Source organism: Peromyscus eremicus, chromosome 20, assembly GCF_949786415.1.
Source record: "Peromyscus eremicus chromosome 20, PerEre_H2_v1, whole genome shotgun sequence".
In the NCBI taxonomy this organism is placed as follows: Eukaryota; Metazoa; Chordata; class Mammalia; order Rodentia; family Cricetidae; genus Peromyscus; species Peromyscus eremicus.
Window position 1 is genome coordinate 64,468,329 of NC_081436.1, and position 258,951 is coordinate 64,727,279.

At 44.8% G+C, this 258,951-nt stretch overlaps 5 protein-coding genes, 2 non-coding genes and 1 pseudogene across 8 annotated transcripts; 5 read left to right on the forward strand and 3 right to left on the reverse strand.

Annotated features, from left to right (window-relative positions):
- Positions 1 to 9,776: 9,776 nt before the first annotated feature.
- Positions 9,777 to 38,624, reverse strand: Pop1 (POP1 homolog, ribonuclease P/MRP subunit). The gene is made up of 15 exons (XM_059247824.1): positions 38,483 to 38,624; positions 35,975 to 36,142; positions 34,809 to 34,984; positions 32,513 to 32,761; positions 31,619 to 31,706; positions 31,045 to 31,232; positions 29,878 to 30,134; positions 29,508 to 29,601; positions 26,946 to 27,057; positions 26,068 to 26,187; positions 21,709 to 21,824; positions 19,256 to 19,447; positions 17,607 to 17,761; positions 13,949 to 14,293; positions 9,777 to 10,499 (listed from the first exon to the last, which is right to left on the reverse strand). Exons 1-15 carry the CDS (start codon positions 38,622 to 38,624, stop codon positions 9,857 to 9,859), a joined length of 3,045 nt encoding a protein of 1,014 aa, XP_059103807.1. The 3' UTR covers positions 9,777 to 9,856.
- A 4,901-nt stretch (positions 38,625 to 43,525) lies between these two features.
- Rida (reactive intermediate imine deaminase A homolog) lies at positions 43,526 to 56,793 on the forward strand. The gene is made up of 6 exons (XM_059247883.1): positions 43,526 to 43,723; positions 48,821 to 48,926; positions 53,523 to 53,577; positions 53,914 to 53,982; positions 55,077 to 55,132; positions 56,262 to 56,793. The coding sequence occupies exons 1-6, from the start codon at positions 43,659 to 43,661 to the stop codon at positions 56,316 to 56,318; spliced, it is 408 nt and encodes a 135-aa protein (XP_059103866.1). The 5' UTR covers positions 43,526 to 43,658; the 3' UTR covers positions 56,319 to 56,793.
- Positions 56,794 to 66,178: 9,385 nt separating this feature from the next.
- On the reverse strand, positions 66,179 to 91,106 carry Erich5 (glutamate rich 5). Its single transcript, XM_059247517.1, has 3 exons — positions 90,865 to 91,106; positions 68,723 to 69,793; positions 66,179 to 67,887 (listed from the first exon to the last, which is right to left on the reverse strand). The coding sequence occupies exons 1-3, from the start codon at positions 90,923 to 90,925 to the stop codon at positions 67,739 to 67,741; spliced, it is 1,281 nt and encodes a 426-aa protein (XP_059103500.1). The 5' UTR covers positions 90,926 to 91,106; the 3' UTR covers positions 66,179 to 67,738.
- A 12,593-nt stretch (positions 91,107 to 103,699) lies between these two features.
- Rpl30 (ribosomal protein L30) lies at positions 103,700 to 106,771 on the forward strand. Its single transcript, XM_059247390.1, has 5 exons — positions 103,700 to 103,808; positions 103,916 to 103,968; positions 104,212 to 104,357; positions 105,853 to 105,983; positions 106,645 to 106,771. Exons 2-5 carry the CDS (start codon positions 103,948 to 103,950, stop codon positions 106,692 to 106,694), a joined length of 348 nt encoding a protein of 115 aa, XP_059103373.1. The 5' UTR covers positions 103,700 to 103,808; positions 103,916 to 103,947; the 3' UTR covers positions 106,695 to 106,771.
- LOC131897296 (small nucleolar RNA SNORA72) lies at positions 106,318 to 106,449 on the forward strand. The gene has a single exon (XR_009375646.1). It is a non-coding gene; the product is annotated as a small nucleolar RNA SNORA72 (small nucleolar RNA).
- Positions 106,772 to 108,841: 2,070 nt separating the features above from the next.
- LOC131897242 (small nucleolar RNA SNORA28) lies at positions 108,842 to 108,966 on the forward strand. The gene has a single exon (XR_009375604.1). It is a non-coding gene; the product is annotated as a small nucleolar RNA SNORA28 (small nucleolar RNA).
- Positions 108,967 to 112,406: 3,440 nt separating this feature from the next.
- Matn2 (matrilin 2) lies at positions 112,407 to 234,170 on the reverse strand. 2 transcript variants are annotated; one of them, XM_059247297.1, is made up of 18 exons: positions 234,003 to 234,170; positions 193,249 to 193,818; positions 182,628 to 182,750; positions 159,919 to 160,041; positions 154,488 to 154,610; positions 142,899 to 143,021; positions 138,936 to 139,058; positions 134,666 to 134,788; positions 134,311 to 134,433; positions 123,604 to 123,726; positions 122,147 to 122,269; positions 119,835 to 119,957; positions 117,786 to 118,199; positions 115,745 to 115,897; positions 114,839 to 114,910; positions 114,472 to 114,549; positions 114,050 to 114,148; positions 112,407 to 112,667 (listed from the first exon to the last, which is right to left on the reverse strand). In XM_059247297.1, exons 1-18 carry the CDS (start codon positions 234,142 to 234,144, stop codon positions 112,612 to 112,614), a joined length of 2,814 nt encoding a protein of 937 aa, XP_059103280.1. In that variant the 5' UTR covers positions 234,145 to 234,170; the 3' UTR covers positions 112,407 to 112,611. The 2 variants fall into 2 exon arrangements, with proteins under 2 accessions (XP_059103280.1, XP_059103279.1); XM_059247296.1 differs by having other exon boundaries at positions 114,472 to 114,606.
- LOC131896570 (large ribosomal subunit protein uL23-like) lies at positions 175,658 to 176,117 on the forward strand (annotated as a pseudogene).
- Positions 234,171 to 258,951: the final 24,781 nt, after the last annotated feature.

Below are 258,951 nucleotides of genomic sequence, written 5' to 3' on the forward strand. Positions count from 1 at the left end.
GTGGGGTCAACAAGGCTGGAGCAAAGAACTCCAACTCCCACTGAGTGCCCATGTAATAAAATAAAAGGGTGGATATGTAGTAGGACAGGTCCATAGGGTCGAGGAAATTGGCTCAGACCAGTTGCCAAGGCATGCACATAACATAGCCCTTAAGAGCCAACCTGGAGTCTGCCTGAGGGCCTAGCAACAGGAGTTGTCAGAGTCCCTAGTCACTGTCAGAGGTCCTGGTCACTGTCAGAGTTCCTGATTGTGCCCAGCCAATGAGGGACAACTACACAGACTGGGTGCTGGAAGGAGGGTATATAAGGCCTTCCCTGTTATTGAATAAATGAGTTTATTATTTGCCTTCAATGGACTCATGGTGTCTGTGTCGTTGATGCTGCACCTTCTCACCCCCTTCCCCAAGGGAGCCATTAGGACTGAGATAGCCAGATCCAAGTTACATCGTTTGTTTGTATGTGTGTGTGTGTGTGTGTGTGCACATGTACCCATGCAAGCAAGTGTGGAAGTCAAAAGATGACATTTGGGAGTCAATTCTCTCTTTCTACCATGTGGTCGTAGATTTTTGTTTAACCAATTATCAATCCCTTTTTTCCTTAAAAGATGCCCATTCATCTATATCTTAATGTCTAAATGGATAGCTACAGGAAGCTAACAGTAGTTCTCATCTGAGTGGTAAAGTCAGCATGGTTTAAATTATGTTATTGTTAACCAGGTGCAGAAGTACAAGAAATCAAAATACTTGGGAGGCTAGAGTTTAAGGTCAGCCTAGGAAAAGAAAAGTTCTGCCAGAGAGTGGTTCATGGCTGTTGGGATCTCCAGCTCGGGCCTCATTCCAAACCCCACCCAGATGTTGGGCTGGGAACTGGACCCTACTCCTCCCATTCCAAACCCCGCCCAAAGAAAGCCCACCAAGCAGCGGCTCCTCTGTCAGAGCTCCTCAAGACTATGCCTACAGGGTATTTAAGGTCCAGTCCACAGACCTTTCACATGGTTTCTCCTCTTTCCATCACCTGGGGATGCTTTGTCCATTAAATCTGGACTTTCAATTTGGCTTGAAATGGCTTATTGCATTGGTGGAGAAACCCACTACCAGGGATTTTCAAAATATTTATCATCTGGTACCAAGCCTGGGTAGAGTCTAGTCTTTCTGTGACCATGTGGCATGGCCATAGGAAACCATTCTCACTCTCCCTTCCCTCCTCCGCCTCTGCCACAACTGACTGACTTTGTTCAGTAAGTCACCCATTCCAAACCAAAAGCCTATAAGAGATCCAGGATCTCTTCTGAATCTCTGACCCTCTGGGCCAAAGATTTCTGGAGTGCCTGCTAAGATTGCTAAGCACCAGGTAACTCTGGCCTGTTCCAGAGCAGGGATGCCTCCTGATCCTTGGGATTCTCCTGCCCAAAAGACGTTCTGCAGAGACAGTCCCACACACAGGTCCAGGCCACAGGTTTATAGAACCAGACAAGTTTCTCGTAACCTCTGGCCTTCAAAAAAGGCTTGTGAATGCATGCTTTTGGGTCAAGTCTGATCCCCAATCACTACAAAATTTATTTAAATCGGGTCTAGTTCACACCATACACTGGTTTGAGCACCCCAACCCCATGCAGGTTTAAGAGCTTTGCATTTCTGTCCCTTCCTTATTTGTCTGTGTCTCTGACCCCTTTCCCTGTTCCCTGTTCATCTGCCTACTTCTCATGCTTTTGCTCTATCACTCTCCAGTTTCCTGACTGCTCTCCCACCCTAAACTGCATATATCTCATTCTTCTGTTTGTTAAATGGTTTGTTCTTCTGTTTGTTACAAAGTGTAAATGAAATCCAGAGACACCATAGCTGCTTCATGTCCAGCACATGGCTGTTTGTTCCCTCCCCCAACAGCCTGGGAGACTCACAACTTTGGCTCCAGCTGACTGTATTCTTCATTTGGCTCTTGCCCCTCCCCTTCCACAAACTGTTCCCATTGGTCTGTTCCCATGCTCCCACCCACTTCACCCTTAACAAATCCATTCTCCTTCAATGAACTCTGTTACACCTTCCTCTCTCCTAAAAATCTCTTTTTCCAAATCCTCCACTTGCTGTTCAGCTCTATCACTCAACTGGGCTTTCTTTCCATCTCAGGCAGCCTGCTGCTACTCTGTTTTTCAGTTTCCCTCTGCAGCACCTTCTCCTCAGGACTTAGCTGCATGAGGCACTGCTGCTTGCAAGACCAGCACCCCACCTGCCTCGAACCCTGCTGCCTGTGAGCTGGACACCATGGGTGGCAGTGCACAGATGCCCACGGCCAGCTGCTCCAACCTGATAGGAGCTGAGTTATGGTCAGGAAGCGTCTTTTATTCCTATGCTTTCTTACATGCTGCTATATACTACAAACTCTTATTTCAGGATTTTAAGTTGATCATCTGACATGGTTTCTCTCAGAAAGTCTTGTTTGTCTTCTTGTTAGAAAAGTCCTATTTACTTTGTGTGTATGGATGGAAATGTGGGCACTGTATGCCTGTTTCTGACTGGTCTTGGGTGCCTGAGTTTACTTGTTCCATGTGTCTTGGTAACAGCTCAGCTGTTATTACAATTAGCTGCCTGGGCTCAGAATTTGCCTCTGGGATTTTCTGGTCCTGAATCTGATGTGATAACAAAGTTATTTTATACTCTTCTACCTTATTAAACAAAAAACAGGTAAGAAATTGGGTATGGTTTAAAATCCGTAAAACTTGTAACTCCAGATCGAAACTACTCTGAAAAACATCACATGGTCTGTCAGCACCTTAATTAAATACAACATGTGGGCAGCCACCATTGTGACTAAGGTTGAAAAAAAGAAGGTCATATGACTTTATCACCATTTTTTGTTGTTTTGTTTTTCAAGACAGGGTTTCCCTGTAACATTCCTGGCTGTCCAGGAACTTGCTTTGTAGACCAGGTTGGCCTTGAACTCACTGAGATCTGCCTGCCTCTGCCACTTGAGTGTGCCAACACCACCCGGCAACTTTACCACCATCTTAAATAAAGGTGGCCACATGGAGTGACCCCACCAAGGAGATATTAGGTCTCCAATAAGATAGATTTCTGTATGACAATTCCTGTCCTGTAATAAAAACAAGGTTTATGAAAGGTAGGATGTAAAACATGCTGGTTTACTGAGGTATTAAAGCTGCACCTCCATGCACTCATGGACAGGGACGTATCTTGCTGACAGCCAGATTTTGTAACATAAAAGTATTCCCCTTATTATTGATTTTAAATTGTTTACTGTGATATTCCTTCTAATCTTCTTGCTTTTACTAACATTGGTAAGCTGTAGCTAATTGGGTAAAACTGTATGTCCAGATTTAGTTTATATACTCAAAGTTAAGCCTAAGCAACATTTGTCCAGTTTAAATATACTTAACCGACAATGATCCCTGATCTTCAAATGCTTCAGAGATCTGAGAATATGGTGTTTTAATAAAAAGCTTCTTGTGATAGAGACATGCCAGCTCTTGGTGGCATCCTATATCTCCTCCAAGGAAGATGGAAGAACTTCCACTGCTTTAAATGTATCAAAGCCAGCCACAGAGTGGATAACTGCTTTGTACCTTAACTGCTGCCAAGACCCTGTCCAGGCTGTGAACAAGCAGAACACTGCGGAATTGATTGCCCTGCTTTGCCAAGACAAGGTAGACCACTCTCCCCAAATTCCTACCCCACAGGAAAGCCTGTCAAATCTTCTGGGATTGGCAGCTAAAGACTGGTACTGCCTATGGGACTTCTGTCCCCAGCAACCACAGAGACACCTGGGATAGCTGCCCTAGGTATCTGAAGGCTGTCTCACTTCTGCTTACTCAGGTGAAATTTATCCTTCTCAGATCTGAGGGTGTTTGATGACTAGGGTACTGACAGATTTGCCCAGTTTAACAGCTCTCCCCTGAACTCCCCAAGCCTACAACAACCCGGGTAACTCAATAGTTCATTAGTTACATTTCCTGTTAAAAATGCAGAAAGGTTTGCCTCATCCACAGGCTTCATGGCACAGGATAAATAGGTTTCAGGTGTAACATCAGAGGTTCAGATAAACTGATAGAGCACTGACTACAAACAGTTTTCAGAAGTTCTTAAATTTCTGTGGATTTTACTGTCCCAGCTTTTTGCATAGAGGCTTTTTGCTATGGCACCAAGATGTAAATCTGTTCTAGCTGTCTTACAGACTCCTGCATATTCCTGGCAAAGAGATCTGCCACTGTATCAAGGAATCTGGCCCGGTGGATTAGTCCCTAGATGGGTCCACTCCTCCTGCCAGTTGTGTGCCAAGGCCAACCTGCAGGGGGCCCTCCAGATACATCAGCCCGTGCACCAGCTCAAGGACACCAACTAGGCGAGTATTGGCAGGTTGGCTTCACCCACATGCCCATTCATAAAAAGTTCTGTTATCTCTTAACTTTTATTGACACCTTTACAGGATGGATGCACTCCCCACCTCCAGGGGAACAGCAGATGTGATGGCTCAGGTACTCCTGGAACACATCATCCCCCAGTTTGGCATACCATCCCCCTAAGCTCCTGGGACATCAGTGTTGGTACCACCTCTCCAGACTCAAGGGCATATCTGCTCCTGAGTCTGGCTCATTCACCCTTATCTCTTTTGTACAACCAGGGCACATCTCCATTCCATTCTTTCTGGCAGTCTTCACTCTTCCCATGCCTAACCCCCTTCAGAGGGCCAATGTTAATAATCTTTTTCTTCTAGCAATTTGCCTTCTCTGCTTCCTCAAGAAACAGATCCCTGAGGTTTCCAGGATGACAGTTTCCAGGATAACTGAATGCTTCTTCACCCACACCTTCCACTGAGTATGAGCTCACTGTCCCAACTCCTCCCTCTCCATATCATCCCTTGCCAGCAAGAAGTAGCCAGACTTGAAGCGGCCCCTATATATAGGCAAAAAGGTTGGGATGTTGGGAATCTCCAGCTTGGGCCCCATTCCAAACCCTGAACTCAGAAAACCTGCCAAGCGAAGCTCCTCCCCCAGAGCTCCTCAAGACCACACCTACAGGGTATTTAAAGTCTGGTCCATAAACCTTTCACGTGGTTTCTCTTCTTCCCCTGAGATCACTCGGGAACGCTTTGCTCATTAAATCTGGACTTTTAATTCGGCTTGAATTGGCTTATTGCATTGGCGGAGTTACCCACTAACCAGGGGATTTTTAAAAATACTTATCAATGGCTGAGACAAGAAAACTGCTGCCAGCCGGGCGGTGGTGGCGCACGCCTTTAATCCCAGCACTCGGGAGGCAGAGGCAGGCGGATCTCTGTGAGTTCGAGGCCAGCCTGGTCTCCAAAGCGAGTTCCAGGAAAGGCGCAAAGCTACACAGAGAAACCCTGTCTTGAAAAACCAAAAAAAAAAAAAAAAAAGAAAGAAAACTGCTGCCAAGTTGGGGCTACACGGTAAGTGCCAGACCAGCCAGGGCTACACAGGGAGACCCCGTTTCAAACCACCAAAAGCTGTGTGTTACTGCTGTTGTCTTCCCTCTCTAAGTCACTGGCATTCAGTCTGCTTCTTTTCCTGCTGCCGCCACTACCCTGACAAAAGCAATCTAAAGGGGAAAAGGGTTATCTGGTTCACAGCTCCAGGGCACTGTCTACTGCGCTGGGGAAGTCAAGGCAACAGGAGCTTGAAGCATCTGACCACATCTCATTCACAACCAGGAAGAAGGATGAAGGATGAATGCTGTGGCTCTGACCACATCCCATTCACAACCAGGAAGAAGGATGAAGGATGAATGCTGTGGTTCAGATACTTCCTCCTTTTTATAAAGTCCAGGATCCCACCATGGCCTATGTGGGCAGGTCTTCCTACCTCAGTTAACCTGACAACCCCCCACCACAGGCACACCTGGAGGCTAACCTAGGCAATCCTTTACAAGTGTGCCTGCAGGCTTGTCTCCAAACTGACCAGATCTTGAAATTAACACTAACCATCACATCATGTAATATTTTAAAGAATATTCCCCCAGAAGCTGGGAATGATGACGCAGGCCTTTAGTCTCAAGACTCAGGAGGCAGAGGCAGTTGGACCTCTGAGTTCAAGACCAGCCTGGTTGATCTACACAGAGTTCTAGAATAGACAGGACTATACAATGACACACACCCTCTCCCAAAAATGGAAAGTAAAATCATCCAGAATTACTTCCGTGTCTTACATGTGTAACTGATCTGAGTGTTCAGCTTAGAACTTTTTGAACACACTTCAATTGTGGACCTTGACATCATTGCTCCCTCAATAAGAGAACAGGAGCCATATCACTTATCCCGAAGCTGCATGACTCTAGTAATCAATTCCCTTGCTATAGAGAACAGCCATCCTAATAGTCTTTTTCTTGACAGAGCTGGATCTCCCTGACAGTCCATTATTTTTTCAAAGAATATTCCAGAAAACGTGTGTCCCCTGGACAACAGGGATGCGGGAGGTGGGAAGATCCTGAAGAGAATTCTTCCCTGCAGAGTCTCCGCTATGCGATGAGCACTGGGAAGCTGAATGGAATACAGCTCTTCCCAGATTTACTTGGTAAAGGAACCATTTTCCCAGGACCAGCACTCCAGGAATACATTTGGGAAGTGCTGGTCTGAGCTCTCACCACACGGCTCTTTGACCTATCACCCACAAAGCAGTGACCGCTAATGTGCCCTGTCCCCAGGACAAGGGCAGCAGGCAGAGTGCTGAGCAGAGTGCAGCTGGGTAGCCACACGGCACACTCAGACTTGCCATGGAAATCACTAAGCAACAAAGTGGCAGGCAGCCTAGAAAGCGAACGTACAACGGTTCACTAACTACTACTGTACATCAGGTGATATTTTTCTGTTTACAGACACCACTTACGTTACTTTTTTTCTCAGCTCATTGGAGTTGGGCACTGAAAGAGGCTGGTGGGAGAGAAACACCAGTTATCTCCGTGGTCCAGTTTCGACTGTAAGGCCTGTGGTCTTTTTTCCAACCCATCGTGTCAAAGATCTCTCCTGTGAAAGCCCGAATGAGCACTTACTGAGGAGCACCCATAGGGCTCCTTCCGGCCCCCTTTCAAGACCTCAAGTGAATACTTGTGGGAATTTGTTCTGCCAATGGCTTTGCACTGGTATAGATTCTTATATATTGATACAAATGTAAAATTATCTTTCTACTTTTTTAAGGTAATCTGTATATTGATAAACATGAAACCATACTTGTCATATTGTACATGTTTCTACTTCTGTTTAAAGTATTTTTGTATATTGATACAAATGTAAAATTATATTTGTCATACTGTATGTATGTTCTATTTCTGTTTAGGATAGTCTATATATTGATACATACTAAGGATGTTGTTGTCGTATTGCACTCTGATTTCTACCTCTGATTAAGGTATTTTTGTATATTGCCACAAATTCAAGGTCATTGTTTTTATACCGTACATCTGCCTACAGGTTGTTTATTTTTATAATGGGAAGCCTTAGTCTTTAAGCTATTTAGGTTGGCAAGAATTACAGGTCAAGTCACCCATGCTTGTCATACTTAGTCATGTTAGTTAGGTTTCCTAGATATACAGATATATATATATATATATTATGTATCAGATGGATAGGCAATCTTCAAATACTTCATAGACCTAGAGAATATGGCATTTAAATGTTTTAATAACTTAGAATTCTGTTGATGTGAGACATGATTGCTCCTGACAACACCAATCTACTCCCAAGAGGATGTTGAGCATTGAAGACACTCCATATGGAATTTGTCTTCTTTTCGGCAAAAAAAATGGCTTGTTGGGCATAGCACTGCCCTTGCCCCGGCTGCTGACAGTAAGCATGCTGTCCAATCCAGACAAGCAGGACACAAGCAAAAGCAACTGCTGAACCTTGCCAAGACAGGGTAAGATGGTCTTTCAAAATTTCCTGCTTCTGAAAATGATCTGTCAGATATTCTAGGCCTGTGGCCAAAAGTAGATACCCCAACATTGCAGAGAAACATTGGGCGACTGTCCAGGCAGCCAGCTGTCTCTGTCATTCCTTGCATGTTTCAGAAGTTGCTTGCTTGCACTTCCTACTCAGGTGATGGAGTTCCAGGCTAGTTATAGTTACAATACTCTCATATCTTAGCTAAGAGCATATCAGGTACAAGATTTAGATCCTTCAGGATAGGTTATGTTATTACCCTTTCTTTCTCCTGGATAATACCTGATAATTTTTCTTATTGTATATAGTTTTATATTAGGTTTAGAACCTTCTTACTTAGAAAAAAAGGGGGTGGGGTTGTGGGAATTTGTTCCTTCCGCCAATGGCTTTGGGGGTACAAACCCTAGGGCATGGCTTTTTGTGTAATGTGACTCCTTAAGAGCAGAGGGGGTTGAGTTGTGAGACTCTGATGGTGGTCGGAGATCCGACTGCTGGTTCCCCTCACCCCGGGGCAGAATGGAGGACCACAGAGGCTGTTTACTCTGTTCTGTATCCTTGAGTGCATTTTCTCCCCATTTTATATCTTAATGAATCCTTGACACCCTTTCAACAGACTCTCGTGGATTTGCTTACAAACACTTTGACTGCACAGGTGTGGCCTACTGTTCCCATCACCTTGCTGAGAGCTGCTGTGTGTCCCGAAGTCTTCACTAACTAATCCTACAGAATGTTCTCAAAAAAAAAAAAGTTTTTGCTTAACTTAAAGTATCTTAAACCAACCTGACCTTGAGTTCTTTTTGAGGGGAAGGGGATAATCATATTTAACAGAACATATCTGAAAAACAAACCTTCATGGCCTTGAGAAATCACCTGCAAAAACAATGTTTGTTTGTTTGTTTTTTAATCAGATGAGTTTTGTTGTTTTAAAACAGGGTTTCTCTGTGTAGTCATGGCTGGCCTTGAACTCAGAGATCGACCTGCCTCTGCCTCCCAAGTGCTGGGATCAAGGCGTGTGCCACAATCACTGGCTAATCAGGTGGGTTTTTTATTGAAGTATTTTCTCTTGTTACTTCTTAAATAGCTGGGCATTCCACCACTGTTGATGTCATGAGGATGGCAGCCATCCACAGTACAGCCCACAAACTGTTCAGTAACCAAGGTCTCCTTAAGAGTCCCAGAATGTTCTCTGGCTAAAGATTGGTGCCGCATCTGCCGGGCAACATTGACCATCTCATCAAAAGTGTATTTCCATAGTGTTTAAAAAAAAAAATAACAAAGCAATCAAAGGCTCATACCATAGACTCAACACATTTTGTCACACACCCAGTCCCCCTGAAAATTGGCACCAACTTGTGAATTCTTTATGGAATAAGATATTCAGGTCACCAGGATATAACTGAGCATAGTCCACACAGCCTGAGTCTCATGTGCAGAAGCTAGGCACTTACAATGTCTTCCTGTCTCCTTGGCTCTCTGATGCTAGGCTTAAACCTGGGGCTTCATCCACGCAAAAGCTTGACCACTGAGCTATGCCCCAGTTCCCTATAGTCTTCTCTTGAGTAAAAACTTGTAAACAGTCATAGCTGCATACCATATGACTGAAATTTTTTCAAAGAGACCTCACAGCTTTTTGTTCCTAACAGAAACAGTGTGTGTGCAGGGGTGAGGGTGGGGGCTGAGGGGGGATGGGGGTAGGCGGGCACAATACTTCAATACAAAGTGTTCAACTAGCATGTTAAAGAATTAAACATATTCCCAGTACAGGAAAAGACAGAAACACTCAGATTATTAGGATAAGGTAAACAGATCATCATCCACATAATTATATCATTTTAATTCTTGTTTCCAAGCAGTTGCACATTGTATTCTAAAACAGAAGACAAAGACTGCCAGGACTCTGTGGGATTTGACAAAAATAGTTATAATTCATGTCCAACCAGGCTGTGAACCCGAATTCACACCTCAATGGCAATTCTTGCAAACCGATACTGCAGAGAGGTGGGCGGTCGCAGCAGCACCAGGCCCCTTGAGGCTGCCGACTGGCTGGACAACATTTCCAGCAAGCCAGTCACACTAACAAACCCTAAGGCTTCTCCACAGCCAACAGCCATAGAAAAATCTCCCTGTGTGACAAAGCCCAGGAGGACTCTAGAGCAGTGTGAGGTTAGTCCTGGGAGGGGGCCTGACCACAGCCCCTGTATCAGAGCTTCCCGTCCAGTTGGAGGCGCCCCTGCGGCCAGGCCCTTGGAGACAGCGTGTTCTCGGTTCTGCCTCTTCTCCATTTTCTTCTTCTCTTTCTCTTTCAGAATCAGGCTCTTAAATGGATCGCTGTGTCTGGATTCCCGGGGTCCATGGAAACACTGATCCTGACTGAGCTGGAGCAAGTCCTCCTTGGATGGGACACAGATCATGGTGCGAGGCTCGGGGCTGCCCTTCCTGAGCAGGGACAGGCTGACCCACACCAGGGCTCTGGGGAAATCATCCAGGATGGACAAGCAGGCCTTTCTGGTCAATTCCTGCTGGCCTCCGCGGGGAGCCCGCCTGGCCTCAGAACTGGGCCCACACCAAGCAGAGAGTTGCCTTAGTAATTTCCTACTCCTACACGAAGTAAGAGACATACAAAATCATAATTAAAAACCATTTAAAGCACACAATGTATTTATAACTAACATTCTTCTTTTCATGTGCCCGCCATTCTGAAAAACTAAAAAAATGTGCCACACTGAAAAAGCAGAGACTTCAGAATTAGGGCAGAAAAAATAAATAAGGTTTACAGGAAAGTAAGATAGACCTTAGGATTATAATCAAAGCAAATTAAAGCAAACCAAAGCAAGAGGACGAGAGTTTGAGGAGAAAGAAGGATACGAGAATCTTAAAGGAGGTGAGGCAGGAGCACTATTCAAAACGGGAGCACATACAGAACGCTGAGAAGCGGAGCTGAGCCCACGGGAGCACCAACGGCAGCGCTCATGGCAAAGGGAAGCTGTGGCATCACCACGCCACGTGACTGATGGCCCACCCACGTCCACACAATTCCCACAGGACTGATGGCCCACCCCACATCCACATAATTCCCACATGACTGATGGCCCACCCCACATCCACACAATTCCCACAGGACTGATGGCCCACCCACGTCCACACAATTCCCACAGGACTGATGGCCCACCCCATGTCCACACAATTCCCGCATGACTGATGGCCCATCCCACATCCACACAATTCCCACAGGACTGATGGCCCACCCCACGTCCACACAATTCCCACAGGACTGATGGCCCACCCACGTCCACACAATTCCCACAGGACTGATGGCCCACCCACGTCCACACAATTCCCACATGACTGATGGCCCACCCCACGTCCACACAATTCCCACATAACTGATGGCCCACCCCACATCCACATAATTCCCACAGGACTGATGGCCCACCCACGTCCACACAATTCCCACAGGACTGATGGCCCACCCCACATCCACACAATTCCCACAGGACTGATGGCCCACCCACGTCCACACAATTCCCACAGGACTGATGGCCCACCCCACGTCCACACAATTCCCACAGGACTGATGGCCCATCCCACGTCCACACAATTCCCATGAGACTGATGGCCCACCCCATGTCCACACAATTCCCACATAACTGATGGCCCACCCCATGTCCACACAATTCCCACGAGATTGATGGCCCACCCCACGTCCACACAATTCCCACATAACTGATGGCCCACCCCATGTCCACACAATTCCCACAGGACTGATGGCCCACCCCACATCCACACAATTCCCACAGGACTGATGGCCCACCCCATGTCCACACAATTCCCGCATGACTGATGGCCCACCCCACGTCCACACAATTCCCACATAACTGATGGCCCACCCCATGTCCACACAATTCCCACAGGACTGATGGCCCACCCCACATCCACACAATTCCCACAGGACTGATGGCCCACCCCATGTCCACACAATTCCCACAGGACTGATGGCCCACCCACGTCCACACAATTCCCGCATGACTGATGGCCCACCCCACATCCACATAATTCCCACATGACTGATGGCCCACCCCACATCCACACAATTCCCACAGGACTGATGGCCCACCCACGTCCACACAATTCCCACAGGACTGATGGCCCACCCCATGTCCACACAATTCCCGCATGACTGATGGCCCATCCCACATCCACACAATTCCCACAGGACTGATGGCCCACCCCACGTCCACACAATTCCCACAGGACTGATGGCCCACCCACGTCCACACAATTCCCACAGGACTGATGGCCCACCCACGTCCACACAATTCCCACATGACTGATGGCCCACCCCACGTCCACACAATTCCCACATAACTGATGGCCCACCCCACATCCACATAATTCCCACAGGACTGATGGCCCACCCACGTCCACACAATTCCCACAGGACTGATGGCCCACCCCACATCCACACAATTCCCACAGGACTGATGGCCCACCCACGTCCACACAATTCCCACAGGACTGATGGCCCACCCCACGTCCACACAATTCCCACAGGACTGATGGCCCATCCCACGTCCACACAATTCCCATGAGACTGATGGCCCACCCCATGTCCACACAATTCCCACATAACTGATGGCCCACCCCATGTCCACACAATTCCCACGAGACTGATGGCCCACCCCACGTCCACACAATTCCCACATAACTGATGGCCCACCCCATGTCCACACAATTCCCACAGGACTGATGGCCCACCCCACATCCACACAATTCCCACAGGACTGATGGCCCACCCCATGTCCACACAATTCCCGCATGACTGATGGCCCACCCCACGTCCACACAATTCCCACATAACTGATGGCCCACCCCATGTCCACACAATTCCCACAGGACTGATGGCCCACCCCACATCCACACAATTCCCACAGGACTGATGGCCCACCCCATGTCCACACAATTCCCACAGGACTGATGGCCCACCCACGTCCACACAATTCCCGCATGACTGATGGCCCATCCCATATCCACACAATTCCCGCATGACTGATGGCCCATCCCATATCCACACAATTCCCACAGGACTGATGGCCCACCCCACATCCACACAATTCCCATGTGACTGATGGCCCACCCCATGTCCACACAATTCCCACAGGACTGATGGCCCACCCACGTCCACACAATTCCCGCATGACTGATGGCCCACCCCATGTCCACACAATTCCCACAGGACTGATGGCCCACCCCACGTCCACACAATTCCCACATAACTGATGGCCCACCCCATGTCCACACAATTCCCACAGGACTGATGGCCCACCCCACATCCACACAATTCCCACAGGACTGATGGCCCACCCCATGTCCACACAATTCCCACAGGACTGATGGCCCACCCACGTCCACACAATTCCCGCATGACTGATGGCCCATCCCATATCCACACAATTCCCGCATGACTGATGGCCCATCCCATATCCACACAATTCCCACAGGACTGATGGCCCACCCCACATCCACACAATTCCCATGTGACTGATGGCCCACCCCATGTCCACACAATTCCCACAGGACTGATGGCCCACCCACGTCCACACAATTCCCGCATGACTGATGGCCCACCCCATGTCCACACAATTCCCACAGGACTGATGGCCCATCCCATATCCACACAATTCCCACAGGACTGATGGCCCACCCCACATCCACACAATTCCCACAGGACTGATGGCCCACCCCACGTCCACACAATTCCCACAGGACTGATGGCCCACCCACGTCCATGCAATTCCCAAGAACAGAGGCTTGTCGCCAATCAGGGTCACTTGGTGTAGGACAGTATTTTCAATCATCTCATCAGTGAGTTCCATGTCTCAAATCAAATACTGAACTGTTTTCCTAGGCCCTCTGTCAACCATGAAAAAAATGGCTCTCTTTTTTAGAAAGTCACCAAGGAGCATCCAGGAACAAGGGTAACTTTCGCACCCCCAAGCATGTTCAACACAGGAAACAACTCCATGGATGTGGCAGCTGCTGACACTCACCTAAGAACACAGAGCTGGCCACCGGCGGCAGCAGCAGGGTTCTCACTGGCACTCTGCTCTAGGACCATCTCAGTGGCTGCCTGTGCTGGACAGCCTGTGACTTCTGGCCTCGGGCGCTGGTGTTCAGATATGCCTGCCTCGTTAGATGGCTGACAGATCTCTTCAGCGACACGAGGAACTCCAAGTGGTCTTGGGTGGTCTTGAGCACAAGGCGTGGAGGCTATACTAGCTGTCTCTTGGGCCTGAACCCTGGACTCCCAGTCCTGAGTCAGCTGCTCCCAGGGACAGCGGAAAGGTGCCAGCGTGCCCAGCTTAACATAGTTGGGCCTTTTGGCAGGAGGGCGTCTAATTAAAAAAGGAAATCAATTTTAAACAACTGAAGAGTAGAGAATTAAAACAGCCATGACCATTATAGCACATCTCCAAATAAGACACACACACAAAAGCCTCCCCAAAGACAGTATAAAAAGGAATCACCAACCCTGCTCGTGAAGCTCCTTTTGTTTCTTCGGTCTTTTTTGTTTTGTTGTTGTTCTCTCTCTCTCTCTCTCTCTCTCTCTCTCTCTCTCTCTCTCTCTCTCTCTCTCTCTCTCTGTGTGTGTGTGTGGGGGGGGGGGGGGTCCTCGCATCCCTAGAACTCACTATTATAGACCAGGCTGGCTTCAAACTCTCAGAGATCCACCTGCCTCTGCCTCCCATGCTGGGGTAAAAGGTGTGCGCCACCGTGCCCGATCTTTGGTTTTTAAATAGATAACACATCTACAAATGTGTGGGACCTCTGAAAACCAAATGCAGTACTGCGGGGCTTATCCTGAGTTTTATATCCATGGTGCCCCTGGGGTTGGGCAGTGCTATCCCTGGAGATTTACAAGGCTCCTCCCTCACTTCTGACCTGACAAGTAAACTAAAGATGAGTAAAGACTCTGCCTGCACACTTATGTGTACAGACGGTGTGTCTAGAAGGATGCAAGGAAACCAATGTGATGCTGTGTTTTGGAGGGTGGCAGGGATACACCAGGTCAGAAATGAGGGAGAAGCTTCACTGTAAACCATAGGTCCTTGGGAAGAATCAAACTACTGATGTTCTGCTAAAGCAGTGGTTCTCAACCTTCCTAATGCTGAGACCTCTGCTGTGGTGACATAAGCATTATAAAATTATTTTCATTGCTACTTCATAACTGTAATTTTGCTGTTGTATGAATCGTAATGTAAATATCTGATATGTAGGATATCTGAAAGTCAGCCCTTGACCCACAGGTTGAGAAACACTGTGCTAAATGGACCTGTAGTCAAACTGCTTTCTAAATATTTACATTTACACTTATAGACTAGTGCTGTTCTCAGCCGTGGTCAAAGGAGCTTCTTTTTGCAGTGGGTGGCAATTAATGCGCAGTCTTACTTGCCAAAGTACCGAGAATAAGTGACCATTGTGTGCCTGGCCATAAATAGGACATGTGCCTCATCCCCTCCAAGGTCCAGGGAACAGTGGTGCAGAAAGACACAGAACTGAAGGAGGAGATGGGTACCATGCAATACTGTCCTCTGGACACAGCCACACCAGTCATGGACACACAGAGGCTACCTGCACAAGACCTGCCAAGATCAAGCTTGTCAAAACTCCAGCAGGGATATGGGAAGGGCTCACCAGGCTCTCCCAGGAGCTACTCACTTAGTAGCTGCCCAGGAAGGGGAAGTCATTTTCTTCAATGGTGTAGCCATTGTTAAGCTGCCCATGCTCCATAGTAAATAGCCCATACCCATACAGACAACCCTAATTAAATTCAGTGAGCCAAAAAAAACCCAAAAAATCCAAAACAAAAAAGGACAAGAAAATAAGAGGAAGACTTGGGAAGAAGGGTGTCAGTAGGACTGGGGGTGGGACATGAGAGGACAATGGGGTAGCGGATATGAATATGAAATTATCAAAAAAATTAAAAAGTAAAGAAATTAACATTGGTTATTCTAAATAATAATAATAATAATAAAGTCTCCAAAAAGTCAGGGGCAGACTTAAGTCTACCCTGTGCCTTCGAGAGCCACGGTGTCTAGAGTGGTGGTGGATTCAATAGTATGCTTGAAACAAATATGTGATAGATGAGTGGATGATTTAGACAAATACATAGAGATGCATACAGGGAGAAGTGTCTCAAACTACAGGACAAGAAAACAGAGGTAACCTAGAAGGCCACCGATAAAACATAGCACATCCACGCTGCAACCTTACAGAGTCCCTCCAAGCTCCACCCTGCACCAGAGCTGGCAAGCTTCACGAACGGCCCCCATTAGGCCTGTTATCTGTTTTTATATGACCCAGGAGCTAAGAATGATTCTCATAGTCTCAATAATTGAAAAAGTAAAATCATCCCATTGTATGACAGTGAAAATTTATGAATTCCAAATGTGAGTGACCATAGATAGCCCTGGCTGGCACTCCACTACACATCTGTTCATGTCATCTGCGGCTGCTTCCCTGTCATAGCAGCAGAGTAGAGACCTTGTTATGGAGACCAAGAGTCTACAAAGCCAAAACTGCATATCATCTGGCCCTCTACAAAAAAAGTTTGCCAACATTTGGTTTATGATCACTGTTTATTGATATGGGGAAACCAATACAATATATGATTAAATGAAAAGGCCAGGTCTCAAAATAGTGTAAATCATACCTTTTTTTTTTTAAAGAAAATTGTGCACCTTTGGAGAGTATACATGAAAGAGTCTGAATAGTGAAAAATAAATATTCTTAGTTACAGGCCCCTCAACTACACAGTCTGGGAGGTACACAGACATACAGCACCTGACTGCTGGGAAGCTGATGCAGGATCAAGTCACAACTTAGCCACTAAGTCATTCATCAGTCTATCATTCAACAAATGGTTAGAGCACCAGCCAGGCCCCTGCCTGTCTGTGGTTGTGATAACGAGCAGGGATTCCCACCTCAGCCCTCACGGTCCTCCCAGCAAAGCCACTGTAACATTCAGCTATCCACTCACTCATCAAAGAACAAACGTTAGTGAGGCCTGGTGCACACCACCTATGGCTGGACCCACAGGCACCACACAGGAGACAGAGTTTCTGTGCTTCCAGAAGCCTGCAATTCAGTGGGAATACAGGTTCCTGTGGTTCACCTGGACTTCTCTATATAACAGAAATGAAGGCCCCCATTCACCCATTTCCAATGAAAGACAGGTAAGAAAAAGACGACAAGAATAAATACTAAAATATTAAAGACAGCGCATGTCTGTTTGGATGGCAGAACTGTACCATTTTAAAGTGTTTTACCTACCTCCATGGTTTCATTAAACTTTATAAATCAGTACCCTTCTAAAATCAGTTGTTTAAAGCACAATTTCCACAAGAGTGGAGATGGGGGTGGTGGTAAGATCTATTAGCAAGTGTCTGAAATTTGTGTCTGCAGCTCAGATGTCCATCATTCAAATCAGAAAGTAACCAAGAGAAGGGATGTACCAGGGCCTCAAAAGGCCACAGGGGAGCTCCTGGCTACAGCATCTTCTTCCTAGCCACCTCTTGGTAAGAGAACTAACTCAAGAGGAAGCTCACACTACACACAGGGTTACTGCAGCGACCCCCAAGCCACCAGACCATTCACGCAGGCGCCCCTGTCCCTGGACAGAGACTCGAAGAGTAGTTCCTTCCTTACCTTTTATAGTTTTCTAGAAGATCCTTCGCTTGATCTTCAGCAAACAGAGCCCCAGCAAGGCAGTCTGGGAAATCGCCTGGGATGTTAGGTGACCTTCTATACTGAGAATGCACTGTAGCCTCTTTTAACCCCCCAACTCTTACACCTCGGTAGATCTAAAAGAAACGTCAAGAGGCCCTGTCAGTTTACTAATTGAAAATTGAAGTGAAATTGTTTAACTGTCTGTATGGGAAGTGAGAAATAAGCAAAAAACACATCAAAAAGATAATCCCATAACCAAACACCATACAGTAGTATAAATTAATGAATGGGACTTAAATCAACATGAAAAAACCTCAATACCCAGTAAATACAACAGGTTACAGAAACATATATACAATAAGGCATATAGATAAAAAACATGTACTTTACAGAGACACAAGCATTTGATAAAGGTATGAGATATGCATGGAGGTAACAAACACCAAAATCCTAACTGTGTAACCTGAAGGAGACAGGTATGAGGGACATGAAGCACGCCGGTGAGTCTGTATACCTAATTTCCTAAGTGGATGGCAGGCAAAGGGTGCAGAGCCCCTCAGTCCATGAGGACCTATCCTTTCTATGTGAATGAAATGATGCCTAATCATCTGGGGATGTAGCTAAGTGATACAGTGCTTCCTAGCTTGCCTAAGACCTTCAGTTCAATTCTCACTACTGAGAAAACAGACAAATACACAAACACACACACAAAATCCCTAATAAAAAAAATTAAGTGGAACAACTTCAAAAAAAAAAACACAAAAAACCTTCCTAAATCATTAACAGAATGCTCCTTACAATAGGCATGATTGCCAAAAATTAACTACCTGCATGAATCTAGCAGTCTGACATTGGAATGTCTCTTACTATCTCTAGCAAATTAATACTTAAAAAAAAAACTAACCAGAAAATACACACAACACGGATTTTAATAAAAATGTTGGCGACAGTTAAGAAATAGAAACAGAAGCCGGGCGGTGATGGCGCACGCCTTTAATCCCAGCACTTGGGAGGCAGAGCCAGGTGGATCTCTGTGAGTTCGAGGCCAGCTTGGGCTACCAAGTGAGTTCCAGGAAAGGCGCAAAGCTACACAGAGAAACCCTGTCTCAAAAAAACCAAAAAAAAAAAAAAAAAAAAGAAATAGAAACAGTATATGCTTACAGTTAGCATTTAAAAACCACAACAGTATGCTCTATACTTCTGTAAAAGCTGAGCTCACAAATTTATTCAAGTTATAAATGCAGTATTATTGTTAACATTTTTTTTTTTTTACCTGTTTTTAGGACAGTTTCTCTCTGTAACCGCCCTGTCTGTCCTGTAACTCACTCTAAAGACCAGGCTAGCCTTGAACTCAAAGATCTGCCTGCCTCTGCTGGGATTAAAGGTGTGCACCAACCACTGCCCAGCTATTGTTACTGCTATTTAAAAAATCATTCTACTTCAAAAACTTGATATTGTTCATTACTAGGGTGTGCCTGGGGAGAGTATGTGGGACAAGGGTAGACAGGTGGATGGTCAACACATAAAGTAAGCACATATGCAAATATCAAGAGTAGCTGTACAGTTAAGGTGCTAATCACTGTGTTTTAAATACTGCAACTATTAGCTGAAATCAAAAGGCAACTTACAAATGGAATCCAGAAAGCCATGCCCCAAGCCTTGGGAAGGAGGACATCCCAGCCACTTCCCCAGCCCAGTCGGTCTTCGCCAGTCATTTTTCCTGGCTGTTGGATCAAAAGTATAGGTATCTTGGATTCATGAGGCCCTAAAACAAGCTGTGACCCTGGCACCAGCAATTCACTTCTCATCCGGTTTAAATCCTAAAGGAGAAGAAAAAGGTCAATACAAACAGCCACTGTCTTCTAGATCTTCCTTCTAGATCTTCCTTCTAGACCTTCTAGATCTTCCTTCTAGGCCTTCTAGATCTTATTAGACCTTTTAGACCTTACTAGACCTTCTAGATCTTACTAGGCTTTATTAGACCGTCTAGACCTTACTAGACCTTCTAGACCTTCTACATCTTCCTTCTAGACCTTACTAGACCTTCTAGATCTTATTAGATCTTCTAGATCATCTTACTAGATCTTCTAGATCACTATAGGAACAAATTTAAAAGTTAAATATTCTTTTAAAAGGGAACGTAAAAGGCTCTGAATAAGGAAACATGAGCCAGTATAAGTAAAAATATCCTTTCTATAAAGATTTTCCTCTACACACAGGCCAAATTATCTTAAACTTGCTCTCTGGGCTGGGGTATACCAGAAGACTCAAAGTTAACTTACATATGTTCATTCTGCTAATCTCATATCAAAATTAATTCTACACTTTGATACTCTATCCCTTTTGATTATGATATGTTATCATTAAGTAAAATAGTAAAAAAATGAATGACAACTTCTCAAAGATGAGCAATTGGGAGAAAACGCCCTGCTTGAGAAGATTTCTTAGCAGGTCTGAATTATTAAAATAATAGAAGACACTATAAAGTGTGTGCACAAATGCAATGTAAGGAGTGAACAGCATCCTTTCAGATTTCATTCGAAGATGTGAAAAGATGCTCGGGAGGGGAAAGGCATGTGTGCTGAGTTCAGAGGTGTGCAGCTAGAGTTTTGTTCCTCAGCTGACTGATATCACCAACACTCTTCAAGCCTTGAGCTTTCACTTTTGCTTCTTCTGTGACCACCTGTATATTTACTGCTCATTCCACACTATTTTCCCTTTAGCCCCCAGCTTCCCACCAGGAATTTAAGACCTGTCTCTTAAGACTTCATTCTTGAGATGTGCACTGCCTCTCAAACATCTCGCCTTTCCCATGATCCTCTTCCAAATCCCCATCTAACTGAATGATACCACAAACCCCAGAGCTCATCGTTCATATTCAAATATTTACTGGGTGCCTCTTATGTGCTAAGAACCTGGGAACACAACAGTGAACCAGTCAACAGGACTCTGGCTCTCCTTCAGCTGACACCCTGGAGTCAAACTAGAATGTTAGGAGCTAATGTACAGATACCCATTTCCATCTTCTGGTAACCACCAAGTCTCATCATTTTATCCCCTGGAAATGTGTTCCCTTTACTCCAGTTTCTGCACAATGCAGACCTCCACCATGTCATGTGGTATATTTCTTTCTTTCTCCACATTCAGCTATTTTACATACATGTGTTTCTTTCAAAGCTATCTGGCCACAGTCCTCTCCCCAGCTTTCCCCATGCACAACCTCAGTCTAACCTTCCCTCCGCACACTGCTAGTGAAAGCCAGTCACGCCATAGCCAGTCTTAAAACCAGTGAAACCCACATGGTCGGTCCAAATCTTCAGAATGCCTTGGGGCCTCTACACTCTAGCCTGTGTGTCCCTTCAGCATTCTCCCTTGTCCACTGTTAACTCCCAGCTCCTGCCCCACCCAGGGATTGTGAACAGGCTCAGGCCTGGGCCATTGTACGTGTTGTTCTTACTTCTGACCCCCTTCCCCACTGCAGCCTTGACCCTGGCCCCAAGAAGTCTAGCTCCCATCTGAGAGTATGTTCAAACATCAGCGCCTTCACACAGGAAGCCAGCCTCAGTGTCCCAGGCATTCCTTAGGCTTCCTAACACCCTAGTCATCTTTCAGTATCTAACACAATTCCTGGCTCTGGTGGGAGCTCAATCATTGTGAACTTAAAGACAGACCATTTAAGAGGAACAAGAGCAAAGAAAACATATTTAAGCCACAGGTTTTTCACTTCAGGAAAAGATCTTTTTCTAGAAATCATTCTTTAAAAAAAAATTTCCAAGTATCACAGTAAAGAATATATAAATAACCGGGCAGTGGTGGTGCACACCTTTAATCCCAGCACTTGGGAGGCAGAGGCAGGTGGATCTCTGTGAATTTGAGGCCAGCCTGGTCTACAGAGTGAGTTCCAGGTCAGCCAGGACTGTTACACAGAGAAACCCTGTCTGGGAGTGGGGGGGTGGGGGAGATGAATATTTAAATAAGTACATGGGACTCTGTGAAACATAAGATCACTTTGTAGGGTCTCTAAAACAGTGACTCTCCCCTTCATGCATGAGCTTACCAGTAATCCTGGCACATTAGTTACCTGGTCTGAGATTTTATTCTCTGTGACACTCCTACAGATATCACGGTTCCAGATAAAGCTATGCGCACACTCCACCGGCACACCCTCCAGAAGCAGCTGTCTAACTTGCTCATTATCTAAGAGGGAAAAGGAACAGCCTTCAAACCACACTTTCATTCCATCAAACTCTAATGCTGCAGACTGTGGTGACAGGAAAGTATTTCACAGGCATTTACTGAACTAGAAGACAAAAAACCAAGTTATTCTTATAATTGGTTTCCTAGTCCATGAAATAACAAAAGCTAATAAGCATTTTTCTTTGATATTTACTTTTGTGCAGACACACTGTTATAATACAATTGTAATACAATAAAATTATAATACAATTATAATATATAATGCAATATAATTATATGTAATATAATTATATTTACATAATCCGATTTATATTATATATTTTTATAATTTATAATACAATATAATACAATTACAATACAATTGCAAGCTGCCCCTTGAATTTAAGACAATGACACCTTCTGTTACCCTTTCCCTCGGCTCTCTGACAACTAACTTACTGGGCTAGTCGCTCCTGTCTGTAAAACACACCTCTCCATTCCTTTAGGGTGAGTGATATTTGTGGACTGTACTGTCTCTTGAGCAAGCCACGCTGAACTTACACTGACACAAGACACTTCCACACGCAGTCACTTAAACACGACAAAAAAAAGTCCTTCAACTCTAATTTTGTTAGACTGAAGAATTAAAAAACAATGGAGGGGGGTGGCTATTGTTCCAAAATACCGACACAGAAACTCACTGAAAAGCACATACCTGTGTGGGTCTGCTGCCTGGGAAAATAAGGACTAGGTAATGGCGTGACAGACTTCAGGGGAGAACAAAGCTGGAGACAATTAAACTGATGAACAGGCCTGAGAAGAAAGCTGCAGAGAGCTGCACCAGCGTCTGTAAACTGCTCTTCCTCGTGGAGACTGAGCAGTGAGGTCTAAGGTGCAGCGCTGAGTGCCAGGGAAGGCCACGCTGCCAGTGTAGGACCAGCAGTCCCATCCCCAAACAGTCCTGGCTGACCCAGAATGCCGCCCTGTGGAGCTCACCACAGACCTGACAGGTGGAACTGAGGTATTCAGACTGAGTTGTAGACAAGAGGGAGAATTCTCAGGAACAAAGGCACAGGAAAGCACCAGCTCATCTTCAAACATTCTAGATGATGGACTAACAGGAATGCGCTACAAAGACGGAGGAGGAGGACTTGAGTGCATTTCACCAAGGGAAAGAGCCAATCTGAAAAGGCTACCCCCTGAATGAGTCCAATCACATGACATCTGGAATAGGCAAAACCACAGACAGTGAAAAATGAGGGTTAGCAGGGAAGGAAGCTGCAGCCTTCAACTCACTGTATTAGGGACAGGCCAGCTTCTAGCTGAAATGTCTAGTTTTTTCTTCCCAGAAGCGGAAAGAGTTGTGTAAAATGACCCTAAACTGAGCTCCTCAAGTCCCCGGCTGCCCTGTGCTGTAAGAGTGTTCACAAGCACTAAAGTCACAGCTGCCCTGTGCTGTAGGAGTGTTCACAAGCACTGGAAGTCACAGCTGCCCTGTGCTGTAAGAGTGTTCACAAGTACTGGAAGTCACAGCTGCCCTGTGCTGCAGGAGTACTCATGAGCACTAGAAGTCACAGCTGCCCTGTGCTGTAAGAGTGTTCACAAGCACTGGAAGTCACAGCTAGAACATATCACGAGCACTGGAAAAGGAAATGCTGACTGCCCACCTGCCAGTCTTTTTTTTTTTTTTTAAATTATTTTATTTATTATGTATACAGTATTCTGCCTGCATGTGTCCCTGCAGGCCAGAAGAGGGCACCAGATCTCATTACGGGTGGTTGTGAGCCACCATGTGGTTGCTGGGAATTGAACTCAGGACCTCTGGAAGAGCAGTCGGTGCTCTTAACCACTGAGCCATCTCTCCAGCCCCCATCACCACCTGCCAGTCTTAAGGCACCTAGACTCATGGCTTTGGTAGTATGGCAAGAACATACAGCCACAGAGTATTTCAAGAGACATCTTTAAAATGAGCCTACACATACAGTGTTGCTCAGTGTTTTCTTTCTTCCCTTTTGCTTTGGTTTGTTTGCTGCTAGCCAGTGAGTGCAGGGGAGCCAGAGTGCATGCTTACAACGCATACACTTGGCATATTCACTGCCACTGAGCCACACTTCCTGCTTCCAAGGCTGAGGTTAGAGCAAGCTCTTCTCTGGCAGGGACAAGTTTAAATAATCTATCAAAGCACATCACCAACTGCTACAGACAGTAAATAAAGTAGAACATACAGCACAAATGTGCTTTGAGAGTTTCTTTTTATTTTTCCAGTACTGGGATTGAACCCAGGGCTGTGTGCTGTTAGGTAAGAACTCTATCACCGAGCTACACCTCCAGCCTCAGATGGTATTTTAGAATCTCACCTCAAAGGTGAGATTCTTACACAATACTTACACAATAAACTGCTCTGTTAATGAAGTAGAAAAGTGTTATAAAAACACGTTAATAATTAACTCTTAAGAGGCAAATGTTCGGGCAAACCTCTTCAAAGCATGAGAAGTCAGGCTCCTAGGAACCTTTTCCTTTAAAAGGTGCCCAAGACGCAGTTTATACAAGAAAACAAGGAGCTGGTTACCCCAGATAGGCAAACTCTTCTTTTCAGGCAGCGACATTTGAATTGATTTTGCTATTGTTGTTGTTCAAGTCAAAACAGGCAGAGAACAACTTCTGATATTGTCAGACTGCACTAGGTCAAGGAATTAGGTGTAAGCTGTCCTGATGCTGAGATCCTTCTAAGGATTGATCTTTTAATTGACCCAGTCCACCAAAGTACACCTCTACACTTCGTTTTGACTTACCTTCCTAGACAAGATATAATGATATAATACTAATTCAACTAATTCATGTGAAAAGTGTACTTCTTGCCAGGCATTTTGACTCCTGCCTGCGATCGAAGCACTCAGCATGCTGAGGCAGGAATACTGACATGGTTCAAGGCCAGCCTGGGTTATATAACAAGTTCCAGGCCAGTCATAGCTACATAGCAAGTCCTTATCTCAAAACAACTAGGGACTGAATGAACTAGGGCCACTCACATACTAGGCAAGCATTCTACTGAGCTACATCCCCAACCCAAAAGTATACTTCTTTATGTAGCTCAACATCAAATAAAATTTATCTCCAAAGGAATTACAGTACTTAAAACAGGTCTAATGAACTCAGCACTCAGAGGCAGAGGCAGACAGAGCTCCATGAGTTCAAGGCCAGCCTGCTCTACATAGGGAATTCCAGGCCAGCCAGGGGTACCCAGTGAGACCCTGTCTCAAAAAACAAAACAATAGCAAAAAAAAAAAAAAAAAAAAAAAAAAAACCAAACTGTAATGAAATCCACATCAAAGTATAACACAATGATGAATTTTACAGTGGAAACTGAATCATATTTTTTATGACAGACTTTAATCTTCCTTTAACCGACGACTCATGTTAAACCTGTTAGAAAAGATGTTAGAAGTGCCAAAGATGCACAGGGGTAGCCAGAGGGATGCGGAGTTCACCTGTGGCTCTGAGGTAATTAACAGCTCCATTCGTAATTCTCAGGAGACACTCCAGCTTCCACATTTCACTAGACCATACGCATTAAACAAGACAGCAGCAGCAACGAAGTCTTAGGCTCCAGTCACTAACTTACCTGTGTCTTCAAATCCTCTCCGGCACCTTTTATGTGGAGCTCTGACAGGGTCTTTATTGGTCCCTAGTAAGCTATCTAACTACATGTAGAGAGGTTAAAAACAAAATTGTGAAGTTGTTATGACATATACTTAAGTGTTTTTCTCCCAAAGTTCACAAGCTAGTTTACTCCCTTAATTAATGGTGTTCAAATGACAGTGAATCCAATGTGACGTCATCACAACTTCAGCAAATCCCAGATCAGTTTAAAACTTTGGCCAGCCCCAACCCACCTTCCCAGCCAAGTAGCTCTCTTGGGCCCCTCTACTCTGTCAAAACCATGTGGTCTGATACTTCAGCACCTGGGATGGCCTTGCCAGGATTCGAACCTGGATCATCTGTATGGTCAGACAGAGGCTTCCAAAGAGCACAAGACCAGCTGTCGGTGCACAGCCCTTCCTCACAGTTAAATTGTGAAGCTCCAGGCATTTGGGAGAATAAAGAGAGATACACTTTAGATACTGAAAACAGAGTACTTTGGAAAAAATAAACATCACACTTCAGCAGCCAGCTGTGTGGTTTACACTTCCCTAAAGAGCCATGTCCCCTGACATACACCTCATGGGACCTGAGAGCTTGACAGGGAACATGGCAAGCACGTTACCTTGGTATCTGTCCGGATGTGGCAAAGCTCTGGACCGCTGTGGGGGCAAATTGATTCTCGGATCCCTAACTGTCAATCCCAGAATAGTACCTGCAGGAATTTCCGCTGGTGATGATATCCCTTCAACAAAGCGGAAACAGAAGGGACACATAAAGAGCAAGCTCACAGAAAGGCTCACATAGGGCAGGCCATATGTATGGCTCGGGAGTAAAGGCACTCGCTGCTAAGTCTGATGATCTGAGACTAATCCCTGTGAGTACAAGAACTGACTCCACACATTGTCCTCTGACCTCTACACACGAGTACACACACAAACAAATAAACAAACAAACAAACAAATGTAATAAAAAGTTTCTAAGTAAAAAAGTCACAATACATATTAATACAATATTGTTTATATTTTGAAATCTTTCAGATTTTTCCAATCAAGCTATTTTCTTGGGGTGATTATTTTAAAATATATATCACCTTTTCCTCACTAATATGCTTGGAAAATAAATTAACACTTGAAAAATAAAGTTTCTTGCAAAATAAAATTGAAAGGACATAAGTTATTATCTTACAACATGAACGCATATGTCTCTCCATCAGCTATAAGCATATGAGGGGCAGTAAGGACAGACGTTAGGTTAGTAGCTGCTTGGTCACTTATTATAACTTCAGAGTGCTAGTTATTTAGAATACGAACAACCTTCTTATTTCATGAACGTGAGCGCAAGGCTTTAATCTTGGACTCTGGGCTTCTGACGTGCTCTCTAGCTGTATCACAACAAATAAAGGTGCGATAAAACCGAGACTACTCATAGGAGCCACCTGCAAACTGCTCTCCTGACCCATCGCCCTCCCTCCCCAGCACACCAGATACTCCCTCTTTCTACCTCCCAACAACTGAAACACCGCTTCTTGTCTCTGATGAAGGAGAACGCCGTCAGAGCTCTTGCAAGTATTACTCCACCAGTGATGGGGTGTCTCCTCTGCATCCTCTTCTCCCTGGGAAACAAGAACTCCTCAGCAGGAAAATGATGAGCCAGGCCTAGTAACTGTGGTGAGTCAGTCCTAATAATTGCTACATTGTAACATGGTTGTAAGTATTTCTGGGCGTGAGAATGACACAAGGAGCGTGGTAAAGATGCAACTGTAAAGATAGCAATTCCTACCAGACTAAACACTCTAATTAGAGATTTCACATATCCAGAAATACCCCCATGCTTTCCAAAGACACTAGTTAAGCACTGTCACACTCTTTCTTGTGCACACGTCCAACAAAGGCACTGGCCCTCTCTGACTCTCACCACCTTCACCTCTAATTTAAGCAATAAAATGCTCCTTTCTCAGCAAACCAGAGAAACCTCAAGCAAACCACTGCACTACTCTTAGCAACACTGGCTCAGATGCATAAACACAGGAGCAGAGTATCTCAAGTTTTCCAGAGTATCTCAAGTACTAGACGCATGACAGGACAGACGTGACAACCAAGAGCCATGACTTGTGCTCAAAGACTCCCCTGGACCCTAAAGTGGTAACTTGTAAGACACGTGCCACTCACCTCACAGAACACAGGGAGCAGAGCTAAGTGGTTTAGAGGACAGGCTCTAGAACCAAGCCTGAATTCAGATCTTTACTCCATAACTTATTAGCACATGGAAGACCTTCTCTGTACGCTAGGCACTGTGCTAAGGACCGGGCCTGCCTACCATCATGAATCGCAGTGGCCAACGAGAGACACAGATGTTACATAAACACCAGAACTATATACTATATGTATATCTTACTGCTATACTAGTGAGCTGAGGAAATGTGCAGGGTGCTAGGGAACAACGGGGGTGAGTTAACTTGAGGGCACAAGGAAGGGTTCTAGAGGGAACACAGATGGGATGCGACAGGCTGGAACTGAAGAATGAGGAAATTTCAGCCCAACCAAGAGTAGCACAACAGAATGCTCAACAGGTAGAAAGAAAATAGGTATGCGTCAAGAAAATTGGAAGAGACACAATCTAGAACGTGAAAGGCCAGCATGGCTAAAAGGCAAAGGAGAGATTAAAAGTCCAAGATGACTGCCTGGCTGTGGTAGCGCACGCCTTTAATCCCAGCACTCAGGAGGCAGAGCCAGGTGGATCTCTTTCAGTTCGAGGCCAGCCTGGTCTACAGAGCAAGATCCAGAACAGGCACCAAAACTACACAGAAAAACCCTGTCTCAAAAAACCAAAAGAAAAAAGTCCAAATGACACAGGCCATACATACTACAGGATCCGAGTTCTACCTTCAATAAAGTGAGAAGCTACTTGAGACTTTCTTATCTCAACAAGCAGTGAATCAATTGGGCTTAGAACATAGCTCAGGGCTGAGTACGACTGCTTGTCTAGCATGGACAGGGCCTGAATTCCATCGACAAAAATAACAAAAATGAATAAAACGGTCAAAGATCACTGTCCATCCTAGGAAGGCAATCACACAGGAAAGTCCACTCCAGACTCCAGGCAGAGACAGCAGCAGAGGCTGAGGAGGCAAAGGAGATGGGGGGGCCGCTGTCCTGGGTTCAGGCCTCCCTCCTTCTAAAAGCTCACATTTGTCCAGCCTGATCACCACGTTTGCCCACGTCAACCTGAGAGGGTCAAGTGCTAAGTCAACTGACTGGAATGGAAAATAAACAAGATCTGAACTCAAAAGGAGACTCCTAATCATACTTGAGGCTCTAGACCAGCACTGTCTATAAGGCAGCCAGCCACAAGCTACAAAGAGCCGCCTGAATTGATGTTTAGTTAGTTAAAATTAAATAAAGGTACAAATTCAGTATCTCAGCCATTCAGTCACATTTTAAGTGTTCAATAGGGTCATGTGACTGGTGGCTACCAATCTTGAGAACACAAAGGAACATCATCCCTGCTTCTGATCCGAAGTGCTCAGTAGACATGTTTAGCTTTCCAAAAAATCTGTCATAAGCCAAACTAAAAGAAAAAAAAAACTGAAGGAAAAAGAAAGAAGCAGAAGGAAAAAAACAAAACTGGCATACAATTTCAGAGATTTTTATGGAGGAGAGATTACCTTCTATAAGACCCACAAGAATAGTCTATAAATTAAAATTCAGTTGGCTAGCCAGGCATGGTGGTGTATGCCTTCAATCCCAGCACTCGGGAGGCAGAGGCAGGTTGATTTCTGTGAGTTCGAGGCCAGCCTGGTCTACAGAGTGAGTTCCAGGACAAGTACGGCTGTAACACAGAGAAACCCTGTCTCGGAAAACAAAACAAAACAAAATAAGTCAATTGACTTTATCGTACCCACTGAGATTTAATCTTTTAGAAGTGAAAGATTAAAAAGAAAAAAAAAACTTGATTAACAAAAACAAGTTGGGAAATGCAGGTTTAAGGGACAACCCAGGGTTATCAGATTGTATGTTCGGTTTCACAAATCTGATGGACTAGCAGACAGTCCTATTTACTCACTGTGTGTAGAGGAGCAGCCCTCAGTGCCGAGGTCAGGATGCAGTGGGAAAGAGGACCGATCAGCCGGAACCTGTTCATCTCCATTGTCAAATCACTGAGGAAACCATGAAACGGAAACTTGATCACATAGGATGTCTAGACCACTGGCGACAATGGGACAAGTCATAGCAGACAGGGCAGCACACAGGACAGGTCAGCCAGGCATCATGTGCCTTTAATCCCAGCACTCAGGAGGCAAAGGCAGGCAGATCTCTGAGTTCAGGACAGCCAGAGCTACACAGGGAAACTCTGTCTTGAAAACCAAAAGGAAAAAGGGGAGTGAGGTCTTCACTGAAACTATACGGAGTGTCCCAGTGAACTCAGCTCCTACCTGATGACAATCCCTGTGGCAGCGGAGACCCAGGAACGTGGCTGGCACGGGTCTCTAGTACCATCACCAATCGTTTTCTTAGTTCGTTTAGCACTTTCTCCATCGTCTTTCCTTTTTCTTTTCTTGCCAATTTTGTCATCAGCTAGTTCAGGCTGGCTTTCTTCTTGGGCTGCTGTCAGGAGCGGCTCAGGAACACAGACACTTGAGTTGACGGGTTCTGAACACTGACACAATGCTTTCATTTCCTCCAGGACAGCCTAGAAAAGTAGTTAAACACTGACTTTAAATCCTCGAAATTTAAACAGACGGCTGGAGAGGTGTCTCTCAGTGGATAAGACCACCAACTGCTCTTGCAGAGGACCCAGGTTTAAGTCTCAGCACCTACACAGGGGTTAAGACCTGTCTGTTACTCCAGTTCCAGAGAATTAGATAGCCCCTGCAGGCCTCCATGGGCAACAGGCATACACATGGTGCATAGATATACATGCAAGCAAGCAAAATACCCACACACATAAAACAGCAATAAATATATCCTTAATAAATATTTCTAAGTTAAATGCAGTGTTACAAATTAAATTGGTGGAGGTAGGTGTACTCATTGTGGTAATCGTTACAGAATGTGTATAATTTATCAAATCATCATCTTCAAGGTAAATATATCCATTCTTTATTCAATAGTTTTGGATAAAAAGAACTTTCTTAAATAAATAAGTATCAGTCAGGTATGATGGCACATGGCTTTAATCCCAGCACTTGGGAGACAGAACAGGCAGATCACTGTGAGTTTGAGGCCAGTTTGGTGTACACAGCAAATCCAGGCCAGCCAGGGCTACACAGACCCTGTCTCAAAAAAACAAAAGGAAGAAAGGATGGAAGAAAGGAAACAAATTTTAATTGGCTCATTAAAAAAGTGTCATACCAAACTGTCAGCCAAACTTTTATACCACTGAAATTTCTAAATTATCATCTTCCAATGGTAATTAAGAATTGTAACAGTAAGCGGGTGAGATGACTTGGGATTGCCACCAAGTCTGATGACATGAGCTTGATCCCTGGTACCCAGGTGGTGGAAGGAAAGAGCAGACTCCCACACGCTGTCCTCTGACCTCCCCATGTGTTCCCACACACTGTACAATTACATAACTAGATTGCAACAGAATGATATACCAGTTTAAGAGTAGGATGAAGCCAGATCCACAGCTGCCTATCCTCAGAAGTATCCCCGGGGGTCTCCTTAGACTTCCAAATAAACGTAACAGGCCCAAGCATTTCTCTGGGATACTTATTTGCCCGGTAAAGCACGAGGCTCCCTTGTCGCTTCCCAGACAAGCAGTGAACTGCAGCAAAAGTCAGTCCTGGGACAAACACAAACAAAACACTGTGAGTTCAAGTGCTCACACGCAGCATTATTTCCTGAGAGCCATTATCTGTCTCCACGAGAGAAGAAACTTTAGTTCTTAAAAGAAAACCAGGCACATAGGAAGTTCTCAAAAAAGACTTGTTAAATGAATATTTATTGAGTTTCAAGCCATTACTCCACAGAATGGCTCACTTTACACGTAAGAATGATATTAAAGATCTAACTATCAACTCAACCTTTCTTACATTAACATACTCACTGGGAATAAGAATATTTCACACATTTTCATATCAAAACTGTGAAATGCTCATAGCAGACATTCATCAACTAATTTATAAACACATGAAGATTAAAGCAGCATCCGGCTTTGGAGGAGATTACCTGTGTCTGTGCTACACATCTGAGAAAGTGCCTTCAGCAGTTCTTCCTCTTTGCCTTTCAACTCCAAACAACAGTAATATGATAAATCCTGAACAAAGAAGAGACATAATTAAATATGCCATGATCTATTACATGGCTAAAACAAACAAACAAACAAAAAACGCTAGGAAGCCAATGCTATATCAGAAAACCCATTGAAGGACACAGGAGAGACGTCTCAGAGGTTAAAAGCATGCACAGCTCTTCAGAGGACTCAAGTTCAAGTCCCAGCACCCACTCTGGGTGGTTCACAACTGTGTAACTCCAGCTCCAGAAGGGATCTGATCTAACACTGCTGGCAGAAAGAAGAAAACCTGTTCTAAGACAAAACAAATCACCCAAAGCCAGCTTCTCACCAATTCAAAACTTACAGCCTGCCTGTTCCTATTATATTAGCAGATATTCTTAAGCAAAGCTGAGTCAAAAGTCAGGATGACCTGACTCCACGCTCAGTAGTTGTGGTCATGGGTGAGTTACCCAGATCTCTGTAACTTAGTCTCCTCATCTATAAAACAGACACTTCCTACCTCATGCTGTGGTTTTAAGGACTGAATGATGAGTGAACACCTGTAAAGCACTGGAAACAGGCTGGATACAGGCTGTTCTAGTCCAGTACTGACTAGTGTGAGACCCTGTCCTAAAAAAAAGAATGGCATATATCCCTTACAGCCACAGATCTGACCAATAATTTGACAGATGTCTATCTCCCCACTAATGCCGCTTCATCTCCAGCATACAGCAGCGTCCCAGGCTTCACTTGTAAGATGTGTAGCTTCACAGAAAAGACTTGATCACACCATGAACAACTCTAAAAGTGAGCACTGGGAAGGCGCTAAGGCCAGGAACAAAGCTTACCTGCAGGAGGCAGAGATGTGTCATGGCGCGATAGCATGCTCGGTGGCTCTTGGACGTGGGCCTCTCCCCAAGGCAGTAGCCCCACTTCTTCACCATGTGAAAGCGTTTGGCATGCCAGATGTGAGTCTCTAACCAGATGTTCTTCTTCTGTCTATGGTTAAATTCCAGCGTCCGGTTTATGTGACATCTTCGGGCTTTGTGGCATTTATTTTTTGAATGTTCTTTCTTCTGATGAGCAGCTTTCTCTGCCTACAGTTTAAAGAAGAAAGGCTGACCCTAGTTAGTAAGCACCTCAGAGCACAGTTGAACATCAGGAATTCAATCGACTAACTATGAAAAGATGGGGTGGAGACCTGACAGGCCACTTTGTTTAACTGGCTAGCTTAGAGTCCCAAGTGATCAGAGACAGAGACAATGGAAAGTGAAGATTTCAGGGCAGGAGAGCCTAGAAAGAGGAAGCAAAGTTCTAACACTCACTACTGAGGCAAACCTCATCTTTATGAAGATACAACACTTATAAGATTTCAACACACAGGGCTGGAGAGATGGCTCAGTGGCTTACAGCACACTATTCTTGCAAAAGACCCAGGTTCAATTCCCAGCACCCACATGGTGGCTCACAACCATCCATAACTTCTGGTGCCCTTTTCTGATTGCCTGGGCACCAAGCTGTACATAATACACATACACACATGCAGGAAAACATTCATACACATAGAACAAAGTAAATAAATATAAAAAAATGTTCAACACAGTAACATAAAGCTTCATGTGGCTATTAGCAGAGAGCAAGATAAATCAAACACTAGCTTCTTGTTTTAACTTTCACTTAAGATTGGAAATACAGAAATGGGAATGCCAACTCACTCATTTCATTTAGGAGTGCTACATTTTGCTAAGAAACAGACCTCACATTCAATCTAGAAAGTACAAAATTCCTGGCTAGTTTTCACACTTAGTCTCTTCCATTATTAAGCTAACATTCTTTTTTTTTTTTTTTTTTTTTTGGTTTTTCGAGACAGGGTTTCTCTGTGTAGCTTTGCGCCTTTCCTGGAACTCACTTGGTAGTCCAGGCTGGCCTCGAACTCACAGAGATCCGCCTGGCTCTGCCTCCCGAGTGCTGGGATTAAAGGCGTGCGCCACCACCGCCCGGCCTAAGCTAACATTCTTTAAAAACAAACTCTTTATAGTTTGTAAACCCCTTGAAAGATAAGGACTTCAGCCTGCTGACTTCTCACCCACTCCCAGCACAGTACCAACACATAGAAAGCATTTGATAAATTCATTTTGATGCATGGTAAAAACATGGGCAGCTTAACCAATTTTAGAGTAAAGCCCAAATATAATTAATTTGTATAAAAATTAAAACCAAGCTCAAGCTTTTAACTTTAAAAAAGCCAAACAGCACATGCTAAGCATTGATGCTACTTTTTTAACCTTTCAACTCTGAGCTGGCCATATTCTAAAAATACAAGATCCAAAATAAGTATCTGGTAAGAGAATCAGAATAATGTTTAAATTTTAGTGTGTGGTTTGTGTGTGTGTGTGGTTTGTGTGTGTGTGTTTTCATATACACATGGCATGGCTATGGCTCACACACAGTGGTCAGGTGGCATCCTAAGGGAGTCAGTTTTTCTCTCCACCATGTGGATCCTGGGGATCAAACTCAGACTGTCAGTCTTGGCAGCAAGAGCCTTTACTGGGTGAGCCATCTCACCGGCCCAAGAATCATTAACTAATTCCGCACTATTCAGAAAAAGGATGTTTCACTCAATCTGCTGGTCCTGAAATCCCAGCACTATGGAGGTAAGTCAGGAAGATCAGTTTAAGGTCAGTTTAAGACCAGCCTGTGCTATGTGAGACCCTATGTCAAAGAGAAAAAAAAAAAAAAAAAGGAAGGAAGGAAGGACGGACAGATGACAGAGGGGTTCCAAATGCTGTATTTTAAATACTTGTTTTGGGGTGGTATAGGGTCTCACTACGTTGTTCTGGATGGCCTAAAAAATCACTATGTAGACCCAGCTGGTCTCAAACTCACAGAGATCTGCTTGCCTCTGCTTCCTGAGCATTGGGACTAAAGGACTACTAAAAGCAGCTACAATATCTAACTAGCTGCTAAAGTAGCTAGAGAAGGTGGACAGGGCTAGATAATGATCAAAGTAAAAATATCCAAGCAAAGAAAAAGAAGAAATGTCACAGTAGGTATGCTGATTTCCTTAAAATTGTTCCGGGTCAATACTTGCTAATACTTCCAGGAACTACTAACCTAAGTACTAACACTAAGTGAAATGCCTACCTCTTTTTTGGCCATCTCCTGTAACCGTCTAGGAAGGCGTTTGACATTGTGGCTCATGGCTCTTCGTCGCATGTGCCGTGGAAGAGTCTGGAAAACCAGTGAATTAGATGACTTCTGGGCCACAGCTTTTAGCATAGCACTGATTTCAGCAGCTCGTGCCTGAGCAAACGTAGAGGCTGTGGGAGGAAATGGCAAGGTTACTAACAGTAAGTCCTGAAACAGCAGTCTCTGTTTGTGCTTGTGTGCACATGATGCACAGTGTGGGTATGTGGCTACGTGCGCCTGGACTCACACATGCAGAGACCAGAGGAAGACGTCTGTGTGTTCCTGTCACTCTCTGATTCATGCCCTTGAGATACGGTCTCCAGCTGAACCAGAAGCTCACTGGTTTGGCTGGACTGGCTGGCCAGCAAGCTCCCCGGGCCAACCATGCCCAGCTTTCCGTATGGGCACTAGAGATTCAAACTCAGGTTCTGTGTTTACCCAGATAATGTTGTTAGCAACGAGCCACCTTCCTATCCACTAATCGTAACTGTTCTTAACCGCAACATTCACAAATGAAAAAAAAAAAAAAAACAAAGGGACTTCAAGGGGGGTTTTCCTTTATCATTTTCTGCTTTTTCACAACTTGTAATAATTATTATTGGTTTTCTTCATTGAAATACAGAATCAATCTCAAGCTTCTCTCTGTGTGTGCATCTCTTTTTCTGTAATCTGGGTGCTAGAGAAACAAGCAAATTCATCTAAGAAGGAATAGAGGTATCAGGAAGCACGTCTAAGCTGTGCTCAAGGAACACAGAGTGTAGGGTATAGTGGGGATGGAGGTAATGTGTCAGTGATGAAGCCAGGGCTGCCCTCAGCCTGGAGGCCGGGCTTTAAATCTCGCTTTCCACAGGATGTGCAGAAGGCCATGCTAAAGAGAGTGTGCGCTACTCTCAGAGGGGGAGGGAAGTTAGGGGAACAGCTTCCAAACAGATTTGAGATAACTCAGACAGAATCCGAAGAGGGGAGAACCACCAGCTTAAGGATGTAATGGTCAAAGTTCAGGCTGGAGATGAGCAGTGGTTAGAACAGAGGAGAGAGAAGGGAGGCAGCCAGGCAGAGCAGCAGACAGCAATGTGTTGACACTAGAAACAAAGGAATCACACTTCCTTACAAACACCTACCAGTGATGTATTTGGGGATCTCCTGAGACGTGCCCTCAGGGCCTGCTTTCCAGCCTCCTTTCTTCTTAAACATGGTTTTGGAGGAAGACTGCTCGTTCACATCAGACTCGGGGAGCACGTGAGGGCTCATCTTGATTTGCCACTGCTGTGAGGCTCCAGAATGAAGATCTAGGACATTTTCAAAAACAAAACGAAAAGAAGTATGTCACCCACACCAGAGACAGGATTACAGTAGAGAATTAACTTGTTAACCCTACAACCACCCTATAATTTTTATTACTTGCTTTCCCCCCCCCCCCCCCCACACACACACACAAGCACAGGTTATGAGGATGAACTCAGGTCTCCAGGCTCACCTACCAAGTGCTTTTACCCTCTGAGCCATCTCACAGGTCCTACTATCTTTTTTTTAAGAAGGATCTTGGGTAGGAAGGTAACTTTCACAAGGACAAGCCCAAGGTCACAGCACAACAGGTAGTCATGTCAGTGGGACACACTAACAGGTACAACAGTGATCACACTAATGTGACATGTTAACAGAAACAGGGACATTTTCTCCTTTTGAGATTTCCAGTGTAACATGAATTATTAATCCAAGCCCTAAAACTGCTATGGTATAAATGTTTGCAAACAGGAGAGAGGTTAGTGGAGAATTTTACAGGGTTCCTGTTTATTCCACTAGAATGTGAATTATTAAGTCACTATAATCTTAAAACACATTAAAAGACTTGTCACTGTGAGATTTAAATGAGATAATATTTGGGAAGGGTGTATCACATGTCAAGATCGTAGTCCTCTATTTCTACATCTAAATCTAGCACTTAAGAATTAAAGCTAGAGCCGGGCGGTGGTGGCGTACGCCTTTAATCCCAGCACTCGGGAGGCAGAGCCAGGCGGATCTCTGTGAGTTCGAGGCCAGCCTGGGCTACAGAGTGAGTTCCGGGAAAGGCGCAAAGCTACACAGAAAAACCCTGTCTCGAAAAACAAAAACAAAAAAAAAAGAATTAAAGCTAGGTGCTGGAGAGATGGCTCAGAGGTTAAGAGCAATGACTGCTCTTCCAGAGGTCCTGAGTTCAATTCTCATCACCCACATGGGGGCTCACAACCATCTGTAATAAGATCTGATGATCTTTCCTGGTGTGCAGAAAAACATGAAGACAGAACACTACATAAATAATAAATAAACAAATCTTACGAGAGAGAGAGAGAGAGAGAGAGAGAGAGAGAGAGAGAGAGAGAGAGAGAGAGAACGAACGTAAATCTAACGTTTACTTATTCGGGCCTAAAGCAGGCTGTTCTTTAAGCCAGCTTTCCGAACTGTCGTCCTCTACTGCTGTCCCAGTGAGAACGTCTCCACCCTACCATTTCAACAAGGGTCTGAAATGACCACATTGGTTAAATAGTGATACACCAACTATATGTATTTCTCTTAGGAAACACAGAAGTATAACTTAAATCAAACATACAGCTCTAAAATATGCACAATCGTACTACAGTAGCATGTCTTACAAAGTCAAGTGAACCCTGAGTGAACAGCAAACCTCCACTCCGATGAAAAGTATCTCTCCTCCTTCCCTCCCCTTTTTCTCTTTTCTTCTCTTCCTATGTAAAACACACACACACACACACACACACACACACACACACACACACACACACGTAATGAGTAGAAGAGAGAGTTTAATCTCATACAGATTGTAATTTTATGAATCATTATCACACAGACTCAAACATGGCACACAAGGTCAGAGGACAACTTTCAAAAATCAGTTCTCTCCTTCCACCATGGATTTAGGAAATGGAACCCAAGTGGTCAGGCTTGGATGGCCTGGGCATCTCCCACTGAGCACATGACCCAGTGAGCACATGACCCAGTGAGTACTAACCCACTGGGTACTGACCCAGAGTTCTGACCCAGTGAGTACTGACCCACTGAGCATATGACTCACTGAGCACCTTACTCACTAAGTACTGATCCACTGAGTACTGATCCACTGAGCACCTGATCCACTGAGTACTGACCACTGAGTACTTACCCACTGAGCACATGACCCACTGAGCATCTTACCAGGCTGTAATTTTAAAGTCTAGAAACAATTCACACTGGTGGGTTCGATTGCCTTCCTTTCTTTTGCAAAACAAAAGAATGAGATTGAAAAGTGTTAAGTGACTCACGTGGGGTGACCCCACAGCTGAGAGTCAAACCCCAGGCAGAGCTCTAGTGTCTCCACCCTTTGGCAATGGCTGAAGAGGAAAGCAGCTGGGGACTGACACTTGGGGCAGTTCCCTCCGGCTCTCTACACACCAGGGATCTAAGGGTTAACTGGGGTTACAGGAGAACTTTAACAAGAAGGCAGATTGCAAGTACAAACTTTGATAACAAGAGTTTTCTGCATCTCTCTTTAAACCAATTTAAATCGTTTACTTCTGAGATGACGTTCAGCAAACAAAACTGGCAAAAGCAATTTAATGGAAAATGAGGTGGAAAGAACAGCGTGTGCATCTTACCTTGTTTTTGAGTTTGGGAAGGTCTTCCTGCTCCAAAATGATGCTTTCCACCTCTGTCGGACACAAAGCCAGAGGATAAAGTCACACTAGTGGGCTGGTTTCTCATTTTCTTAGCATGTTTTCTTTCTTTTGCATTAGACATTCTGGAAAGAAAGTAATACACTTAATAGAGGGAGCAAAAAACTCTCATTTCACAAATAATGAATTGCCAGGCATGGCTGCTCACATCAGCATTTGGGAGGCAGAGGCAGGAAGCTCAAGAGTTCAAGGCCAGCCTTAGTTACACAGGACAAGGCCAGCCTGGGCTACATAAGACCCTATTTCAAAACACAACAAAAAGATTTAACTTTAAAATGGGCCAGCAAGATGATTCAGCAGGTGAGGTGCTTGCCCTGCGTTCAATCTGAGACCAGAACAGTGCAAAGAGAGAGCCTACTCCTGAGTTGTCCTCTGACAGCTACATGCCCCCTATGGCTTACTCCCAAGCCCCACACAAATAAATAATAAAGGTAGAAATAATAAATTTAATAAATACTTATATAACTCAAAATCTGATGACACCAAAATGTTACCATATTAATCTATTGCAGGCATTCCAAAAAAGAGAAATTTCAATGACATCATGAATGGTACCCATTCCCCATCTCAATAGAAAGAAGTACATCCTTTACACACGTGAAGCAGAGGACCGGATCCCTCTCCATCCTCCACCCTTGCACACGTGAAGCAGAGGACCGGATCCCTCTCCATCCTCCACCCTTGCACACGTGAAGCAGAGGACCGGATCCCTCTCCATCCTCCACCCTTGCACACGTGAAGCAGAGGACCAGATCCCTCTCCATCCTCCACCCTTGCACACGTGAAGCAGAGGACCGGATCCCTCTCCATCCTCCACCCTTGCACACGTGAAGCAGAGGACCAGATCCCTCTCCATCCTCCACCCTCGCACACGTGAAGCAGAGGCCCCCATCCCTCTCCATCCTCCACCCTTGCACACGTGAAGCAGAGGACCAGATCCCTCTCCATCCTCCACCCTTGCACACACGAAGCAGAGGACCAGATCCCTCTCCATCCTCCACCCTTGCACACATGAAGCAGAGGACCAGATCCCTCTCCATCCTCCACCCTCGCACACGTGAAGCAGAGGACCAGATCCCTCTCCATCCTCCACCCTTGCACACATGAAGCAGAGGCCCCGGATCCCTCTCCATCCTCCACCCTTGCACACGTGAAGCAGAGGCCCTGGATCCTTCTCTAATCTCTTGTGGACAAAGAAAAGCAGAGAAATAATGACCAGTACTGCAGTGATGGCGTGCCAATGATGGCGTGCCAATGATGGCATGCTCTACTGTGGAATGAAGGACACCTGGAATCCTTCAACTGAGGAGATGGAATTTAGTAGCAGTACTTGTCTAACTTCAGTGTGTGTGTTCCAACCCCTGCTTGGCCACTTACTGCCAAAGTATGAGCTTGGACTGTCTCCCTAAGCCTTAGCTTCTCTCCGTAAAGCAGAGCGAGCACCCACCTCGTGGTTGCTCTATTGGATAAAAAAGTATTGGATAAAAATGCAGAAGGCAGAATGGTGTGGGCTTTGGTTTCTGTGTGTGTAACAGCAGCACTGGAGCTGGGCTTGTCCAATCTGGATCATCCACGTTCTTAAAAACATTTTGCTGTTGAGGGGGTAGATTTGAAACAGGGTTCCTCTGTGTAATCCTAGCTAGCCTCGAATTTACAGAGATCCACTTAGGAAGCTTCCTGTAAGTGCCAGGATTAAAGACATGCACCACCACCACTCCCATCCAAAAAAAAGAAAAAGGAAAAGAAAAAGAAAGAAAAGAAAGAAAGCAGTACATTTCTTAGCAAGATGTAGTGCTGCTGTGTGCTTAGAAACCCAGCACTCAGAGCTAGAGGTGGGGGCTGGGCAGAAGAGACCAACCTGAGCTACACAGCTTGTACCAGGCCAGCCAGGGCTTCACACAGCATGACTTTGTCTCAAAAAACAAACAACAGAAAAGTTTCTTGATGAAATTGTTCCAACTGGCATATTTTACATTGCCAAATAATTAAACTACATGCAAATGCTAACAATGTATAAAGTGGCATGAGATAAGATCACTAAAATTAAATTACTTACAACATTTTATCTTGGTTCTTAGATGAACTAAGAGGCACCAGAATAAATTATAACTAAAACATTTGATTCCAAATTGAAGATAAACTACTGATATTTTCATTGAGACTACCGAGCCGAGGCTAGCTAGCTGTATCTTTAACATACAAGAGCAACAGAATGATTTTGACTTCAAGTGAAAACACATAAAGAATGACACTATCACAGAACCTGATGGATTTACTTAGTGGTTCCCAAATCTGGACCTCAACACCCTCTGATCAATTTGAAACACTTGTTTTCTTTTTTTGAAATAAATCCATAACACGGCTGACTAGAGATGTTACTTTTAACAAAACCCTATGCAATGTAACTTAAAGACCTGAAAGGTTATTGTAACACAATATGCATTTCTGTATGTGTTTTCCACACCTACACTAGGTGACACTCAGAAATGGAGTTTTGAACCTAGAGGACTGTCACATCAACGGGACCAACACAGGCACGGCATAGCCCATAAAGCTGGAGACAGGCCCTGAAAGCCCTCACCCGCCCCATGCCACAGCCATTCACTGTTTTGCTGGTGGAGGGAAGGGAGAAAAGGTACCCGGTAGGGACACTGGAGCTAGGAAAACTCAGAATAGAAGTTACCAGGCCTGCATTTCAATTCTGTAACATCAGAATTCACTTCTACCCACACACAGAATTCATGTAGACCACGGCAAAGACGAGTGTGCTATTCTTGTGCCTCCAAGAGAAGGTAGCCAAGCCACTGGTGACTTAATTTTCCAAGCTGCTGAACATTCTGAGATTCAATCCAGGCTTGCTAGTTCCATTCACTATTCCTAAAACTCAAAACAAGTGGAGACTGAGAGCACCCATAAAATATACTACACAGGGAAAGAATATGCAATCTCAGTTAAAACCAGTAAGAAAATCTGAGCTGTAATTTTTGTTCGGGAATCTACTGTGTGAACACAGGATTGAGAACTCAGCAGGACTATAGCAGGAAGATGGGAAGAAGAGGACAGAACCAAATAGGCAGTAGAGACCACGCAGGAAGTTCTTTTATTCCAGGATGAAGCCCCACACCAGTGAAAAAGATTCCCAATGTTCTTGAATAATAACATGCACATATAAATGAAGTGTGACTATAAAGCATACATTAACAAGGTAGGAACATCTATCCCAGGACTATTCCTTCTGACACAGCATGACCTCCCTAGCGACCAGCTTGAGATGGGGGGGAGGACTATACATAGCCTCAGAGCTTCTTCAACTGTGGGTCACAACCCCATATGGAGTCATGTAGATGAATGTGGGGTGATGAAAAAATCTAGCAAGAATAATTAAAAATCAAATGTGTAATGAATCTGAGGTGTTTCTGGCAGTATTCAGCTGTGTTGTGCCATGTGCCTTCACTGCAGCCTCAGTTCAGCACACAGAACTCATGTGCTTTGACAATCCATGCTTACATACCATGCAACACCAGCAAATGCCGCCTGAGACATCTCAGCCAAGATTCCAGGCAAGTTATTAATCCAGGGTTTTTACTGTACATACATGTTTACCCTGTTAAGAAACAAATAAGGTGGGCGGTGGTGGCGCACGCCTTTAATCCCAGCTCTTGGGAGACAGAGCCAGGCAGATCTCTGTGAGTTTGAGGCCAGCCTGGTCTAAAGAGAGATCCAGTTTTGGCACCAAAACTACACAGACACCAAACAAACAAACAAAAACAAAAACAACCAAAGAAAAAACAAACAATGTTATAAAAACAGGCTTGGGCTGGAGAGATGGCTCAGAGGTTAAGAGCACTGACTGCTCTTCCAGAGGTCCTGAATTCAATTCCCAGCACCCACATGGTGGCTCACAACCATCTGTAATGAGATCTGGCACCCTCTTCTGTGTACGTAATAAATAAATAAATCTTAAAAAAAAAATGCTTAAGTTTTTCCTAAAAGGATTCTCATCATGTGCCAAATTAGTACAACTTTGGATTGTGTTATGTTGCATTGTTTAATTTCAAAAACTGCTGTTTGAGTTGCTAACTTGTTTTTTTTTAAATCATTAATTTGGTTTGGGATGATAGACTTTTCCAACAACTGGCCCTAATGATAGTTCTGCTTGTACTACATATTTAGGCAAAATGTCATTTCAGCACTGACTATTACAAAATTAAATAGATCAGCTCTGAAAAACACTTTACATGCTTTATGTTCTGCAGTATCAAATCGCCCAGACTCGTCTTTATGAAAAAATAAACAGGCACATCTACTTCAGAGAGTGCTAATTCGTTTTTATCTTTAGTAAATGGTAAAATTACACCAAATACACTACAGAATTGCTTTAAAATAAACTCCTTTATGATATATTATCGGTAACTGATCTGTACATCTACTTTATATACCTGGGGTGGTGAATGGGAAAACGCTGAAGTCGTGAGCTAGAGGAAGTGCCTGAAACCAGTCCCCAGGCACGGAAGCATGGGATGAGGAGAGGCAGCAGACAACACACTACACCTCGGCTTGGTTCCCCCGAACGACCCACCCCGGCCCTTTAGGGAACCAGGAAAGGGATGCAAGCGCATTCCGGGGGCAGTGGGTTCTGCCTGGCCGGGCGAGCACCAGCGTAAAGCACGAGCGCAGCAGCCACAGGCTCCGGGCTGGGAGAGGGCCCGCCCGGGCAGCATGGACCTCGGCATGAGGAGATGCCCCGGGCCGACCCCGCCACTGCCGGCGCGCGGCCCCACACGCGGCCCCCGCGAGCTGACGGACCCCGCCGGGCACGAACCTCACCACCAACCTGCCAGACGCTCTGAGGGTCTCCCGGGTCAGAACGCTCCCACCGCAGCGGCTGAGAGAGCGAGCTGAGGACGCATGCGCCAACACGGCTGCTTCCTCCACGTGTCCCGGAGTCGCGCGCGAACTACAATTCCCATCATGCGCTGCGAACCCGCCCGGGGCGGTGCCTGAGGCAAAAACCCTAGTGCCTAGGGTGCTCTGGTCAGAAGAGTGAGAAGAGTTGTGGTAGAGTCGTCTTCTGGAGGGTCTTCGTGAGAGGATTAGCATGTCGTCCGTAATCAGAAAGGTGATCAGCACCACAAAAGCCCCGGCGGCCATTGGTGCCTACAGGTAATGTTTCTTATGGTAGCACTGAAGGACCGGGTGTACGCGGGTCGCGAGTTTGGAACTGCGGCCGCTGGAGGTCTGAGTGGAAGAGGGTCTCAGAACCAACCCCTTATAACGCGCGAGGAAGCTGAGTCCAGAAAGGGGACTTTGCGCCCAGATCCCCTCAGGGAATAGGAGAGCCTCAGTGTGACCAGAAGCTGGCTCTCCTGGGACTTTGCCCCCATCTGCAGCTGCCTGGCTCTAGAGCCATGCTTGCCTCTCGCATGGCATGGTTAGAAGTGGTATCACCCACCCACCACCCACTCCCTCGGCTTTCGTCGTTGTAGCTTCTGGTTTTGGTTTTCGTGACAACTTTATTGAGATATAATAAACAAGCCGTAGAATTCACATTCCTTTAATGGATACAATTCAGTGGCTTTTACTCTGCTCAAAAGTTGGGTGGCCATCACCACTTTCTATCAAAACGTTTACACCCATCCTGAAATAAGCTTTCCCTACACATGACCTCTTCCCCGGGCCCCTCACAGCCACTTATGTACTTCCCATCACTACAGGATTCACCTATTAAAGACGTGCCCTCTAAAAACAATCATACACTATGTGGTCCTCTGTGACGGGCTTCTTTTACTAGCATGAAGTTTGACCTATCCCTTTCTTAATTCACAAGAGTAACCCGTCAACAGATGTGCTTGACTCATGTGGACAGCTGATGTCACAGGAATATTCTGCAAATCCCTGTATGTCTATCCAAGTCCCTGGTTTTTACAACATGTAGGCATGTACTGTGATGCTTATGAATTGTTTGCCCATGTTTATTTATCACTAATATTAAATGCAAGTAACACCAAAAGTGATTTTTGAGATTGCCCTATATACTATAACTAAACATACATGTACTGGATGAAGAAATAAATCACCCTTTGACATTTCACTTGCCAGAAGTGCTTTTAAATAGAAATGGTACTCTCTTTTCCCTTTGTTTTGTGGGGCCTGTGAAGGACAGGGTCTCACTGTATATGCAGCTCAGACTAACCTGGTACCTGCTGGTCTGTTTCAGCGTTCTTAGCTCTGAGATGGGGACCAACACATCTGGCTTAAAACCTTATTTTCTCAAAACGCCTCAGCTTCAAAAATCCCTGGATCATCTCTTATGTGTTTTTGCAAACTTTCTCCTTGCTAATTTCTAAGTATTCACAAAAGTATGTCTAGAGCTAATTTTCCTTTTGAAAAAGTAGTTTCTGATCTCGTGTCTCTTCACTGTCAATCCGAGCTGAAGATTTTCTACAGCTGCAACATTTCAAAAGTGGAAGATGTGTAGTGGATGCCAAATACTTAAGTGATGCAAAAATGTGTGAGAAGTAATGCAGTGTGAAAGGCCTTCAGCTATATATCAAAAAGAAAGCATTGGTTTAGTGGATGTTGTGTGGCAGGCACCACGGAACCACCTTTTCTCCTCTAAGTTGTCTCTCTATTTTCAAAAGGACAAGCTCAAGGTCAACCATTTCAAGGTCATAGTCTGCAAGTGAAATTCTCTAGAGAGAATTCCAATGTGCTGAGCCTTTCAGCCCTCAGTGTTGGGATGGATGGGGTGTTGTCACTAATTAGCTAGTCAACTCAGCACATTTCAGGACACTGAGGGCAGAGTCTGGAGGGATTGCAACATCAGAGCTGTTATGTGGCTTTCCATTTTGTTGGCATAACCATGATGTGGCACAGATCAGGACTGGAAGCTTAACTGGAATGTTTTTGAAAGTTTTACTGCCCTTGATTTTAGGGTTGGTTTGGTTTGGGGTAGATGTTTTCTGTGTGTGATTTGTTTAGACAATCTCACTCTCTAGTCCCAACCAGCCTAGAACTCACCACACATCCCAGGCTAGCCTCACACGTGGTGATCCTTCTAAGTACAGCCTGAGTACAGGAAGTATAGGTTTGGACCATCATGCCTTGTGTATTTCTGGCCAGGAAGTAGAAAAAAAATGCTTTTAAATGTCTGGAACCTGCACAGGTGAGAGGGTTCAGGAGGTAAAAGCATCTAAGGGCTGACTTTGATCCTGAGAGCTATGTGGTACAAGGAGAGAACCGACTCCTCCAGTGTCTACCATCGTGCATCCAACACACACACACAACACACACACACACACACACACACACACACACACACTAAGTAAAATGTATTTCAAAAAATTTAGGACTCAGCAGTTAAGAGCACTTCCTGCCCTTGCACAGGACCCAAGTTTAGTTCCCTGTACCCACATCTGGTAGTAATCCAGTTCCAGGGGATCTGATGTCCTCTTCTTTTTTTTTTTTTTTTTTTTTTTTTTTGGTTTTTCGAGACAGGGTTTCTCTGTGTAGCTTTGCGCCTTTCCTGGAACTCACTTGGTAGCCCAGGCTGGCCTCGAACTCACAGAGATCCGCCTGGCTCTGCCTCCCGAGTGCTGGGATTAAAGGCATGCGACACCACCGCCCGGCCTGATGTCCTCTTCTGGCCTCAGGGCACCCATGCACAATGTGGCATACACTCACACAAATACATACACACATAAATAAAAATAAAGTCTATTTATAAAAACTATTTTATTGTTTTATGTGTATGAAGGTTTTGTTTGCATTTATCTATGTACACTACATACCTGAAGAGGCCAGAAGAGGGCACCAGATTCCCCAGCACTGGAGTTACAGACAGTTGTGTGCTACCATGTGGATGCCTGAAATCGAACCTGGGTCCTCTGCAAGAGCAGCAGCAAGTGCTCTTAACAACTGAACCAACTCTCCAGCCCCAAAATAAAATCTTTGAAAAAAAAAAAATACAAGACACTTTCTGGAACCTAACAACTGGATGAGTAGGATTCTCATTCCCAAAAAGTATCAAGTAGCCAATTGTTTTTTTGTGAAATAACTTCTTTAAATCTTTAATTAAGTAGCCTCAGCTCCAGTGATAACTTTTGATTTTCTGAATAAGTGGATTTCCTTTTACTATCATAAAGTTTTTGATTATTGATAATACACCTGAGTTTAAACTTTTTCAAGGTATTGGGAGAACTGAAGCTATTTTGTGAAGGGCCTAGTGCAAATGGCCTAATTCCACAAGGGTCAGTTAATAGTGTTAACTAATGGGATTGTTGAACCCGAGAAAAACTTACACACTAACAAGCCCAACAGTTACCTGTTTCTGGATAGAGGTGAGGGAGAGCCAAGAGTGGAGAAGAACCCAGGCTCTCTGCATTGTCGGTCACCTCCAGCACTTCGAGGTCCTGCAGAGAACATGCCTGTGACAGCCAGGATTGCTGGTGCTGAGTGCTTAGCCTAGCAGCAGCGGCAGAGATAGCATGCATGTTGTGTGCAGAGAGTCACCCTACACAGCTACAGAGGTGTGGCTCTACCCCAGAAGTTTACAGTCTAACATACTCTGGGAGATGGACTCAGAATAGAACATTGCCATAACATTCCTCAAAACCAGGCATAGTGGCCCAGTCCTTTCATCCCAGCACTCAGGAGGCAGACTCTGTGAGTTCAGGGTCAGCTGGGGCTACATACAGAGTGGCATCCTGTCTCAAGAAAACAGAAAGTTCCTTAAAGCCCAGGGTGGTGGTGTGTGACTGACTGTACTTTATCTGTGTGTTGTGGTAGTATATATCTGTAAGTGAAGCACTCAGGAGGCAGAGGCAGGGGGATCACCATAAATTCAAGCCAGCCTAGACTACACAGCAGGTTTCAAGTAGACCAGGACTACATGATGAAGCCCTGTCTCAAAAGCAAAAGCAACCCCCGCCCCCAAAGTGCTATTTTTGAGCAGGGTGGTGGTGCACACCTTTAATCCCAGCACTTGGGAGACAGAGGCAGGCAGATCTCTATGAATTTGAGGACAGCCAAGGATACAAAGAAACCCTGTCTCAAAAAAACTTTTAAAATACTATTTTAAGGAGGAGACCTCTGTGCTGTAGTGAAGACACTAGAGGGTGTGGGGTTGGTTTCAGTGTAATCGCATATGAAACGACAATGGAAGAAAAGGGGATTGAAGTATCTCTATAATGAAGTATGCCAGAGCTGTAAAAATTAATGAAAAATGTGCATACGCAAGTTCACAGTAAACTGTGCAGAATGACGTGCTCTCAAAATGCATCTAGAGCTATACAACAAGCAGTAACTAGCCTTTCTCCCAGGGGGTACCTTTGCTGGGATTCATCAAACAATATAGTCATCCATTGGATCAGTGGTTTGTTTTGTTTATTGGAACATTGTTTCCAAACATTCATGCCAAATTTTGGATGTGTTTTCATTCTCATTTACATAGTTGCCTGGGGGATGGGATAGTCTGGGTAGTATGTTGACTATATGTTGAAATTTTAAGAAATGGCTCAGTTGTTTTCCGGAGTGTGTCCTGTTAAGTGTGTGTGAAGGCCCGGCACTCTCCTTTTTCCGGTGCATTTTGCTCTTCACGGGTGTGACGTGTTCCTGGCACTGCTGTGATGTCAGTGGCATCTTAGAGTTTAGATTTGTGTATCTGTGAATAGTCTCTTTCCGGCACTCCTTAGTAGTTGGTATATCTTACGGATATCTACCAAAATCAAGTGCCTGTGTTTTATCAGGTTGTGTATCATTATTATTTAGTTACAAATTCTTCATATATTCTGGGTTCAAGTCCTTTGCTGTAAATATTGTAAATATGTTGTAAATATTCTCTCCCACCCTCTGACTTTTTTACCTTTTCTTTTTTTTTGGGGGGGGGGGGTTCAAGATAGGGTTTCTCTGTGTAGCTTTGCACCTTTCCTGGAACTCGCTTTGGAGACCAGGCTGGCCTCGAACTCACAGAGATCTGCCTGGCTCTGCCTCCCGAATGCTGGGATTAAAGGCGTGCGCCGCCGCCGCCGCCGCCGCCGCCGCCGCCGCCGCCGCCGCCGCCGCCGCCGCCGCCGCCGCCACCCAGCCTTTTTTACATTCTTAAAGATGTCTTTCAATAAACAAAACTTTAATTTATTAAAAGTCATAATTATCAGTTTTTTATTTTACAAATTGCACTTTCTGTATCTTAGTAAGTGATTATTTTAGTATTAACTTTTATGTTGTCTATTTTACATGTACATTGGCTTTTGTTCATTTCAGCCAAGCTGTGCTAGTGGACAGGACCGTTTACATCTCTGGACAAGTAGGCATGGATCCTTCCAGTGGACAGCTTGTGCCAGGAGGAGTAGTAGAAGAAGCTAAACAGGTGAGTCACCTCCAGATTAGAGGCTCTTTCTATGTATACTGTGTATACTGAGCAGTATTGATAGTCTATGACCCTGATTAGTGTGGTAGACATCAACAGATAGATGTGTTTTCAGGTAGTCACCACTTGATTTAAGATTTTTTAAAACCTAATTTTAGATTTATTTATTTTATGTATGTCTTAGAGATTTATTGTCGTGAAGAGATACCATGACCGTGGCAATTCTTATCAAGGAAAACATTTAACTGGGACTGGCTTACAGTTTCAGAGGTTTAGTCCATTATCATCATGGTGGGAAGCATGGTGGCATGCAAGCAGACATGGTGCTGGAGAAGGAGCTGAGAGTTCTATATCTGGATCCACAGGCAGCAGGAAGAGAATGAGAAACACTAGGCTTGGCTTGAGCTTCTGACACCTCAAAGCCCACCCCCAGTGACACACTTCCTCCAACAAGGCCATATCTCCCAATATTGCCAGTTTCTATGAGCCTAGGGGGCTGTTTTCATTCGAACTATCACATTCCACTCCCTGCCTCGCAGAGCCTTATAGCTGTATCATAAGGCAAACTGCATTTAGTCCAACTTCAAAAGTCCCCATAGTCTACAACAGTCTCAATATTGTCTAAAAGTCCAAAGTTCAGAGTCTCCTCTGAGATTCATGTGATCTTTTAACTGTAATCTCCTATAAAATTTAAGTGAAAAAGCAGATCACATATTTCCAGCATACAATGGCACAGGATATACATTACCATTCTGAATAGGAGGAAAGGGAAAATATACTGGTGAGGAAATACTGAGCCAAAGCAAGACCAAAAACCAGTCAGGCAAACTCTAAACTCTGCATCTCCATGTCTGATGTCAAAATGCCTCTTCAGATCTCCAACTCCATTCAGCTTTGTTGACTGCAGCACACTTCTTTCTCTTAGGCTGGTTCTACTCCTCAATAGCAGTTTTCCTCAGCAAGTGTATCCCATGGCTCTGACATCTCCATCTTGGGTTCTCCAAGGCAATCCAGGCTTCAACTTCACAGCTTCATAAAATGGCCTCTCTAGGCCTCCATTCAGGGATACCCCTGACACATACCTGGCTTCAGCGGATTTCCTTAGTCAGAGAGAGATTCCATAACCCCTTTCTTCTATCCTTGACACTAAAGCCAGAACTATGTGCCCAAAACTGTCCAAGTTGTGTTGCTTGTTGGGGCTGGCCCCCTTGTTCAATTACATCTTTACCAGCTTTCTGTTTTTGATGATTTCCTTCACTGCCTAAGCTTGTCTGACCTCAAACTCAGAGATTCACCTGCCTTTGCCTCCAGAGTGCTGGGATTAAAGGTGTGCAATACCACACGCTGCTCTAAACTTTGAATTCCTTTTCATAAGTTGGAAGTTTAGCAGGGTAGGGTTTTGCCCTGAGGTCACCACTCCCTTTATCCCATTTAATATCAGGATTTTCTTTAATCTGTTTGTCTCCTTGAACACTTAGCTCTATTCCACTTCCTGGTGCCCCTTTTCTCTTCAGATAGTACATTTTGTAACTTTCCTTGTTCAGCCTGTTCCTTTTCCTTATAGATCTGCACAAATGTGGCTACTAAAAACAAAACAACATAGTCAATACTAGGCTATCTGGAAATGTCCTCTGGCAAGCTGTAAATCCATAACTCTTCAATTGACCCTCAGGCATATTTGTTGGACAAAGGCAGAAAACAGACACATTTTCACCAAAATATCATAAGAACGGTCTATAGGCCACAAACAATATTCTTCTCCTCTGAAACCTCTTGATCCAGGTCCCCACAGTTCAAGTCACACTTAGCACCATCATCCATGTTTCTGCTAGGATGGCCCATGAAGCCCCACTTAAAGCACATAACTCCTCTTCTAATCCAAAGTCCACATTCCTCCAAAGAAAAGCGTGGTCTGGCCTGTCACAGTAATACCCCAGTGTGGTGGTTTGAATAGGTATCGCCCCATAGACTCATGTGTTTGAATACTTGATCTATAGGGAGTGGCACTATAGGTGTGGCCTGTTGGAGTGGGTGTGGCCTTGTAGAAAGTGTGTCACTGTGGGGGGAAGGGTGGCTTTGAGGTCTCATATGCTCAAGGTACACCCAGTGTGGGACACAGTTCACTTCCTTTTGCCTGCGGATCGAGATGTAGACCTCTCAGCTCCTTCTCTAGCATCGTGTCTGCCTGCCTACCACCATGCTTCTTGCCATGATGATAATGGACTGAATCCCTGAAACTGTAAGCCAGCTCCATTTAAATGCTTTCTTTTATAAGAGTTGCCATGGTCATGGTGTCTCTTACAGCAATAGAAACCCTAACTAAGACACCCAGTCCCTGGTACCAGCTTCTATATTCGTTAGGTTTTTATTGCTTGAGCTTCTGAGACCTCAAAGCCTGCCCCCAGTGATACACTTCCTCCAACAACACCACACCTACTCCAAGGCCACATTTCCCATAGTGCCAGTCCCTATGAGCCTATGTTTTCATTCAAACTACCACAATGTGTATGAATAATTTGCCTGTATACATGTGTGTACACCACATGTGTGCCTGTTGGATTCCCTGGAACTGGGGTTACAGGTGGTCATGAGCCACCATGTAGTGCTGGGAATCCAACCCTGGTCCTCTGCAACAGCAACAAGTGCTCTTAACCATGGAGCCATCAATCCAGCCTCTTTAAGATGGTTTAACAATAGAGAAGAGTGGGAGTCTCCTGCTTATCACCTGTGTGCTGATGTGTCCTGATAGGCTGGAAAGTTTATTTTCAGGGACAATGTCCTCCCACCTCTCCCCAAAGTATGTCACCACCACAGAAGTAAAAAAGTCAACATTGGTTAGTAAGAGTAAAATATCAACAATGACATGCGACATGCTTAAAAAAAAAAAAAAAAAAGAGTGGAAGCTCGGGATATAGGCCTAGTATACACCAAGTCCTGAATTCCATCTGTGTGTGTGTGTGTGTGTGTGTGTGTGTGTGTGTGTGTGTGTGTGAGAGAGAGAGAGAGAGAGAGAGAGAGAGAGAGAGAGAGAGAGAGAGAGAGAGACACAACACACATGAGAAATTCTGTTCTAATCCATGAGTCATTTGTAAGACCCAAGATAGAACACAACCTAAATGTCTATCTTTACGGGATCTATACCCTAGATCTATGCAACTAATTTATACAAAAAGCTCTCTAATATTAATTGCTACATGGTAAAAGCAAAGCAAGATACAGGATGAAATGTACCATATACTACCATGTGTACATCCAGGACTGCACAGTAAGACCCTGTCTCAAAAAAAGGAAAAAAAGAAAGGATGTGGGAGGTAGGTATATTTGTGGATGAGGCTGTGGTTCAGTTGGTCAAATGCTTGCCCAGTATGCACAAAGCCCTGGACTCATCCCCAGTACCACATAAAACCAAGCATGGTGGTGTACACCTTTAATCCTGCATTTGGTGAATGCAGGAGTATCAGAAACTGCAGACCGTCCTCAGCTGCATAGTATGCTTGAGGCTAGCCTGTATCCTGTCCAAAAAACAACAAACATGGTTATGCTAGTATAGGCATCACTGTTTCTAGAAGGATATAGAAGAAATTTGGTTTTTATTTGAGATGTGTGGGTGTTTTTCTGCATGTCTGCCTGTGTGCCGTGTATGTGCCTGCTGCTTTCTTAGGTCAAAAAAGGACATCAGATCCTCTGGAACTGGAGTTATAGATAACTGAAAAATGTCATGTGGGTTCTAGAAATTGAACCTGGGTCATCTGAAAGAGCAACCAGTGCTCTTAACCACTGAGCCATCTCTCTACCCCATATACAAAATGTGAAATTGTGGTTATTTCTGGAGAGTGGAAGAGAAGGGATGAGGTATGGTTTTTATTATATATTTTAAATAGTTTGCTTTATTCATATATTAAGGGGCTAGAGAGATGGCTAGGGACTGAAAAGCAGCCTATTTCTCTTGCGGAGGACCCAAGTTTGGTTTGTAGCACCCACATCAGATAGGTCACAGTAGCTGGTAATTCTAGCTCCCAGGGAATCTGACCTCTGGTCTTTGTGAGTACCTGTACTCACATGTATGTACCCACACAGAAACACACACACACACACACACACACACACACACACACACACACACACACACATAATTAAAAATAAATCTAAAAAAAATCAAATATTATATTGTTACCACCTAAATGGAGAGGAAGAAGAGTAAATTGAGGCTAGAATTTTTAAAATAAGGTTTTTCCAGAGACCTCAGTGTCAAACATATATATAAAACTCATAATGATGGTGTGATTATTTGAGGTTTATTTTGGATTTTGGGGGAGAGGGGTTGTTTGGGTTTTGAGACAGGATCTCATGAAGCTTAGGCTGGATTTGAATTCACTATGCAGCCATAGGTGACCCTTGAACTCCTCATCCTCTTGCCTTAACCAACCATATCCATCTCTATTCCAGTATTCCTACAGAATAATACAGTCTTTTCACTACATTTCAGAGAGATTCAGTCCACTAAAGGAAACCAATACATAACTGACCGTGTGGAAACATCAGTTAGAGTAATTCTGTACCATTGGCACCTCTGACCTCTCTTGGCTTGATTCACAGGCTCTAACAAACTTGGGTGAGATTCTGAAAGCTGCAGGCTGTGACTTCACTAATGGTGAGCAACTGTCTTTGTTCAGTGTTAGTTGCTGGGTTTTGTTGTTTGTGTTATATACAGTGGTCAGGATTCAACTCATGGCCTCATGCATGTCAGGCAAGCATTCCACCATTGAGCCACACCCCTACCACTGTTGATGTGTGTTGTTCGGTGTTTCCTTGGTCTTTGTGAAGGACATACGACACCCGACAGCATGTCATGGTCTGGGAAACAACACTGTCATTCCATTTCTTCAGTCCCATTTGAGTCCTGTTCTCATTGAGATAGTCATAAAATCATACACTGCCTTTCTAAGTCTTGTTTTGAGTCTGATGAATGAAAACATTTATCTTCTAGTGGTAAAGACAACTGTTTTGTTGGCTGACATAAATGACTTTGGCACGGTCAATGAAATCTACAAAATGTGTGAGTAATTTGTCTTTATTCCTGCTTACTTTTAAAGGGAAATAAATCTGCTAATATAAATGAGTATCATTGGCAAGTAAAAGTGACGGAGATGTTAAAATGCTCTTTTGTCCTGACACAGTCCACCTTCTGCTTGGAAACAGACAGTATGCCCTCATGGAAAAGATCTAATAATATTTCTCTCGAGGTTCCGAAAAATAGAAGATACATAAACCCTGCAGGTTCTTTTTCCTAAAGCTTAATTTTATTATTTGTTTCTTTGGCTTTTTAAGCCTTACCCTAAATTTTTTTAGACAGATAGGCTTATTGCTGTTGCTATGATATGATCTAGCTACTGTCTTTGTTCTGGCTCTCTCCAAATCAGGAGTTGTTATTTAACATTTCCATGCTTGAATTTCTTAGTATGTAAAGAAAGGACAGTGTTCTGCTACCTTAGGAGGCTGTTGAAATGATTAAATGAGTCACCTATAAAGCACTTAGGACAGATGCTGGCACTCAGCAAATGCTGTTGTTGCTGTCATTGTCAACATGGGGAAAGTGGGTCCCTGTCTCCTGGTGGGATGAAATCAAGATGTGGTGTGGAAAAAATATCAGAGAAGGCCGAAGTTAATGGGAAAGTCCTTGCTGAAGATAAGGATCCATTCCCTGTTTTGGTAACTGCTCCATAGGTATCCTTTTAAAGCCCAAACCCATTCTCATCATAAGACAAAAATGCCAGATTATGCCAGGCGGTGGTGGCGCACGCCTTTAATCCCAGCACTCGGGAGGCAGAGCCAGGCAGCTCTCTGTAAGTTCGAGGCCAGCCTGGGCTACCAAGTGAGTTCCAGGAAAGGCGCAAAGCTACACGGAGAAACCCTGTCTCGGAAAAAAAAAAAAAAAAAAAAAAAAAAAAAGCCAGATTATGCCTTTCATTGTTTTGTAAAATATTTAGGAAAATACTAAATGTCGTAAAGTCATGTGGCAGAATATCTTGTCAGACAATCTGAATTCAGCTTTTCTGAAGTGTCGCTTGTGTGTGGGAACCGGCCAGGCCATGAGGCAGTTCCCAGACTCTTGCTTCTGCTGCTGAGGCTAACCTGACGTTCTGCATTCAGATTTCAAGAGCAGCCTTCCTGCCAGAGCTGCGTACCAGGTCGCCGCTTTGCCCAGAGTAAGTACGCAGTAAGAAGGCCAGTGCACAGGCACACAAACCCGTCACTCTGAAAGGACACTTAAAAATAGTATAGTTCTTTTTTCTCAGAAATAGAGTCTAAAGGTAAAGTCCAGATAACTGCTATGTACCTAGGAAAAACTTAAGAAATCTTACAAAGCAACACATGAGCATGACACAATCCAAAGATTTAAATTACGAGAAAAACCTTGAAGAGCAGTTGTGTTGTAATATTACTTAGGGAATGAAATTTGTGCAGGGTTTTGGTTCTGTAGTAAAGCCTTCACCTGGAGGAGTGGTGCATGGTGGGCCCTCCTGTGTGTCACCCTGCAGTCCGACTTCATGCCTCAGTGTCCTCCTTTCAGTAAGGACTTCTAAAAATGGAGCACAGTGTAGAATTCTGTGGAGACCTGGTCAGCCTTTGCTCTCTCATACACCAGCAAGGTGTGAAACGAACTCTCTTGCTAGTTCTCCTTATTTTAGAGCATTGGCCAGAGAATTTGGCTATTATTATTATTATTATTATTATTATTAATATTAATTCTAATAGAAAAACGATTCACCTGGCTCTCATATAATAAAGAGTCTAGACCTTTCCCTGGAGCGATGCTCTAGTGGCACACAAATGCCAGCATTGTGGTTTTGGTCACTAGGGCCTCTTTGCTATGCCTCCTGCCCATACTGTACACCTGCAGCAGGTCCTGCTCTCTTCCTGTAACTCACCAGTAAAGACACTGTGTCACCCAGCACTGCCATTTGTTGTTTCAATTAGCTGTCACTGGGAGGAGTCATTGAGTGTAGTTGAAAGAGCCTTAAACTTGGAATCAACAGCCATTCACTGTTGGTCTTTGCGACGTGGGACAGCTTTACCAGCCTCTCTGAGGCCAGTGCCCTGCTTCCAACTCGGGCTGCTGTGGGTGTTGGGTGAGCTAATGCATATGGATGTGCATAGCATGGTAGCCTGACCTGTGCAGGCTCTTAGTGGATTCTCTCTATTCTTTGCTCCCTATGACGAGGTTAAAGGTAAAAATACTATGTTGCCATTAGTTGCATATGTTTTTAGAAGGGATTATTGAACCTTAATTTGTATTAGATGACCGAGATGGTAACTTTTTTGTTTTCCTTACAGGGAAGTCGAATTGAAATTGAAGCAATTGCTGTCCTGGGACCTTTCACCACAGCATGACTATAAGTGGCCATGCTGATGTTGACTCTGGATTTCTTTGGAATGTCTTTCACACCTTAATTTTTAAAAATGATGCTGGGAAGTATAAACGTGACCAGAGTAGCTGAGGTAATCGTGGAAATAACCTTATATATGTAGACTTGACGTGAATTGGAGATTACTGAGAACACTGGCTGATGTTCTAATTGTACTTACATACTCTGTGCTGAGTGAGGGAAGGCTCAGCACAGCTACTCAGATGAGCAGCAGGAAAGGGACCAATGAGCTGTTGTTCATGACAAATAGTAAAGAGCACACTTAATTAATTAAATTATATTAATTTGCTCATGTGAAATATTTAGTTCTCATGTTAGATGTAGGAAACTCAATCAAAATACTTAAACTTGAATAGTACAGGAGAATAGAGTGAACCAAAATCTTACACAGATAATATTTTTCTAATGGAAATAAAAATAGATGTGTAACTTTCCCTTCATGTGGTAGTAGTCTCTTTTTTTTTTTTTTTTTTTGAAACTTTAATTATACATTAAAAATACTGCCTAGTACCTGGAATGGTGGCACATGCCTTTAATCCCAGCAATCAGGAGGCAGAAGCTGACAGATCTCTGAGTTTGAGGCCATCCTGGTCTACAAAGCAAGTTCCAGGACAGCCAAGGCTATGCAAAGAAACCCTGTCTCAGAAAACAAAATAATAATAATAATGCTGCCTAATAAAAGGGGAGTAGAAATTGTGAAGTTCAATCTCCAGCTATTTCATTGCTCAAAGTTTATTTCTGACATTCTACATTTTTACACTTAGAATTAGGTTGTGTATAATTATTATCTTAGGATTTCTAATGCTGTGAAGAGACACCATGACCATGGCAACTCTTATAAAGGAAAACATTTAACTGGAGCTGGATTACAGATTCAGAGGTTTAGTCCATTATCATCATGGTGAGACATGGTAGCATGCAGGCAGACATGGTGCTGGAGAAGGAGCTGAGAGTTCTACATCCAGATCAGCAGACAGCAGGAAGAGTGCCATACTGCGCATGGTTTGAACTTCTAAAACCTCAGAGCCCACCCCCATTGACACACTTCCTCCAATAAGGCCACACCTCCTAATAGTATTGCTCCCTGTGGACCTATGAGGACCATTTTTACTCAGACCACCACATATGTTTGTGCTTTAAGCTTTATGTGTATTGGTGGTTTGCCTGCATGTCTGTTTGTGCCCCACATGTGTGCAATGCCTGCTGAGACCAGAAGTGGGTGTCAGATCATCTTTGACTGGAGTTAGAAGGTTGTGCATCACTATGTGGATGGCGGGAGATGAGCCCAGGTCCTCTGGAAGAGCAGCCAGTGCTTTGGCCTGCTAAGCCGTCTCCCCATCTCCACTGTAAAGGCTTTGTTTGGGTGGATTTTTGAGACATGTACACCTTGCTATGTTGTCTAGACTCTGGCCTCAGCCTCTGGGATAGCCAGGCCTGATGGTGTACCAGCTCTAAAGCCTTCAGCATTTCAGACAACCACATGAGTAACTTCTCATGGTAGAATGAGTAACATAGGTTGAAAAGGACTGATCTCCTGGTTCACATCCTTTCCATTTACCTCTCCCAGGGGCACCACTGCCAGGTGCTCCCTGTGAAGCTGGCGGGTGGCCTTTCACCCACTGCATACTTGATTATCTGCCTTTGTTTTCCCTGTTTACATAAATGAACTGTCACCATATACATTATTCTACAACTTGCTTCCATATACAGGTATAGGTTTTAAAACTACAGTAGACTTTGGTTTGGTTTGGTTTGGTTTGTTTTTTTCGAGATAGGGTTTCTCTGTATAACCACCCTGGGTGTCTAGGAACTCACTCTGTAAATCAGGCTGGCCTCGAACTCACAGAGATCTGCCTCCTTCTGCCTCCCAAGTGCTGGGATTAAAGGTGTATGCCACCACGCCCAGCTACAGTAGACTTAAAACTATATTTTAAAAACTTTTTTCAAGTAACTACAGTAGAATAGTCTTTTATGTAGATAGATGTTAGGTGATTTAACTGCCTGTACAAACCAGTATTTTTAAAATTAACATTTTTTATCAGTGCTACTATGGAATTGGTAAGGTGATTTTTTTCATATGAGGACAAATGTCTCCTCACCCTAGATAGGACACCAACAACATGCCAAAGATAGGATTTCATCTAAGTCTACCTTAGTGAGCCTCTTAGTTTATTGCCTCTAGGAGTATGAATAAACAAAATGCTCACCCTGGCATAGGCAATGATCCACAAAAAGCTGCAACCCTGGGGCTCCCTACACATTGTGCAGGGAGCTTAGCTGGTCAGAGACTCCTCCGTCTCAACCTTGGAGAAGGGGCTTGTCTTAAGGTTTCTATTGCTGTGAAGAGACACTATGACCACAGCAACTTTTTTTTTTTTTTTTTTTTTTTTGGAAACAGGGTTTCTCTGTGTAGTTTTGGTATGTCCTGGATTTCCTCTGTAGACCAGGCTGGCCTCGAACTCACAGAGATCCTCCTAGCTCTGCCTCCCAAGTACTGGGATTAAAAGGCATGCGCCACCACCGTCCAGCTCACAGTAACTCTTATAAAGAAAACCTTTAATTGGTGCGGCCCACTTACAGTTCAGAGGTTCATTATCATCATGGTGGGGAGCGTGGTGGCTGGGAGGAAGACGTGCTGGCTACATCTTGACTTTCAGGCAACAGGAAGTCAACTGTCACACTGAGCAAAGCTTGAGCAAAAGAGACCTCAAAGCCCACCCCCACAGTGACACACCCTCTCCAACAAGGCCACACCTCCTAATAGTGCCACTCCCTTTGGGGGCCATTTTCTTTTGGAACCACTGCAGGGCTTGTGGAGGCTCAAGAGCCTCCTAAGCTAGGGCTGGCAAGGGCTGGTGAAGGTCACAGCTTCTCCACTTTGGGGCAGGCCTGGACAAGTCCCAGGCTCTGTCCTTATTTGGTTATTACCTTGAGCTGCTGTCAGACAATTAAAGACTGATTGTCCTTTGTTCGTGGCTTCCTCAGAAACTGCTTGCCCAGTCTCAGGAAACTGAAATTGAGGCCTGACCTCTGACAGAAAACTGAGCAACGTGTTACGGTCTACTAAGTCCTCTCACTCCTAACTGCTGAGCCGTCTCTCCAACCCCTTGTTGGGCATTTTCTGTTGTTAGGTCTCAAACCCAGGACAAATGGCTGAGGCCAGGTCCACTTTAATATCTCAGCCTTTTGTCAGTGTTTGAGCCAGCATCAGGTAAATGAACAAAAGACATGAAAAGGATGGACATGACTGCTGCTAGGTGAAGCAGCAGTTCCCTCTTATAACAGGACCAATCCTAACAGGGCCAGCTGTTTTGTTTTGTTTTGTTTCCCCAGGGGCCAGTTTGCTAAGACCTCTGCCCCATATTACCCCACCCTCTTATGCTGACTTCATGTCTGGCTTCAATCAGACCCTCAGGAAGGTCCTACCTGGCCACAAGCAGGAAATGTTCAAACAGACCCCTGACACAGCACCCACAGTTGCTGACCAGACATCATGAGCCAATCATAAAATGATTCCTGTACCAGTATGGGTCTCTACCCAATCACTTCAGAGTACACTTAACCACAGCTGGAAGTCCCGTAGCCGTGTTTAAAAGGGCTGCGAGCTTCTCTAGGGGTCACCGTTTGCCCCTTTGTCAGATGGTTTGAGCCCTGCATGCTGGAAGTTTTGCTCTAGAGAATCAAATGCTCCTGTTGACTGCATAGTGTCTGGTGGTCGTTTATGGGACTTCTCATGGACCCTACCACAGGTGTGGTGGAGAAGAAGGTTTATTGTAGATAAAGGGGAAGAGCACAGCCAGAGGCAGAGATCCAGGAGAATCCAGCATGAACATGACCGTGAGCAGGGCCATGTGAGGAGAACAGGGAGGGGAGAGCCAGGAGAGTAAAGGGTAGACAAAATCGGGGCTGGGTAACCAAGATTGCTGGATTATATAACAAAGGGCAACTGGGGGAAGAGCAGCTCAGCCCCTGGGCTGGAATTAGGTTAGGGGGTGGGTATGCTGCCAGCTGCACCCTGTAACAGGTAGGGACAGAAAGATGCTGGGAGGCCGGGCGGTGGTGGCGCACACCTTTAATCCCAGCACTCGGGAGGCAGAGCCAGGCGGATCTCTGTGAGTTCGAGGCCAGCCTGGGCTACCAAGTGAGTTCCAGGAAAAGGCGCAAAGATACACAGAGAAACCCTGTCTTGAAAAACCAAAAAAAAAAAAAAAAAAAAAAAAAAAAAAAAAAAAAGAAAGATGCTGGGAGACACTGGCAGCCAGGTCCACTCTGATATGCTAAGTAGGGAGGGATTAGGAGGTGTGGCCTTGTTAGAGGAAGTCTGCCACTAGGAGTGGGCTTTGAGGTTTCAAGCAAACCTGACCCAGGGCTGCCTGCCTGAGTTGCCATGGTCATGGTGTCTCTTCACAGCAATAGAATGTTGACTAAAACAGTGTCTTTATGGACTTTACAAAGAGTTCATGTCTAATCGGTATTTAGCTTACTTTGTTTTTCAAGGAGATTTATGTATGCTTTGTTATGCACATGGGGCTGAGTCAATTATCAACAGAATAATTTTCACTAAATTACATTGTGTATAAATATGCCTGAAATAAATGACTTGGGGTCATACTTCCTAAGTTTAAACCAACACTGGCTACTGAGTCATGTTGAGCCAATCTGCCTTCTTACCTTCCATGGCTCATCTGTCTGCTCCCCATGGAGATCACAGAGACACCCTCCCAACCCCCTGCTCATATTTTGGTCATGACTTCCAAACCAAACTCTAGATGAAAGATCTGGAAATAAAATGAGATGTGGCACCCATGTTAACTGAGTTGTTTATGGCGGGTCTGGACATTCCAAAGGAGAAGCACTCACTACATTTTGTTAAATGTGAAGAAGAATGGTAATGTTGGCCTTCTAGACATGATTATAGTAAACCAGGCACATGCCTAGAATGAGCACTCAGGAGTGGAAACAGGAGGATTAGAAGGTCATCATTGGCTGCATAGTGAGTTCTAGGACACCACCCTGGGCTACATGAAACCCTGCTTCAAAATAAACAAATAAATAAAAGTTAACACTCTACAAGATACCCAAAAACAAGTCACCCATATTTCTTTACTATTATTCTGTAGAATGAGTTTTCCTGTCCCAACTACCTGGTCCCAAATAAACACACAGAGGCTTATATTAATTACAAAAGCTCAGGCTTATTACTAACTAGCTCTTACATTTAAATTAACCCATTTCTATTAATCAATGTATTGTCACATGACTCATGGCTGAGAGGACTGAGCAGATGCCATAACAGGCCTCAAAGTCTCAGATATCAGGCCTCAATTTCAGTTTCCTGAGACTGAGCAAGCAGTTTCTGGGAGGGCCACGAACAAATGACAATCACTGATGCCCCTGACAGTAGGGACCAGGGAGATAGGACACACCAAGCCTGGCCACTGAGCCAGCCCCCACAGTCAGTGCGTGCTAGGATAGCCAGCCTCCACAGCAGCTCAAGGACAAAACCAGGGACTTGTCCAGGCCTGCCCAAAAATGGACAACTACCCTGGCCAATTAGAACATACTGATATGATTGCCACTTGCTTGAGCCAATCATATCTAAAATGACCTAACTGCCTTAGGATCTCCCCTTGGCTATGCTTAAAAGGAGCTCACACTTTCCTCTCAAGGCATCACCATTTTGTCTTTGTGTAGGATGGTTGGTCCCAGCATGCTGGAATCTTTCTTGACATAATAAACACTCATGCCTGATTGCATATGTAGATGGTGGTCTTTATGGGACTTCTCCAGGACCCTAGCAGTGGCTTTCCCTGTCCTCTAGCCTGTCTTGCTTCCTGGGCAGCTGGCTCATGTGTCTCAGACTCTGCCTGCACCCCAGCATTTCAGTTTGGTTCCTGCCTAGCCTTATTCTGCTTTGCTATAGACCAGTCAGCTTTTTTATTAACCAGTGAGAGTAATACATAGTCACAATGTTCAGAGGGATTATTCCACAGCAATATTCTTTTTATTTTTGTTGTTATTTTTGAAACAGGGCCTTGCTGTGTAGCCTTGGCTGGCCTGGAACTCACTTTGTAGAGCAGGCTGGCCTCAAACTCACAGAGATCCACTTGTCTCTTCCTCTCAAGTGTTAGAATTAAAGGGGCCACCACACTCAGCCTATTGTCATTTTTACCCACAGGAGCCAACACAGATTTGGCATTATATGAATACTTGTCTATGACAAATGTTCCTTATCATTGTGTAATCATGGCAGTTTCCTTATAACTAATTATAATGACTATTGTCATAGTCATTGCCTCAGAGTATATAGAGTCTGCTTTTTTTTCTGAAGGGCACAATATATCAAAAGAAATTTGTGTCTGTGTATTAACAGTTCAAACTAATACACTGGAGTAGGCTTTCAAATACTTTATTAGTTCTAATAACATATTTGCTTAATCAAAGTTCTAAATGTTGAGCCAATGATACAAAATAATTCTATAAAAATTTTGGCCATAATTTCTCCCACAGCCGATTATAATTAGTTATAAGGAAACTGCCATGATTACACAATGATAAGGAACATTTGTCATAGACAAGTATTCATATAATGCCAAATCTGTGTTGGCTCCTGTGGGTAAAAATAAAGATGAGCCAGACCTCAAAAAGACTTAGAGTCTCCAACTTCTGCTGTTTGCCTGGCAATAGCAACCCATCAGGCTTCATAATTATTTTTAAAAGGAATTCCAAGCTGGAGATGTAGCTCAATGGTAGAGTGCTTGCTTGTAAGTATAAGGTCCTAGGTTCAATCCCTGCCCCAGGAAGAAAAGATAATCATAGTTTCAAATACCCCATTTAGTTCACTAGTCAACTGCTCTAAGCCATAACTTACTGCCCGCCAAGTGCAGATACACTTAGGCACAGTTGCTTCCTCTCTAGCACAAATTGATAGCTGTTGTTAAAGCAAGTTTTCCTGGAGCTGTCTCTCACTGATCTCTCTAGGGGGTTCTAGACTCCAGAAGAGCTGTTCCCAGTCAGTAGACTCAATAGTCCAGTAAGAGTCATGTTTTGAAAACAAAAGGAAAATATCCCCTCATGTACATGCATGTTAAAGACAATGATTTTTAGTTGATTATATCATGAATAACATTTATTTCTGAAGTTTCTTCAATGAACATGTATTTACTTGTTACTGAGAAAAAGGATTTTCATAAAACGTTCCCTACATTTATTGCCTAAGTATTCCATGTATGTCTTGTACCTAGATAGAAACCTGTTTCTAGGCCCCCTCACCTTAAATGATTAACACCTCTGATATTCAGGAAACTTAAAACTAATCAATAAAATAATTACTAGTTGAAATAACTCCTTGGTCATCCGACTGAGCCACTGGGGTGAGATGACAGTTGGAATTGTCACCCCTGGGCCAGAGACTCTGGTAAGAGCTGGAACCCAACTGTCTTTATAGAAACCCTGTGCTTGGAGTCTGAAAGCACAAATGTAAACCCAGCTACAGTTACTTGACGATGCCACCCAGCATTCTCTGATCCTTTAAGCATGGAGAAAGCATTTCCCTTTAAAAAGCACCTCTTAATTCAAGGCCAAGTTTGTAATGAAACATCTGTTAACAGTGAATGGGTGTTTTGACTGCTTCAAAAACTATGAGCTACACTTGAGCTCTTACATGTAAAGGCCAAATAGAAAAGAATACCATGGGTGTGGACCGTGATTGATCACAGAAGTCAACCACACACTTCTATCCTGTGGCCCTCCCAAGTGGTTAACACTTCCAGCCAAGAGTTTCAAGGTCTGGCCTGGGTATTTCCTAGATTTGAGGCTAGCATAATTGATTGCCTATTGTAGGAAGCATTTATTTACCATTTCCTTTCCTGTTGGGTACAGAATATAATAAAGTTATCTTTTCTTAAGGTTTATTTTTATTTTATCTTGTATGAGTGTTTTGCCTGCATGTGTATGTGCAACACATGTATGCCTGGTACCTATGAGAGTATCAGATCCCCCAGAACTAGAATTACAGACAGTTGTGAGCAGCTGTGTGGGTGCTGAGAACCAAACTCCTGTCTTCTGCAATAGCAGTGAGTACTCTTGACCACTGAGCCATCGCTTCGGCCCCGAAACTGTACTAATAGGACAAAACTGGGCTACAAAGTGGCCAAACATTTTTTTTTTTTTCAGTCTAAAAGAAGAAAAAAGTTTCAAGCTAGAGAGATGGATCAGTGGTTGAGGGCACTTACTACTCTTACAGAGGACCGAGTTCAATTCCCAGAACTCATGTCACGTGGCTCACAACCTCTCCTTACTCCAGCTCCAGGGACTCTGATGCCCTCCGTGGGCACCTGTATTTATACCCACATACCCATACACACATACATACACAAAATTTAAAAGTAAGTCCTTGCTGGGTTGTAATGGTGCACACTTTAATCCCAGCACTCAGGAGGCTGAGGCAGGTGGATCTCTGTGAATTCAAGGCCTGACCAGTCTACAGAGTGAGTTCTAGGATAGCCAGGGTTACACAGAGGAACCACGTCTCAAAAAAAAAAACAAAAATAAATAAACAAATCTTTAATTTTTAAAAAGGTTTCTAATGTCTCAGTAGTCACATTAAAGATAAAAGTACAGAAAGTACCAAAAATGTCTACAGATGTCGAAAAGTGGGAAAGTACTTGAGTGGCTAGAGAAAATGGGACTAGTGGGCAATTTGTAAGATTTTTATATTGAAGCATATCTTACTTCTGAGAGAGAGTTCTTTCAAGAATGACTCTTGTATAAACCTGCCGTGATAGTATGCACTCAGGGAATGGAGGCAGGGGGATCAAGAACTCAGGGTCATCCTGGGCTGCATGAGTCCCTGTCTCAAAACAAAATTTTAAGAAAGGAAAGAGTTTTGAGCTAGGAATAATGGAAGAGACCTATAATTCCAGCACTCAAGAGGCAGAGACAGGTGGATATCTGAGTTCAAGGCTGGCCTGGTCTACATAGTGAGTTCCAGGTTACCGTGAGACCCTGTCACACACATGGGAAAAAAAAGATAAGCCACTCAATGAGGAATGGACTTTTGTGCCTGTGCCTATTAATTTAATCTTTCTGTCCGAGTGCTTACTATAAAGGAAGATCCAGCTGTTAAGATGATCTATGATAGCTGGGTGTAGTGGAATGCACTTTTAGCCCAGCACTTGGGAGACAGGCAGTTGGAGCTCTGAGAGTAGTACTGCCAGTGTGGTCTACACAGTGAGTTCCAAAACAGCTAGAGCTACATAGTGAGACAGAAGAGAATGATCACAGATATTTTATACTAAGCCCTTACATTTAACTTTTTTTAAATTGTCAACTATTAATATAATATGATATATTGATGTATATGTATGTATTCTGGAATACATATCCATTGTTGCACATATTTACCTGCTCTGACATTTTCTACTTATTGAATACCTAAATGAATATCTCCTAGTCAGGAAAAACTCCTAGATTAAATAAATATAATTTGAAATATATGTTGTATAAACTCTCCACTAATAAGACTTTCTGACCTAAAAATCTTGTTTTGGAAACTACGTTGAACATAAGGCTAGTCATTGAACTTGAGCAATCTTGACATGAAAATGGATTTTCGCCGGGTGATGGTGGCTCAGGCCTTTAATCCCAGCAGTCGGGAGGCAGAGGCAGGCGGATCTCTGTGAGTTCGAGGCCAGACTGGTCTACAAAGTGAGTTCCCGGAAAGGTGCAAAACTACACAGAGAAACCCTGTCTCGAAAAACAAAAAACAAAAAAAAAAAAAACCCAAAAAACAAAAAACAAAAACTTCCCAAAAAAAACAAAAAAACAAAACAAAACAAACAAAAAAAGAAAAAGAAAATGGATTTTCCCATTTACCAGATAGAACTGGGGTAGTGTCACACAAATTCACTTTTTTAATATATTGTTTCTTGGTAGTCATCCATTGACTCAACAGATATATAGAGGAGCTAAAGAAACCAAACGCCTGAATTTGAGGACACATAAACTGCTTGTTCTCAGTGCGATCGGCCCAGCCTCTGTTTTGCAGACAGTATGGTGTCATCTGCTCTTGTCTATCTGGTGTGTTGTCGGGGCATAAGCTAACACTGAAGTCAGAACAGTGAGATCTACTCTATATTGTCAGTCAGCTCACCTTATGCATCATTCTAATGTAGACACTAAAAGAGATGCTACTTAATTCATCTCAGCGGTTACCTTAAAAATATGTATTAAAATTGTGTAATAAATTTTCCATAGGCCTACTTTGATATTCAGAAACACAGAGCACTTAACAAAAAACAAATTAACCACCATATTGTGATTCACACACAATCATCACCAGAGTCCCTTGCTTGCTTTGGAAGAATTCTGGAAAAATGACTCTGTGATACATACATGCATTTAAAATCTTGACTCCTTAGCTCTTCCTCATATCTGAACCTAATGCTAACTTGCAGTCATTTAAAGGGGAGCAGGGCCCAGGAAGACTCCACATAAACAATAGAGCTAGGGCATTCTTGGGGGCTTTTGTTGTTATTTGTTTCTTTGTTACCTTTCCCTCACACGTCACTGCCTTCTGGGCTGGGTTTACAGACAGCTCCCACGCCCACCCAGCGATGTTTCTGAGGCTCCAACCCCCACTCTTTTGCTTGGCAGCAAACACTTGAAACTTCTAAGATGTCCCCGTAGCCCTGAAGCTGGGACTGAATCCTTGCTGGGTTCATTTTATTTGCTATTACCTCAGAAATGCACTAAAGGTCAAGTAACTTAAAATTATTTCACTGTTAGTAAGTATAACAAACAAACAAAAAAAAATCACCAACTGAAACACCTCTAGTGAGCATAAAATCACCAGCCAATTCAAAATGGCACTTGGAGAATGTGGAGCCATTCATTGTAAAAATGCCAAACCTCGCAAATGGCACCTCAGCGGCAGCTCTAATTCCCATCACAAGACAGAAATATTAGGTGGAGTTCCTCTTGTGTTCTGGGGTTATTCACTCTTATCCCATCATTAAAGCTATGTAACTCTGCCATCATGAGTTCCTTAAATGTTGCTAATTCCTCTCTCTAGCCCCACTATATCTAAATGTTTACTCTTTCCTTTCAGGGTCTCATTTTATCCCGAAAGGAGGAAAATCACCTTCACATTCTTAAATGGTCTTACAGTTTTTATTGGCTTTGGCTATTGTCACTTTGAAAGCATAATTATCCTAAGTGCCTAAAAACAACTTGTCTAGCTTAGCAGTTTTATGGCATAACACAATCAAAAACAGCATTTGTTCTCCTGTTCCTTATCAGGCTACAGCCTCACTCCTTGTATAAACCACGTAGCCACAGAAAGACGGCATGTGCCCCCACAGCCGCAAACTTTCCCGCCCTTTGCTATGACGCGCTGTGTGCACTAGCCCTTCCGTCACTCTCCCCTGCGGCTCCGAGACCCACAGCTTCTCCTGTTTCCTTTTCTTTGGCTTCAGCTTCTTCACTTTCTCTCTCGTTCTTCATCTTTGCTTCCACCTTCTCTCCTGTCTCACCTAGAAAAATCAGCCAACGAAGACAGTAAGAGACACTTGCTTAGCAGTGTGTCCTGGCTAGTTCTATGTCACCTTGACACAAGCTAGAGTCATCTGAGAAGAGGGAGCCTCAGTTGAGAAAATGCCCCCATAAGATCTGTCTGTAGGGAATTTTCCTAATTAGGGATTGATGGGGGAGCCCATTGTGGGTGGTGCCATCCCTAGACCGGTGGTCTTGGGTTCTATAAGAAAGCAGGCTGAGCAAGCCATGGGGAGCAAGTCAGTAAACAGCTCCCCTCCATGGCCTCTGCATCAGCTTCTGATGCACTATTCCCTAAGTGGATAAGAGTACCTGCTACACAAGTGTGAAGACCTGAGTTCAAATCCCCAGAGCCTACATAAAAAGCTGTGTACAGCAGAGCACATCCGTAATGCAGGAAAGACAGGTGGCATGAGCCAGACAGAGTCATCATTCCGTTAGTTAGAACCAAGTCAATAAGCTGCAGATGGAGAGATTCTGCCTCAGACAGAAGGTGGAGGGAGAGCAGCTGGGGAAGCTACATGATGATGACCTCTGGCCTGCACACTTGTGCACACCTGCACACACCCACATGGACGTGGACATCCAGGCAGATACTAATAATAAAATAAATTTTTAAAATGTTGACAGCCTGTGCTTTAGAAACAATTTGCTGGGAGCTGAACTGAGCCTTGAGGGAATGTTTCCCAAGTGTGGACGTCTTTCGTTTGGGTCAAGTGAACTTCGACCACCTGAGAGATACGTCAGGACCGCAGAGCTGGCCTCCATCGGTTGGAGGCTGTGCAAGCAGTCCGACTCTCAGCTAGCCTCCTTTACCTTCAATGTGTTGCTCCTCTTCGTCGGCGTGAATTTCTCTGGCCATTTCCACATCTGGTGCTGTCTCTGCAGTTCCGGCCAGCTGCTCCCTGCTTCCAGCTGCTGTTTCGGGTTGAGATTCATGGGCGGTCCTGGTCCCATCAGGAGTTTCACAGAGTGACTGGTTCATTCCAGGAGTTGGCACAAGTTGGCTTCTGTCTGGCGTTTGTGGTGTTCCGTTCTCTGTGAGCACTGTTTCTAGAAGCTGGGGCTGCTCGTCTTTGCCCGGTGTTTCCCGAGGTTGCTGCTCTTCACTGCTTTCTGCAGACTGACCCCCTTCTGCTACTTTGGGAGAGCTGTTCTCTTTGGGACTTTCTTCTAGAAGCTGGAACTGTTTGTCCTTCAAGGTCTCTTGAAGTTCCTTTTGTTCCGCTTGTCCCACAGACTGATGCCCTTCCACTATTTCTGCACGGTTGCTCTCTTTGGGAATCGCTTCTACAATCTGGGGCTGTGCGTTCTTTCCCGTTGCTTCTTCAGGTGGTAGCTCCTTAGCTGTTTCCAGAGGCAGAGTCTTCTCAGCTGTTTCTGGAAGCTTCGTCACTCCAGCAGTTTGTGGAATCGCAGTGTCCTCCCCAGCTCCAGGGGACTCCCTCTCTCCTGGTGTCCTCGGAGGCTGACTCCTGGCTTCTGTTCCTAGAGGCTCAGTCTCAGCAGTTCCTTTTAAAGACTGGGCCTCTGTGCTTGTCTCCACATCTTTCTTCGTTTCCTCCGTTCCCAGCATGCCATCTTTGCCCCCTGGCTGAGGTAGCTCAGATTCTTCCCCTTGCACTACAGGTTCAGTCTCCTTTGTGGGTCCTGACAGGTCTGTGGCATCCTTTCTAGGGGCCTCATCATTTGCCAGAGACAGTTGGTGGCAGGATTTAACACCATTGGCGGTAGGCACCACTGAAGCCTTGGGCTTCTCTGATGGGGCGTGGCTAGCCCTTTGTGCATTGCCGTAAAAGGCAGCTTCTCTTCCTGGTATACATGGTGTGGGTTGGGCCACGCAGAACTTGCTTTGTTCTCCAGCGGAAGGATCCTCATTTGAAGGTACTTTTTGAGCATTAGTTGAAAAATAAGTAGAAAAGAGAGAACAGAGTTATTATTTAGCTATCTTGAGAAAGTTTATTGACATCAAGTAGATTTAATGGTTCAATCAAACCACAACCCTCACTCCAAGCCAAAGCCTTTAATATCATCAACCCAAATACCTCACCTTAAACATTAGGGTCCTCAAAACCAGCTTTCTCCTGAGCATCCCGCCAAGATTTCTGTCCCATATTCCAATTCATCACAGCTCCTTTGTTTCTCTTGTTCCCACCCTTCCTCCTCCTTAGCTGTCCCTGGGTGGTCCTTCGGCTTAGGCTCAGAGCGGCCCTCAATGAAAAGGAAAGGCTCCGCACGGAAGCCCTCATAGTAAAGGCTAGCACCCTGGGGACTAGCACAGGGACAGCTCAACCTGAGTTTCATGTCAGGTTAGGGGACAGGGAGAAGTGAAATTCAGAACACTGGGAAGAAGCATGTGGTTCACTTACAGCTGCTCTAGCTCCTCCTGCATCTGCACAGCCTCGGGGGCAGAGTTCTCAGGGCCTGACATGTAACATGGGCACAGCCTCGGGGGCAGAGTTCTCAGGGCCTGACATGTAACATGGGCACAGCCTCGGGGGCAGAGTTCTCAGGGCCTGACATGTAACATGGGCACAGCCTCGGGGGCAGAGTTCTCAGGGCCTGACATGTAACATGGGCACAGCCTCGGGGGCAGAGTTCTCAGGGCCTGACATGTAACATGGGCACAGCCTCGGGGGCAGAGTTCTCAGGGCCTGACATGTAACATGGGCACAGCCTCGGGGGCAGAGTTCTCAGGGCCTGACATGTAACATGGGCACAGCCTCGGGGGCAGAGTTCTCAGGGCCTGACATGTAACATGGGCACAGCCTCAGGGGCAGAGTTCTCAGGGTCTGACATGTAACATGGGCACAGCCTCGGGGGCAGAGTTCTCAGGGCCTGACATGTAACATGGGCACAGACTTGGGGGCAGAGTTCTCAGAGCCTGACATGTAACATGAGCACAGCCTCGGGGGCAGAGTTCTCAGGGCCTGACATGTAACATGGGCACAGCCTCGGGGGCAGAGTTCTCAGGGTCTGACATGTAACATGGGCACAGCCTCGGGGGCAGAGTTCTCAGGGCCTGACATGTAACATGGGCACAGCCTCGGGGGCAGAGTTCTCAGGGTCTGACATGTAACATGGCAGTGAGTGTCTCTCCATTTCAGAGTCCTGTGAGGCATCCCAGCACATTAAAGAATGGCCGTGCGAACACTTGGGACAGTTTAGAGCAAATAACTAGGTGACATGTTTGTACTCCAGGGTTTGTGACCCAGTACTCCTACTACCGGCAATTAATCCAAAAGCCTTTAGAAATCGAGGCAGGGGATCATCCAAACACTCCTTATAACAGCAGAAGCTGGAAAACAATGTAAAAATCTAAAACTATATTCCACTGGGTGAGATACTGCCCCGTGACTGAAGACCATATGCTGACCAGTGACAGAGCCTGTAAGGACAAACAAAAGTTCGGCGTTGGGTTAGTCAAAAAGAGGAAGCAAGGTCTGCTGTGTAGCGGACAGCTCACAAAGCCAGGTTTTGGTGTTAGAGGTGATCACAGCTAAGTTAAAAGGAAGGAAGAAGAGAAGGGAGGAAAAGCAAATCACAAAGGGAAGGGAGGCAGAAGAAAACACCCCTAGAGTCAAAGTGGGTCTGCAGGCGAGGTTTTCCTCTCCGTCCCTGTCCCGCTTTAAAAGGTGTTTTTCTTGCTTCCTTTTCATTCCCTAGCCCGGTTACTTATGTGCACGATCTAAAGACTTGTGTCCTGGCCATCACGGGAGCTAAGTAACGCTCGGGTCTCCTCTTCCGGTTTCCCTTCTCTGGGGCTAATATTTTCAACCTTTCAGCTGTTTGGGGGGATGTTTGTTTGTTTGTTTGTTTGTTTGTTTGTTGACCGAGGCTGGCCTCGCACATAGGATCCTCTGGCTTCACCCTCGCCATGCTGGGATTATAAGTGTGCCCTACCACACCCGCTGAAAGAATGGTTTTCCCTAGGTACCTACATGAATTGTACTTTACGATCTTTCGGCTTGGGGCTACTGTGGAAGAAAAGGACCTTGTAGCTCATTTTTCTAACCTACTTCACCATCACCCCACCCCTTCCCATTACACATTCGTATCTCCTTTCAAGTCAGTAACTATGCACTAATAATCATTTAAAATAGTCACTCTGCCACAATTTAGAGAACACAAAGTGAGAGCCATGTTTTCAATCTGACCTCAACAGACACTCTAACAAAAAGAAAAGAAAAATTTCCAATTAAACACATAGTGATATATAAAGGCAGTTTCTGAGCAAACATGAGAAGCACAGACTCTGCCCTCTGGTATCACATATTCATGTGAAGCACTGAATAGTCACATAAACACAGTGGGAAGAGATCTGGCAAGCACTGAACTGTGGTGGTATTGTGTTCCCCAAATATTGTGTACCTTAATAAACTTATCTGGGGTCAGAGAACAGAAAAGCCACAAGATACTTAGGCTAGAAAATGTTAGCACATGCCTTTAATCCTAGCATTCCAGAGACAGAAATCCCTCTGGATCTCTGTGAGTTCAAGGCCGCATTGGAAACAGCCAGGCATGGTGACTCACGCCTTTAATCCCAGAAAGCAGCCTTTAATCCCAGGGAGTGGTGGTAGAAAGCAGAAAGGTTTATAAAGCGTGAGGACCAGAAACTGGAAGCATTTAGCTGGTTAGGCATTTGGCTGGTTAAACTTTCAGGCTTTGGAACAACACAGCTCAGCTGAGATTCTTTCTGGATGAGGACTCAGAGGCTTCCAGTCTGAGGAAACAGGGCCAGCTGAGGAACTGGCAAGGTGAGATAGCTGTGGCTTGTTCTGTCTCTCTGATCTACCAGCATTGACCCCAATAACTGGCCTCGGGTTTGATTTTATTAATAAGAACTTTTAAGACTCATGCTACACTGAACCATATGGAACAGCTTCTTTGGAGTTCCCAAAGAATGCCCAGAGAGGTCTGGAGGCTTCGGGGAAGAATCGCTGGAGGCCAGGCTGGAGCGAGATCGTGGAGGAGCCTGTAGGTGGCGCTGATGAGCTCAGAGTGAAGCATGAATAACTGTGAACAGGGCAGGTTGACTAGGTATACATATTATAGGGAGTGGCGTACAGCTCAGAAGTACTGCCTGTGTTCAGAGGACACAAGACTCTGGGTTCAGTTCTCAGCACCAAAGTTAAAACACACACAAGTAATATAGCACAGCCATCTCTCTCTTATTTTACCAGGAGAAAACAGTTGTTTAGAGAGATGTATAGATAAAATGTTCACTGTGGCTTTATTTGGGATAACTAGAAACTGTAAGCTAAATTTCCATCATAAGGTGAATGGGCACACTGAGGTATATTCATACAATGGAATGCTCTACCAAGCATAGTGGCACACACCTGGAATTCCAATACTCAGGAGACAGAGGCAGGAGGATCACAAGTTTAAGGCCAGCCTGGTCTACATAATGAGTTCCAGGCCACCCAGAGCTACACCATGGGACCTGACTCAAACAAACAAAGAAACAAAAAGCAATTTATAAGTGCAACAACCTAACAATTCACTAATTTTCAAAACAATAATGCTGCATAAAAGAAGACAAATATATACTGTATAATCATTTTTGTTTGTTTGTTGTATGTTTGTTTGAGACAGGGTTTCTCTTTGTGGCCCTGGCTGTCCTGGAACTCACTCTGTAGACCAGGCTGGCCTCGAACTCCTAGGAATCTGCTTGCCTCTACCTCCCAAGTGCTGGAATTAAAGACGTGTGCCACCACCACTGCTGTGTGATCATGTTTTTATAAACTAGAAAGTTATTTCAACTTGCTCAACTGTGATAGAATGAAGAACAATGCAGGCTTAGATCTGGGACAGGAGCGGAGAATTCCAAGAGGCATGAGGAAAGGTTTGGAGAAATGGAAACAAGTCATGATCTGAATTGCTGATTCCCATGGGTACATCTGTGGTGCACACATGTGCAAAGCTTGCTCAAATGTCACAGTAAACATGTGCATGATATATCATTAACATATCAATTCTCCCAATCTAATTTTAACATAATAAAAAATGTGGAAAAAAAACTGAACATAGGAGTGGGCAGGTCAGATATGGATTTTGAGAAGCCTCCTTCTTAGGGCTAGGGGCTTAGTTCAGTACACTAGGTCCCCAGATAGGAGGGATAAAAGGTGGATGCAATGCCGGTAAGAGGAAGAGTCTTGGGTACCACTGGTGAATCGTGTGGATCCTGGAGACAGAAACTACGGGTAAGGGTTGGGTTGAGAGGGAGACATGCATGTTTTTGCTGGAGGCATGTGGTAGAGAAAGATGTAGGTTGTATGTACATAGAGAGGCAGAGTCTGGGGCAGCCAGACCGTGACCAGAAATGCATGTTGCCTGTGTCTGGAAAAAGGCATTTTTGGCATAAAGGCAAAATGAGGATAGGTATAGGGGTAGGGGTGTGTGTGTGTGTGTGTGTGTGTGTGTGTGTGTGTGTGTGTGTGTGTGTTGTGAGGGGGCAGAGATAGAAACAAAGACAGAGAAATCATGTCTCTTCACCTTGCTCTACAGACTGAGTGTGACTCCTACAGGAAGGTCCAGAGTGATCAGGTACAGGCTGTCAGTGTTAAGGGCTCATATGACCAAACTGAGAGAGGTCTCTCTTCATCTTCCTTCCCTACCTCACTCATCATGAATGAAACTTTCAAAACATCAGCAAGAAAGTGAGCATAATGAAAGTGCTTTCCCAGGACCACAGGGAAATCCATCATGATAAAGCACCTTTCCTAAGACCACAGGGAAATCCATTCTGATAAAGCAGCTCCTTTTGTTCCCACACAGGCTGTCCTGGTAGTAACTGCCTTCAGAGTTAACACGGAAGTGTGTTATTGTATTAGTCACAGATGCTTGCCCAGTGATATTTCCTGATGAAATAGTTACTATAGTGATCAGTACTGTCAGTGAAATGAAGCAAGCCATGTTCACCCACTGCTGGGAACCGCAGAAAAATGAAGTAGGAATTCAGCTGGTTATGGCAAAAGCTAATATCTGGAAGAAGCCAAGGGCCTTTCCAGAGGACAAAGCCAGGGCTCAAGGAGTCTTGGTGATATTGGCTCTTGAACATTAGCCATTTTCCTGCAATGAATTCCTTGAGTGCTGTTGTAGCTTCTCCATTCCTAGAATAATGTGCTGATCATTCATTGGGCACAATTTCCCCTATGCTATTGGAATATTTGGAGAACCTTCCCCAACTGTGCTAAAAGGCAGCAACACAGCCAGACCCCCAATTTCAAGCCTCTCTGTAACCATCATCATTAGCAACATCTGGCCAGAACCTTCTCAGGATGAAATTATCTTATCTGAGAAACTTCCCAGACTTTGTAAGAACAGACCATTTGTCAGAGAAGGTAAAGATTTATACTGACAATTGCCCAGGCCAGGTGGATGTGCTAATTAAGCTTAACTTTCTCCTTTTCTAAATCTTATTTCTAGTTCCAGATCTCCCTTTAACAATTGTTAGGTGCATCTAGCTGTGACTCAGGCTGCCTAGCCACCGAGTGCACTCCTTCGCCCAGCCAGAAAGCAGCAGCAGCCAAGATAGCTTGGACATATAAGGAGCCAAAGGAAAATAAGGCAGTTTTATTTTCACTTGTCACTGATAGACTCCTAACACTTTACCTAACCACTTCTAAGAACACAGTTTGAGCATATAAAACCTCCTTTGCTTAGACATTAACTGAATTTAACCCTTAGCTGATACATTTCCCCATTAGTCACTTCCCTTTTGGGTTGCAGATCATGGCTGACAACTATTGCTCTTTTGTGTGGATCTTATTGCCCCTCCTTTTGACCCTGAGGGAATTCAAGCCTGGTGACCTTGCCTTAGCCAGAGCATTGCTACTGCATGAGTATATAACTGTAATCCTCAGAGACTTGAGGACAACATTTACTGGAAAACTAGACGGAGAACTAGAAGAACAAGATGGAAGATGAGGAAGAGCCAGGTGGGGAAGAATGAGATGAGAAAGGAGGAGATGGGAGAGGAGCTAAGACGAAAAAGAACTAGATGGATGAGAACCTAGATGGGGCAGGACTAGTTGAAGGAATTGAGATAGCACTTAGAGGGAACAGCAGAAAAATGTAGAGAGAAATCAGGCAAGAAAGGAGCTACATAAGAGAGCAGAATAGAAGCTGTGTAGAGAGAGAACCGACTCAGAAGAGTAAAGTGAATGGACTAAAGAGTTTCGTGTACGTAGATTCATTTCATATCATCTAAGATTAGATTATCAGCTGGTTGTAGATTCTTCCATAGACCCTAGGAGAAGGCTATCGAGGGGCTGGACCTCAATAGTCCCATTAACTCACCTGTGTCTGCTGGGTGCATTCCCAAAGTTCACCCTTTGTGGGAGCCCATAGAGGTTTCCTAGTGAGATCTGAGCTTGCTTTACCCAGCAGGACTGCATAAGAGGATGATTGGACCACCGGCCTGGGTACCAGGTGTTTGGAAGGGTCTATACTCGGCTGTATCTAGCAAGCAGGAGGTCTTTTGCCTCACCCCTTGGCATTGTTATATATATATATATATATATATATATATATATATATATATATATATATATATATATATATATATATATATATATAAAGCCCTTTTGAATACAGCTCTGCGTCAGTGGGTATTGAGCCAGATCCTCCCGAAGCTATCCTGTGTTTCTGTCTTCTTGTCGGCTAGGTCTCTCTTTCTATCTAATATTTTCTTATTCCTCTCTCCTTGAGAGTACCCAGGGTAAGGTGGAGGCAGGCCCCCCACAATCCTTCCAAAGTGGAAAGCTGGAGGGTAGGTGTTGACGTGCCTAAAACACAGGCACAGATTTTTATATAGAATTTTGTTTTGTTTTTCAAGACAGGGCTTCTTTGTGTAGTGCTAGTTGTCCTGGAACTAGCTCTGTAGACCAGGCTGGCTTCGAACTCACAGAGATCCACCTCTGGGATTAAAGGCATGTGCCACCACCACCCAGTTTATATAGAATTTTAACAGTAAATATATTTCACAAGACGTTAAATGTATAAGACTAGAATCAGTTTGCTAAATAAGATTAACAGTAGCACCTGATAATCCACAGTAGAAGGTGAGGGTTAGGTAATCTAGACAATATCTGAATTAAATCAGCATACCTCTCCTAAGAACCTAATGAGCTTAAAATATGTACTATTTTTATTAGTTAAGTTTGTTATTTGACAATTAGCAACAGAAAGAATGACCTGCAGCACGAGAAGGCTTTGGTACACAGGCCCCTAAACACTGTGAGCTGTCAATACTGACCTACGAAAGTGTCTCATTCTCGTGGTGGGCTTTAAAGCATGATCAGTGATGGATAATGGAACCACGGTCACAAGGGCAGCAATATGATCAGACTTGACTGACTTCAAAAAGTGCCACTGGTTACTGCCTTTTTTTTTTTTTTTTTTTGGTTTTTCGAGACAGGTTTTCTCTGTGTAGCTTTGGAGCCTGCCCTGGAACTCACTCTGCAGACCAGGCTGGCCTCGAACTCACAGAGATCCACCTGCCCCTGCCTCCCGAGTACTGGGACTAAAGGCGTGCGCCACCACTGCCCAGCACCACTGGTAACTTTTATAAAAAAAAAAAAAAAAAAAAAAAAAAAGTTTCCATGCTGCAGAGCTGGCTCCGAGGTTAGAGCACGTGCTACTCTTCAGGAGGACCAGCTTGATTCCCAGCTCCCACATCAGGTGTCTCCTGTCACTCCAGCTCCAGCAAATCAGACACCTACAGGCACCTACACCCATGTGCACATTCCAACACATAGTACACACACATACACATAATTGAAAATAACAAAAATGATTTTAAAAATAAAAAATAAATGTTTCATTCCACTTCTGGCTTCAGTTTTGTTTTCCGTCAAGTATTCATCAATGTCTGTCATAGGCAGGCTCTGAACTGGGCATAGGGATTGTAGCAGGCCACAAGGAAGGGCTCTTCCCTGCTACCTTAGGGCTTATTGTCTGTAGGAAAGTTCAATACCTACCTCCTCATCAACTACAACGTGGTACTTCTACAGTTCCTCGAACCCAAGCATCTCTAAACACATGAACCCCCTCCTCAAAGTAGACAACATGCCCTCTAGCACCCTAACTTGCAGGCAGTGAGATCCTTTTATTTTGGTCCACAAACAGGAGCCAGCCTGTTTCCTAGTCTTTATCATTATGTAATAAGTGCTGAGGACGGACGCACTGATTCCACCCAAAGCTGTTTAAGGATGTGTCTGTTTTCTGAACCATCTATTTCATCAAATCTTACCCTGCTCTGGGCCTAATCCTTTGATGCTCATTATCTCTGACTCTGTTATAAACTGACAAATTTGTTTCGACAGCTGAACCAACAGAACCTTTGTTGCAAGCACCGTTGTGATAGGCACACAAAGAAACCAAATACCAGGCCACATTACTGGTAGGACTGGAACCAGAGCTAACATACCTGAAATCCACATTATGGTGCAGGTTATTCAATCAAGCTCACCGCTCTGATCAGAAATGAAAAGTTTCTACTCAGCAAGGAGAAACACTCAGGTCAGTATTTCCTATGCTGTGCCATGCAGGATGCCGAGGGCCTCAGTCAATCTTGGTAGTTTTCTACAGTATCCCGAGGAAGTGCTCTTGGTGTGTTCAGTGCTGCTACTGTGGAGGCTCTAGGTTCTTAGAACTTTTACTTTAATTCTTCTGCTGAGAAGTCCTCCCTCTTCAGATCACAGCACCTTTCATCTGTCTCAGAATCATAGCCATTAAAATCTACTCTTAGGCGACTTTGGAAAACAGTGGTGCAACAGCATGAACCTGCCCAACAGAGTGGTCCAGCACACTCATTTTCTTTCCTTGCCTTCTTCCCAGACCTATTCTATATCCAAGAACACCAGGGAGCTATTCTGGATGGTTTCACCCATCCCCCATCACAGTGTGTGAATGCACTGTTCTGCTACCATGACTCCAATTCCAACCCCAGAGTGATTTTGTCTACCTACCAGTAGATATTAATAGGGTCCTCATTTTGAGCAGAGGTAAACTTAAACAATATTTCACGTAATTGAACTACAAATGTGCAGCGGGTTGCAAGCATTTATTATAGAAATTCAGCTGTATATTAAAGCTATACCTAAAAAAGTAAAGGCATTTTTCTAGAGGAAGCCATTTATCAAGGAATATTTGATGTTATTCAGTTTTTAATGTATCAGCTGTCTTCTGCTATGAATTTCTTGTGCGCACATATACTACTAGGCCATATGGCAAACAGTTAAGCTTCTCAGACCTACTGTTGATCCACTAGGTAACTAACACCCCTACAGAGCCTAGGAGACAGGCAGGCTGTAGATGCATAGCCTTGTTTTTTTTGTGCAAATGAAGCTCAGACCATCCCCCTGCCTTCAGGCCTAGCAGCATTGCAGAGCTACTGACTAAGGAAAATAGGGCTTTTTCATAACCAGGTGCAGTAAAGACTGGAGCAGGATTCCTGGCCAAAGTAGAGTCATGTGGCTAGGAGAGAAAGAACAAGGCAGTTTCTGTAGATGGTAGACAGAGCTGCATGACTGGAGAGAAGAGAAGAAGGCAGAGTTTCTCAGAGTCAGGAGTAAGGAGCAAGGAAGGAAAGATGGAGGATGAAGGAACAGAGGATGAAGATGAGGTCAAAAGCATAGGAGCTTACTTAGGACTATGACATGGCAGTAAGTACAGAGAGGAGCCAAATGTGAGGATGGAGCTGAAGCTGTATAGATGGAATTTTGTCCTAGAGTAATAAAGTAAATGGACAAAAGAGCACGGTGTATATAGATTTCTTTCCTTCAGATAACCCCCTGCCAGACATAGCATCTTCCCCAGGACCCTTGGGAAAATTCCATTACAAATTAACTAAAAAAGACCTACAGAGGTTAAATTTAAAAATCAATGCTTTCTAACTACCTGAATTTCTGTTAAAATTCTTTTTGACCACCATAAAGTAGATGAATTTTTTTGTGGTTGTTTTTTGTTTTTCAAGACAAAGTTTCTCTGTGTAACAGCTCTGACTGTCCTGGAACTTGCTTTGTAGACCAGGTTGACCTCAAACTCACAGAGATCCACCTGCCTCTGCCTCCTGAGTGCTGGGATTAAAGGTGTGTGACACTACCACCCAGCTAATGCAATAAAATCTAAAGGCAAACTTAATGTAGAAATTTAAGTACAAGCTTTCTCGTCTTGCTGTACTGAGAAAGCCGTCACAGGAAATGTATAATGAATGTCCAAGTCTGTGTTCCACTGAAACTTAGAAAACAAGAAGTGGCTGCATTGGCTGGCAGTCAGTTTGCCGCCCCTGTCTTGGGCAGTATTTAAGCTCTATCTAGATGCACTGTATATGTTAACCTACTGATTCCTCAGAACAACTTTATGAAACGACTTCACTATTAACCCTGCTTTACAGACGAGGCAAACACACAGGAGTGACTGGTTTGAACAGGATTTGAGCCCATAGACCCACATTCTTCCTTTTCTTCACTTCTGAAACAGGGACTATCATTCTTTTGCTACATCTTCCTAGTGTTGGGATTACACTATGTGCCACCACCCTTGTCAGGACCTAGGCTTTGCTTTGTTTTGTTTTGAGACGGGGTCTTTCTATGCAGCCCTGGCTGGCCTGAAACTCAGACTGGCCTTGAACACAGAGATTCACCTGCCTCTATCTCCCGAGTGCTGGGATTAAAGGTGTGTGCATTACGTAGGCACAGCTTACCTACATTCTTTTTTGTTGTTGTTGAGATTCATTTTTAAAATTTTCTAATTATTTATTTTTATTATTTTTGATTGTGCGGTGTGTGTGTGTGTGTGTGTGTGTGTGTGTGTGTGTGTGTGCACATGATTGCAATGCCTTTAGAGACCAGAAGCCACTGGATCCCTGGAACTGGCGTCACAGTTGTGAGCCACCATATGGATGGTGGGAATTGAATTTGGGTCTTCTGAAAGAACAGCCATACTCCTAATAGCTGAGCCTTCTCTCCAGCCTCTAATTTAAAAAGTATACATATATATATAAATACGTGTGTGGTGGAGATGAGCGCGGCACACGTGAGTGCGCAGCTTCTAATTTAAAAAGTATATATCTATACTATGTGTGTGGTGGAGATGAGCGGAGCATATGTGCCCAAGGAAGCTAGGAAAGGCATGAGATCCTCTGGAGCTGGAGTTGAGGGTGTAAGCCTTCCCACAAAGGTTCTGGGGACTGAATTCAGATCCTCTACAAGACCAGTACATGCTTTTAACCTCTGACCTATGTAGCTAGAGAGTTTTTTCTCCGGGTCCAGCCAAACCCCGGCAGTCCGACAGCCCACTTATAAAGTAAACACACAGTCACTTATATTATTTAAACTGTTTGGCCTAATGGCTCAGGCTTCTTGCTAACTGTTCTTATATCTTAAATTAACCCATTTCTATTAAGCTATAAGTTGTCACGTGGCTCATGGCTTACCAGTACCTTACATCTTGCTTGTCATGGCAGCGACTGGCAGTGTCTCTCTGCCTCAGCCTTCCACTTCCCAGAATTCTCTTCTCTGCTTGTCCCGCCTATACTTCCTGCCTGGCTACTGGCCAATCAGCATTTTATTTATACAGAGCGATGTCCACAGCAGACCTACCTCTCCAGTCCCCAGAATCTACATTCTCATTCGTCAATGTGTGCTGTCTCTTGGTATGTTGAAACATATACGTAAACACAAACATGTGTGCCCCATACACACAAGTGCACAGTAACCAAAGCTTCCTATATCCATCTATCCCAGGGCAAGAAAAAGAAAAGGAATTAACTGAAAGAAACTATGTATTTTTTTTAATCAGAATAATGGGAAAATATAAAAGGACAAGAAAATCGGCTTATAGACAAAAAAAAAAAAAGGGAAAAAGTCATCGTCGTTATCAACGATAATAAAGAAAGAACTAATCAAAGAGAATGCCTTAAGGAAGACACTGTGGCTCCAGTCTTTATTGGTTAGGGTGGCTGACAGCAGAAGCTCTCTCAGCCCGAGAATGTCCTGGTGGAAACGACGCAGTGATGGCCTGCTCACGCCATCGATGCCCTCTTTCATGTACACAGAATATGACAAAGGAAGGGAGCTGCCCCCGAGGCCTTGGGCTGTTGACACCCTGCCTGGCTGTTCCTGAGGGTTGAAGAATCATCAGCACACTATAAGCCGTTCACTCCCAAGGCTGAGAAACAGAGACATGCAACATGGACAGCACTTGGTAACAAATTTCACCTACCTTTGCAATGCTTAATTCCTAGAGACTTTTTTTTCACATCTTCATTTTCAGAGGGCAAAGGTTGGACACCCTTGGACTTATACCTAAGAATGCAATACTCCTCCCCAAACACACTCCATAACTCTAAGGAAATTCCCAAGGAGAGGGTCAAAGAAGATAATTACCAAACCTTCTGAGGTCACTGAGGCACATGGGAGACATTCATTCATACCCATTACATGCATATGTCAATACCACATTCCAGTACTTCTATTAAAAACAATTATGACCCAGTCCTACCAACACTTACACACACCAGATCTCCCACATGTGAGTTTTGATGCTTTTAAATAAATATTGCTAAGGTTTTGAGTAAACCTCCCAGGGGCTGTGATACCCTTTCAAATTTGATGTGAAACTGACTACCTATGAGTTGGGACGAGCCAGCCTTGAGGAAGCTTGGCTTCATGCTACACAATCAAGCTTTGTCTTACTGTTTGCCTTTCCTACAAGCCTGAGAGACTGTCACCACAGGCCAACACTCCCCAGCCTAGTGTGGCCTGAGCTACTTTTTGTTTCCTGTTGTTTCTTGGATCCTCACTCTTCTGCTTTTCTGCGTCCCCTTATCGTCACAGATCCCTGTCAATCCGTCCACTCACTGTACACTCAATAGTTGTTGACTCCACTTTTCCTACATATAAGGTCATGGTACGGTCAGATACAAGTTTCTGCAGGGCTGGGGCTAGACTGCAGGTAGACTGGAGGCTGACAGCTAAGTAGGAGCTTTGGGGTCACGTGGGCTTCAGCTCCATCGTGTAATACTGCCCGTACAAGACAAGTTGCTCGTCCCCACACAGCTGCAGTTTTCAGGCTGTATTTGGTACTGACGTTTGCTTTAAAATGAAGCTGGAGTCAAGCAGTCCCCTTTCCTGCGCCTTGCCTTCTCTCCGCATGTTTTGATGTGGCTGCCTAAATGTCTGAAAGCTTTCTGTCGTGAAAGATTTAACGCTGAGGCTGTACACTTATGCTACTGTCATGGAGGCTTTTAGGCAGTTTTCTATCAAAATTATAAAGGTGTACCCCCTTTGACCTAGCAGCGCCACTTCTGAGAATTGTCTGCAGATATGCTTGCACACGTTCAAAATGATGTATGCACAAAGGAATTCACCACAGCTTGTTTACGACAGGAAAGGCTGGAGACAGATCAAATGTCCCTCAGCAGGGGACTGGTCAAATAAGCCACACAACAGATTACTTTGCAGGTATAGAAGGGAGAACAATGTCTCCACAGAGTTAGGCTAGAACAGCGGGTAGAGGACACTATGTTTTATAAATAAAGATAGGGAAAGAATATTTGCAATGCATTTAAAAAAAAAAAACTCTCAGCTGAGGGTGATGGTATACATTTAAAATCCCAGAATCCAGGATTCTGAGGCAGGGGGATCACCAACCTGACCCACATAGTGTGATCCTGTCTCAAAATACCAAAAATGAGGGCCTGAATGGTTTTGCATCAGATGGAGTCCTAGAAATGAAAGAAGTGGACAGAAGCCCCCACTCCCAATCCAGAAGAAATCTACAATTGATAACCACCTGTAAATGAAGATCTAGTTTTCTCCAAGAAAGACTTACTGAAGCAACAAACTACTCTTACCTTTAGGCTGCTTGCACAGCAGTTGACGGCCAACAGAAAATGAACTCAATGGCATTTTTGGAGGTTCCTTGTCTCACAGTGTCCTGTCAGACTTTGGGGTTTTTGTTGTTGTTGTTGTTTTCTTTTCTTTCTTTTTTACTTTATTTTTTATTTATATTTTATTCATATTTTTCTTCTCTCTTTTTACCCTACAGATCCTTTGCATATAGATATTATGGCTTCCAGTGTAGTGTTTCACAGGATCTGAGTGTGCGAACACTTGAGTGGGTCTCTGCATCTGTATCTATTTCTAGTGCCTTTTCTTAGGCTCTTTTCCTTCTCTTTGTTTTGTCCTGTTCTGATGTGTTAGTTTTTATTTTATCTTACTATGTTATATTTTATTTTATTATTATCCCCCAGAAGACTGCTTGTTTTCTAACAAGAGACAGAAACGGGGTGAATCTAGATTAAGGGGAGTAGGGAGGAACTGGGAGGAATAGGGAAGGGGAAACCATAATCAGGATATAATATATGAGAAAAAAATCTATTTTCAATAAAAGGAAAAAATACCAAAATGAAAAATAAAAACAAAACTCAAGGGAAAAAATATACAAAAAGAAGCAAGCAGTTGAAAGCAAAAACCAAACAAACAAAAACAAAAAACTTTCCTGTGTAGGGATGGCACACCTGTAATCTCAACACTTGGAGTGCTGAGGCAGGAGGTCTGCCACAGGTTTGAGGGCAGGGTGACCTATGCCGTGAATTCAAGGCCAGCCTGAGCTACAGAGTGAGAACTTAAAACAAAACATACCAACAACAAAGCACCCAAACTAATAAATGTTGGTGGCTGAAAAGCCGGTGCTGAGGGGAGGCAACACTTTTCATACACACCTTTTTCAAGAACTTCACATTTTGAGCCACATATCTGCATTTCCTATATTTTATCTAAAGTAACCATATGTAATACCTAGGTCTATGCCAAAGACATTCTGAGCATTCAAAACTCAATCCAGAGACTTCTAGCACGTGAAAAAAAAATCCCATTCATATAGTATCTGTACAGAAGAAAAACACTATACAAATTAATGTTAATTTTAGTGATGCTCTTCAATTACAATGCAACAATAATCTGGTTAAGACTGAATTCAGTCTGTGTGAAAATATTGGTTGAAGTCTGGACTATGTCCTTTACAAAGACCGTTCTCCTACCATGTGAAATTCAAATCCACCTGATTGTCTAGGGAACAGGCTCCAAGCAACTAGTGAAATTCAGGTTAGAACAAACAGACGATTGTAGCGTCACTGGAAATGTACACATTAACCCAGCAACGAATTCGTCGATAATTCCCATCTATTTCTTTTGTCCACATTGGTGCTTAACTGTAAACCCTAAGGATGGAGAATCCTGCAGAAAAGGGTGTCATTTATATCAGGAGAGAATGGGGCAGTCATTAGTCATGTGTCAGCATGGAGATGGGCTGGGGAAGAGGGTGAAGAGACCTGTGGAGACACTGAAGCCTATGAAGTGGATACAGGCGCTATGTTCCAACTCCATCAGGTCAGAAATGGCTGTAATGCTTAGGATTTGCTCCCACAAAATTAAGAAATTCTAACTTCAGCCTATTTATCCTTTCTTCCCCCAAACAAAAGCCTCTTTCCTCACTTTTCAGGGCTCTGAGTAGAAATGCCAGTGCCACTGTAACAATCAGGCCATGTTCTAAGCTTGGAGCAGCCAGAGGCCGGTCTCTTCCCACGTCCCCAAAGCACACACCTGCCGCACTGGCTTTAGAAGTGATGGAAAAACCTGGGGTAGGCAGGGAACTCATGTCTGCTGAGTCAGAGCAAATATCCCCCACCATTAGTGGAACACGTTATGTTCCTATGCTGCCTATTATCTATCTATCCAGTGTCAGCCAGCTGATTGATTGACATGTGAGCCTAAAAAATAGGGTCTTCTGTGTCCAGGAAAACAGCTCAGTCGGTAAAGTGCCAGGCAAGGGTGAGAACCTCAGCTCAGACCCCCTCAACCACCCAGAAGATGGCACCTGTCATCGCAGCACTGAGGGGCCGGAGACAGGCAGACCTCTGAGGCTCACTGGCTGGCCAGCCTAGCCCAGTGATCTTCGGTTCAGCTAAGAACTGTCTCAAAACAAAAGGTAGGAACTTGAGAGACAGCTTAGCAGTGAAGAGCCAAGTTCAGAGCTCGGTTCCCAGCACGTGCACGAGAGGCTCTCAACCACCGATCCAGCGCTGCAGGTACTACACGCACATGCACGTGTAGCTTTCTAAACAAGTCTTTAAAATTAAAAATGTCCTCCGAATATTCCTATTTCCCTGGCTCTTACTTGAGGATTATAATAGATGTTTTATTTGTGCAATATATTTATATTGTATGCCTCAAATCACTCTAAATACCCATTAGGTATGTGGTCACTTGCCATGGAAATATAATACTAGTGTGTTATTAATATTGTCATCTAATATTAATGTATTATATAATATACTAGTATACAATATAAATGATATGGCATTTGTATAACAGTGATATATCTAATTTCTATGTCATGTAGTACATATTTATATATAATATATGATATGTTATATAATATTTACATAACACTTAGGCATGAAAATAAGTACTTCTTAGTGTTTTTGTTTGTTGTTTCCAAAGTGACCATATGCTTAACGGAGGTCCAGAGTGATCTGAGGCAAAACCATTACAGTTAGCACAAACTGGCTAAAGCACCGGGGTCCAGAGCCGCATTTCAACTCTTGGCAGCCCTGCCTTGTAAATTATTTACCCATCTCTGTAAAGTAGAAATAGGTATAATGCCTAGTTACAGCATTGTTGAAGGATTAAATGAAGTAACCCATTCAACAGGTAATTACTAACAGCAAGCTTAAAGAATTTTTTTATTGTCTACATGTAAATACATAACATAATGGGGGGTTTTCTCCTCCCTGCCTCCCCCAGTTTTTGGAGACAGGTTTTGTCTGTGTAGTCCTGGTTGTATCTGCAGACCAGGATAGCTTGAACTCAGAGATCTGCTTGCCTCTGCTGGGACAAAAGGCATGTGTTACCATGCCTGGCTCATGATGGGGTTTCCTCTTTGATTTTAAATTAGTAGTGTGTGTGTGTGTGTGTGTGTGTGTGTGTGTGTGTGTGTGTGTGTGTGTGATGGGGGTGTTGGCTGTACTCATCATACATGTACAGAGGTCAGAGGACAACTCTGTGACTCAGCTATCTCCTGCGCCTTTTCACGGATTCTGGGCATGGCACACAGGCCAGGTCCTTAAGCTTGTGAGGCAGCTGCTTTACCCTCTGAGCCATCTTAGCAGTACCATGATGTTTTAATAGACTTATCTTAATTCTTTTTTATGTACAAAACCACCTACATCTACTCTCTTGGCAAATGAATATATAATATTGTTAACTATTGTCTTTATGATGTCTATATCTCTGGATTTATCTCACTATATAACTGAAGCTCTGTCCCCTTTGACCTACATTCTTCCATCCCTCCTTCTACCCCTGCCACTCAAAACCAACATTCTACTCTCATTTCTCTGCAAGATAGGGCTTTCATACTCCTAGGCAGCACTCATGAATGAAATTATCATTTGTGATATTCAATAAAAAATAAATCAGAGGCAAAACCCAATATGAGTTCATCTCATCTGTTATTGGAGACTGTGCAGGAGTCTCAAAGGTCCCGAGAACAGTATACTGCTTGCAAATTGAGCACTTGGGAGATCTTGGTCAGAATTTGATGGCACTTCCTAGATTGTCAAATGTGACTTCTTTTTTTTTTTTTTTTTTTTTTTTTCGAGACAGGGTTTCTCTGTGTAGCTTTGTGCCTTTCCTGGAACTCACTTGGTAGCCCAGGCTGGCCTCAAACTCACAGAGATCCACCTGGCTCTGCCTCCCGAGTGCTGGGATTAAAGGCGTGCGCCACCACCGCCCGGCTCCAAATGTGACTTCTTTAGGGCACCTCCCAAGGAGGCTGGAGAGCAGTTCAGTGATTTAGATAGAGCACTGGCTATTCTTACAGAAGACCCAGGTTTCATTCCCAGCACCAATGTGGTGGCTCGTAACTGACCGTTACAGACAGTTTTCCCGTTCTAGGGCTCCAATGCTCTCTTCTGACCTCCTTGGGCACTGCATGCACATGGTGCACATACTTAGGTGCAGACGAAACACTCATACACATAAGACAAAATAAACAAATTTTAAAAAACTCAACGCCTCCCAAATGAGCTGCTGATAAAACAACCTGTTGAATTTTTTTTCCTTGTTGTTTCACTGTAGTAAGGCAAAAATATCGCTTTGATAGTTTGTTCTTAGAAGTTGTCCTGGTTAGGGTTTTTGTTTTTGTTTGTTGGTTTTTTGTTCGTTTTCTCAACTTGACACAAGCTAGAGTCATTTGGGAAAAGGGAACCTCAATTGAGAAAATGGCCCAACAGATTGGCCTGTGGGCTAGCCTGTGGAACATTTTCTTGGTTGTTGATGTGGGTAGGTCTAGCTCACTGTGATCAGTTCCACCCCTGGGCAGGTGCTCCTGGATTATATAAGAAAGCAGGCTGAGCAAGCCATGGGGAGCAAGCCAGTGAGCCTCCCTCATCCCTCCATGGCCTCTGTCTCAGCTCCTGCCTCCAGGTTCCTGCCATGATTTCCCTCAGTGAGGAAGTGTGATCTGAGAATTGTAAGCTGAAATAAACTCTTTGTTTCCCAAATTCCTTTTGGTCATGATGCTTATCATAGCAGTAAGAACCTTAAGTGAGGCAGTAGTGTTCCACAGTGGAAGTGAAAGGTACAGTATTTATAAGATTTGGGAGATCTGAAGCTGGGCGTGGTGATGGAAAGGCCAGCCAGGGCTAGCTATATAGTGAGACCTTGTATCAAAAAAAAAAAAAAAAAGCCACCCGAAAATAATAATGTCTTAGGGTCTGATTTAAGAGTACTCTTACTATGGAACCTGATTGGGATTGTGCAAAGTTTCTGACATAATCGTTTAGGAATGGAAAGAAGGAGGGGAGAGTTTGGTAGTCTTTCATAGTCTCTTGCCATTCTAGACTAATGGCCATTCCCTTTATAATCCTGCACTTTTGCCAACTGGACCAGCTCACCAGTCCAAAGCTTCTTCTTTGGCTTTATTTTTCATCAAGATTTCACCAAGAGCCTATTACATACTAAACATTGTTGGGCACTGGAGCATGTAGTTAATGAATGCAGATGACGGGCATTTAATAAACTTGGACTATTTTTATCTAAAAGCACAATACACCAGCTTGGGTTGTATCTAGGATTTAAAGAAATTTTAAGCTGTAGAGAGGAATGAATTATTTATAAGGCTTCCAAGATCACAAAGTTGAAATGCTGAACATACAATAGTATTCGATTACAAGTGTATTGTACCATGAAGGCTCAGAGGCAATACACCTGTTGGTTGATTCGGTATATGTTTCAAGCAATTTATGCCATATCTTAATCAATTTTCTATACACTTAAACTTGTTGGCAAGTGTTTAACATTTCTTCTGGAACAACATTTATGAAAACTTGCAACAAAAGAAAGCAAGGGTAAAAAAAACCAGTTTAACTCATATGAATTGTTAATACAGTGATCAAATGTCTTCTAAATGAGAGAAGCAAAGCGCCCATTCTATTGATTAGATACATTTGCCACTCCTTGAGTTACATTCCTGGGGTGTGTGTGTGCTGGGTGTCGAGCCCAAGGCCTTGGGCATGCTGCCCACATGCTGTACCACTGAGCTACACCCACTCTAACAAAGTCCTCTGCTTTTTAACTCAAGATACCACTGAGAGTGAATGAGAGAAGCTGTGATAATATCATCTCCTGAAAGCATCAGTTTTTCTTACATTTCTCACGTGGATACCAGTAAGAAATTAGCATTGGAACAAGTGCAAAAATCCATCTGGTTTTATAAAATGAGACATGAAACATGAAAACAACTTCTAAGTGCACTGACCTCAACAGAGCCTGTTGGGGTGTGAGGGGTTCTGAACTCTTAGGGGGAAAAGTCATCAGGTACTGTGCATTAGGCATAGACTTTCCATTTCTTCACGGTTAAGGGATTTGAATCACTTGCGCATACGGTTTTCAGTTTCGTCTACTTCCTCACTTTCTGCTTATCTACAGAAATCTCGATGGTCACACAGCACAACACCAACAGTAACAGGTTCTGAGTGGGACTTACTGGCTGAGTTCTGAAGCGGCTTGCATGATAATCTTGTGTTCTCTGCCACAAAACAAAACAATCCAAAACCACGGCTACTGCAGTAACACAGGATGCTAACACCGGTGAAAAGGAATTAAAAGACAAAATTCCCCCTAAAGTGAACCTTGATGAAGACTATAAGCTACTTGAAGAATCCACTTAACTGTCAATGTCCAAAATGCTAGCAATTTATAATCTAGGAAGTGGGCTGGCTGTGAAACCCACTCACTCCCGAGTTCATTCATCTACATCTATTCTTTCTACAATATTTATCACTGTCAGAATGATCTTAAAAACTTGTCTCACGTGCTCATGTTCCAATTCCAGCTTCCATGAGTTACATGAGCAGTTCCAGCATCTGCGTACACTAAGCAGAAGATTAAAATGTGCTCACAGAATTTCTTTACAACAATGAGTGGTGACTACCATTCATCACACACATATGCCTGGAGAATATATAAATTGGGGACAGGGGAAAGTGTATGTGACCTCTTTAAAACTTCTGGAGGGATCTAGTGCATGGACGGGATGCACAGTGTGTTCTCTGCATGTTGTCACCCGACGATGCTGACCTGTCCATGGGAGAGCAAAATAGAACTCTGAATGAGACATTTTTCATCTGCATGGTGAAGGGAATGTGGCGGCTAGCTCAGTTAGTAATTTAGAGCCAAGTACCCTCATTCCCACCCGGTAACGCATCACCCAGCTCTTGGCCCCGAGTCCTGCAACAGGTGCACCCGGATGGACACACTTCAGTCCCTCCTCCGGGAAGGAGCTTGCCCCCTGCTGGCGAGGTTGAGCCAGGGTTGCACCCTCTGGATCTCGGGGCAGCCAGCACACAGCCGGAGTGTGTGCGATGTGGGACCCTTGCTCACCTCCGCTGCGGAACCTGGGGCTGTCGCCCGTCTTGTTGAGGGCGCTGCTGGAGCAGCCCATCGCGCAGAAGTGCTGTCACCTGGCCCTGCCTCACGCGAGCGTCGGTCGCCGGGCTTGGAAGCGATGCTCACCGCAAACCCTGCCGCTGAAGTTTCTCCCGACTGTGGGATCTTGCTGCCCCAGAGTTCAAGGCGCACGCGCAATGGGGCCCTGGGTACCCCGTGCGCACCTGGAGGGGCGAGCGAGAAACGAAGAAGTGGATAGAACCAGAGAGGGCAGAGTGCCGGACAGCTGGATGACCAGCAGGCAAGAGAGAGCAGGGACAACTAAAACCAAGGAATCAGCTGGACAGGAGGCGGAGGGTGCCGAGAAGGGAAATGGGGAAAGGAGATGAGATGAGGGACGGACGAGAGCGAAGCACTGGGAGGGATGGGGTGAATAATCGTCCTAAATAGCCAGGCAGGGGAGGCGGCAGCTGCAGCCAGAGGCTATTGATTGGTAGGCTAGATGTGCGATGACAGTCTTATCCTCTTACATAACTCCAACACAGTTACCACAAGGAAGTTCAACATCGGATACCGAACTGTTAGACCTGCCCTCCACAGTCAGCTTCAGGCTCTCCCATCCAGAACTACACCTATGACTTTGGTGCCTTGCTTCTTTTCGGTTTGCTGTGATCTGGAGCAGTTCACCTAATCCTGCATTGTCTTTTTAATTAATTAAGAAATTTTTATTTTTAATTTGTTTCTTATTTGTGACAGGGTCCCTACATAGTCCTGGCTGTCCTGGAACTTGCTATGTAGACCAGGTTGGCCTCCAACTCACAGAGATCCACCTGCCTCTGCCTCCTGAGTGCTGAGGTTAAAGGTGTGCACCATCACGCCAGGGCCATTAATTTTTATTTTATGTGTCTGGGTGGACTGTGTACCACCTGTGTGCCTTGTGCCCACAGAGGCCACAAGAGGACGTCAGGTCCTCCGGAAGTGGAATTACAGGTGGTTGTGAGCCGCTTTTTTTTTTTTTTTTTTTTGGTTTTTTGAGACAGGGTTTCTCTGTGTAGCTTTGCAACTTTCCTGGAACTCACTTGGTAGCCCAGGCTGGCCTTGAACTCACAGAGATCCTCCTGGCTCTGCCTCCCGAGTGCTGGAATTAAAGGCCTGCACCACCACAGCCCGGCTCTATGTGGGTGCAGGGAACCTAACCTGGTTTGTCTGGAACAACAACTTAAGCAAGTGCCCATAAGTGCTGAGCCGCCTTTCCAGCCTCCTGCTTTGTCTTCGATGGCTTTAACATTAAGAGTTTGACGCCGGCCTGGTCTACAGAGAGAGATCCAGGAAAGGCACAAAGCTACACAGAGAAACCCTGTCTCGAAAAACCAAAAACCAAAAAACCAAAAAAACAAAAACCAGGCTGTTTAGCGGGCAGTAGTGGTGCAGGCCTTCAATCCCAGCACTCAGGAGGCCGAAGCAGCTGGATCTCTGAGTTCCAGGCCAGCCTGGTCTATAGAGTGAGTTCTAGGACAGCCAGGGTTCTTCTACATGAGAAACCCTGTCTCAAACTAACAAAACAAAACAAACAGGCTATTAGTTTTATTCAGCATTTCTTGATTTGGCTTTGCTTGATTTGTTCAAGACTGTTTTATGTGTTTCCACACGACGCCGTTTGGGCAGCCTTTCATTCTTTTTTAGGAGTCAGCCATACCGGGGCATCTTGATACTGGGAAGTTAATTAGCATTTACTGGGTTTCTCCCCTGCAGTGTCACAATGTATTCTTTGCAGTTTGTGGGGTGGGACTGTTAGGTTAAGTAAGTAATATTCTGTTTCCCATTAAACTATTATAACTACTTTTAACCTATCATCTCTTACTTGGACCAATTATTAAATGGTGAACTTCTACTTATAAATAGAATATATTATTCTTTCTACATTTGTTAATTGCCATTCTATTTTAAAGAAGCCCTTTCCTTTACACCAGTAGATATCCAAAAAGTCTTACAGTACTCAGTGTGTTTCATTATCATCTGTATTAGTTTGCTGGGGCTGCTATAACAAAATACAATAGACTGAGTACCTTGTACAACAGAAATTCATTTGCTCACAGTTCTAGAGCTTAGATCAAGGTGCCAGCCACAGGCTGGTTTCTTCCAAGGCCCTCTCCTTGACTGGTAGATGACTCTTCTTTCCACACATCGTCTTTATGTCTATGTCTTAACACTCCCTTGTAAGAGACTACAGAACTGTTGGTTTGGGGACCCATCATTCTGACTCCACTTAGCACTAAATACTTTCTAAAAATCCTCTCTATAGAAACAGTCACATTAGGAGGTCCATCTTTATCCTATCAGTTTGGATGCAGGGAATGGTTCATGGCATAGAAAACTTCTTTATCCTCAAGTTTTTAAAAATAAAAGTCATGAGCCAGGAGGTGGTGGCTTTAATCCCAGTGCTCGAGAGGCAGAGGCAGTCTGATCTCTGAGTTTGAGGACAGCCTGGTCTATAGAGTTCCAGGGCTACACAGAGAAACCCTGCCTTGAAAACCAAATAAATAAATAAATAAATAAATAAATAAATAGTCATTTTTAGTTTATCTAGTGAAGGCTTTACAAAACTTTTTCTTAGTAAGATATAATTTACATATTAACAAAAACTAAATATGTGACTTTAAATTCCCTAAACTCTACATTTTATGCTAAACTAGGATTCAGTTAACTTCTCTATTTTAGGAATTGTCTGAAGTACCCTCAGGGATAAGTTGTTAACTGAACCTTGGTATCTTCTGTTATCTCCAGTGGAGGCACTTAGTCATCAGGTATTTTGGTAAGGGTTTCTAATGCTGTGAAGAGACACCATGATCACAGCAACTCTTTTTTTTTTTTTTTTTTTTTTTTTTTTTTTTTTTTAAAGATTTATTTATTATGTATACAGTATTCTGTCTGCATGTATCTCTGCAGGCCAGAAGAGGGCACCAGATCTCATTACAGATGGTTGTGAGCCACCATGTGGTTGCTGGGAATTGAACTTAGGACCTTTGGAAGAGCAAGCAGTACTCTTAACCTCTGAGCCACCTCTCCAGCCCCCTCACAGCAACTCTTATAAAGGAAACATTTAATTGGGCTGGCTTACAGTTCAGAGGTTCAGTCCATTGTCTTCCATGGCAGATGGCATGAAGACAGACATGGTGCCGGAGAAGAGCTGAGAGGTCTACATCTGGATGTGCAGGCAACAGGAGTGAATTGTGATACGAGGCAAAGCTTGAGCATGGAGACCTCAAAGCCCGCCCCCACAGTGACACACTTCCTCCAACAAGGCCACGCCTCCTGATAGTGCCACCCCCTATGGGGGCCATTTTTATTCAAACCACCACATCAGGCAAACAATCAGGTCCTAATGAATATCAGTCTTTTTCAGGAATCATCCCATTGCTCAATAAATGGGCTCAGGAGTAAAATAGATGGAGGAATGGGGATGGAAGCCATATTGGACTCAGCAATTTGCTTTTCCCCTTACCAAAGTTTACCTGGCTGATTGGCAACTTCCCACAAAAGTGATGACAAATGCCGCCTCTGAAATGACACTGTGATGAGATCAACAACCTTTTCTTTTGGGGGGGGGAGGGGTGTTTCGAGACAGGGTTTCTCTGTGTAGCTTTGGAGCCTGTCCTGGAACTCACTCTGTAGCCCAGGCTGGCCTCAAACTCACAAAGATCCGCCTGCCTCTGCCTCCCGAGTGCTGGGATTAAAGGCGTGCGCCACCACCATCTGGCAACCTTTTTTTTTTTTTTTTTTTTTTTTTTTTTTTTTTTTTTTGCTTTTTTGCTTTTTAGTTTTTTGAGGCATGGTGTCTCTCTGTAGCCCTGGCCATCCTGGAACTCACTCTGTAGACCAGGCTGGCCTCGAACTCACTCACAAAGATCTGCCTGCTTCTGCCTCCTGAGTGTTGGGACTAAAGTGGGATTAAAGGTGTGTGCAACCATCCAACCTTCTCAAGGAAGATAAAATGGATTGCTTTTAGGATAACAGTGAAGCTAATCTTTTAAAGGTGTGTGTGTGTGTGTGTGTGTGTGTGTGTGTGTGTGTGTGTGTGTATGTGTGTATGCTTGTATGAGTGCAGATGTGTGTGCACAGTGTGTATGTGGAAGTCTGAGGGCAATCTCCAGTGCTGGTCCTCACTTTTCATCTTGTTTGATGCAGAGACTTTGTTTGCTACTGTATAATCCTGTTAGCTGACTCACAAGCTTCCAGGAATTCTCCTGTCTCTACCTCCCATCTTGCTGTAGGAGCGCTGGCGTCACATGCACTATGGCATCCAACTTTATGTGGATTCTATGGATCTGAATTCAGCTCCTCGTGCTTTTGAGGCAAGCACTTTACCTGCTGAGCCATCTCTGCATCCCTAAGTGAACAGATAATTTTTACTGTAATGGATGCTAGATCAAACTTGTTATTCCTACTCAATCTCTCTCTGCCAGTATCATTCATCAGTGGTCCTGTCATCAAGATATTAGACATCCTATTAGAGAGGCTAAGCAAGGAGAGTCACTTGAGTCTAGGATGTTGAGACCAGCTTGGGCAACATAGCAAGACTGTCCCATGTCAGAAAGAGAAAATGAAAACAAGACATTATACCTCCCTGAGACATTCCATTCCATATTGTATCTTGTCAAAGAACTGTTGTTGTTTGTTTTAACTCTTTTGGGGGACCTGTCACCCAGCTCCCAAATAAATCACACACAGAAGCTTATTCTTAATTATAAATACCTGGCCTTAGCTTGGCTTGTTTCTAGCCAGCTTTTCTTAACTTAAATATCCCATAACCCTTATACTTCTAGATGTTTGCCATTCTGTTACTTCTGTAAATCTTACTCTTTCTCCATGGATGGCTGGATGGCTGGGTGACTGACCCCTAGTGCTCTCTCTCTCTCTCTCTCTCTCTCTCTCTCTCTCTCTCTCTCTGTCGTTCCTTGATTTCTTTCTTCCAGACTTATCCTTCTATATCTTCTCTCTGCCTGCCAGCCCTGCCTATCTTTTCTCCTGCCTTGCTATTGGCCATTCATTTCTTTATTAGACCATCGGGTGTTTTAGATAGGAACAGTAACACAGCTTCACAGAGTTAAACAAATGCAACATAAACAGAAGTAACACACCTTAAAATAACATTCCTCAACAAGGAACTCACTTTGTTATGAGACAAAGAAGGAGACAGGTTAATTTCTACATGACTTACTGGTCTTTCCACTCATCTACCCAGAGGCAGACGAACCTATAGAGTGGTGGAGTTGTAAATGAAGCACTCAGTTACGGCACCACCCAAGGTAAGATTGAGGTCCTGTCCTGTGCTCTGGAGTTTGCTTTGAACCGGAGACATACACAGTGCTATTTCTCCCATGCATGACTGGTCTACACAGACCTGGCATCTTGACCTCTGAATAGCTTGTCCATTTGTTGAGCTGCAAAATAAACTGCTTTTCTCCTTAATTGAACTTCTTTCTGTTGTTTTAACACAAGTCATCACTACACAATGCATGCCTCTTCCTGGCTGACCTCAACAATCACCTGTCCTGCCTTATTCTTTAGTCTTGTTAGAAGTCTGGCTTGATGCTCTCTGATCATAACCACTACTGTGATTTTTCAAGGTCGACATTGATGCTTTATATTTCGAAGGCAGTAGTTGATCATTTCACCCCTCATTGATCCTTTTTGTCATTTTTTCCTTCCATATATCCATGTTTTGATTTTATCATAAAATTGCATTATTATTTATTTCTCCATTGAGTAACCTGATACACAGTGTTACAATACTGATAGCACTCTGGTTTAAAGGCAAATTGCCGTATTCCTTTGTTTTCTACCTTTACTAAGGATAAAAAGAGATAACAGACTTTCAAAATATTAGAGATAACATGTAAAACACCATACTTTGTGGACAGACACTTTGAAACACACAAGAGTTCAGTTATAGTAAAATTTTAAAAAAAATGACCCTAAGAAAAACAAAGTAGTCCAAAGACCAAGTTCATAGATAGCACTCTTTTTTCCAAAAGTGTCACTCCACTATAACAAACACAGGAAGGAAGTATTCTTACTTGGTTCTTTGTATCAAAGGGTATAAAAAACTTATGCTAACTTAGATAGAAAATGGCAAAATCAAATAAAATTAGATGAGGGGAAGCATTGCTCTGGCTGGCTTTCAATTCAAGTGTATGGAATGTAGTCTGCTAAACAAAACAGAATCAGAAGCACCCCTCATCGGAGCAGGAAGGGCTATGGGACAAGCACTCCTGCCCCTGTTATTGGGTAGACAGAAAGGTTGGGTAGCTGCTGTTCTCTCTTGCCCCCTCAGTGTTCAGAACGCTTGGATAAGTGCACATTGGTCACTCACCAACTTCTCATTATCCCTCCTTCTTATCAACATATTTATCAGCATGGCTAACGTGGCTGGTAAGAACACAAGGCTGAGTCACACAAAGCACTGAGGCATGCCTTACTATGAACATCAAGTAATTGTTAATGAGTATGATCATTTTAACCGCTGGACAGATAGGGTAGACGCACTGAACCAATAACTATCAGATGAACTTGTTAGTACTGTTTGTGCTCTGACAAGGAATGCAGCCTGTCCCTTCTAATTCTCATAGCAAGAAAGAAAAAACGGGAAGCACAATGAATGTAGGTGCCTGTGGCTTTTACCTTGTTTTGTTTTCAGAAGCTTGGAGTAGCAATTTTGGTGAAGGAGAAACAATGAAGAGTCTTGTGTTAATTTTCTTATCTCATAATTACCTGTTGTTAGGCTCTCAAAATCACACTGAAATGCTAGATACAAAGAAGCATTCAGGAGTAGTAACATCTGGATGGCAAAGTCCTCTCAAAGCACACACAAAGCCTTGTAGTGTGGATTTTTTTTTTTTTTGAGACAGGGTTTTTCTGTGTGGCTTTGGCTATCCTGGAACTAGATCTGTAGACCAGGCTGGCCTTCAACTCAGAGAGACCCAATTGCCTCTGCCCTTCTGCCTCCTCAGTGCTGGGATTTAAGCCATGGGCCACCAACCGCCCAGCACAGAGATTTTTAAAGTAAGAGAATGTTGACTTGGACAATGAACACTTGTATAAACTCCACCTGGATGCTGTAGCTAGTGATACCTTTTTGAATTTGCCCTACTTAGCTCTCTGTTTATCTGCAGATGTTTTACTGGAATTCATCTGAAAATCAAGACATAATAGCAATAATTTTCCAACACAGGCCAAATCTGCCCAGCTGGGTTTTCTAAAAGTGTTTTGTTGGCTTTTACCATACTATAAAAGATATCTGCCCAAAAGCAACTCTTTCTCTTTTTTTAATGTGTATTTTTGGGTTTTGTTTGTTTGTTTTTCAAGATAGGGTTTCTCTGTGTAGCTTTGTGCTTTTCCTGGAACTCACTGTGTAGCCCAGGCAGGCCTCGAACTCACAGAGATCCGCCTGCCTCTGCCTCCCGAGTGCTGGGATTAAAGGCGTGTGCCACCACTGCCCGGCATATGTATGTTTTAGATAGAATTTTATTGCTGTTATAAAACACCATGACTGGGCTTGGGGATTTAGCTCAGTGGTAGAGTGCTTGCCTAGCAAGCAGAAGGCCCTGGGTTCTGTCCTCAGCTCTGGAAAATTAAAAACAAATAAAACAAAAAAATACATCATGGCTAAAATCCACTTGGGGAGGAAACTTTTAACCTACAGTTCCACATCACAGTCCATCACTGATGGAAGTCAGGGCAGGAACCTGGGGACAGGAGCTAATGCAGAGGCCATGGATGAACACTGCTTCCTGGTTTGCTTTCCAAGTCTTGCTCAGCTTGATTTTTTTTTTTTTTTTTTTTTTTGGTTTCTCGAGACAAGAGTTTCTCTGTGTTAACAGTCCTGGCTGTCCTGGAACTTGCTTTGTAGATCAGGCTGACCTCAAACTCACAAAGATCCACCTGCCTCTGCCTCCCAAGTGCTGGGATTAAAGGCATGTACCACCACCGCCTGGCATGATTCTTATACACCCTAGGACCACCTGGTGCTCTCAGCAGCCAGAAGAGGGAATCAGATCCCCTGGGACTGAAGTTGCAGATGTCTGTGACACACCACAGGGTGTTGAGAACTGAGCATGGATCCTCTGGAAGAGCAGCCAGTGCTCTTCACTTTCGGCCCATAAAAATCATACTGTAGTTTTTGAGACAGATCTCACTATGTAGCCCTGTAGTACTCAGTATGCACACCGGGCTAGCCTTGAACTAACTGAGATCTGCCTGCCTCTGCCTCTTGAATGCTGGGATTAAAGGTTGGCATCACCTTGCTTGGCCCCAAACCATAACTTTTTAAAACTTTGAAAGTATAGAATGGTATGGTGTTGAAAACCAGGAGCTAACACCGAGATGTTGCAAGGTCAAAATTTATTTATGGCTGGGCCAAATTTCCCATTTCCCATAGTAGGAGGATGAAGTAGCAAAAACCAAAGACAGAAAGGAGAGCCTCTTTATATGATCATGGGAAGGGTATGTGTTATGGGTTATGGCCAGATAGTTATTAGAACATACCATGAAATAGTTTATGGTCAGTCAATTCTTGGAACATATGAAACAATGAAAACAAATTATGTAAATCATAAGGTTATAGAGGAAGAACAAGTCAAAACAACAACAACAAAACAAGTTGCCCTTCAGCTTGGGACATGATTAGAGACTAACACTATGTTTAACTAGGAAAAGGAAGAGAGCTGGAGTCAGTTGGCCTTAACATGGAACTCAGTGCAAACTAAGGCATCACTATGTTTGATTGGGATCTATCTGGTGATGCACGCCCAGAACCACCTTGGCTATCTCATTCTTTAGGTCTTCTTACATTTAGAATTTATAGGAGTCATCTCAGCTGCTTGTTAGACCCTGATTCTCAGCCCTGACATCCTGAAGTCTCTTCCATAGGCAAGAATCGGAGCTCCAGGTGATCCCAATGCCCACATTTTGTGATATAACTTGTTGTGGGGATATCCACCAGAAAAGACTCTTGGACATGGGCATAAGCCAATAGAAAGTCTCTATTAGCCATCTGGTGACTATACTGGGTGTTTGGGATCCCAGTGTAGCCCTGAGCTTTTCTCAGGGTGAGCTTTTAAGCACAAAAACCCTGTTTTGGTTGACATACTTCAGTTAACAAGAACAGTTAGTCAGAAACAGAACTACAGAAACCAAAAAGCAAGGTTAGTACATTTTGAGACTTTCCTAGAACTATGGATAGATTAGACCTTTGTTTTAGTTTTGGCAGATGGTGCTGTCTAGGTGCTGAGTTTTACAGCCTGAATTGTACTTCCATCATGGAGTCAGTTGTCCTTAGGTCTGGGAGCCTATTAAGTCTGGGGCCTTGTTACATAACTGATGTCTTACAAGACACCAGTTTGAAAATACAATACTAAAGAAGAGTAATTTATTACTTAAAAGGAACTTTTCATGTGATAATTAGTAATGCACACATTATAAAATAGTTCAAACAGTGCTGAAATAGACACAGTAAAAACAAATGTCCTTAAAAAAAAAACAAAACAGAGCTAGGCGTTGTGGTGCACACCTTTAATCCCAGCACTCGGGAGGCAGAGGCAGGCAGATCTCTGTGAGTTTGAGGCCAGCCTGGTCTTCCCTCTCATGAAAACTGTTTACCAGCAGACTGTCCTCCTGGATTTGCTTCCAGTGTCCTTGTTGAGGCTTTACTGTCCCCGCCCCCACATTCCAGTTAATAGTTCAGAGTTCAGTCCTGACTAACTTATTTTTGACACATGGTCTTATGTAGCCCAGGCTGGCCTCAAATTTTCTCGTCACACAAGGATAGCTTTGAACTCCTAACTCTTCTGTCTTAATTCCTGATTGCTAGGATCACAGGCATGGGAGACCATATCTGGTCTTACTTCACCTTTGAAAAACTAATCACTTTCTTTCCAGTTTTGTCCTCTATAAAAAAGATTAATGTGGCCTACAACATTTTCATGACCATTAGTTAAGGTTTATTAAAAGTGTGTTGAAGCCTGCACATTTGTGAACAGCTATTATGTTTTTTATCTAACCATCCTACCTTTATTTTTTCAGATAAGGTCTTAGGAGGGCCTTGAACTTGCTATGTAACTGAGGATGGCCTGGCTTCCTCCCCCTCCTAAGTGCTGGGGTTACAGAGTATGCAACACCACACCCAGTTTTAGGTGGTACTGGGGACAGCATCCAGAACTTTGTGCGTGGTAGGCAAGTGCTCTACCAACTGAGATACAACCCCAGTCATTCTGAAAGCACATTAAAGGACCAGCAGTATAAAGGAGCTAGTCCATGGTGTCATCTGGGGTGAGTACATGATGTCCATAACAGTTTCTTCACACAGCAGTTAGAGTTATACTGTGTCTTAGCATGACATCAGTTTTGAGTGTGGTTCATTGTAATCAAGTATCTACCAAGAATATTTGAGAATGGGGGAAGGTGGGAGAAAGATGCGTAACTGAATGTATAATGTGAACAGGAGGACATCAACATTCCATTCCCAAACTGTACCTGAAGAGAACTGTAATACAAAGTGCTCTTAAGCAGACATTCCATCTCATAATAGCATGACAACCACAAACCAAACAGGTCAGCAAAGAAAAGCACAGGATTAAAAATAGGGAGGGGGGGATGCTGGTATTTTAACCAGTGATGTCACAACTCTAATGGCTTATTTCATTGAATTTTCAGAAGAGCTATTTGTTAGTTTTAAAGTTCATTTAAAGATTAGTATGTTTACAGAACTAGAATAACAGAAGACAAATATCTGGATTTGCATAACCTTGTAATTCCATTTCTGGAACATGGACAGATCCCTGAGGTTAGCTGGCCAGGCAACCTAGCCTAATCTCTAAGCCCCAGGTTCCAGTAAGAGACCCTCTGAAAAAATAAGGTGGACAACTACCAAGGAAGCACACCTGAAATTGGCCCATGGCCTCTGCCCAACTGCACAAGCTTCCACACTAGCCACCATAAGCACACACAAAAAAAGGAAGATCAGGTTAGTAAGTAAGCTGCATGGTGTGTTACTTTGCCCTGGAGGTTGGGAGAAGGCATTGCCTAAATGTTAAAGCAAATAGTATGGTAATCTAACACTACGGTTTGGTCAAATTCACATCAAAATGGGCCCTAAGAGTTGAGTAAGTTTTAATTGTAAAAATACCTAATTTACAGTCCTGGTTCTGTTCCTGTTTCTGCAATACATTAGCTGTAAAAACTTGATAATAACAAGGTTTCTATCTCATAGTGTGTGAGTGTATGGTGGTTAGGTAAATGTTATATAGTTTCTAGCGTCTTTTTTTTTTTTTTTTAAATTCAAGATCAATTTACAGAGATTGCCTGCCTCTCCTGGGATTAAAGGCATAGGCCAACAGGACCGCATGGCTCGTGGATATTTTTGAAATTATTATTATTATTATTATTAAGATTTATTATGTATACAGTGTTCTGCTTGAATGTATGTCTGCACACCAAAAGAGGGCACCAGATCTCATTTAGATGATTGTGAGCTGCCACGTGGTTGCTGGGAATTGAACTCAGGACCTCTGGAAGAGCTGTCAGTGCTCTTAACCTGAGCCATCTCTCCAGCCCCTTGAAATTATTTTTATGTCAGGGTGGCGAAAGCCTTTAATCCCAGGCAGAGGCAGGCGGATCTCTGTGCGTTCCAGGCGAGCCTGATCTACAAATAGAGTTCCAAGACAGCCAGAGCTGTTACACAGAGAAACCCTGTCTCAAAAAACAAAGAAATTATTACGGGTGTGTGTGGAGGGGGTGTTAATGTTCTTCCCTCTCCCAACCTCCAGGGCAAAGTAACACACCATGCAGCTTACTTACTAACCTGATCTTCCTTTTTTTGTGTGTGCGTATGGTGGCTAGTGTGGAAGCTTGTGTAGTTGGGCAGGGGCCATGGGCCAGTTTCAGGTGTGCTTCCTCGGTAGTTGTCCACCTTATTTTTTCAGAGGGTCTCTTACCTGGGGCTTAGAGATTAGGCTAGGTTGCCTGGCCAGCTAGCCTCAGGGATCTGTCCATGTTCCAGAAATGGAATTACAAGCGTGCACAAACACGCCAGACTTTTTGCGGGGTTGGGGTGGGTAGGTTTAGGCATAGAATTCAGGTCCTCACATTTACCGACAGCACACTCTCAACAGCCCCGGGTTTGTTGGTGCTAGTAAGTAGAAAAGGCTTTCAATCTTTTTTTTTTTTTTTCCCTTGAATATCTCATGTTACATTTATACGACGGTCCAAGTTTCAGAGCGAAAAGATTTTAAAAATATTTTTATTAAGGCTACTTCTCTACTTTTGTATTCGAATGTGTGCGTCCAAGCGCAGACCAGAGAACAAACTGCTAGGGTAGTCTCTCCTTCCACCACGTGGGTCTCGAACTCAGTTCATCCACTTGGTGGGAAGCGCATTGACCCACTGAGCCACCTCGCCGAGTCTGGATTTGTTTACTGCAGTCCCTTTGCTAAGCGTCCGGGGAAGTTGCGGAGCGGCAACCTGGACCACCGGCACAGAGCTGCTTCCGCTCGCGAAGGGCGGACGCAGGAGAGCGGCGTCCCGGGTCCTCCGGACCCACCCGCGGCAACATCCGCCAGAGACCAGTCAGCAGCTGCCAGGCCCTGGTGGCCGCCGCCCCGCACACCGCGGCGTCGCCGTGCTCGCCAGCTCCCGGCCGACTCCGGCTCTCCCCGCCTCAGCCCGCAGCTTCGGAACAAGCCAGGCGGCATCCGGGCCGCCAAACTAACCCAGTTCCCATAGCAACTGGCGGCGGCAGGCCGCCCCTAGCCAGGGCCCTTCCGCGTGTGAGCGGCTTCTACTTCCGCTTCCGGTCCCAGCGTCCCCCTGTTCGCCCAGAAGAGCTTTGCATTGTGGGAGCTCCTTCCTTTCTCGCTCCCCGGCCATCTTGGCGGCTGGTGTCGGTGAGTGAGCTCTGCTGGGTGGAGGTTTAGGCGGCGCGGGGAGCCCCGCTGGTTGGTGTTTGGCGCTCCGGATCCTAATCCTCTCTTTTGCCTTCTCCGTGTGCTAGGTTGGGGGCTGTCCCGCACCTAAGGCAGGAAGATGGTGGCCGCAAAGAAGACGGTGAGTGAAGCCGACCGGGCCGGAAGCCGATTCACGTGGAGAGCCGGGTCTGGGCCGGGGCGGGTTGATAGGAGCGCGCTGGGGCATAGCATGCCGCCGCCGTCCAGGGATTCAGAGCGACCCCGAGAGGCTCTCTGTGACTTCCCGGGCAGTATTAAAGGGTTCAGTTCCAGGGGTCTGGGACTGGATTTGATTTTTGAGGTGGCTGCACCTGGTTTTCAAGTCTCAATGTTTGCGTTGTAGAAAAAGTCTCTGGAGTCGATCAACTCTAGGCTCCAACTTGTCATGAAAAGTGGAAAGTACGTGCTGGGGTACAAACAGACTCTGAAGATGATCAGACAGGGCAAAGCGAAATTGGTTATCCTCGCCAACAACTGTCCAGCTTTGAGGTAATGGAGGGAACCCGAGTGTGTGTGGACGAATGTCCAGCATTGGGGAGAATGATTATTAGGATGGTTGTTGCTCTCTGATGTGTGTGCTTCTGCAAGCCTACCTTTGAAGCACAGTGCGTGACAGGAGCGATGCAAACGATACACGTTCAGGGAAGCACAGGGGCATGTTTTCTCTGTATTTTGTGCTTCCCTATTTTTTTTTTTTTTTTTTTTTTTACACTCCATTGCATGTGCCTGTTTTAGTTTAGAAAAGTTCTGGATGGTTTATGGAGGTGAAGGTATAAAACCATCCATTTAGCAGTGTCCAATTTTCTGAACATATGTTTATTCTTAATTAACTACTTGAGCTTGAACATAGTGAGCATTGTAAATAAGCTAAAGAAACTTGCAAAATATAAGCCCCTTGATTTTTCGGTGGCAGTTGAGTGCCTCTTCAGTCTTGTGTAGGGTGTCTACACCTTTTTTTTTTCCCCGAGACAGGGTTTCACCGTGTAGCTTTGCGTCTTTCCTGGATCTCGCTCAGTATACCAGGCTGGCCTCGAACTCACAGAGATCCGCCTGGCTCTGCCTCCCGAGTGCTGGTGGGTGTCTATACTTAGTGGCAGAATTCGGAGTGTTTGGTCTTATTCTAAACCTTTCAAGTTTATAGGGGATTTTTATTCTTTATATTTTTAACCTACCAGTTATAGTAACAGTATAGACATCCATTGTTAAATATAATCTCAGACTCGGGGCCGGGGGCAGGATGGGGTTCAGGTTCCATTTTAGAAGCTCCTTGTGGCACTATTGATGGTCTGTGGGACTTTGAGATCCTAACCATTTGTGTCCATTGAGTTGGCACTGAAGTGTTTACTCTTTAAGTAATAGTATCAATCCTTACGTAGTCTTCGGGGTGCTAGTGGGTGGTTAAGAAGGCTTAACTTTTTTTTTTAAAGTTTCTTACCCTTCACTTTTATTTGCCTTAGTTTCTTTGTTAGTTAAAATGGAGTACATAATACCTATTGTTAAGTTTCAGACACTGCTAAGTTCAACCCCCTCCCCCCTTTTTTTTAAGTTTATTTGTAATTGTTTGTGAGAGAGAGTGAATGCATGGGCCCTTGGGAATCCAGGAGTGGGTGTCAGATCCCCTGGAGCAGCAGTTGTGAGGTGGTTGGTCTGGGTGCTGGGAACTGAACTTGGGTCTTTTGTAGGCAATACCAGCTTTTGCTGAGATATCTGTCCCACCCATTTTTTAAATGTTTGTTACAACCTCTTTTACTAACCTAGATATATCCTCATCATCCTGTAACCCCTCCCCCTTTTCAAGTGCCTTACACATTTTAAACTTTAGTGATTTGAAACATGAACACAACATACTTAGAATACTACCTAAACAAAATGAGTATTCGGTAGGTAATTTGCAGGGTACACTTGGAAGAGATCTGGTTACTATGGTAACCATCTATCAGTACTTTGATATGGTATTTATTTGACTTTTTTGTTGTTCCCAAAGGAAATCTGAAATAGAATACTATGCCATGTTGGCTAAAACTGGTGTTCATCACTACAGTGGCAATAACATTGAATTGGGCACAGCATGTGGAAAATACTACAGAGTATGCACACTGGCTATCATTGACCCAGGTATGCTTTTTAAATCATAAAATATTTTCTTCCTTTCTAATGTTAGTGCTCCTTACTAGACAGTGGCTTTGGTGCCTGAGTTCAGACCATTAGTATTTTAATATTGCAAGAGAGATGTCATAATTATATTTTGTAGAGAATTGATGATGCATGCCAGTACACTGTAATTGGCTTTGCCCTAAATATAAAAAGTTTTTAACTTTGAGATTATGAACTTGGTTAATGAGACACTTAATAGTTTGTTAGAAGGTGGAAATAGCAGGTGAAGTAAAAAGTAATCTTTGTTGCTTGGGAATAAACAGTTTGGGCTGAGTGCCTGCAAATTCGTAGAACACTGCGAATATTCTCGCTGTTCTGATTCTGTGATAATCAGGACAGGCTAGACATTCGCTATAGTATGACCATGCATGTGTCCCCAGGCCTGGTTCTTTACCTAGGTCTGGTTTTCTCAATGCTGGTGACAAGCCAGGTCTGGTTTATTGTGATTGTTCTGTACGATCGTAGGATGGCTGAGGTTCTAAGAGTGACAGCAACTACTGTAATATTTGCAGATAGTGCTAATCTGCCTCCTAAGCTAAAGAACAGTCAGCCACTCCAGGGACCTTCTGTGACTGTCAGTTGCCATTACATGAATTGTAAAACTATTATTTTTATTTTCTAGGTGATTCTGATATTATTAGAAGCATGCCAGAACAGACTGGTGAAAAGTAAACCAGGAAAGTTTTTCTTTAATAAAACTTTACCAGAGCTCCTTTTAAAAACATTGTGTCCCTTTGGGTTGTTTTCTTCCTAACTTTTGGTTCTCTTACACTTGAATGGAGGATTAGAGCCATCGAAACCACAGAGTCTGGTGGCAAGACTTAGGTGAAGTTACATTGCCTGGTTTCCATTTTGTGGGGTTTTGTTTTGTTAAACAAACACTGTATTGCTGCAAACAAAATGAGTGGGACCACAGGGGTGTTTCAGAGTTTAGAATTCCAGTGTTGAATACACATTTGTGTTTATATAATATATATCTAATGAGAAGGCCTTGTTATTTGGTATTTTTTGTGGGTAGGTGTGTTTAGGCTAGAGGTTGACCGGTGTTTTCCTCCATCACTCTTTACCTTATATACCTAACCTAACCTTACATACCGAGTCATGGTCTCTCACTTAAACCTAGGTAGAGTCTGGCAATTCCAGCGCTAGTTTAGCTAGCCAGCTTCCTCGTGGGGTCTCCTGAGTGATAGAATCACAGGCTGGTTACCCTGTACATCCACCATTTATTTATTTTACATGGATCCTGGAGGTTTGAGCTTCAGCTTTGTCACTGAGCTGTTATTCCCAGCCCCTGTGAAGACAGGCTTGTGATTCTGGTCTCAGGGTGTTTGAGAGGCATTGGTGTAGCAAAATTTGTGACTGACCAAATCTATGTAGCAAGGGGATTGAGTGAAATGCTTGCTGTGGAAAGAAAGCTTGTACAACTTCAGAGTAAGCCTAGTCTTCAGTTCATAGTGTGTCAGGTTGTCCAGGTGTGTTTTATATCCTTCAGTTCTAAAAAGTGAATGTCCCCAAAATTGTCCCATATGACCCTTATCCTACCCATGTTAATATTTTTTCGGGAGACTCAAACTAATTTGGGGGAGAATACTGACTTGGTATTCTGTTATATATAGAACCAAATGGGCTTGGTATGTATACTATATGTAATCTGCTAAGCCTTTGAAGGAAGCTTCAGGAGTATCAGAAAGGCTTCCTTCTTAGGCTCTCCTTCCATCCACCAAGGATACTTTCTCTATACTATCCAGAGTCAAAGTTGATTATCCGTAATAGCTACATAACTCTGGTGTGTCTCCCCTTTTGACAGTGAGGAGTTTGGTTTCTTTCAAGGTAGCATGTTAAATGGTTTCAGAAGTTAACCTAAGGTGGATGTACTTCAAAGAGTGACTGGAGCTTCATTGTCCCGTCTCATTTGGGGAGCAGCATTAACATTTTGTAATCAGCAGGTCAGCGGGGAGGGGCTGTAAAGAACCAGCCTTTCTCATTTTTGATTCTTCCATCTTGTTGCAACACCCCCCCCCCCCATGGTGACTTCTCCCTCAACCTCCCACCCCCAGCTTTAAACTAGAATGTTTCTAGGTTAAGAAGTATTGGCTGAGTTGAGGATTTTAAGTGTTCTCAATTCTTGGTGTTTACATACTTAAAACTGGTGTGCTCAAAATCAGGTACTAAATCTTGTATGCAGATTGGTTAGGTGTGCTTTTTAGAGCTATTTCCATGGTTCAGAGTCAGTGTCTTGGTTAAAGTTAGTGTGTTTGTCTCCTACAGTGGACCTTTCATGCTCTTTGAGTAATTTTGAATTACTTTCCCCTCCAAATTAACTACTTCCTATTTAATTTCTTAATGTATGGTGTACTGAAGAATTTCAAAGCACAAATGACTGATGTACTATATATGTAGTTTGTATGTTGTAACTTGGCTACAGGCATTTAGAATTTTTTTTAACATGTGGTTTCTAGGGCTTTGTGTAGGTAGTGTTAATATGGTATAAGATAATTTGGCTTTTAATTTATGCATACTTTTGTCTAGTCATTGTGTCTGCAAGGATGGTTTAAAATGAAAGTTCAAAGCTAGGTGATAGGAAACACCTTCCTCGGGTGTGTTTCTGTGGAGCAGCTGTGGTGAAGTGCCAATGTGCTGCTACATCAGGGATGGCAAAAGTCGGCGTTCTAAGGTGTTCTTTTCTGATTAAAATGAACTAAGATTTCAGTTGGGTTGCTTTAATATGAGGGATTGCAGGGAATTCTAGCCGAGTGGACTCCTGTTAGGTGTGGAGACAAGTGCCAAAGAAGGTGGCTATTGAGTGTGTTAAAAATTGCAAGCAACACTCTGTGGCAGATGAACAAACTATCTGACACAATTTGAGCTTGCTATAGCAAGAAAGTCTAACCTATTCCGGTGTTCTCTTCCTCATGAGACAAGCCGTTATATAGGCTCTAACAATATTTAAGAAACAAAGAATTACAATTACGTAAGCAACAGCCAATGGTGGTGTGTGGAGAAGAAACTAAATTTTAGGCAAGTCATGAATGGAGTTAGTTGTATAATGTGGAAGATGGTCATGTTTCATGGGAAGGTTTTCTCTGGACCTTTGCTGTGCTTTTGCCCATGGTGGCAGGTTTCCTGCTCCCATTCTGGACTTAGCTGTATTTGATCTGAGGACAAGTCCAGTAGTCCAGTCGAGGCTAGGTGCCACCTAGTTAAAATTGAGCCTTTTTGTTTTTTTTTAATAGCATTAGTCACATCTGCCTCTTACTAAACTGTGGTCCTAGAGACCTAGGGACTCAGCATTTTCAACTTGATACTACATAAAAATTTGAGTGAATATTTTTCTGGTGCTAAAACAGGTCCCCATTATACTTGTGATTATCTAGTCCAGAACTTTTCAAACATTTTGTCTTGATAATAGTAACTTTTCAATATCTTATATACATTTACGATTTAATTTGCTATCTCCCATCTGGTTCAGAGAGTCAAGACAAAAAATATATTCTGTCTTCATCTTCTCAGTATAAACCCACCTAAGCCCCATCTTGCTGAAGAATAAAAATGTCACAGCTAATATGAGCATTTAAAATGTGTGTGTGTGGTGGCGGGAGAGGGGGGTGGGTGGGTTGCACACCCTCTTCTAGAATCTGTGGGCACTTGGCATACATGGCATTCAGTTACACATGTGCCTGAACTTGTTTTAGAAGATTGATGTGTGTGAGTGTAAGGCTTGCTGGTATGTTTGCACTACAAGCATGTCTGGTGCCTGCAGTGGCCAGTAGAGGGCGTTGAATTCCCTAGGACGAGTTAGTAGATGGGAGTTGCTGTGTGGGTGCTGGAAAACTGAACCTGGATCATCTGCAAGAACAAGTGTTCTTAACTGCTGAGCCATATCTCCAGCACAAAGGTTTATTTACTTCTCTGTATAAGTGTTTTGCCTACATGATTTAGTGCACCAGGTGCTGGTGATGAATTCCGTGGAATTGTAGTTAAAGATGGTTGTGACTTATGTGGGTGCTCAAAACTGAATCTGGGTCTTCTGCAGGAACAGCAAGTGCACTTGACCACCAAGCTGTCTCTCCAGCCCTGCTTAAAAAAAAAAAAAAAAAAAAAGAGTATGTATATGAGAAATGTTTTGCCAGGTGATGGCATATGCTTTTAATCCCAGCACTTGGGAGGCAGAGGCAGGTGGATCTCTTGAGTTCCAGGACAGCCAGGACTACACAGAGGAACCCTGTCTCAAAAAACCAAAAAGAGAAATGTTTTGAGCTTTGCTAAATGTGAATGTACTCAATTCTCTGACAACCCAACAAGACACCATTGTGAACATGATTTTACAGAATACTACAGGCTTACAGAATTAGCAGTGAAATGGAACACAGAATGCTTAAGTTTTCAAAAGCAATGCTGATGACATTTGGTGGAGACCAGTAGCAAAGCTAAGTATCTTAAACTGTACATAATTTAAACATTGAAACTATCATGAGGAACTTGCAAACAAGCAGCACACATCAAAATGGACAAGGTAATTCTTTAAAGAGCATGCCAGATGAGGGCGTTGGATCCCTTATAGCTGGAGTTACTGGCAGCTGAGCACAGCTGCCTGATGTGGGAACTGGGAACCCAGCTTGGCAGCAAACACTCATCCAGTCCCTGATCTGTAAAGTGATGCACTGGTTTCAGGTCTTCCCCCTCCTCCTCCCCCTCCATGCACCTCCAAGCTTTTCAGTGTGTTTCATGGTACCAAGCAGGAGAAAGGGGTAGGGATACTTTTGTACCACTAGAGGGAGCGTGAATGGAACAGCCAACTGGGAGTAGCTTATGCCTCAGTCTTTGTCATCCAGATAATACTTTGTAATGAAAACACTTATTTTGAGTTACAACATAAACACCTTTCCAGATAAGGTTGAGGCGGAGGAAATATTTTTCCGCTCAGCTCCCCTGTAAAAAGCCATTCAGTAAAAACCCTTGTACCAATATAAACTTTAAGGTATTTTGGATATGAAAGATTCATATCCTAAAATTTAGTGGCTTTGGTGGGAAGAATGTTATTGTATCTATATGTCTTTCTAAAGCTGCCACTTCTTGCTAAGTGCCTTCTTGAGGTGATATTCTGAGTTTCCCCTATACCTAATATACATATATCCCTGAATAGGTAATTGTGCATGTTAGTTCATAGATATTACTGGAATGCTAGACATTAATTAAGACATTCTCTGTAGATCAGTCTCAGAACTCACAATGGTATGCCTGCCTGTCTCCCAAATTGTCATTGGCTTTTAAGGTTGGTCTCAGGACTGGGGTGTGGCTCAGTTATAGAGTGCTTTCCTCATATGCACAAGCCCTGGGTTCAGTCCTTAGCACCGTGTAAACCGGACATGGTGGCAGTCTTGTAGTCCCAGCACTCAGGAGTGAGGCAAGAGCATCAGGATGTAAGGTCATTCTCAGTTACATAGTAAGTTTGAGGCCAGCTCAGGACACATCGAGATCCTGCTTTAAAAAACAACTTAGATTTGGGGAATTTCTGTAAATGAATAGTATTTCTGTGGTATAGACTATGCTGTGAAGCAGTTCTGGTATTTAGTCTATTTCTAATTGTTGCTTAGTGACAATCCTCTGCAGGTCTCCTATATGTATGTGATAAAAAAAAAAAAACAAAACCACTTGGTTTGATAGCAAATGGTGTAACAGCTGCTATAGTTCCAATTTGCACTCGCTAGCAGTGTGCAAGAGCTTTATTTCTACATTGGTAACCATCACTAGCCAGACAGTGGTTGTATTGGTCGGATGAGCTTTTTTTAAAAAAAAAAAAACTATTATCTAACCCGTTTTTTTCCTGTTATATTGGCCTTTTTTCATTTATGAATATTTTATATTTAAAGTTACAGTGAGGCTGGGCTTGGTGCCAAGTGCCTGTATTCCCAGTACACTGAAGCAGAATTGGGGGGGGGGGGGGCATCCTGAGTTACCACCTCAGCAAAAAGCAAGACCCTATCTCAAAATTTTTTTTTCTTTTTCTTTTTTTAGGAGCTAAGGACTGAACCCAGGGCCTTGCACTTGCTAGGCAAGCACTTTACCACTGAGCTAAATCCCCCTCCCCATCTCAAATTTAAGCTAGGAATTTTACTCGACACCATTTTCTGTAGTGGTGAATTTTAATGTGTAAAAATTCAGCTTATTATGGAACATAGGTCCTGTGACTTACGCATTCGTCCATATATATCAAGGTAAATTCCAATACAAAAAAAGAGCAATTCATGGAGTCAGTTGTCTACAGAATTGAGACTCAAGTTGTCAAATGAGATTTCAGTGCTAAGGCAGGAAGAGGCAGAAGCGAATCATATCCACAGTACATCACAGAACACTGAACAGCTTATTTATTCTCATGGTAGAGTTCAGAAGGATTCCCCACCTCCCCCAATATCGAATTTGGACACCTCTGTGGCTCCATTTTCTCTTTGTTGTAGAGCAGTCCAGTGTCTTCAGTACTGGTTGTGTTTTGCTTTACAGCTTACAGAATTTACTATGGTGTGAGCTTTGAGGCTCCACCACTGTTTTTGAAATCTTTATGATGTACAAATCCATAAAAGCATTTCAGTCTTCATCTGTATCGTAGGCGGTTTTCCAAGGCTTCCATTCTTTGGGTCATTTCTTCTAGTAAATCCCAAATTAAGGAAGAGGAATCTGGATGCCTGTTTTAGCTTACAATCAAGTACAATTTGATTTGACTACTAAAATTACAGAAAAAGGAGTTGGGATTAAAAACAAACTGGTTTTTAAAAACCCTTGTACATTTATAGTAATTCATTTAACACATGCCATTAAGACATAAAAAAATAGTTCATGTTAAGCTCATTTTTAAAACATCAAAGCCAGATCAGTTTGAATTTGCTTTTCCCCAAGATTTTCCAAAGGTTTTCTAACACCCATGTTGCTTATAATTTACCATTGTGCCTCTCTGGGAGCTGCAACTGATAATTTGGGAGATGTAAAGAAAATGAAAGGATTATGCCTTACAGAGTCAAGGGCATGGGAATGGGGTTCATTGATGGTAGGTAAGGCCAAAAGCTAAGGAGTGAGTAGCCATGAATTATTATTCTCTTTTACATGTGGTTTCTTAATAAATACACTATGAGTGGGGCAGGGAGAAGTTGTAGAGTTAAGCCCCTTAATTCCTCCTATCTGACCCCATGGCAGAGTGACAGTCCAGCTTTATCTGTATTATCTACTGTCATGAAGACAATCTACAAAACTCCATATAGGGAACCAGTCCCACCCCCCCACCCCCCACCCCCCACCCCCGGCAGGGAGAATTGCTATGTGCTGTTCTTAGTAAGCCTGTTGGCACAGGGGTCGTTCAGAATTAAGCCATTTCTCTATGGGCTAGTTGATGCTCACTGAGATCTGTATCAGCCAGCTTTAGTGAGCTTACTGTAATTTTAAGTTCAGAGCAGCTGGCAGTGTGTTCTCTGTGTAAAAGCACCAATCACTCTGTCATCCCCATGCATTCCTGCTTAAATGAGTCACTGGGCCTGTTCCTTTGGTAGAAATTTTCATCTAGAGTGTTGATATAAAAGGATCTTGGCTGCCAAAAAGAAAAAGGGAACACCCAGTTCTTCAAAATCTGCACATACACGCAGCTTCTGTGTGGTTAGGGTTGAGGGTTTAGAGATTAGACTGAGCTTGAAGCCTCTTCATTCTACAACATACTCTGCCTAGACATAGATCTCTGAGGCACTTCATTCCTAGTGTTCATCTATCCTTGCATAGAGTTAAGTCCCCCCCCTTACACTATATACTGCCTAATTGGCTTTAATGTTACTCTTCCTATACTAGCTAGCAGATGGCAACCAAGTGCTTGACCATGGCCACTAAGCTTGGCTTGACCTTAAATCTCAAACACCTGTCAGGCTGCCTTTTATAGAAAAGGCCTCTTCTGATTCAGTATTGCTAGCTTTGTGATGAAATCCACAGTTATTTGTAAAGTTTTGCTAGTATTCTTTGCATTACATACAGAGCATCCTATTGGAAAAGGATATAGCGCTGGGTTAGTTTTCTTACTTCTTCATTTGCAAGGTTCTGGAACATTATAAGGTTTTCACATTTGCATTGGTCTTGGCTTTCTTCCAAAGGGCTTCCTGAGAAAGCAGATGGAAAGAGTTCACCTCTGTCTTTCACCACACTTCCCAGACACACAATAACCAGACTGAGTCAGTACACAGGAAACCATGAAAGAAATGGTCAGCCTTTTCCATCCATCCAGACCAGGGAAGTAAATGCTGGGAAGGAGCTGTGGTGCCTTCAAACACTCGAAGAGGCTTTGTACACTAGAGGTCAAGACGACTTCTGCTTCTCTTAGTTTAGTTTTTAGTTATTTACTTAATTTCCCCTGTATTTCCTACGTCTTTAAGCTAAGTCTGCTGCTGCAGCTTATGTAGTAGTGATATTTCACTTGGATTACCTGAAGATTTTGTCGAGTGGAAGAGCTTTTGTGTTGACTGTGAATGATTGTCTTCTTCAAACAGATACCTATGTTGCACTGCAAAATTAGAACAGGAAAGTAGGTCTCGGATATTTATGGTGACTGGCTCAGATTCTGTAAAGAGAGGAAACCGAATTCAAACCTGCTTCACACTATTGTGGTCTAAAGCAGCCATGCTTTGCTCTGAAACATACTGTGACATAGACTGCCAACAGGGGTGGTAGCTACCAAATACGGTTTAAAGGACAGAGTCCTTCCTGTCTGTCACTGTACAACTTGTATCTGCAAGGGTAGCTGAGGCAGAAGGCTCCAGTGAAGGCTGACCACACTGCCTTCGAAAGCTCACCTGTTGGCTGGTGGACCTGCTTTGGTGGTTCCCCTGCTGGGGAGTCCTGTCTTCCATCAGAGTCTTCTAGAGCTGAGTGGAGAGAGATGGCCAAAAGGAGTGACCGTTTTACATGTGCTCTTTAGGACATAGTTAGAACCCAGGGTCTTTTGGTGTTACTTGGTAACCAAAAGATTCTGTGATGATATATGGCCATGGTAGAGCAGTTATCTCCCTGAAGAGACTTAAATTACATCTAAAGACTGCTCCCCTCCCTGTGTCATGTCAAGTAGGTAAGGCAGAAAAAAAGTTGCTAAAAGATCCAATGATTCCTGTGGCCCTGCCTGGACATTTCACTGGGAATGAAAGCGCCAAAGGCAAAGCACACTCCACCCTTGGGGATCTGGAAGGCTTTCCCCCTGGATCTCCCTTCACCCCAGTGTTTAGAGGGATAAGGCATTATTTAGGTTGGATTTTAAGGGTGTCTGAACTCAGCATGTGAATAAAAGGGAAGTGGGTAGAATTCCTATATGTAAGCATAACTGGATTAATTAGTGAACTGGAAAAACTACATAAAATGTCTGAAATCAAAAGGATAGACATCTGTTTGCACAAATTTTCTGAAATAGTACTTCTGATTTCTTTAACAATGGCTCCCTGCCTGGATGATCACTTCTCTAGGGTTTGAGGGTTGAGAAAGACATGTTAGCATTTAGCATGCTGTTCAGCATAGGCTAAGTGCTCAAGACATGGTAGCTACCACATTTGTCTTCACCTCTCTTCCATTCTCTGGCCATAGTGTCTCCAGGTATCACTTGTCTTGGTCAGCAAGGAGGTGTTTTCTGAGCACCAAAGGAATGATTTGAGGATTTTCTAGGTTCATGTTGCCCTGTGGCTAAGGTCGACCCTAGACACATTCTGCAATACCTTCACAGATGCCTTGTTTCAGCTTTTCACTTATCTCCCCCATTGTGCTGAAGTCTTCGGCATAGAAGAGATGCTTATTGGTGGGCTCAGAGGCAATCTCCCGTAGTTCTTCCTCAATGGCTTTTCCTACCCCAACAGCATACACAGTGATACCTAGGCAGCAGAAATTAGAATAAGATACAGTTGCATTCCCAGCGTCTGGACATTGTGCTATGCCCAAAGTCAGTTAGGTATTAAGTGATGTGATTTGAAGCATCAATGCCAACACCTCTCTCTATTTTTCAGCATTGGTATTTCAGATTTATGAACAAAAGATCCTAGAGATGCAGCATATAGAAGAGGGTAGACAGCTATTGATTAGCTCTAGAGGGGGTCAGTAACAAATGTGCAGCTTTTCCCTGAATTGGCCTTCTAGGTAGTAGGGAAAAGTCTCACAGCTTACTAAAATGAGAGGTTTCCTGGGAAAATTCCAGGCAGGTCAAATAAGAACCTTAGACGGGCTCTTATCGTATAGATAAGGCTGGGCTGGAACATGTAATTCCCCTGCTTCAGCCTTCTGAGTGCTAGGATGGTTTCTTCTCGAAAGGAGAATCTTAACTGTCTTGGGGTCCAGTGGAACTGCCTTCTGCCCACCTCTCTTAGGGGTGAGGAGCATCCTCTTGAGCAGAAATGAGAGTGAGTCTGCAGACATCGGAAATCCCAGTCAGGAAAAAGAAGAAATGTAAAACATCTTTCTTAGATTTCAAAGGGATATGAAGTTGCTATAAAACCTTTTCTAAATCAAGCCAGTCTTTAGACTCCACTACCTCATTTGAAAGTAAAACAACAATTGAGCTCTGTTGTACTTCCAACGGTTTTCAGCATTGATGTCTTATTTTGGCTAATCTGACACACTAGAGGTTTAAGAGTGCATTTTAGAATGGTCCTGAAAGCCAGGGGGTGAGGGGACTCCTTGTTCTGAGTCTATATGAATAGCTGAGTTTGGCTTATTTGTCTGGGCGCCAGTGATGTGTACGACGTGGTTTCCCACAAAAGGGGAATGACTAGTTTAAGCTTGTGTCAGCCATACCCTGGGAGACCGAATTCATTAGGAGGATGTTACTTTGGATAAACCTTGCTGACTCAGACAACTAAATGTCTGCTCCTACCAGTCTTTGGGCAATTTACAGGAGGTGTAAGGTGGGCTAGTTTTATTGAGTCTAATAAAAGGCTAATCTGTTTTAGGAGGCAAAGATTCTTCCCTCGTACTTTTAAAGAATGTAGTCTAGCAGAGCTTGTGGATTAGACATGAGCTCTAGCAAGCTAGTCTTGAGTGAACAACCAGTTTTATAAACCACTCAGATGACCCAGGGATCCCTTTCTCTTGGGCGAGGAAAAATTAAGTGAACAGTGAGGTAAGAAATGTCAATAAAATGGATTGGTTGGGAATCATTAGCCTTTCTGTGAGGGGGAATGGAGTTCACCTATAGGATCAAGATCCTGGTTTTTGTTGTTGTTTTTAAAGTGTATTTGTGTCAGTAAAGTTGCCACTAGAAATCATTTATTTTTAAATTTTTTGTGCATTGGTGTTTTGCCTGAATATCTGTGTGAGGGTGCCAGATGCCCCGGAACTGGAGTTACAGATAGTTGTGCTTGGCCATGTGGGTGCTGGGAATTGAACCTGGGTCCTCTGGAAGTACTCTTAACTTGCCGGCCTCCAGAAATCATTAAAAAAAAAATTCTTTGGGTGACTCTGGAAGGAACATACCAGGGTGTTGGACCAGTTGTATGTTGTAGTTTAATAGCATGGGCTGAGGTGATCTCTCTACTGGAGGTCACACACTGACTGGCTGGTAAATCCTATTAGGCTGTGAGAAGTATTTTATTTAGCATCTCCGGGGTCCCATTATGGCCTCTAGGTGGCAGTACAGTCAAGGTGTATTTTTAATGGCAGTTATCAGAAAGCCTTTCTGTACTCAAACACTCTGACCTCTAAGGCCAGTTATGGATTTAAAAGACCTGAACTTTGAATAATATAAACCGCAACTCCACCCCATATTACCATTGGCCTTGGCTTTACTGGCCCACTCGGAGACATCATCCTGAGCCCGTCCGTCGGTGAACACGATGGCTACTCTGGGCACCCGTGTAGAGAGGGGCCTGGCCCCTTCTACTTGGGTGAAACTTCTCTCAAACATGTGTTTCAGGGCCAGCCCAGTCATAGAGCCTTTGCCCATGTATTTCATGTGAGCCACAGCTTTCTTCATGTCCTTGGCTGAGCTGAAGTCCCTCAAGGTGAACTCTGTGCGGACCTGTGTGGAATACTGCAGCAGCCCCACACGAGCAGCTTTGGGGGAAATTGCCAAGGAGTCTATAATCCCAGTGACAAAATGCTTCACAATCTCAAAATTGTCTTCTCCAAGGCTCTTGGATCCATCGATCACAAAGACTAGGTCAACTGGGCCTTCAGTGCATCCTATAGGAACAAAAGGAAAGGCAACATGGTACAGAGTTAGAGGTACGTACATACAAGAGTACAAAAAAAGTGTGCTTCCCCAGGAGGCATGGCTGAGTTTGGAGAACCGTCTTTGCTCTTCACTCGGTCACTGTCAAGTGGGGAATATCACAAGTAACACTTGTTTCCAGATACACTTTTATGTTTGAGTCACCAATTAACAACACTAGTAATTTCCTTAAATAAGTTACATAGTACACACACTGTAAAGGAAATCACACATTGATTGTCAGCAGTCAGTCGCATACAGTATGGTAAAGGATTAGAACAGTGGTTCTCAACCTTCCTAATGCTGCGACCCTTTAATACAGTTCCTCATGTGACCCCAACCATAAAATTAGTTTTGTTGCTATTTTATAACTGCAACTTTGCTGTTGTTATGAATTGTAAATATCTGTGTTTTCCCATGTGAAAAGGTCAGTTGACTCCTAAAGGGGTTGCTACTCACAGGTTGAGAACCACTGGATTAAACTATACCAAGGCAGTTTTTTGCTTTGCTGTGGGAGGCAGATAAACACAATATTGATATACAGTATTTTGACTGACAGTTGAGATGATTAATTTTTCCTCAGCCATTACTTCTCTCAAGAAGCTTCTAGGGTAACCCAACTTGTGTCAGCTACTCTCTGAATAAATACCCCCAACACATTAATTTATGCAAGGCAGTGGACACAGCAGGATTATGATGTCTGACATTATGTTGCTTAAGTCCAATGTGCTGTATCATATAGGGGGATAATTATTTAACAATGGGTCCTTCTCCCCTCATCTGAATTGTTCTTTAGTAGATACTGTGTCTCATTTATTTTTGTGCCCATAATGTTTGGCACACAATAGGTATTCAATACATTATTACTGACAGAATAAAAGAACAGGGTGGTATCCATTAGGCAGCACACTTATAAGTACCCTACTGACCTATTAAGACTTAAAAATGTTTGATCACTGAATTCTTTACCCATACTAAAGCTTTTTGGGCAACTTAGATGGTTGACAGTAAAAAGAGAAAAATTTTATGCAAATACGTAGGCAGTTTGGATGCTAAGAGACTTGTTATGTGGGGCTGCATAAGAGAATTGTAGCAATCCCAAATGAATGATCTCATCTCAAACAGTCTACAGTATGTTATTATAATATTCTCTTTTATATACCAAGCAGCTGTCTAATCTCTCAAAGTGAAGCACAATAATAAAGCAAGTAAAGACACACATATGCAAAAATACTTGTATGCTTGGCCAGTGGAAAATGCTACTGTGATTGCGCACATGTGTGTGGGCATCGGGGGTTGGCTTCTCTCTTCATTAAGTGCTTGTCCTCATTACTCGATTGATTCTTTAATCATGGAAAGGAAATCAGAGAAGACTCAGGTGTCATGCATGTGGCTCTCCAGCAGATTCAGGGGTATTGGCCCCTCTATATATCCTTTGCTTACAGAACAGAGCCAACCATTGTCATTTACTGTTCTGGCTGTTGTTGCTGAGCTTAGCCCTGTCTTCTGTCAGTGTTCACATCTATGTTTAGGGGGGAAGCAGGGTTAAGGGGTCTGAAAATGCCCCCAAACCAAATGGAAGCAGAGAGCTGGTTCAGGTCACTCACTCTTGCAGCGCCTCCCATCCTCAGCCAGGACAAACCCCTCTGAGCACCTGCACGTGTAAAAATCTCCATTGTTCACACATATGTGCTCACAGCCGTGGTGGGTCGACTTGCAGACATCCTTCCCTGGGGAAAATTCAGGGAGGTGAACAACCAGTTATGTAGAAATAAGCCAGTGTGAACAGTCATGCCAGGGGAGAGTAAGAGAGTAACCTGTTTGTAGAGTCCAACTTTGCTAAACCGCTCATCTTTGCAGTCCACGGGGCAGCTCCTCTCAGAACTCTTGTTCCTCCTGGCTCGGCTGGACTTGTCACTTGATTTTGAATGACTAGATAAGCTTTAGCTTCTGGTTTTTTAGTAGAGAGCCCAAATATCCCATGTGGTTGTCTAATGAGCATGTCTCACAGGTGAAGTAATTTGAACTCCTTGATGTAGTTATGACCCTTTAATCCTCACAACACTCTAGGGGCACGGCTAGGTATACACAGGGAATAAATGAAACGGAATGCCATGAGTCTGACTGAATTATCCAAGGTGTCCAGCCGGAGGATGGCTCAGCTGAGGCACCCCTGGGCTTCATCTACCCTTTAAAAGGAGAAACCTTACGTGATATTGGACTCTGTAACTATGGATCCGTCTAGGAAGTGGGAAGTTGTTGAGATTTAATTTAGGGATCAAACTGCAAAGCTAGAAATAGTGCCTTTTACACACTGTTCACTGTATTGACCAAAACACACGCGGACTTGATAGAAAACTGTGGCTCAGGCAGACGTGGAGGAGTGAAGCATGGTCTCCAGGAAAGAAGCAACACAGTGTGAGGCTGGTGGTCAGGCCCCGCCCACAGCGACTCCGGCACAGAGCCTCTCACTAGATACAAGCTGTGCCCCTGCCAGAGAATGCCTGACGGCTATCCTGCTTAGCTTTGCTGACATGTGGAATGCCCCATGCTCTCAAGGGAGTCTGTGTGAAACCTGCCCACAAAGCAACCTCAAAAGCAAATGAACTTACTTTGTTTAACCAAGAAAGGACAATACAGCAGTGTCAAAATCAAGTAGGTATTATCAACCCCCAGCCCCTAAAGAGGACTACAGTCTAGAACGGGGAGAAAGTCTATGCCTGTATTCTAATCCCTACCTCATTGAGCTGCTTTGGGTGGTGTAACAGCTAATTTATGTGAACTTTGGGTTATGGTGCCAGCTGATTTGTCAAATGTAGGTCTAGGGATTGCTGTGAAAGTACCTTGTACATGAGGTTAACATGTAAGGCAGCAGTTCTGAGTAAAGCAGACCGCCCTCTGTAGTGTGTGTGGGCCTCGTCCAATCAGTTGAAGGTCTTGAGGGTAAAAAAGTCTAAGATTCCCAGAGGAAGGGAAGACACTCTTCACCTGAACATCAGTTCTACTGGGTTTCCAGCCTTCCTTACAAACATCCTCCTCATTAGCCCCCACAATCCCATGAGCCAATTCCTTGAAATGAATTTCCCTTTCCTTTTCTCCCTTTCTTCCTTTTAGCCACAACATGCATGTATATGTGCCTCCAGCACATAAACACTATTATTTATTTTTCTGGAGAATCCTAGTGTGCGTGTGTGTGTGTGTGTGTGTGTGTGTGTGTGCAATACACACATATGTGTGCACGCTTGTGGAGGCCAAAGGTCAGTGTCTTCCTCAGTCACTATTCAGTTCATTTTTTGAGACAAAGTCTCTTACTGAACCTGCAGCTGACCAGTTCAACTAGACTGGCTGGCCAGCAAGTGTCTGGGACCCTCCCATAATGCCCTCCTGGCACCGAGGTGACCGGCGTGCTCTACCACGCTTGCTTTTCCGTGGCTTCCGGGGATCGAACTCAGGTCCTCATGCTTTCGCAGCAAACACTTCACCAACCGAGACATCTCTGAAGTCCCCCCTAACGCTAAAAACCCCGAGTCTGCCTCCAGCCCCTCTCCTGCCCTTCACCGCACGTACATGGTCTGCCGAGAAGGAAAAGCACTGGAATTATCCTTTTGGTCCTGGTAGTCATTGCTACTACTGAGTCTAATTCTGCCCATCGACTTGTGAGGCCCTACACTAGATCCTGCGTACCCACCCAACCACCATGCAGAAGGCCGAGAGCTGAGAGGAAACAAGCAAAGAGCCTGACGACCTGGGACTGCCACTGACACATCCCTGACTTGACGCCTTGGAAATACTTTCAGAGCACCCAAAGTTGGAATCCGAGTTTGTGACGTTAAGAAGTCTACAAAGGAAGACTGAGGAGTAAGTGAAGCGCTGTACCCAGAGTCCTACAGGAGAAAGGCTCTTCACACAAGCTACTTACTTCTACAGTGTTTCCCATCCTCGGCCAGCCTGAATCCTTCCAGACATTTGCAGATGTATGATTCACCACTGTTTACACAGAGGTGCTCGCAGCCATGGTCTATAGCCTGGCAGACATCTTTCCCTGAGGAGAACACAGTGATTAAAACAACTGCGTCAACGTAAAGTCTACTTGGACTCCCCCCCCCGGAAGATCCATCCATCTTGGCCTCTGGACTCAAGTGCCACTAGAGTAGGAAGGGAAAACTGGGGGTAAAGTTTGGTGGCTCTAGGTTGGGCCGAATCTTCAAACTTCTCAGTGCCATTGCCATCCCCGCTCACCAGCATGACCTCAGTGTCAGGATCAGTTCTGCCTCAGCTGTCTGCAGACATGGCCTCTGGTTTCAGGTGTAGGATTACATAGGAGAGAGCTTCAGTTTAGATCAGCAGCACTGGGATCTAAACTTGCCTTTGTCCCTGCCATAATCTATGAGTTAGGAAAATCACATAACCTCTTGGAATCTTGGTGTTCCTGTCTGGAAAGAAGAGTAATGATTGCAGGTACTCATCTTTTCTTCACAGCTTTTTGGGAAGAGCTTTGAGAAGTCTGAGAAAAAGAAGACTGACAGAGATGAGAACCATTTGCCCAGATTTGCACACTCTGTTTTGATTGTTATTGTTATTGTTGGGGTATTGTAGACTGAACCCAGAGCCTTGTGTGTGCCTGGCAGATGCTCAACCATGAAGCTACATCCCCAGTCCATTTATTTATTTTAATTTTTATTTATGTGTCTGTGTATGGGTATGTGCACCTGAGTACAGTTGCCTGCAGAGGCCAGGAGAGGGGTAAGATTCCCTGGAGCTGGAGTTACAGGAGCCTGTAAGCCACTTGATATGGGTGCTAGGAACTGAATTCATGTCCTCCAGAAGGGCAGCAAGTGCTCTTAATCACTAAGCCATCTCTCTAGCCCTCCAGTTTTACTTTACTTTATTTTTTTTATTTTGAGACAGTGTTTCACTAAATTTAGTGAGACCAGTATGGTCGGCCTACAGCCCAGGAAGTCTGTGAATTTGCCATGCTCCTGTCTCAGCCTTCTAAGTAGCCAAGATTATAGGGGTATATCACCAGGCTCATTGTCGTGTGTTGTTGTTATTGAGAGAGGGTCTCACTCTGTAGGGCTGGCCTAGAACTTGCTATGTAGACCAGACTGGGCTTGAGTCCACAGAGATCACCTACCTCTCTCTGCCTTCTGAGTAATAGGAATCAAAGCATATAACCCACACCTGGCTTGATGGGTTATTATTTACTAAAACATAGCATTATATATAGTTACTTTGTTTTCACACAGCACCCCCTTTTCTGTCCCAGGATCCCATCCAGACACATGGCATTTGATTGTGTGATGTTGAGAGTAATTGTCTCACACCGAAGCTGGCATGGTGGGTCTCAGGCATGGCCATATGAACTAGCAAACTTACTTCTGCAGGTCTTCCCATCGTCCCGGAGGATGTATCCCTCAAAACACTGACACACGAATGAGTCTTCACTGCTTACACATGAATGTTCACAACCATGGTCCCCCAAAGCACAGGAGTCCAGTTCTGATTAGAATTACAGAAATAGAAGAAAATTACTCATAGATTAGTGACTTAGTCATTCATAAAAGACATTGCAGACATCTTAAGTTAAAACAGTGTCTTTTCCCACACAGTTCATTTCAGGATAGAAAGTATCTATGAGCAAAAATTCTTAATATATACAAAGCACATACATAAAGCAAAATATCTAGCTCCATAGGAAAAAGGGAACAGAAGACAGTTTTCAAAAGGAAATGTAAATGTCTATGACTATGAGAGAATAAGTCTAATACCAACTTTCCTATGGATCTACATATGTATGCAGAACACTTAGCTGATTCATTCATTTATTCAAAGTCAGCAAAGCTCTTGGTTGTTGTTTTGAGACAGGATATCCCTATGTAACCCAGGCTGGGCTTGAACTCAAACTCATGATCTTTTGCTTTAGCCTCCTGAGTGCTAAGGTAAACTTGAACACACCTAGTCAACAAATTTGTTGTGAGTTCTTACTGTGGGCCAGGCATCGTTCTAGCCACTAAGGACAGAACAACCAGTAAAAAAATGGTTTTGCTTCCATGGGACTTTGCATTTGGCAATGGGTGTCAGGAGTATATGAGGGTATGGAAGACAAACAATAGACAAGCATGTCTCTTTTTTTTTTTTTTTTTTTTGAGACAGGGTTTCTCTGTGTAGCTTTGCGCCTTTCCTAGAACTCACTTGGTAGTCCAGGCTGGCCTCGAACACACAGAGATCCACCTGGCTCTGCCTCCCAAGTGCTGGGATTAAAGGCGTGCGCCACCACCGCCCGGCCAAGCATGTCTTCTTAGTGGGGAAGAAAGTGCCTTGGAGAAACAGAAGACAAGAGGGACAGAGTGGCCGCTGGGTTGGGGCTTGACATCTTAGCCCTGAAGACGGAGAGGAGATGAGTGTCGGTGTCTAGGCAAGAAGGAGCATCTGCACACTGCAGTTGCAAGAGCATGTTCACCATGTTGCAGAGAAGGCACAGAGCCCAGCATGGTAGGACTAGGCAGGACATGTCTGAGGGAGAAGAACAGTTACAGGAAGTTTTGAGCAGTAGAATCCTTCAGTCTGGGCTGCATTTTAAAAGCACAGAATGGTGTGGGTAGAGAAGGAATACAGGGGATGGATACAGCCTACTGCCATGATCCCGCTGGCCCAGAACACTGGTGATGACGTGGTTGAACTGGCTGTGTTTGGGACTGATGTTAGCTCACAGATCTTCTAGCTACCCTTCTCTGCCTTCCAGAAACAGCCCCCCCTCCCTGAAGCCTGTCTCCCTGGTAGTTCTCTCCTGCCCTCTTAGAGCTGTGAGCAAGCCCAGCCACCCTGATTCCCAGACCACAGACAACCCTTGAACTGTAACTGTTTTTGTCAATGCCAGGCCCAGCTAGATCACATGGTACAGAGGCGGGCCACCTCCACTGAAAACCTCTAAGAACCAGAATGCCCTTTGTTCTTTAGAATGGAGGGCTCTCTCCCAGCAGCTTCTCTACCCTGGTGTGGCTGTCTGCTAATGCTCTCCGATGTCCTGGCCTGATCATAGCTGCCTGTGGCCATGAGGATCTCTCCTAATAAAGCTCATCGAAAGGGTAATTTTGTGTCAACTCCTGTTCTTTCCAACAATGAAGTGAAGGGTCCACCTTTATATGGCTAGGACAGAAGTGTCAAGGATGACTCGGAGGTCACTGGACTGAACTACTGAAGGACAGCATTACTGTTTATAGGGCTGGGTGGCTTCTGGGGACTAGAAGGTTTGTGCACTTGTGAAAACCAGGCTGACGTTCAAAGCTTGAAACAGGACCAGGGGCAGTGACATTTTACAACAACCATACAGTTAACTGAAAGCTAACCCAGCCCTTCAGAAAATGAACAGGATTTCAACAAAGGGCATGCACAGAAGTGGTTAAAGGCACGTGGTAATTACACCCAGGAAGAACCATCTACTGTTCTTATGTTAAGCATTACTGCGGCATTTCTCTGAGAAGGGGAGTCCTCGGAACTACCCTGCAAGCTAGTTAAGGGAGCCAGTGTTACTCTCATTTACCAGCAGGAGAAACTAACATTGAGGAAGACTAATTACAGCTAGCCAAGACCACTTGCTAATAAGTGGAAGAACCAGATGAAAGATGTTAATTTTTGGTAATGAAGCCCGTGACTTTTCCCAACTGCACACAGCATTCCCATCTGCTAAGCTTTCAGACTCAAGGGGAAATTTGCATTTCTTGGGGCAGGAACATTGCCAGAAGCTTTGAACAATGGGAAAATGATGTTAGCTGGAATTTTAACTGTAAAGGAGACTCTAAGCAGAATTGGGTACTCCGGTTTGCTCTGAGTGTGACTTACTTCTCTGGGCACATTCTGGACTCATTATTAGTGCAGAACATTTCCCTGTGGCTGGAGTAGTTCCTCACATAGTTAAAAGTACCACTGAGTGATACATAGCACCAACAGCTGGCTGGCACAGAGGGCAACATTTCCACTCCTTCACCATGAATTTATAAGAATACTCCATTTTCCAAGGTTATAAAATAACAAAAGCTCTCTCAGGCCAGTCTTGCCAAGCCCTGATCCAGAGCAAACCCTCTGAGCACACTCTTCTGTCTGGGACTCCCCATCCAGCCCTGATCCTAGCTACAGCTCAAGCTGTCCTCTTGAAGATTCCAGGGGCTTCCTCAATAGAGATACAGCGGCCCAAGCCAGAGTGGCCCAAGCCTGCACCTGTCAGGTGGCACTTCTCTTTATCAGAGGGCAGCCATGGAAAAGCCCGTGCCCACAGGGTCATGTCCTCATCCTTGGCTATATGCCGTGCCAGCAGCACCCAGCCCGGCTCCTCAGTTCTCCTGGAACTGTTAATGTGTGCATGCTGTAAAGTAAGTGAAGAGTTTTCAAGCTTATCTTTTCCTCTGCTCATCCCCTCAGGGCATCTGATCCAGAGCAGAGTGGGTGACTTCTCAGTCAGTCATTGGAGGCAAAACAGACACTGCTTCCAAAGTCAGCTGTACTAAAGGGCACACTTGCTTATGGAGGAGTGCCTGGCAGTGTCCACAGTGCTGCAGAATGCACCGTTCACCCAGCAGCTTCTCTTAGGGACTCCCTTCTGTAGGTGTCCTTGTACCACGTGAAGGAATGTACTTCCAAGTTAACAACGGCATCACTGTTTGTAAGGGTGAAAGCGGGAGTCAACCCAAGTATTTAGAAAAGGGGACAGGCCAAATGAAATGGAACACTACACAGCTATAAGAAGAATGAGGGACTTCCCTGTGTAAAAGTGGTGGTTTGAATAAGGATGGCCCTCATGGGCTCATACATTTGAATGCTTGAGGAGTAGCACTATTTGAAATGATTAGGAGGTGTGGCCTTGCTGGAGGAAGTGTGTCACTGGGGGTGGGCTCTGAGGTTTCAAAAGCCCATGGTAAGCCCAGAGTCAGTATGTAGCTCTCAGCTACTGCTCCAGTGCCTGCCTGTGTGCTGCCCAGCTCTCTGCTATAATGATAACAATGGGCTAAATCTTTGAAACTGTAAGCCAATTAGATGCTCTCTTTTATAGGAGCTACCTTAGTCATGGTGTCTCTTCATAGCAACAGAACAGTGACTAAGACAGAAGTTGGTACCAAGAGTGGGGTATTGCTGTGACAGGCCTGACCATGCTGCTTGTTGGCTGAATGTGGACTTTGGGACTCTGGATTAGGAAAACAGTTGAATGCTGTAAGTAGGGCCTAATAGGACATATTAGTAGGAGCATAGAATACAGTGGTGCTGAGAGCAATGTAGATTATGATGGCCTGGTTCGTGAGGATTCATAAGGAAGAATATTAGTAAGTGGCCTAGAGACTATTCTTGTGATATTGTGGCCGCTTTTTGTACACATCCTAAAAATCTGCCTGAAGCTAAATTAAGAGTTTTGTTAATGGTATTGGCAGAGGAGATTTCAAGAGAGCTTAATATTAATTGTGCCATGTGGTTATTAGTAATCCCTCTTATGCAGATCTATGATGAAAAGGAGTAAGCTAGACAAAGAGAAATATAAAATGCACAGTTTGAGTATAAAAGGAGTACAGGAAGTATAATGGAGCTAAGTCCTGTGCTCAAGGAGATAAAAAGTTTAAAGAATAAAGGGAGTGGTGACCTCAGGGCAAGACCGCACCCAGCTAAGCTTCCAACTTGTAAAGAGGAATTAAAGGAAAGCTTCAGCAGTGATGGAAGCCACCAACTACAGAAAGCCATTGCAGATGTAACTGAAGGAGGGGTCAAGTTCCAGCCCCAACGAGCAAGCAGAGCTTGGCAGCTCTGGCCATCTGTTCTGGCTTTAGAGTCAAGGATACAAGAAAGGGGCTGTGGAATCTCCTTCCACAGCTAAGAAAAGTCACTGAGGCCAGACATGTGTCAAGGGTGTCCCTGCATGGGGACCCAGAGAGGCCATTGCATAAAGCTGTGAAGGTGAAGTCTAGATTGTGTTGGAGACCCCAAGATGTTGGAGATGCCAGAGTTGCGGGATACCTGCTGAGGAGAGCTGCTAACAGGGAGTGGACCCGTCCCACGAAAGAAAAGTATGTTACAGTCAACAAAGCTGAATGGAGTTAGAGATCTGAAGAGCGCTTTGACATCAGACATGAGATGCAGAATTTGGAGTTTGCCCAGCTGGTTTAGCAAGCTAAACCATGCACAGAACTCACTTCCTGCCCACAGGCTCTAGTACTACACTGGAAACCAGCTTGTCCTCAGCTTCTCACAGAGCCGATGATACTCCATTGTGGGAACACACTTCAGTGCCTCCTCAAGAAAGAAAAACAGCTACCATCTCTGACTCCCCACTAGAGCGGCCACCAGCCTGGGGAAATAGTGTGCACACCAACTGTACTTGTTTAGCAAATATTTGTGAACCGGTGACCTGTGCCCACTACTATCTATATTTGGAGGCTAGAAAGGACCTCGGAAAGATGCTAGTTCAACTCCATTCTAGAGATGAGGAAGTAGCTGGCCAGCAAGCAGAAGTGACTTTCTGAAAGCTCCTTACTCTGAAGATGTGACTTGGCTTTGCTGACGCAGGTAGGTCACAGATCTGTCCCCTCGGTGTTTCCTGGTCATCCCAGCTCCATGGGGTTAGTCAGTCTGGTTAGGGACTAATAGTTTGATCATGATAGGCTCTAGAAAGTTTCCTGTCACTCTCCATGCTGCAGGTGACAGTACCCACCTGTTCCTGTGGCTTCCTCTGGCACTCAGTATACTGACCTCCCTGTCCAGATCATGGACCTGCAGGTGCTGCTGCCCAGGTCTGGGAAGCTCTTACGTGGCACTTATGGCTGTGTCTCCTGATTGAGTCTCTAGGGTCAGATTAAACATCTCTTCCTGGACTTGGGAGAGTCCCCTACTCCACGTTCTTGTGGCAGTTCTGCCTGAATCCCAGTGGTCACCAACCAGATTGGGTGATAAATCTTACATATCTCTTCCAGAGGAACTTTAACCAGTGCTGGGGCAGAAATTGAATTAGTTCAATCCCAGGAGTCACCAGCACTTGAGAAACCACAGGCAAAGACTTGAGAGAATAAGGACAAAGAACTAGCTTAAGCAAGTGTTGAGACTCCAGCCGGGGAAGGGATGAGTCAGACTCAATCACTAGTCAGTGCTGAAGTAGAATGGGGTAGGAGGCTCAGAATTCTCAGGAAGCAGGAAAAAAGAAAACATCTTCTTCTCAAAGAGATACCTTTTGGGGCTGGAGAGATGGCTCAGTGGTTAAGAGCACTAGCTGCTCTTCCAGAGGTCCTGAGTTCAATTCCCAGCAATCACATGGTGGCTCACAACCATCTACAATGAGATCTGGTGCCCTCTTCTGGCATAAAGTCACAGATAGAGCATCATATACATAAAATAAGTAAATAAATCTTAAAAAAAAGAAGTTTAGAAAAACAAGAAAAGAAATCCTTCCCTTTTTTGTTCCCATGGGAGGAGGCAGGTCACACATTTAATTAAAGCCTCATTGTGAATGGGGTGTCATCTGTGACCAGGATGGCTAGAGGTTTCATAGCATAGCTCAGGTTTTTGGGGTCCTGATACACCCAACAAACTGTGTTTCCCACATCTAGGTTATATACCAGGTGAGTTGTATATGTGATGTGGGGGTTGCAGGAATTGTGGGGTAATGTGTCCAGTGTACTCAGACTTCAGCAGCAAAGACAGAGAGCAGCCCTGGTTCTTGTTCTGAATTCCACATATGATGTAATTAAAACACACCTGACCCCAGAGGGATGTGGCCATAGAGATGGTCTGCCGAGAAGGTGACCCAAGGCCAACTGTTTTTTTTTTTTTTTTTTTTTTTTTGATTTTTCGAGACAGGGTTTCTCTGTGTAGCTTTGCACCTTTCCTGGAACTCACTTGGTAGCCCAGGCTGGCCTTGAACTCACAGAGATCCGCCTGGCTCTGCCTCCCGAGTGCTGGGATTAAAGGCGTGCGCCACCACCGCCCGGCTCCAAGGCCAACTGTAACATGATAGTTTCAACGGGGGCAGCTGACCCTTTGGTGCCTCTGTAGAAGCCTTTTTCTCAAACCGAGAAGCAGCCACACTGAGATATCCTCCAGACCATCGCATTCTGCTCACGTGTACTAAAGTTGAGGACCCCCGGGCATCTTGAAGTGAAGGTAGTCCCTTCCCTCTCATTCATGCTACTCACTGGACTGTGTCCTCAATCCCTAATTCATAAATTGGCCCCCTAGTCCCTACCATGATAGTATTTGGAGTAGGGCTTTGGGAAGTAATTCGGTTTGGTTCACAAGGATGGGGCCCAGATAACGTTCTTATTATCATTATATTATATTATTATTATTGCCATCGTCATCACCACCATCACCATCGGAAAGTGTATGAGGAGCTCATATGCCACGGTGCAAACTGGAGGTCATAGAGCAGCTTTCTGGAGTCAGCTCTCTCCATCTCCCTGTGTACAGATGTGCATTCTAGGGATCGAACAGCTCAGCAGGCCTGCACGGCAGGCACTTTACTGAGTTGTCTTGCCGCCCAGGACTAGTGTTTTTATTTAGAAAGATACCAGAGAGCTCATTCACTCACTTCCTGTCTCCATCTCCTTTCCTCCATGAGAGGACACAGACATTGGTGGGGGAAAGCCCTCCCCAGAGCATTACCATGCTGGCGTCCTGCATTCAGACTTTTAGCCTCCAGTATTATGAGAAAGATGTTTCTGTGGTTAGGAGACAATACAGTCTGGTATTTTGCCATGGCTGCCTGAGCAGACTTGGACACTAGGGGTGGGGTTAGGACTTCAGGGCTGGGGGCCTTTTGGTAGCTGGGCTGGAAGTGTGGCCAGTTGGATCCCTGGGGTTTAAGGCTGTGGCTCCTACCCAAACAGTGTTCTCCATGGCTAGAAACAAGGGCCTCTTCTAGGGCAGTGTGTGGACTACTGAGCTTGCCAACTTCCAGAGTACGGTATCCGGTATCCCTGAGCCCTGCACGGAGAGTGTGCCCGACCCTGTCCCTGGGAGACTGGTCTCCAGACACCAATACAGGGAGCTTCCTGTGGGCCTCTCGGTGAAGAACAGTCGTAAGCTGAGGAGTGAGACCTGACGGGTGTGAGAGGGTTGAAGGCCCACTCCACGTTCTCAAAACGTGTCTATGAATATGTTCCTGCGTCACACAGGGACCCTGGAAGACAGAAATTATCATTCCCAGTTTGAAGGTGGGCAACCAGACACACAGGGAGGGCCAGCTTCCTTGCCCAGGTTAGAAGCAACAATATGTGAATCTGGGCTTTGGATCCTAGATCTGTGTCCCTGCTCACACCTGTGCACGGGTGTTCAGGGGCTGGAAGGAGGAGACTTCCCTAGCCCAGTGCTTAGGGAGGAGGAAGTTTCCATGACTCTGTGATAGACTAGGTTTCTCTATGCAGGGCGGAGGGCTGGGGAACAGAGGCTGTCCTCAACACAGAGAGAACAGTGTTTGTTCAAGGACTGCTTTAGCTGAAACACAGGAGGCTATGAGGAAGACCCAGGAAAGGCCTTCACAGGAGGAAGAGGGGGGCCTCTCCTACACTGCCAAATCAAGGATTGTCAGTGGAATTTTTTTCTGGGAGGTAGTAGGAAGCCATTAAGGGGACTGAGCTTGGAGTGGAGCCTGCACTAGGGGTCACAGAGCCAAAGGATATCGAGCTGGTCTCTGCTCATTCACTGCCCCTTTCATTTACTTTGCTAGGCTGGGCCCTGGGAATTCTGACTCCAGATATAAGACCTGGTCTCTGACCTCTGACTCCCAAGGACTTACAGGCAGTGCACTGCATGCATAGTGGGCCTATGGAGTCTTTAAGGGAAACTTCTAGTGAGGAAAAGAGAACCCTAAGCTGCAGCTGGAAGAGGAGGACCCCCCCCACCACTCCCAATCTATACAGCTAGAATCAGCATCAGAGGACTGAGAGGGAAGGAGGGTGGGCTTCACCCCAGTACCTGCCTCCTTGTCCCAGGAGCCTGGGTACTGGGACTTAGGCTCCCTACACTTCAGGCAACTTGGAGAACGAGTGAGGGGCTCTTCAGATCACCTGCTGTCTGGACTCCAAATAAAGGCCAAGGAAGCGCTCATCTTTGGAGCAAGGCCTGGCAGACCCCAGCTCACTCCCATCCCCTGTGCACCAGGCTTCACTAAAAAGGTACAGTCATGTTATCTGGCTGTGTGTCATCTGGCCTGGGGCGGGGAACATTCATCCCAACTGCCATTAGCTGTGACCACAGTGAAAACCTAGGCCACGATTACAGGATGGAACAGCTGGACTGAATCATTTGAGAGCAGACAGAGAGTCTTCAATTAGGGGGACAGCTCTGGCGGGTAATATGTGTCTGTCCTGTATTGTTCCGAGTTAAGTTCTAACCCATCTGATTACCTCACGCGTCTCATAACCACCCAACCAGACATAAAGTTCACTTGCAGTTGCTGGACTTGCACTCATATAGAGGACGCAGACCATGCATTAAATGAGAAAACAGGCCATGTTTAAAGGCGGCAAAGGCAAAGCTCTGATTGGGAGAGAGGCAGGAGAACGAAGGAAGGGGGTCTGCAAGTGTTTGAGATTCTGAGAGAAGATTTTAGAGGTCCTGCAGTTATCTCACACTCAGCCCTTGATTATCAGAGTGAAGAGAACAAAGAAGGGGCGTGAGTGATCTGAGACGATGGAGAATTCACCCATCACCCCTCGCATCTGGCTTGGCAGGCAGGCGAGTGTAGCTGGTGTTTAACTTACCCGCCCTTTTCCACACCCCCAGCGCCCGGGCCCTGCTAGAGTTGGCCTCGGCAGCACGCTGCGAGCAGCTGGGCAGGGATCCACGAGCAAGCGGCCCCATGGACAGCCTACTTGCCAAGATCCAAGCATCCATCTCAAACTGGGACAACATTTTCTCACACGGAGCACAGTGACTGTTGCCCAGCTGTGCAGACAGGTCATCTGCCCGTGTGGACCGACGGCAGAGAAAAGGCAGCTGTGTCAGTACTGTACCCACGGCTGTGCCAGTGGCCGAGGAACTCGGGCCTACAGCCAGAAAGACGGTGGCCAGGGAGAGCAAAGGAGGGTCTTTGCTTCCATTTTGATGCTTTCTCTCAAACTGCTGTTAGTCCTTGATCCTGGTCCACTTGGAAATGGGAATGCAGGGCAGAAAGCACATGGCTTTCTTGAGTTGGAGAGACGAGGGAGCCTGGAGTCTTGTCTTTTAGCTGTTGTTTGTTTAAATGGAGATGGGAATTAGAGTCAGCTGCAAGGAAACATGTTCCTAGACAATATCCCTGCCGGCCTGGCCTTGTGCTGAGAGGTGACAGGGAAGTCAAAGGATTTCTCAGACATCTCCCTTTCAGAACTAACTGGAGTCTCACAGAGAGTGAGTCCCTACTTAGTAGAGGGCCATCTCAGACGCTTCACTGAGTCTGAGCTGAGGTTATCCCATCTGGAGTGTGATAGCATGTGCTTAGCACAGTACTCAGCCTGGCCTGGCATGCAGCCAGCTGGCAGTCAGCCAGTTTCTGTATTGTTGGTCATAGGCGTGACTGGCGAGGGGGTAGAGCTGAGAGTGTGTCTGTACTCTGCTGTCTGTATTCTGCTGTTACATCACAGCACATGGATAGGGCTTTATTTTGCTTCATCTTATGGTGGGAATTATGTACAGAAGAGGTGGGGACAGAGAGACTGATTGCACTTTACAAGAATCCATCTCTCTAACCAGTCCACTCCCCCAGGAAAGGCATGAATCCTTCCCACCAGCATAATTGCCTTGGAAAAGTTTCATGTCTCAAACATGTCACAGTGGCAACCAAATTTGAACATAAATTTAAGTATGGACAAACCACATCAGCATGCCAAGAATGAGGGCCTGTTTCATAATGGTGGTGAGGCAGAGTGTGTGGAGGCGGCAAAGCCATTTCCAGGAGCACGAGAAGGAAGTTTGGGGCCGAGGCTCCAAGGGCTTTGAGATGCAGGCACACATATATCCAGGGGCCCAGTCAGACCCAGAGGACACTCAGACATGCACATGTCAGCAGCCCACTGGCACCTCAGGGGCCTGTGCTGAGTCCTGTCTGTCCCAGGATCTCAATGTGATGAAACTCACTTGCACAGGTTTTCCCGTCGCTGCGGAGCACGTGACCCTCAGGACATCGACAGGCAAAGGATCTGTCTGTGTTGACACAGGAGTATTCACAACCATGGTCACTCAGCAAGCAGTAATCCACCCCTGTAAAATCAAAGCCAAGTGAGATCCCTGGGGCCTCTGTCAGCAAGGCTTCTGGGCTGCAATGGGAATTAAGTAACGGTTCACATTTACTGCCATTGAAAGCACTGGTCCCCAGCAGACTTCCCCGCAGTGTCCCCGGAGGCCAGAGGAGAACGTGCTGAACTCTGCATTGTCTGCACACTTCACACCGGTTGCGAACCCCTCCCTAGTAGAGAAGTGGAAGGGGACTCACTGGAGCAGGTCTTGAGGTCATCGTTGATGAGGAAGCCTTCTGAGCACTGGCAGACAAAGGATTCCTCCGTGTTCAGGCACAGCTGCTCACAGCCATGGTCCTGCTGTGCACAGTGGTCCACCCCTGCATTGGTCACAAACACAGGAAAACATAAAGGGACTGAGGTGCCAATGCTCCACTCACAAAAGGGACTGCTACCCGGAGCCTTCCTGGGGGCAACGTCAGCCACAGGGAAGGTTCCACTCTACCTCACGATACCCGGCTTGCTGCGAAATCAACCTTGCTCCTTGTCATAGCTAGCTTCAGTGGCCTTGACATAAACCTAGAGTCACTTGGGAAGAGGAAACCTCAGATAAGGAATTGCTTCATCAAACTGGCCTGTGGGCATGTGTGGCATGTTCCTGATTGCTGATTGATCATAGCCCTCTGTGAATAGTGTTCACCCGGGGAAGGTGGTCCTGAGTAGTATAAGAAAACAAGCTGAATATGAACTTGGATGCAAGCCAGTAAACACAGTTCGTCTGTGGTCTCTGGCTCAGTTCCTGCCTTGACTTCCCTCAGTGGCATGGAAGTGTAAGCGGAAATAAACCCTTTTCTTCCCAAGTTGCTTTTGGTCATGGCATTTATCAGAGCAACAGAGAAGCAAACAGAACAGCACTGATTTCCACGTCCTTGCTGCGGATGCTGGACGAACTTAACCTCTCTGTCACCTCTGGAGATGATGGCAGTCCCCTTTCTTCTTTGAGTTCACGGGTTATACATGCAGGTGTGTGAGCTTGTAGAGGCCAGAGGACAATTTTGTCATTCTCGTGAAATGTAGTCTACCTCCTTCAGACAGGGTCTCTCTCATTGGCTTGGAGCCCAACAATTAGGCTAGACTGGCTGGCTAACAGGGGTGGTGTGGGGTGAGGGGGCATTCTGTTTCTACCTGCCCGGTGCTGAGGTGACAAGCACATGCTGCCATGCCTGGTGTTCTACCTGGGTTCTGCAGGTAGATCTCAGACCCAGGCTTGCAAAGCAAACACGTCACCAACCGAGTTTCTCCCCGACACCTGGTGGTCCCTTTCTGGTGATAATGTAGTAAAAGTTAGAGGAAAGGATACATGTAAGGCCCTCCAAACAGTGGCTGGCATACAGCAACCGCTTAATGAACGGTTGTTAGTAATGAACGGTTGTTAGTATGACTACGTAGTGCTCAGAGAGAATTAGTGTGTAATTTATTTTTATTTGAAAAATAAAGAAGTGATTTTTTAAAAAAAAAATTCTCTTAATCAGGACATCCAGATTCAGAAAATAAACAAAAGCCTCGCTGCCTGTGTGGCCCCTTCTGGCACCCAAACACCACAGCTGGTCCTTGGGCAGGGAACGCCAAAGGCCAGGAAACACACAGCTGTGGTGGATGGCTCCCACAGAGCCCCCTGGACTGCCTCCCAGATTTACTGAATGGAGAAAGTGCACCCTCCATCAACTGGACAGACACTGAAGACCTCATGATGGCCCACGGAGGTAAGCCTTTTCACTCCTTCGTGGCTGAAGACCAGAGGCTTCTAGAACAATCCACTGGTAGGCACACCTGTAAAAACACTTGCAGTGTCTCAGGAGCCACGTACCCATTTCACATCAGGCAGAATTGTCTGGAGGCACGTGAGAGCTGGAATGTTGAGGTGCTCACAACTGTGCCCGCAGAGTGAGCACTCAGAATGTTGGAGGTGCTCACAACTGTGCCCGCAGAGTGAGCACTCAGAATGTTGGAGGTGCTCACAACTGTGCCCGCAGAGTGAGCACTCAGAATGTTGGAGGTGCTCACAACTGTGCGTGCAGAGTGAGCACTCAGAATGTTGAGGTGCTCACAACTGTGCCCGCAGAGTGAGCATACAGAATGTTGGAGGTGCTCACAACTGTGCCTGCAGAGTGAGCACTCAGAAGAAGAGCCTGTGCCATCGTGCCTAAGAACCCCATGGATTTCCCTGGGGACTTCTAGACAGAAATAGCTTGGTTTAAACTTTCTAAAAGTTTTAACAGAGGAAGACCTCCATCTCTTCCGGGCTCACATCTGAGCTCTTCTAGACTACCCAAGGTGCTGTTGCAAGATATTTCATTGCACTGTGAAACTCCGAGACTGTGTTAGTAAAATTAACCTCGGATGGGGGAGGGCAGAGTTGACAAGAATTAGCCATGGAGTACAGAAGACCCAGGAATATGGATAGAGAGACTGTTTTTTGGGTTGGGACCAGTGGAGAGAGGCTCTCTTGCTGGGTCTCAGGACAGAAAGGAAGGTCAGCGGTTGCTTCTCGGCTTCTCTGATCCAGCAGGTTTTCACCCAACGTGACTCCCGTCTTTATTGGTAATAGAATGATAGAGACTTAGTTAAAACCTGCATCTGGCAGCCACAACTGTGGCCCAGCCAGTGTTGGGGGGACCGGAAATCCCGGCAGGCCACAGTCTAGCAGTGGAGTGCTGACTGCAGGCCGTAGGGCACAGACAGTAGTTAAAATATCAGTCTATTCAGGTGCAACAGCTAAGCCGACAGAAAAACACCACCAGGGCATGCTGAGAGAGTCAGGATCACACTTAGAAAGCCAAATCAAGGCACTGCTTCCTCCGAAGACAGGAGAATGAGGTTCCCCTGGCTGGCTCTGTAGCTCATACTTCAGCTGTGAAACTTGCCCTCCTGGCAGTCCAGGGCCCAAATGTGGTCCAGCAGCTGCACTGTCCCCATGCACAATCCACTTCTGTCTGCAGAGCTGAAGCAGACGCACGGTGTGCTAGGTGCAAGGCCACACGAAAGGACCCTTCTATGGAGGCCAATGTCACCTGCCCAGCTCTTAGTGTGCCAGGGCCCTGGGATCCATCACAGCCCCCACATAATGTCATCCTGCTGGCCTGGGCCTGTGGAGACCGTACCTCAGGAAAAAAAGTTAGGAGCCCATCCAGCTGTCAAGACCTGAAAGTTCCCATGTGTTTATGTCACCAAGCTTTGTTGTGGTTTGAGACGAGGACATTAAGTAAAGACTTTACCAGAGTCCATGCTGTCCAGTTCTGCCCTCATAGTCCAGTTTCCCAAGGTCCACCCCTTCTGGCCTCTCGTCCCAACCCGGTACCAGGCGTTAGTCACTTTCACAGGCTGGGTGATACTCACTGTTATCTTTATCTTTAGTTGTATGTTTGCTACAAACGAGGCACAAGGCCAAGGGGTTGAAATGGCTCCAATTATTCCCCCCAACCACCCAGGGAATCAATGCTATTAACAGTCTCACTTTTTAAAAAAATACTTATTTATTTATTATGGTTTTTCAAGACAGGGTTTCTCTAGCCAGGTAACAGTCCTGGCTGTCCTGGAACTCACTCTGTAGACCAGACTGGCCTCGAACTCACAGAGATCCACCTGCCTCCGCCTCCCAAGTGCTGGGATTAAAGGCGTGTGCCACCACCACCCGGTATATTCTCATTTTTTAAAAACAGACAGGCAATCAAAGCTTGGAGAATCACCTGTCCCAGGTCACATATGTAGACTGTGACAGAGCTTCAGTTTGAATTCCGGCCCATCTGACTATCTTGCTTTTAGTAGCAAAGAACAAGAGCAGCAGCCCTGTTCTGCGCAGGCTGCACGTGTTCACGCCCTCCTTGTCCTGCTCCCCCGGTTTATGTGGTGCTGGGGATCTCACCCATGACTGTGTGCTGGGCCAGCACTCTGCTGACTGAGCTACACCTGCAACCCCCACACATGTATTTATTTATTTATTCACACCCCTCTCAATCTTGTTCTCTTTTGAATTTTTGAGATGCTTTCTTGCTGCAGAGCCCATGCTGGTCTTGAACTCACCGTCTTTGTGCCTCCTGAGATCTGAGTTTGTCAACTGTGCACTGCTGTACTTGGGACACACTAACTTCTTTAATGTTATGTATGCAGAGTTTTGCCTGACTGTATGTATGTGTATTATATGTATGCCTGGTGCCCATGGAGGTCAGAAGAGGGTGTTGGATCTTCACAAACAGTTGTGAGCCACCATGTGGGTGCTGGGAATGGACTCTGGGTCTTCTATAAGAGCAGCAAGTGCTCTTAATTACTAAGCAATCTCTTTAGCCCTCATATTGAGTCTCGTAATTATTACAGCTCAACCTTTGAAGTGGGTAGTACTAACAGTACCATTTGATGGTTTATAAAATGCAGGAAACCCTGAAGCTGTAGAAGGACAGAGTTGCTAATGAGCCCAACAGACTGTGCATGGACCCCACCCCATCGGCACCCGTACCCCTGGGGCATACTCACGGCTGCAGGTCTTGCCATTGGGGTCCAGAGTATAGCCCCGACGGCAGCGGCAGTAGTGGCCCTCCTCTGTGTTGACACACTCGTGCTCACAGCCTGGTTTGTTCAGGGCACAGTAGTTGATTCCTGAAGGGAGAAAGTAAAGACCCTCCTTCAGACTCTGTGAGGCTATTCGGGTGGACTCCAGGGTTCCCACAGCCCCCATGGAGAGAGCTGGTAGGGGCTGCTTGCTAAGGCAAGCCAGGAATTATCATTCCTTCAGTCATTTACCAGCCAAGGGCCAGGCCCTAAGTTAGATGTGTAGATGCAAATGTGAGCACTGCCTTCAGGGTTTGTGCTCCGGAGACACAACAGAAAGGAATCAGGAACACTAGACACCAAAGATGTAATTGAGTGCCAGGAAACGAAGTGAAGTTATTGACGCCTCCTACGCACTCCAGTGCTGGTTACCCCGCCCCCCCTCCCCCGGTCACATTTGTAACTGACTCAGAGTCTGCTGAGGTCCCAGGCTTTGCATCACCACCTTCATGATCAGTGTCTGAAATCGACGATGGCACTCGCTGTCCATAAGGAGGTGAGGAGCGAGACTGAATCCTGGCCAAGGACTTTCCTTCAGTATGATGCTGCCCTGAACTACTTTTCCAAGTTTAATTGGATGATATTGAATTCTTTTGAAACAGATTGTTTTTAATTTGATTTGAAAATAGCCACCAGTCTCCTATTACATGAAAATGGCCCAATGTCTGTAAGACCCAGAGCACGAGAGATCTTAGATTCCTAATTACAAATCTCAGATTCTAAGTCAATGGCTTTGCTTCCCTCTGCCATGTGATGCTGTAGAGAACACAAGCTCTCCCTTCCGCTCCCAGCTGCCTGCTGTGATGTAGGGCTGAGTGCAAGCATCAAGCCAGAGCAGCCCTGACAGGCTGACCTCAGAGGTCCAGGCCTGGGCTCACAGCAAAGACAATGGAAAATGTAATGACGAGGAGGAAGACTGAGAGATGAGCTGATGAGGACACTAGCTCTTAGGAAAAGTTCTGTTTTTTCTGGATAAAAAAAGCGGGACACCTGGCTGCAGAGGAGATGGAGCTGTTACCCTCAGATACACATGGATGAGTGTGAGGGACTCTGGCAGGAGCTGCAGCCTACCAAAAGTCCGTCTTTGGGCCAGTTTGGTGTCCTAAAGCTGCTCTCTCAGCCTCGGTCCTCTCAGCAGCCCCCACCCCCTCTGGCCTTGAGGATATGTGCACTGACTGCCTTAGAGCCTCTCCAGCAGGTGTGGATGGAGTAGCATAGGTCAAGGAAATCCTTGAGATCTGGCAGGAGATGCAGAATCTCAAGCTAAGTCTCCATCAGTGGCTACATGCCTGACTGGTTCCCTTGTTCTACTCCATTAGTAACACAGGAAGCATGCTACCATACTGCTGCTGTGCTGAACCAATCTAATTATCTCCCTAAGAGCCCTCATCCACCTGTAACTGATTTCCCCTGGTACACTCAGCCCTCAAACATCCATCCCTAGAAAAAAGGTGTCTGCAGTACAGAGGGAAGTGAGATGAAGCTGGCCCTTGGACATATTGTTGGGCATGTGTGGTCTAATTGTCCTCACATTTTGAATGCTTTCCATTCAGGTTCTCATTTAATGCTTGACTGTTTTAAAGGTTTGTATCCAGACTTGGCAGTAGGAATTATCTTTTATAAGAGAAGCTCAGTTTCAAAATATGGGCTCTGTAACCACACAAAGTTTAATACTTATTAGGACGAATGTGGAACTTGATCTGTGCCATGAACAGTATGTGATTTGTCTAGATTCAATTCCACATATGGCCCATAGTGCTTTTCAGAAGAGGTACCTGGTACAGTCTTGCCATGAGCACACATTGGTGGACAGTCTTGCCATGAGCACACATTGGCAGACAGTCTTGCCATGAGCACACTCTGGCATATAGTCTTTTGCCATGAACACACACTGGCATACAGTCTTGCCATGAGCACACATTGGCAGACAGTCTTGCCATGAGCACACATTGGTGGACAGTCTTTTGCCATGAGCACACATTGGCAGACAGTCTTGCCATGAGCACACATTGGTGGACAGTCTTGCTGTAAGCACACATTGGCAGACAGTCTTGCCATGAGCCCACATTGGCAGACAGTCTTGCCATGAGCACACATTGGCGGACAGTCTTTTGCCATGAGCACACATTGGCAGACAGTCTTGCCATGAGCAAACATTGGTGGACAGTGTTGCTGTGAGCACACATTGGCAGACACTCTTGCCATGAGCACACATTGGCGGACAGTCTTGCCATGAGCACACATTGGTGGACAGTCTTTTGCCATGAGCACACATTGGCAGACAGTCTTGCTGTGAGCACACATTGGCAGACAGTCTTGCTGTGAGCACACATTGGCAGACAGTCTTGCCATGAGCACACATTGGTGGACAGTCTTGCTGTGAGCACACACTGGTAGACAGTCTTGCCATGAGCACACATTGGCGGACAGTCTTGCTGTGAGCATACATTGGCGGACAGTCTTGCCATGAGCACACATTGGCAGACAGTCTTGCCATGAGCACACATTGGTGGACAGTCTTGCTGTGAGCACACACTGGTAGACAGTCTTGCCATGAGCACACATTGGTGGACAGTCTTGCTGTGAGCATACATTGGCGGACAGTCTTGCCATGAGCACACATTGGCGGACAGTCTTGCTGTGAGCATACATTGGCTAGGAAGAAGCAGCAGAGTGGCATTTAGGGAAACATCCCAGCAGGCATGGTGGTGTACACCTGTGGTCTAGCTCTCAGAAGAGAGGTGTAACTTTGGGGCTAGCTTGGACCACATAGCCAGAGTCTGTCTCAAAACAAGCCAAACCAAAACCAACCAACCAAACAAACAACCCCAAACAAACTAACAAACAAAACCCAAACAAACAAGAAAGAAGGAAAGAAGAAAGGCAGGTAAGGAGAGAGAGATGGAGGGAGGGAGAAAGGAAGGAAGGAAAGAAGAAAATACACCACTAATTGGAAGTTCCAGAGAATTCTACAAATGTCATGGTCAGGAAATCACAAACAAAAAATCAAGGAATTCCGGTTAAATTGTAATTTCTGCAGGATGATGTATCTCAGAGCAATTCTTTCACTCCCTCATTCACACATAATCCATTCCACAAGTCTGCACTCAACCTACTGACCCAAGTACTCTGAGCTGTTGAGGATTCAGTGATGAAAAAGACAAGCACTTGAAGCACTTGGTAAGTCTTCTGCTCTGGTGTCATTGGGGAACAGTCTGGTTTGTCTATGTGCGTTCGTGTGTGTGTGTGTGTGTGTGTGTGTGTGTGTGTGTGCGCGCGCGCGGTGCGCGTGCCGCGCAGACGCTGGAGATCTGGCCTAGTGGTCTGCTCTGGAGTAGGTGCTCTAGTTGCTGGCTAGCCGCTCCGAATTTCAGGTGAAGGCATCTGAGTCCCCTGTACCCCCTCACCCCCACCTTGCTGATGCTCTGTTCCCTTGGGTGCTGGTGTGATGACCTAGGACATTCTTTCCTTCTTCCTTCCTCTCAGGAACAGAACTTTAGTGTCCCCACACTCAGCAGCCATCAACTGTCCTATCTTGTAGGACTTGAAGAAACCAGCTCCTTTAGTGTCCCGACTCTGTGCCAGCCTTTTCTCTCCCTCAAGGTTCCATAAACACTTCATGGGGGCACGGAACAGGGGTGCGCACCCTCATTTCAAGGAGACGCTTCAGCATGGACTGGGTTGCTAAAAAAATCTTGTGACCAGAGCCAGTCTATTCAGTCTGTAGGAAAACTTCCCACAGTAGGTTCCAGTGACCACAGGAAAGTACAAGCAGAAGGCCATTAATAAACACAGACATCCATTATACACACGGTGTGCTAAAGGTCTGCCGAGCCCGGAAGCGGGTGGTGGAAAGCCACAGTGGGGGGATGGGCCAGTGCCACTTACTTCGGCAGGTTTTCTGGTCTGGATTCAGCATGAAGCCTTTCAGGCAGCGGCAGGAAGCGGACTTCTGGCCATTAACACACTCGTGCTGACATCCATGATTAGAAGAGGCACAGTAGTCTATCTCTGGAAAGAAAGCAAGGTCCTCGGAATCATGAATAAGTCAATATGGCTAGCCGTGAGAACAGGGATTCTTCGTCCCCATTTTCTCCAAGTGTGCGAAATGCGTGCCTTGATATTCAGGCCCAGAGGAGACCTCTTCAAAAAGCCACTTCCTTGTCTAGAGATTATGTCCTCATCTCAAAGATCTCTTTTCGTTTGTTTGTTTTTTGTTTTGTTTTGTTTTTTTATTTTTTGAGACAGGGTTTCTCTGTGTAGCTCTGGCTGTCCTGGAGCTCACTTTGTAGACCAAGCTGGCCTCGAACTCACAGAGATCTGCCTGCATCTGCCTCCTAAGTGCTGGGATTAAAGGCGTGCGCCACCACACCAGGCTTCAAAGATCTTGTTGATATTTTCATTTTACAAAATATTTATACAACAGTTGCTTCTTGTAAAAGCCACTGAAACTGAATCTGCATTGGGGGCTGGGTATGGTGGTACACATCCTTATTCCCAGTCCTTGGGAGGCACAGGCAGGATCTCTGTGAGTTCAATGCCAGCCAAGACTACACAGTGACATTTGGTCTCAAAAACAAAACAAAACAAAAAACAAAAAGTTGCGTTGGTCTGGGGAAGTATGTCAGTGGTAAAGAATCCGGGTAGTGTTCTCAAGTGTTCTGCATAACACTGAAAAAAACAAAGCTAAATGTATGGGTTTGGAACTATGACTCAGTGCATAGTGCTTGCTGGTGAGTACTGGGACCAGAGTCCAGAACTCCAGGACCAACATAGACTCCATCTGTAATCCCAGCACTGCAGAGTCAGGACAGGTGATCCCAGAGCAGGCTGGCTGGCGAGATTAGCCAAACCGGCAAGTTCTGGGTTCAGGATCTTGACTCGATGTATAAGGTGGAAAATGACCAAAGAAGGTATCCCATGTCAACCTCTGGCCTTCATGTGTATGCACACATATGTGCATGCACACCACCACCCCACACAAGTGCTCATACACATGTGAACACGCATATACATGCAATATAATTAAAACTGGATTTTGTTTACTGTGTTACAAGCTAGGGAGAGAGCATAGCTGAGTATTTAATGGAATTTATGCAATTAAAGAGATTAGAATGTTCCCAAATAAAACTCTAGACCACTTAAACTTTTTACACACTGAGTCAGATCCCAGGAAACAGAGCCTACAAGGGAAAAGACACAAATATTCTGAATTTAAAACTCCTCCCTCATTATCTTGGTAGACTGAATGAATATAAATAGTATCCCTCCAACAGACACACACACACACATACACCACATACACACATATATACACACATACCACACACACACACATACACACATGCACCACACATACACACACACCACACATACCACATGCACACATACACAGACACACACACACACACACACACACCAATAACATTTAAAGAACAAGACTTGGTCATGAACTTGAGAGGAAATGGAATGGGAGGGGCTGGAGGGGGTAGAAATGATGTAAATGCAATGCTCATGTATGAAATTCTCAAAAAAAATTAAATTAAAAAGAGCAGTTTCCAAACCTAGTACATGTTTTAGGTGAATTATTTAAGGAGTTTTGATTATGTGGGGGCTGGAGAAATGGCGCAGTGACTAAGTGCTTACCGCTCTTCCAGGGAACCTGTGTTGAGTTCCAACACACATGTAGGTAACTCATACCCCCGTGACTTCCGGCATTCCCGCTGATTGTGTCTTCTCCATTGTTTCTATTTCACTTTTCAAGTCTTGAACTGTTTCCTTCACCTGTTTAATTGCTTTTTCTTGTTTTTTTTTTGGCTTTCTTTAAGGGATTTATTGATTTCTTCCAATTTTTGTTTGCCTTTTCCTCAACTCTTCAAGGGAAATTTTCATTTCCTCTTTAAAGGCCTCCAATCATCTTCATAAAGTTATTTTTAAGGTCTCTTTCTTCTGCTTCTTCTAGGTTGTGATGTTCAGGTCTTGCTGTTGTAGAACCACTAGGTTCTGGTGGTGCCATATTGCTCTTTATGGTGTTGTGTGTATTTTTGCACTGGGGTCTACCCATCTCTTCCTCCAATAGGTGCAAGAGGTGCCTGTGTCTGAGCGAGCTGCTATTGGTCCAATCTGTGCTTGCTGTGTCTGTGTCTTAGGGGGCCACTCTGGGTCCAATTGTACCTCTTGGTCTTAATTGGAGCTGGCTGATTCTGTGTCTCAGGAAGCTGCTGAGGTCACAGGGGGATGGGTGGGTTTGGGGTAGGGAGAGGGTCTTGTAGATTGCAGGGTCCAATAGGGGGTGTTGGTGGGGAGGCCTGCCCGCAGGAGTCTTCCCTGAGGGCCAGCAACTTGGGTAGCAATGGGTGAGGGTTCTTGGACATGGATTGTGTCCCTGGGCCTGGGTCCTAGAGGCAGGACTCTCTGGGTGGGAGAAGAGTCACTCACCTCTTGGTCCAATCCTCTTCAATTTCTTTTACCAACAGTTTATACTTTTTCAATACACAGATATTTCACATCTTCCTTCAAATTTGTTCACAAGTATAGCAAATTGGTGCTATTGAACGTTATTAGTTTAAATTTTGATAGCACATTGCAAGTTTTTGTATATTGATCTTGTCTTAGCAGTCTTGTTAATACAAATAGTATTTATAGGTTTTTTTTTTTTAAATTGCATTGGGAATTTCCCTCACACCAGGTTTCTACCTGGCCTCAAAATGCCCCCTTTATCAAGACATCTCTTTCATTACCTCCCCCTCCATCCATGAGGATGACTCCAGCTAAGACTCACAGTACTACTCTCAGAGCTCTGACTGCCTCTGTCTCCTGAATGCTAACATTTTCTTGTTTTTAATTTTTAAAATTAAAATAATTATATCATCCCCCTTTCCTTTCCTCCTTCTAACCCTTCTCACCCCCTTCACTTCCCTCCCTCTCAAATTCAAGGCCTCTTTTTCTTTAACATATGTGTGTGTGTGTTATATGTGTGTGATATACACATCCTGTTGAGTCTGTTTAGCATTGCCTGCATGTGTGTGATACACACACACACATCCTGCTGAGTCTGCTTAGTGTTGCCTGCATGTGTGTGTTTTCAGGGCTGACCATTTGGTATTAGATAATCAATCGAGCTCCTTCCTGGGGAAGACTTACTGTTCTGCTCTCGGCAATCCTTAATTGCCTGTAGCTCTTTGTCTATGGGCTGGGCCTCATCTTGTTCAGGTCTTTCTTAGGCAGTTATGATTTGTTGTTTTGTTTTGTTATCTTATTTGTTTTTACTTATCTAAAAGGTTTTATTTTGATAAATTGAATGTATAACCAGACAATTTTATGGAAAGATAATTAAAACTCAGTAATTAAAGCAATGAGAAGGAACTTGTCCTAGAGGATTAGCATATTAAAAAAAAACCAAACCCAAAACCTCTCACCAGGTGTAGTTGCATATACTTGTAATCCTAGCACTCAGGAAGGCAAGGCAGGAAACTTACCAATTCAAGGCAAGTCTGAACTATATGATGAGACCTTGTTTCAAAACAAAACAACAAACAAAAATCTCATCTCTTCAAAACATGTATGGTGAACCATATGTTGGTACAAAATTTTGGAAGTTAATTTTGCACACACATTAAAAGCCTTAACATGTTTCTTAGTTTGGTTACTACTGCTGTGATGAAACACCACAACCAAAGCAACTTGGGGAGGAAAGGGTTTATTTGGCTTATGCTTCCATACCATAGCCCATCACTGAAGGAAGTCAGGACAGGAACTCAAGCAGGGCAGGAACCTGGAGGCAGGAGCTGATGCAGAAGCAATGGAGGAGTGTTGCTTGCTGGCTTGTTTCCCATGTCTTGCTCAGCCTGCTTCCTTGGAGAATCCAGGACCACCAACCCAGGGATAGCACCACCCACTATGGGCTGCATTCCCACCCCCACCCCCATCAATCACTAATTAAGAAAATGTACTACAGGCTTGTTTACAGCTTGATCTTACGGAGGCATTTTCTTTTTTTTTTTTTTTTAAATTTCTTTTTTCTTTTTTGGTTTTTCAAGACAGGGTTTCTCTGTGTGTATTCCTGGCTGTCCTGGAACTCACTCTATAGAACAGGCTGGCCTCGAACTCACAGAGATCCACCTTCTTCTGCCTCCCAAGTGCTGGAATTAAAGGTGTGTGCCACCACCACCTGGCTACAGACATTTTCTTAATTGAGGTTCCTTCTTCTCAGATGACTTTAGTTTGTGTCAAGTTGACATAAAACTATCCAGCATGTTAATAATCTTTGACTCTATAAATTTCTTTTTGCATTTCATTCCTAAGAACATAAAAACACAAGGATTTATGCATGTGGATTTCAAAAATCTATCACAAAAAACCTGCTCCATAGATTATACCATGTAATATACAGAATATTATGCAGACATGAAAATGTTTTATAACATTCAAATAATATGCTCAAATGCTAGAGATTTAATGTTTATTGTATGATCCCAACACTATAAAAACATATTCTTGGGCTGGAGAGATGGCTCAGAGGTTAAGACTACTGACTGCTCTTCCAGAGGACCCGGGTTTAATTCTCAGCACCCACATGGCAGCACACAACTGTCTGTAATGCCAGTTTCAGGGACCCAACACCCATGGCAAAAACTCCAATGCACATTAAAATAAATAAATTAAAAAAAGAAAACTTAAAAAAAAACCATATCCATGTGCATACATTTTAAAAAGAGAGGCTGTTGAGATGGATCAACACAGAAAAGCCTGATGATCTGAGTTTGGTCTCCAGAACCCATGTGTGGTGTTTGAAAGAGAATGGTTCCCAGAGGCTCATATGTTTGAATGCTTAGTCATTAGGGGATGGAACTGTTTCAGAAGGATTAGAAGGAATCAGGAGGTGTGGCCTTACAGGAGGAGGTGTGGCTTTATTGGAGGAGGTGTGGCTTTGCTGGAGGAGGTGTGGTCTTGTTGGAGAAGGTGTGGCCCTGTTGGAGAAGGTGTGTCACTGGGACATGGGCTTTGAGGTTTCAAAAACCCACATCAGGCCCAATGTCTCTCTCTTTGTCTGCTGCGTGAGGATCATGATGTAAAGCTCTCAGCTCCTTCTCCAGCAGCATGGCTTCCCACCTGCCTCTAAGTTCCCTGCCATGATGCTAATGGACTAATCCTCTGAAACTGTAAGCAAACCCCAGTTAAATGCTTTCTTCTATAAGAGTTGCCTTGGTCACAGTGTCTCTTCACAGCTATAGAATAGTAACTAAGACACCAAGTAAAGAGGGAAGGAGAGAACTAACTTAATAAAGTTGTCCTCTGGCCTCCACACATATGCCATGGCGTACTTAGCCCTGCATTCACACATCATAATAAAATATGGGCCAGCAAGTTGGCTGGACAAATAAAGACACTTGCTGCTAAGCCTAATGACCTAAGTTCAATCATTGGAACCCACATAAGTAGAAGGAGAAAACCAACACCCTAAAGTTATCTTTGATCTCCAGATATTTACCATGGCTCACACACATATCTACATACACACACACACACACACACACACACACGTGCACGCACGCATGCATGCACACACATATATTAAAAAAATATATGGGGGCTGGAGAGATGGCTCAGTGGTTAAGAGCACTGACTGCTTTTCCAGAGGTCATGAGTTCAATTCCCAGCAACCACATGGTGGCTCACAACCATCTGTAATGAGATCTGGTGCCCTCTTCTGGCCTGCAAAGACACATGCACGCAGAACACTGTATACATAATAAATAAAATAAATCTTTAAAAAAAAATATGGGCTGGAGAGATAGCTCAGAGGTTAAGAGCCTTGGCTATTCTTCCAGAGGTCCTGAGTTCAATTCCCAGCAACCACACAGTGGCTCACAACCATCTATAGTGAGATCTGATGATCTCTTCTGACGTGCTGGCATACATACAAACAGAACACTGTATACATAATAAATAAATAAATCTTAAAAAAAAACCCAACCAAATAAATGTAATACCATTTTTAAAATTTAAAGTCTCGAAGGAAATGAAACAAACTGAGATTAACAATACTTATCTCCGGCTGATGGAGTATAGATGGTTTTATTTTATATAACTTCATCTCTATAAGAATCAGTTGTCTGCAATAAACGTATCTTACTTTTGTAATAAAAAATAAATATATATATTCACGATTACAAAAGTAGTTGCCATGGAAAAAAACAATTAATACAGAAAAAAGAACAGTGTAGGAGTTATTCAGAGACTTGAAAAGAAAACAATCAGTGAACATGGCTAAGAATACTATAAATAGCCAAAGATATCACTATTAAAAACGCAAAGTGGGGCTGGAGAGGTGCTCAGTGGTTAAGATAAGATGCTGCTCTTGCAGAAATGCCAGGTTCAGTTCCCGGAACCCAGGCTGAGATCTGACGAGGTACACACCCCCACACAGACATGTCCCCCCACCCCACCTCCTATGCATGCTCACAAAGTGAGTTTGAGACCTGTGGTGGTTTGAATGAGAATGGCCCCCGTAGGCTTGACTATTTGAATGCTTGAGCCCCAGTAGTGGAACTGTTTGGGAGGGACTAGGAGGTGTGGCCTTGTTGGAGGAGGTGTGTCAGTGGGGGTGGGCTTTGAGGTTTCAAAGCCCAGGCCAGGTCCAGTCCCGCTCTTTCTCTGCTCCCAATTTACAGATCAGATGTGAGCTCTCAGGTACTACCCCAGCACCATGTCTGCCTGCATCCCACTTCCCCCACCATGATGATCATGGACTAACCCTCCGAAACAGTAAGACCCTATGAAATGATTCCTTTTAAAAGTTGCCAGCCGGGCAGTGGTGGCACACGCCTTTAATCCCAGCACTCGGGAGGCAGAGCCAGGCGGATCTCTGTGAGTTCAAGGCCAACCTGGGCTACCAAGTGAGTCCCAGGAAAGGCGCAAAGCTACACAGAGAAACCCTGTCTCGGAAAACCAAAAAAAAAAAAAAAAAAAGTTGCCTTGGTCATGGTGTTTCATCACAGCAACAGAAGAGTAACTAAGAGAAGACTTGAATCTAGGGAGGAGTTATGGGGGTGGGGCTTGGAATCAAGTGCAGAGCTGTGAAGGGAGGTCAGATGCTCACAGTTCACACCACAGCCTCTCTGTTCTAGTCCTGCAGGCTTCCTGGCTGCCTTCAGCATTGCTGTCTCACAGCTCCTGCCCCCAGGGTTTGTGCTGGTGCTACACTCACTCCCTGTGCTGAGACTGTCTACTTCCTGTCTCTTTCAAGCCTTTGATTAAATGCCACTTTTTCTCTTCTTCCTCCCTCCCTCCCTCCTTTCCTCCCTCCCTTCTTCCTTCCTTCCTTCCTTCCTTCCTTCCTTTCTTTCTTTCTTTCTTTTTTTTAGTTTTTTCGAGACAGGGTTTCTCTCTGTAGTTTTGGTGCCTGTCCTGGAACTCCTTTTGTAGACCAGGCTGGCCTCGAACTCACAGAGATCTGCCTGGCTCTGCCTCCTGAGTGCTGCCTGGCTCTTTCTTTCTTTTTTCTTTTTTATCTTTTTCTTTTCTTTTCTTTTTTTATTTTTTTCCAAGATAGGCTTTCTCTGTGTTCTCCGTATAGCTCTGGCTGTTCTGGAATTGCTCTGTAGGCCAGGCTGACTTTGAACTCAGAGATCCCCATGCCTCTGCCTCCTGTGTACTGGGATTAAAGGTGTGCGCCACTAGAGACCAGGTCTTGCTATAGAGCCTAGATAGTTTGAAATTGGCTACAGACCAGGTTGGCCTCCAACCTGCAGTGATGCCCCTGCCTCTGCCTCCCCAGTGCGGGGGTTACAGGTGTGTACAGACACCCCCCGCTGTAGGGAGGCTTTTGGGTACCACTAATCTCTGCTGAATTATATTACTTGCTCAGGACATGGCACGTTTTGGCCCAATCACACATTAGTCATGCTTGGTGTATTACCTTACTAGAATATCTTCTATAGACAATAAGTGTGCAGTTACTAATTGGATTTTCTTTTCAGTATACTTTTGAGAGCTGACTTAGCAGTTAAGAGTGCATATAGCGCTTGCAGAGGACCTAAGTTTGGTTCCAAGCACCTATACCTAGTGGTTCACAAACTCCTGTAACTCCAGTTCCATGGAATCCAGCACCACCTTTTGGACTCTGTGGGCACTTGTGCTCACATGTGCATAGAGCACCCCTGCTCCCACGCACACACAAATATTTTAGAAAAGAATAATACATCTTTTAAAAATAGGGACTGAAATGTAAAGAACTGATTTTCTTTTTATCTTACTAATCTTTTGGAGGAATGTAAGAACTGGAATTTTTTTAGGTGGCTGGGACTGTGACACCTCAAAAGTCACTAACAAGGCGGCTGCCCGGCTTGTCCCCCGTGTCTCTGTCCTTGCCCTTGACTGTTTCTCAGCTTTCTCCTGTGCTGCTGTAGACAGGACACTCCAGTGTTCTGTCTGCACAAGTGGGCGCTGTAGACGGGACACTCCAGTGTTCTGTCTGCACAAGTGGGCGCTGTAGAAGGGACACTCCAGTGTTCTGTCTGCACAAGTGGGCGCTGTAGAAGGGACACTCCAGTGTTCTGTCTGCACAAGTGGGCGCTGTAGATGGGACACTCCAGTGTTCTGTCTGCACAAGTGGGCTTCCTCTTTACTCCCTCACCATTGTCTAAGTACGTGGAGCATCTCTTCCATTGCCAGGCTTGTCCATCTGGCTCCTGTCCACTCCCCAGGATGGTGGGAAGGCGGCCTTTCTAGGGGGCAGCACCCTAGTGCTGCTGGCCTGGACTGCAGAACTTTCCCAGCATTCTTCTCTGCCCACGCACTGGGCTGGCCAGCTTCGTGGTCTTGTCTCTAACACAGCCTGAAGATCGCTGAGCTGCTGGCTCCCAGCCTAGCTGGTGAGGGCTCCCAGCCTAGCTGGTGAGACCTCCCAGCTGGAAGAGCCCTGCCCTGACTCCCGGCCAGCCTCTCCCAGGCCCCACACTACAGTTTCTACCGTAGGATCTGACGGCAAGGCTCAGACCTCCTCGTCTGCACCACTCTCGGGTGTGGAATAGGATCTAGTCAGAGGGGACATGCTGAGGCAGTGTGGGGAGACAGTGCTGTTGTGGAGAATAGGGTGGGAGTCAGGACTCCTCCAGGAAGGAAGTTCTGAGAGTAGACTGATGGGTTTTCCCCATTCCTCTGACCATGGGGCAGTACTTTCACCTGCCCTAGTCCAGCTTGTCTGCATTACACCATGGACCCTGGGTTACATGCATCCTCGTGTGACTCAGCTGCTCTGTGTGGCCAGACTTGTGTTCCCACAAACTTTCAACAGAAGTCTTGAGTTTGTATGTACTTTTGTGCTTAGTCAAGACATGTGGCACATGCTCATTAACAGTGAAGTTCTTTGAAGCTAGTATTATCTTTGTGTTAGTGTGTGTGTGTTCATGTGTGCACATGTGTACAGGTGTATATGAATGTGCATGTACATGTGTGTGGAGGTCAGAGGTCAACATTGTGGATCTTCAGTTGTTCTCCATCTGCTTCCTTTGAGTCAGGGTCTTTCTCTGAACCTGGAGTTCACCTGTTCATCTAGACTGGGTGGCCAGTGAGCCTCAGGGGGCCTCCTGTGTCCACCTCCTCAGTGTGTGCCATTTACAGGGGTGCTAGAGATTCAAACTTCATTGCTGGCACAGCAGTCACCTGACCAACTGAGCCACCTCCCCAGATCCCAGTATCATCTTTCATAAAAGCTTAATTAGCACCTGGCAATTTGATCAATCCTTTCTGTAAAGGATCATTCAGTCTTCAAGACAGTAGTGTGAAGTATCATTGGGTATTACCATGTCCTGTTGGAGCTGAGGAAATTTCAGCATGAGGTTTGCCCAAGTCATCCCAAGAAAAGGCAGAGAGATAGATTGAGCCAAGAGCACAGGGGCCCCCTTTGATGGGGATGCTGACTCATCGTTTTGATGGGGACGCTGACTCATCACTTTGATGGGGATGCTGACTCATCACTTTGATGGGGTGCTGACTCATCGCTTTGATGGGGACGCTGACTCATCGCTTTGATGGGGATGCTGACTCATCGTTTTGATGGGATGCTGACTCATCGTTTTGATGGGGATGCTGACTTATCACTTTGATGGGGATGCTGACTCATCGGCCCAGCAGCCACAACTCCCACCACAGTGATAGCCTGACTGTTGTTTCATAGTTTAGAATGTGGTTTCTGGGCTGTGGGGTGGACAGCATCTTGCTGAGAACTGCTCAAGTTTTGTACAGAAAGGAGGGGAGCCTGGGAGCAGAGCAGACTACTCAACCGCAGATTCCCTCCATAAGCAAATAAACAACTGTACATTAGCTATGTCCTGGGCGGGAAGGTCTAAACTCCCTTCTGGTCCTACGTAGCACTGTTCCCCTTATTTTGTATCCCCATGTCCCCTGCTTTATGTAGTGAATGACGGCTCACTTTACAATCCAGCCAAGGCCTTTCCGCATCCAAGAAGGGCTTTGCCTCCTTTGTTTTTGCTGGCTCATGGTGGGGCTCTAGTAACATATGTTTTTGATGTAACCTGCCCCGCCTCTGGGTTTAAGCTGTTGATATTAAGGGATTGAAGAAAAGGCCATAGGAGGGATGCTTTTGAAAACGTGCACAGGAGTACATACTGGATGTACCTTTGAAAGGTAGAAGGTACACAAACTTTTTATAAATTAAAACCCTATTTTCTCATCCATATGCATTGCAGAGATGCCTTATTTTATTCTTAGTTGTTATTGAATCTCATTAAAATATCACTGGGCCCTAATACTTGAGAAGCAAGCATCTCTCAACTGACCTTTCCACTGTATCAAAGGATAATGGTCTACCCACAAAAGCCCCAATGTGTCCCCTTGCACCTTTATATTTAAGAGAATATTTCTGGCATCTTTTATGAAACTGGTGATCACCTTTAGTTTATAGATTTTTCTGTTCTAATTTTAGGAGTTTAAATTAATTTCAATATTTATGCATATAGCTAAAATAAAACTGAATTAAACAGACTAAAGAAAACTTGAGCAGTTCACCTATCCCCCACCTTCACCTCCCCACCCTCAAGAAACCACATTCAGTTCCTCTTGACTCAGCGATCCTCTGGTCCTCATGCGGAGTCAGAGCTGGAGCCCACAAGCCACAAGCTTCAGTGAAAATATTCTCCAGGCCCTGTTATGATGAGACACAGCTGAGGCAGCATGTGGGACGCTGGTGTGTTAGCATGCTCAGTAGATGCTGAAGAACATGCCTGCATGGAGTATCCAGCAAAAGATGCCTTCAAAAATACTGTCTGGGGACATTGAGACAAGGAAGCCACATCTTAGGACAACCTAGAAAGGCCTAACAGGATTCGGAATAAGGGCACAACCCTGTGACTTAATATGTGATAATCTATACTTGGGAGAGTTCTATGCCCACAGCAATTGCACTAGTGTGTGTGTGTGTGTGTGTGTGTGTGTGTGTGTGTGTGTGTAACTTACTTGTGCATGTTTTCTTATCTGGGTTAAGAGCAAATCCCTCATGGCACCGGCACAGGTAGGAACTTTCAGCATTCACACACTCATGTTCACATCCATGATTTTCTGAGGCGCAGTAGTCCACAGCTGCAGAAAACAACATGCATTTACATTTTAATTAGAATGTTGGAATACCTATAACGAATATAATTAGTTAATACTGTCATCCCCGAAGAGTATGGATAAACATCACCCCAAGATTCTCCTAAAAAAATCAAGATTTTTTTTTTAGATTAGGCTTTCATTCTAGAAGATAAAGAACATATGGACAATTATATTTAAAAGTCAGAGAAATGCAAATAAAATTATCACACATAGGCACATATACATCTACTGAACTAGGGAAAACAGATGAAATGAAACCTAATGCTGAAGCTAAAGCTGTGGGTGTAGCTGGATGATTGACAGGGGCAGCTGCCGGTGTAGCTCAATGATAGGGCACTTGTCTTGTATTTAAGGCTCTAAGATCAGCACATAAGAACAAACAACAAACAGATGAAAACCCAAAGCAGTAAGACAGCACAGTGTGCCACCATGGATCCTGAACAGCATCAGGGTGATAAGAATCTGTATGGAAGCAATTCGATAATTTTACCGTGCAAATCTGACTCAAGGAAATAATTGAAAAGTGGAGAAATTACTTATCTGCAATAAGATATTTATAGCAGCATCATTTACAGTGACCAAATATATCTGGAAAATAAGATGAACTTATATTAAGGGTAAATTCTTTAGTAATGCATGAGAAAACATACTGGTTTATATCTCATTAGTTTCATAAATATTCACTGAGTATTTACTATAAACTAGGCCCTGTTTTAGATGCTGGAGACAGAGTAAATAACAAATGGGGCCCACACAGCCTCCAGGCATTAACATTGGTGGTGGTGCGGTGGTGTGGTGGTGGTGGTGGTGGTGGAGGTGGGGGGGTGGTGATGGTGGTGGTGGTGTGGTGGAGGTGGTGGGGTGGTGATGGTGGTGGTGGTGTGGTGGTGGTGGTGTGGTGGTGGTGGTGGTGGTGGAGGTGGTGGGGTGGTGATGGTGGAGGTGGTGGTGTGATGGTGTGGTGGAGGTGGTGGGGTGGTGATGGTGGTGGTGGTGGTGGTGGTGGTGGTGGTGTGGTGGTGGTGATGGTGGTGGTGGTGGTGTGGTGGTGGTGGAGGTGGTGGTGATGGTAGTGATGGTGATGGTGGTGTTGGTGGTGGTGGTGTGGTGTGGTGGTGGTGGTAACAGACAAGTCATCAAATAACACAATCCATTAGAAGATGCAGAATGTTCTGGAGGAAACTAAGGTGAGTAGGACCTGTCAGGGAAGGACACTGGGGTTGATGGAGGTGGTCAAAAAAGGTGATTGGACAGTAAGGAATGAGGTACCAGCCACAAAGACACCCAGGAGTGAGCATCCCAGGTGAAGAGAGTGAGTGCAAAGGCCGGGAGGTGGGAACAGCCTCCCGTGCCCCAGGACCAGCACAAGGGCCAGTGCAGAGCAGGAAGAGAGGTAGAGGGGAGAGTGGTGTGGTCAAAAGGGAGTTCTGTCCGAAGTAAGGGAAGCTGCCTTTCAGTGCTTGGAGGTTCCTAAGACCCTGGTCTATAAAACCTCAAGGTTTCAATGCTGTCACTGACTCACTGTCAGGCCGCTTAGGGATGGCAGCCCAGGCCACCAGTCCGCAGTTGAATGTGAAGAAACCCATTTCCAGTCATGTGACCCTCAAAGAGTTTTAAAGTCCAGAGAGTTCTAGTCCACCAGCTCTGGGATTCTTCACCAAATAGTTTGGATTTGTTACATAACTTCCTTAGTTGCAAAACCGTGTTTGTGAAAAGGAAGGCCAAGGTCAGGGGCCGATGTATGGAGCTCCTCTCCAAGTCAGCAGCACCTCTGCTGTTGCACATCCTCACTCACTCCACCAAACCCCTGTCATCTCACCTGGAGTCTCCATGTGCACCTTCACAGAGGGAAGGAACACAGCAACTCCCGGCTGCCATCCCTTGTCCAGGCAGATCACAGGGGGCTAAAGTCCCAGAGTCAAAGTGAGCCTTGCCACATGCAGGCTCTGCCCAGTGTGTGAGAAACCACTCAGCAGTCCTCGGAGATAAACAGACTAAGATGGACATTTGCCGTGATTCCTTATCACAGCAACAGAACACCGACTGGAGATTGTCTCTCCGTCATAGTCTACAAGTCCTCACAGGCTTTCTCCTCTCTCCCCTCTACAGCCGTAGACATTTTTCCTGCCTGTGGTTCTTCTGCAGGGATTAAAGGCTCAGTCCTCCATCCACATTTCATCAATAAGCAGGAAATGATCATGGCTGTTTCCACAGTCACAACCAAGCCTAGTGCACACTGGGAACTTCACTCAATAGCTTATCCTCTTAAATCCTACACAGTAGGTATTATGATTCCTCATTGTGGATGAAAGAAACCAAAGCTTGGAGATTACATGAAATAAAGACGTGCTTCACTGGGAACTGGAATGTAAGGCTTGAAGGAACAAGTAAAGACACATAGACATTTAAACTGAAAAACAAAAAACGAATAGCTATTAAAAGGAACAAGGGGGAAACATGCTGCTTCCTGCCCGCACTGCTGGCTGTCTAAGCATCCTCTTCTGCACTGTGCTATTTCCTGCTTTCCCTCTGACATGTCCTTGCCTTGTCTTGTCATAATTCCAACCTTGCTTTGCCTAAAACTCAGGCTGTCTTTTCTTGAGTCCATTCTCATCTCTCTCCCATCACTGTTGCATGATTCTCAGAGTCTTGGAAGCTCAAGGTCATGAAATTTCAGGTGTGTCCAACCCAGGACAGCCATGAAGTGGCCCAACACAAAACTGTGTTCTTACTTAAAACATTACAAGGTGATTTTGTTTTGTGATATTTTGTAGCCCTGGAGTCTCCACCTCGGAGAATGGTGCCTTGTTAGGCCACTTGTGTACCTTCTAAGGATATTTCACTATGATAGCTCTCTTTTGAAAACACTCCCACCTCCACACCATCACTGCCCATCACGTGGCTTCTTGCTTGCTCATCTGTCCAATGGCTGCTCTTCCTTCTATATGCAGATTTTCCAGTCCAGCTCCTCAGATGTCTCTCTTCTCTACCTCTGTCCTTTCTGGGTTCTCAACACAGCCCTTATGGAACAGCAACTGACTTTTGAGAATTTTGACTCTCTAACTGAGGCTACTGGCTACAGAGATCTGCCTGCTCGTTTTACGTCGGCTTCCCACAGAGGCTTGGTCAATGGCTGTCAGGAGAGGTGTGAAGATGGTGATGCCAGGATCATCAGAGGGATGAGACTCGGGTCACACTAGGATACAGTTTCTCTTGGCTTACCATCCTTCTGCTTGACTGCCTAATACAGGAAAGACATTCTTGGCATTTGGGTTGTTTGCCTCGCCTTTAACGGCTGAACCGTCTCTCCGCCCAAGACATTCTCATGTGCTCATAAGCATCAGAAGGGAAAACACCCGTCTTGGTGAACACAGCCCAGCACTGCTCCTGGCAACCACAGTGTGTTCTCGCTCACTCTTTCTGCCCTTCAGCAAATGTCAAATGCCAAACTTACAGCAGAATCCTGAGGGACACAAAGATTCTCTACTACCCTGGGACAATTAGGCAATTATTTGGTAATGCAGAGAGGACTGGGTTGTGTCGTGTCGTCGTCCCGTCCCTGCCCCCCCCCTCTAGTTTCCCAGGAGCTGGCCTCCTGCTCACCTATCCCCTGTGACTCCCACAAGTTCTTGGTTTATTCCGTTTTTCCTCCCACTCAGTCAGTAACTGTGTTCCTGACTCCTGATGCTTAGCACCTGTCACTCCTCACAACGACCCCACCCCCACTTTCTTATCTTTAATTTTTCAGTTCACAAAGTTTCTATTCATTTAACAACAGGAAGGGGCAAAAACAGGCCACAAAACTAACGGCAGAACTTCTTGTTCAGCATGGACAAGGTTTTGTGGTAGACATTTTAGGGGGAGTATGGTAGAAATACAATGAACTATTAACAGTGATTTCCTCAACCTTTAAATACTAGGTGTACAATAAAAATGAATGAAACAAAATATAAGAATGGGTGGCTATGTGTTGGCTTCTTTTTTGGTGATGTGTCAACCTGCCACTCTGTCATGGTCACCACCAGTAAATTAACACCCCCCACCTCAATAAATAGCTCTAAAGCTCACTAAACCAATTCCGGTGTATAAAAACAAAGTCACAGTAGTCTCATTTTTCCCATGCAAATAGCAAATGACCACTTTTTTTTCCTTTTGTCTTTTTCCTGCCCTGCATACCCCTAACTAATAATCAGGGCATGCTGGAAAATATGCATTTGAAATGCAAAAGATTAACATATACTGTGGGAGGAAACAAGAAATGGAGGGATACAACATGGTCTCTGAAAGCCAGGGGCTGCAGAACAGAAAAGCAAGATTTGGTCGGAATCTGGTTCACTGCAGTTCGGCTTACTGAACTCCTGTTATTACCTACTCTTTCTTGCTCCAATGATGAATGAGACCAGACAAAGGTGTTCCAGCTAATCAGGAAGGTGCTGCATACATTAGGAGTTTGCTGGCCTGCTCTGCAAGGGCTAAGGAAAACTACACCCATCTCTCACCTGATTGCTCAGTGTGGAGTGGCCAAGTGTTCAACTGTGAATCTGCATTTGCAGCTCCAAGCACCTCCTAAAGGCCCCTTCCCTGGCTTCTGTGTTTGCGGCTTTTGATTTTCTGTGACCATGATGTCAATACACTGAACTGCAGGTCCAAAATGAAGGATAAGGCCACCAGTGTCTTTGAGGTACTACATTAACACCTCCACCCACCACCAAGTAAATTTCATATATAACACATATAGTTAGGTCCCCAAAGTATGCTCTGCTGTGGATATCGTTCTGTATAAATAAAACACTGATTGGCCAGTGGCCAGGCAGGAAGTAGGCGGGACAAGGAGAAGAGAATTCTGGGAAGTGGAAGGCTGAGTGGGGGAGACACTGCCAGCCACTGCCGTGAAGATGCCGGTAAGCCACAAGCCACGTGGCAAGGTATAGATTTATAGAAATGGGTTAATTTAAGATATAAGAACAGTTAGCAAGAAGCCTGCCACAGCCATACAGTTTGTAAATAATATAAGCGTCTGTGTGTTTATTTTATAAGTGGGCTTTCAGACTGCCGGGGCTCGGCGAGACCTGGAGAGAAGCTCTCCAGCTACAATGCTCCAAATCCACCTTGCCCTTTTCAAGCAGTGAAGTAACAGGCAGTTATATTTGCATAGACTATCACAGGCATGCTTTGTGTGGAGGATCTAGAATGAGCAAATACTGACCTCAAGCAAAAATGAAGCCTTTAAAGCTTAAATTCTGCCTAAAAAGCATCCTTCCTCAGCACATGGGACTAAAGAGACACCTACCCGCACATCGCTTCCCGTCCTCGGCCAGGGTGTAGCCATTGTAGCACTGGCAGACGAAGGAACCCGGCACGTTCACGCACAGCTGCTCACAGCCATGGTCCTCTGTGGCACACAGATCCTGGACTGAGGCAAAGTTGCACCATTAGCACATAGCTCTGGAGAAGAAGTGCTCCGGGCCCATGGCAATTCAACTCTTTAACACTTACTACAGCAAACTAAATCACATTACACATTTTAATACATTATCATTGTAGAAAATCGAGGGGCTAAAATACATAAAAGGAAAATCCATCTGTAGTCCCATAACCCAGAGCAACCCCTGCTGACATTGTATACATTTTAGTGTAGAGAACAACTTTTTCTTTTCTTTTTTTGTTTTTGTTTTTCAAGACAAGGTTTCTCTGTGTAGCTCTGGCTGTCCTGGAACTCACTCTGTAGACCAGGCTTGCCTTGTACTCAGAGATCTGCCTGCCTCTGCCTCCCAAGGGCCAGGATTAAAGGCGTGCACCACCACCACAGTCCTGCTGATAAAACCATTTTCAAAGTTGGAATTATATGGAAATTCACTAAATAACTAATATCAATTTTGTATTTTCCTGTGGTAATGAAAACCACTTTGAACATATTTTGAGGGCTCATGAGAGCTGAGTTGTGAACAAGAGCTTCTCCATGCTCCCACAAAGACCATTCCTAGCCTTTGGGCAAACACAGCTTCACCAGTGTACAGGAGATGACTTTGTTTTGCACAGCCTTTGACATCGTGAGATAAGGTAGCCAAGGGTGCTACTGACTCACCACTCTGTTGAAAATAGTGTGGTGGTTTGGATAAGAAGAGCCCCATAGGCCCACAGATTTGAATGCTTGGTCACAGGGAGCGGCACTATTAGGAGGTACTTGTTGGAGGACGTGTGTCACTGGGGATAAGCTTAGGGGTTTCAGATGCTCAAGCCAGGCCAGTGCTCTCTCTTCCTGCTGCCTGCCAGTCAAAATGTAGAATTCTTAGCTCCTTCTCCAGCACTAAGTCGCCATGCTTCCCACCATGACTAAACCTCTAAACTGCAAGCCAGCCCCAAAGAATGATTTCCTTTATCAGAGCTGCCGTGGTCATGGTGTCTCTTCACAGCACTAGAACACTGACTAAGACCCATGGCAAGCTCCCATCAGCCTTTCCTCTACCCATCTGACTACAGGAGAGGTCTTTGGAAGTTCTCTATGCACTCTGCTTATCCATCCCCATAATGGGTGAGGAAAAGGGAGAAGCCAAACGCCATGAGAGGAGCTAAGAAAGATTACAGGGAGGGATGGAGGATTGTTTGAGTCAGCTAGTCACCACATTTCCACAGTGCTGAGCTAGCTAGTCACTGACATGCAATGTGGGCATGCGTCTCCTGCCATGCGTGTAGGAATATGTAAGAGGATGGAAAGGTTAAAGAACCTTCAGCCCAGCACTGACTCAGCCTCTCCTTGGCACAGATGGGCAGACGTGATGGTGCTGTTTCCTGGCAAGGAATGCCAGGTACCTACCATGCAGCTCTACCCACAATCCTGCCATTAAAACCAGAGAAAGTCAGAGAGCATTAAAGGGACTGAATATATTAAAGAAAAGTTCCTTTTTTATCACATCAAGTGTGATAAAACTCATTTATCCAGAAAGCTCTGTCAGCCCCTGACTCTCATGTATAGTTAAAAGAAAAAAAAAGTCTATACCAATTAAGCAAAGGTTGATTTTATTTTTAACCATGTGTGTCTGTTTGTATGTGCCCATAGCATAGCTGCCCATAGAGGATTTCAATCCTCTGGAGCTGGCATTGCAGGCCATTATTGTGAGCCCTGACATGGTGCTAGGAACTGAACTCAGGTCCTCTGTGGGACACTCTTAGTGACTCAGTGGCCTTCCGAGCCTCATGAAAGCCTTGTTTAGGGCTCCTCCTTTTTAGCCCTCCACTGTCACTTATTCTCACCCAAACATCCATGGGTGCCATCATTCACCGCACAAGCGGCTTCTCTAACAGCTAGGTTTGACTGTCACCTCCGGGGGCTAGGGATGGCTCTGTCTGTAAAGTTCTCGTCTTGGCAGCATGAGGACCTGAGTTTGATTCCCAGAACCCACATGAAAAGCCAAGCATGGTGGCACGTGCCTGTCATCCCGGCCATGAGATGGAGGCAGAGGCGAGCGGTTGGCACTCCGGCAGTGAGATGGAGGCAGAGGCGAGCGGTTGGCACTCCGGCAGTGAGATGGAGGCAGAGGCGAGCGGTTGGCACTCCTCCGGCAGTGAGATGGAGGCAGAGGCGAGCGGTTGGCACTCCGGCAGCTGGCCTCCCCCACTTGAAGCACAGGCGGGTGACAGACACCCAAGAAAAGGTGCACGGAGCCTAAAGACTGACGAGAAAGGTGTCCTCTGACCTCCACAGACATGGACACACATGTGCACACACAAATATGTAATATCACCTACCTGTTCTTTGAATTTTGTATTGTGTTTCTAGATAAACATATTAAACCAATGAAAAGACAAAACACTGATCTGACTCAGCATCTATTAAATAAATTGAGCACTTGTTCACTTTTTATTTTTATGGGTATGGATGTTTGCCTGCATGTATGTCTGTGCACCATATCCATTCATGTAGTGCCCAAAGAGGCCAGAAGAAGGCATCATATCATCCAGAACTGGGGTTACAACAGTTGTGGGTGTCGGAAGTCAAACCCAGATGCTCTGGAAGAGCAGCCAGTATTCTTTACCCCTGAGCCATCTCTCCAGTCTGAGCTGAGCCCTCAAAAAAAAAAAAATAAAATAAAATAAAGCATGTGTCTTTAATCCCAGCACTCAGAAGGCAGAGGCAGGTGGATCTCTGAGTTCGAGGCCAGCCTGGTCTACAAAGAAAGTTCCAGAACAGCCAGGACTGTTACACAGAGAAACCCTATCTTGGAAAAACAAACAAACAAACAAATAAAATTAAGTAAAATCTCCACTATCACATATTGAAGTGCTCAGGTCTAAGGAGGAGAATGGAGACTGAGGGGACATGCTGATACGGAGGACAGGCTTGGCAGTTGGATTCTGCTCTGGGAATTCCCTGACAAGTGGCAGACACCAGATGGCTGAGAGCCCTCCAGGAAGCCGAGGAGTCCAAACTCTGCTCAACAGATGACAGGGCCACCCTCAAGGAGAGACCAGTGACTCCATCCAAACCCTGCTTTGTGCTCTCAAGTGATTACCGACCTCATCCGACTTCCAGCTCAATGAAAACTATCTCTTTGTATGAGAACAGTGATGTGGTCCCGAGTCCCAGGCTTCAGTGTGCCTGTTGGGTGATGGGAAGTTTGCCTGTTGCCATGAGGAGCTTGAGCTGCTCAGAGCTTTTGACCTCCCACACTGGCTGTTGTGAACCCTGTTCTCTTCCTCCCTGGCATGTATCATGATATTAACGGTGTACATGTTCATACAGTGACGCGGTCATGATATTAACTGTGTACGTGTTCACAGTATTTAGGTATTTATTACCTGTATGTATTGTATATAGTTATTGTACTTTTGTATATAGTTTTTCTTATGTTAGTTATAAGCTTTTTCCTTTTTTTTCTTTTTATTATGATAGAAAAGGGGAAATATGGTGATATTTTATTTGTATTAAAATGTTATTTGTATGTTAATAAATAAAGTTGCCCGGGGTCAGAGCTATTAGCAAGCCATAGGAAAGCAGGGCAGTGGTGGCGTACGCTTGTAATCCCAGCACTTGGTAGGCAGAGCTAGGTAAGTCTTAGTATGTTCAGGGATACAGCCAGTATTGGATACACATGCCTTTAATCTCAATACCAACCATAGAAGACCTGGAAGTCTATACAGACAGGCCGTGACGAGGCGGTCATGTGGTTGGGTTTACAACCAATGAGAAGGCAGAACAGAAATTCTATATAATGACTTTAACACAGAAAGTAGCTCTGGTTCGGAGAGGTAGGACCACCGCAGGAGGAAGGGTAAGGTTTTAGCTCTTAGCTCTGACCTCTTGGCTTTCTTTTTTGCATTGGTTCTGTGTTTCTTATTTAATAAGAAGGTTGGTTACATCTACAGTGTATGTGTTCATGAGCAACGCAGTCATATTAACGGTATATGTGTTCATGCAGTGATGCAGTCATGATATTAATGCTATACGTGTTCATGCAGTGATGTGGTCATGATATTAAGGGTGTACATGTTCATGCAGTGACGCGGTCATGATATTAATGGTGTACGTGTTCATGCAGTGACACAGTCATATTAACAGTATATGTGTTCATGCAGTGATGCGGTCATGATATTAATGCTATACGTGTTCATGCAGTGATGTAATCATGGTATTAATTGTATATGTGTTCATGCAGTGACGCAGTCACTGTCTTCCTTACTGGACTCTAAGTCCCTTTGCAAGTGGCCAGCACTCTGCACAAAGCCCTGCTGCTGGGGACATGGGGTCCCAGCTCACTGGCAAGAGCTGTTCCTAAGCCTCTCTGCAGAGGCAAGCACTTCTGCAGCCCCTCCCTCTGCTCCAAGTGTCACCTGGCCCCCTTTGGGTCACTAGAACCCATGCTAGCCACGAAGAGCAGGAAGGGGAGGGAATGAGGGCTTTTATTCATTTATTTACAGTTGCCTGGCTTCAAAATTCTTAAGAAGAGCTTTTATTATACCAGGAGAAAAATTAGTATATTACTAAAGAACCCCCTCCCCGCCTCCCCAGGACAGGGTTTCTCTGTGTAGCTGGCTGTCCTGGAACTCACTTTGTAGACCAGGCTGGCCTTGAACTCACGGAGATCTGCCTGCCTCTGCCTCCCGAGTGCTGGGGTTAAAGGCGTGCGCCACCACCACCTGGCACAAAAGAACCTTTTGAAAGTAGCATTTTGAAGCCAAATCCCAGCACAGTGGAGGTAGAGGCAGGCAGATCTCTGTGAGGCCAGCCTGGTCGACAGAGTGGCCCCGTCTATCCAAGAAGGACAGTCTTAACCAAACTGCGTATTAGAACTTTCTGGAGCCCTTCCAAAAACACTGATGTTGGGGCTCTAAAATGCTCAGACGGGTAGCATGCCTGTTGGATAAGCTGGAGGATCTGAGTTCAATGCCAAGCAATGTAAAAACCCAGACACATGGTGCTTGTGATCCCAGCACTGGGGAGACAGAGATGGGAGGATCCTTGGGATCACCAATGAGCCAGCCTAGCCTGACTGGTGAGCTCCAGGTCCCAGTGAGACTCTGCCAGGGTGGAAGAGGAAAGGAAGAGAAGGAAATAGGAAAGGAAAGGAAAGCAAGGTGGATGCTTCCTGTGAACAACACCTGAGGCTGGCCTCTGCCATATGCACGCACGCACGCACGCGCACACACACACTCACACGCACACACACCCCATACTCTCTCTCGATGCCTAGATACACCCTGCAGTTAAACCAGACTAGCCAGGGGTAGGGTTTTGGCAGTAGTGTTTGCCAAACGTCCTCAAAGCCCCCAGAGTGCAGCAGGTGAGAATCTCTGAACCCCATGATCCTCTGAGGGGAAGGTGCTCAGACTCCTCTTAGGACTGCGACCCCACGGCTCAGCTTTCTCTCTGCAACAAATCTCAGAGTGATGGCCGCCACCCTTGTTTCCTCTCGACACACAGGAGAATGACCGTGAAGGACCAGGAAGGACCAGCTCTCATTCCCAAAGAATTGTCCCATGAAAGCGATCTTGCCAGTTGGCTCTATGTGGCTTTTCCTTTCATACTGTTTTTAGAATGTCGGGATTTATGGTCATGAGTGATTTGTACTGACCCAAGGGAGATCATTGAGGAATTAATCTAATTAAACAAAGACAAGGAATAAATGGAAACTGGGTTCTAGCAAAATGACTTCTTGTTTTCCTGGCAGTGATCACTTCCATTTGAAAAAAGTACAGATGTTTTTGGACAATTCCTTATGCTTTTGAAAAACAACTTCTCCCCCCTTCCTCACAGCCTGGATGGGCTTCACTGAAGGGTGATAAAATCACTCAGGGGCATGGGAGAGGCCATGTTATCCTGGCACAGCCTTCTGCCTGCTCTGTCTGGTGATCCCAGCTACGGCTTCTGACTTCAGTTAAGTATCGTCTCTTCCAGAAGCCTGCTCAAGGACTTCTTCCTCTGGGTCCTGCAGCCATCACCGCTTACCCCTGGTGCTGGAAAGGCTGGCCACCCGCCTGCCTGACACAGTGGAGCACAAACTGGCCTGTGCCATCCGATTCCTCAGAGCCTCCTGTACTGTCCCTGTGCGTGTTTCATAAATGCTCGTGGCTGAAGGAACAGTGACAAAGGTCCATATGCCCTGCCTTCAACAGTGATGTTCCTAAGTCCCCAAAGCCCTTTCCCCTAATAGAAATGACATCCTGGGAAGGTGAGAGACATAAAAAAATTCTCCACATCTCTATGCCTCTCCCCATTCTCAGCAAAACACACTCCTGTCCCCAAGGACAAGAACATGTAGGCACCAGTCTCTAGTATCAGATACCAGAAAAGCTGTCATGATGGGGAGGGAATCTGTGTCTAGCTGTCTGCTACTCACCTTGTACCCATTAAAGTGCTTGACACATTGGAGTTGCTCAACACATACTTGTTGGATAGATAAATAAACCCACATCTGTGTCACACAAACACAGACTTGTTGTGTGTTTCTAACTAATTCTTCTTACCTGGGCTGTAAGCTCAGTGAGGGACTGAACCAACACTCAGAAGTGTGGGAGTTCCTGTGGTGTTTGAATCAAACCATGAATTTAATCTTTAATTTCCCTTTCAGATTAGCAGAGGATGGTCACAGAAACTTGGAAGTCACGGGTGTTCCTCCCTCTTTTGTGCCCTTCAGATCCAATCAACTCTTTAGTACTTGCGGTGTTTGAAAGAAAATGGCCTCCATAAGGAGTGGCACTATTAGGAGGCATGGCCTTGTTGGAGGAAGTATGTCACTGTGAGTGTGGGCTTTGAGGTCTCCTTTGCTCAAGCTATACTCAGTGTGGCAGACTCCTCCTGCTGCTTGTGGATCAAGATGTAGACCTCTTAGTTCCATCTCCAACACCATATCCGCCTGCATGCCGCCATGTTTCCCACCATGATGATAAGGGACTAAACTTCCGAGACTGTAAGCCAGCCTCAAATGTTTTCCTTTATAAGAGTTGTTGTGGTCATGGTGTCTCTTCACAGCAATAGAAACCTTAAGACAGTATTCTTTGTTACTGTTCCTTACCTTCCCTGCCAAGAAGAGCCAGCATCAGCTCAACAATCATGGTAATCTGTTACCTGGTCTTCTGGTGTCTAATTGTCCTCTTTAGCCTCAAAACAAGCTTTCTCTTGACTCAGGACTTCTGCACATGCCACTCTATTTACCTCAAATGCTCACACCCCTCTTTTCCTGCTTTTTGCCTACCTAACTCTTATGTATCCCTTAGGACACATCTTAAAGTATGTTTTCCAGGGGACTGCAGGTGTCATTTGTTAGTCCTCCTTGCAGCTTCCCTCTGTTGTGACATGAACCTCTCCCGCCTGTCACCCAGGGCAGACGCGTCCTCGTGAGTGTTCGCTTGACTCAGCACTCTAGCTCGACTATCTGGCATGGTATCTGGCATGTTTGCGAATGACAGAATTAGTCTACTTGTTCATTCAGGAAATTTTTCATTGCGTAAGGAAAACAATAGTTAATCGAACAGACCAAAAAAAAAAAAAAAAAAAAAAAAGAAAGAAAAGAAAAAGAAAAAGAAAGAAATCCCCTACCATCACAAGCTGAGAGTCTAGCAAGAAATTCACTGGTGTGCTGGATTCCGCTCATCCAGAAGAGTTGACAAGCATTTCTTCCCAACGCTGCATCCCACGAGCTACACTGCTAGCTTGAAATGGCCATGGTGGGAGTGTTTGTACCAGGGAAATTGGCAGACACTATGAGCTAGAGCCTTTCCATCTAGAAAGCACATCACTGATGAGGGACCAACAACACGATCTTGTAAGGGAGTCAGGAGTGTTTCAGGGCGTCACTTTAAACAATGTGATGAAAAAAGTGGTTTTGCTGAGGTGACTTTGTGTAAAGACATGAAGAGATGATGTAGACAGAGCCATGAGGGAGTCACCACTGGCGCATGGCAGTTGTCTCTCCAGGAAAGCCAGGGGTGAGGCAAGCAGGTGGACCGTCATCTTCGGAAGCAAGCCTGGCCCTAGCTGGAGACTTCAGCAAATGGCATTCAAGAAACAGTTTTCATGAAGATGTGAAATAACTGAGTGTGCACAGCACCGTCTGTGCAGAGTTAAAGGGGGTAATAACAGAGGGAAGAGCATGCGGTCCAGAGTGGGCGTGACAAACGCCAGTCTCTTCATTTCCTGTCTTGAGGCAGGATGGAGAAAGGTCTGCATGACACAGGCATGACCTTAAAAACAAGATTTGCCTAAGTCACAATTCCATGAAGACAGTTTCGTTTTATTGGGTACTTAGGGAGGCTTCAGACATGGATATTACATTTACAAAATATTTTAAAAGTATCTCTGGCTAAGTTTGGCTTGCTCAATTGGTCAGATACAGCAACAATTGGCATTTTGAAGCTTATAACAAACGATCTGGCCAAATTCAAGCTCCACCTTGCCAGGGGGCAACTATTAGCACACAGCTTCGGTCAGCAAAACTAGCTTGTCTCTCATTGGTCCTGGAGAATTTTACTGGAGTGGCTGACTGCAAGTGCAGGTGAAATCAATTAGTAAGGGCGTGCTATGAGTCTCCCCAGAGGGTCACATGCACCCTGGGTTTAAGTTCCCTTCATTCATATCCAGATCTTAATGCTGGGTCTCAGCCCGGGGAACTCGGGATGTGCATCTCCTTAGTCGGAGGAGGGGAGCCTGAGGCAGAGGCTGTGGCTGCCTGGCTCACGCCACCCAGGGCTTAGTCAAAGGGCTTTTATAGATGTTTCAGAACGTTAGACAAGCCACAGGGCCTGCTGTTCACACCAATGACAGCTTAATTTCTCCTTTAGAGTTAAAGCAAATGAACACCTTCAGTTAGGCACGCTAGTGTTTTGTTTTTTAAAGTTCCTCCTATTATTTAAGCCAAGATGCAGACATCAGAAACTGTTTACCACAGCAAGAGAGAGGAAAGACTTACCACGGCTGTGATTTCACTCCACTGGCAACACTGGGGTCTCTGCCTGCCTAACCCAAAGACTCACCCCTGGGTTAGAGATCTACAAAGGCAAGCCAAACCCAAGCCCACATTTTGGGGACCATCCCCTTTCTTTCAGAGTGCCTAAAGGCACTCATCTTATTTTGACAGCTGCAGTTTGGATTTTAAGACTCAACAGTAAATGTGAGTCATCAGCCTTGTGCTTCTCTGCTGAAAGAAACAAACTGAACGCAAAGTCCCAGAGAAAACAAAGCCGCCCTCTCCTGCAAGCCCCAGCTGGGCCCGCTCCTTTCTCCCCAGAGTCTTTGAATCAATTCTCCTATTCACTTGCAAGATTTTGGGTTTCTTTGGGGTAAGGAAAGTGAGGATAAGGGAAAGTCTCCCAAACAAAATACTAAAATCCAAGTAAGGGGCAAGAGAGATGGCTTAGAGATTAAGAACAGCCAGTGCGGTTTCAGAGGACCCGGGTTTGACTCCCAGCATCCCCATGGTGGCTCACAAACATCTGTAACTCCAGTTCCAGGAGATCTGGTGCTCCCTTCTGGCCTCCACAGGCACCAAGCACACAGTGATGCACAGGCGTAGCTATAGGCAACATACATATACATTAAAGAAAAATAATACTCCAGCATGTGAAAACAGCGCTTTTCAATTTCCAAAGTTATCACATCATTATGGGTCTTACACACACACACACACACACACACACTGGGCTTCCTAATGAGAGGTCAAAGGGCTTCAAGATGGAAGGGACATTAGAATCCACAGGTGGTCCGTGGGCCCTGCTGGGAGGTCCTGACTCAAGTCTAGGCAACCCGAATTTCTAACAAGCTGCCGGGAGAGCCACGCTGCTGCCTGGTGCCTGTGGAGACTGCAACACAGAGAAGTAGCTCAAGGTTCAGACTCGTCTCGCCGTGTGTGGAATTCTTCCAAAGCTAGTATTGCTCCGTGTTTAGTCAGTTCATTCTCCCATGGGACTGCTTTTGTCCCAGATTTCTTCGGTTTTCAACTCTGCCCTGAGATGGCCAGAGGTACAAATGCAAGGCACACCACTGTCTCTAAACTCCAGGGACGGCAGCCAGGATTAGGAAGCTGGAGGCAGGGTTTATGCTTCTCAGTAAGTGTTCAGAGCATATACAGGCGCTCTAAGCAGCAGCTGGGCCAGAGTCTGGCTTTGCAGTAGATGCCCTGTTCGCTAGCCCTCCCCGTCTTCCTGCTGTGCATGTGCATGTGCATGTGCATGTGCATGCACGTGTGCATGTGCGTGTGCGTGTGTGTGTGTGTGTATGTCTGTCTATGTTCTTCCCCTGCCTGTAGCTGCTCCAGCACTTACTCCCCGACCTTCATCTTCCATGCACCTTCTCCTTCCTCTAGGATTCTCTCAAATTTAAAGGTCAACGAGCATGCCCAGGCCAGGCTTTCCCTTGAGTGAAATCTTCCTAGCTCCCGGAGTCTATAGTTTGATCTCAAAACCATGTTTCTCTGTGAGGAAATCAGTCAGTCTCAATGCTACTAGCAACCCACCCATCCTACTTGATGTCAATAAGGACCTCCTTGAGACAGACTGTTGCTGTGGTCTAGCTAATTCTGCAGGCATAAGGAATGCACACTGAACTAAAACTAATCAGAATCCTATCCTGCGCTGCATGTGGGGCATAAAGGAAGCTAAAATCTTAGTTTCTTAAGTCTCACATACACGAGAGAAGTGCCCAGGAAGAGTGCTCGCCCACAGAAAGGAGCCCACAGGGAAAGAATAAATGACATCTTTGTGTCATTGTCTGCCTACTAGCACAGAGCACACAGATCCAACTGTGATTTTAATATGCAGGACTAATTGCAACTTTGCCCTTGACACACATGTTCAGCTCCTTCAGTCACCAAAGACACAGTTGGAACTCAGTTTCAGTTTCCAACTGCTCCATCCTGTGTCCCAGCTCACACATTCCTTTTCTGAGCCCCTCAGTACCTCAAGCAAGCCTTTCCATGTAAGCAATCCAGTCTAGTTCCAAGGCTCTTTCTATGGTCTCTCTCTCTTGTAGCACTTTGTCTGAGTACCACTCACCTTCTGAAGCCTTGATCTGATGACTAATGCCCGCTTTACTGAGCTGCAATTGGCATAAACAAATTGCATGAAGTACAGTCTCAAGCAACTGTGGAAATGCATCCCAGCACTTGGGAGGCCGAGGGAGAAGAACTGTGCATATGAGACAAGACTGGGCTACATATGAAGAACTCTCTCAATAAAAAAAAAAATAATAATAAAAAGTATAAATTGAGAAACTGGTCATAGCTACACGTTATCAGCACACTCAAGATAGCAGACATCATCACTTCCAAAGTTCTTTATTCATCCTGTAACCCCTCCTCTTGGTCCCAGGGCAAATACTGATCTGCCCTCTGTCAGTATGGATAAAATGGCATTTTCTAAAATTCTGTAGACATGGAATTACACAGCAAGTATCCCATTTAACATCAAGTTCCTTTCATATAGCAGGGTTATACCAAGATACACTGGCTACTGCCTGTGGAATTCATTTCTTGTCGCTGTGTAGTATTATAGTGTGTGCCTGAGCAGTGTGTTGTACACTCACCCAATAAGGAACATGTGAATGGCTGTCAGTGTAGGATTATTACAAGGAAAGTGGGTGTGAACGTTTGTGTCCAAATCTTTAGACATCACTCACTTCTTTGGGGAAATATCAAAGTGGAATGGTAGGGTCATATTAGGTATACATCCGTGCTAGCAAAATATTGCTAAAATAATTTCCAAAATGGTAGAACTGGAAATTTCACATTCTTACGAGCAGTATGTGGTGGTCTGAATAAGAATGGCCCCCATAGATTCATATATTTGAATGTTTGGTCCCCAGTTGGTGGAACTGTTTGGGAAGGATTAGGAGGTGTGGCCTTGTTGGATGAAGTGTGTCACTGGGAGCTGGCTTTGAGGTTTTAAAAGCCCAAGCCATCCCCAGTTACCTCTCTGCCTCATGCTTGTGAATCAAGTTATAAGCTCTCAGCTAATGCTCCATTGCCTGCCTGTTTGCTGTCATGCTCCCCAACATGATGGCTATGGACTCCAACTGACCCTCTGAAAGCCCCCAATAAACTCTTCTAAGTAAGTTGCTTTGGTTGTGGTGTTTTATCACAGCAATAGAAAAGTAACTAAGACATAGTGTATGAGAGTTCCAGTTTTGACTGTGTCAGTCACTCTTAAAGTCTAGGGCTGGAGAGATGGCTTAGCAGTTAGGAGTGCTTGTTGTTCTTGCAGAGAAGTGGGCTCAGTTTCCAGTACCCATGTTGGGTGGCTTACGACTGTCTGTAACTCCAGCTTTAGGGGATCAAATACCCTTTTCTGGTCTCTGAGGGTATGCACACACACAAATAAAAATAAAAACAAGGTCTTTTAAAAATGTATCTAGTCTAGTGAGTATGTAATGGAACTTCACTGCGGTTTGAGTTTGCATTTCCTGCTGACTCTGATGAGCATCCTCTCATGAGCCTCTTTATCATCCATTTGCCTTCCTTATATTTTCAGTGCTGGGGTGAACCCAGGTCTTACACACACTACACAAACATTCACCTCTGAGTCTTCCTTGTTGTATTCAGTGCTGGGGTGAACCCAGGTCTTACACACACTACACAAACATTCACCTCTGAGTCTTCCTTTTTGTATTCAGTGCTGGGGTGAACCCAGGTCTTACACACACTACACAAACATTCACCTCTGAGTCTTCCTTGCTTCCATGTCTACTCAAATCTCTTGTGTATTTTTATTGGGTTGTTTTGTCTTTTTTATGTATTCTGAAATTCTTTATAGGATATTTTTAAAAATATTTTATCCTAGTCTAGTTTGCCTTTTCTTTATATATATATTTTCAAAGTATATTTCAAAGATCAGTATAATTCAAAGATCAGATGTCTTAATTTTGATAGTTTATTGATTTTATTTTCTTTTAATGTCTTAAGAAATTCTTGCCAAACCTGGGGTCACCAAGATTTTCCTGTGTTTTCACCTGGATATTTGATGGTATTTATTCTTATATTTTTCTTGAGATCCACTTCGAATTGTTTGTCTATATGGTATGGGGTAATGGCGAGACATTATATACATATATATGTGTGTATATATCCAATTTTTGCTGTAACTTTTAAAAAACATATTATTTCCTCATTGGATTGCTTTCATGCCCTTCTCAAAAATCATTTTATTATATGCATCAAGAATTATTTATGTACTGTATATTCTGTTCCAAATGCCTAAATGTATATCTTTACATCAAGACTACATTATCTTAAAAATAAAGGTTTTGTTGCATGGTAAAATTTAAAAAAAAAAGAAGACTAGTCTTGATTATATTATATTTATTGATTTTACTCTGCTTTTTAAATATCCCCAAAATCAGGTAGCTGCAAACCTACAATTCTGTTTCTCTTTTTCAAAGTTTTAATCAAATGTACTTTTTTCACAGATTATATATTTGTGAATTCACTTAATTGCTAAAAATTTACTTATATCTCCAAATTGATACTTTGTCATTTTCTACCATTCATAGATACATTGTGAATTATAGAAAACACCAAGTTCCCCAAAACATATGCTCTCAGCTGAAGAAGGAATGAAGGAAGAAAGAAATAAGCAAATAAAGAAAAGAAGGAAAGAAGGGAGGGAAGGAGGGAGGGAGGGAGGGAGGAGGGAAGGAAGGAAGGAAGGAAGGAAGGAAGGAAGGGAGGGAGGGAGGGAGGGAGGGAGGGAGGAGGGAAGAAAGGAGGAAAGGAAGGAAGGAAGGAAGGAAGGAAGGAAGGAAGGAAGGAAGGAAGGTGGGAAAACAAGGTATGTGTTTATCGATGAATGCTACGATCAGGAGCTCACAGGATTGCACCCTACTTTTCCCCTAGGAACAGAGATTCAGTATTTGCTAATTCAGTGTCATGAGTACCTCATAGAACTGTGACTGTCAGGAAAAATGAGAATGGACTTTTTGACTCTTAGGTTTACACATTTTTGTATACACTTTGAAACCAAGTATATTTCTAAAAAGATAAGTTGACAAGGGTCCTGATGGGAATCACTTTGAATTTGTACCTTAACTTGGAAAGAATTAACATCTCAGCCACACTGAATATCATAACTCATGATAAATCTGTTCTTCTACTTACGTAGGTCTTTAGTTCGTCTCATAATCCTCTTACACTTTTCAGTGTGGAAATGATGTTCATTCGAAACATCTGCCCCTAACTTATATTTTGTTCTAGGTTAGGTGGTATTTTAAGATATGGATTTTTGTTGCCAGTGTACAGAAATATAATAAAGTAATTCAGTAGACTTTTTAATCTTGTGATCTTACTAAACTTACTACTTTCAGTAGCTTTGAGGGGAAGACTCAGTTAGCTTTCTACATAGGCAATTTACATCACAGAATTTAGTAAAGATAGCTTTATTATTCCTTTCTAATCTGTGTGGCTTCTATTCATCTTCTTTCCTTATTACACTAGTTAGGCCCTCAATGCCATGCTGTGAAAATCACTGTATTCCTCAGTTAACATCTTAGGTAGGAACTTAGCGTCTCATCCTAGAACACAATGGCAACTGTAGTTTTTTCTTGGAGTTACTGTTTATTGGGTCAAGCCATTTCCCCTTTTGCTGAGCATTTTGTTAGGAATGGATTTTGATATTCCTACATTACTACATTCCTCTCTGCATCTACTAAGATCATTTCTTTTTCTTTACTAGTGTATTAATACAATGAATTATATTGATTACATATGAATGTTAAGCCAACTTTGCGTTGATGGGCTAAACCATGTTTGCTCTTGACATTTTTCTCTTTTACATATAGTATGGTTGGGTTCTACTTGCAAAAATTTTGTTAAGAATTTTTGCGTCTTAGGCTGGGGATATGGCTCAGTGGATAATCTGTTTGCTGCAGAAGGGTGAGACCTCAGTTCAGATGCCTAGCATCCAGGTACAAACCAGGCATGGGGGTGAGCCTGTAATTCCAGTGCCGGAGGCTCCCTGGCCAGCAGATCTAGCCAATCAAGGAGCTTCAGGCCCAGAGAGAGGTCCTGTGTGAAAAGTCTAAGTGGAGAGCTCTGGCCTTCACATGCACAGGGGAGTGCACTCCACACATATGAAGATGCACCACACACCACACCTCCACACAAGAGAGAGAAAGAGAGAGAGAGAGAGAGAGAGAGAGAGAGAGAGAGAGAGAGAGAGAGAGAGAGAGAGAGAGAGAGACAGAGACAGAGAGAGACAGAGAGAGTGCGCGCTTTTGCATCTAAAGGGGATGGCTATAGGATTCCTTCTTCTGTTTTTTTCTGGGCCATGTTCTTTCTTTACACTTTAACATAAAGATATTGAGTCATTTCTGTAGCCTGGAAAAATAGTGTCAGGAACATTTCTCAAGAATAAGAGCAAAATAATGCATTTGGTATGGGTCCTGAGACAGAAACAAAAGCAAATCCATATACAAAGTTTATATTTTTCTGCCAAATGAAGTTCTATAAACATTGCCTTTTCATTAGCTTCCACATAAAATAAATGATCCAAAAAGGAAGGGAAGTTTTTCTTTAAAATTTTAAGTCACATAGGCAACTCTTTTCACCAAGATGGCACCAAAAGTGAAGGGGGAAACTCCTGCCCCTCCCAAAGCCAAAGCCAAAGCCAAGGCTTTGAAAGCCAAGAAGGCAGTGCTGAAAGGTGTCCACAGTCATAAAAAGAAGATCCACATATCACCCACCTTCTGACAGCCCAGCCCTGCAGCTCCGGAGCAGCCCAAATACCCTCGAAAGAATGAGCCCAGGAGAAACAAGCTTGACCACTGTGCCATCATCACAATCCCACCGACCACTGAGTCAGCCATGAAGAAGACAGAAGATAACAACACACTTGTGCTCATTGTGGATGTCAAGGCTAACAAACACCAGATCAAACACGCTGTGAAGAAACTCTGACATTGATGTGGCCAAAGTCAACACCCTCATAAGCCCTGTTGGAGAGAGGGTGTATGTTCACTTGGCTCCAGATTATAATGTTCTAGATGTTGCCAACAAAATTGGGATCATCTAAAGTGAGTCCAGCTGGCTAGTTCTAAGTATACATTTTTTTTCACCATTAAAAAAAAAAATTAAGTCAGGGTGGGGAGTGCTGGAGAGATGTCTCAGGAGTTAAGAACAGTGGCCACTCTTCTAGAGATCTAGGTTAGATTCTCAGCACCCACAGCAGCTCACAATCATCTGTAACTCCAGTTCCAGGGATCCAGCGTCCTCTTCTGGCCTCCACGGGTACGGCACACACGTGGTGCACAGATATACTTGTGACCAAAACACCCGTACACATAAAATAATTAAATAATTTAAAATTAAAAAAATTAAGTTGGGTGTGGTGGCACACACCTGTAATCCCAGCACTCAGGTGTAGTGGGTAGCCATTCCAGCTTTGATCTGGAAGTTCCAACCCCCATTGAGGCTTTGGTAACTGTCACGCCTACAAGGCGGAGCTGAGAGAGGACGCTGAAGACCCGAGATCTGGATGCACCCGGCTCTCTTGGTTCCTGGACCCTGGATGCTGGAGGTAGACAGAGCAGAGTTCTCCAGAGAACACTGCTAGACTGCGCCACACCTTTCCCAGACTCTGTAAACTGTCCCTTCACTTGTAAGTTACCCCACAAAATAAACCTCCCTTTTAACTACGTGGAGTGGCCTTAATAATTTCACCAATACTCAGGAGGCAGAGAGAGGGAGACCGCCACGTGTTTGAGGCCAGCCTAGACTACAGAGTTGAGTTCCAGGGCAGCAGGGAGGACTACATAGAGAGCTTGTCTCTGAAAACCCAAATGGGGGAGGGTCTTATTAGTGGAAAAGTAACTCAAAGGGAGATGGTGAAGGGATGCGGGCGTGTGAAGAACTCACTTGAGGTTTTCTTCCCCGCTTCAATGTTCACCGCTCTGGCACTGTGCTAACACATCTGTAAGAGTCGCACTCGACAATGTTGAGAGGCAGAAAGAATCGGTAATGTGGACCTCCAGTGCACCCCGTGAGTGGGACTCAGAGGCGAGGCTCATGCACTGGGTCTAGTTTGAATGGAAGGGCCCTTTGCAGTCCCTGGTATTCAACAGATGAAGAACGGCATTAGTGGGTGTGGGCAGATCGGCTGGAAAGAGTCTTCTGTACCTGAGCGGGTGTTCATCTGGCTTCAGATCGCAGAACAAGATCAAAGGTGGAAATGAGTGACGGAGAATAAAGTTTCAGCTCTCCTACAGATACGGGGTGTCTAGATTAGGATTCAGCTGCTTTGCAGTAAGTGATCTGTTTCCCAGAGCCAGTTCCCATCTGAACACCAACGGGGATTTGTTGTGGAATAGAATATTTGTTTAACTATGTAAAGATGTATTTGTTTGTGTTGCAGAATAATTGTTTAACTATGTAAAGATTGTTGCTTTTGTTTATGCTGCATTTGTTTAAACTATGTAAAGGTGTGTTGCTGTTTTACCTTGCCTGCCTGAGTTACCTGATTGGCCTAATAAGAAGCTGGGCAGCCAGTAGCTAGATAGAGGAGGGATAGGTGGAACTTCCATGCAGGGAGAATAAGTTGGAGGAGGAATTTAGGCTCAAGGGGAGAAAGAAAAAGAGACACCAAGGAGCAGCCGTGGGCCAGCCTGGGCCAGCCACCAGGCAGGGGCCAGCCGCCAGGCAGGGGCCAGCCAGACATGGAGGAAACAGGAAAGCAGGATGAACAGCACTTAAATGAGGTAAACAAGCATGGGGCAGCACATAGATTAATAGAAATGGGTTAATTTAAGTTAAAGAAAAAAGCTAGCTAGAAACAACGCTAAGCTAAGGCTGAACGTTCATAATTAATAATAAGTCTCCATGTCAGCATTTGGGGGCTGGCAGTCCAAGAAGGCCTGCTGCAGGGATAGAATTCTGGGGTTGCATAGGGAAGAAGCTACAAGTTTGAGACCAACGTCTGTGACCGCTCTGAGAATCTATGGATCTACTGTGCCTGTCTTCCCTCTCCACAAAAGCACAGTATGGCTAGAAAGTTGGCAGGAAAGTATACTTTAGAAGCCTCCCTGTAGGTGTGTATGCGTGGGAAGGCAGTGGCCTCAGGGACCCACCCGCATTTTATGTTCTGACAGCCATACAGCCAATAGTGTGGAAGCAACAGTCAGTGGGACGTTAGCCGGTGAGTTAGTTCTGAGCCCCGAGCCCCCTCACAATCAGCGGGTCACGAGCCCTGTCAGGCCTGGGCTTGGGGATCTCTGCCTGCAGTCCTCTAGGGCCTCTCAAGGACCATGTAACACCACAGTGGCTAAGAGCTGAACACAACACCATTTGGATCTGGGTTTGGCTGCATTTCCTAAACTGTCTAATTTCGTCCCTTGTTTTCCTCATCTGTATAACGACAGTGATGAAACCTACTTAAGAACTCGTTGTGACAGTTACACAAGGCAACAGACAAAGCTCAGGGAGCTCCTGAGACATGTCAAACACCTGAGGAGTGGCAGGGGTTAGGTTTGACCTCATGTCCTGAGCACAGAGCTGGGCAAGGGCCGCACCGGTGGTCGACTGCAGTTACAGTGTTTATTTGATTCTCTCAAGCTCCAAACAGAAGCAGCATTGGCTCTCTCATTGTTTGGTTTCTAGTATTTTGCACTCGACCTAGCATGTTTCTATGTCCAAACACTTGTGACAAGACAAAAGAGACAATTGGACCCACGGGCGAGCACATGAAAGAGTGAACAGCAGGCACTTCCGGGAGAACACGAGGTCCTTCGGGAAAGAGGTACAGCCATGTTCCTTTTTAACCGGGAGATTATCCAGCTACATTCAGAACAGGATAATAAAAATGGAACATAGATGTGTTTCATTTCACCCCAGGCCCGGGCAAGTTGTACCGGTGTCGGCAGGGAGGCAGGGTGTAAACAGGGGTCACTGGGACTCAGCTTTGTGCTGGCAGAGCTTCTATTATCCTAGAGACCGAGCACAGGGGCTAACGCTGATCTGTCAAAGAGTTAAGTCCGAACTTGCGACCATCAGTCCCCAGTTGTAAGTGAGGAAACTGAGCATCAAGGAGTTTAAGTAAGCAGGTATGGTTGAGGAAGTCACAGCCAGAAGATTATAATGTCCGGATCCAAAATAAACCTAAGGACTATAGTGGCCCTGTTGGTCTCACAAGCCCCATTTCAGAAATGCAGTTGAGCCAGCTGGATTTGCTCTGGCTAGACCAAGGGTGTGCATTTACCTCTAGTTCTCCGATGGTGAGAGCCTCAGAGCAGCTACGGCCTAGGCAGAGGACAAGGCTGAGCCACACGTCAGCTCCCCCATTTTTCTCAGGCCTGCACTGCCCAAGTTATAGGACCTTGAGGGGCAACAGCAACAGAGCAGAGCTCTCTGAAACTCTAGACCTGAAGCCAGACATAGTGATGCAAACCTGTAATCCCAGTACTCAGGGGAATGGAGCAATCCCAGCACCCAGGCAGGAGGATGGAGTTCTAGCTTCACTCACACAGTGAAACTGTGTTTCAAAAAAGAAAAGAGGATGGAGAGATCATTTAGAGGTTAAGAACATGTACAGATCTTGCAGAACACCTGAGTTCAATTCCCAGGACCCATATCACGTGGCTCACAACCACCTGTAACTACAGCTCATAGGGGGAAATAATACCTTTGGCTTCTATGACACGGATATACCTATAATTACAAATAAAGTAAGTTGGGGATGGGAGGAGGAAGTGGAAGTTGAAGAGATGGTTCAGCATTAATAGTATTTGTTGCTCTTGCGAGGACCCAAGTTTGGCTCCCAGAATCCACGTGGCAGCTCACAACCATTTGTAACTTCAGTTCCAGAGGATCTGATGCCCTCTTCTGGCCTCCACAGGTACTGCATGCATGCATATGGTGCACAGACATTCATGTAGGTAAAACATCCATACACGTAAAATAAAATAAATCATGTTGTAAAAAAGAACAAAGAGAACAGTGTCAGCACATACCTTTAATCCCAGCACTCAGGAGGCAAAGGCAGGTAGATCTTTGAGTTTGAGGCCAGCCTGGTCTACAGAGAAAGTTCTAGGGCAGCCAGGGCTGTTACACAGAGAAACCCTGTCTTGAAAAACCAAATGGGGGGGGGGGGGGAGAACAAAGAGAAAAACTGGACTCACAGAGTCCTAGCCTCTGAGGACTCTGGGAGTTGCTTTCTGAGTCACTCCTGGACTTCCTGTCCCTCTTTTACCTGGGAAGTCCCTACTCCATCACCTAATTGTTTGTTTTAAAGCCCAGGGAGTTCCTGCTTCAAGCTCTTTGATGCTGTAGCCCTGGGCAGAGCTCTGCCTCAGCTCCTTCCTTTTTCCCTAAGGCTAGGTACACTTCCCAAAGGCTGGAGGTGAGGACAGCAGGACCTACCCTGGGCCAGGCAGGACTGACAGGCTGCTGGTGAGACCGAGGGAAGGAGAACTTGCATCCTTGCTTGCTTGCTTGCTTCCTTCCTTCCTTCCTTCCTTCCTTCCTTCCTTCCTTCCTTCCTTCCTTCCTTTCTCCCTTCTTTCTTTCCTTCCTTCCTTCCTTCCTTCCTTCTTTCCTTCCTTCCTTTCTCCCTTCCTTCCTTCTTTCCTTCCTTTCTTCCTTCCTTCCTTCCTTCTTTCTCTGTCACTCTCTATTTATTTGTGTCTTAACTAAGGTTTCTATTGCTGTGAAGAGACACCATGACCACGGCAACTCTTATAAAGAAAACATTTAATTGGGGTGGCTGGCTTACAGCTTCGGAGGTTCAGTCCATTACCATCATGACAGGGAGCATGATGGCCGGCAGGCAGATGTGGAGCTGGAGCTGAGAGTCCTACATCTTGCAGGCAACAGGAAGTCAACTGACAGTCACACTGAGGGAAGCTTGAGCAAAAGTGACCTCGAAGCCTGCCCCACAGTGACACACTTCCTCCAACAAGGCCATGCCTCCTAACAGTGCCACTCCCTTCGGGGGCCATTTTCTTTCAAACCACCACAATAGGTGTCAGAGTTTGTCTGGCATGGCTAAGCCAGCACATGGAAAATGGGCATTGGCAGCTTCCCAGACCCCAGCCAAACATGGGTCATGAGACACAGGATATTTTGTGCTCCTCAAAGAGGGGAGGGTAGAAAGGGAGTGGGCAAGATGGCTGAACACACCACACTGAAGAGGACAGGGCGACCAAGAGATGTTCAAGTTGTTCACTGAACAGTGTGGGATGATTCTAGAGGACCCTTCCCAGGCTCCCCTGGCTCATTGTATTTTACTAACCCATGAGCATTGGCTGTGACTGAGTTCTGCTGTGGAACTGTGGTGTGTGGTGGGACTGAGGAAGTGTCAGGGCTCCAGTGAAACAGGAAGACGACTCCAGCTGAGTCCTGGGGTCACAGAGAAGCCCACGGGCACAAGGCTCTCATCTTTGGAGGCCCAGAACAGAGAGCCAAGCACATAGGACCTAATATCGGGGACAGGGAGGTCCTTCCATCAACCACTCAGTGCTGAACTGAAAAGGGAGAAGGAAAGTGGAAACTGGTTTGGCTCTGTAAATGCAGTGTTAATTACGGCCGTTTGTGCCAATTGCTTCCCATTAGTCCTTGATTGCGGCCATGCGGGATAATAACAGTTTGCATGAACCACACGTCTGACCTAGCAGAGTTGTTTACGTCCTTGCAGTCAGTCTGCTAGGCCTTGTGTGCCTAGTCCAGTTTTTGTGGTTAATGCAGTGGTTACACTTACAACATAAGGAGAACAATAATAATAATGAAGGGCACACACTCATTATATGATTAATTCTGTCCTTGAAGGGCCGGGGTACCTTCTGCTGGCTTAAATACCAGTATATTGTCTAGTTTTGGGAGCCGGGCCAGAGAAGAACAATATAAATTCTTTGTATCTGTTTGTCCTTTTTTAAATTAGGAGAAAAATAAAATGCCTAACACTGAAGCAGCCAGGCCCTGCACATCTCTAAGATGGAGTGTGTATGATCACTCCCAGACCCTGCACACCTCTAAGATGGAGTGAATCACTCCCAGACCCTGCACACCTCTAAGATGGAGTGAATCACTCCCAGACCCTGCACAACTCTAAGATGGAGTGAATCACTCCCAGGCCCTGCACACCTCTAAGATGGAGTGAATCACTCTCAGGCCCTGCACATCTCTAAGATAGAGTGTGCATGATCACTCCCAGGCCCTGCACACCTCTAAGATGGAGTGAATCACTCCCAGGCCCTGCACACCTCTAAGATGGACTGTGCATGATCACTCCCAGCTGAAGTTAATACTACCCTAAGGCCACACTTTGGGAAGATGATAAAAACAGAGAAGCAGCTCCTTGGGGCCCAGCTAACAAAGCCGGGATGGAAAGACACCTCCACCAAGAAGCACCACAGAAGTGAGGGACTGTTTCTGAGACAGTATGTCCCACCCTTTCACACACTGCCCAGTGGCCTACTATGCACCAGGCTTAGGGACTGTGGTGACAGGGTTGGGGGGACTGTTTCCGCCTTGAGGAGGTGGCAAGTGGGTTGGGAGAGAACTAGGTGGACAAGACGCACCCGCCAAGCGGCCTTACTTCTGCAAGTCTTCTGATCCGCGTTGAGGATGTACCCCTGCCTGCACCTGCAGGTGTATGAGCCAGGTGTGTTGATGCAGAAGTGGGCACAGTTGTGTTCCGAGACGCTGCACATGTGGACCGCTGCAAAGGAAGACAAAGAGAGTGAATGCCTTCCCTTGGCTTCATCCTATCCAGCAAAGGTACACTGGGAGCCTGTGAAGGAGAGGGCTAGACACAAAGAGAAGCAAACTGTAGTCCCTGTCTGCAGGGATCCCTCTCTCGAGTTGACAAGACAGATCCTGATAACTGTGTCATCAGTGAGTAACTAAAGGGCCATGCGAGGGAAAGGGGACGGCGTTAGACTGAACCATATGAAATTGCTGGTATCTGGTTTGGGACTTACAAATCCGGAAATTTCAGGTTCGATTTAACGACCCCATTTGACAGGCAGAAACATCAGAAAAGTTTCTGATTCCAGAATGTGACATGGAATCTTGAGTAGGCAGAAGTGGAGCTGGGGGGAGCTACTGATTAAATAAGGATGTATTAAAGAACACACAATCTCCCGAGATCATAAATCCTAAGAATCACGTACTTTTAAATCCACATTAAGTATAAAAAAATTGGGATAACAATGCATTTAAATGTTTCATAATGCCATGATTTTTGTGTCTCAATTTTAAATATTTCTGCATTTGGTTTCTGAAAGTGCTTAAGTTCAGACACATAGATTCTTACTTACATAAGCCTGTCTGGAGCTCATACAATTCTTGTTGTTTTTAAACATCTTAGTTTATGACTTTAATCAATCTAGTACAGCTTGAGCATATTTAAAATGAACAGGCGTTGGTCTTAACAGAACACATTATATAAGTGTTCTCATAAACAAAGATGTCCAAAGGAGAAAATAGCTTTCTGAAGCTTACACAGTAAAGGAGACATTCAAAGCCACCCTGTGTTTATCGGTAGGTAGGGAGTAGATAGTGGTCCATCTGAGCTACCAATGACTACTTTTGATACACACCTCTTTACATCTAGGTAGGAAATGTCGTGGCCAAGCATGCTGTCTGGTTTTATGTTAATGGCACAAGCTAGAGTCACTTGGGAAGAGAGAACCTCAGCTGAGAAAATGCCCTCACCAAGTTGGCCTGTGGAGTATTTTTTTATGGCTGAGCGATCGGAGGACCCATCTCTGTGAGTCATGCTATAAGAAAGCAAGCTGTGGGGGCTGAAGAGATGACACAGCAGTTAAGAGTATTGGATGCTCTTCCAGAGGTCCTGAGTTCGATTCCCAGCAACCACATGGTGGCTCACAACCATCTACAGTGGGATCTGACGTCCTTTTCTGGCAAAAAGTTGTGCATGCAGATAGAGCATTTATATTCATAAAATAAATAAATAAATCTTAAAAATACTAAAACTCCATGGCCTTTTATATTCCAAGAATTGCAGGAAGAAAGAGAAAGGAAGGAAGGAAGGAAGGAAGGAAGGAAGGAAGGAAGGGAGAGAGAGAGAGAGAGAGAGAGAGAGAGAGAGAAAGGAAGGAAGGAAGGAAGGAAGGAAGAAAGAAAGAAAGAAAGAAAGAAAGAAAGAAAGAAAGAAAGAAAGAAAGAAAGAAAGGAAGAAGCAAACAAATAAACAAAACAAGCAAGCTGTGTCAGGTGTGGTGGCACACCCCTTTTATCCCAGCACTGGGGAGGCAGAGGCAGGAGGATCTTTGTGAGTTTGAGGCCAGCCTGGTCTACAGAGTGAGATCCAGAACAGCCAAAGGTACATAGTGAGACCTTGTCTTGAAACAACAACAAAAAAGAAAGAAAAAAGGGGAGAGAGGAAGGGGAGGGAGGGAGGAAGGAGCCAGCTGTGAGAAGCAAGCCAGTAAGCAGCATTCCTCCACCTGAATGCTTCGGTTCCTGCCTCCAGGTCCTGCCTTGACTTCCCTCAGTGATGACCTTGACCTGAGAGTTGTGACCGCTTTTGGTTATGGGGTTTATTACAGCAATAGAAACTCTCAGAAAGCAATGTCCGAGATAGGGAAGGAAGCTTCTATTTTATGACAGCACAGTTTAGAGCGTATTGTTCTGAGCTCGTAACTGTATTTTAGCTCCTGTTAGGATACGAATCACATAAAGAAAGCTGTAGTTGAATTCAGCTGTTTTCACTACAAGCAGAAATAGGTGACCTTTCTGTGACCCTGAGAAAATTTTCATCTCTTTATATTACAAACATTGCACCGACCTCATGAAGGCCGTGTGAGGGTTAACTGAACTAACTCAGTGCCTGGGGAATGCTTAACATCTGTTAACCATTTCATAGCAAAGGCAAAGTGTCAGGGCATTTTGTTGTTGTTTATTCTGTGTGTGTGAGTGTTTTGCCTGTATGCATGTCTGAGCACCACATGTGTGCCTGATGCCTGAGGAGGCCAGAAGAGGGCATCTAATCCTCTAGACCAGAGTTACAGATGGCTGGGCACTGCCAAGGAGTGCTAGGAATTGAACCAAGGTCCTCTGGAAGAGCAGCCAGCGCTCCTAACTGCTGAGCCATCTGTCTATCACAGTATCATGGTGTTTTATTTTACATGTTTGGGAACATCATCTAGACCTATATGTCTGTCTGTCTATTGACTTGGCTTTTCATTCAACATTAATCACAAATTCTATCTGTACTGGCTCGAGCACTGTATTTTACAGAATCCAAAATGTGCTCCAATTTCAAAGACATTAAAATGGAGGCCATGTGCACTGATCCTCATTCCCAGATTCCATGTTTTGAATTCGCCTGTCACTGATCGCTTTCACAGGTGTCCATTGAGTGGCTGAGAGGGAACGACAGCTGTCCCCTGATCTGGACAACCTCGGCTGGGTTGAACGAGGTGCTTGTTCACCAGTAACAGACTGTCCTCATAGCCTAGGCAGCACTGAACGTTTTATGTTTCCGTGGGTTTGTAGGTGATTTTCCTGTCCGAAATGACCAACTAAGTACAAAAAGCTATGAGATGCCCTCTTAGGAAAATGAATATATTAAGATAAATGTTAATTTAGAGTGTGTTATTTTTAACAAAATCTCATTCAATTTTACCAGTAAAGACTTGGGAGCCAGACCCTGGGGTGAAGGTCTGCTAGCTCAGAGAAAGCACTCAGCTGACTTCTTCCTCCACCATTGTCCCAGAAACCCATCCTCTCTCCTACTATGTCAAAACAAGTCTCTTCAAACTCAATGTCCCTCCCTTCTGCTTCCTGTGCGTCTCTCTGTCTGCCCTCCTGATTCCCTCTTACTCTCTATGGTTTTTTCTTAATAATCCTAAATTCACTTCCTGTCAACTGGCTGCTTGCTCCGCCTCTTGACCTATGGTTGATTTATTTAATCCTGTTTACGATAGTCAAGCAGAAAGCTCTTGGATTAAAGGTATGTGCTAGGGCTGAGCCACACCACAACTAGAAACAGATTTTTCCAGTAAATAACGCAATCATGGGGTTCACTGTGTGATCAAATATCCTTCAATAAGAATGCGTTAGGGTCGTTGCTGGCTATGAGCTCAAGGGTAGTGAGTCAACCATAATATTAAATTTGTTGGCTCCAGATAGATTATATATTGACCAGCTGACAAGTATGTCAGGTAACCAAAGGCACACTGCAACCAATCGTGCCTGTATTTTGCATAAGAGAATTAATTCCATACTCATTAATTCAGTGTTTACAGTAATGTCACAGAGCAAAATCACCTTCAACAATGAAAACCAACTCCATCTTAGATTTGATCTCACATGGGAGCTCTAACTTAACCTTTTTGATTGCAATCAAATCATCTGTCTCTAGCTGAACTCTGCTTGCTTTATCCATTGGCCCAATGGCCAGTTCTCATTTTACTTAGACACTTACCTGTTGGTCAGCATGGGGTGGTTTCTAATCCTTCACTTTTACAGTGTTCTGCTGGGCATGCTCAAACATGTCCTCTAGAAAGCATTTGTTATTCTCCAGGATCGGCTCCCACTAGACCCAATTCAAGTTGAATTTCCATCACTTTCAGCCAAAAGAATCCCAAACATTTTTACTGAACAGAATAAAAATTGTCTATCTGTGGAATCCTATGGCTGAGTGCCTCTGTGTACACCTGGGCCTTGTGCCTTCTCATCTCTAAGACAGGCCTGTGCTGTGCTGTTAAAGGGGAGTGGTTCCTGCCTTCTCCACTGGCCACAGAACTATGTGAGCCAATTTGTGCCATTCCTCAGAAAGTACCAGGTTTAAACTTGATCAAGGCTTTTTATCCAGAGGAAAGAATAAATCATTATTCTAAATCAGTATCAGGATTAGATTTTTATTTATTTTAGTTTTATTTATTTATTTTGGTTTTTCAAGACAGGATTTCTCTGTGTAGCTCTGGCTATCCTGGATCTCACTCTGTAGACCAGGCTGGCCTTGAACTCAAAGATCCTTCTGCCTCTGCCTCCCAAGTGCTGGGATTAAAGGTGTGAGCCACCACCACCTGGCTTGGATTTTTATGGTTTTTTGTTGTTGTTGTTTTGTTTTTGTTTTTTCGAGACAGGGTTTCTCTGTGTAGCCCTGGCTGTCCTGGTTCTCACTCTGTAGCCCAGGCTGGCCTTGAACTCACAGAGATCTGCCTGCCTCTGCCTCGAGTGCTGGGATTAAAGGCATGTGGCACCACTGCCCGGCTCTGAATTTTTAAATTTATGTGTTTATTTATTGATTTTGTGGTGTCCAGAACTGGATTATAGTCAAGGCTGATCTTGATCCTGATCCTCCTGCCTCTGGCTATTGAGTGTTGGGACTGCAGGTTGTACCATCAGGCTTGGTTTCATGCAGTACTGCAGACACAACCCAGGGCCAAGAAAGCATTCTATCACCCGGGCCACATCCTCGACCATGGGAATGTATATATACACACATATGTATATATACAAAATAAAATATGAACCCAGCCAGGCATAGTGGGTCATGCCTTCAATCCCAGCATTCAGAAAGCAGAGGCTGACAGATGTGTGGTTTACAAGCCAGACCTATATAGTGAGGTCCTTTCTAAAAGAAAGGAGATGGGGCTGGAGAGATGGCTCAGCAGTTAAGAACACTGGCTGGCCGGGCGGTGGTGGCGCACGCCTTTAATCCCAGCACTCGGGAGGCAGAGGCAGGCGGATCTCTGTGAGTTCAAGGCCAGCCTGGTCTACAGAGTGAGATCCAGGAAAGGCGCAAAGCTACACAGAGAAACCCTATCTCAAAAAAAAAAAAAAAAAAAAGATAAGAACACTGGCTGTTCCTCCAGAGGACCTGGGTTCAATTCCCAGCACCCACGTGGCAGCTCACAACTGTCTGTAACTCCAGTTCCAGAGGATCTGATACCCTCACATAAACATACATGCAGGCAAAACACCAATCAACACTCATAAAATAAAAATAAATCAATTTTTTTTTAAAAAGAAAGAACAAAGAGAAAAGAAAAAGGGGAAATGAAAAGGAAAGAAAAATATAAGCAGCTTAATTTTTGAGGTAGGGTTGTTTATTTTGACTTATTAAAAGAGTTTTGCTACGTAGCTCAGACTGGCCTAGAAGTCATCATCCTCCTGCCTCAGCCTCCCCGGTGCTGGGATTATAGATATGTACCACCACACCTAGTTTGCTTGAGGAAGGTTTTTTTTAAATGTGTGAATGATCAGGTGAGCATTCTGCTCAGTACAGCTGACTGGGGGTCTCAAAAGAACACTTATTGAGTATGTAAGTCAGTGTCTATGCAGGCCTGTCTTCCCCTTCACAACAGGGCCTCAAAGGGTTGAAATCAATGTAGACTTTGTCCAGACCTGTTGATGAAGGGTGTGCCTTCACAACACTATTAGGTCCTTAAGTTGTGCCAAAGTGGGATGGGGCGGTTAAGGTAGGAACAGCCTTGCCCTGGGTTCCAAAATGCTAGCGAGGCTGATAAAACAGACACCAGGAGAGTACTTAACAGCCCGGCCCAAGCTGCACTGAGTCACCGAATTGCAGAAGGCAGACTGTGGTTTTCAACCTTGAGAGTCGGTCAGGGTTTTCTGCTCCTGGGCAACAAAAATGGATGCCAGGATGTGTGGGGTTTGGTCGGCTTGTACAAAAGCCCTTGATTCACAGGACTCTGGGCTCTAAGTCTTTTTGGTGGGCTTCAGGGTGGCCTAAGAATATGATCTCATGATTCCCCCCATGCTGTGGCTGCTGTGGAAAGTCCCTGCCCACAGGCATAAAGCTGCTGCTGTGCCCAGGTTCACGGCCATACAGCTACTCAGGACAGTGTGGTCCAGAAACTAAGCAATGTTACTGCAGGACAGTGTCTCCTGCCCTGGGTCCATCTGGATACAGCCTGCCTCTGCAGTCCTCTTTTTAGTCCTGCCTGCCAGAAGGTGCCACTAGCTCTCCCTCCAACATTCTGTCATACATTCACAGTGGCTGCCATTCCCTAAACCTGGCCTGTCATAGCTACTTTTCAACTGTGAGTCACGGCCCCTTAGTAGGATAATGAAATCAGCTAAAGAACTAGGACTGTCTTTTGTATTTTTTTTTTAAATAAAACAGAAACGAGACTTAAATACCATCACTTTTTGCCTGGAGCATGGTGCTCACCCTCCCTATACAGCCCTGCTGTAGCTTTGGAGCCAGGGGACACCCTGCTCCCTCACTGCTCCCCCTAGAGCTGAGTGAACCTGAGCAAGGCAATTAACTCTTTGATTTTATAAGAGGACTTACTTCTCATGTTTGTTGTGTGAATAAAATGATTTTATATATGCTAAGAGCTCAAAAAAAGCATTTACACACACTCAGGCACACATGTGCACATCTTTGAGATAGTTTCCTGTTTGTAGCTCAGGTTGGCCTGGGACTTGTTATGTAGCCTGGGCTAACTTCAAACTCTACATCCTCCTATTTCACTGTCTTTAAAAACATTATTTATCTTTTTATTTTTCCTGTGTGTGTGAGTGTTCACTCATGCGCTCTCTCTCTTTGTATCTGTTGTCTGTCTGTCTGTCTGTCTGTCTGTCTCTTTCACACACACACACACACACACACACACACACACACACACAGCAGGCACATGCCAATGCGTTGTATGGAGGTCGGAGGACACACTTCAGGAATGGGTTCTTATCTCCCAGCTTGCTCCCACTGTGTTGCTCTGTACTCTAGGCTAGCTGGCCCTGGAGCTTCTCGCCCATTCTCCAGGCTCTGCTCCTCACTCACCTCACCACTGCAGCCAGCTTTTTTATGAGTGTGGGTTGTGGGGACGGAACTCACGGTATCAGACTTCCATGCCAAGGTCTTTACCCTCTGAGCTATCTCCTTGCCCCGTCAGCTTCAAGCGCATGGATTACAAGAGTGTGCCACCATTTCTAGCCACATGCACATATTGGTAACAATAAATGTTAGTAATTAATCTTATTGCTTCATTTTAAAGGCTTTCCTGGAGCCCCGAGGCAGACCCAGGCCCTCTTTGGAATGAGCTTCTTGGTCCAGATGGCTCTCCTAGGGATGAAGTTCCCTCTGTGTTCTGCCGCCCCGTTGTTCTGTAAGGGAGTGTAGATATGAGAGCATCTTCCCACCAGTCCTGGGGCTCATGCACGGAGAGTGAGCACTTAGGCTCTGACTCTCTGGAGCTACTGTTTGAATTGCTTATTTTTTCTAAGCCTCAGTTTCCACTTTTGTAAGTGGGCCAACAAGAATACCTGTCTGGTCGTACAGTTTAAATGAACAGTGTACAGAATGTACCCAACAAGACATGAGCAGCTATGACCATCAGGCTATTGTTCAATGTTTCAGGAGCAGAGGAGACTTCCAGAACCTGGAGATATCTGCAGTTCAGAAGATGCTCATGGCTGTTGTCTGACTGCCAGACTGAGACCAGCAGTGACGCCTGTCGCCTCCCGTGTGGATCCTGAGTGCAGCAGACAGTAACAGTGCATGCACATTGACTGGGCCCCCACATCCACCTGTGAAATCCCCACTGTACAGATGAGGTGACTGTGGCTGAAGGAGCCCAAAGGGCTTCCCCAGCATCACACAGCCAGTCCCGTCCTGGCCCCACACAGGTGTCCCTTCCCAGTGTTACCCTCCTCAGGTTAATCCCAGCAGCAGAGCTCCCCAGCATCACACAGCCAGTCCCGTCCTGGCCCCACACAGGTGTCCCTTCCCAGTGTTACCCTCCTCAGGTTAATCCCAGCAGCAGAGCTCCCCAGCATCACACAGCCAGTCCCGTCCTGGCCCCACACAGGTGTCCCTTCTCAGTGTTACCCTCCTCAGGTTAATCCCAGCAGCAGAGCTCCCCAGCATCACACAGCCAGTCCCGTCCTGGCCCCACACAGGTGTCCCTTCTCAGTGTTACCCTCCTCAGGTTAATCCCAGCAGCAGAGCTCCCCAGCATCACACAGCCAGTCCCGTCCTGGCCCCACACAGGTGTCCCTTCCCAATGTTACCCTCCTCAGGTTAATCCCAACAGCAGAGCTCCCCAGCATCACACAGCCAGTCCCATCCTGGCCCCACACAGGTGTCCCTTCCCAGTGTTACCCTCCTCAGGTTAATCCCAGCAGCAGAGCTGCTTTCCCAGTGGGGGCTGTCCTCCGCAAACGGTTCACCCCAAGAGAGGAATTTATAATTCCCAGCCTGTGAAGGAGTGAAAGGAACAGGAACTTGAAATCAGCAAACTTGCTAAGCTGTAAGAAGGGAGGGTGGTACTGTTGGGCCTGCTTCCCTGGTTCTCATGGGCATCAAATGAGATGCACGAGGTAGAGTGCTTAACGCACATTAGTTACTGTGGTCTTCAGCATGTGGTTGATAAAGAGGCTCTGGGGCCTCCTCAGCCTTTCAGGATAGTTGATGAAGCTGCTCCGCAGAGCCTCGCAGCTCAGGGCCTGGAGCACAGCTGTATTTCAGCAAAGTGGATGCGAGGAGTCCCGGGGGGTTCATTTCTCAGGCCACACAGAGGAATGAGATAATACCAGTGTTTTCTTAAAGCTTCCAGATTAAACAAAGATGATGGGGGAGGTGTGTGTCCAAACAGCCTCTTAATTTTGCTGAATTGCCTTAAAGCCCACAAAGAAAGGTTCTCCGAGCCCAAGTCCACATTCAGTCACATAGGGGTCATTTCTGTTGCAAAGCCCCTCTGTCTTATCACATCATCGTTCCGTTTGCTGATGAATGCAGAGTGCTTATAAAAAGCACTCCTCCATTAAAGTCGTCCGGTATACACGAAGAAGCAGTCAAGAGTGTTACAGAACCAATTTCTTTTTTTAATATTTCCAGGAAAGGGGGAACATAAATTCTGCTGAAGTCATTTGAAGTCATAAACCTTCAAAATGTTTGCAGCGTGTTCTGCTGACTGAAGTTTTCCAGTTGATGAAGGCCACGGTGCACCACGATAATGCAGCCTCTCCGCGGCGCCAGGGAAATGGTACTTCTGAATGGTTTCCAACTGACATTGCTCAGGAAAAGGTTATTTTTCCTTCATGGCATTGATTTCTTAAGTAAATCATTTGACTCTGGAGTCAAGAGAAAATGGAGTCTTCGCTTTTTGAAGTTAGTTCTTGCAAGGGGACCTTTTTATTTTTAGACACATCAAAAGTACACCCTGGGGCTGGGGATGTAGCTCAGTCAGGAGAGTGCCTGTCCAGCATGCACAAAGATCTAGGCTTCATCCTCAACACCCACATAAACCAGGCATTGTGGAGGTAATCCTGGCATGTGGGAGGGAGAGGTAAGAAAGAGGGAAAAATTCAAGGTCATTCTCCACTACATAGAGAGTTTGAAACCAGTCTGGCTTACTGAGACTTTGTGTCAGAATTTAAGAAATGTTTTTAAGAACATCTTGTTTCCTTTTCTCTAAGCACTACATCACAAGGGGTTGCAGTGTCCTATTCCAAAATCAGTCTTCAAAGCCCGCATCTCAGTCCTTCCTATGCATTGTCTCTTTGTCCATTAAGAAAACATCCACTGCTCACACCATTATGCAGCAAAAATGCCTTGGTCTCCCACACAATCCATGGGGAAGCTCTCCCGATGTCTGCCTTCTGCTCCTATCCCTACTCCAGCTCACAAGTTCCAATTTCGGGAATGCCAACTTGTCAGCTAAACGTGGGAGGAAACCTTCTCTCTAGCCTTACTCATTCTGCCTTTTGAGTTTAAATGTCCTTTGGGGCTGGCAAGTAAAGGGACCTGCCACCAAGCCTGATGATCTGAGTTTAAATTCCTGGGACCCATAAGGTAGAGAGAACCAATGCCTGTAAATACTCCTCCAACTTCCACACATGTGCATACACCTACACACACACACACACACACACACACACACACACACACACCTACACACACACACACACACCTACACACACACACACACACACACACACACACACACACACACACACACGGCCTTTCCTCTAGGTAAGTCTTTATAAACACCATGGCCTAGATTAGTCCCTGGGATTCTCTGTCCCACCTTGCCCTGAATTCTTCCTCCATTACACTGTTAACAATCGAGGCTACTTTTGCATTTGTGTAATTATATGTCCCTTTGGCCAAAGTGTAACCCATCAAAGAATGAGGCATTTGTCTTTGCCCATGGCTGTGAGCACTGAATGAGGCCTTAAAGAAAAATGAACCACAGAGGCACAGGACTTACCGCATAGCTTGTTCTGGAACACTGAGGTCAAAGACTCGATCTGGCTGAAATTGGCCACCAGGAAGACGTGGTCCTTGTGGGGCTCACTCCCAATGGCCTTTAGTGTGTTCAGGTCCACCTGACCCACACCAATGGCAAAGATCAGGATGCCTGTGTCCCGGGCCTTTGCCGCCACCTCAGCCACTGAGTCCTGAGGTCTCCCATCGGTCACAATCATGATGATCCGTGGCACATTCTCCCGCAAGGGCCGGGCCCCCTCTACTTCTGAGAAAGCGATGTTGAGGGCATACTGTATGGCCAGCCCTGTCATGGTACCCGTGGACAGATGCCTCATCCTCTTGACAGCCCTCTCCACCTCAGACTTCCTCTTAAAGGTCTTCAGGGAGAACTCATTCTTGACTGTGCTGCCATACTGGAGCAGACCGACTCGGGTAACATCAGGACCAATATCCAAGAACTGCAGGATATCCAGAATGAACTCCTTGACCTCTGCATAGTCATGGGTGTTGACGCTTCGGGAGCTGTCAATGATGAACACCAGATCCGCCCGCTTATTCTCACAGGAGCTCTCTGGGGAAAGAGCAGAGGTCATAAGTAATCAGATGGGAAGTGTTCAGATTTTCTTTTCTGTTTCTGTAATAAAACACTGGCCCAAAAGCAACATGGGGATATTTGGCTTACAGGTTATAGTTCAACATCAAGGAAAGCCAAGGAAGAGACTGGAGAAATGCTACCTATTGGCTTGCATCCCCTGGCTTTCTCAGCTACTTTTGTGGGACTGCTCACAGTGGGCTGGGCCCTCCTGCATCATCAGCTTTCAAATGTCCCCCCAGACATGTCCACAGGCCAATCCGAGGGAGACAATTCCTAAATTGAGTTTCTCTCTTCCCAGGTATGTGTAAGTTTGTGCCAAGCTGACCAGAACAGTGATAAGAGGTAAGAACCCAATGCAGATTGACTCATTAGGAAAATCTTAGGACTTAGAGTCACCTTTAGAACCTCCAAAATTCAGCTTTATTCTTACTAAGAAAGTTGTTGGGCATATCTGTGCATACCGAATGATACTCCCTTAGCTATACACAGAATTTCTTTTTGTAAGATAAATCTACAAAGTCACCAAGCCGGTTTCAGTCAAACCCTTTATCAGAGTCAAAATTATTTTACTATCTCTGGCATGGTTCATAAGTTGGACAGGACCCTGCAAAGACTGGAAACTACTTAAGAGGGCCCAATATCAAATGACCTGCAATCTGTTCTGGGAGACTGAGCTAAGAGAACAGTAAAAGACTAAGACGTGTTAAACTGAGTTTCTACCACAAACTAAGAGAACAGCAGTAGGTCTGGAGAGATGGCTCAGCAGTGAAGGACACTGCTGTTCTTGCACAAGACCTGGGTTTAATTCCCAGCACCCACACAGTGGCTAACAACTGTTTGTAATTCTAATTCCAGGGGATCTGACACACTCAAGGGCCAATGTATGTACATGGTACACAGGCTTGCATGCAGTCAAAATGCCCATAAAAAATTAAGACATCTTTTTTCCAAAGATAAGGCAGGGGGGAGGAAGCATACTGGGGTATCAAGGGCTGAGGACAGATGAAACCTGAGCTGACTTGTGAAAACAATGTTTGGCTTGAAAGAATACATGGAGAGGGGCTCATGACCAAAGCCCTCACCAGGATGGGTGTGGCAGGTAACAGAAGAAGCACCTTTAGAACACAGGGAATACTAGGAACGACTGGGTGGGATTAGTTGAAAATATTCTGAAACCAACTCTAAAAGACCTTTCAATTCAGACTCAGAAATCTGTACACAGGTCACAGAGGGCATGGTATCTTAGCATATTATGTAATATTTCTTGTATGGAAGTTGCATGATTACAGTCAACTGAATCAGAATTTGGAGGTGCAGCTTAGTGGTAGAGCATGTGCCTAGCACGTATGAGACCCTGAGTTAAATCCTCAGCATGGGAAAAATAGTCGGTTGAGCCTGAGTCTGGCAGAGGTTCCACCCACTCCACTGTTAGAATGTCTGAGAGATGTAAGTGACAACCTGTTACTGTTTGGATGTGGTTGAGAACATTCCTCAAAGGCTCACATGTCCAGATTCAATCCCTGTTGTGAAGCATGAGAATAGAAGCTTGATGTAGCTACAGTGTCCAGAGGTCAGACCTTTGCTAGGAATTAGGATTGAACATGCCCTTGGAGCAGAGCCTCCGTGACTGAGCTCTGGTGACTTTTTAATAAGAGAGCCAGAGGCCAGAAGACACACGATCTACACATACACTTCCTTATCATAAATGCTGTGTGCCTCCTTGGATGTCTAACAGTAAAAAGCCATTTTTTGACTCACAGAGCTCTGAGTGAAAATAACTCATTGTATTTTCATTTTGCATGTGTGCATATGTTTGGGGTTGTATATGTATGTGTGTGAGTGTGGAAGCCAGAGGTCGGCCCTTCCTGTTGCTCTCCACATTACTTATTTTTTTTTTGTTATTTATTTATTTATTTATTTATTTATTTATTTATGTATTTATTTATTTTTAAAGATTTATTTATTTATTATGTATACAGGAGAGGGCGCCAGATCGCATTACAGATGGTTGTGAGCCACCATGTGGGTGCTGGGAATTGAACTCAGGACCTCTGGAAGAGCAGTCAGTGCTCTTAACCTCTGAGCCATCTCTCCAGCCCCTCCACATTACTTATTGAGACAGGTCTCTCACTGAACCAATTGGACAGACTTTATCAGTTGGCTAGACTGGCTGGCCGGCCAACTTCAGGGATCCACTGGTCTGCCTTGCCACTAGGGTTATAGACATGTGTAGCCATGCCCAGGTTTTTATGTGGGTGCTGGGAATCCAAACAGGTTTTCATGTGTCTGCAGCAAGACTTTCACCAACAGAGCCATCTCCCCAGCCACAAACTCTTTATAAAGCCACAAGCTACAGCTGTTTGCCTAGCGCAGAAGAAAATACACCGATACACTGCCTTTAGGCAGCATAATCCCCCCTTCCCCCTTCTCTTGTCCTTGCTGGACTTTGCAGCTCAAGCAGGATTTGAAAGGGATTAGAAAAAGGATCCCAAGTGCTTGCCCTAAATCCCAACCACCACAGCTGCAAGAATGAGAGACTAAAGCCAAAAATGAGACAGCGAAGCCAGTCATGAAAACGGGAAGTGGGAAGGCCTGGGAAGTTGTCCTGTCCCGGCCAGCTCACCAGGTGGTGACTTGTCACGCAGAGCTGGCATACACACCTTCTCATTGCGGCCATATGATTCCAACAGTCTTTGAAGAAGGGGTGCCCCCAAGGCCAGTAGCCTGGCAGGAAGCCACATATAACACATCCTCATATAACATCCGAACCCAGTACTAGGAGCCAGGGGCATATAAGGTGAGCTTCTTCAAACAGAGGCCCCACAAACTGCCTTTAGGACCCAGAAATAACAACAGAAACCTAACATTTGCAAGATATTCTAAACTCTTTTCAGAGTGATTTCATCAGCGACCTAATTTTACTGTCAGAACAACTATTGAGAAGAGTGTTAGACTTGTACCCATTGCACAGATGAGAAAACGGGGGTGCTGAAGAGTTTGTGAGTCTTTCATAATTCAGAAAAAGAGAACACTAATACCAACCTCTCAGGGCAGTTGTAAGCAAGGAGCCAACAGGCAATAGCTGCATATGCAAGCATTGTAGACCCTCCTCTGCCCACCCTCCTCCCTCAGCCCCCACAGCCAGCTCAAGGGTGGGCAAGAGCAGAGCTAGAGCTTACGGCTGTTCAGTGGGCACTAGACACAGGCACCCAGGGGACTAAACACCAGGTAAAGCCCCGGGACCCAAAGGCTGTCTGCCTGAGAGGCACCTGTCCTCCTCATCTTCACGAAGGGGCCCATGAGCTAGCATTTGGCCCTAGGCTGGAGCTGGACACTATCAGGATGGCCCAGGACACTCTCCCTCCCCTCTCCCCCAGAAGCCACACCTGCCTACCCATTCTAGGTAAGTCTGAACTTATTTCTGGGATAATGGTCCCATGGTCTCTACCTGCTGAGGAGGTTGTGGAGTCAGGCTTTGACCTCACCACAGAGATTCAAAGGAAGGAGATTCCACAGAGGACTACATCCCCAAAAGTTCTCTTCTCCTAGAGACATTGGTAGCAAGGGCTTTTGCTCAAACTGAGATTTTTATTGTGAGTTTTACTCATGGCATCAACACCCCACTGAGTATCACAATTTGAAGAAAATCCTGGAAGGTCCATGTGGAATTGTGCGCTAAACTGGAATAGTTCCCATCAAAACAAATGGGTAGTTTCCATAATGCTTGGGACATTTAACAAAAATACCACAATGGTCCAAACTGTGCTTAGAGATTCCAAGAGAGTTGTAGCTCTGAGCTGAAATCATTTTCTAGCAGCCTACCCTTAAGGACTCAGACCTGTTCAGCGTGTCCCTAGAAGGCTAGTTCAGTGATTCTCAGGCTAGAGTATGCACCCCAGTTCTCTGCAGGAAATCTTAAAAGCTGAGGTTGGTGAGCTACATCCCTAGGGCTAGTGAGTTTGGAGAGGCATATGAAAACTCGCCTTTCTAACAAGTTGAATGGTGACAGCGATGTTACTGGTCCAGAGATCATGTCTGGGAATGACCAATCTCTGGAAATAAAAAGAATTCTGGGAAGTCCTGACTTCACTGCCTCAGTGCGAGTTCCACAAGGTGGGACTCTGAAGCTCTGTGGTCGGAAATACAGTGAGTAATCCATCAGCATCTGTAGATGGAATCTCAGGTGGAATCTCAGGTGGAAAAGTGGCTTCAGGGGAAGGGATTGATTCAAGGCAGCCAGGGCAAGGAAAAATGAGAGCCTCAAAAGCAGAAAGTTCTAGAACAGGTGTGGATCCTGTTTGTGTGATCCTGTTTTAGTTCCTACATCTTTGCCATTATACACAGCATCACCATGGTTGAACGCTCAGTTCATAGACTTTCACATTAATAAAATACAAGCCAAGGGACCCCACATAGAGCCAAGACTCCAATTTACAGAAGGGGAAACTGAGGCTTGTAGAAATGGCCCTTCCTCTGAGGGCGGCTGGAATAATAATGGTACCTTTCCTACCGTTTCAAGCTCCCCTGAAAACACCCTCAATCCAGCTAACACGACGATATAAGCTTTGCAAACGCTTGAGAACATGGAAATACTTTCTGTAAAGAAAACCTGTATCTTCTCCACAACAGTCAACTGAGAGAAGTTTCCAAAAAAATGGACTCTCTTTTGAGTGATCCTCTCGTGTTAACTGCTGGTGCTGAGGAAGGGTCCTCCTTCTCCTTGGCATGGGGAAAAACACACAGTGATCTTCCTCTTGGCTGCTCATGACAGGACATTCAGCCGCACTTGGATAAGGTTGTGTGAGCACATAATAAAATGTCATCCCTCTCGCCATAAAGCGATGGTCTGGACTCTGTCAACAGCACTTCCAATCCTGTCATCTTGACTCAAAGTCCTGGCGCTGAGAAAAGTCTCTTGCCCTTCCAGAGCAGAATCTGAGCCAGGAGGATTTGAAGAACATGTCTACCCGGCAGGATGACAGTGTGCAATCTCACAACTATTTCCTCTCCTTCGGCTGCAGCTTCGTCCCTAGTCTGACTCTGGCTAAGGTCAATCGCAGCATGGTAAATATTTGGTGCCGCCTGCCCGGAATGGGGAGGGATGTGAGTCTCTAGAAGAGTAAAGTAACTTCATCTGGAGGGGCCTCTGAAATTCCCAGGGAAGCCCCAGTTATGATCTCAGTACAACTTCAAGCTCTGTCACCTTCTGCCCAGATAGTCCTGAGCATCTCTGTAAGTTCTTTGACCCTCAGTCGCTTATGAATACATGTGTATGATTGTGTGTGTGTGTGTGCGTGTGCGTGCATGCGTGTGTGTGTGTGTGTGTGTGTGTGTGTGTGTGTGTGTGTGTGTTTAATTAGCAAAATGCTGAAAACAAATACTTGCCTTCCGGAATAGCAGGAGCCCAGGCCTTTAGGCTTCTGGTCATTTATATCTGTGTTCACTCCTCAAGGCTTACTGAGGGTTCAGCAGGTGTGAGGTCTCAGGAGACTGAAGGATGAGAAGTGAGGTAGAAAGACCGATTGCTGGTCTAGCAGTGACCGTGGGGACTGGGGGATGTAGCTGGGACAAAAGAACAGGTCTCAGAGACCTGAGGCTTCACATCAGTCCCCAGAAAAATCCGCAAACAGATGGTCTGTGGGCACTAAGAGAACTGAAAATGTGACGATGCCAGTGAGAAACTGTGCTAGTTCCTGGGGCTCGGACCAAATTAGAAACTAGAATGTGATTTTAAACAGCCTAAGGCTGGCTTGAAGACAGCTTGTGATGTGTGAGACCAGTGAGCGTTTGGGTGTTTCACTGCGGCCACCTTTCCCACACCGGGAAGTCGGGCAAACTTCCCGACTTCCCAGAGTTACTGCATGGATCAGGAGGGGACGAAGGTGACGATGAGTCAGTGGTTTCCTCTGGGAAAGCAAGCAACAGGGAGAGTGAAGGGTGAAGGGGCGGCAATGTCGGTAACATCAATGGATGGAAAGTCCAGATAAGACCTTTGAATTGCTGAGTTCAAGCCTAGGCGTGAGCTGAGACTGGGAGTGCAGTCGCTCTAAGCACGGGCGGGCGGGCGGGCGGGGATAACAGATCCTGATAGCTGAGCTCAGGATGGCGGAGCCATGGGAGAGCAATGCATATGGACATTGAGCTCATCAGTATCATGGCAAGAGTAACACTGGAGCCAGGCACAGTGAGCTAAGAGTGATGCTGGAGACCAGGACAGTGAGCTCCAGCTACAACTGGTCTAGTCTGGAGCTAACCAGAGGGGCTTTGGATTACCTAAGGGCAGCGAAACAACACCAGACACAATGGGAAAATGTGACTAGGACTTTACAGAGAAACAGGAAAGACGAGCTCACAAAGATTTTCTGTGGAACACGGAAGAGATGAGAAGGGCGTGGCTGGAGTGAAGACCACCACGCAGGCGATGCTGCGATGCTCTCCCAGGCCACACGCCACCTGTGGTTCTGTCCCCGTGTGTGATTGACTTGTAGATGGTGATTGACTTGCAGATGGTTGAAAGAATATTTCAGAAATCATTTGAATCACCTTTGACCCCTGTTCCCAGTGTCACTTGACCTGTATCACCCATGTATTTAGGCACTTTATTAGAGTGCCTCGGACCCTGGCCAGTCCTGGAAGACCTATAATCAGCTCTTGTTTCTTCAACTCCCTTGTTAGTCAGGGGCCAGCTGCTGCATTACCTCACAGTAGACATTGTACAAAGCCAATGAGCAATGGCTTTCTCTGAACCAGATGCTTCCATTCACATCTTCCAAATGTACCCTTGGGAATAGCCCCTGACTCTGGTGCCTTAGGACAACAGTCTCAGCTGCTGGGTCCAGGACATCTTTTGGACTCATTGACAAACCCTTTCCTCCTCAGTAATGCTTTCCGAATACTTCTCCAAATTCAGGGGGAGAAATAGCTCTTGTGGTCTCTCCAGGCACAGTGTGGGGAGGAACCATGAATAAATGAAGTAACAGAGTCAAGATCATGAGGTATTTCTAGAATAATGAGTCACAACTAACACGATGAAACCTAATTAAAGTTAGTGCCACACACTTTACACAGGGTTTACAATTCAACTTATGAACACCAGGGAGAGAGACTTCCAGATCACATCTGGTCACAGGTTAAAATCAGGATCATAATGGCAGGCAAATCATCTAAGCTAGTGCATCCCAGCCTCTACTCACAGGACCATAATGGTAGGCAAATCTCAGCCAGTACCTTCCAGCCTCTACTCACAGCTCCAGCTCCTGGACTTTAACATCGAATTTTAGCTACAGGATTCCCATCAACACCAATTAGACTCCCCCAACCTTAGTACCTTAACCATCTTTCAGTGGCCCTCCTGACACAAGGGACCTCAGTCTTCTCTCATATCAGAACTTCCCATGAACAAGTATCTGGGACTTGTCATTGATCTCAGTCACAACAGTTGGTCTGGCAGCTGTAAAGTGCCCAAGGCAATTAAACCTCAGGGAGCTATTTACCAAAGCCACAATCTCAAGGTCACTGACAAGGTCACTGATGTCTGCACCATCCCAAGGTCACTGATGTTTGCAGGAGGCTGAACACAGGAGCTTTAGTATCCCCAAGTATCCCACCACTCCCTGCCCTCAGTCTTCTACCCTACGATGTCTGGCTGCCTGTCTGTGGTTCTCTGCACACCATTCCTTCAGCCCTGGGGTGTCTTATTTTTGAACACCTTTCCCCTCCAGGCGAACAGCTTCTCCCCCATGTTTCATGCATGAAGCTATGAAGTCACATGCTTGTCTTCTGTGAATCCTGGGACTCAGCAAAGTGCCAGGCACCTGGAGGCTCTTATCTGAATCTTCGCTTATTCCCTTTGATGTGTACATGGAGGTGTAAAGAGTGTAAAGGAAGCAAAAAGAGAAGTTTAGGTAGCCCTCTACGAGCTTGGGTGAACGGAGAAGCTGATCTGAAGACACACTGAGGGACAGCCACAGCAGGGCTCCACAGTGGCCTGGTGACATCAGAAACACTTGGCAATGTATTTAAAATGCTGAGTCCTAAGCTTAATGAGTCAGATTCTTTCCAGATGAGGAATATGCACTTGTTCCAGGTGGTTCTTGGGCACAAGCCTGAGAAGTCTGTCTCTAGGGACACGTGGGCGTGAGAGGGGTCTGCCAGGAGCCTAGAAGAAGGGATGGCAGAGCACTCCATGCCTGTGTCCCAGCAACCTCTCCCCACCAGGAGTGGTCTTAGGAACATGGCAACCCCATACCCTGGGCTCCCTCATGTCTCCTGGTGCAAATACTGTTCCATTGCTGCCTCCTGTCTGTGACAGCTGTGCCAGTTTTCAGTTAGAATCGGACAACAGAGAAGGTGGAGCCGTTACTACAGAGGGAGGAGCGGGAGGAGGAGGAAAGGGAAGAGGAGACGTAGAGGTTCCATAGCAAGTCCATGGACATGGGGCTGATGGGAGGTGGTGGAAAGGAATCAAAAACCCATCAGCCTGACTTGCATTTCCAGCCACTGTTCCACAGCAGGTAACCTAGCGTGTAGTTTCCTTTCAACAGGAAAATGTCCCACAGACATGGCACCTTACCCTCCTGGTTACCCGACTACACACTAACGTGCACCTTAGACCGGAAGGAGAACGAGGAGATTTAGTGCAAGTCAAGACCCAACTTCACACCTGCTGTGTTTCCTGGGGTGCAAAAGATGTGCGTTCACTACTGCAGTGATGGCAGTTGAGTAGTGACACTTACTGTGCAGTGGCATCCCTTAAACACGATGCTTGCTGGCCCAGAAGCCCAGCCAACCGCACAGCACCTTGACATCACAGCTGGACTGCACTCATCTTCATCTCATGAGAGCCTAGCTCAGATGTGTACACAGGGTGGTGAACTGAGGAGGGTGCCAGGCACTGTGGGGATGCTGGCACTCTAAGACGCAGCCCCTGGCCTCGAGAGACTCACAGCGCTCACTGATGCAAGTAAGTGGACTTCACAGCAAGGTGGGGAGAGGTGGGCTATATATCACTCAAGCCACATAGAGTGTGCTTCACCACGGGAGCCTTGCCCTCATCACAAAAACAGTCCATAGAGGTCTGACATCTGCCTGAAAGATTTGGGGAGTATTTCATGAACCCAACACAAACACACAGCACACACAACCTCTCCTGGCCTACCATCGAGAATAAAAGCCACAGTGTATGTCAAGACGGAGATGTGCTCATGGCCATCCCTCCACAGCCTAAGTGGACTGCCTGGTAAAGATAAAAAGAGGAAGACTACTGAAGGGAAGGAAAACACAGTAGCTAGACTCTCTATTCTGCCAGACATTCCTGTTTTCTTATCTCTGCTTAAGAGTATCTCGCTGGGTAAAAAGCAGCAGACACCATTGAACTTACTGTGCACCAAGGCTTCCCTCAGGAACACCAAAGACAAGGTCTAAATGTCAACCTGTACCTTCTCCCTAACACCTACAAGTGGAACCCAAGGTCACAGGCAGAGGTTGAGGCTTTGGGATTGCTAGGTTTGCTCTGTGTGCACTTTAGCCCAGAAAGGCATGTACAGAGGGAGACCCCATTGGATGAACTCTTCCTAACCTGGAGGCACACACAAGTGTCCTTACAAAACACACTGGTTTCTCTTTCCATTATTTTACAAAGATTCTAATGAGTGGGCATCTTTGCATAGCAATATTGCTTAGTAAAGTAGAGTCCCAGGCCAGGGGCCCCCTGAGGGATCCCAGCTGACACCAGCTCAAATGTCAGTTGTTCCCTTTGACTGTCTGTCATAAATTCCTCCAGGAACACAGCTCTCTCAGGCCCTCAGGGAATATGCACCAAAAGCCAGAAAAGAAAAAAAAAAATGCCACATCACACCAGTCTCCTCCGGTAGCTATTACAGGAGCTGAAGGGAGGCATCATAAGGCTCAGCAACTGTAGTTTCCAGAACCCTGGATGAGTTTCTTTAGAAGAGAGCCAAAGAGAAGGCTGCCCTCGTTTAGCCCTGGAGAAAACAGTTTCCAGTGAATTGAAATTTCCTTGCAAGGTAAAACAGTTTGCTCAGACCTCACTAAGACACACACTCTCAGAGTCTGCTGCATAAACAAACTCTCCTGTAATCGATAAGAGAGAGTAAACAAATCCTTACATAGTCAATGGGTTTAGATCCTTTAAAAAATATGAGCTGACAGAAGAAAGACAGTATTATTATCAAGCAGTCTGGCCATTTTTCTTGCTTTCTCAAATTGAAAAATAGCACTATTTTCAGTTACACACACACACACTCACACACACACACACTCACACACACACACATAATCTGAGATGGTGTGCGCAAGGCACTTCCTGGGAAACAGCAATGTGTAAAGCGATGCTCCCTGTAAAGCATGAAACAGCATAAGCAGTTGTCCAAAGCAAACTGGCATTGATCCACAGGGGGATTCAGACTTAAGGACTTCAGCAGTGGCCTCATCTGCTCTGAGAGTTCAACAAATGGAAGCCAGGAGCAGGGCAGCGAGACCTGTGGACAGGAAGGCAGGGCATCTAAGCCCCTCAAGCCAGGAGGGGGAGGCCCCAGATGTCAGCCTCACGGCTTGCGGTCCTGGTATCTTTCCCCGGAGTACAGATGAGTTATATGACAGGAATGCATCTCTGAATGCTGCATCTCTGAAGCAGCAAGAGAGACACTTTCTCATTTCCATTTGGTTGAATTATACAAACCCAGGAACTCCTTCTTTGTTCCAGGTTCTAAAGACACCAAGACATCTCAGAGACAAGGCATTTTTGGAAGGTTTACAAAAGGCATGAACAACTGGAGCCTGGAACAAAGCACCATACAGAGTTGGGAGCTGGGGGATTCCTGACCAACGCGATACTGCGTTACAATTTCAAGGTCTGATAGAGTAGGCTAGGCCAGGCTTTGAGTAGACATTTTAGGGCAGTGTGAGCACAGGCTTAGAGCCAGACCAGAGTGAGGTACCCAAGCATACAGGTACCCGGAAGAGGTGTGGCAGGGCTGGATCCTAAAGAGGCACTGGTGATAGGGCTGTTGGGAGGGCCTCACACAGTCATTACCGTGGAGCCATAGAAAAGTTCTGAGTGTCCTACCTCCTTTTAGACACACACTCAGCCCAGACTTCATGTCTACTCCAACCCAGTCTCACCAGCCTGTCCCCAACTGCAACTACCTACCTGTCTCTTCATGTCTCAGGTATATATTCTCGGTTCTCTGTGGATAAGCTAACAGAAAAAACCCAGAGAAATTCTTTTAAACTCCTTTGATTTTAGGAGTTGCATCTCTGCCTCAAGAATGAGTCTCCCTTGTGCTTGGGTAGGTGAAGGAGAAAGAGCAAGTCGTCTGTGAGGCCCTTTCCACTTATCCTCCACCTGGTTCCAAATTACAAGTGCAATACAGACTGAACGCCACCTGACACTTCACACAAACACCACCCCTTCCTCAGTTTTCAGTATTGCAGAAGTTTAAAGGGAAAAACTACCATTCCCAGACTCCACTGCAGCCAGAGTTTTGGGTAAGAATGAGCTAAACCGCCAGGTGATGGTGGCTCACGCCTTTAATCCCAGCACTTGGGAGGCAGAGGCAGGCGGATCTCTGTGGGTTCGAGGCCAGCCTGGTCTACAGAGCGAGATCCAGGAAAGGAGCAATGCTAAACCCTGTCTCAAAAACAAAAACAAACAGACAGACAAACAAACAAACAAAAAAGAATGAGCTAAACCCCTATTAGATACTATCTAGAAAGATAATGTGAGCTAGATGTTGTCTCTGCTAACCTTCAAGGCTGTAGAAGACAGAGCTACAGCAGCAGACATGGTGTCCCAGGGGCAGCTCACCAGCATCCTGGTAGATCACGGTGACCGTAATATCCAGAGTCCAGTGATGTGTGTTTGGGGTGAACTCCACACCCCCTTTCTCTAACAATCACACAGTTAACTTCCTAGACTGAATCTCTTTCTGCTTGGTACCTAGTACAGTCTGTTTCCCTGAACTGGCTGGCCCTCAGGCTTTCTCAGTAGTTACCTCTCTGCCTAATGCCTTGTCCATCCACACAGCACTCCAGATGAGGGCTCCAATTGTTGAGGCAGAATAATACAACTGAGCATGCTCAGTACTGTTGGAGCTCAACCTCCCCAGGCTTTGTGGCAACAAACTAACCTTCTTCTGGTCAGCTAACACCTCTGCACACCCATCCCCTTACACCTTTCTACAGTGACCCCCTAACTCTCTGTACTCCTTCTCTGACTTGTTTGAGTATTATCCTCTTCCCGCTTTGGTATAATGCTTTGTTTCCTCCATTCCCACTTAACTTGGCTTCAGTTTCAACCGCCTAAACACGCTGGGACAGTAATCACTCAAAAGGAAAGCTATTGGGCAAGCAATTTGTTTCCTTGCTGCTCAGAGTGCTTTAGCAAATGCTCATCTCCAGCTGCTATCGGTGACTCCATCAAGATTGCCGCCCAATGTTAGGGTTGCCATGGAAGCGAGAAACAACATGCTGGGAATCCGCACCACACAGATTTGGTGCCTTTGGTTTCTAGGTTGTTTTGCAAAAAGCCTTTCTTGTAGCTGATCATTAACATGAGGGCTGGTTAATAAATAAGATAGCAGGCTAATGAGCTGAAATGGTGTTTCTTTAAGACTCAGAATCATCAAGCACTTGGGACTTCTACAATTTAAAGCTAAAGAGGGGACTTTCACTGTTTCTGTTCTTCCAGTGGAGAAGGCAGGCCAGGCTGTGTTGGGATGCAGCAGACTTGTGACTCCTAGCCTGCCCCTTTCCCCAAACCACACCTCTCCATCGGGGGAAGTTGCTGGGTCTGTCTAATCTTTGGTTTTCTTTTCTGCAAGATGCAGACACTAAGATGAGGCTGTCATGTGGACTGCATGAGAGACTATGTGTTAAGGACTTAGAATGGTACTGGACACAGAGTAAGAATCATGATAATTCGCTATTTGTAGCAATTAGAATACTAATTTGTCATTAGTATTCTCACCTAGCAACTCATTAAGGTTCTGTGTCAGTGATATATGGAAAAGGCAGCCACACTGAGAATCCAGAGACCCGCATGCTCAGTCTAGCACAGGGACACTAGCCATATAATTTTTTTACTATGTCATTTTCTGTCTCTACCTTTCAGTCTCCTTTCCTGTGAAATGAGAGTGTTGGATGAAATGGTATGTCTTGGTTCTTTCCCAGCTCTAGTGTGCAATAGTTTTAAATAAAAGAAATTAAGTAAAAACTGTCCTTTGGCCCTTTATGCATGGTTCTAGTTTATGATAGCTAATATTTATGGAGCAATGGTTATAGACCAAGAGAAGGCACTAGCGGAACTCCTCATGCAGCCTCTGTTTCAGCTGGGAGGTTGCAGCTCCAAGAGGGTCCTTTGCCCAGGACCACACAGGTAGCAAGGGGCAGAGGGAGGATGCAAATGTATCCGACTCCAGAGCTCCTATGATCGTTCTGGAAGAGCAAGTATGCACACACACACACACACACACAACTGTACGAGGACATAATCCACTGCACTTCACATACATTGATGCTGCCCTACTGTACTGCTATTTACCCCCCCCCCCAGAGCTTGCCTGTGCCCTGTACATCTGAACCTTGATTCCACGGCTAGTGTGATTCCTTAAAAGCCAAGTGAAATTGTCTTTCCTTTGAACTACCAATGTCATTCCTTTGAATGACCCATCGCTTCTTGTGACCAAGGCTCCATAACGTGAAACAAAACATGGGAAATAAGTCCCTAATGGATAGGCTTATGCCATTAAGAACACTTGGTCCCCACTGACTAAGGGCCCCATGAGTATCAGAGGTTGGAGCAGAGGAAGGACAGATGTGACATGGGGGCTGGATATGTCTGATGCACAGTTCACTGAGCCTGGGAGAACTGTCTTCACATGAGAGTTCAGAAAGGAGTAAATTTGGCAGGGACCTTGGGACTGTAACAGGGCTTCAGTGACTTTACTGAAATATGGAACACCATGTGTAGGAGACAGAAAGGCTCAGGCATTTCAAATGTCTCCATGTAAATCAGACTGTTAAAGTCCTAAAGCAATCCAGGAGATGAGTAGGGTGCAGCAGGCCGCTCAAAAGCAAATGTGGTAAGATCTGCATGGAAGCAGAAGTCCTGGGGGGGCGGGGGCTGACCAGAAGCTGAGATTCAGTGCCTGTGAGCCTCTGAAAGGGCTTAAAGCCTAAGTAGAAATTCAGTGGAAGTCTCCAGGATAAAGCAGTACAAGTGCAGAAGACTAAGCTTGTCCAGGTGGTACCCCGGCGTAAGAAGCATACATTTCTTCCCTGCAGGAAAGTATATGTGGAGATTGTTCACCAGCTCTGGGCCGTTTCAGCATCTGGATGTGGCTGATGGAGAGGCACACGCGCGTTGTCCTGTCAGATCTGAGAAGCCGGGTGAAGCAATGGGTACAGCAGGCAAGAGCACAGCCCTACTCCCTCTGGCCCCCAAGAAGAACCACGCAGCACATGCCAGCCCCGTCTAGCCAGCCAAGTTGAGGTGATGTGTAGCAGCTCCTCAGCAATGCCCCAAGATGAGGACATAAGCAGTTCATGGAGAATGGCTGAGTACTACAGAGAGCTGAGTGAGGATGTTGGATCTGCAACGCGGCACCCCACCGACATTGCTCTTCTGAGGAAACAGCTGAAGTGAGTGAGGGGTCTTCTCATGCTGTGTTAGACCTTGTTAACATTTCTTTAGTACCCCCTAGCCACTAAATCCCCAAAGTAATTGGCACTTGCTTGGAATGAATTGTGATGGGCTCTCAGAAACCCCACCCACTGTTGTATACACGTTCTATTATATACTGTTAGCTCTTGCGTGCTTTACAGATGCGGGAAAGCAACACTCAAAAGACAGACTTTCCATGATGGACAGGGGAAATAAAGCCCAGAATCTATCATGCTACTAACTATCCCAGTGTTGGGTTAGGTTAGCTCTCAGTGGGCTGTTGGCCAAGAAGGCCAAGGTCCCCACAAACCATGAATGCCGTTGCTGCTGTGTAGCTTGTAAGTTATAACCAGGTTGTGAGACCCTGTTGCTTTGGTTGCAGGACACAAAGAAATAAAATCAGGACTGAGCGTGAACTCCTCTACTGTTGGATAGCTCTCGCGGTGCCTGAAGGCTGAGGGGAGAGATTCCTAAGTCCAGACAGCTTGGTTGTGAAGACGTGTGTTACAGTATCAACCTGTCAGGCAAGATATGCCTGTGGGTGACATAATGACACAGCTATTAGATTGCAACCAGTTGCCTTCAGATTGGAGTGAAGGCCCATTCCACAGGAGGAGCTTGGGTTAAGAATCTTAGCCTAGAATATGGTCTCTTCTAACTAAAATGGCATGATCAAGGAGTGGCCTCTGGTTTCATCTGTCCATCATGGGTGATTAAACATCTGTGGTGCTCTGAATCAGAATAGCCCTCATAGGTTCACATATTTAAATACTTGATCCCCAGTTGGGGCAACTGTTTGAGGAATATTAGGAGGTGTGGACTTGTTGGAGGAGGTGTGTCACTGGGGGTGGGCTTTGAAGTTTCAAAAGACTTGCACCATTCCCAGCTAGCTCTCTCCACCTCCTGCTTGTGGATAATGGGCTCTCAGCTGCTCCTGCCCCATGCCTTTGCTCCACCATCATGAGCTCTAGCCCTCTGAAACCATAAGCCCAATTAAAAGCTGTCTTCTCTAAAAAGTGCTGGCAATAGTGTTTCGTCACAGCAATAGAAAAGTAACTAAGATGCGATCTCAGATCATAATTCTCTTATCTATACATTAGGCATCATTATAAAACCCAACTGTCACGGCCTTGGTGGGGACCGGAGAGATAAGACAAGCAGCGCTTTAACTGTAAAGCTCTTTCCTAAGTGGCAAGAGCGGCCAGAGGAACGCAAGAGTCACCAGCGACTTCTCTCCCAGCACACACCCCCATCCCCAGGCCTCCGTGTTTCTTTAGATTGTTATGAAAAATTCCATGATCCATGAAAAGAAAACACTGGGTACTTTTTAAAAAGTATTCTGTGTCGCCTATTAACACGTAGCTCGGAACCATGAACCGAGATTGGTAGCAACACATATGAGAACGTAGACAAATGTGACAATTCCCAAGGAAAACACCATTTTCCAAACTAAACTACAAAACTAACTGTAGACTGACAGTTTTCAATAAAATTAGGTTAGTTTCAGAGATAGCCTTTGTGCAAAACACACCAATTCCAGAGCATGTTTGCAAACTTTTTAAGGGACAAATAATTCCTATTTGATAAAACCACGTATTTTCAGAAGACTAACCTCACTCTGATATCAAAACCAGATAGTACAAAAGGGAGAAAATTATATGAAATTACTAGCCAATCTCATGTATAGATAATAGTATAAAAATACACTGGTAAAATGATGTATTCATGTAGATTATTAAAAACTCTAAAAATATTTTAGTAAATTATTTAAAAGCACATTATGACCAAGTAAGATTTACTTATTTATGATTACCCCAATAATGCAAAGATTGGTTCTGTATCAGGAGGACCTAACGACATACCCATCACATTATCAAACCAAGATAAACGTCAATCGACGAAAGAAAAGCGTTTGGTAAAACGGCGTAGAAACTGAGAAGATGGCAGATGCCTTTTGCACATCCTTTGGAGTCTCTTGCTCACCTCTCCCTCAACCCAAGAGCATAGGGCACTTCCATTATTATTCTGCCCAAGAGCATAGGGCCCTGCATTAATATTCTGACTCCAAAATAGGCAAAAACCTTCTTTAGCTAGGAGATACTCAAATTTTTCCAAATCCTTGGCCCCTCTCCTTCCCAGCAAGGCACCTGCCAACACTCTAGTTCTTCTGTAGAGTATTTGGCATCTATAGATGAAGACTAAGAAGTGAAGAGTATGCCAGTCAAAAGTCCTCACCTTGGACTGGGGATGTTAGTTCAGCAGTAGAGAGTTCACTTAGCATGCACAGAGCCCGTTACCTCTCTCCCGTCGGACAGACAGAGGATAATCTTGTCTTCCTGGTATTTTAAGGAAACTTTACTCCCTTCGTTCCTGTCTCCCCTTCCCTTCCTTCACGTCTCACTTTCTGTATCACAGGGGACCCAGCCCAGGCCTAGTGCGTGCTAGTCAAGCACTGAACTCTACTCTCAGCCGCACCTGGAGAAACGTATCTTTATCCTTGTGCTCTAAACACACCCACTGCTCTAGGATGCAGTAGATACAATGCTCCCAGGTTGTGAATTCCCGCAGTACAGGAGTGGATGGGGGAAGGCATCAAACTGTGTTCCAAAGAGTGCTGCCTGCTTCTCTAGAGCAGTGTGCCAGCTGGTATGGTCACCTCACATGTTACATTGCAGGGTGGTCAGAAAATGCCTGAGCACCCCCTCTGGTTGCCTAGACAACAAGCTTGTAGCACCTCGGGCTCTCCTTTTCCAGGACGGCCAGCCTAAGATCAAGTTCTCACAGGGCCAGGGACTCCCCACTACCATGGGACTGCAGTATCCCAGGAGACTCAGAATCCCTTGGTGTGAGGGATTGCAGACAACCCTGCAGGCAGCTGGGCCCCTGAATCCGGCCTCAAGTAGACTGGACCATCCACCACTGAAAGACTACTGTCCCAAATTTGCTATGGAAGGTAGATGATCCCCTCACTGGAATGTAGGTTCAGATTGTGGGCTCGGCAGTGGCCCAGTACTGGCACTTCTGAGAAGTTGGGGTTATTACATGGGCCAAAGAGACAAGAGAGGTAAGGTAAGAAATTGTTTTTTAAAGCTCTATCATCAAAGCCAAGCACCACAGGGAAACCCAAGAGCTCATGTGTTATGTATAAGACACGAGCCTGTCCCCGAGGTCTCAATGTTTCTTCAGAATCCTCTGCTAAAAGTTTTATGATCTCTGAAAACAAAACACTACGCACATTTTATTAAAGGACACCATGTCACTTATTAAAATGTGGCTTGGTGTTGGGAAGTGCAATTTATGCCAATAAACTTGACAATGCAGACAAATGGGGCAGTTTTTAAGGAAATTGCGAATTATCAGAAGAGGCCCAAAAATAAGTACAAAAGTCAAATCAATGAATAGCTTTTAAAGAAATTCAGTAAGTTGTCAAGTGAATCCCTTTAACAGAAATCCTTCAATCCCATATGGTTTTATTAGTAAATTTATCATTTATTAAGAATGTATTTACTGATCCTGTGAAAATTTTTCCCAAAAGACTATTCAACTCTTGGCATCCGAGGCTGTGGAATTACCAGACTGTAAAGCAGGACAGATAGTGAGCTGGATATGACCCTGGCAGGACCCTGCGGCTTTCTTGACATCCGGAACAATGCTTGCATAGCATAGGCTCTCAAAAAGTGTGTTGAATGAATGAAAACCCAGGCGAATTAATGAAACGACAAACACATAGTGTATGAGAACGAGGTGATTTTTGGTATATCTAACAAGCTACATAAAATAGATGGATTTCCTCATTTTGAAGATGAAAAGTCTGATTAGAGGAGAAGAGTGGAAATACTACTTCAAGACAGTCACAGAGGACAGCCACCAGAACACCAGCATCTGTCAGACATGTCCGACACAGGGCTCACATGCCATGGCTACTGAGCATAACTATGAGTGTCGTTCAACAAAAAACACCAAAAATTGCCTAGAACATGAGGTTTACACACATGCGTGTGCGCGCGTGCGTGATGTGTGTGTGTGTGTGTGTGTGTGTGTGTGTGTGTGTGACTCAACTGTGAGGGTCTCAAGTTTTGGAAGATGACAGCGTCATGTTACAGTGACAAGGGTCAGGCACACCGGATTCTAGGTGCGCACGGGTGCACAGGACTGCCTCCACCCCTGTAGCACAAATTCTGATTGGTCTTAACAAAAACCCAGAGGCAGATATCAGGGTAAATGCTGGAAGATCAGAGAAGGAGCAAGCCACAGCCACTCGTTACCTCTAGGAATCCTCAGACTGAAAAGGCTCGGCTCCTGTCTCCACCCCGACTTATCATTTCCTCCTTCCCCCCAGCCATATCACTTCCAGTTTCCTCCTCCCAAGTGCTAAGGGTGTGTGCCACCACTGCCTGGCCTCTAGTGGCTAGCTCCATACTCTGGTCTCCAGGCAAGCTTTATTTGTTAGAGCACAAACAAAATGTCACCACATTTCTGGCATCCAACTTTTGGGGCATGAATTCACAAAAAAAGCCACTTGCCTGTGGCTTTGCAGCCACCTGCACAGGCTGGAGCTGCCCGTGACTGGGATCACTACCACACTGGCCAAGGTTTTGTCGCAGCCTCTCTGCAACAAACTCCACAGGCACGTGGGCTCAATACGCTGCTGGAGTTAGCCTCTCAACGGCAGCCAGCTCTGCCTTTAGGCAGCTCCAAATGCATGTGTTTCTTCCCCTACGATCTTCTGTGTGCATTTTTTCAGACAGTGGTTCCCTCTCCTGGTGGGTTGTGGGTTTTCCCTGGACCCCCTTCTCGAGCTGCTGACAAAGTAGGTAGCCACCTTGAAAACCCACTCGGGCTTCTCCTGTTCTACACAGAAGCAGTCAGCCTCACATCTTCATCGTCATCATCAGCAGATTTGATGAGACAACTGGAAATTCTTAAAGGGAGGAATTAGTTAAAGGAGACAGGTTTCCCCACACACACACTAAAAAAATGGGAAACACTATTACAATGGAGAGAGTTAGGTCTCTGTATGGACAGTTTGAAAATGGAGCAATTAAATGGGAAGATAATTAATTTAGATGGGATTTATGTAATGTCTATTATAAATACTATCTGTTTGATCATTTTTGTTTTATCATTTAAAAAGTTGATTAATATGAGCACCAAGATAAAAGTACTAGAAAAACTTACTAAAACAGATCATAGAGAGATTCAGACCCAGACAGAGGAATTTAAAGGAGAACCAATCTCAACATTGCATTACAAGGCTAGAGAGCAGCAGCCTAAGGTTTTCAAACAGCTAACCTTAATTTATCCAGTAACCTTACAGGAACTGCCAAATGATATATACCCCAAAGCTGTGTAAGAGCTGAATGGATACCTGTGCAAATGTTAGATTTGAGGAGATTCAAGGAAGTGATAGTCTCATATGGCATGCGTTCGCTTTTTGTGAAGCAGATGTTAAACTCATGGTCAACTTACAATAGAATATCCCTCAAAACTGGAGAGACTTGGTTACAAAAATCTTGGAGCCTAGTCCTCAATGAGGCTAAGACCGTTGAATAATGAAGTAGGTCTAGAGGTATGGAAATCTCCCAAGACAAACTTCTTGGAGAAAGAGATTACACTAATGTGTAAAGGTAATCTCTATATGATGACCACACCCTGACTTTATGCCACACAGCAGCTTTGAGTGCTTGGGACAGAATTGAAGAAGTAGGAAAGAAAAGTGAGTCATTTACTCAAGTGATACAGGGTTCAAAAGAAACCTTCATTGATTTTTTTACAAAGACTGACTTCAGCAGCAAATAGAATGATATCAAATTCAGAAGCTAGACAAATAATAATTGAATCTCTGGCTTTTGAAAATGCTGATGCACATTGCAAAAGGGTGATTAGGCTATTAAAGGCAAGATCAGCACCCTTGGAGGAATGGATCCGAGATACGATCAATATTAAATCCCATAACCATGATGATGCTTGGAAAGGAGAGGTGATTTCCAGAGGTTTGAAGAAAAATCAAAATGTCAGGTATCTCAATTGTGGCAAACAAGGTCACCTAAAAAGGGATTGTCAACAGGGCGTTCCTAGAAACAATGTTTTTTCTAAGAATAATCCCCACAGGACGGCCCTCCCTTTTGGAGCATGCAGAAGATGTAGCAAAGGCTGACATTGGACTAATGAATGTAGATCAACAAAGGACAGACAAGGTAACCCTTTGCCATCGGGAAATACCTTGAGGGGCCTCTCGCAGGTCCCCATGTCAAATTCAGTTCAGTGATTTCCTGTCATTGTGGAAGAAACTCCTTCTTAGAGCAATTAAAGAACCTAATACCTACTGTAAAAAAAATCATACTGCTCTGGATGATAGAACAGCTATAGAAGAGATAACAAAAAATTTCAGGAGAAACAATAAATCAAAATTGAAAAAGATTAGAACAAGAGAGACCTCTTGATTAGAAGAGGTGATAGTTCATCAAGGAGCGTGACCATTCCATCTAAACTAACTTATACGACTAACAAGTGCTTTTCATTTGATCAGATATAACTTGTCATAAGGGAAACTCCCCAACGTCAGAATTGGGGAATGGTTTTGTTTTTGTCTTTTCAGGAGAATGAAGGCACCCAGCTAAGGAATCTGAAGACTACTGGACAAATGAGACATGTGAAGAAAAGGACAAATCATCTAGGAAAAATGCCCCAAGAAAAAGAGTAAAATGGCCTATTAGTATATCACATTTCCAACAGGATAGAATTTCATAAATCTTCCCAAATGTTTGTTTCTGCTGTTTTCTACAGACACATAATGCAAATTGTCTTTTTGTAGTCCTAGTCCAATTAGAAATTAAATATGGCTGTGGAGTTGGAGTGTGGCTCTCTCCTTCTCTAAACTCAAGCATGCTTGTTAAAGTAAAATCCAAAATCTCTGTCTCATGTCAGAAAAGTTACCTGATATGGGACAAAAAAACCCTCAAAATTTAGGGACTATTTTATTGCTACAAATCTCATAATCCTTTGGTTTTATTTTAACTTTTTAATACTTTTCTTAAGGTCTAAATATTATCTCAAAATTTATAAGATTAATATACAATATTATATAAAAATATAATAATTTTTAAATCTTTTGTCATGATATTAATGGTCATATAGAGTAGTAATTTTAGAACAAGGTTTAATCTAGCTTCCTGTACATGATTTCAGGTTTGAGTCTCTATCAAGTAACTAGGAATTAAGTTTTTGTACTTTGGATGTACATAACAAATTATGGTCCTTTAACCTCTTTGAGATCTGCTACATATGACATTTAAAATGTTTAAGTTCTGCAGTGAACCATGACCATGCCTAACAGAGACCTCTGAAGTCTCCAAAAGAATGATGGGGCCCCACAAGGATGATTTCACATGGACTGTGATAATGCCACTAAGCTGACAAACACCATCCACAGACTGGCTTTGTACTACAAACTGCTCAGAACAATTTCAAGGTGGCTAGCTGATCCAGCCTCACAAACTACTCTAGTCAGGACTTGAGACAAAACCCTGCACTTTCCCATTACACAGAGACTGGACAACAAATGATATAGCTAATTTTCCCAAGACTTGATAATTAACCCAAATTTTTCTGTTCAGGATCCCCTAAAGATGCCATTGGCCCTAGACAGCAGGAAGTGATTTTAAGAACATGACACTCAATGTTCCCATGAGGTGGGGTGGGTGGTTTTTGGTCTTTCAGTGGGTTATGGATATTTGTCATTGTTTAGGGTGGTTAGTTACAAGTTGTTATTGGTAATGATTTTTTTTTTTTTAAAAAGCTGAACAAAGGAGATTAGATTCAGGGCTCTTGTTTTGAAAAAGAAGAAAAAAGGATCATATAGAAATGATAGGACAAAAGGGTGGATTATTGAATCTACTTTTAAAAAGCAACTACTTGCTTTAAATATTTTACATTGATATGGATCTTTGAATATGGATACAAAGTTGGGATTATTTTTGTTAGAATATACTGTACATACATTTCTAATCTTGTTCAAGGTATTGTATCTATACAGCTTATTTAACAATGTAATGCAAATTGCTAGTTTTTTAAAGTTATTATTAAAAACTATTTAGGATAATAAAGAAATGCAGTTTAGTAGTTAGTCACCAATTACAATTAAACTTGTAGTCATGTTAGATATGTTTTCAAGGTCAAACAGATATATTTTAGGTAGACAGGTAGTCTTCAAACACTTCAGAGATCTACAGAATATGGCATTTAAGATGTTTTAATAATGGAGGGTAGGGGATGGGGGATGAGAACATAAGGGAACAGGATGGTTGAACTGGAACAGGGAAGGAATGGAAGAGCAATGCAAGAGATACCATGATAGACAGAGATACCATATGGGGATAGGGAGAAACCAGGTGCTAGGGAAGTTCCCAGAAACCCACAAGGATGATCCTACCTTAGACTACTAGCTATAGCGGATAGGGTGCCTGAACTAGCCTACCACAGTAATCAGATTAGTGAATACCCTAACTGTCATCATAGAGCCTTTATCCATTAACTGATGGAAGCAGATGCAGAGATCCACAGTCAAGCACCAGGCTGAGCTCCAGGAGTCCAGTTGAAGAGAGAGAAGAGGGATTCTATGAGCAAGGGGTATCAAGATCATGATGGGAAAGAAGAAAAAAAAAAGATCATGGTGGGGATGCAGAGATGACCAAACCAAACTAGTAGGAACTCATGAACTGTGGATCAATAGCTGTGGAGCTTCCATGGAACTGGACGAGGCCCTCTGCATAGGCTAGACAGTTATATAGCTTGATCTGCTTAAAGGGCCCTCTGACAGTGGGATCAGGATCCATCTCTAGGGCATGAGTGGACATTTGGAGCCCACCTTCTATGTTGGGATACCTTACAAAGCCTTGGTCCAGGGGGAGGGGCTTGGAACTTCATCAAGCCTGAGTGTATCAGGCTCTATTGACTCTCCACCCTCATGGGAGGCCTTGCCCTGGAGGAGGTAGGAATGAGAGTTGGGATGGGGGGAGGGCTGGTGAGTGGGAGGAGGGAGGGGAGGGGAATCTGTGGTTAGTATGTAAAGTGAATAGAAAATTTCTTAATAAAAAAGAAAAAAGAAAATATAAAAAAGATGTTTTAATAACATAAGTCTTTTAAAAAAATATGATAATGAGATATGTCTGCTCCTGGCAGCAGAGAAGACGATGAGCACTGAAGAAACTCCATAGAGAGTTTACTTTCTTTGTGGCAAAAGTTAGCCACTGGGCAAGAAAATGCCCTTACATCAACTGCTGACAGTATGCTGTCCAAATGGGACAAGCAGGACACAAAAGAAAGGACTGCCAAACTTTGCCAAGACAAGGTAGGACAGTCCTTCAGAAAATCCTTCTTCACAGAAGAGTCTGTCAGATATTCTAGGCCTGTAGGCTGAAGATGGATGCCCCAATGTTGCAGAGGAAGCTTGAGTGACTGTCCAGGCAGACGGCTGTTTCTGTCATTTCTCACATTTTTTGGAAGTCCCTTGCTTGTACTTCTTGCTACTCAGGTAATATTATTTCCTTCTCAGGTCTCTGATGGAGTTGAAGATTTTATATAGTTATAGTTTTCCTTGTTATCAGATTCAGGAAAGAAATTCACTGAAGAGGTATAAAGTGTATAGGTTTGAGAGATTATCAAAAGATAGTTTTGGGTTGGTAATGCAAATTAGAAGGTGAACTAGGTACAACACTTTGCACTCACCAAGATAGGATAGATAATGGAGTATTTTCTCTGAATTTGTCAAATGCTAACGGACTAGATGTTATTGATGTATTTATTGCCCATATATTGTTTATTGTTATGGTACTTATTGTATATAGTTTTTCTTATAATAATTATAATGTTCTCTTTTTAATGTTAGACAAAAAGGGGAAATGTGGTGATATTTTGTTTGTACTCTAACAAATAAAGCTTGCCTGGAGACCAGAGTAGGGAGCTAGCCACTAGAGGCCAGGCAGTGGTGGCACACACCTTCAATCCTAGCACTTGGGAGGAGGAAACAGGAAATTATATAGCTGGGTGGAGAGAGGAAGTGATGAGGTGGGGTGGAGACAGGAGCTGGGCCTTTTCAGTCTGAGGATTCCTAGAGGTAACAAGTGGCTGTGGCTTGCTTTACATCTCTGATCTTTCAGTATTTATCCTGATATCTGACTCTGGGTTATTATTAAGACCAATCAGAATTTGTGCTACACACCCCCATCTCCAAGATGTAAAGATTCCTCATCTTTCCCTGGTCCAAGCTCAGCCCTGGGACTGAAGGGTCCTGGAATATATAGTTCTTTACTGACTGGTTTAAGCAGAGAGGTGCTGCCCTGGTGTCAGTACTGGGAATGAAGATCTGGAGACAGATAGCAAGTTCCCACTGCCTTTGCCAGGCCCAGTCCCTTTGGATGGAGCACTTGTGGTTTAACCTCATTTGGAGGGATTCCCATGGCCTCTCGTGGCCTAGTGCCCACACAAACCATGTGTTTCGATAGGCCTCTACTGGTTCTGAGTCCAAACTATCCAAAGCCAACATTTTTCTTGCTTCCTTCAGCCCTTCCCAAGCTTTAGCCCTTGGTACATTTGGTCACCCAGATTCTCCTTTGAAGTTTGGACTTATTTGCTGGCTGTAAGGCTTAAGAGACCTTCTCCCTCCTCCCTCCCTGGCCCTACCAAACTCTGAGCAGCCAAAATACACACACTGCCTGCCTTTCATCTTTCCCTACTCCCTTGGATGTATGGAAAGAAGACTTTTCTCAACTTGAGGCTCTCAGTTTTGGATTTTTGAAAAAAACTTACTCAAATTGGTTTCACCTCCTGATTACATAAAACTGGCTTTATGCATATGCATATGCAGCCCCAGGATGTTGGCTGGGCAACTGGATGGGAGGTTGGGCTTGCTTTAATGACTCAAAGCTACAACTGGACATTGATACGTACCACTTTGCTGAAGTCTGAACTGTTTGGGATGTCAGAAGCCGTCCATCACATCAGGTGAGTCAGAAAGAAACAGCAAGCTACTGAGGAAGTCAGAAGGCTTCCTGACATGTATTTCTTCCACACACCAGGAGAATGGGAAGCATGGTGGCTTTGCAGGAGACAAACTGAACCATCTAAGTATTTATATGGTGAAATTCTAACCCCTGCTACTTCAGAAGGAAACCATATTTAAAAATAAGATCTTAAGAGGTTACTAAGAGATAGGTATGGTAGCTCACACCTATAATCCCAGAACTAGAATAGAAGTGGAAGGATTAAGAATTCAAGGTCATCCTCAGCTACTCAGTGTTTGAGGCCAGCCTGGGCTGCATGAAATCTTATCTCAGAAAACAAAATAAAAACACAAGTTATTAAGAGTCAAGTGTGATGGTTCACACCTGCACTCCTGGTACTCTGGGAGCTGAGACAAGAGGACAATCCCAAATTCTAAGCCAGTCTAGACTATGTAGTGAGTTCCAGGCCAGCCTGGGTTACAAAGTGAGACTTCTTTAAAATAGATAGATGGTTGATAGATATATAGATAGATAGATGATAGATAGGTAGGTAGATAGAAGATAGATAGATAGACAGATAGATAGAGATAGATGATAGAGTTATTAACTTAAAATGGGGTCATGAATATGACTGTTAATGTTTCTAAAGAAAGACATTTAGAAACAGAAAGGTGCATGGAAAGAGGCCGTGTAAAGACAGGGGAGGGAGATAACTATCCACAAGCCCAGATCAGAAAGCTCAGAAGAAGCTGTACTACCAACACTTTAACCTTAGACCTCCAGCCTTCTGAATTATGAGACTATGCATTTGTGTTGTCTTAAATCCTCAGTTTGTGGTCCACTCTTCTGGAAGCTCCAACAAACCAATACACCACTATACTCTACTATTTCTTCAAGAACACACTAAATATTTATAGACTGATTATTTGTGTGACATTTAAAACAAACTCTTTTTGCATTTTTCAGTAATACTCATTAAATATTTAGATATAATTTTAAAAAGTAAAGATGATAATCTTTATATAAACATTTTGAAAGAATATGAAATATTGTTTTAAGAAAGAAATTATGAGGCTGGAGAGATGGCTCAGAGGTTAAGAGCACTGGCTGTTCTTCCAAAGGTCCTGAGTTCAATTCCCAGCAACCACATGGTGGCTCAAAACCATCTATAATGAGATCTGGTGCCCTCTTCTGGCCTGCAGGCATGTAGGCAGAACACTGTATACATAATAAATAAATCTTTAAAAAAAAAAAGAAAGAAAAAAAAATTATGGTATATGGACAGCATAAATTGAACTCAACAGATTATTTAAAAAGAGGGAACATAAAGGAAGGGTGGGAAGTGGGGGGTGATCTAAAAGGAATTAAAGGGAGGAATGGAGTGAACATGATCAAAATACATTGTATGAAATTCTCAAAAAATGAATAAAACTTTTTGAAAAGAATGAAATTATGACATTCACAGGAAAATAGATAGAAATGGAGTTTTTTAAGTGAAATGACAGCCCAATACCAAATTTTCCCTCATATGCACAAAATCTAGATTTATATTTAAGTATATGCATGCAGTGTGTGTAAGAAAAGACAGTAAAAAGGAGAGAAAGGAGGAGGAGGTAGAGAGGAAGGGTGAGAGGGGACAAGGGAAAAGTAATGAGATAGAGTTGTTAGGAGAGCAGGAGGGACTATGTTGGGGGAGAAAGGGGGCAGCATGAATGGGGGAGTCACTGGGAATGAATAAGAACAAATATAGTGATACAGATTATAGATGTGCAACAATGCCACAATGAAACCCACTCTGTATTTTAGCCCCAAATTTCATTAAAAACAAAATTTTTAAAAATATTCTTTTAATATTTTCAATGGTGACTTGAAGAAAGATACTGAAAGCATCTTGCCAAATTTGCAAGTGATCCTAACTTACTACACCAGAAGTAAAAGAGCTAAAAGAAAGAAAGGAAGGAAAGAAGGAAGGAAGGGAGGAAAGGAGGAAGGGAGGGAGGGAAAAAGGAGGGAGGGAGGGAGGGAGGAAGGAAGGAGGGAAGGAAGGAAGGGGGGGAAATAACCAATGAGGAGCCCGAGCAAAGAAAAAAGCAGCTAGATCTGAGCATGGTGGGGCACTCCTATAATGTCAGCATTGGAGAGGCTGAGCAGTGAAACCCGGTCTCAGGAGTCACAACAGGAGCCAAGGGACTGTGGAGGTGCTCTGTGGGTAAGAGCTTTCGCTGTGCAATCATGAGGATCTGAGTCTTGGTCCCAGCAGCTATGTAAAAAGCCAAGTATGGCTGCACCTGTATCTGAAACCCAGTGCTGTGGGGAGAGAGCACAGTGATCAATCAGTCAGCACAACCAAACGGGTGAGCTCCGTCTCGGTGAGAGACCTTGTGCTGGGTGAGCTCCGTCTTGGTGAGAGACCCTGTGCTGGGTGAGCTCTGTTTCGGTGAGAGACCCTGTGCTGGTAGTTTTTTCTCAACTTGATACAAGCTAGAGTCATCTGAGAAGAGGGAACTTCAATTGAGACTACGCCTCCATGAGATCAGCCTGTAGGCAAGCCTGTTCTTAATTAGTGATTAATGTGGGAGGGCCCAGCCTATTGTGAGTGATGCCAGCCCTGGGCAGGTGGCCCCAGGGTACTTTTAGTTCCTGCCCTGACTGCTTTTGATGAATGAACTGTTATGTGGAAATGTGAGCTGAAATAAACCCTTTCCTCCCCAAGTTGCTATTGGTCATGGTATTTTATCACTAAGACAGATCCTGTCTCAGAAAAGTAAGGTGGAGAGCGATTGAGAAAGCCACCCAACATTGATCTCTGGCCTCCACTTGTATACACATACGTAAGCACACATGCACATGCGTGCACACACGTGCATGCGTGCACACACAGTAGCCCCTACCAAGTTTCCAAGCTCCATCTCTTCAGCTATTTTCTGCATTCCCTGGCTTTGGAAACCTTCCTCAGCCCAGTAGCCTCTCTCTAGATTTCTCTTTGCCCATCTGGGAGTTCATTTACTCCTTTCTAGGGATGTACTGAGTGCCTGCTGAATACCAGCCTCACTGCTGAATTGCTGATACAACAATGAACTACACAGGTCACAAAGTGGGGTCACACTCTAAGGCAAAGAGTACTAGGGAGGGTGGAGAGCATGCTGTGGGGATGCAGTCACGGTTTTAAATCTTGACCCAGATTAGGAACACTTCCATTGAGATCTAAAAGATGAGCCCAATTCAGGTGGATGGAACGGAGGAGAATATCTAGGATCATAGGTGAAGGATCATTTGGGCAGAGGAAACACCAAATTCTACCTCTGGACACTGGGTAGTTGTTAGGAGTTTGAATGAAACACTGAACTTCTCAAAGGCTCAGCTTCTCTGCCTGTAAAACTGGAATAAAGCACTGAACTGAATGAAGTGTGAATTGCCCTATGGCAGGCAGGCAGCACAATGCCAGGCAGACAGTAGATGCGAAGAAGAAATAACAACAAATGAAACAAACAAAAACCCCACAGCAGTCATCATTACCATCACTGTCATCATTATCATCACTTATGAAGACCAGGGACATGATCGGCCCTCAAGAGAAGTAGAGAACAGTGGCTTTATCACCCGCGGAGGGGACCACACCCCACCTCTACTCCACACCCCACCTCTACTCCACACCACAGCTACACACTGCAGACGCAAAGCCCATGGGCACACTGGGGATACAGTTTTTGGGAATTAAGGAAGGCAACAAGAGAAGGGAGATGAGAGGAGACAAAAGAAAGCTATAAAGAAGGAAAGAGATGAGGAAAGACTTTAATAGGGAACAGAGGAAAGAGGCAGACTGCAGAGAAAGGGAAAATCAACTTATCTGTTGGCTAGAAAGCTTTCACATCTGTGGCTTATTGGAAATCAGATACTGCACTTTCTAGGGTTCTCCAAGCATTAATCACAAGATAGGAGAGAGGAATTCATGTTATACAGTTTATTAAAAATAAATGATAACAGAGGTTTGTTTTTATGCTAAGCAGGCATGAAAAGTGTATTTGATAAGGAACTGCATTCTTGTATAGAGAAGCAATGATTCCCTCTGCTGGGTCCACAATTCCACTGATTCTGCTGAATGTGCACAGTGACTGGGCATTTGAACAACGGGGGAGGATTTTACTTCAAAAGTCTTTTCTATGTTTAAAACAATCTCATAAACTCTATACATCAACCTTCATTTTTATGGTCAGTTCTAATAATAAAGAAACATTCCAGCCAAATGCATCCTGTAGAGACCCCATCCTACCCACTACATTGGCACTGGAAGAGAATGGTTCCCTACAAAGGCGTGGGCCCTACCTCTGCCAACTTCTCCCTTGGTAGGAAAATGCTAGCAGCTCATTTTCGAAGTTTCAGAAGGGTGGACCCAGCCTGAAGTTAGTTAATTCTCCAGCTGCAATTGTTCCTGCAGATGTTATTCATCTCGAATCCTCTTCCTGGCTCACATTCCACAGTATCTCCCAAGGCCTTCCTCTTGCCCATTTCCACCCCACCTCAAAGACTGCTCTTCTGTAATGGTTTACACTTGAAAAACCAGCTAAATGAGACCTTCTGGGTGTGGGGCTAAATAACCTGTATTCCAACAAGTCTTCCAGGGGCTTCTGATATGCCTGGTCCTATTGCCCATCCTCCATACCCCTAAACTTCTTCCCCAACTTTTCCTACCCCAAACTTCTCCCTCGTCTTTCAGATTGTGGTAGTTCCGGATCAGTCTTACCTGGAGAGAATGAAAGACAGCAGAGGACTCCACACACCATCGATGGGTGTGAAAGAAAGAACTGGTGACATCACATTCCCTAGATAAAGCCTGAGGGATCACTGACCTCTTTCTCTTCTAGAAAGGAACAGAGTCTCAGAGAAGAAAACCATTTGCCTAAGTAAGAAGTAGTCAAATCAAGACAGGCATCAGGGCTGGGAGACAGCTCATCAGTTAAGAGCACTTGCTGCACAAGTGTGAGAACCTGAATGAAGATTCTCAGCATCCATGGGGAAGCTGGGTGTGGTGTGTGCATGTCTGGAACCCCAACACCATAGCGGGGGTGGGGGGCAGAGACAGGAAGATCTCTAAGACAGACACACAGAGTGGTTGAGAGAAAGAATAGATAAGACAGTGGAAAAAAAAAAACCCAAACTGGAATCATCTGGTAGTAGGATGTAACTCACTGTCTGTACAGAACATCAGCCTTGCATGTGTAAAGTCAGGGGTTGTCACCACCAGCACTAAAAAAAATGAACTAACAAAAAAACATATGATAAAATCAGCCATTAGATATTAATACTCTGTTTTGTGAGCAGGACCAGTGCCAAGGCTGGAAGTGAGTGGGACCTCAGCATGACCTGTGGTGGCTGTGGATGTCTCATGGTCTCCATAAAAGTCCCCATGGAAGAATCAGCCCAGGCTGAAATCAACATGTCCTAGCACAGGACACACATCTTTCTTTGCTCTGAGTACATGTGCTTCAAGCCATGCATCCCTTTCATAAGGCTGGGCATGGTTTCTGTGTGGTTTGCAAAGTTTTGACAAGTTGATAAATTGCTTAACCTCTCAGAGACTCTGCTTCCTCATCACTAAGAGGCACATAACAAGACTCACCTTGCAGTGTTTTTCCCCAAAGATGAAATGAAATAATGTCTGTCTCAGGGATTCACAAACCAGCCACCCTCCATGTGCTGTGATCCATGTGCACCACTCAGCCCTCTTTCCAAGTACAAAAATAACTGGAATGCCAATCTCTCTGAGGCAGGAACCACTGGTAGCCCTTAGAATATAAGGTAGTCAGGTTGGACACCTTGGCAGGCGACCCACAATGTGTGGTCTACTGAAGGTGGATCTTGCCTGGTTGGGAGAGATAGGAATTGGCATTTGACTTGACTATAGCTGATAATGGGCTAGGATTTCTATTACTGTGAGGAAACACTATGACCAAAAGCAGGTTGGAGAGGGGAGGCTTTATTTGGCTTACACTTATAGATTGCTGTTCATCATCAAAGGAAGTCAGGACAGGAACTCAAACAGGGCAGGAACCTGGAGGCAGGAGCTGATGCAAAGGCCATGGAGGAGTGAGGCTTACTGGCTTGCTCCACATGGCTTGCTCAGCCTGCTTTCTTATGGAACCCAGGATCACCAGTCCAGTGATGGTACCACCTACATGGGATGGGCCCTCCCACATCAATCACTAATTAAGAAAATGCCTTACAGGCTTGCCTACAGCCTGATCTTATGGAGGCATTTTCTTAATTGAGGTTCCCTCCTCTCAGACTTTAATTTAGCTTGTGTCAAGTTGACATAAATCTAGCCAGCACAATGGGTCTTGGCTGAAGAAATATACTCCAGGTACAAAGGAAGAAAATGAAAACCGGGAAACTTGAAAGTGTAGCTGCACCGCCCCCCCCCCCCCACCAGCCTCAAAGGATGAGGGACGGGTTGCTTCAATGGAGTCTCCACAAGAGCCAAGGACCCTCATGGCTGCTGGCACCTGTTTTCCTCCGTCACCAGGGGCACCCACAAATGTCAGTCGGGGTATTGTTTGAGGCTGTGGATATCCTACTTCATTATTGGAAGCCAGTTGAAAATGTCAATAATTATCAAGCTACGTGAAACCCTCACTGGAAACAGAGCAGGGCATCTCATGTTCATTCTCTAGGCCAGCCACTTCCTCCCATTACACTGATAATTTAAGAAGGATTTCGTCTTCTTATGAAATGCTTGGCAATTTCACATGGCGATGCACACTTGGGGGTTAGAGTGTCCTGTCACTCCCCACCACATTCCCTGAGGGTCTCTCTGAACCTGCAGCTAGGATGGCAGGCAGCAAGCTCCACTGACCCCATCTCTGCCCCACAACACTGGCGTTGCAGGTGACGCGTGGCCACACACAGCTTCTGGCATGGGTGCTAGGGATTCAAACTCCAGTCCCCATGCTTGAGCAGCAAGCACCCTTGCTCACTCAGCCATCTCCTCAGCTACCAATTCTACTATTTTAATGTCAGACTTAATTAAAGGTGCATGCAAAATGTAGTCAATGTTTCATAATACATTGTGGTTTCCAAACAGCAATGTTTAGAGATGTGTAAGGTGAAATCTTAGACTCTGTGATAGCTATTCTTGGTTGTCAACTTGACTACATCTGGTATTAACTAAAATCCACAAATGGAGGGCACACTTGTGAGAGATTTTTTCTTAATTTGAAATAGGAAAATCCATTTCTAATCTAGATCTTTGAGGTAGGAAGACACTCCTTCAATCCAGATCCTTTTGTTTTTTCAAGACAGGGTATCTCTGTGTAGCCTTGGCTGTCCTGGAACTCACTTTGTACACCAGGCTAGCCTTGAACCCACAGAGATCTGCCTGCCTCTGCCTCCTAAGTGCCCAGCTTTTTTGTTGTTGTTGTTGTTTTATAATACAACTTTTTAAAATTATTTATTTGCATGTGCATTGGTGTTTTGCCTGCATGTGTGTTTATGTGAGGGTGTCAAATCCCCTGGAACTGGAGTTACAGACAGTTGTGAACTGCCATGTGAGTCATGGGAATTAAATTCAGGTCCTCTGGAAGAGCAGCCAGTGCTCTTAACCACTGAGCCATCTCCTTAGCCCCAATCTAGATCTTTTGAGCTGGGAAAAAACATGCCTTTCATCTGGGTCTTGAGGTGGGAAGACACACCTTTAATCTGCCACACCTTCTGCTGGAAGTCCATATAAGGACATGGAAGAAGGAAGCTTTTGCTTTTTGCCTGCTTATTCTCACCTTGCTGGCAAATCCCTTCCTTTACTGGCATTAAAGTCCACTTCTTCAGGATTCCAGTATATACGGAAGACCAGCTGAGACATCCAGCCGGTGGACTGAACAACTTGTGAATTCTTTGACTTTCTGTTCACAGACAGCCATTGCTGGATTAGCTGGACCACAACCTGTAAGTTATCCTAATAAATACCCTTTCTATATATATAGAGAGAGTCATCTATAAGCTGTGTTATTCTAGAGAATCCTGACTAATACAAATTTTCTTCATTAGCTGAATTTTAAGTAGTAAGATAACATATTTATAAAGCAGTGTCCCTAAATTCTGTTGCCTGTACCCTTGAACTGTCTGTGTGGGAAGGAGAGTGGAGGTCCTGCTCCCACATGCCCGGGCCAGACTAAGGAGCCTGCATCCATTTTGGTCTTTGTCACTCACTTCTTGAGTCAACTGCCACACTGCCACAGGTGCCCTTGTGAGACGCGGGAATCCATGTGGGTGGCACTGCTGCAGGAGAGGTCGACCATCGGGAGAGGAAAAGATCTCCAGGTTAGCTGGCGGAAACAAAGTGAGCAAGGCTGGCAAGTGGAGAAAGGAATAAATCTTTCAACAACTTCTGGGGAGAGACAAGCCTGGGAAGGCAAGCGAACAGCGGAATATCCGCACAAGAAGACACTAAGAGGCTGCCTTGAACTCACTCTTAGGAGTGAAGACATGGAGACTATGTGAGCAACTGAGCAGGAACAGTGAGGGTTTCTACAAAGGCTGTTATGCTGTGCTGGTTGCCATGGAAATAGTACCCCCCATAAACACACACACACACCACCCCCGACAGGACAGGAATGTATAAAAGAAAACAAATGTGCACAGAGGATGTGGCAGCATCTGTGGGTAGGACAATGTGTCTTCCAGCTAGCATTATCTTGAGGAGCCTAGGGAGGAACTGGCAAGGGAATGTGTGCTGTTGTTAAAATGGGAAGAAATCCAGGGGCTCTGGGAACTGCACAAATGCTGCCCTGACTCTACCTGCCACCATTGTGGCCTGGATGGGACAGGCTGGGGAACCCATGATCATTTGTTCTATTGGCTTGAGCATTGCTCTGGATGGCACCTGCAAGTCCGATGGCTCTTAGACCCTGACTTTTGCCCACCCAGGAAGCTTGGGGTGGTTAGAACTTCCCTCAGGCACAAAGTCAAAGGATCATCATTACTGTCTGCTTAAAGGCTCAGAATTGTCCTAAAAGGCCCTGAAGTTCTAAATCATTAGTTCCTTGCTTGTCTGGGCTTGTCTCCTTTTCAGATCCCCTACCTGAGACAGTCCATCTTCAGACTAATGTCCGAGTTTGCCTGTGAGCTCCCTTCTCATCCCTCTGCCGCCTGCTCAACCCTGGCTCTCCGTGGTCATGGCCTTCACAGGTAGTGTTCTCTTAAACCACTATTTTGGGAGTGGTTTGGCGACCCCGAGGTTCCCTGGAACCCCTTCAGAAGACCCATGAGGTCAGGCTTGTGTTCATAACACATATGTTCACCTTTCATTCTCTCAGACTTTCATGAGTGTATTTAACAAAAAAATGTCAGCTGGTGTGGTTTTAGATTCTACACTACAACTAATTTCAAGAAACTACTGTCTGTCAAGTTTCATGTACTGTCAAAGAAGATTCTACATGAGAAGGCTGCTACAGATGCTTCTCATTTCCCCAGCTACATGCAATACATGTATCTATGTGGTATCTATGTACAGCCCAACCAACACATGGCTGGAAATGCAGCTCAGTGGTAAAGCAATTGCCTAGTATGCCCAAGGCTCTGTGTTCAATACCCAGCATTACCCCAACTCCCCAAAATGAACACAGATTGAACAAAGGAAAAACAGGAATCTAGGAATATTATATTAAAGCAGACACTAAGAAGATTTGCAAAATTTAAGACAGAAATGCTGCTTTTACTAATTTTTATTATCGATAAAATAATTTTTTTCTGGTTTCAAGACAGGGTCTCTCTTGTAGCCCCGGCTGTCCTGGAGCTCGATCTGTAGACCAGGTTGGCCTTGAACTCAGAGATCTGCCGGCCTCTGTCTCCCAAGCACTGGGATTAAAGGTGTGTGCCACCACTGCCTGGCTTGATAAAATCAATTTTAATAAAATAGTTTATATCAACACAGTATGAATTTATCATTGTTTTTTGTTAACCAATATTTTTAGTTCTTCACTTTAGTTCCTAGTGCAGTAATTCATGATATTTCTAGCCCACAAGAAGCTCTCTGAAGTTCTCAGTTTATTCCTGAGTATGTGAGGAAGATTCCTGAGACCAAAAAGCTTGAGAGATCATGCTCAGCTGGCAGACTGGTTAATTTGGAGACGCCTGCACAATTGCACACAGATTCTTCCAAATTATTGATCTTTCTGTAAGCCTGTTCCCCACGACCTCACTGCACACTCTTCATGGAGGCTATTGATCTTAAGCTTTCCACCTTATATCCTGTGTCTGTCCCAATGTAGAAATCCCACATGGATGAAAAGGGAAAAATAAGCCCATGTGGATAGAGGAGTGAATGACCTACAAACACTGACAGGAGGAATAGGTATATCCACACATTTTCAGTGGAGGTATATGTGTGTGTATATGTTTATGTGTGTGTAGACAAATGGGTGTGCATGTGTGTGCGAACCAGAGGTCAATGTCAATTGTTGTTCCTCATGACTCCATATACTTTCTTCCTATTTTTGTCAGAAAAATTTGTAGAAATTTAATTATGAGTCACAGGTACACACATACACATACACACACACACACACACACACATACACACACACACACACACACACACGTATTTGTGGGTCTGTCTATGTGTTTCTCTCTCTCTCTCTCTCTCTCTCTCTCTCTCTTTCTTTCTTCCTACCAAACACTGACTCAAGTAAGCAAGGCATACATGAGCTCACAGAGACTGATGCAGTAAGCACGGTGCCTACACTGGACTGTACCAAGTCCTCTGATAGATATTATAGCTTTTAGCTTAGTATTTTTATGGAACTCCTGAGTGTGAAAACAAGTGTGTCTTTGATTCTTGTGCCTGCTCTTGGGACTCTTTTCCTTCTGATGGGCTGCTGTGTCTAACTCTGACACGATGGGTTTCACTTTCTTCTCTTGATTCAGTCTCTGGCTTGCTTGAGGCTGGCCAAGTGGGTTAGATTGAACAGTCATTGAGCCCTATGGACCCTCTAGTCTCCACTTCTCTGTAGGGCCCTGGCCTTCCCATTTTGAGTAAGCTGTTGCCTGCTTGCCGACCTGGACCAAATATCCTCCCTATGCTAATTCCCTGCCGGTTTCCACCCTCCTGAGTGCTTAAGGGAAGTTCCTTGTTTGTGTATCCTGCATATTAGGTGTTAACAGCTTAGATGCAAGATTGTAAACATCAGTAGCGAACTTCTGCCCTCTGGGGTTCTCCCATTGTGCTGTAAGACTGTATTTAAGGTTTCCTCCCTCTTTCAATAAACGGCATTAGGCATTCTGCTGAGGTGAATGACCCGCTGTCTCTGTTTTTCGATCCACAGCCCCTTGCTCGGACATGGTGAATGGGTGGTGGTAGCAGGCATTATCGCTACACCTCTCCACTACCGGACTTACTGGCCCACAGTGCTTTTTTAACATGAGTTCTGGTCATCAAACCCACGTTCTCATACCTTTCACAGCAAGTACTTCACCAACGAACAGCTCCCCAGCCCCATTTATATCTGAGACTCTGATTTGAATACAGGATAGAAAAACATGTATACATGGGCTTGTATGTTCTCTTCTTTCTTTCTTTCTCTCTCTCTCTCTCTCTTTCTTTCTTTCTTTCTTTCTTTTTTCTTTTTTTTTGGGGTGGGTGGGTGTGGTGGTGCATGCCTTTAATCCCAGCACTTGTGAGGCAGGCAGGTGGATCTCTATGAGTTTGAGGTCAGTATAGGCTACAGAGTGAGTTCCAGGAAAAGCCAGGGCTACACAGAGAAGCCCTGTCTTGAAAAACTACATCATCATCATCATCATCATCATCATAATCCTAAAAAGTTCAAACAAAAACTTAACAACTTAACCTAAGTAGGCTGGTCATGGTGACACATGCCTTCAATCTCAGTGCTCAGGTAGTAGACACAGGCAGATCTCTGGAGTTTGAAGCCAGCCTGGTCTACATAGAGAGTTTCAGACCAGCCAGAACTATGTACTAAGATTTTATCTCTAAATAAGTAAATAAACTAACCTAAGGGACAATTTTGTTTCTACTCAAAGTTCAGAGAAACTCTTGTAAGTGAATAACCAGGGAATACATCCTGCTGAGAGACACCATGAATGTGGCCAAAGTAACTTGTTCCAGGACTGCAGTGTGGCCTGGACAGAGTTCTGAACATAGAAAGAAAAACAAGCACACATAAAACACAAGACACCCTATTGTGAGAATGAACAGATGGCCACATGATTGGGCTAAGGCCAGCCAATGAGTGTGGCTTCTCCACTCTGATTCCCTTCAAAGTGCCATCCAAGGCAGACTGTGATCCAGAACGCTGGCCAGAGTTGCCTTGTTTGCTTTCCAATTTCATGGCTTCCTTCAACCTCCCTTGTGAGCAAAGCCGCCTTTCTGCATGTGTGGGAACACAAGCGTCCGAGGCTCAGGAAGCAGAAAAGCAACTACACACAGCATGCCACATCCAGGCCAAGGTTGAGGTGTCCCTGTCCCCTTTGTCCCTAACACATTGTCCAGTAAAATGAGGAAGAGAGGGTGATGGTAGTTTGGGGTGTCTGAAGAGACACTAGGACCAAACATTTAACTGGGGGCTTGCTTACAGTTTCAGAGGGTTAGCTCATGATCATCACAGGGTGGGGTGGTGGGGAGCATAGCAATAGACAAGATGGCACTGGAGCAGTAGCTGAGAGCTCACATGTGATCCACAGTGAGAGGCAGAGAGAGAAAGTTAAGTGGGATAGGCATGGGCCTTTGAAACCTCAAAGCCCACCCCTGGTGACACACCTCCTCCAACAAGAACACACCACCTCCAACAAGGACACACCTCCAGCAAGGACACACCACCTCCAACAAGGACACACCTCCAGCAAGGACACGCCTCCTCCAACAAGGACACACCTCCTCCAGCAAGGACACGCCTCCTCCAACAAGGACACACCCCCTCCAACAAGGACACACCTCCTCCAGCAAGGACACACCTCCTCCAGCAAGGACAAACATCATCCAACAATGACACACCTCCTAATCCTTCTAATCCTTCTCAAACAATTCACCTACTGGGGACTGAACGTGCAAATGTATGAGCCTATTGGGGATCAATGCCTTTGGCAAAATAGGTGTCTACCTCTTGTCTCAGAAGTTTCAGAGTTACTAATTCAGATGGTGAGTGTGTGTGTATGAGAGACAGACAGACAGACTAGGAGCCAAGAGAAGGTATACATTTTTCCAGTTAAGCCAGGGATAGCTCATTCCCAAACCAGCCTTATCAAAAACTCCTTGTGGGGCTTCAGACATAGCTCCATGATGCAGAGCTTCTCTAGTGTGTAAAAGGCTCTGGGTTCCATCCCTAACATCATAAAACAGTATGAGGTGTGGCTTCATAAACCCAACTATGCAGTCACAGATGGTGATGTAGAAAGCATCAAGATATGTTCAGTTATTTATACATATTTAAACACATATAATGTTAATCAGATAAATATCTTGAAATTGTTTTTTTTTAACCCTTTAGCCAATGTGCTAAAATTTCCCAGTTCTTTTCAATGCATGCAGAAGTCTTGTGTTTATGGCACTATGACTCTCAGGAGACTAAAGACAGGGTCACTGTTAAGTTAACATCAGTACAGGTTCTGCCCTATCAGAACAGGTTCTTCAGTTCTTTGGTCCCTGGCTGTAATTTGTGGTCCCCAGGTATCTGTCTGAAGGGCCCAGGTTCTCACAGCTGCCTACAAAGGTAAAATATTTTCAGATATTGCCATTCAAACTGGTACTAAAGCCAGTGTTTACTGTACTTAGAATTTATAGAAACTGCCTCATTAACTCCCCTGAAAATGCTCCAAGGCCAACATTTCTGTGTCCATTTTACAGACAAAGGAACTGAGCCTCAGAGAGGTTACCCATAGGAAACAGCAGCAGGACTAGAACCCACATCAGAAAGGTCACCCAGCAAGAAACAGCAGCAGGACTTGAATTCAGACTCACACCAATATACATTCTTGCCACATTGGCCAGCCTGCTTGTCAGACCAGACAATTTGCTGGTATTCTGTATGTTTTCTGGCATTTTCTTTCTGAAGAAAATATGTTCCCTAGATGGATGAGACCTGCCACTTTCCATTCCCATGATCCACCACTCTGCCATGCTTTCCCTACAACACCACATGCTGGAATATGGGCAGACTTATCCAGACAAGTTTAATACTTTTTTTTTCTCAGAACATCCCTGTCCAGGAAGTCCAGCAGGGACATTTTCAGAAGAAAACTCTTTGCTCTGTGTATTGGAGCAAAGTTATGAGCGTATATTAAGCCCAAGGCTTTAAAATAGAAGAAGCTTAATTGTAATTTGAAAACCTGGATATTTCCCATCCTCAGTGCAGATGTGCTAATCACCAGTGGGATCCCCCCAGTCCCCAGCACAGCCAGAAGAGAACCCAGGTGCTCTGGTCCAAGGCCTTGCTGACCCATACTACTGCCTGCTGGTGCGGGTAACCCTCACTCACCCAGCAGTGCAGTCTGAGGATGTGTCCGGACATGGCGGCCTCTGGAGGGAAACCTGGCTTGGGGGCGATCTCTGGCTGCGGCTGGCAGAAGGAGAACCAACTGCCCAAGCATTAGCAAGCACCCCACCAGCATCTTCTCCATTTTCAAGAGGAGCAGGGCTGTGGTCGTGGCTGTAATACAACACAAGAAAGGCAAGTGAGATTTCCGGGTACCCCGACATCAGGGTACTGCAGCACCATTGCTCTAATTTTTGGGGTCCCAAACATGCCATTTGTCTGTTTGCCCCTTCCAAACTTGAGGATGCCACATTTGGCCAGATCCTCTAGAGTACACATTTTGGGTTTTGTGGGTTTTTTTGGTTTTGATTTTTAGTTTTTCAAGATAGGGTTTCTTTGTGTAGTCCTGGCTATCCTGGAACTAGCTCTGTAGACCAGACTGGTCTCAAAAATCACAGAAATCCACCTGCTTTTGCCTCCCGAGTGATTAAAGGCATGTATGCACCACCACTGCCCAACATCTGGAGTACTCTTGAGCTGGCAGGGGCCATGGGAAAGTCCATCATCACCTTGGGTCACCAATCTACCTTGAAGGCTTTTATCAACTCAATTTATCATCAATTAATCATGGGCACATTCTACATCTTAGATTTGAAAGTGGAGGGATCTGAGAATTCCAGGTAATAATGGTCTTTCTGCTTATCAATAGCAGACTGTACAAGTTAATAGACATTAGTGTCCCTAGAAATCAATTTGGAGCTGACATGGGTGGTATGACAGGAGCAGTTGTACCCCCATCCCCAGTCTCTGCATCCTTTTTATTTTGATAGAGTATTGCTATGTAGCCCAGGTTGGCCATGAATTCATCATCCTCCTGCCTCAGCTTGTTGTGTCCCACCACAACCAACCTGTACTCATTTATTAAGAGGAAGCATGGCACAGTGACCAGGGCTGGGACTCTGCTAGACTGGGTCCCCATACCAGATATATCTAAGTGCTTTTCATTCATTTAGCTAACATTCTTCCTACATTCCCAAAGGCTTAGTGAGGTTTACTAGCTTGCCCAAGGTCACATATAGCATCCATTAGCAGAAAACCAAACTGACCCAAAAAAAGATCAGTTCCAGGAACTAAAACAAACAACTCCTCCAATGCTGAATAACCAAGTAAACCATTCCACAAATTGCTTTTAGGAACTGACCTGCTGATGAACTCAGGTCTGTCAACTGCTAAAGCCAGCCCACTTGTTACTCAGCATAAAAAGTATATTAAAAATAGAGACGTCTATTTGGTGCTTACTGTGTGCCAGGCACTGGACTAAAGACTTGGATAATACTAAGTGACCGAATTCTCAGATAACTCAAGAAGTAATTTGCCTGGTCATGTGGCTTATCGGGTTGATTCCTGACAGATAACTCTTGTCCATCTTCCCCCATTTAAACAGTTTACAATCTGCTAATTGAACTGGCTGCTCTTTATAGCTTTAACTCTGAGATTCTTTCTGAAAAGAAAAAGGGAAAAAATTTAGACTATCTTGTGCTGTAAATATTGCTCTGCATGCTGTGAATGTGTTGCTCTTATTGGTTAATAAATAAAGTGCTGATTGGCCAGTAGCCAGGCAGGAAGTATAAGGCAGGACAAAGAGAGAAGAGAATTCTAGGAACAGGAAGGCTGAGTCAGGAGTCGCCAGCTAGACACAGAGGAAACAAGACGTAAAAGTACCAGTAAGCCACAAGCCATGTGGCAACTTATAGATTAATAGAAATGGGTTAATTTAAGATATAAGAACAGATAGCAAGAAGCCTAACATGGTCATAGAGTTTATAAGTAATATAAGCATCTGTGTGTTTAGTTGGGCCTGAGTGGCTGTGGGCCCAGGCGGGACTGGAGAAAACTCCAGCTACAATCTTGCCTCTTTTCCTTTTTTGAAAATTACTTTATTTTATGTGCATGGGTGTTTTGCCTGCATGTATGTCTGTGCACAGGAATGCAATATATGAGAATCCAGAAGAAGGCATCAGATCCCCTGGACCTGGAGTTACAGACAGCTGTGAGTTTCCATGTGGGTGCTGGGAACTAACCCCGGTCCTCTGCAAGAGCTGCCAGTGCTCTTAACTGCTGATCCATCTTTCTAGCCCTTCCTCTTTTTCTAATCTCCAAATCTATTACTTGCTTTCATAGTTTCTTGATACTAATCACAGAATTTGACATGCTACTCTAAATGTATGGCACCATCCATAAGTGATTTCTATTATTTTACCTTTCTGTGTCTGACTTGTTTCATGTAGTAGAATGTCCTCCAGGTCAATCTGTTTTGTTCCCTAATAAGTAAAATATGAACTGAACTCAGGTCGTCAGGCTTGGGGCAAGACCCTGTATCCACTGAGCCACCCCACCAGCTGTTCTGTTGTGATTCTTAGTGTTCTTCATTTGAGACAATTATGTATACATGCTGATCTACGATTTTTAGAATTTACTTTTTGAGACAGGGTCTCACTATATAATTCCTGCTGACCTCACAAAGATGTCTTCCTACCTCTGCCTTCCGAGTGCTGGGATTAAAGGGATGCACCTCCATGCCCGGTGCTGCTCTAAGACTGAAAATGGTTTAAAAACAACTTTACTGAACTGTGGTGATATTTTGTTCGTGATCTAACAAATAAAGCTTTCTTAGAGATCAGAGTGCAGAGCTAATCACTAGTTAACCATAGACGCCAGGCAGTGGTGGCACACACTTTTAATCCCAACACTTGGAATCTTATGCCTTTAATCTCAGCACTAGAGAGGTGGAGACAGGAAGTGATATGACTGGGCAGAGATAAGATGGATGGAGATGGGGGTTGGCCCTTTCAGCCTGAGGAGTTGGCGAGGTAAGAGGTAGCTGTGGCTTGCTCCCTTGTCTCTCTGATCTTTCAGCATTTACACTGACATCCGGCTCTGGGTTTTTATTATTAAGACCAATTAGAATTTAAGTGTCATCTGGCATCCAACTTTTGGGGCAATAATTCACAAAAATGCCACTTGCCTGTGGCCTTGCAGTCATTGGAACAGGCCAGAACTGCACATGGCTGGAGTCACTACCCTGACGGCTAATGTTTTTCTTTCTTTTCCTCAAGCCTCTGAGTGAGTTGGAATTTTTTGGTTGCAGCCTATCTGCAACAAACTCCATAGGCTTTTTGTTTTGTTTTATTTTTTGAGATAGGGTTTCTATGTGAAACAGTCCTGGCTGTCCTGGAACTCACTCTGTAGACCAGACTGGCCTCAAACTCGCAGAGATCCACCTGCCTCTGCCTCCCAAATGCTGGGACTACAGGCATGTGCCACCACTGCCCACCCTCCATAGGCTTTTGGGCTCCAAAAACCGCAGGAGTCAGCCACTTTCGAAAATCCCCTGTGCAGACAGCTGGCTCTTCGGCTTCTTCTCTCCAAGGGGTTGTGGGCTTCCCCTGGACCCCCTCCTTGGGCTGCTGCCACACTAGGTGCTGCCTTGAAAACTGTTCAGGCTTCTAAAGTTCTCACAAAGCAGTCAGCTCCACACTTCACGATGGTGAATCATCACCGTTGGCAGATTTGGTGAGACAACTGGGAATTCTTAAAGGGAGGAATTAGTTAAAAGAGACAGTTTTTTTCCCACATTAAAAAATAGGAAACAACCCAGGCAGCAGTGGCACACACCTTTGATCCCAGACTCAGGAGGCAGAGCCAGGCAGATCTCTGTGAGTTTGAGGCCAGCCTAGTCTACAGAGTGAGATCCAGGACAGGAACCAAAAGTACACATAGAAAACCTGTCTCAACCCCCCCCCCCAAAAAAAACTATTACAATGGAGGGAGTTAGGTTTCTGTATGCTAATATGCTGGACAGTTTGAAAATAGAACAATTAAATCAGAGGATAATTAATTTAGATGGGATTTACATAATTATAAATATTATCTGTTTGATGATTTTTGTTTTATCATTTAAAAAGTTGATTAATATGAGCACCAAGATAAAAGTACTAGAAAAACTTACTAAAACAGATCATAGGGAGATTCAGACTCAGATAATAGAATTTAAAGGAGAACCAATCTCAGCATTGCATTATAAGGCTAGAGAGCAGCAGCCTAAGGTTTTCAAACAGCCAACCTTAATTTATCCAGTAACTTTACAGGAAATGCCAAATGATATATATCCCCAAAGCTGTGTAAGAGCTGAATGGACTCCTGTGGAAATGTTAGATTTGAGGAGATTCAAAGAAGTGATAGTCTCATATGGCATGCATTCTCCTTTTGTGAAGCAGATGTTAAACTCATGGTCAACTTGTAATAGAATTATCCCTCAAGACTGGAGAGACTTGGTTACAGAAGTCTTAGAGCCTGGTCCTCAGTTACAGTGGAGGACCTGGTGGAAAGATGAGGCTAAGACCATCGAACTATGAAGTAGGTCTAGAGGTATGGAAATCTTCCAAGACCAACTCCATGGAGAGGGAGATTGTGCTAATGTAGAAAGCCAGTCTATATATGATGACCACACCCTGGCTTTATGCCACACAGTAGTCTTGAATGCTTGGGACAGAATTGAAGAAGTAGGAAAGAAAACTGAGTCATTTTCTAAAGTGATACAGGGCCCAAAAGAAACATTCACTTATTTCTTACAAAGATTGACTTCAGCAGCAAATAGAACCAAATTCAGAAGCTAGACAAATAATAATTGAATCTCTGGTTTTTAAAAATCCTAATGCACAATGCAAAAAAAGTAATTAGGCCATTAAAGGCAAGATCAGCACCCTTGGAAGACTAGATCCAAGATATAGTCAACACTGAATCTCATAACAATGATGATGCTTGGATAGGAAAGGTGATTTTCAGATGTTTGAAGAAAAATCAAAATGTCAGATGTTTCAATTGTGGTAAATAAGGTCACCTAAAAAGGAATTATAAACAGGATATTTCTAAAAACAATGTTTTTTCTAAGAATAATCCCAACAGAACACTCCTCCCTTCTGGAGTATGCAGAAGGTGTGGTGAAGGCTGACATTGGACTAATGAATGTAGATCAACAAGGGACAGACTAGATAAACCTTTGCCATCAGGAAATGCCTTGGAGGGCCTTTCACAGGCCCCCATGTCAAATTTGGTTTAGTGATTTCCTGTCATTGTAGAGGAAACTCCTCAGAGCAATTAAAGAACCTAATGCCTATTGTAAAAAACCATACTGCTCTGGATGATAGGACAGCTATAGAAGAAAGAACAAAAAACTCAGGAGAAACCATAAAGTGAATATTTTTGTAAACTTCTACAAATGAACAAAGACCAAAGTTAAAAATACAAATAAATGATGTCATCATTGAAGAGCTTGTAGACACAGGTGCAGATGTAACAATAATTGCACCAGAATCTTGGCATCCAAATTGGCCTAATCAGGAGGTAAATGTTCAGCTTTTAGGGATTGGAATGTTATCTCAGGTAAAACAGAGAACAGGATGGGTCCAATGTATAGGGCCAGAAGGACAGAGGAAAATTAAAGCTATATATGGCTAACATAGCAGTGAATTTATGGGGACATGATTTGTTACAGTAATGGAATACTCAGATTAACATTCTTCCAATCTTAGAAACAAACCATGAATTAACATATGTTTCTGGGGAAAATATTAGAAAGTATTATAAAGAGGGGTCACTGACTATTCAGGCTGTACGAGAACAGGACACAATAGCTGCTGATCTTTCAAAGTCACCAACAGCCTTGCCTTTAAAATGGTTGATGGACAAACCTGTATGGGTTGAGCAATGGCCTATAACATCAGAGAAATTGCAGGCCTTAGGACAGCTGGTACAGGAGCATATCAATGTAAAAGACTGTTTCTTTACTGTACCTTTACTAGAAAAAGACAGAGAAAAATTTGCCTTTCCGTGCCTACTTATAATTCTCAGCCTATTAAGAGATATCAATGAGGGGCTGGAGAGATGGCTCAGTGGTTAAGAGCCCTGGCTGTTCTTCCAGAGGTCCTGAGTTCAATTCCCAGCAACCACATGGTGGCTCACAACCATCGTAATGAGATCTGGTGCCCTCTTCTGGCCTGCAAGCATGCATGTAGGCAGAACACTGTATACATAATAAATAAATAAATCTTTAAAAAAAAAAAAAGGAAGAAAGAAATATCAATGAAAGGTTCTCCCACAGAGAATGTTAAATAACTCCACCCTGTGCCAATATTTTGTACGACAGCCATTGGAAATGATACATAAACAATTTCATCAATCTATAGTTTACCATTGACATTGATGACATCTTACAAGCTGATTCAAATGTAGATATTTTAGAAAGAATGTTTAAAGAAGTAAAGAAAATTTTGCCTTGTTGGAGATTACAAATTGCTCCTGAAAAAATACAAAGAGGAGATTCTATTAATTATTTAGGATATAAAATAGAGCTATAAAAAATTTGACCCCAAAAGGTGCAAATTAGGAGAGATAAATTGTGGACTCTTAATGACTTTCAAATATTGCTGGGAGACATTGCCAATCTGTGGCCCACTATTGGGGTAAAAAAATGATGAACTGAGTAATTTGTTTTGAACCTTAAAAGGTGACAAGGACTTAAATAGCCCAGAGAATTATCAGCTGAAGCTGAGAGAGAATTGACTTTGGTGGAAAAGGAATTACAGGATGCACATGTGGATTGTTTGGATCCAGAGCTTGAGTGCATTCTGGTTACTTACACTCTATGAATTCTCCTACATGAATATTAATGCAGAGGGAAGACATTATCTTAGAATGGATCTTTTTACCACATAAACAGAGTAAAAAATTAAAAACATATGTGGAAAACGTATCTGGGTTGATTCTAACAAGAAAATTGAGACTTCATCAATCAGCAGGAATAGACCCAGCAGAAATTGTAGTACCTTTAACTAATGATGAAATTGACAAATTATGGGCAGAAAGTAAACCTTGGCAAAGAGCTTGCAGTAATTTTTAGGAGAGATTAACAACAAATATCCCAAAAGTGAGAGAATTAAATTCATAAAGAGACTAATTGGCTTCTTCCTCATATTGTACGGGGAACACCAATTTCTGGAGCCCCTACATTTTATACTGATGCAAACAAATCAGGAAAGGCAGTTATTAATCAAGAAATTTAAGTAAAGTGGCTCAAAGCCCTTATGATTCTATCTAAAAGTCAGAATTATATGCTGTTTTGATGGTATTAATGGATTTTACAGAACCTCTTTTTTTTTTTTTTTTTTTTGGCTTTTTTGAGACAGGTTTTCTCTGTGTAGTTTTGGCTCCTGTCCTGTATCTCACTCTGTAGACCAGGCTGGCCTTGAATTCTCAGATCCGCCTGGTTCTGCCTCTTGAGTGTTGGGATTAAAGGCGTGTGCCACAGATGCCAGGCTACAGAACCTCTTAAAATAGTACTGACTCTCAGCATGCAGAAAGAGTTGTTTTACACATTGAAACTTCTAAATTTATTCCTGATAAGTCAGAATTAATTTCATTATTTATTCAGCTACAAGAAATAATCAGGAATAAGAATCATTCCTTATATAGAACACACATCGGATCTCATACTGGTCTGCCAGGCCCTCTAGCTCAAGGTAGTAATGAAATTGATCAATTATTGATAGGAAATGTGCTGGAGGCCTCAGAGTTTCATTAAAAAAAACCCCACCATGTCAATAACAAGGGTTTGAAAAAGGATTCTTCCATCACTTGGCAACAAGCCAAGGAAATTATAAGGAAATGTCCTACTTGTTTTTTGTATAACTATACTCCACTACTTTCAGGAAGTAACCCAAAGGGTACTCAAAGGGATGGAATCTGGCAGATGGATGTGTTTCATTTTGTAGAATTTGGAAAATTAAAATATGTACACCATACCATTGATACCTATTCAGGATTTCTGCTCTGAATTCTGTCTGAAAAAGATGATTCTGTAATCATGCATTTGCTAGAAATTATGGCCATCATGGGAATACCTGTATAAATTAAGACCGACAATGCTTAAGCATATGTCTCTAGTAAAATGAAACAGTTTTTTGCTTATTTCAATATAAAGTATATTACAGGTATACCACACAATCCTCCAGGGGAAGCAGTTATAGAATGTTCAAATTGAACTCTAAAGGATGTGCTAAATAAACAGAAAGGGATAATAAAGACCCTCAGAAACAGACTGCATAATGCTTTATTAACTTTGAATTTTCTAAATGCTAACGAGAAAGGAATAAACGTGGAGAGACATTGGATAATACAGAAAACTACAGAATTAAATCAGCTTGCATACTTTAAAGATACGCTGACTTCAGAATGGAAACCATAATATGTTTACACAGCAGAAGAAAAATCAATGGATACCATCAAAATTGATAAAGTTTCAGTTTGAAGAAGAGAGACTTCTTGATTATAAGAGGTGATAGTTCATCAAACAGCGTGGCTGTTCAATCTAAACTAACTTTAAGACTTAACAAATGCTTTTCATTAATCAGATATAACTTGCCAAAAAGGAACCTCCCAAAATTAGGGTTGGGAAAGGGTTTTGCTTTTGTCTTTTCAGGAGAATGAAGGCTAAGGAATCTGAAGAACACTGGACAAATGAGACATTTGAAGAAAAAGAACAAATCATCTAGAAAAAATGCTCCAAGAAAAAAGAGCAAATTGGCCTATTGATATATCACATTTCTAACAGAATAAAATTTCATAAATCTTCCTAAATGTTTGTTTCTGCTGTTCTCTACAGACATATAATGCAAATGGTCTTTTTGTAGTCCCAGTCCAATTAAAAAATTAAAGCTGGTTTTAGAGTTGGAATGTGGCTCTCCTTTTCTAAACCCAAGCATGCTTGTTACAGTAAAATCCAAAATCTCTGTCTCATGTCAGAAGAGTCACCTGATATGGGACAGAAGAAAACCCCAAATTTAGGGACTATTTTATTGCCACTGATCTCATAATCCTTTGGTTTTATTTTTGATTCTTTAACACTTTTCTTAAGGTACAAATATTATCTCAAAATTTATAAGATCAATACTGTTCCTACTCAGTTTTTAGGATGTAATTTCACATCCTATGTATTACTATGACACATGCTCTGTGGTATGATGTGGCCAAGGGCACTTGTGGGGAACTGAACAGGTGAGGCCACTGTCTTTCACATCAATCTCCTCCATTTGAAACCTTCCATCCTAGAGGGAAGCTCGTTAAGACTCAGTAAAAACTCATAAGTCTCATATATATATTTTAAACTTTTTGTCATGATATTAATGGTCATATAGAGTACTAGCTAGTTTTTAAAAAAGGCTTCATCTAGCTTCCTGTACATGATTTCAGGTTTGAGTCTCTATCAGGTAACTAGGAATTAAGTTTTTATACTCCTGATATACATAACAAATATTGATCTTTTAACCTCTTTGAGATTTGCTGCATATGACGTTTAAAATGTTTAAGTTCTGCAGTGAACCATGACCATGCCTAACAGAGACCTTTGAAGTCTCCAAAAGAATGATGAGGTCCCACAAGGATGATTTCACATGGACTATGATAATGCCACTAAGCTGACAAACACCATCCACAGATTGGCTTTGTACTACAAACTGCTCAGAGCAATTTTGAGGTGGCTAGCTGAGATGATACAGCCTCACAGACTATTCTAGCCAGGACTTGAGACCAGCCCTACACTTTCTCATTATGCAAAGACTGGACAACAAATGATACAGCTACCTCTCCCAGGACTTGACAATTAACCCAACCTTTTCTGTTCAGGATCCCCTAAAGATGCTGTCACCCCCAGACAGCAGGAAGTAATTTTTTTTCAAGGTTTCTCTGTGTAGCTTTGGTGCCTGTCCTGAATCTCACTCTGTAGATTCTGTAGCCCAGGCTGGCCTCAAACTCAGAGATCCGCCTGGCTCTGCCTCCCAAGTGCTGGGATTAAAAGCATGCGCCACCACCGCCCAGCTGCAGAAAGTAATTTTAAGAACACAACACTCACATTTTCAAGGGTGGTGTAATCGGATGATTCTTAGGTCCCACCTGGCCCCCACACACCCACAGCCACTTATAAAATAATCACTCAGAGCCTTAATATTATTTATAACTGCTCAGCCATTAGTTCAGGCTCATTACTGACTAGCTCTTACACTTAAATTAACCCATAATTCTTATTTATGTTTAGCCATGTGGCTTGGTACCTTTTCTCAGTATGCCTTGTCTTCTTGCTTCTTCTGTGTCTGGCTGGCAACTCCTCACTCCTTTCCTCTTCCCAGCCCTTTCCTAGTCTGCTTGCCCCACTTATACTTCCTGCTTGGCTACTGGCCAATCAGTGTTTTATTTATCAACCAATCAGAGCAAACCACATTCACAGCATACAGAATGACATTCCACAGCAAGGTGGGGTGGGTGGTTTGGGCCTTTCAATGGGTTATGAATATTTGTCATTGTTTAGGGTGGTTGGTTACAAGTTGTTATTGGTAATGATTTTTTTTCAAAAGCTGAACAAAGGAGATTAGATTTAGTATTCTTGTTTTGAAAAAGAAAAAAGAAAAAAGGGGATATAGAAATGATAAGATAAAGAGTAGATTATTGAATCAGTTTGAAAAAGCAACTACTTGTTTTAAAGGTTTTACATTGATATGGATCTTTGTATACTGACACAATGTTGAGATTATTTTTGTTAGAACATACTGTACGTACATTTCTAATCTTGTTCAAGGTATTGTATCTATACATCTCATTTAACAATGTAATGCAAATTGCTAATCCTTGAAAGTTATTATTACAAACTATTTAGGATAATAAAGAAATGCAGGTTAGTCGTTAGTACCTATTACAATTAAACTTATAGTCGTGTTAGGTATGTTTTCAAGGTCAACATATATATTAGTTAGACAGGTGTTCAAACACTTCAGTGACCTGCACAATATGGCATTTAAGATGTTTTAATAACATAGGTTCTTTTTTTATGACAATGAGACATGTCTGCTCCTGGCAGCACCAATCTGCTTCAGAGAAGATGATGGGCATTGAAACTCCATGTGGAGTTTACTTCCTTTGTGGCGAAAGTTAGCCACTGGGCAAGAAAATGCCCTTGCCTTGACTACTGACAGTGTGCTGTCCAAATGGGACAAGCAGGACATAAAAGAAAGAACTGCAAAACTTTGCCACAACAAGGTAGGAAGGCCCTTCAGAAAATCCTGATTCACAGATGAGTCTGTTAGATATTAGGCTGTAGGCTGAAGATGGATGCCCCAATGTTGCAGAGGAACCTTGGGTCCAGGCTGTCAGCTGTTTCTGTCATTTCTCACATTTTTTAGAAGTCGCTTGCTTGCACTTCCTGCTTACTCAGGTAATATTATTTCCTTCTCGGGTCTCCAAGGGAGTTGAAGACTTTATAGTTATAGTTATAGTTTTCCTTGTTACCAGATTCAGAAAAGAAATTCACTAAAGAGGTGTAAAGTGTATAAGGTTGAGAAACATTAAAAGATAATTTTGGTAATGCAAGTTAGAATATTAAGTGAATTAGGTACAACCTTTTGGATTCATCAAGATAGGAAAGACATGGAGCATTTTCTCTGAATTTTTCAATTGTTAATGGACTAGACATTGTTGATATATTTATAGACTGTATATATTGTATATAGTTATGGTACTTATTTTATATAGTTTTTCTATGTTAGTTAAAACCTTTTTTTATTTTAGACAAATTGGGAAATGTAGTGATTATTTTATTTGTCCTCTAACAAATAAAGCTCGCCTGGAGATCAGAGTGCAGAGCTAGCCACTAGTTAACTATAGAAGCCAGTCAATGGTGGCACACACCTTTAATCCCAGCACTTGGGATCTTATGCTTTTGATCCCAGTACTTGAGAGGCACACACCTTTAATCCCAGCACTAGGGAGGTGGAGACAGTAAGTGATATGGTTGGGCAGAGAGAGGAATATAAGGTGGGAGGAGACAGGAACTCAGTCCCTCTCAGGCTGAGGATTAGGTAGAGGTAAGAACTCTAGTGGCCGGCTGCTCTGCTTCTCTGATCTTTCAGCATTTACCCCAATATCTGGCTCCAGGTTTTTATTATTAAGACCAATTAGAATTCACATTACACTGAACCAGCACAATTCCTAACTATACTCTAAATTATTATCCTTATATTCACAGATAAGTATAGTTCTCACCCTTTGTCAAAGAAATTTGTCTTTGCAACAGAGACCATTACAAAAAAGCACAACTAAGAGATCAGGAGATGTCGGTGCCCAGTCCCAGCTGGCACATGCACAACACATTTCTTTGCACAGAAGGCTCAGGGGTCACCGAGGAAGAGGGGGTGGGAAGATGACGACAGCCAGAAAGACAAGAAGGTTGGCATGAGGTCGTGATTGCTAAAAATGTTAGAGAGGCAACACCCACGAAATCTCATGGCTGCCTCAACAGAAGCTGAGCACCACCACCAGTGGACACACTAACAGGTAATGGGGAAAGCTCACAGGCCTAAACCATAGACAAAGAATGACAGGCACCTGGCAAATGCTGAGAGTTCAAGAAATGGTCTTCAGCAGGGAAGAGCCTCCCCCTTCCATGCTGGAACCCTCACACTTTGTTGGTAATAATGCAATGGTGTGTTGGTGGCTTCTCATAAAGTTACACCTCACCAAAATACCACAGCACAAGATGACCCACTGTCTCTCTTCACCCACGCTTCTAGGGAAATCGAACACCCTGGGAAACCCTTCCTTCAACCCTGGACCCTGGATACTTACTCAGAAGACAAGAGCATGATCCACAGAGTAACTATTTCTCAGTACTTACAGAGGCTGTGTTTTTTAACTGAACACTGGAAACAATCCAGTGACTATCAGCTGATGAACAGGAGACAAATTATGGTCCATTCACATAATGACTCCCACTGAGCTATTAGAGGAGTGATCTGCTAGATGAATCTCAGAATCACACCAAATGAAGGCAACCAGACACAAAAACACTGTGTTCTGAATTCTTCTGATTATATGAAATTCAACAAAAGGCAAAACTACATGGCAGGAAGCAGATCAATGGTTCTAACGGCTTGTGGTAAAAAAAGGGGCCAACAGGAAACCTAGGAGGCTATGGAAGTGCTTACATTGTGGTTATGGTGGAGCCATGAATTTGTTGAAAGTTATCACACTGTATCCTTTAAAATTAATGAATTGTACTGTAAGCTAAGGTTTAAAAAGCCATTAAAAATAAAGAAATGGCATCAAAGAGCTGGAAGAAGGGGTGGGATGTTGTGGAACACTGTCTTCTGGGCCTGGATGGCTGTAGCATGTGTGAAATGTCAGCAGCTATGGCTACCTATACAAGATCTGCACGAGGCTGGGTGGGCTTGTTAACATTCCCCCATGGAGCAGAGACAAGCTCCCAGGCCCTGTCCCTGAAGATCTCTAGGTTGCTAATGGCGTAGTCATTGTAAGGTGCCTGTGTTCCTGTAAACAACATTAGAACACACACACACATACACACACACACACACACACACACACACTGAGAGAGAGGGAGAGGGGGAGCGGGAGGGAGAGGCAGAGGGAGAGGGAGAGGGAGAGGGAGAGGGAGAGGGAAAGGGAGAGGGAGAGAGATACAAGTGCTTGCTTCTCAAGCCTGGAGATCTGGTTGGGAAAAACTGACTCTACAAGGTTGCCCTCCATCTCCATGTGAACCCCATTAAAGATTTTTTTTTTTTTGAGACAGGTTTTCTCTGTGTAGCTTTGTGCCTTTCCTGGATCTCGCTCTGTAGACCAGGCTGGCCTCGAACTCACAAAGATCCACCTGCCTCTGCCTCCCGAGTACTGGGATTAAAGGCGTGCGCCACCACCGCCTGGCCCCATTAAAGATTTTAAGGCATGAGAAATAAGAGGAATTAGCTAGTAAGAGGAAGAGGCTGAGTGGGCAGGTAAGAAAGGATAAGAAAGTAATGGGGCAAATGTAGCCAAAAAACATTGACTATGTGTATGAAAAGTCTTAATGAACCCATTACTATACATAATTAATATATGCTAATAAAACAGAAGGGATATGATATAAATGCATAATAATAGTATTATTAGTATCAGACAGTAGGGATTTTTTACATAATAAGCTGCTGCGTATCCTCAGGTCAGTGGTGGTTTCTTGGTTTGGCATTGATAGCTGCTGGCGTCTGAAGAACACGCATCATCTCTCAGTGGAAAATGAATCGGCTTTTGAGGAAACTCTGAGCAAATGAGGAGAACTGTGGTGTGAGAAACAGAGGTCCATTTGATCCGAGCGGCTTCAGTGACGCTTCGGGGGCACAGAAAGAATGTTCTGAAATAATACAGGCCCTTTGACTTTGGTTTTAGCCATTTTTCTCCTTCCCATGAAACAATGAGTTCTTTCAGTTAGCTTTACCAAGAAGCTGCGGCAGAGGAGGAGGCTGCATCACCATTCCGACTCACCCGGAAAGCAGCTCCGGAGTCAGGAGCGCTTGCTGTGGGTCATGAGCTGAGAGGTCTGGCTCTTGACATTCATGTGACCTCACTTGTGTGTCATGACCCCTGGGCTGAGGAAGAGCTGTGACCTCGAACCCTGGTACAATGAAGACACTACAGGCAATGTTAAGCCCCATTCACACAAGAAAAGCAAGTGGGGCCTGGGGTAACAGCTCAGCGGTAAAGGGACTTGCTGTCAGACCTGACAATCTAAGATCTACCCCAAGACCGAAGGGGTAGAAGGGAACAACTCCTACAAGTTGTCCTCTCACCCCCACATCTGTGCTTACATACATATATACACACATACATACATGCATACATATACACACATACATACACATACATATATACACACATACAATCAGACACACACAAATACATACACACATATACATATATACACACACATACATACATACACATACACACATGCAATCAGGCACACACAAATATATATACACACATACATACACATACACACATACATACATATACATATATACACACATACAATCAGACATACACAAATACATACATACACACATATACATACACACACATACATATATACACACACATACATACATATACATACACACATGCAATCAGGCACACACAAATAAATACATATACACACATACATACACACAAATAATACATACAATAAATTTTCTAATGTAATTAAGAAAAAAGTGGAAAGGGCACTAGCGTTGATTTAGCGTTCCAGGCCAGGGAGGGAAGCAGGCATTTTGCAAACTATCTTCTCATTTGATCCCCCCATCATCCTGCAAAGCAGATAAGATGTCACCTTTGTAGAAGGCGCTCTAGGGTTTATAGACAGAGACCCTCCAAGTACTCAGAGCTAATTAACTGGTAAAGCCACGAAGACTCTACCCCTGCCAGCTCTCAGGCAGTCAGAGACAGAGAGACAGACAGACAGAGCAGTTCTGTCCCTCACGGACGTCTGTCAGCATACGTGACTCTGCACTCACAGATAAGCAGGCCACACTGAGAATGAATCTCAGAGGCTGCATCTGTGTCTGCCTTCCACTTATTTTCAGAACTGCCATCTCCTGCTTGGCCAGCAAGTGGAAAGAATTGTACGCTAGCACATAGGCTCCACGGTACAGAGGCAGCTTGAAATCCAGAGCCTGGTTACTAAGACCTGACCTGTGTGTGATTCCATCCAACTCATCTTCTCCCCATGAGCCTTTCAAGGCCGAGGTCACCCTAGCTGTCCACACACCAAGACCAGTTTCCATCCACCGTCTGCATCCTGACTGCATTCAGGAACTCATGGACTTCCTTTTCCTTTCTCTGCTTCCTTCCTGTCTCCTAGCTGCTTCCACAGCTGCAGCCACTTTTGCAGCCCAGGCCTTTGGCTCCTAGACTCTTACAGGGGCCGCTGAAATGCCCTCTCTGCAGCTCCTTCGCCTGTTTGAGGTCTGTCGATGGCTTCGCTGAACAAATGCTACATTCACATGTGTCTGAGACTGAGCGCAGGCCATGGATGTCCTCACACTTCCCCTAAGCTCCCAACTGGAGTCTGAAGTACTCAGATCCTTTCACAGTGGGTGCCTTTGCCCACACTGGTTCCATGGCCTCCGATGCCCACACTCTATATCGCCTACATTCCATATTGATCAAGATGGCATCAGCCCTCCATGTTTGACTCATGGGTCACCAAGGCAGTAAATGTCAAGTTTTCACAAGGATTGACTTCCACACATCACAGACGGGCCTGTCTGTCAGCACTTGGTTTATTCTTGCTACCAGAATTGCTTCCTGCCTAGACGTGAGCTACCATTTGGGATGACACCTGTCGCCTGTGTCCCCCACATGCTGGGTTCCAGATTTTGTAAATAAGTTTGTAGATAGTGTGTTGGACAAATGCCTAGCCAATAAAAGATCAATAAATGTCAAAGCAAACTGGCTGCTCGAGCCCATGTCGTTACTCATGACATTTGCCCGAATGCCGGCAACCCCAATAGAAGGTTCTCATTCTCCTAACGGCAGGACCCCCCCAAATGCAATTTCATTTCAAAATAAAAATTTAAAACATGGATTTATTCATTGTATTTTATGTGTATGAATGTTTGCCCCCATCTATGTACATGCATCATATGTGTGTAGTGCCTGCAGAAGTCAGTAGAGGGCATCAGATCCCCTGGAACTAGAGTTACAAGTGGTTGTGTGCCACCACACGGGTGCTGGCACCGGAACTCTTCTGCAGGACAAGTTCTCTTAACCCCTGAGCCATCTCTTCAGCCTCTCACATGCAACTTCTCTCTTTCTTAAAAAAATGTTATTTTTACTTTTATTGATTCTTTGTGGATTTCACATCATACATTCTGATCCTACTTATTTGCCTGTCTCCTGAAATCTGCCCTCTGCCCTTGCAACTCCTGCCCCCCAAATCAAAACCAAACTTAAAAGCAAAACCAAACAAAAGAAAGAAACAACAAATACTCATGGCCTCTGCCTCCTGAGTACTGGGATGAAAGGCTTGTGCCATCACCACTCAGCTAAAATAGCAGTCATTTAAAGAGGGAGATTACTTCTGTCTTGGGTTCAAGAAATCTGAGGCTGGGAGTCCCAAGCAGTTGTGGCATGGGGACCTACCCTCCTTATTCCTTTTACTGGGCATGACTTCCAATTCTGTGGAGCCTCATGGTTCAAGATAGTTGTTCAGTCCCCAGTGAGGATGCTCTCATTCGGGAGCTGAGAAAGACTGAACTAGGAAGCTCATCATGCTCTCCCAGCGATAAGCACACCTTTCAGAGATCGCAGGTGTCAGGTGCAGAAGCAGGGCCATCATTCCGGCGTGTCATGTGTCCGCTTGGAAAGTGAGGGTTGTGCGGTTAGAGAAGTGGGGTGACTGGCATGAGTTCAAGGCCAGCCTGGTCTTGATCGAGTTCCAGGACAGCCAAGACACAAAGACCTGTCTTGAAAGACCTCAAAACAACAGCAACAGGAAAAAAAACCTACCAATACCTGCTATTTTGGCCTTTTCTGCAACTTGCAGCTGAACCTAATCCTAATGAATGGATTGTTTCCAAGTCTGTCCCACTGGCCCCACAGGCAGGACTGCTAACCTCCATCTTGCCGATACAGTATCATGTTTACCACATTCCTGCACAGCAAAAGTGGCTCTTGCATCCCAAAGAATCAAATCTAGACTGCTGAGCTCAGCATTTAAAGCCCTATAACCTGGCTCCATTAGCAATGCGTACTGCAGCAACTCCCCCAAGGACACCACCAGCATGTGCGCATGCTTCAGCATTAACCCTCATTGCATACCTCCACACCCATACCTCCACACGGTGTCTTCATTTCTGCTGGAATGGAGTTTATGACAAACTAAGTTACTGGGTAGGTTATCACCCTTTCAAAATAAAATGTGAATGGAAACAACTTGAACAGCCCTTAACAGCTGAGCAGGTAAACTGTAACACGGTGAGATATTCTATGGAGGCAGGAATGATTCACTGCTTTGTATATAACATAATATACAACATGCATGCTAAATTATTAATTTAATAATGAACAAGATAAAATATAGAACCAATCTACAGTCCTAGACATCAGTATGATAGCTACATGGGAGGGTTAGCACACAAAAGTGGGTACGAAGGGGGTCTGGGTGCTGGGATTATTCTGTTGATAAATCAGGTTGTTGTTTACACACATGTTCACATTCAGCAGCAGCCTTGATTTGTGCACTTTTTATGTGTACACATCATGAAACGTTTACTTCTAAAAACTAATCTTTGAGAGAGGCGGTGGTGGCACACACCTTTAATCCCAGCACTCGGGAGGCAGATAGATCTCTGTTCTGAGAACAGAGCTTTGTTAGCACTGGATGCTTATCTGGGGTTATAGCCCCACAGGGGAGCTCTTGCCTAGCATGTGCAAGGAGCTGGTTCCAGTTCCCAGCGTCTATTTATTTATTTATTGTGGTGCTGGGGACTGAACTGAGGATCTCAACACACTAGGCAAGTGCTCTGCCAACTGAACTGTACCTACAACTTCAACCCCAGCATCAAAAGGTAAGTAAATGAATGGATGGATAAATAAATGTATAAAAACATAGACACAGGATCGTCAGAGTTTTGCTCAGTGAACAGTGTAGCCACTTGCCAGGTCTGTATCCCAGAAGATCCCTGTTGAGCCCAAGTGAATTATTGCCTACCCTCTGAAGGTACCTGGGTCAACAAATACTACGTTTGTTTGTTTGTTTTGTGTTTTTTGTTTTTGTGAGACAGGGTTTCTTGTGTAGCTCTGGCTGTCCTGGAACTCACTCTGTAGCCAGGCTGGCCTTGAACTCACAGAGATCTGCCTGCCTCTGCTTCCCGAGTGCTGAGATTAAGGGTGAGTGCTGACATTAAGGGTGTGTGCTACCACCACCTCGCTCAAAGATTAGTTTTTAGAAGTAAACTTTTCACGATGTGTACAGATAAAAAGTGCACAAATCAAGGTTGCTGCTGGATGTGAACACGTGTGTAAACAACAACCTAATTTATCAACAGAATAAAGGCGTGCACCATCACTGCCCAGCGAAGCAGGAAGTTTGAAGAAAGCTTCACAGGGTCCTCTCCATACAGGGGCCGTTGTGCATCTTCTAAAGGGGAATGATTAGGAGAACAGGGCTGCACCGCTGGGCACTCTCTGAGCACACTCTCAAGCTCTGTGTGGGAAGAGTAACACCTTTCTAAAGATGTCTGTCTGTCCCTGCCATAAAGGAAATTAAGGACAGGAATCAAGATGAGTAATCAGATGACCTTTGAAAATCTTGAAAACAGAAACGTGCCAGATGTGGTAGAACACACTCCAGTAATGTCTTCTTCACTCAGGAGGCTCTGTTAGGAGAATCATGAGCTCAATGCCAGCCTGAGCTACACCGTGAGACCCTGTCTCAACAAAATAAAAAATAATACAAGTGCTAAGTGGTTAAGAGCTCTTGCTGAGGATCCAGGCTCAGTTCCCAGCACCCACACAGCAGCTCACAGCCATCTGTAACTCCAGACTCAGAGGATTCTGACCTATTAAGACACCAGGCATGCATGTAATGCTTGTGAAGGCAAATGCTCATACACATAAAATAACAATACATAAACGTTTAAAAACAAAACAGAGAGATAATCCTGGACTCTTCAAGCAACCCTAACATAATCACAGGGTCCTCAAGAGCAGTAGAAGAGAGAACCCAACATGGTAGGTGATGTTCACAGACAATAGGCCGAGTGATGCAGGAAGTCTCTGGAAGGATTGAGGGAAGGAAATGCAGGAGGCTCCAGTCCTAAGAACCCTGGATTTTACCCAATTAGAATCATTTGGAATCCAGACCTCCATAACAATAAGCTAGTAAATGTGTGTTCATCTGAGCCATTGAACTTGCAGTGACTTTTTACATTAAAAACCTGAGCCAGGTGGTGGTGGCGGCGCACGCCTTTAGTCCCAGCACTCGGGAGGCAGAGCCAGGCGGATCTCTGTGAGTTTGAGGCCAGCCTGGGCTTCCAAGTGAGTCCCAGGAAAGGCGCAAAGCTACACAGAGAAACCCTGTCTCGAAAAACCAAAAAAAAAAAAAAAAAAAAAAAAAAAAAAAAAAAAAAAACCTGATACAGACGCAGACGCATTAGGGAATTCGGGGAACTAAAGACCACTTGCTGGGAATTTTCTTAGGAGGAAGCTTGCCCTGTGTCAGGAGGCATTCTTAGTATTTCACTGGAAATGGAGGAGGACTAGGTGCTGAAAATTTCTAGACTGAAGAAGTCACCTAACGCTGTTGTTGGGGAAACAGCCTGTCTTAAGGGTCCAGGACCAAAAGTTGTGGCGGAAACAAAAGAACAACACACATACACAAAAAAGCCGGACGGTGGTGGGGCACACCTTTAATGGGAGGCAGAGGCAGGTAGATTTCTGTGAGTTTGAGGCCAACCTGGTCTACAGAGTGAGTTCCAGGTCAGCCAGAGCTACACAGGGAAACTTTGTCTCGAAATACAAGACAAAGCAAAATACAACACAACACAACAAAACAAAACAGAAGCTGTAGTTGGTCAAAAAATAGAGAGCATACAAGAGACAGAAGTAGCAACTTCTAGTCTGAGTTTAAGAAGCCCGGGGCCCCAAAAGGGACTTAGCTGGAACGGATGATTCAAGGTTTTGAGATGGTGAAGGAAGCCTTCATTTTCCTCATGGGCTCAAGGTAACTACAAGAATCTGAGAAACAGTAACGGCAGAAGGGCAACGAGAAGGGCGGGGCAGGGAGGGGTTAAACCAATAGGAGAGGAGAGCGACAGGCAGAGGGAGCGGGACAGACACTGGAAGATGCTGTTCTTGCCTCTGAAAACGGAAGGAGGGTCTAGGAGCCAAAACCTGAGTCAGGGTTAGACGTCAGAAAACATGAGGGGCCACAGTTTCCCTGGAGCCAACAGAAAGAATGTGCCCTGCTGACCCTTCCATCAGCCCCTTTGAGGCCCATCAGCGGCTGAGCTCTGGGGCTGCAAGTCAGTGATTTCGTGTGAAGCCATTACATTTGTGGTGACTTGTAGCAGCCATGGGGAACTCTTAGAGCAACTTTAAGTGGCAATGAGTATTCCGGTGGCACATCCACAGTAGACAGTGGCTTCTCTGTCCGTGCTCTTAGAACTTCGGATCTGCTTAGTCGCTGATTTTTATGTACAGCTATTTTGTGAAATTTTTAGTTTCAACCAACTCACTGTGCAATCTGGAGTACTGGACAAATTCACATGAACTACGTTTGAGCCTCAGAACCTATGACATGACCTATGACAGTATCTCACCTGTTAGCTGAGTGATCTGACTGAGCCCAAGGTAATGGAAAGTATAGACAGTGAGCACCAACCATTCCCCAGAACCAGCCACTGCATCAAGCACTCCATAGGTCAGTTTTCCCAACATTCCTACTCCTGGTTTGCAGATGAGGAAACTCAGGCACGGGGCCCAAGGCACTTTCAAAGTCCTTACAGGTGTGAGGAGCTGGGACTGGAACTCAGGCCCTTCAGATGTCAAGACAGAGTTCTGAGCTGTTTCCCTCATCTGCCAGGTCACTGACATTTCACTACTGACATTGGCTGAGGGCTCCGTCCAGTCCCGCCACTAAGTCACCTCCAGGCTGTGGTGACTGTCTGGCTGCTGAACTGTACTGCAGAACTGAAAGGTGACCTCATGGGCTGGAGCTCCAAGGGCTGGCCGGACTCTTGGAAGAGCATCCTGCACTGTGTCCTAGCAACACTATGTGCACCACTCTCTGGGGTATCACCCCGTGTTCACTTGAAACAGGGAAGGGAGTCCTGTTTAGCTTCCCCCAGAGAACTGGGACTCCCAGGAAAGGAGGCTGAGCATGGTACAGAACCAGCAAGCCAAGTCCAGGGAACTCCTAGAAGGGCCCTTGCTGCCCTGGCTGTTCTCACCTCTCCATGGAGCTCTACCAACCCCAGCACCTCCTTAGTCACTGCTCACTCAGCCAGCTTTCCCTGAGACTACGCCTTCTCTCTCCTTCCCCACCCCCACGTCTCTGTGCCTTCTCTTGGTTACCGATGAGAAAGAACTGCTTCTAGGCAAACTGATTTTTTTCCAGACGCTCCAGTTGTTCATATTCCTTTCCTGTCTTTCAAAGAGCAACATCTCTTTGCTTTTCCTGAAACCTTGAGCCTCATTTCAATTTCCTTCCTCTTCCTCTTCTTCTTCTCCTCCTCCTCCTCTTCTTCTTCTTTCTCTTCTTCTTCTTCTTCTTCTTCTTCTTCTTCTTCTTCTTCTTCTTCTTCTTCTTCTTCTTCTTCTTCTTCAGAAAGGGTCTCATGTAGTTCAGGTTGGCTTTGGACTTATAACCAAGATGTCCTTACTTCTGATCCCCAGCCTCCCTACATTTCAAGTGCTGGCATTATAGGCATGCACCACCGTGCCCAGCCTTCACCTAGCCTTCTGCTGTCAGAGATGGATGGTCTTAGCTAGCAGGAGTTTAGGGCTTGCCAGTTGTCCAAGGGTGTCTCAGATTTCAATTATGCTATGACACCTCCAGCAACGAACCTCAGGCCTGGTGGCTCCTGACTGCCTAGGTCTGGACTCCCAAGCCGGGACCTGCAGAACCCTGGTTTATAGAAAAGAGTTGGCTGGTGGTTTAGGGGCCTGAGGCTGAATTCTATCAACTGGAGTAAAAGTAGGAACAGCAGGAAACAGAAAATGAAAACCTGCAGGCATTAGCCTTCAGTGGGGTTTCTAGCAGAACAAACTTCCCAGGCGTAGAGGAAACCTTCAAGACCACAAACCCACCTTGGCATCTTGACCAGCTTTTGTGAAACTACCCCTTTGACAGCAGGCAGGGGGGATGGTGCAGGAATGGACGGCACAAAAACTCCATTAACACATACAAACGACCTGCCATCCTAGTGCATCCTCAAGAGGCTTTTCCCTCGAATGGGGTGGTGGTGGTGGTGGTGGTGGTGGTGTAGGAGGAGGTGGTGGTGATGGTGGTGGTGTAGAATTCAGTGTTCACATAGACTCACTCTTTTTTTCCAGAAAGATGGGTGGCAGAGCTCGCTAACTATAGGAGAATTCTAGAACTACTCGCTGGATTTCTGTCTAATCTCATTTAATCCCGTAGGCATTATAATCCCCCTCGATGGATGTGGAAACTGAGGAACAGTTATTGATATCGCCAAGTACTCCAGCTTGTAAACTTGGCGGCTGGAATTTGAATGAGGCCAACTGGTTGCCAAGCATCTGTTCTTCATCCTGGCTTGGTCGCCTCTTCCTTGACAATTCCTCAAAGGCTAAAGGGAAGTGCTTTGCAGATGCATTGTGGGAGTGCCATAGTTATCATTGTTGACTCGTAATTGAGTGGAAGCATATCCCAGAGCTGAGTATCTCCCAGTACACCTACCTATTCCTGGAGACCATACCAGGGAATTGTCTCCATATTATTCTGTCCTCTCCCCAAACTGTCCTCCAGGTTTCCAGCAACTACCACAAAACGCCCTCTTCCTATCCCTCTTCCGCAATACAAGAGAGTCGGAGCAGTTACAGAGAACGCAAAGGAAATCCAGACGTCCCTGGCCTTAAGATACCAGTCTACAGGGGAAACCGAATTATTTTCTACCTGGTAGATAGGACTGTCACTACAAAACCTCTCGCTCAACAAGTCCCCATTCCCTAGTCAGTGTGGAGCGGGTCTGGGTTTCCCTGCGGCGGGGTACAGCGCCCCCGCGGGGCACTCGGGGACCGCTGCAGCACCGTGCGTCCCGCGCCTGGCCCGGCGTGGCAGGACTTCTCCCGGCCGAGGAGACCCGGCAGCGCCACCACCCTTCCCACCCTGCCCAGTGGACAGCGGCTCCCCGATTGCGTCGCGTGCGTCTGTCGGTCAGTGGGTCGGTCTGTCCGCGCCCGGGGCAGCGCGCCGCGCTCACCTGCAGCCACCGCCGCGGGTACCGGGGAAGCGAGGCAGGGGCGCAGCCGCGCGGATCTGTCTCCGTCGTCCGCCGCCTCGCCCCGCCGAGGACCGCAGCGCTCCTGGAGCACCGCTCCCGGGACGCGACGAAGAAGTCTGCGCCAACGCCGTGTCCTGAGCCGCCGCCTTCAAGTCCCATCCCAGAGCGCTCCCCGCGCTCGCTGGCTGCCTGAGAGGCTCTGAGCGAGGGCGGCTCGGGGAGGCGGTACCGCGCGAGGGTGGGGAGCGGGCGGGCGGAAGGAGGGGTGTCCTCTTTGGGGATGGGAAGGCGGGGAGAGGCGGCGGCCAGAGCTGCCCCACCCTGCAGACAGCCCCCAGCCCGGGACCGTGGCCGCGCTCCCTGTCTGCTGCCAACCTCATTCTCCCTGTGCGTCCTCAGCTCGCGTGGCATGGATAGGTCTCCAGAGCTAGGAGCAACTGGAGGCTTTAGGAGTTTGTCGGGCGGGCGGAAGGAGGTCCTGGTAACAGGAGACATAGTAGGAGTACTAGAACCCGAATTGGGGATTGTTTTCTGCAGCAGGCATCCATCGACCACGATGATGAAGAAAGAAGTGGTGAGAATTGATGGTGACTGGTGACAAGTGCCAGGAGCAGTCTTGGCAGTCTAGGACCGCCCTACCAGCGCCAATTCATATTAACAGTATCCTCTGGCCTTGGACCAGCCCCTGGGGTGGGGAAGGAGATTAGGATGCCAAGATGAAGACTCGAAATTCCTCCCCTGAAGGAGCAGAGTCTAGTTCAGACAAGACTTAAAGAAATTATGGGCAAGACTTATGTAACTTTGTTAAGCGAGGGAAACCTTACCTGAGAGAGTCAGTAGCAGGGAACCGAGCTGACTCCCCCACTCTACCACATCTGGGATGACAGGACTCTACAGTAGACCAGAACATCTCCCAATGAAAACCCGAAATCTATCGGCCAACCGCTAAGCCAATACACCCAATCCGGGTTTTACCAAACCAACAGGGAGAATCAGAACTAACCGCTTTCAAGTCTTCTGGATGTGTCCGTGTTTTGGGCTGCCTGTGTTTTGTA

What these genes read in the sequence shown, in the direction of transcription:
- Matn2 (XM_059247296.1), bottom strand. Translation starts at nt 234,144, where the DNA reads ATGGAGAAGATGCTGGTGGGGTGCTTGCTAATGCTTGGGCAGTTGGTT. An exon ending in GCAGGTCCACCAGCCAACAG is followed by an intron (nt 114,607 to 114,838) that starts GTGAGCTTTCGA and finishes CTCTCTTTACAG; the next exon opens with AATCTGAGCCAGTCACCATA. An exon ending in AAGAAAACTAACCCAGCGCT is followed by an intron (nt 112,668 to 114,049) that starts ATATCCTTTTCC and finishes TTTGGGATTTAC; the next exon opens with TAGAAGAAATGACCCAAAGA.
- Erich5 (XM_059247517.1), bottom strand. Translation starts at nt 90,925, where the DNA reads ATGGGCTGCTCCAGCAGCGCCCTCAACAAGACGGGCGACAGCCCCAGG. An exon ending in CCCCAGGTTCCGCAGCGGAG is followed by an intron (nt 69,794 to 90,864) that starts GTGAGCAAGGGT and finishes ATGCTCAAAAAG; the next exon opens with TACCTTCAAATGAGGATCCT. An exon ending in AGAGGAGCAACACATTGAAG is followed by an intron (nt 67,888 to 68,722) that starts GTAAAGGAGGCT and finishes TGATTTTTCTAG; the next exon opens with GTGAGACAGGAGAGAAGGTG.
- Rida (XM_059247883.1), top strand. Translation starts at nt 43,659, where the DNA reads ATGTCGTCCGTAATCAGAAAGGTGATCAGCACCACAAAAGCCCCGGCG. An exon ending in TAGTAGAAGAAGCTAAACAG is followed by an intron (nt 48,927 to 53,522) that starts GTGAGTCACCTC and finishes CTTGATTCACAG; the next exon opens with GCTCTAACAAACTTGGGTGA. An exon ending in AGGTCGCCGCTTTGCCCAGA is followed by an intron (nt 55,133 to 56,261) that starts GTAAGTACGCAG and finishes TTTTCCTTACAG; the next exon opens with GGAAGTCGAATTGAAATTGA.
- Rpl30 (XM_059247390.1), top strand. Translation starts at nt 103,948, where the DNA reads ATGGTGGCCGCAAAGAAGACG. An exon ending in TGGTGGCCGCAAAGAAGACG is followed by an intron (nt 103,969 to 104,211) that starts GTGAGTGAAGCC and finishes TTTGCGTTGTAG; the next exon opens with AAAAAGTCTCTGGAGTCGAT. An exon ending in ACTGGCTATCATTGACCCAG is followed by an intron (nt 105,984 to 106,644) that starts GTATGCTTTTTA and finishes TTTATTTTCTAG; the next exon opens with GTGATTCTGATATTATTAGA.
- Pop1 (XM_059247824.1), bottom strand. Translation starts at nt 38,624, where the DNA reads ATGTCTAATGCAAAAGAAAGAAAACATGCTAAGAAAATGAGAAACCAG. An exon ending in AGGAGATGGCCAAAAAAGAG is followed by an intron (nt 32,762 to 34,808) that starts GTAGGCATTTCA and finishes TTTAAACTGTAG; the next exon opens with GCAGAGAAAGCTGCTCATCA. An exon ending in CTTCTAGAAAACTATAAAAG is followed by an intron (nt 14,294 to 17,606) that starts GTAAGGAAGGAA and finishes TTTTTTAATTAG; the next exon opens with ACGCCCTCCTGCCAAAAGGC.